Source organism: Carcharhinus amblyrhynchos, chromosome 4 (genome assembly GCF_965287045.1).
Source record: "Carcharhinus amblyrhynchos chromosome 4, sCarAmb.v2.hapA, whole genome shotgun sequence".
NCBI classification, from domain to species: domain Eukaryota; kingdom Metazoa; phylum Chordata; class Chondrichthyes; order Carcharhiniformes; family Carcharhinidae; genus Carcharhinus; species Carcharhinus amblyrhynchos.
Window position 1 is genome coordinate 137,660,795 of NC_137327.1, and position 288,358 is coordinate 137,949,152.

At 42.9% G+C, this 288,358-nt stretch overlaps 2 protein-coding genes across 2 annotated transcripts; one reads left to right on the top strand and one right to left on the bottom strand.

Moving 5' to 3' along the window:
* Positions 1-1,288: 1,288 nt before the first annotated feature.
* Positions 1,289-57,384, top strand: alg13 (ALG13 UDP-N-acetylglucosaminyltransferase subunit). Its single transcript, XM_080188041.1, has 23 exons — positions 1,289-1,429; positions 1,642-1,725; positions 4,091-4,141; positions 7,636-7,682; positions 10,614-10,686; positions 12,179-12,260; positions 16,180-16,339; positions 19,808-19,913; positions 22,545-22,601; positions 24,894-25,002; positions 25,811-25,875; positions 27,209-27,309; positions 30,289-30,416; positions 31,816-32,062; positions 35,811-35,964; positions 37,112-37,232; positions 39,699-39,734; positions 41,572-41,627; positions 47,069-47,146; positions 49,004-49,178; positions 53,000-53,104; positions 53,188-53,228; positions 57,352-57,384. The coding sequence occupies exons 1-23, from the start codon at positions 1,289-1,291 to the stop codon at positions 57,382-57,384; spliced, it is 2,250 nt and encodes a 749-aa protein (XP_080044167.1).
* A 10,569-nt stretch (positions 57,385-67,953) lies between these two features.
* On the bottom strand, positions 67,954-188,555 carry LOC145342720 (short transient receptor potential channel 5-like). The gene is made up of 11 exons (XM_080188280.1): positions 188,384-188,555; positions 163,092-163,491; positions 131,377-131,898; positions 119,133-119,469; positions 116,573-116,712; positions 110,198-110,520; positions 90,986-91,181; positions 82,223-82,426; positions 78,759-78,800; positions 73,154-73,243; positions 67,954-68,750 (listed from the first exon to the last, which is right to left on the bottom strand). The coding sequence occupies exons 2-11, from the start codon at positions 163,467-163,469 to the stop codon at positions 68,004-68,006; spliced, it is 2,979 nt and encodes a 992-aa protein (XP_080044406.1). The 5' UTR covers positions 163,470-163,491; positions 188,384-188,555; the 3' UTR covers positions 67,954-68,003.
* Between the last annotated feature and the right edge of the window lie 99,803 nt (positions 188,556-288,358).

Here is a 288,358-nt window from a genome sequence, read left to right on the forward strand (position 1 = left end):
ATCTGACCATAGATAACATTAGAGTTCAGCCAGGGTCCATAACTAAAACCCATAATATGATCACTTTCCAACAAGAATCAATGAATATCAGGACAGCTGTGTCCAACTGTTTCTACTCAGTGTTTTGGACCAGGGAATTCAACTGTTTCCGGATTCAATTCCTGACTAAACTGGCTAAATTGCCATGGATTAGAATTTAAATTTAAGCTCTTTTATCCAATATGGCAGGTTGCAGCATGAGATATGCTTTCAGGATGGGAAACTTTCACTTTTGATTAGTTTGTGCTGTTCTGCAGTTCCAAATAAACAGATTCATTCTGGTTCCCTAAATATTTATAGTAGATCTGAATAAAAGTGTACTAGACAGGATCAATAGCATTGATTTCCCCCAACCCCACCCAATGTAAGCCCTTTAAAGAAACTTGGTTGGGGACAATTCAACCTTAATTCCAAAATTTGGAAGGGATAGTGCTAGACTTTAAGAAAAAACAGTGTGTTATTTCTCTCTGTTGGAGAGAGCTACATGAGGTGTGACATCACAGACATGTCAAGTGAGGGCATACTTGCTGATGATCACACATTGTTGGCTAAATTTCTTCATAGAATGAATCATAGAATCCCTAATGCAGAAGTAGGCCATTCAGTCTATCAAGCCTGCACCAACCACCATTCCAGCCAGTCCCTATCCCCCCTACCTATTTACTCTGCTAATTCCCCCCCTGATGGTAAGGCAATTTAGCATAGCCAATCCACCTAACCTGCACATCTTTGTCACACAGACACATGCAAATTCCAGAGTTGCCCTGGGCTGGAATTGAACCCAGATTCCTGGCACTGGGAGGCGGCGGTGCTATCCGCTATGCCACCGTTCCTTCTTGTATTGGAATTCAGGTTTTCGGGAAGATGACTTTAAAAATCCTAAACACCGTTTGATTGTGTGCATAATGTTAAACGTGTATATTACATGGCCAGCCCTGACTATAGAAAAGGGCAATGTAAATAACAACTGGTCGAAGTGAGTTTGTTGGAGACAGTATGTCTGTGTGTGTGTGGGGCGGGGGGAGGGGGGGGGTGAGGGTTATTTGTAATCAGTGGGATGTGAGGCACCTGGTCTGCTAGCTGGACCCGGCAGATTAACTCTGCTCACAAAATAGTCCACCACAGCTAGGGAGGGGGAAATCTTTTTTTCCACTCCAGTGTGTGTGTTTTTTTTAAATACACAGCTTATGTTTTTAAACTTTTTTATTACAGAAGAAAAATATACGTTGCCTTATGGCGGGGTGGAGAAATGCAGAAGGGGGTTAGAAAGTATTTCGGCCAGAAGTCTTTGAGTGAGGTGACCATGGATGAGTGTCTGAGCAGCCAGGGACTGTATCGAAAACTCACCGCCAAGGATGGCTCCTGTCTCTTCAGGACTGTCTCTGAGCAGGTAAACCAACATGGACATCATCCCTAAACATACAACCACCGCCCTCCACTCCGCGATGTTTGACCAACTTCCACTTCACATGTTTTATTTACTAAAACTGACGTTCGTAAACGGGTCTTGTTTACAATCGACAGGTTTTTTTTAATTGGAAAGCCTGCTTGGTAATTTTCTGTCTCCTCTCCCCCCCCCCCCCCCCGTTTTTGTTTTGATAGCTCTTCATGACGCAAATGTTTCACTTGGAGATCCGAAAAGCCTGCGTGATTTACATGAGGGCGAACAGAAGCAAATTTGAGGCAGTAAGACTCTTGTTAATTGTTGTTTGGAAAATTGCAGGAGTTAATTTTTGTGAACCGCTCAGAAAATGGTAGTCTTCCAGATGTGTGGCCCGGCTGGGGTGTAAAAACGGGAGGGGAATCTATAGCTATCTACCCAAGTAGATAGGAGGAGTGGTTGGCCTTTTAAAGGACTTTTTCCAATGTGTCTTTCACAATAGGTATTCTTAGCCCATCGTGACTGTGTATGGAATGGGCAATACACCATCAACATCCTGTCTTTCCCCAACAACCCTACCTAACCTATAAATAATGAAAATGTCCTAAAGACATGTTCTTTCTTTCTCAAAATCAGATTCCCTCTTGAATGCTCCATTAAACCAGTATCCAACACCGAGCAATTCCAGAACCGAACCACTGGTGAGAAAGTTCCCCTCAAGTGTCTCCACCGCTACTTTTGCCAAAACATACCCTCTTTTTCCTCAATCCTTCCACCAGTGGGAACCATTTCTTCCAACCTAATCTGTCCAGACTCCTCAGCCTCCATCAAATCTCCCCATGGCTTTTTCCTAAGGAAAATGTAGTCCCAACAGATGCCATCTGACTGAATTTCCTCATCCCTGGAACCTTCTCTCGTGCCATCACAATTCTTTCTAAGGTGTGGTGCGCAGAACTGGACACAATACTCCAGTTGAAGCCACACCAGCATTTTATACAAATTTATTCTCATTCTCTATGTCTCTGTTAATGAAGCCTAGGATATTGTATGCTTTTTTTAAAATCACTCTCCATCTATCCTGCCACCTTCAGTGACTTTATGCATATTTACACCCAGATCCCTTGTATTTTTTTCTGCTGCCTTCTTCCTACCAAAATTAATCCCTTCATGCCTCTCTGCATTGGATTTTGTCTGTCATTTTTCCACACATTCTTCTAACTTGTCTCTGTTCTTTGAGTTTACTTTGTTCCTCTGGTCACAATGCTTCCAAATCTTCTATCATCCACAAATATTGAAATGCTGCCCTATGTATCAAGGTCTAGGTCCTATCAGACAGAACAAGGCCCCTACCACCATCACTGTTTCCACTATTGGGGAAACTCCAATCTGAAAACATCCATTAACCACTACACTATTTTCTACAACCCAGCCAGCTGTGTGTCCATATTGCCATATACCCCTTTTATTCCATAAGCTGTAACCTTGCTCAAAAGTTAGGGCACTATCAAAGTTAGTTGAGTGTGATTGCTCCTAACAAATCGACACTGGCTTTCCTTAATTAACCCACGTTTTCCCAATTGATAATTTTATCCCAAATTATTGCTTCCAGAGGATTCCCCATCACTGAAGTTGAACTGCCCTGTAATGGCTCAGCTCATCTTTGCAAACCTTGCTCAAATAAGGGTCTAATTTCCAGCCCTCGTGGACCTCTTCCGAGCCTGTGGCCAGTGCCTCTGCAATTTCCACTTACCTAAGTATCATTTAGTGCATCTCGTCAACCATCCTTATCAAATCCAATAACTCCTCCTTATCAATTTTAAACCCTTAGTATCTGAATTACTTTTATCTTTCACCATGACCTGGGCAGCAGCATCTTCCTTGGGAAAGATAGATGTAAAGTAATTTTTAATGCTGCCTGCATGTGTAAATCTTCCTTCAGTCTCTAATTGGCCCCACTCCTCTTGCCATGCTGTAATTCAATAGAAGACTTTGGGATTCCCGTTCGTGTTAACTTTCGGTTTCCTTACACCCTCTTAGCTTCTCTAATATGTTTTTGACCTTCCCTAGTGAACCTACTTCTTTTTGCGAAAGGGCAATTTAAATTACAGGATAGAAATAACCAGTTTGCACAACATTTTGGAGGCCCATCACAATATGAATTAAGTTGTGCAGCCGCAAATTTCACCCGCTCTTGATGCGTATGTCTCATGTCTCATTGGGCCGTTGAAGGAGGTCCGTGTAGGGAAGGCAGCATTGAGAGGGCTAGATCTTCCAGGTTGCTGTCTTTGCTTTCTAAAAATTGGAAGGGTAGAGGAATCGGGGCTATAGTTTAGACAGATGACTCTTCCGCTTTCTCCCAATATGTTCATCTGACTGTGGCTCTCCTGCTCTGTGTTGACTTCTAATAAATATGCCTCTGATACGTAGTTAGCCAGAATGTGCAGTTGTTGTCTACCGAGAGAATTAATAAAACATAAGACTAGTAATTTTAAAATCCACAAAAACCCCGCATTCCCTTTCTCTAAAGTTCCTGTTCCTCTTCTCAACAGCAAAGCTGTGACTGCATGCGCGATATCTAAGGAATTGCGCAAAGGAATTTGCTTTGAGCTTTTTATATGTTGACATTAAAAGATAATTTGTGAAATGGACTTTCTAATGTTGTTTTCTCAGTTTATTGATGGTCCTTTTGACAAGCATTTGGAACGTTTGGATGATCCCAAGGTAGGAGTGATTACAGTTGCTATCTTGGTCTTATACTGGCTGATGTTGTTTTGTTATCCAAGTTAGATCACTCACTTCTGGAATTCAAAAGGTTTTCCAAAAGTTTTAGTGTCACAAGTAGGCTTATATTAATATTGCATTGAAGTTTCTGTGAAAATCACTTAGTCATCACACTCTGCCTGTTGGGGTACAGTGATGGAGAATTTAGCATGGCCAATGCATCCAACCAGCACATCTTTTGGACTGCGGGAGGAAACCAGAGTACCCGGAGGAAAGCCACTCAGACAGGAGAATGTGCAGATAGTGACCAAGTCAGGAATCAAACCTGGATCCCAAGCGCTGTGTGGCAGTGTTATCACTTGCCACCATACCCTTGTGTCCATGGTTGGGCTGAGGCTGCAAAGAGCTCTTGGAATCGAGTGGTTTTGATTGGAGGAATCCAAACTAAAGACTCTTTGCTCAGTGATTGGAAATAGGCTAATTGGTCAGGTTGGATTTGTCCAATTTTATTGTGGACAAATCACTTATGAGTAATGTTCACCTTAATTGGGCAGATGCCAATGTCACTCATTTAGAACAAGTTGGCTAAGATTTCAGCTCATTTTGGTATAGAAGTTTCGACATTACAGCTAGGTTATTGTCAGGATCTCTAACCTTATAAAGTGCAGTCAGCCCTTGTTGCCACTCAGTGAGCTTGGTTGGAGACTGGCATCTGTAATGAAGGGAGTATGAAGAAGTTTAGAAGGAACATTTACTTTGTACCTCTGACTGAAGATGATAGCGAGGCCTTGTCTCTTGCACTGCCATGCTGTGTTTTGCTAACACAAGAAGATGGCAATTTTATGACCTCTGCATGTACAGAAGAATTGTTTGGTATTCATAACTTTTGCAAAAATGCTCACTGGCAGCAGCAATGCAAAAGAGCAAAGGCCTGATGAGCTGCGAGAAGCCACGCTTAAGTTGCAACAGTGACTATACTGGATCTCCTAGGAAAAGCAAATGCAAAGTGACTAGCCAAACTGATGACCAAGGTGCGAAGAGCATATCCCTACATATCCTGGGGTGACACTGGCACAGTGACTTGCACTGCTGCCTCACAGTGCTAGGGTTCAATTCCTGGCTTGGGTCACTGTCTGTGTGGAGTTGGCACATTCTCCCTGTGTCTGTGTGGATTTCCTCTGGGTACTCGGGTTTCCTCCCACTCTCCAAAAGACGTGCTGGTTAGGTACATTGGCCATGCTAAATTATTTCCCAATGTACTGGAACAGGTGCAGGAGTGTGGTGACTAGGGGATTTTCACAGTAACTTCATTGATGTAAGCCTACTTATGACAGTAATAAATTTATTAACTTTAAAAACATAACATATATCCACAACATCCAGGTATCAAAAACACCACCAGTGCAAGTATTTGTCACAATTCAGATCACGTGTTCCCCAGATGAAAGTTGGTAAACCTTCATTATTGGTAAAAATTAACATTGGCAAGTGCCAACATACTGCCTCTGAATTCTGCAATCAATGTACCTACAGAAGCGGAAGGCCATGGCAAAACCCATTTTTATGAAGCTTTTAGTGTATAATGGCTCAGTTAAGAGTGTAAATCCATCAGAGTGACATAGGTGTTCGTTGTTGTCGAAAGCTCAGCAATAGCAGGAGCATGGGCATGTAGAGATCTCTTGGTCCTACAAGGTAGAACAGCACCAAAAGATATAGCTGTCAATCACAATGAGGCTAACAGAAGTAAGTCTATTGGTCAGACATGAACAGTGATATTTGAAGTCACCGTTTGAGTCAAATATGGGAAATATCTCTTCAGAACAAGAAACCACATCTACCACACTTGCTACTCAACGGAGCAAGTTGCTTCTTCCACATCACTGCAACGATTTCTTAGTTGGTGCTGATTTATTAAGTATTCCATCATATGTTGATTGTTGATACTATACTGCATATTGTAGCATGGTAAACGCTACTTTCCATTTATTTGTGGCATCTGGGGATGTGATCTTGGATAAGTGATTAGCAGTGCTGCCTCACAGCGTGAGCGATCCAGGTTTGATTCCAGCCTTGGGTTTCCTCTGGGTGCTTAGGCTTCCTCCCACAGTCCAAAGGTGTGTAGGTCAGGTGGTTCTGGTGTAACAGCTGTGGGAGAGCGAGATGAGTACTGCTGTGCATCAGTTATCAGGATGGCTCAGCTTGACCATGGTGCAAGGTGGCACAGGGGCTTGGGTGGGTTTTGCCTGGGTTGGGGGTCACCTGTGTGGAGAGTATTTTCCTTGCCTGGTGAAAGACCCCACCCCATCCCCGAGGGGTTCCGGAGGTTAAGATCAAATCCCACTAACGTTGCACCCTCTATCCTGCCACTTTTAGGCTGGAAAGGCTTAATGATTTTCCATGGACATCCCATCCCAGGCCCCACTAACAGTCACAGGCATCTGGCTGCTGTTGCCTCAATCAAGGAAGCTTTGGTAGGTGTAAATGCAGCTCTGCACAGTGTGAATTCCGTGGTGCTCTCTACAATGGGCACCCGTCGCATGGAATTCAAGAGGGTGCTTCCCATCTGTATGAATTGCATTCCATGTCTGGAAGCCAGGTTATTCCAAACATCCAGGTGGGTACACGAAGGTATATATCACTGAGGACCTGCTCACAACCACCCTGATGGTCTACATGAGCGCTGAACCTCATCTGCCTTCTGCTGCCACCACTTTGGGAGTGGTGCTGCATCATATGTAGGGCAGGTACGGGAAGCCATTGGTGACCATGCAGGAGCGTGGGCAGCGCATGTGGCTGCTGAGACATGAGCCATCGGAGCTGGCAGTGATTGCTGTTGCTGTAGCAATCGACAGATGTTGTCACCCACTGCCTGGCCAGAGGTTGCACTAGGACATTGGGGCCGCTAGTACAGGTCAGGACCTGGCCCCACATCAGCCCAAGGAGGAGATGACTCTGCCATTACACAGTCCATCCTACAATGAGCTGCTGGACACCACGTGCTGCAGAAAGCTCTGTCTGAGCAAGGAGACAGTGCCACGTCTTTGTGAATGTGGCACAATGAGGAGGAGGAACCCTGCTCCTGGTGGCAGTGAAGGTAACTGCATCCCTTTTGTTGTCATCATTGTGTCCCCCGCCGCCCCCAGGAGGCATTCACCTTCCCCTCCGCACCTTTTGTGCACCCTCCTGACATGATGCACACCCACCTGTGATGAGTCTGGGCTGCCTAGGCAGGAGGAGGATAATGACTCACCGTGAGGCAAGCTGTGATGCTACCCTGGTACATAATGTAAATAACTTTTAATTATAGTTTGTATCACTTATATTGTCATGTGTTTTTTTTTTGAAGTTCATTTAGATATAATGAAGCATTTTGATGATGTGCTGAATCTTGAACAAAATACTGCTCGAATCATTATAAGTGGTTACTGCCTGAAATTTTGGGAAACTGACATTTGTAGCTTGTATTAAAACTAGCTGCAATATTTTTGTTGTAGGAATGGGCTGGTGTGTTGGAAATGAATGCTCTATCACTGATGTACAGGTAAGTGCTCAACCCGTTGAATAAAGAGCTGAACATAATGTGTAGCCATTCAATTTGCCAATAAGTCAATATCTATACTATAGAGAATAAATACTTAAATCATGGAATACTGCAGCACATAAGGCAAACATTGAGCTCATCAGAGTTAATCTGGCGCATTCCAACTATGAAATGACACTTGTCCGCATACTCTTAAATGTTGTGAGGTTTTCTGTACCTCCCTTTCATGCAGATGTCTGGGTGAAATGAAACTTCCTCCAGAATTCCTCTAATCCTTCTACTAATTACTTTAAATCTGTGCACCTTAGTTATTGACTGCTCAAAAAGAAATAGGGCTTTCCTGTCCACTTTTTATACCTGTCTCTCTCTCAATTTTATAGGTCTCCAATTAAGTTTTCCCTCTGCCTCCTGTCTTCCCAAAAAAAAACAACTCTAGCCTATTCAATCTTGGCTAATTGCTTACATTCTCTAGGTCTGTCAATACCCTTGTAATAGGTCCAAGATTCAGTTATTGATGAATGCAGTTTGCCATTTGTTTAATACTGGTGGAGTGGATGTTTATTTGAGGCAAGAAACAAACAGCACATTAGCACAGTTCCAACTTGTAAATACACAATAAAAAAAGTAGACTGCATTAGGATACCTTTGAACTTGTATAATGTTTGAAATGGTACTTGAAACTTGCACATCTGATGTGCTAAGTGTAATTTTACAAGATTTAATTTTTTTTAAAAAATCTGGATTTGTTTCTTGGGTGCAAATGAATCAACAGAGTGGCAGTGAAGAGGTGGTGCTGTTATTTCCAACACACTTGCATTGGGGAAAATAGTAAGTGAAAAGGATGTAAGCAACTTAGCAAACCACCTGTTGAGACTTCAGTGAATCTAAAAGTTTGAAAGAACAACTTTTGGGTGCATTGAGGGAGATGGAGAGAGAAGTGTAAGTGAAGTCAGGAATTGTTATCTTCCTTTGTCAGTAATCAAATTCTACGAGTCAAGAATGAGCCTAGGCAGTTGAGTTGCTTCAGCCTTGCCAGATGTTTGTGACTTTTTTTAAGCTTTTCTCCAGTTTGCTATTGGCTAGGTACAACAGTGTTAGACAGGAGCTGGGAAGTAGACTGAGGGCAAATCCATATCTGGCATGTGGGAGTTTTTAGTTTGTTGCCAGTAACTGAGTACAATTTAATCACTTCAGATGTTTTAGCTTTAAAGCCCTTTTTATTGTAGCATTAGGTATGCTAGAGAGGAATATAGCAAACAAATATGATCACTCTGTGAGCATAGAAACAAATCTGCTGACCCAGCTTACGTATGCTGGTTTCTGCTTCAAACAAGCTTCTTATTATCCTCATCGTCTTGCTTTATCAGAAATCCCTTAGATTCTTTCTCTTTCCCATTCTCTAGCTTTCACTTAAATGCTTCGATGTTTGTGTAACTGTGCTTGATGACATTCAACATTCTTACCGCTCAAGGTTTCTCTTCAATTCCCTATTAGATGTAATAGTGAAAATCTTGTATTTAAGGTCCCTAGTTTGGTCTCCCCCACAAAAGGAAAATATTTCTCCATCTGATGTAGTTAAACCCTTTTTGTTAGGTATCAATTCAGCCCTCCAGCCTTTACTTTCCTTTTCTAGAGCAGTGCGTTAGCATGTTCAGTGTGAAGTGGAGGAACTGAGGCTGAGGATGTAGAAATGACAGGGCTATTGTGATGGGTGATTTTTAACTCCCTCAATATAGACTGTCAGGGGCTTGGACAAGACAGAGTTTGTTCAGTATGTGAGAATGCTCCTTGAGTTAATATGTAGATAGTCCCGAGTTGGGCTATTGTAGACCTGGTTCTAAGAAATGAGCCCAGACAGGTGATAGCTCAGTTGGGGGGGGGGGCATTTTGAGAATAGTGATCACAATTCTGTTGGTTTCAAGAAAGCTTGTAGAAAAGGATAGAATTAGTTCGAATGAAAGTACTAAACTGGGGGAAGGCTAGCTACAATATTAGACAAGAGCTAAGGAAGTAGACTGAGGGCAAATCCACATCTGAGATGGTAGTTATTTTTTAAAGTCAGTTGTTAACAATTCAGGAGAAATATGTCCCTGGAAAATGAAGGATAAAGATGGCAAAATTCAGGAACGCTGAAGACAGATGGTGAGCTTAGTGAAAAAGAAGGTGGCATACATAAATTTCAGGAAATTGAAAATAGATAAAGCTCTTGAGGAATGAAAAGATAGCAGGAACGAGCTTAAACAGGGACTTGGGGCAAAAAAGGGCCATGAGGATTAAGGAGAATCCCAAGGCTTCTATGTGTATATAAGAAGGAAGAGGGTAGCTAAGTAAAGGGTAGGTCCACTCGAGAACAGTGAAGAGAATTTGTGTGTGGAGCCAGATGAGGTGTGTGAAGCCCTTTTAACGAGTACTTTGCATCAGTATTCACAAAGGGGAAGGATATGGTGGATGGGGAGTGTAGAAAGGAAGATGTTGACATTTGAGGACACGTTGCGATTAAAAAGGGAGGAGGTATTGGAGTTTTTGAAAAACATTTAAGGTGGGCAAGTCCCCGGGATCTGATAGGATCTATCCCTGAATACCGAGAAAGCAAGGGAAGAAATTGCTGAGGCCTTGACCAAAAGCTTTGTATCCTCTTAGCCACAGGCGAGGTACCAGAGGATTGGACAGTAGCTAACGTTGTTTCTCTGTTTAAGGAGGGTGGAAGAGAAAATCCAGGAAATTACAGGCAGTCAGCCTTACATCAGTGGTGGGGAAATTATTGGAGAAGATTCTTTGGGACTGGATGTATGCCCATCTGGAAGAGAATAGGCTTATTAGTGAATTTGCACTGGATTTCGATAGCAAATTGCTTGATTTCTATCTAATTAGAAAGCAAACTCATGAATTTACAATCATTTATCACTTTCCCTTTTTTCCCCAAATATCAAGTTGTGATTTTCTCATTTACCGGTATCCTGGCAAGCCCCCCATACAAGCTACTAATAATGGATTTGAGAAGAAGGTAAGAAAAATCTTGTACACATCCACATAAAATGTCTGTGTACAGAAACAAATTTCTAAATTAATTACTACAATAACTATTTAGTAATATGAAGCCATGGCCAGAGAGAGATTGATGACATGTCAAACGTGATTTGACACACCATTGAAGTTTGATCCATAGCCTATCAGGACTGTGGATTATGATAGCTAAACAAAATCACATGTAGGCTTCTACCAGGATTGAATTTCTAGGTGCTGTGGTGAAAGAGAGTTGACAGTGGGGACAGGGCTGGGAGTCCCTAGTCAAGAATCTGCACATAGGCCACAGATGTTTGAAGATTGTCAGGCACTTGTGTTGAAACTGAGATGTCTTTGCACCGCAGTATCTGTGATTGAGCAGTCCTCTTCAGGATACCTGGGAGGGGGTTTAAAAAAAATTGCCCTAAAAATAGGCTTTACCACTGTCCCCTACCTGGGGAGACACAGTCTGAGGGACCATCAGCTTCGTGGCCATTTTGCAATTTGGAATGTTGGAGCACTTATAGCGATTGTCCAGAAAGAAGAACTGCACTTGTGTATCACGAGCTATCAAGACTCTGAATTTACATTGCTGCCTTCAGTGAGACAAGCCTTCCTGGGGAGAGGCAGCTAAAGGATTAAGCAGAGGGAGACACCAACTGGAAAAGAGGGCTTGGCCATAATCCTTGTCCATGAAGTTGGTTTTACAATCTGGAATTGGATCTTGGACACACTGCCAGAACTTCCCAATGGTATAAATGATAGGTTTGTGACGTTTTGCCTCCAGCTCGGCTGTCATTAGATATGACACCAATGCCTTGACCCTTGACTCCGATGAAGATGTTAAGGGAAGGTTTTATTCTGACCTTGAGTCCTCACTGCCATCCCAAAGATCATCCTCCTGGGGGAGTTTAATGCTGGGATAGACAATGACTGTGATGTCTGGGGAGGAACCATTGGGAGATATGAAGTGGACGCCCTTGGCCCAAGGAGGGACAAGCAAGGTAAGATGGGGCTGGATACTGCTTAGACCACAGCGCTGTCTTTCCTGTGTTCGCCGCCTTGAATATCACTGCACTTGGAAGTTTTGAGAGGGGACGGTTAGTATTTGTGGGAACAGAGGATATGGGATAGGAATTGTATTTAAAAAAAAAAGCTATTAAAACCTAACTAATGCCTAAAAAGCAGAAAATGCCTCAAATATTCAGCAGGTTAGGCAATATCTGTGGAGTGCTTTGGGTCGATCTTCCTTCATCAGAAAATCCTGATGTTTGGATGAAGGGCCATTAGTGTTTCTATGTTTTGTGATACCTGGCCTGCTGAATATTCCCAGCCTATTCTGTTTTACCTCATTTCCAACACACGTAGTGTTTTGCTTTTGAGTTAACTGATTCTTTCAAACCTGTTAATTGTCTTCACGCTTTTGTCAATTCTCTCTCGTTTAAAATCCAAAGAGAAAGTAAAGAAATTAAATGGTGTTTCTCTCTTTAAAGATTTTACTCTGCTGCTCCAGCAATGGCCATTATGATAGCGTGTTTACAAAACAGTTTCAAGGGCATGCAGCCATTTGTCAAGGTAAGTTTGTCCTTCTGTTAAATTAGAAAACTTACTGTCATTTTGTGTTAACTGCTTTGTCATTAAAACAAATTCATTTGCAAAAACGAATAGATTAATGGCATCACAAGCAAACTGTTTATGGATACTTGCTCACTACTACAAGCATCTTCTATAGTTCTAATAGCAAGATTCTAGAATTAAAAGCAAAATATTGCAGTGGCTGGAGCCTGAAACAAAAACAGAAAATGCTGGAAAATCTCAGTGGGTCTGACAGTATCTGTGGAAAGAGAATAAAGTAAGAAGTCTCTCAACACCAGGTTAAAGTCCAACAAATTTGTTGGACTTCTTACTGTGTTTACCCCAGTCCAACTCCAGTATCTCCATGTCACGTTGGAGAATAGAGCCTGTGTTTCCCGTCAGGGTGTCCTTCCTGACGACCATCCCTGCCCAGTGCTCTTCAGTATCCTGGAATGAGCTCGACCTGCTGTCTCTCAGCCGGGACTTCAAAGCAGCTCAGCTGCCTGAACATGCACACTAACCACTTAAGCTCACTACCTTGGCTGCTGCCTCTGTGTGCGTGGGGCCTACCTGCATGTCCTGCTGGAGGACATCTTCCAGCCTGGCCTCTTCCTCCTGAACTCCGTCACTACCTCCAATAACCTGATAAAAAGGCAACCACCTGGGGGTTAGCCGTCTAACAACCCTGACGATGGGTGTCACCTCAATAAACACAGCCTTTCTGTAGTGATGGTGGTTATCCCTGCATAATTCTATATCATAGTTAATAATCTTTGTATCTTATGGTAGCCAAAGCTGATCTATTCTTGCATTGTGGCCCACAGTGGTTTCTTGAGTTTAAAAAAAAACCTTTTATGTAGTCTCATTATATAATCATGTAAAAGTTAATAACCTTTCTGTAAAGTGCTAACTAAAACCCCAGCCCCTCAATGTGGCTTCACAGTGCTTTGTTAGATCTCTTTATCCTTCATAGGATGTGGGCATCACTGGCAAAACCAGCATTTATTCAGAAGAAGAGCCACATTGGACTCAAAACATTAGTTCTCTTTCTTCACAGCTGTTGCCACGCCTGCTGAGCTTTTCCAGCACTTGCCCCAGACAAGTGGTGGCGAGCCATCCTCCTGACATCTGAGTGTCAGGGTGGATGTCACACTTGTATATTTCTGTAGATGCTACGAGGATTTCATGGGGCCATATTGAACTAAAGGGGCCTGGTTTAAAGGTAGGGGTTTCCTGGTGAAATGTAGGGTTTAGGGGTTTGTCATTAAAGATTGAGAGGCACTGCTTTAGAGCTTCAAGGGCCATTAAAATTATATGTTTAGAAGCATGGTGTGTGCAGGCAGTTCTAAAGCTTGTATTTGTTTAAGCTGGGGAGCTGTGCAGGGTTACTGCTGTTGTTGCAATACCTGTGTTTTTTTTTTAAAAGAGCCCTTGAAGCTCTAAAACAGTGTCAACCTCCCCAAACGCCTGCTGTGTTTGCCTTCCGAACATTAATTCCTTGGCTGTAATAAAAACAGAAAATGCTGGATATGCTCAGCAGGTCTCACAGCGTATTTGGAAAGAAAACAGCTAACATTTCTGATGACCTTTCTACACAACTGAAGGGTAGAAATATACAGAATCAACTAGTTGGAAAGGGTGGAAGAAGTGGGACAGAATAAAAGGCAATGAATAGGTCAGGGCAAAGGAAATATAGACAGATTTTATTGTCTAAAGTTCATAGAATCCCTAACGTGCAAGGAGGCCATTCAATCCCATGAGTCTGTACTGACGACATCCCACCCAAGCCCTATCCTTATAACCCCATATAATCCCCCGACACCAAGGATAATCCCATTCAGACCTGTTCCCCATAATTCCGAGTATTTAGCCCATTAATCCCCCTAACCTATAGATCTTGAGACACTGAGGGACAATTTAGCATGGCCAATCCACCTAACCTGCATATCTTTGGCATGTGGGAGGAAACCAGAGCACCCAGGGGAACCCCATGCAGACACGGAGAGAATGTGCAAACTTCAGTCGCCCAAGGCCGGAATTGAACCTGGGTCCCTGGTGCTGAGGCAGCTGTGCTAACCAGTGTGCCACCATGCCACCCCAACTTGTTGAAGTTAGTGTTCATTCCAGAAGGCTGTAATGAGCCTAATTGGAAGATGAGGTGTTTTTCTTCTAGATTGCATTGGGTATTGTTGGAATGTTGCAGTGGGCTGAGGATGGATGTGGGGACACTGGAGCAAGAAGCGGAATTGAGATAGCAGCAATGGGAAGGCTGGGGTCATGCATGCGGATGGAGTAAAGACATTCTGTAAAGCAATCGCCCAGCCTGTGTTTACTCTCCCCAAGTATAGAGGAGGCTGTGATGGGAGCAGTGAATACAACTTCTCCCATTAATGCACTGTTCATCCAACACACCCCTTTGGCTGGCCAGGACAAATTTGTCAACATCTCCTTTATCCTGATAGTTTTTTCTCCCCCTTTTTGAACTGTATAATTCTGTACATTTCTACCTTGCTTCAGTTTTGTAGAGTGATCATTTGGATCCAGAACCCTCTTTCTCTCCACAGATGCTGCCAGACTTGCTGAATATATCCAGCATTTTGTTATTTCTAACTTCCAGCATCTGCAGTGTTTTGCTTTCAATAAATACTTTGATGTAATAGCCTGAGGATGTGAAACACAATCGTGTTTATGTTCCCTACTGGCAACTTTACGTGGAATTTACAATACAGAGAGGCGTTTTGAGCAACCCCCATCTACATTGGTATTTATGTTCCACACAAGCCTTGTAAAGTCTAAAGGCCACTTGGTTGGAAATAAAAATGGAATGGGAAGGGCTTATTTAAGTTTGTTTTAAGGTCTTGGTATAAATTAGTAGTTGCTTTGATTAACTCTGATAGCTGAGTCTTTTGTTTAGAATGTGAAATCTAATTTTTTTCACTCAATAAAGGAGTTTGAATTTCTTTTAAAGTTGCGAGGTTTCACTGAGATTGTAACAAGGAAATTTTGATAAAGTAATGGTTGCACTTCATGTTTCATTAATGTAATCTGCAATGTAAGTCTTCAATGCATGTGCTATATCGAACCTATTAGCCAACCAAGCTTCAGTCTTTACGAAAAGAGGTGTAATGTGGAAACAGAGAAAGTAAAGTGAACAGAATTTGGAGAGGGAGAGATTTGTAAACTGAGGAGGGGGAAGAAAAGCTAAGGCACGATTAACTCAATTGTTTTATCCTGTCCCTTTTATCTTGGTTTTGGCAAAATTCCACTTGCGTTGTCAAACAGTGACATCTCATTGGCTCAGTGTGAAATATGGCCAAGTTTTGGAAAAATTCCATCTTGGATGGGCAAAGTGGAGAATAGCTCACTGGCACCATCGCCAAGTTTTCCCACCATGTGATGGTGGGGGAGGGGAGAGAGAATGTGATATCACACTGGATGGGTGCCAGCAACCTGGGTTTAGACGGTAGTTGGACCAGAAGGTAGTGCCAGGGTACTTTCAGACATGACTCTCTCCTGCCTGAAGGCTGAACTCACCTTTGCATCTCTGGGTTCTGCTTGCTGATTGCATGTCGTGGAGGACATGAGGGTATACCAATTCTCATTGGTGTTTCCTCCTGGACGACTCAATGCAGGGGAACTGAAGGCCTAATAATCACTTTTGAAGTTGGGATTCCCATTGTCACTGGTGTGGCGGGGGAGGGTGCGTGGATTGGTGATCAATCGTGGAAACCTTGATCGTGTAAAAGCTGTTTTGGGACTTCCACCACCACCACCACCCCCCCCCCCCCCCCCCCCCAAAATCCCAGAAACAGGAAAACCCCCTCCCCCTGTAGAAATCTGTCTGCCATGCAACTGACAATATGTTCCTTTTGCAGGAAATGAACCATAAATATAATACATCTGTACCTTTTTGTTTCAGCGGTTGTGTATGAAATGTTGTACAGAGATGTCTTTGGAGTGGATGAAGAAGAACTTCGGGCAGCAGTGGAATTGTTCCGCAGTCATGGCAAGAAAGCCAGAAGGGGAAGTGTTTCTCAAGGAAATGATGACACTGAATGTCCTGTTGAGAAAGTTGTGCGGTATGTAGGTTTGGCTAGACCATCAATTCTTGGGTGCTGATTGATTTTAAAAATGTTGGTGAACTGATGGTGGGATGAGGGACAATAGTAGTATCCAAATTATCTACTCGTGTCCCTTAAGCAAACTTAAAATGATGACAAATATTTGGTGACCAGAAAATAATCAGATGAGATGCAAAATTGATATCTTGTTGGTTGTCTTTGTTTTACAGCACCACCTAATAATTCGATGAATGGTATTAAACAAGCAAATTATGGATAATTAATGTCCTAAAAATCAGGAATGATGTAAAGACAGCTGCATCATAAGTAACACATTTTTAAAAGCTCTCTGAATTTGATTCTTTCTCATGTAATCCATTGTTACCTGGACATGCAAAATAACAAATCTAATTTTGTTGAAATAGGGTATGGTTTTGGCGGTTAAGCACTATAATTTATAAACTTATTTTTAGAAGTTGAAAGAGCAAATGCTTCAGAAGATATGGAAACCTGCAACACTCCACACTTCTTTCCTTTCCAGGTCATGCAAGGATGAATCTTTAACTTGCTATGGCATACATCTCTTTGACCAGAAACCACTTTTACTCCCACGTTTGTAGATGCATACACTCCTCCCTCTTGACTTAACTAGACTGATTCTTGGGATGGCAGGATTGTCCTATGGGTAGAAATTGGTCAACTAAGGCTTTATTCACTTAAAGTTTAGAGGAGAAGGGATCCTTTTTGGAAACCTATAAAATTCTAGACAGACTGGATGCAGGGATGATGTTTCCTGTGGCTGGGGTTTTTAGGGGTCACAGTCTCAATGGGTAGACCTATTCTAGAGGTGAGGAGAATCTTCTTGCAGTTAGTGAACCTGCACAATTCTCCACCAAATAAGGCTGTGGAGATGAAGTCACTGAATGTAATTGAGAAGGAAATAAATTTCTGGAGTCTTGAGTCTGGTTTTGGGATACAGGATCAGCCATGTTCATGTTGAATAGCAGAGTAGGCTTTGAAGGGCCGAATGTCCTGCTCCTATTTTCGATATTTCTATAATCAACTGCAATCCTTTGTCTCGCTGTGAGAACCCAACCTCTTACTTTTTAATGTCCAAAAACCTGAAATCAGGTTTACCTACAGCTCGGCTTCTTTTTGCCTTTGTTTTCAGGTGTGAACATTTTTGGCTTTGCTGCCTGTGTTGTTTCATCCTGGGCCTGCTTGCCTACCCAAGCCAACTCAGAATTCTTGTCAGCAGAATTTGAAGCAGGTCTCACAACCCTTCTTAAAACACCATTTTACCCACGTACAGCCCCAAAAAAACCTTATGAACTTTGCATTCATAACATCAGTTCCAACAAAAAAAAACTGATGGAATGTTAGCTTTTCATCCAGAGTGTCAGGATGTAAAGGGAGAGAAGTTTTTCTGCAACAATGCAAAGCCGTGGTGAGACCACCTGTAGAGTATGTATGTCATATTTAATGCTAAACCCATAAAAGGATATATTGATCTCGGAAGGAGTGCAGCACATACTGATTAGAATCTTAATTAGGGCTCCAAGGCTTATATTCTAGATGATTATACAATTTTAAATTTGTACTGCAGGTAATTAGAGGGATTAAGGGATGAGTTGATTGAAATTGTCATAACAATGAAAGAAAAACACATTGTACATCTGGAAATATTGAAATTGGATCTGAGCTTTTAAAAAGGGACATACAAGTCAAAGCTGCCTGAGGATGTAAAGTCAATCACTGGTTGAATTGCTGGGAGGGAGGTCGGGGGAGGGGGTGGTGGTGGAAATGTTACTCTGAGGGACAGTGGGACCACCCTGTTTCCAAAGCAGCCAGAAACTAAGCTCCATCTCCAGGGGAGACAGTGAGACATAATGGGAGATGAGAACCATCACTTGAAGACAGAGCTTGTGCAGAATGTCTGGATGGATTTGTGGAAATGCTGTCCCTGGGGTGGGTATGCATGTATGTGTACCACTGCAATAAGCTTTTCCAGGTGTATCTCTCTGATAGCCAAGTCAGCAAAGACCACAGCTGAAATGGAAACCAGGAAGCTTCCGTGCAGAACGCTGGAACCTCCACTAACTATTGGCCTGCTGAAGTCAGCACGACTAGAATCTCTAGTTGCAACGCTCTGTCATCAACTCCTCAATCACAAACTTTGCATTATTGTCCTTGACCTCTGTTCGCACTGTACAGTCTATATAGTTTTTTTATCATTTTCTTGTATTTTGTAATTAATAAATTCAATCTATAACTTGTGAAAGCTTGGTTAAAGTGTCCATTCTAAAACAAAAACTATCGGGACTGGGGAAAGATCTCCATGAAGGAGATGGGTATAAACAAATTCATTCTTCCTCACCCGAGGCATTGAAGAGACAACATTTCGCATATTGTGTGCAGTTTTGGCCTCCTTTATTTGAAGAGGGATGTAAATATATCGGGAAGTGGTTCAGAGGAGCAGTCTGGAGGGACCAGATTTCACATGTTTATATTACAGTTGAACAGTGGGGTGGGGTTAATATCAAACTCAATGAAAACAAATTGAGGGACCTTGCCTGGGTTAACACATTTTGAAATCTCATCTGAGGACTGATCGTGTCAAGACTTTTAGGCTTTTAAAAAGATAGTTACAGGGTGGATAGAGAATTTCTCCGTGGGTGGGCAGATCTACGAGGCCATAATCCAACATGCTGCAATGATAAATGTTGGGCTTTTTAAGAAAATCTGGATGCGAGCTCAACTGATTAAAATCTTGGATCGGTTTTTGCCAGCTAAGAGGCATTGAATGCCCCACTTCCACATTTACTGCAAAGGATCTCAGATGCTAATTTGGCTTGTCTCCATAATGAGTAAGCATTTTTCACTCTGTTGGAAGATTTTTTATCTTTTTTGTTGAATAAAAAGGACAGCTTAATTTGCTGACAGCAGAAGCTGCATCCCAAGTGCTGGTTATAAAGACAGAATCCAGAGGAGTTGGTCTACATCCAGCAAGGTTATCAATTAAATTGGGGTAGTGTAACTGGCAATATATTCATTGTTTATTACAGAATGTTAAGTTACATTGATTGACTTGAGTGAATCTGACTGCTGTTGCTCTGTAAATTATAATTTTCATTAAATGGATTTGCACAAGGTGCTACTCGTCAAACTACGGTCCAAAGATGCACAGGTTTGGTGGATTGGCCATGCTAAATTGTCCCTTACTGTCCCAAGATATGTAGATTGGGGGATTAGTGGGGCAAATACATGGGACTATGGGTAAGGAGCCTGGGTGGGATGATCAGCTGGCAAGTCAGTGCAGACTGAGTGAGCCAATTGGCTTCCTTTTGCAGTGTGCTGATTCTAATGATGCACAGCTGTATTTCCACAAATTTGAGCAAATACTGTAGGTTGTGGGACTCATTCTTAAGCAGTACATCTTTTGGTTGTCATGTTAAATTTTTGAGGCTTTTTTTCTTAAAATTAAAGAAATAGTCTTATTTGCATCTACTTTAGAAAGAACGACACAGAAAACAATGATCAAGAGAGCCCGCTGGAGGAGAAAACAGCAAAACCCGGAGCAGAGGAAACGAAGGTATCAAGTTTCGTAACCTAGCCACAAAAGGAGTTTTGGGAAAGTTGTCAAAAAAACAAATGTTAATTTCAGTATTATATTTTTTCTCAGCAGAGCAATCCACTTCCACTGGCACATGTTTAGCAGGCAATTATAGATTTAAAAAAAAAACATAATGCTTTCACATCAGGATGTAGCAGAGTGCTTCAGTCTGTAAATTTAAAAAAAAAAGTTGTTACTCTGAGCGAGGCCAATGACAACACCAGGTTTAAGTCCAACCGATTTATTTGATAGTAAACTCTCAAGCTTTTGGGGTTTGCCCCTTCGTCAGGTGAATGGAGTGTTCTGGCCTCAGAACTCGCTATCAAATGAATTGGTTGGCCTTTAACTTGGTGGTGTCAGACTTCTTACTGTGTTTACCCCAGTCCAATGCCAGCATCTCCACAATATGAGGCCAATGAAGCAGGTCATGTGCAAGGAATAAGGTTACACAAACAGGTTGGAAAATATCTCTGGTTTTGGTGATGACTGTGGAGGTCAAGATTGGCTTGGAAACCAGGAGAGCTCCCTTGTTCCCCATGGTGTAATGGGATCTCTTGCGCCTAACTAAAGGGCAGAGGATGGATCTGTATAATGGACGCATGAGCAGTGTGGGAGACATCAGCAGAGTGAAATACAGCTTGAAAAGTGGTCTTGCTCTGCTGTAGGAGTAGAAGAATTTTTTTTGGTGAGTGCTTTGCTGCTGAGAGGTAGCAGTGGGGGAATAAAAAGACAATTGAGGTAACAAGAACCTGGCAAGTAAGGGGCAGTGTGTGGAAAAAGGGTAAGTCAGTAAGGTAATATAAGTATTCCAAAATAGAAGGAAGTAAACGGAGTGCACACGAGTATAAACCTTTGCACTGGTTGGTAGTTAATAATTAAATTTACTTATGATGTTTTTTATTTTAAGCCATTATTTAAAACAAATGACAGTACAGGTGTGGGAGCTCCTGAGTAGCCCTGGGCAAATATGTCTGCAGTAGGTGCCTGTGGCCTGAAGAGCTTTGGCTCAGAGTCATTGAGCTGGAGAAGCTGAGCTGCAGACACTGCAACTCATTGGAAGGGGAGTTACTAGGATGCTTTGTACATCCTAGTAGGGAGTCACATCACTTGGAAGAAGGTTTTCTGATTTGGTCAGTGATCAGGGATAGCAGAGAGTGAGTGATTCAGATAAGGGGTCTGAGAGGGCAAGAGTGCAGCACTGTCAGCCTCTGCAATTGTCCAAAAGATTTGAAGTATGAGTGCGGGGCTGCAGGGTGGATGAACAAACTGATCATGGTACAGGAAGCTATTCAAGTGAGGGGACAAAAAGGAATGTGGTGATATTAGAGGGCATTGATGCTGTTCTTGGCAATAAAGAGCCAAGTGGCTGTGTTGCCTGCTTGGTGCCAGAATTTGGACATCTGCTCAAGGCTGGATGGGAACTTGCGGTGGGAGGGGGTGGATTCAGTGGTAATGGTCCATGTAGGAAATGAGAACAAGTGGAACTAGGAGGGCCTTGCATAGAAAGTGAGAACTAGGCACTGTTATGGTTCAGGTGAGAAACTCAAGTGTTATATGAAGTCTGTCTGAATCACAAGTTTTGAATCTGACTAGGATAAGCATGAGATGTTTTACTTCAGGTATGATTCAAGTGACCCATGAGGGAGATTTTAATCAAACAAAATTTATTTACAAATATGGTTAACATGTAAGTAAATTAGTAAGATCTCTTATCAAATTACAAACTATTATATATAAGCCTTAGTGAATATATATATACTATATATATAAGTTGTTCCAAATCAAAACCAAAACCTCCCAGAGATTTAAAACAAAACATTTTTGCAAGTTTAACATAGACTAATGCTTATGTTCACGTGATACTGGGATTCAGGTTGCCAGTTGAGTTTTGCAGTCAAATGCTCTTGACTCAACAGTTTGAAGACAAGACAGCTTCTCAAAGACTCTGCTCCAGCCCCCAACAACAGCAGGTTTTCACCCTTCAGAAAAACAAGTTCTTGTTCTCAGCTAACCAATAGAATTTTCAAAACAGGGAGAGAGGGAAAACACTTCTTTTTAGCTTGCTGGCCCTTCTAAAACTAAAAACTCCAACCTGCAGCTCCAAACTGAAAATGAAATCCCTGTCACCTGAGCTCCTCCCAATAATGACATAACCTAAGGCTGTGAGCATGAATTCTTAAAAACTTTTTAAAGGTATGCTAACATCACAACACTATAAATTTTAAAAAAAAACCTCAGGTTCTAATCTTCATTGCAAAATTAGAGAGGTGAACCTGTTGCAGAAAACAGGAAATTAAGTGTTAGTTAGCTTGATATCTGTCATGATGAATGTGCCAAAATTGAGCATTGAACAGGTTATAGATGGACACACAAACAATCTCGGTAATTGGGAAGAGGCACTGTGGTTTCATGGAAGGAAAATCATGTTTAACCCATTTACCGGAGTTCTTTGAAGGATTAATGTGTGCTATGGATATAGGGGAGCCTGTAGATGTACCATATTAGGGTATCCAGAAAACATTTGATAAGACTGAGCTGTGAGTACTATAACACATCAGGAAGGGAGAGAGTTACCTGAATTTTTGTTTCATACCTGAATTTTTGTTTCAGAATGTGGTCATGCCTCTTAGGACAGGGTTTTTTGATTTGGGAAAATTGTCAGGGATGGTGAGGGTGGACTGCAGCTGAGTGGTAAGGGGACCTATAGGCCTAGAGGAATGTTGGCCTGTAGGATTGTTCAACAGGTTTGAGGCTCTTTCAGCCTGTTTGAATGAGAATAGGGGTTGCTTGGCAGATGAACTGACAGGCCATGGCACAGGAAGCTATTAAAGTGGAGGGAGCACATAGGAAGGTAGTGATAGGGGACAATACAGTGAGGGGGAGTGACTGTGTTCTCCACAGCAAAGAGCCAGAGTCCAAATGGCTGTGTTGTCTGCCCGGTGCCAGGGTTCAGGGCATCTGTTCCAAACTTGCAGTGGGTGGGGGAGAATCCTGCTGTCATGGTCCATGTAGGTACAAATGACAGAACAAGGAAAAAGGTTCTGCACTGAGAGTTTGAAGTACTCACTAAATTAAACAACAGAACTTCCAGGTTTACCTGAGCAGTGTGCAAATTGGCAAAGGGTACTTTAAAATTAGATGAATATGTGGCTCAGTGCCATACATGTGAAGAAGTAATTAAAGTTCATAGAAACAAATAGTGACCACACCACAAAGCACTGTTTCAAAGTTATGTTTTGCTTGAGTGAAGGATTACTTTTTGGGGATTTAAAACTTTATTAAAAGTACCAAGTTGAGGATGAAGTGAAATGTTTTGGCTTGGAATAGACCAAAATTGTATTTTGTTTGGAAAATGTAAAATAGAAACAGTTACATGAATATTTTGGTAACTTTTCTCCTTTGGCTTCAGTCCTATTTTCTAGATTAATTTGCTTTGATAATTCTTCTGATTTCTGTTCCCAATAATCCTGAAGTAATCTTTTTTACAGTTTTTAAAAAAAACTTTCAATCCTTCAATAAACCAGATGAGTTGTGTTATATGGCCATAACTACTGTAGGGGAAATGACCCAATTTCACTTTCAAACTCTGAGTGAGCAGAATTTAAACAAATAATACTAATTCAAAGTGCAGAAGTGTCCAGTAAAATTCTTCTGTGCTGCTTTGGTAGGAATCGCAGTTGTGATTGTGCATTAACTAGATAGAATATAGCACATAGAATGTAAGATCAGAGGGGTAATGCTGGAGCAGTGTAAAATGTGAGTTGGGTCACAACTTGAATCTGCTCGCAGTTCTGGTTACCCCATTTATAAAAAGAATGTAATTGCACTAGAGGAGATGCAGAGGAGACTTATGAGGATGTTGTCAGGACTGGAAGACCACAGCTGTGAGGAAAGATTGAATAAGCTGGGGTTGCTTTCCTTGGACCAGAAGAGGCTGAGCAGAGATTTGATTTGAGGTGCACCAGGTTGCAAGGGGCTTGGATGGAGTGAATGGAAAGATCTAACTTCCTTAGCATAGAGGTCAGTTGCTAGGGGGATGTAGATTTAGTGATTATAGAATCATAGAAAAACTACAGCACAAACTGGCCCTTCGGCCCACAAGTTGCGCCGACCATATTTCTACCTAATAGGATTGAGGGTTATAGGTAAGCCTAGTGAGTCCCATGTACTCATCCAGAAGTCTCTTAAAAGACCCTATCGAATTTGCCTCCACCACCACTGGCAGCCGATTCCACTCGCCCACCACCCTCCTGAGTGAAAAACTTGCCCCTGACATCTCCACTGTATCTACTCCCCAGCACCTTAAACCTGTGTCCTCTCGTTGCAACCATTTCAGCCCTGGGAAATAGCCTCCGAGAATCCACCCTATCTATCCCTCTCAACATTTTATAAATCTCTATCAGGTTGCCTCTCAACCTTCATCTCTCCAGGGCGAAAAGACCGAGCTCCCTCAACCTATCCTCATAATCATTCGTTTTTGACGGATTGAAGGGGAGATGAAGAAAAGTACTTTGACTTAAAGGCAGCACCTGGAAGGATAGTGGACAGAAATCCTCAGCTCATTTAAATGGTGATTGGGGTGTGCACCTGAAGGCTTGTAACCCCCAGGGCTATAGACCAAGTACTGGAAGATGGGCTTAAGCTGGTTGGCTCATTTGTTGTCAGACATGGAAATGATGTGTTCCTCTGTCTGTACTGTAAATCTTTCTACTTTTCTAAATATCTGAAAGGAAGGAATATGCAAGCTTGTGTGGAAAGAGTGGGGTAGTGGCAGTATGCACATTGCTTCTTGGGAGAGCCAGCACAGACGGTGAGCTGAAAGGCCATGTCTTGTGCTGAAACTATTCTGATTTGATTCTCAAGATTTTATGCTGGTATTTTACATTTCACATTTACAATTACATGTTGTCAACTATTGAAAGGTTTGGTTCCAGCATTCAACTGATTTTTATATTTCAGGCTGCTGATGGACCATCAAAGATGCCATTTCCTTTTAAGGTGTTGAAGGCATTGGATTCAGAAATTTACCGCAACGTGGAGTTTGATGTCTGGCTTGATAGCAGGAAAGGTATAAGCCATGTTTCTTGGTTTTTGGGTGGATAGAGGCAACGCAAGTAAATTTAGCCAAAGGACTGAAGGTATTTAACTACTTGAGCACAGCATTGTGGAAAGAGCAATTGTGGCAAGACCCTGAATCACTAACATAATGGTTTTAAAATGCCAATGGGAAGTTACAGTCAACCTCATCTGACTTCCAGTGACCGTACTGGAATCCATAAAACGTGGTGATCTCAGTCAGCATTACTGTGTTTTGTGGATTCCAGCTCCCTGCCGCGCAGTGTGGTCTGTGGTGGAGGTGGCCCACTGTTGGTCAGTGGCAGGATCTTCCTAACCTGCCACAGTCAACAAAGTATCCTATTGTTCACACTCCCTGCCCACTGGGAAATTTGCAGTGGGCATTTGCAATTTTTGGGACCAGGTGTTTTGCCAACGTGAATGGCCAGAAAATCCCACCCTCTGTAATCTGACCAGAAATCCACTGCTGCTAGTTAGCTAACATTTTTTGATATTTGTGGGAGGAAATTATATTGTGGGTTCGATTTTTACCAATTGTTGATATTAGACTCTTCTGCAGCAAGGATGAAGAATTTGGCACCTAGCCAAATCCCCATTCACAGCAATGACCCTGTGTATTATAGTAACTTCTACTTCTCAAATCCTATCTGTGGTTAGAAACTGCACCACCTTTGGTTTTCTTTTGTTAATACATTGAACTCTTTTAAGTATACAACTAGGTTAATTTGTGAACGATTAGGGGAAACCTCTTCTGTTTTGTTACATTTTTACAAAGCATCTGTGTTTTATTTTTATTGCAGAGCAGCAGAAGGTGGACTATATGGTGGTTTCTGGAAGACAATATTGTTTGGGGGACAAATGCCAGGTGAGTTACTGCTTAAGTTTTTAATGTTTTAATTAAATGAAGATGTTAGTTTTAATCAGTAGGACATTGTTAGAAGTTCCAAAGACTTCATTCTTGACTATTAGATTTAAACGGTTGGTGGTTGTGGCTGTCCAGAACTTGCATAGCCCCTGTTTTTTTTCCCTAGCAGGAATCCTGCTGCAGTGAATGGAGGTTTGGTTGGGCACCAAATTCTCTAACCTCGCTGCAGCAGGAGCATGGCATGAATGGCCAGTAAGATCGTGCCCTGGGTATTAGCAGTGACTGTCACAATTATATCTGATGTTGAATGTTACTTTTTTGTAAAAAGAACTTGATCTTATATTGCTCCAGAACTAAGAAATAGAATAGAACTAAGGAAACCAGAACTAGAGGGCACAACCTCAAAATAAGAGGGTGGGTGGGGGAACAGTTTAGAACAGAGTTGAGGAGGAACTACTTCTCTGAGGGTGGTGAATCTCTGGAATTCTCTGCCCGTTGAAGTGGTGAAGACTACCTCGCTGAATATATTCAAGTCACGGGTAGATAGGTTTTTGGTAGGCAAGGGAATTAAGGGTTATGGGGAGCAGGTGGGAAAGTGGAATTGAGCCACTTCAGATTAGCCATGATCTTATTGAATGGCGGGGCAGGCTCGTAGGGCTAGATGGCCTACTCCTGCTCCTATTTCTTATGTTCTTATGTCCTTCATGTTGTTGTGGCATTGTTCATAGCTTTTTTTGACCTGTTTTTCAGACAAAGTATGCAATATGGTCACAAGAACAATTGAGAGTAATGACCAGCTAATCATAGTGAATGGAAGTGACAGGAATAATTTAAGAATAGTAGATGAACCACTAACTAAATGTTGAATTTTTTTTTAGAAATGTGCAAGTTTGAAGCCATTTTATGGCAAATCCACCAGATCCATGCCTGTTATACTACTATATTAGGGTGCACAGTTGTCCCAGTCATTTTTTTCCATAGAGTAATATACGATGCTCTCTGGAACCAAGTACAAACACATGCATTTTATCACCTCCAAAATGTTAAGGATGATTTTAAAATGAGTTTGGGACAATGGAGAGTGAATGCAAGTGGGAATGTCATGTATAATTAGCTTCAAAAGTTAAAGTTTTAAGAACCATTATCATTTCCACGTTCTGCATCATACAGTTCCAGTTCTATATTTAGCAATCTTTGTTTATTCTGCTCTGCATACATGTTAAAAGCTGGTAAAGAAACTGATTAAGCATCATGTAGCAATAGATGTTTCCAAGTATTTTTTACATCTTCTAGTCGCATTTTGTTGCTTAACACATTAAGTATCTCTCTACAGGTGAAACTTGAGCAAGGAGAAAAATACTACAATGCTCATATTCAAGAAGCAGGACAAGATGGCAACTCGGTGACTGTCTTCATTGAAGAACTAGCTGAAAAGTTAGCTTTTATTCACTACAACTGCCACAATGTTTTACTGGTTCAACATCTGCAATTAACAAACATTTTTGTAAAATCACCCGGTTATGTAACTGTGGCGAGAGTAGAAGAAACTGGCCACACCTTGGCATTTTTGTGTTTGCCTCCAAGAGTAGGGGATTCGATTGTTTAAATTCAGCACCATCCTTTCCTTCTGGGGCTGGGAAATATAATTGGAGTTGTACCAAATTGCAAACTTCACTTCGTACAAGTGAAAGTGTTATATCACGGTTGCCAAAGCAACTGAGCCGCAAATCTGCACTATTTATTGGTTATTTTGGAAAATTTACAGTTAACGGGGGTATTAATGTTGGTAAGACAAGGTATGAAATTAAAGGGAAAGATATTGAACCAGGTGCAATTGTTTTAACAAAACTGTCTGCTTAAGGTAAGATTCTGAAGCAGTGGACGGGATTTTCTGCGTAACCTGCCACATGTTTCGCCATGGCAGAGGCTCACTGCCATTGGCCAGTGGTGGGATCTTCCGATCCCTTTGTTATTGTCAGTGGAATTCCTGGTTGACGCACTCCTTGTAGTCGGGGACATGTGGTGGGTGTGAACCATCTGCGGAACTGGAAGATCCCGTTGGCATGAACGGTTGGAAAATTCCAGCCAATATTTTTTTTTCCTCAAACGTTTTATTTTGAACAGCGTCCCGACTTGAAACAGTTTCTAAGCGCTGCGTTCAGTCTTTAACATAAACCTTCAATCTACAGCACTCGACAGATGATTAACATTCTCGATGAGGGGGAGGGTGGGGGGATTTGTTATAATCGGAATAGAAACAAAATGCTGAAATTAGCAGCTCAGGCAGCGTTTGCAGAGAAAGAAATGGTTAATTTTTCAGGATTCATGGTTTTTTTTAACTCTTTCCTTCACCACTGCAGCCAGGACTGCTAGTATTTTCAGCAGCTACTCTTCAAATTTCAGTTTTCCAGCGTTCACAGTAGTTTACTTTTGTATTGGCCACAGTAGAACTAGCTTGTTTACGTTCTTGTGCCCCGTTTAATTTTTTCCGCACCCCACTCTACACAGAGCAAATAAAAACTCTCTTCCTGTTTTAACCATTTTACTAAATGCTTGCCAGTGACTTTCAAACATGTTGCTCACTACTCTTGTGCACCACCTAGTGCAAATCATTGGAATGTTGTCTGCCGTTGCACAACCTTTGTCTTTTCATTGACAGTAGGTTTATTTATTGCCGCAGTTTTTTGACTATCTCTCCACAAGAGGACTAGTTTGGTACTGAAATGTCACAAGATGTGTAATCCTTTGCTTTGGTATAGGGTTCAAGAAGCAATCATTTGCGCTAGGTTATCTATTGCTGTTAACTCGTATTTATGCAGCATTTTGAAGTTTGCCACATCTCAAAGTCAGCAATGTAGAAGAAATTAGAGCAATTTTGTCTAGACAGGGCTGTTAAAATAGAATTTACCAAACCTCAAAGACTGTTAAGATTCGATGTTTGAACCCTTTCAATAAAAGGGAACAAAATTGAATAAACCTCATAGGTCAATCAATATCTCTAAAGAGGAAATATTACCCTTTTGATAAAAATGACGACTGAAAGATAACATGGATTGAAAAGGAGCAAGGCCAAATCTGTTTATCATAGGTTATGATCACTACAGCATTAATAACCCTTCATTTGAAATATTTTAGATTCCCAAAATCAGCCTAGGCTTCTGAACTTTGGGGAGACCAGTAGCAAATCACAGCCGTGACGATGGATTTGGTGCTTTGGGTTGTACTTGATAAATGGAAGACTGGAGCAGAAGATTATTAAAGACACCAGGTTTCAGATGATGGGTTGTGTGGAATAAATGGTAACTCATCCAAATGGCGCAAACTGAAAATGAGAAGCCTCAAAAGTTTTATTGCCCCTGAAGGGTGAGCAAACTGAAACAGGACTCCAAAAAAGATATCGGTTGTAACAATTGATTTTTTGCAGTCCTTCAAGATGAGAGTTTCTGCAAAACTCAAGTGATCACAGCATGAGAATATTTGAGCCGAATGCTTAATGATTTGGATCATGTCTACACAAGAGGTTGGAGAATAATTCTTAACAGTGAGCTGCTCCCAGAACAGTTTTTGGGAGTGTGGTGATTTATTGAATAGAAATACAATTAACTAAAGCATGAAGACAGACTGACCTATTTTTAATCTGGATATATAGACACATAAACCAAAGATTTTGTATGTAACAGATTTACTGAGTAATTTGAGCTTTATTTAATCCATTGATATCTCCTCTGAGTTTTGTCTTTATTTTAATTTCAGTTCTATTTAACAGCATGTTTATCTTTTTAAGTTTATACCCAAATACTGTCTTTGCTGATAAGTGCTGTGGACTTGCTGTGTATGTTCAGTATCATATAAAAATTAAACTTGAGGAATGCCAAGTTTTTTCAGTGAACAATTAAATCACATGGAACAAAAGGATTCCAAGCCTATCTTGGATCTGTATTGAGTTAATTACACACGTCAATGGTATACATGTTCATTTTTATTGGAATGCTATCCTGTTTCTCCTGATGGAAGTGTGTGCATATATTTATTGATGAGAACAGCTCAAACTCATCTGTAATGCCCCGTTGTCAAGACTTATGCATATAGGTACTTGAGCAAGGTAATGGAAATTGTTTGCAGAGATAAAATGAAGATAATGTGCAATTCTAGAGGGGAAAAAAAAACTAGTATTGCATTGTCTCCTCATTCCTTTTCCTTGTACCTCTCAGAAAGATGTCAGGATTGTATCCAGCATCTAAGCTTTTTCCTCGAGGAAAAGATAATTGTATTATCAAGTGAAATAAATGAAGTGTTACAAGGTACATAATTCAAAAATGGCATAGCATGTGGTTCAAATAAGAAGTGTGTTACAGTAATCACATTGAGGTTTATCTTGAAGCTTTTGTGAAGAAGAATTTTAATTACTCCCAGGCACACTGTTCCTTTGTCAAACCTGAAGCCTGTGACTCAAGTAACACCGGTTCCTGCCTGGAATATTGTTTCAAACAGAAAAGGTGGAAGCTACCAGAAGATACCTAGTGGATATGTTTCGGAGTTAGGTTAGTAATGAGGAGAATGCAATCATAATAGATTAAATCTTGAAACTGGACATTACAATTTACTAATTAACTGCAGGAGCTTTCCAGTTTAAATCATACTGAGCACCCAATTGGACGGTTTCCTTGGGCCGTGAACAAATGATCAAATGTAGATGTATTACTACTAAGTTCTTCAGAATTTGAAAATAATGTGATATTTGTGAAAGAGGAAACAGCATTTCTTTCATTACTCTTGTTCTTATTGCAAATCTAGGCCAACTCGCATTAGCCTGCCAAATTTTATTGCTAAATTTACATACCATTCAGAAGTAGGGAAGTATGTGAAGAGGACATGTGGAGGCTACAAAATTACATAGTTTTAAGTGTAGGCAAAGATTTTGCAAATGGCATTTAATGTGAAAATTGTCCATTTTGACAGGAACAATTTTAAAGAAACTTGTCTAAATCATGCAAGACTGCAGAGCCCCAGGATCTGGAGGGATCCAAGTGTCCTGGTGCTAGAATCGCAAAAGGCTAGTTTGCATGTACTGCAAGTAATTAGGAAAGCTGAAAGAATGCTATCATTTACTGAGGGGAATTGATTACAAAAGTAGAGAGGTTATGTTTCAGTTATACAGGGCACTGGATAAAACTGGTGAGACCATGCCTGGAGTACTCTTCAGTGTTAACCTTTTATTTAAGGAAAGATGTAAATGTGTTAGGAGTTCAGAGAAAGTTACTACACTAATACCAGGAATGGGTGGGTTGTCTTGTGAGGGAAGATTGCAGAGGTTATGTTTGTATCCACTAGAGTTTAAAATAATGTGGAGGGGATGTTCCTTTTTGTAGGAGAATCTAGAACTAGGTGTCATGGCTTAAAAATAAGGGGTCACTCGACCAAAATGAGAAGACATTTTTCTGAGGGTCGAGAGAGTCTCTTGAACTTTTTTTTTCCCCCTTGAAAGGCACTGGAAGAGCCTTTGAATATTTTTAAGACAGAACTAGATAGATTCTTGATTTAACAAAATGGTGAAAACTTTAGGGATAAGCACAAATGTGGGCTTGAAACACATTCAGATCAACCATAACCTCACTGAATGGTGGAGCAGGCTTGAAGGGCTGAATGGCCTACTCCTCCTCATTCATATGTTTGTTTGACTGTACTCTCTTATTTAGCTCCCTAGTCATTAGCTTCTTGGCCTGATCGTTGTTTCCATTCCATGATCTAATTAATCTGACGTTGGTTTTCTCGCGTTTGGAACACCGTACTCCTGTTATTGTTCACTGCTGCCCCAGAGTGAAAGCAGCTTATGGTCCAGTATAATAAACTCCCTCAAATTGCTGGCCAACTTTTTAAGGGAATTAATACTAGAAGTGTTTATGTTTAGTCAATCCTGTACTTGACTCGCGAATACCACTTTCATTACAGATCTTGATCCAAAGGCTCGCAGGCGGTTTATGAAGAAGATTCGTGGGAAACAGGTTTTTATGGCATTTGCTTATGGCAGAGGTCAGTCTGTACTTCCTCCACGCTTGCAACATAATCTTCCTGCGGGAAGATCCTCTTCCCTCCCTCCACCTCAAAGCGGCAACTTTGCTCATTACGATCAGTACAGAGTCCCACCACCACCTCAGAGAGCTGGAAGAAACAACTATTCTCCATCCAGGTTTGCAAATAACAAGCAATTAAAATTGCAACATCTGAGATTTAGACCTTGTGCGGTGGGGGGGCTATGTCACTCGAAACGATCAAAAATAAAACTAGCCATGTTGCATGGCATTACGATTTACATATTTGGGAGTTCCTTTTATGATTGCAGGTCTTTGGATATAGTGACCCCCCCCCCCCCCCCCCCCCCCCTTTTCAAATGTGAAGCATTCTTTTAGTTTTAACAAACTCCAGTGAAGCACAATGTGTGGGTAATGGATGCCAGTAGCTCCAGGCCAGTAGGAAAACCTGTTTTCTCACGACACTAAAGAGAACTCCAGTGTGTATCACGAAATCAATACATTTGTGTGCTATCATTTGCCCAGCCATGGGGGAGGGTATTGTAGGGAGACACAATAACGTGTAGGAGGAATGACTAGCTTGTGTTATTTGTCGTAAATCAAGTACTCTTCCAAGTAAATAATCCTATGTCTTGGGAATGATTTAAGAAAACACCGAGGGGGGAAAAAAAACACTTTCTGATCTTTTCTAGGAATCAGGCCACTCGATTTGTGAGTCAACATGGCTTTGTTGATCCTGACTACATCTACAGCTTTTCTGGCTCAGGGAAGAGATGTTATCAACAATATGACAATTTCACCTATCGATCTCGGTAATATGTTTCATGCTTTTATTTCAAAATAACTTGTTAAGATTACATGCCCGTAAAATTGGGATACTAACCAGCGGTGTGTTCTAAAACATTCTGCTATTGGTGAGATGAGTTCTTGAAGCTGATTTCATGACGTTTGAGTCATTTGCAGATAGAGAAATGTAGAGGCAAAAAAGAAAAAAAAAACAATTCTGAGAATGCATGGCATATAGGTCAGTATTCAGCAGAGAAAAGCTGGTTTACGAAGATTGTTTGAAATCTAAAACTGAATTCTTTCAGATACTACCCTGTATGTTGTGTTTCTGCAATTATCTGTTTATACTTGGAAGTATTATAGGCTATCCTTTGACGCATACCATTGTTAGTAAGGAGGACTGATAAGTGCACAGTTCCAAGTGGCCTGGATGAGTGCAGCTCCAGGCCTATGAGCATTCCATCGCACTTCTAATTTGTAGTTTTTTGAGGAGACAGGCGGTGAGATACTTGCTGTATATTCTCAGGTTTCAGTTTTTCTGTAGTTCCGGCATTTATGTGATTGACCAGAACAATATCTGGAACAATGGTAAGCCCCAGGATGATGATGCTGGAATAATTATCAGGGGAGATGATTCTGTCTAATTGGAGATGGTTACCTCTTTGGCATGATGTTACTTGTTCCAGTTGAATGTTGCCCAGGCTTTGTTGCATGTAGGCATGGGCAGCTTCATTATCTGAGAAGTTGAGAATAGCACTGAACAACAGTGACCAACCACAATTCTTTATTTTTGGAGGAGTGTTCATTGAAGCAGCTGAAAATGGTTGGGTCTAGGAATCTGCCCTGAGAAACTCCTGGAGTCCAGACAACTGGTCTTGGACAACAACAATCTTCCTTTGGTGTGAGGCATGAAATGTTGGAGGAGCTTTCCCTGATTCCCATTGATTTAAATTTTGCTGGTGTTCCTTAGTGCCACACACTTGACATCTAGGACAGTTGTTCTCGTTTCACTTCTGGAATTTAGTTCTTTGTCCATGTTTGAACGGAGACTAATGAGGCTTGGAGCAGAATGATCCTGGGAGAACTCAGCCTGAAGATTGATTGAGTTCGTAACATCTGATAGTGCTTTTGATGACACCTTCCATACATTCTCTGATTGAGAGTAGACTGGGCAAAAAGTAGCCAGATCAGATTTGTCTTGTATTTTGTGGGCAGTTGATAACTGGATAATTTCCAAATTCCTGTAGTATAGCTATATTGGAGCAGCTTAGCTAGGGCTGTGGCTGGTTCCTAAACACAAGTTTTTTTTTGCCCTTTAGGAGCTATGTTGTTGGCCACTCATAGGCTTTATATTATTTAGTGTGTAATTTAGAAAAATGGTCTAACGGGCTTCATTGAATCAAAGTTAATATAATGTGTTATTAGAGAAGATTTCAGGAGAAGTTTTTGATTAGGTCTTTGAAGTACTAACCAGTGGAATAGTTTAAGGGGGTGCATTGAAATCCAGATAACCGCTGAGTTGTAAATGATTGGAATTCCCTTCTAGGGGAGAGAGTAACTAATGGGATAACAGATAAAATTGCTCAGATGCTGATGGTATTGATTTTAATTTGATAAGTTTTTATCATTCATTTACAACTTCATATTGTTTGCTCCATTTTTTAAAACAAAAAAGGATATTTTTGTTGAATTTTGATAGCTATTTAAAAATCACCCAAATGGCAATGCTGGATCTTGCTTATACTAATGGGGAAAGGTGGGGAAAGTCTCTTTAGGAGCTAAGGTTGGAAGTAACCTGTCTGGACCATTTAATGTTGCTTCTCGTTAGATAAATTTGGAACAGCTTTAGTAAATGTATAAGACCAGATGACCTGCTAAGCTTCCTTGATGGGAAAGAGTGTATGGTGACTTGAAGAAGGATGACAAAAGAAATCAGTTCAGAGGGAAGGTGAAGAACAGACATGTTGAGAGCTCCTTAATTCCCTCTGCCTACCCCCACCACTGAAGGTGCAGTGAGGTAATATTTTCACTCCTATAAATGTGCAAACTATGTGTCTCAAAAACTAATGGACAAAAATGTATGGGTTAGGTTGATTGGCCATGCTAAATTGCCCCTTAGTATCCTGGAATGCATAGGTTAGAGATGAGCAAGGTAAATATATGGGGTGACGAGAATAGAGCTTGGGTTGTCATTGAAGACTTGGCCTTCTGCACTGTAGGGTTTCTATGACTTGTAATTTCAACAAAACTTTGTACAAAGTCTTCACCCAAGGAATAACTGATCAATTTTTTGATGATGGTGCAGTTCGGAATACTCGAATTTCTAAAGGATCCTCTAGCATTGGGTGAAAGGGAGATTTGACTTGATTTTTTTTAAAATAAAAATGTTTTGATGTTATGGATTGTCTCAGCTGCTGTGCTGGGATTTGTCACAGTTGTCGCACTGTGAGCAGAGTTTTCAGAGCAGTTTGTTGAATGTGAATTGGCTTGGTGCTGCTTCAGTAAGGTGAAGCTCTTAATAAAATTAACTGCAGTTACAGAACATCAGCCAGTCAGGGAAAAGCCTCAGGAAGAGCTGTGTAATTGTAGTCATTTTGAGTTAAGTGTGGCAGGGGTACACACTCCACTGATTGCCCTCTTGTTTTGTATGGTTTTCAAATCATTGCAAATGAGAGTGTCCAAGAACAGAAGTTAATTTGTGTAACTTTCATGATTTTCTTAATATTTATTGACTTTATCTTCAGAATATATTCTTTCCCAGTTCTTTGAGCTGGGTAAAATTTTGCATCTTACCACAGTACAGCATCTTGGCAACTTCAAGAGAAGCAGATGAATTCTCTGGCATTAGGACATGTTGCATTTCTTTTAAAACCAAAAAAAAACCTGATTTTGGAATGCATCTTGTATTTGTTGCAAAATAGGGGCTAAAATAAGCATAAACAAAGGATAATGCATTTTGATTCATTATGGATAAAGTACAAAATGCCATCCTTTCCAATAGATTTCTTTTCAGAGAAAGTTACTTTTACTGGTACGCCTTAAATATTCAAAATTTGTTTGCTATATTTTCACAGCATAGCATTAATTGTGGCTTGTGAATTTTTTCCTGTTTTCCACTAGCTGTTACACCAGAAGTCGCAAACCCATTCAATATGTTAAGGATTGCCAGTTTGGCTATATACCAGAGAATGAGGAGGAACCAAGAACAGCTGAAGAAACTGTAGCTTTCTATGAAATTGAAGAAGGAAATGAGCCAAATTTTCCTGTTGTACATGTGAGTGACAACTGCAGCATAGCTACTTACATTTGACAACAAAAAATGTTAAGAGTTACAAACAAATGCTCAGCACAGCAGGCAGCATCAATCTCTTATTCTCATTTTTGCACAGTTACAACTTGGCCCACTTGCCTCTTGCCATCATTTCTCCATCCATTCCTTCTCTTCCCTCATTAATTAAATCCTCAATTGTATCTTAACATGATTCCCCTCAACCCACTCTTTCCTCCCACCCTGTGTAGCAGTACATTTCTCCTGACCAGCCAGGAATACTTAACGCGGTTGTTGCTAGTCTTGTATCAGTATTGTCCATTGTATCTTGATGCTTTTACATTGCCATGGTTCCTTCTCTGGTAGACATCTACAATCTGTTCTTGCATGTAAGCAGTTTTTCTACAACCTTCAAGACTTTGTCCATTTTTACTGTGAGCAAGCTCTTAATTGCTGGACATAAATTTCCAGAACCCTCTGCCTTGACGAGTTTTTTTTTATATACTGCATCCCTACGTCTAAGCTGTCTTACAATGACAGTAACTATAAAGTCAAATGTTCTTGAACTACAAGATTGATGGTTTCAGAAAATAATTAGCATTTTAACAATTGGTATTATTGTTTGTTAATCTTGTTGAGATGCAGAGATAAGAAATGAGCATAACTGAGTAGCCAAAGTAGGTACAAAATTGATTAGCGGAAAAGCAACTGGACAGAAATGGAACCACTTACCAGATATTTAAGACACAACCCATGCTCGACCATTCTAATGTGGAATATATTTAAAGTGAGCAAAAACCTAGGCTGACTATTTAGTATAGTATTGACAGAGCACGTCATTGTCAAATTCTTCAGACCCGATAGTAAACCCAGGTTCCAATCACTTAGTGTTTCATGTGGATAGCAATGAACACAGTGTTTTAATTTTAATTCATTCAGAGGATGTGTTTAAGTGGAATACCCATGGAAACTTTACATCAGTTACAATAAGATCAAGTTAATTCCCATTGCACTGAAGTTCCATCATAATGCAACTAGAAATTAGCGCTACATATTTTTGTACAGCATTGAACACTGCACAAAGGTCTATGAAAATGATGCATCTAAAACTGAAGATTGCTAAATTAATTGTCCTTATGATTCTCATTTCTAGAACCAGTCTGCTTCCTCTTTACAAGCTCAAGCTGGGTACTGGGTAACCAGAAGAGGAAGCCCAGTCTCTGGGAAGCAGGTGAATTCCTGTCCTGAAGATGCTGATGAACAAAATGATGGTGGTGAGTAGAAATGTATGATGGAGTTTCCATCAATCTAATTGCACCATTTTGTTTGGCAAATTCAACTATAGATTTCTTAAATTTGGTTTCAGTATTGTCAGTTAGTTGGGATAATGGTTACGTATTACCATAATGTAACTGGCAGATGAGGGTTGTTTTTCTTGATTTATTTATCCATTTTAAAATTTGACATGGAGGAATGCCGAGTTTGAAGACAAGTTGATATGAGGGGCAGGATCTTCTAACCATGCTTGTCCCAAGGCCAGAAGATCCCATCTAAAGTCAACAGACCGTTACAAGGTCCATGTCCTGTCCGCTACGATTCCTGTGGCAGGGCAGGGAAAATTCCACCCAAAGATTTCAATTCTGGTCCAACTGCCTGAAAACCTTTGCAGAAACAAATGAGCAAGTGGGTTTAATGGTTTCCATGATTTGGGTTTATCTGATGTACTAATTGGGTGTGTTTGCCAAGTTGTTGACCATGAAGGTTCCTGGTCTCGATGCTTTCAGTAAGTTGGCTACTTCATTAGAAAGCAAAAGCTGAAAAGATTCATATGCAGAAATTCAACAAAGAAACAGACCTGTCAACTGAAATATATGATCTTGATATATCCTCCACATAAGCCAGTGTGCTGATGCTACTCCTAATACCTTTTTTTTTTTTACCTCCCTCTAATTCCATTGCCAATCTAATCTATTAAAAATTTGGGCTTTAGCCATCAGCTCCAAAATGCATTCCATAAGTCCCACAACCAGTGTTTCTGGTGAATGAGTGAGTGAGTGTACCACAAACTGGGTGACACTGCTCAGGCTTCATCTTGTGGGACCATCCACAATTTGAAGGGGCCACACATTGAAATCAGTCAATTTGTGTCTTGTTCCCTTAATCTTCTGTTGTAAAGACAACAGCACCGACTCCATATTTGTATTCCCTCATAATAAGACATACTAGTCAACCTGTACTTGTGTTCCTTGCCTGAACACCCAGCCTGCAGTGTGGAGCTGTTGCTTCAAATGTGGCCGTACTTCAGTTTTATATGGATTCTTCATTATAACTTGAATATCCGTATATTCAGTTGGTCTTTTCTATGGTTGTCTCTACTTCAGGTGTCGCTTTGTCTTGTAACCCAGAATGCAAAACTGATCTGCTTTATCATCCAATCAAAGTCTAACCATTGAGTTATTTTAAACTCAAATATGCCACTGCCTGCTTGCATTGAACTTGTTTTGTTGTCTCTTCCACCACTTGTAACTTTTCCCGCTCTGCAGAATTATTTACTTTATTTCCTAATTTTAGTTTAGTCTGTGAATTTGGATTTCCTCCCACCCCCAGCTATATTACCAAATCACTGATTTACTTAATCTGTAGAAGTAAAAACATAACATAGAAACTTAGAACATTACAGCACAGTACAGGCCCTTTGGCCCTCAATGTTGTGACGAGCCATGTCCAAACCCAAGATCAAGCTATCCCACTCCCTATCACTCTGGAGTGCTCCATGTGCCTATCCAATAACCACTTGAAAGTTTCTAAAGTGTCCAACTCCACTATCACAGCAGGCAGTCCATTCCACACCCCAACCACTCTGAGTGAAGAATCTACCTCGGAGATCCCTCCGACATTTCCCACCATGAACCTTTTATGTCCAGTAGTAACAGCTACTACACGGGTAGGAAAGAGGCTCTCTGGTTTCTACCAATTCTGCCAAGTAGCCACAAACTGAGTTCTAAGAAACATTATTACTCACTTGCAACCACTCGCTAAGAAACTGCCATTACTCCTACTTCTTGTCTTCCTCCTTTCTAATGGATTTGTAACCCTATCGTCTATAAATTCTTTGTATATAAAAAGAAGTGTAAAAGTAAAGACTTGGAGGGAATTCCACAAAAGTAGAACCGAGGTGTCTGAAGGTTTTTCCACCAGTGACATTGAAGTTATTTACTGAACCATCGCTCGTTGGTAGGCTATGCACTTTTTTGCACTAGCCATATGTGGATTTTTGCCATTGATGATTTTGTATCTTACCAATACTGGTAGCTCACCAGTGATTATTTTTTTTCACATATGAGTTCCACCAGTTCAGTACAGGTGTGTTCTATTCACTTGACGGTTTCATCTGTTTTCATGGGTATATGTTGTATAATGAAAGATACATTATGGTTACTAGGGTAAAGTGGTGATAGCTGTCCTTGCAATTTGGTTTCCTGATTTTAGTTTTTGATGTATGGTTTTTTTTTGTTCTAAGATGTGGTTAGCCTTTAATTTTGAAACACTTTGTTATTTTGTTTAAAAGTAGATTGCTCGAAGATTTTAAAGTTCTAGGTAGTTTCACTTGAGGAAAAAGTGCTGCTTTGGTAATGTTGATCCTCATTAACATGGCTTCTTGCTGATGACTGCTTTTTCTTGTCATGAGTTCCACGTAAATTTCCTTCTCCAGAAAATTTGACTGCTGTTTCTATTCTCAGGAGAATATCATGAAGACTTTATTTATGCAGCAACAGGTTAGTATGGTGTACACAGTGCTAGATATTGTAGTGAAGTTACAGCAATTTTAATGAAACTTCAATAAATTGTAATGAAATTTACAAAGTTATACTGAGTTTTAATTTTCCCTGGCCGTGTTGGCCAGGCCATATTTATTGTTCACCCATTATTTATTACTCATATTTATTATTTATTATTCACCCATCATGCCCATAGATTTTGGTAATGGGCATTGTATTATAATATTAAATGAGGAATTCCAGGATATTTACTGGCAACATATGTCCAAGTCAAGATGGTTTCTCACTTTGAGGGACATTGGAAGTGGTGATTTCACTTTTCACTTCGTGTTGATTTTGTATACAAGTCATGTTTATATGTAGATCCTGCATATTGTAATCGCACCAGTTATGTGACCAGGGCACAAATCAAGTGAATGATATGTTGGGCATTTCCAGGTAAATGGTGACTTATGTCATCGCTCCACTTTGAGCCTTTATAGGTGGTGGGAGAGAGAGAGATGATGTGACAGGTCAGGAGATAAATCGTTCATTGCAGAACATCCAGTATTTCTCCTGTTTTTATGGTCACAGTTTTGATGTGACTGGTCCAGTTCATCATTTTGCCCATATATACCCTTCATTTCCCCTCCTGTAGTCCAAATTCAGTTCCAGACTGCTAAATGGACAGCTGTGGGTAGAAAGCTGGCATGAGACTTTTAAAAAATTCCTCCAGAGGACCAGTGGTGTGACTGGCTGAATGCACTCAGGTTTTAAGACGTAAGGAAGCTTGGTGACTTTTTTTTCCTTTATTCCTTACTCCACTTTCTCTCTCAATATGTCTGTAATCCAGACAGTTTACATTTTGTGCGTCTCCAAGCACAGGTAGGAAAGAGGCTCTGGTTTCTACCAATTCACTTGCCCATTCATCAAGAAATGGTCCAGATAGATTTGAAGATTTAAAATACAAATAATTGTTTGAAATCATTTCAGAACTTAAAGTGAATTTAATCTGGGTCCTTTTTAGTGTTCTCTTTTAGTCTGACTTACCAGCATTTATGCATTTCACAAGGCAAATGGGTCCAACATAGACCTGATTTCCTTCAAGAAAGTGTAGGTATACATTTGTGCATTGCCTTTTTTCCAAAAGTGCATTACCATGTTCTTAGTGAAGCTTCCTGTTGAATTCATAGAATGTTGGAACATTGTAATCTGTCAGAAGATATTTAGCCAAGTGCCTGATGGCTTAAGTGAAATCCATTTCTGGAATTCTAAAATAATTTAATGCTGAAAGCTTGTTCTGAATGCAGACTTACTTTGATATTCATCAATAAATACCATGTCAGTTTAAATTAACACCCAGATTGTAGCTGGAATTAATATAATGCATTCATACCAGGATATGACATTTAGGGGGATTCTGAATTCCTGCTATTCATCCACTACAATACAGAAATTTTCATCTTTGATTTTACACCTTAAGAAACTTGTATATTCTCCTTGGTGTTATGATTCCTGGATTTAAAAAAAAAAATTGGTGACAAGTTCCTTTCTCACATCAATTGCACTTTCTAAATTCGAGCAGTTAAAGTCAAGAATGTTGAATAATTTTCAGTTTGTAGCTGCTGTGTACGTATTGAAATAACTTATCCCAAGCCATTCAGGATTTGATCACTGTGTGACCTGAATTTTATTGTACAGGAACTTTAAGATGTATTTTTAGGCCCAGTAATGCAGTTGCAGTTTTAAGTTGACAATGGTTTTGGGATATTCAGCATTTCTTTGATTGTTAAAAGTGTAACCGGTTCTTTGCCTTGCTGGTTTCCAGAAGTGTATAACTTCAATTCTTCCACAGATTCAGCATATTCAGATCCAACAGTGTATAGTACAGCAGAATCTACAGCTAACCTTGTAAGTATGCTTCAATTACCAATTTTCATTTTAAGATATTCTCTGGGGGACAAAAAAGCTTTAGTTTTGAATACAGAGCTAAATTTGAACGTAGATCAACTAACCAACTTGAACATTTTGGTGACAGTGCATCTGAGCATAAAATTCAAAATGTATGAATCTACCAGATAATTCCTATTATAAGTACTTGTTCAAGTATTGATTCTGTGCAGCAAATATATCATTGCATATTAATATCACTATTTCTTTAATATATATTCCCTTTTTAGACGGCCCTAGAAATCTTTACCTTGGATTGTGTCTTGTACCATCAAGAACACTGATCATATACAAGAATTTTCCACCATGTTGAGGCATTAAGTGGCAAATGGCTCCCAAAATGTATAATTGTGAGGTGATGGATTCTGTTGCCATGTACACTGCTTAGATCATCTAAGTAGAGTAGGGCAGCAAAGGGATCTGAGGGTATAGAATATACAAAGTACTAAAAATAGTGATGCTTGTTAACGAGGACTTTTTTAAAGCAAACCAAACAGTCGGATCATCTTCCTTAAATTCCATTTTCTCACCAATTGCTTAAATCCCTTCACTCCCTGGAACAAAAAAGACTGCCTTGTTCTGGCCTTAAATATATCTGGAGCATCCACGTACTCTGTAGGCAAATCCAAAGATCCACAATCCTTTGTGAAAATTTCTCAATTTTCCAAGATCAACTCATCATCCTGAGGATGTGCCATGGCCCATCCCATGTTTTGGATTCTTCAGCCCAAGGAAATCACCTTTGTCTGTCCTGTTGGGCCCCTTCAGACACTCATGTTTCAATGGGATCAAACATCGTTCTCCTGTATTGCAGAGAGTATAGAGACAATTTACTCAACCTTTCATCATATAACACCCCCTTGCCCCAGGAATCAATCTGGTGAACCTCCAATGTAATGTCTCCAATGTAAATATCTTCTTTAATTCTGGTGAGTAAAACTGTGCACAATACTCCAGCTGTGGTCTGTCCAAAGCCCCAAACAATTTCCTCACGCTTGTGGTCTAATCCCCTTAAAATTAAAGGCCAACATGCCTTTTTTCCCTAATTGCACGTTGTATCTCATTAACTTTGTTCTTTGTACAAGTATGTACAAATCTCTCTAAACATCAATGTTTGATTTATTATAGTCACGTGTATTAGTATGCAATGAAAGGTATTGTTTCTTGCACTCCACATACTATTCATAGAGAAGGAACATTTAAAAGTTTTGTCTTTGTTAAACATAATCATCTGCTTTTCTTACTATCGAAGTGAATAACCTCCTAATTTCTTCGTGGTAAAGTTCACCTGCTACTTTTCTGCCAACTCCTTTAATCTGCCTATATCCTTTCAGTCTGTGTCCTCACAGTTTACATTCCCACCGCATTGCTGATCAATCTAATCCATCAATATAGAGATAAATAGCTGAGGTCTCAGCACTGATGCTTGCAATGCTCCAATAGTTTAGCCTATCAACTCAAAAATGGCCCGTTTATCCTTACTCTTTGCTTCCTAGCCACTCATAATATATGCTAATATATTGCCCCTGATGAGCCTTTATTTTGCTGCTTAACTTTTTGCGGAGTGCCTTGTCAAATAACTTCAAGCATACCACGTTACTGATTTGGCTTTATCTACCCTCCTATTTAATTTCTCAATTTTAGTCTGGTGGGCGAGTGACAGCTAGGGGTAGAAATGAAGAGGTGTCAATCTTGGGTGAGGCATCTCTGTCAGAAGCCCTGTCCTGACTGGCAGCACCTTTCCCTTTAAGGTTCAAGTGACTTCTGAATATCTCCCAAGACCCCACTTGGGTTTTCCCTTTGACAGATGACAGTATCTCCTGTGGCCAATGCAGTGTTGCCCTTGGAGAGCTGCTGGCCAATCTTGTTAGAGTACAAAATGGTAGTGGGGCTGTCTGGGTTGGCTAGGATGTCTGATTCTTTGGACATTCTGACCTAATATATTTGTCAAATACTGTTTCCTTTTTCTAAAGCCATGTTGGTTCTTATCTGATTGACTTTAAGCATGTTCTTTAATAATAGACATAGGGAAAATGCTAAAATCGGTCAGGCCAACTAGCCATGTGTCCTCTGATTCTCCCTTATCTTTATTGAATAGAGGTATTAGATCTGTTGCCTGGGACCATTCTAGAGTCTAAGGAATTTTGGAAGTTGTGATCATCTCTGTAGCTCTGTGTTTTAGAACCCTAGAATACTAGGTGTTCGGGCCCTGGGGATTGTTCTGGAAGCCAGCAATGAACAAGCAAAAATTTGATTTTTTTTTTTAAAGAGAATATAGGGTAAACTAGCCAGGAATGTAAAAAGTGAGATTTTAGAAGTACCTGCCCCCGGTATATCAAAAGGAGAGCAATTAAACATTCCCCCTTGGAGATGGAGGCAAGAAAAACTATCATGAAATGAAAGTATAGCAGAGACATTGAACAAATATTTGCATGTCTCTTCATGAGAGAAGATGCAGATTATAAAGCAGAAATACAGGGTAACCAAGGGGCATGATAAGAATGAGAAACTTGAGGTGAATAATATCAGCAGAGATAAAGTTCTGGAGCGATTCAAAGCACTAAAAACTGACCTCACTTCACAGCCTGAAGGAAGCTACGTGTGATTGAAACTTCCACTTTGAGTTTTATTGCGAGTAAAACACTCTTAATCCTCAGGCTTCCTACTATTCTTTGCAACAGTATAGCCTGTTCTTTAAATCTAATACTATCCTTAACTTCCCCAAATAGCCTAAGGATGGTTCTGCCTTGCTGAGGTTTTATTTCAATTGTTGAATATCTTGAATTGTTTCTTCAAATGTGCCCCACTATTTATTTACCACCTTTATCTTTAGTATATTTATCCAGTCAGATTTCCCCTCCAACCTATATAATTGACTGTATAAGATTTTTGCTTGTGAATGAAGTTTGGTGCTCTCAAAGTTGATGTAGAACGCAGTTATATTATCATCCCCCACCCTGGACTTTTTACTGTGGGATTACAAAATAATATTACTTCATTACACAACACTAGATCTAAAAGATTTATACCCAATGTGTTGTTCCAGTAAATTTATTGCAAAAGTATTCTACAAATTTTAGGTTACCTTTTCCCAATTTGATTAGTTTACACGAATACTAAAGTCCCCAGGGTTGTTATGTTGCCTTTTTTTAGTAAACTAATTTTTTACTTGATGCTCTGCTCAACATTATAAGGGGACCTGAAGGCTACTCCAGCTGACACTTATTACAAATTTCCACATGTACTGGCTCTGTACCAAGACCCTTTTGGTGCTATTGTCATCCTTACTAGGGTGCCTAGTCCTCTTGCTTTCTGCTTCTCTGTGTGCTATTTAATTCTACACCCCCAACAATCCCCCTTAGTCACCTTGTAACCATGTCTTTGTAATAGGTTAAAACCATTTCTCACTCTGGCACTAGTTCATCTATTTCATAAATAATTCATGCATTCAGAATGTCCTTTAATTTTATTTGCATATTCTTAGCTCTGACTTCATTTGTGGTGTACAATTGCTGATAAACACACTATTCTTTCCTGATGCACTCTGCCCATGTTTACACAGATTGCTATACTGAACCACCCTATCAGCTATTTTCCATCATCTGCAGTGAATCTTTGTGAGGAATGGATCTAATAACAGCATATGATGCATGCCATGCAGATATGCATTATGTATGGAGAAATACTTAGTTTTTGAGCCTTCTACCAGGGGGTGCAATTTTTCCTTATCTACTGTCTAGATCTTGAATACCTCCATCAAACCATCTCTTCTGCAAGGAAAATAGTCCCAACTTCACCAAACATATAACTGAAGTTCCCCCTTGTTTGCAAGGGGGTAAAATGTTGCCAAATTGCCTATTGTGTACTTTTTACACCTAAAATCCAAACAATAGTTTGCACTTTAAGTTTTATGGAGGAGGGAGAACAAAAACATTTATGCCTTGTGGTTTAATGCCTAAGTAATGTCAAACCTTTCTTCACCCATGTTGTATCATCTCAAAAATGAAAACATTTATTATTTGGAAAAAAAACTCAAGTAACTCAGTCTTGGGAGGAGTTCGCTGCTGGTGATGACTTTGTGGGGGGCGGGTGGTGGTGGAGGAGCCCCTGAGATTTCCATGGTACCTGATCTCGGCTTCACCACTGTGTTTAGGCCCTGTCTCATTGATGGTGTAAAACGCACTCTCCTGGTCTTTAAGTGTCATAAGGTCTGGAGTGAGAACCTCCCTGTTTCTCTGGAAAGACAGTAAAAAGTCTGACAACACCAGGTTTTAGTCCAACCGATTTATTTGATAATACTCACAAGCTTTCGAGGTTTCCCTCTTCATCAGGTGAATGGAGAGTTCTGGCCTCAGACAGAGAATATAAAGCACAGACAGTTTAGAGATTACTGATTAGAATACGAATCCTTACACCTAACCTTCTGTTCAAGACCTGAAGTGGCTGACAATGTGAGTGGAAGGAGCACTGATCACAGGTTACAGAGATGTGTATTGTCTCCAGACAGTACAGTAAGTGAGGTTTTGCAAACCCAGGCAAGTCATGGGGGTTACAGATAGTGCGACATGAACCCAAGATCCCTTGGGTTCATGCTTCGGGACATCCTTTCTTGCAACGTATCAGGTAGATGTCCCGAAGCATGGTACATTGGGGAGACAATGCAGACGCTACGACAACGGATGAATGAACATCGCTCGACAATCACTAGGCAAGACTGTTCCCTTCCTGTTGGCGAACACTTCAGTGGTCACGGGCATTCAGCCTCTGACCTTCGGGTAAGCATTCTCCAAGGCGGCCTTCACGACACACGACAGCGCAGAGTCGCTGAACAGAGACTGATAGCCAAGTTCCGCACACATGAGGACGGTCTCAACAGGGATCTTGGGTTCATGTTGCACTATCTGTAACCCCCGTGACTTGCCTGGGTTTGCAAAACCTCACTACTGTCTGGAGACAATACACATCTCTAACCTGTGATCAGTGCTCCTTCCACTCTCAATGTCAGCCACTTCAGGCCTTGAACAGCAGGTTAGGTGTAAGGATTCGCATTCTAATCAGTAATCTCTAAACTGTCTGTGCTTTATATGCTGTGTCTGAGGCCAGAACTCTCCATTCACCTGACGAAGAGGGAAACCTCGAAAGCTTGTGAGTATTATCAAATAAATAGGTTGGACTAAAACCTGGTGTTGTCAGACTTTTTACTGTGTTTACGCCAGTCCAATGCCGGCATACCCACATCTCTGGAAAGAAACTTGCTAATTTTCAGTCAGACCCTGAGACATTGGGCAGAATCTTCGCGAAAGAAAAAGGCAATGAGTTGTTTTCGTATTGGCCATAGCCAAGGAATGTTAATCCAATGCAAGAGGTAATGGACAAAAATCCAATTATTGTTTGCCTTGTAGTCTATTCAGGAAGCATGTTCTGCTGCAGAGCCATCCCAGGAGTGCCAGGATGACGCACACTACAATTATTCACAGCAGGTACATTTTTTCCCCAGAAGAAAGCAATTGGTTATATTCCTGCCTATAATCTGATGTTGAATATGCAGAAATGTATTGATTTATTTTAACAAAATAACTGAATACAATTCCATTTGCTTTTCATGTTATTAGCAAGTGACTTGGCATGTTTTATCTTTTGGAAATTGTATTACAAAATGCTTGTAAAGTGTTGAAACTTGTAAAGGTCAAATTTAACCACTGATAACATGCAACCTATGTCATTCCTCCTTCTTCAAGACCTGATTGTTTTATACTTAAATGGATTCGTCACTGCTAGTTGTTTAATTTGGAAATTGGAAGAACTGAAATTTATTTCGGAACTACTTAATAGCAGAGCAAATTGGCTTAAGTTTCGACAATATTACACTTGCAGTATGTGAAACCTCCAAATGTAGTGAGACATCTGACGCACTGCACATCCCTTTTTTGGCTGACCATGTGCAGGAGTTGAACATTTATCTTATTCCTAATGTGTATGATTACACTAACTGGATTTCTTGATGGCATAAAGAAGTTGAGCAGGTCAGTTACAGCCCATTGACCCTGACCAATTCTCTTGGGCTGTAATTTAACGAGTTGTTCAAAGACCCTGTGTAGGATGAACAACACTAGACTCTGATCTTGCCTGCATGATCTGTAAAGATAACTTACTGTTTTCTAAATAAAAGTTTTGTGATGAAAATCATCTGTTCCATTGGTGCTAATTGGCTTTTTAAAATTATTTGTTCAATGTGTTTATTGCTGAATTCTAATTGGCCTTGAGAAGGTGATGGTGAGCTGCCACCTTGAAGTGCTATAGCCCATGTAGTGGAGAGACCATCCACAGTGCCCGTAAGCAGGTAGTGTCAGAATTTTGACCCTGTGGCAGTGAAGGGCCACTTACAGCTCTCACTTAGGATGTTGTGTTACTCGAGGAGGAGTGAGGGACTTGTAGGGGATAGTGATCAGAGGATCTTGAGGGGTAGTATCAGCTTTACTTTTTCTATATGGTTGAAGTCATGGATCTGGGAGATTCTGTCAAAGGTGCCTTGGAGAGTTGTCTTATTTACTCAAGGGATGTGTGGTTCACCAACCCTCAACAACCACAACCACCTTCCTTTTGTGCTAGGTATGCCCCCAACCAGTCAAGATTGCATGTACCATGCCCACATCCCCACTGTCCAGCACCATTCCCGTTGACTCTAGTTTGCTAGAACTCCTTAATGGCACACTTAGTTGATGTCAAGGGCAATTAACTCACGTCACCTCTGGAGTTCAGATCGTTTGTCCATGTGTGAGCCAAGATTGTAATGAGGTTAGGAACAGAGCTTCTTGAGCAGGTTATTGCTAAGCAAGCTGCTGCTGTGTTGATGCATGATGATGATGCAGTGGGAAACTGATGGAAGGTGTGAATGTTCTAAAGAGGTTGATCAGGGGTTGCTTTATCCTCGGCAGTGTCAAGCTTTTTGAGCATTTTGAGGCTGCATTCATTCAGGCAAGTAGAGAGCATTCCACCACACTGTGGCTTTTGTTGCTAATGAAAAATATTGGTTAGTCAGTGCACTCACCACAGCATATCCAACCTTTGACCCTAGTTGTTTGACTGGTACAATGACCCATCAAATCATTCTGATGGTAATGTAATTGAATAACTAGTAGTTGATTTTAGACTATTATTGGAAATGCATTGCCAAGTGCTTGTCTGATACACGTGATACTTGGTACAAGTAGATTATTGGCCATGGCATCAGCAATTATTAGAACATTGCAGCTGTAATCTGTGAATTCTGAATTAAGCAGTGCATTTATTTTTAAAGCATATGTATGTTGTGTAAACTTGTTCATTCTTTGTCCTAGATGATGGTAAATTCAGTGGTATCAACATCCAACTGTGGCGGTTCAACCCCTGCTGCAGGCTTTTCCTCGAACTCAGCCACAGAAGCCAGCCAAACTTCAGTCACTTACACAACAGTGCCACAGCAGACGGTTGCATCACCTGTCCTTGTACCTTCTCATCCTGTTGGGAGGCCAGGTATATTATCCAAAGTTAATGCAATCCAAGTAATCTGTGCAAATCACAGCCAGGGATATAAGTGCTTGCGTTTTTTTTCAAAATAATTGATGATCATAAATGCTTGTAACACCATTCAAAGATCCATCAACAGTACAAGTCCATAATATCAAAAATAAATCTTCACTTGGCTGCTGATGTAAACATGGAAACCTTCATACTTGGTATTCCACTGACTACAACAACACAGATCATTTAGTGGAGGAAAATGTACCACCAGCATACTACTTAGTGGTGAGGGGGAAAAGGGGGCTGAGATATTCCTAGCATAAATTCCACCGTTTACACCATTGCTGTTTTATCCTGGATGACCATCTACAACAGGCAAATGGCTCTAACCATTTTTCGTTATCTTTGCATTGAACTAAACCATATCAAGGAGCAATTCAAGTGGTTGTTCACCTTTTTAAATGAAGAGTGATCATCTGTTAGTAAGTCTTAAATGCCTCCACCTGTATGTCAGAGCCCAACCCTGTGTGACCACAAATGTGGAGATGCTGGTGTTGGACTGGGGTAAGCACAGTAAGAAGTCTCAACACCAGGTTAAAGTCCAACAGGTTCATTTGATAGTGAACGCTGTTCCTTCAGGTGAGTGGAGAGTTCTGATCAGATGATCATATGCCCTGTTTTTGCACCGACAACAATCCCACCCCAAGTCCTATCCCCACAATCCCACACATTTACCCCAGTAATCCCTCTAACCTACACATTCTGGGACACTAAGAGGCAATTTAGCATGGCCCATCAACCTAACCTGTACAGTTTTGGGCTGTGGGAGGAAACACATGCAGACACAGAGCATGTGCAAACTCCACACAGACAGTGAATTGAACCCGGGTCCCTGGAGCTGAGGCAACAGTGCTAACCACTGTGCTGTACATCAGTATTGTATTTCGGCTATTTGATCAGAGCTGAAAGGTTACAGAGATCTCATCTGAATGGAAAATGGAAGGTAGCAGGAAGAGGGGTTAATCTAGGTGTAGTTGAATGAATGATGGATGACTCAGTGATTGCAGATGGATTACAGTGGATGTGAGGATGGCATAAAAGTATTGTGTGCAGTTCTGATCGCCACAGTATCAAAAAAAGGACTTGGAAGTTTTGGAGAGCGTGCAAAAAAGGCTTCACCAGAATGTTGCCTGATCTCAAGGGCGTTGGCTATGAGGAGAGGTTGAATAAACTAAGATTGTTTTCACTAGAAAGATGGAGACACCTGACAGAGGTCTACAAAGTTGAGAGGCACAGACTGGGCAAATAATTAGAAGCTTTTTCCCAGGGTGCAAGTGTCAATTACATGAGGGCACAGGTCCTAAGGGAGAGGAGGAAAGTTTAAGGGAGATGTGCAGGGGAAGTTTTTTTTTTGAGTGGTGGGTGCCTGGAATGTTTTGCCAGAAAAAGTGATGGGTACATGAATAAGGAGGGAATAGAGGGATGCAGATCGAGTAAGGGCGGAAGGGTTTTTTGGTTTATTTAGGGCATCGTGATCGGCACGGGCTTAGAGGGCCGAAGAGCCTATTCCTGTGCTGTACTTTGCTTGACAGACAAGCATGACGTACCATGATAACAGCTCCTGGTAGGAGTAGCTTGTGAGCAGCAGCAGTTGTGTCACAGAATTGGCCTGCGGAAGTGCTCAGCAAATGCAGCTTTTTTTTTGAAGTTATAATGAAATGATAAACCAGTTTATAAAAAAGATTTCCTTATACTGACGCACAATGCTTTTTTTTCTCCATGGTTTAAAAACAGATCATTTGGGATGGAACAAGAAATCCAGCCACTTAGTACCTCCTGCACTATTTTAGAATTCCAGTAGATGGTGGTCTTTCATTAATCTTTCAGAAAAATTTATAGCAGCCAAAGCTCCAAACTTTCCTCATCAAACCTAGCATGATAGTTTGTTTATTTATTTATTAGCATCACAAGTAGGCTTACATTAACACTGCAATGAAGCTACTATGCAAATCCCCGAGCATGAGCTCAGGTTTTTTGCATTGGTTTTTTTGCACTGAACTTAGTTGAAAGCAATAAATTGTGAAATATTAGAATTGATTGTGGCAAAAACAGTGCCTGAAATAGTTTTCCCTTGAACCAAAAGCACTGACTTTTTTTCTTGTTTTAAATCCAATTTTGATTAGAAAGGGCTCTCGCTTATTCTTCGCTTCATATGCTGTGCTCTGGCTCCATGACATATTGAAATGTCAGGGGAAGAAAAAGCACCATAATCTCCTGTTCAGTGTCAGTTATGCTTATACCTCTCTCGTGTCCTTGATGGTAGTGAAGGGGAAATTAAATATTGCACTAGGATTATTTGGATCACCCTCCGATATAATTCACACAATGCAGACTCCAATCCAAGAAGATATAAAATTCATCCTGGATTGATGCAGGGATCTTCAGTGCGTCATTGTAATTTCAGTTTGAGTAAATGACCAAAACATGTGTTCAAAGCTATTTCCTTTGGGGCTTGGTGACTTTTTTTTTGCTTGCTCTTCATACTACAGGTGTTAATGCATCAACTTTCCCCTCTAGATATGGAGTACAAACTGGTTGAAAGGAAGACTTAGAACATAGAACAGTACAGCACAGTACAGGCCCTTCGGCCCTCAGTGTTGTGCCGAGCTATGTCTGAACCCAAGATCAAGCTATCCCACTCCCTATAATTCTGGTGTGCTCCATGCGTCTAATCCAATAGCCGCTTGAAAGTTCCTAAAGTGTCCGACTTCACTATCACAGCAGGCAGTGCGTTCCACACCCCAACTGCTTTGAGTAAAGAATCTACCTTGGACGTCCCTCCTATATCTCCCACCATGAACCTTTATAGTTATGCCCCCTAGTAACAGCTACATCCATCCGAGGAAATAGTCTCTGCACGTCCACTCTATATCTATCCTCATCATCTTATAAACCTCTTAAGTCGCCTCTCATCCTCTGCTCTAAAGAGAAAAGCCCCAGCTCCCTCAACCTTTCCTCATAAGACCTACCCTCCAAATCAGGTAGCATCCTGGTAAATCTCTCATTGTAGTACACCAGCCCACTGTTCACCAGCACAAAGTGAAATCTGCTTTTTGTCAATTAGTTACCTTTCCCTTCCCTAGTCAAGGTGAGCACTGGTTTGGGGTGCAGATCCAAAGGCACTGGTAACCCCAGGGTGCCTCACTGGTAACCCCAGGGTGCCTCACTGGTAACCCCAGGGTGCCTCACTGGTAACCCCAGGGTGCCTCACTGGTGACTGCTGTTCACGTTCTAAATTGGTGTAATGAATGTTGCTACCATAGTCAATCATCACAGATCAGCCCAGACCTGTTCCTTGCACAACCTTATGCTCAAATTATGCATGTCCCCAGTGTGATCTGGAACATGTTTTGTGTCCTCTCTCTAAATTTGCAAAATCGTTTCACCCCAGTGCTGCTCAACTGAAAGTTACAAGAATATTCTGATCTCGAAAGCTACATTTTCATCCTTGAATTAGTCTAGAACAATTTATGCCTAACTCCTCCTATAGTTTTGAGTACTGTTACTTCTTATTTTGATACAGGTTGCAGAGTAGTATTTGTTAGAATAGTTCCTGATTCTGTTCCCACTTTTCCATATCCTTTCTGCTTTCAGTGCTTTGTCATGCTAAAACTTCATTTTCTAAACTCTCCCCAGCATAATTGTGAATCTTGCGTTGATACACGTGATCCAACCACCAAGGCTTATGATTTTCAGCTCTGACGCTCATTACCTGGATGAATGATGTTTGCTATGTGCTTCCTAATAGGCATTTTGTTTTCACTTTCACTCAGGTCCTCCCGTTCCTGTCAATGAAATGGGTGAAACCATGAGTTCTCCTGCACCACCAGCACCTCCGCCGTATTCCTGTGATCCCAATGGCAATGATCTTCCTCGAGGTAAGACCCTTTCACTGGAATAGAACCAAAGTTCACAAATGCTCAAGCTTTATAATGAAAGCCTGTTTGATGTCTCTTTTCAGATAGAAAGGTGGTTCAGTATTACTTCAACCTTGGCTTGCAGGTGAGTTTGGTGGGAATTTGGTTCCACGTATCAAACATTCTGCAGTCCTTTCCAACATTCTTGGAAAAACTCTTCAAATGAGTCATCAATTCTGAACTTCAGAACATCTTTTGTGCTTTGTCTTGCTAACATGCATGTGCGTGCTTCTTTCTAAATGATGGCACGTAACTTTTAAACAGGATTTATCATCATGAGGTTCTCCCCAAACTTCTGTGTTGTTAAAGCATTTGACTTAAACTTTAATACTGAGACCACTAGATTAACTTGAGACTTTAGGATTCATTGGCCAACTGTATTACTTAATGGATTTATGGCGTAGGTTGTCTTTTGGGGAGATTGGTAGCAAACACTGAGTTTTATTGTAAATGTGTGGTGGTATTTCTGAAACTATTTTGAGTTTCTGTTGGTGAAGTTTATGTTGCAAATGATCAGCTTTTTTTCTACAAGTAAGTCATTCTGGTCAGTTTTGAGTTATTACTCTCTTTCTTGTTTCTAGTGTTGCCACCAAAACTATTGGCACTCAGTGGTCTATGTGCCGCAACAACCAATGGATATGTACCCTGCATTTCCTGCAGCTTCCCAGTTTATTGACCAGTCAACTGTGCCACAGCTGTATGGTGACAATGGGAGAAATGATGACCACCAAAGTCCACCTGACACTATGTCTAATGGCAAGTTTATTTTATATTTTCAGATTTTCTTTGAAACTTTATTCATAGGTTTCAGATTAATCAGTACTAGGAAGGGAAATTGTCTTACACTCATTTGTACAGAGAATCAAGCATTCTGACTTTACTATATGGAAGGTAAGGTTCATTGTATTCTCTCCCAAGAATGTATCATGACTTTAATCCTGATTTACAGCAGTTTTGCATTTTATCCATTTCCCACCTTAGCCATTCTGAGTATGACCATAGTTCTGAGTTATGAGGTTCTCTACAGGGTACTATCCACATGATATTAAATATTTTTCAATTTCATATAGTAACTTGCAATAACTCTCCCCAGTATGATGTGGAGATGCCAGTGTTGGACAGGAGTGGGCACAGTAAGAAATCTCTCAACACCAGCAGTGGCTCCAAAAGCTCGTGACTCCAAATAAACCTATTGAACTTTAACCTAGTGTTGTGAGATTTCTTACTGTGCCCACCCCAGCATGTCATTCGCACTCTAAAATTACCATTCATAGGAGTTCCCATGTTACTAAAAGAAATAATAAAATTGCTTTTAAAGGGTGTTAAATGTGATCCTTCAAATGCAGTACTTATCAGGCTAAATAATAGATGGGCAGATCCAGATTGACACCACCCAAATTTATTTCATATGGACTCATGCAAAGAGGATTGTGGACATGTGGATTGGCCATGTTAAATTGCTCCTTAATGTCAGGAGGACTAGCTCAGGTAAATGCGTGGGATTGTGATGATAGGACCTGGGTGAGACTGTGGTCAGTGCAGAGTTGATGAGCAGAATGGCTTCCTGCACTGTAGGGATTCTATGAAAGTTGAATTGAACCTTAAGTAGTCACCTAATAAGCTATTGGCTATCTTCAGAAACTTTGCCATCTCCTCAGCCCTCCAATTTAAAAAAAAACATGAACATCAATGTTTTGTGTTGATGTTGATTTTTCAAGGGTATGGAATTGTTCAAGAAGGACCGCTGTACTCCAGACTTCATCACAGCCTTGGTCCAAATAGGTCAAATTCCTGAAGTGAAAGTGCGGCCTCGTAGATCCCTGCTAAAATTAAAGTTGATGGGAAGTGTGGAGAAATCTCCACTGCCTGGAGTTTATTTAACACAAATAGGTGGTTGCTGGCACTTTTGGACAACGATGATCTCAACTCCCAGAGCATTGTTGCAGCAGTTTCTCATAGTAATGTTCTAGGTCCAACCATCTTTAGTTGTTTCATTAATAACTTCACTTCATAAGGTAATTGTTGAGTTCCATTTGGTATTCTCAAATAATGTAGACTGTGCCTTTAAGCAGCAAGAACTGGACAACAGTCAGGCTTGTGTTTCTAAGTGGCAAGTAACATTCATGCCACAGAGTACTAGGCAATGACCATCTCCAAAGAGACCACCTTCATTTCACATTATGCAGGATTACTATCACTGAATGAATCCCAACCATCAATGTAGTGGGTCATCATAAACAATAAACTTAAACTGAAGAAGCCACCTAAATGTTATAGGAGTAAGTAAGAGGCTGAATAATTCTGTGGCAAATAACTTGCCTGACTCTTGAAGCCTTTCTATCATGCAGAATGGCAAAAGTCAGGACTGAATGGAGCCCCTTCCAATTGTCTGGATGAATACATCATCAACCATGCTTAAGCTCAGTGCCATCCAGAAATAAGCACTTGCTAGATTAGCACTACCTCGAGCATTTGTTTCCTCCACCACATGTGCTGTGACTGCAGTGTGTATTATCAACAGGAACTGCAGAAACTCGCCAAAGATTTCTTTGTGACATGTACTACATAGAAGGATAAAGCAATAGGCGCATGGCACTACCTGTAGGTTCCCCTCCAAGTCCCACACTTTGCTGAATTGGAAATGCAGCGTTGTTCCCTTCACTGCTGGGTCAAAATCCTATGACATTCTACCTAACAAGGAAGTGGATGTACCAACATCATGTGGACTCCAGGAATTGAAGAGGACAGCTCACCAGCACATTGAGGGCAATTTGGGAATGGGCAGTAAAAATTAGTCTTGTCAGCATGTCCAATTCCCAAGAGGACACTTAATAAAAGATTGAGTGTAACATATGGTCAAGTAATACTTGGGCAGAAATAGATGTGACAATTACAGAATCGTACTAACTATTTTAAAAGGTAGGTAGTCTTGCATAACTCAGATATAAAATCTAGATGAAAACTAGTAAATGCGTATTGGTCTGAAACTCTGTCTGACCACCATCACTGCTTTCTCCTCACTGACCCCCAAAACCCTTCCAAACATTCTTGCCCCAGATGCTTTGGGGCATAAATTATACGCTTTTCGTAAGTCGATTGACAGTCGCCTTGCGCAGGTTGAAAGACGTTTTAAGTAGCCTGTTGGTCCCTACAAGTTCCTTCCAAATAACTTTTACAGCTTTGGGGAAATCGATTTACTTTTTTGACACTGATGGGCTCCTTTTTTTCCCCTGCAGGTTCTTATCCTACTGTGGAGCCTCAACCAGTCCCCCATTCAACGGTGTATTATCCAGTGCTGACAGACCAGTACATGCCAGCACCTGCTTATGATCCTTGTATCCCTGTAACATCCACTCTTCATTTTGTTGGTCCATGGTACCCAACAACCCAGATGTGTAACAATTCATCAAGGTTGCAGAGTCCAGCGTCTCCAATAAATTATGTTGCACCGGCCAATCAGCCTGTGCATTATGCATCTCATTAGAGCACAAAATATTTGGATTTAACAGACCCAGATTAAGGAGTGGATTGTTAACTTGCTTGCCCCTTGAAACCACTATTTTGTCTATCAAATCCTTCAATTGCCTTGACTCTAAAAGTTTAACTGTGTATTTTGGTAGGCAAGAAATCTTCTATCTTTTTCCTCTGCATTTGCCTGAAATATTTGTATATATTGTCTTTTATGGGAACTGTTTTCATCTCAATCCTGAGATTTTTTTCACTTTCCAGTAAAAATTCCCAATTGTAATTGTGACCAAAAATAAGGTAAATGTTTGTAGTAGGTGGATATGTTTTATGCAAGTTTTCCACACCCCTCAACATCAGTGGCCTATTTTCTCGTATTTCCCCACTGCACAATACCAACAAAGAATTTCACCTTTACCTTGAGTGCATGGCTGTCTTCTGAAATCAGTTGAAGGACTATCCTTTAAAGAAGGAAAACTTATTCCTATTTGATATCGAGTACTGTTTTTCACCTACTTTTCCTGTTTAAGCTTAGCTAATGATTCGAACATACAACCTGTACCGCTTCTACCTCGTGATTAGAAATCTTGAACTTTGTAATGTATTTAGTTTATGAATGCACATGTATGTTTGTAAAGTATCCAGTTCTGCTTCACATGTTGACTTTCACTTATTAGTTTTGTAGGGCCAGAGGAAGAAATGTTTGGCATTGATTTTTTTTTTTTCTTTTTGTTTTGTTTTAGACTGTTGTTGATTGCTGCTCTGTTCTTGAGTAAAGTTCTAAAAGAGATGGGGTGTGTGTGTGTGTGGTTGTGGGCTCACCTTTATTCAAAAATGTTAAGTAATAAAACCTGAGCACTGCAACCTCCTTGTGTCAGTGAGCTTCTTTGCATGTAACCAAGTGACATCCCGTCTGTAAGTGTTGTGATGCAGTGTCTTTCATTGACTCTTCACTCTAAAGAATTTGGCCTTCATAGCGAGGGGATTAGAATATAAAAGTAGGGAGGTCTTGCTGCAACTGTACAGGGTACTGGTGAGGTTGCAGCTGGAGTACTGTGTGCAGTTTTGGTCGCTGCACTTGCACAGGGATATATTGGCCTTGGAGGGAGTGCAGAGGAGGTTCACTAGGCTGATACCGGAGATGAGGGGATTGGACTATGAAGAGAGACTAAATAGACTGGGTCTGTACTCGTTGGAGTTTAGAAGGATGAGGGGGGATCTTATAGAGACGTATAAGATAATGGAGGGGATGGATAGGGTAGAAGTAGAGAGATTCTTCCTACTAGAAAAGATAGCAGGACTAGAGGGCACAGCCTCAAGATGGGGGGGGGGTGCAGTTTAGATCAGAGTTGAGGAACTTCTTTACTCAAAGGGTGGTGAATCTCTGGAATTCTCTGCCCGTTGAAGTGGTGGAGGCTGCCTCGCTAAATATATTTAAGTCACGGGTAGATAGGTTTTTGGTAGGCAAGGGGAATTAAGGGTTATGGGGAGAGAGCGGGAAAGTGGAACTGATCCACTTCAGATCAGCCATGATCTTATTGAATGGCGGGGCAGGCTCGAAGGCCTAGTCCTGCTCCTATTTCCTTATGAATTTACATTTTTGTTCTATGATTAATAAAATGAAACCAGACTGGGAAAGATGAATTTGAGGTCTGTCTCTTGAAGCTGCAGTTATCAAGAGGATAATACAGCAAAGGATGCTAATTGGCTCTTTCAAAAAGAGCAGTCCAGTTCGCCTGCTCCCTGCTCTTCCCCCTTGCACTTTGTTTTCTTTCTCTGAGGGGAGATCGTATAGAAACGTATAAGATTATGAAGGGAATAGATAAGATAGAAGCAGGGAAATTATTCCCATTGGTGGGTGAAACTAGAACTCGGGGGCATAGCCTCAAAATAAGTGGAAACAGATTTAGGACTGAGTTGAGGAGGAACTTCTCCACACAGAGGGTTGTGAATCTGTGGAATTCCTTGCCCAGTGAAGCAGTTGAGGCTCCCTCATTGAATGTTTTTAAGGCAAGGATAGATAAATTTTTGAACAGTAAAGGAATTAAGGGTTATGGTGAGTGGGCGGGTAAGTGGAGCTGAGTCCACAAAGAGATCAGCCATGATCTTGAACGGCAGAGCAGGCTCGAGGGGCCAGATGGCCGACTCCTGATAGTTATGTTCTTACGTTTATCTCATTCCTCTTTGAAAGCTATTACTGTACTCCAGATCCCCATTATTTGTTGAAAAAGCTTTTTCCTATGTCGTCTCTGGTCTTTGCCAATCATCTGTCTGCTGATCCTTCAGTTATTAGAAATAGTAACTCTAAAAGGAGTAGCCCATATTCTCCAAGCCTGTTTGACTGTATAAGGATATCATAACTGGGCCTAAATGACACTTTCTTTCCTGTTATCTTAAATGCCACTTTCCCGTATTGGCTAACCTGAGCAGACAGTGGTTAGCATTGCTGCCTCACAGTGCCAAGGGCCTGGGTTCAGTTCTGGCCTCGGGTGACTGTGGAGTTTGCATGTACTCCCTGTGGCTGTGTGGGTTTCCTCCAGGTGCTTTGGTTTCCTCCCACACTCCAAAGATGGGCAGGTTTGGTTTATTGGCCATACTAAATTGCCCCTTTAGTGTCAGGCAGACTAGCAGGGTGAATGGCCTGGGTGGGATTGTGGTTGTTGCAGACTGGATGGGCTGAATGGCTGCCTTTTGCACTAAGGATTCAATGATAAACACTCAAGGGTTTTTAAATACTTGTCAAATTTCCTTGTAGTCTTTTGAGAACAACGCTGGCTTCTCTATGCCCTTAAGTGACTGAGCATTAGTCATTGCAAGGTTTGGTTTTCTAGCTAACATTTCACAAGGAAGTAATTGTCCTCATAAGGAAGGATGTCAGACAAAATATATCAGGAGATAAGACATGTAAGAAAAGCAATATTACAGTATTGCATAGATCCCTGAAAGTTGGCACCCAGGTTGATGGGGTTGTTAAGGCATACGGTGTGTTAGCTTTTATTTGTAGAGGGATTGAATTTCGGAGCCGTGAGGTCATTTTGCAACTGTACAAAACTCTGGTGTGGCCGCACTTGGAGTATTGCGTACAGTTCTGGTCAGTGCATTATAGGAAAGATGTGGAGGCATTGGAAAGGGCGCAGAGGAGATTTACCAGGATGGTATGGTGGGAAGGTCTTGTGAGGAATGGCTGAGGGACGTGAGGCTGTCTTCATTAGAGAGAAGAAGGTTAAGAGGTGACTTAATAGGCGTACAAGATGATCAGAGGGTTAGATAGGGTGGACAGTGAGAGCCTTTTTCCTCAGATAGAGATGGCAGCACTGATTAGCTGTAAAGACTCACATTCTAATCAGTATTCTGTAAACTGAGTGTGTCTTTACATCCTGTTTGTGATTAGAACTCTACTCACCTGACGAAGGGTCAGAGGCCTGAAAGCTAGTGGGCTTTGCTACCAATTAAACCTGTTGGACTTTAACCTGGTGTTGAGAGACTTCTTACTGTGTTTACCCCAGACCAATACCATCAGGACAAAGGAATGCAGAGGAACTAAATGGGTATTTTGTATCAGTCTTCACAGTGGAAGACACCAATAACATGTCAGAACTTTGAGACTCGGGGGCAGAGGAGATGTAGTGGCCATCACTAAGAAGGAAGTGCTAGGATGCTTTTGGGTGTAGAAAAATCTGGTTAGTTTTACGAGACTGATTGTCTTTCCAGCATTTCACTTCCATTAAAACCTGCATCTGCAGACTCTTTCCTGATTTCCCCATGCCCCTTTCTGCTGTGGTACTGTACTTGCATTTAAATGAGTGATCACCTGCTAAAAGATCTCCACAGATGCTGCCAGACCTGCTGAGTACTCGTGGTATTTTGTGTTTATTCTGGATTTCCAGTATCTGCTGTATTTTAGTTTTGTTTCAGCTGGAAGATATAGTTGACAGTGCCATCAAATGCAATTTGACAGCCACAGACTACTCACTGTTGTTCAGTTTGGGTTCTGCTAGGTTCACTGCTCTGCTCCAGATTTCAGTACAATTTTGGTCCAAAAGAGCAGTATTCCAGAGATAAGATTAATGAGTGCCCTTTTACAGCAGGGCATTATTTAACACAATGTGGCAACAAGGAGCCTTTGCAAAATTGTAGTTAGTGGGAATCCAGGGTAGGAAAAGGCTCCACAGGTTGAAGTCATTCTGAGCACAAAAGTAGATTGTGAATGTTAGAGTTCCCTTATCTCAGGCAGAGAACTTTGTTGCAGGAGTTCCTCAGGGAGTTGTCTTACGTCCAACCAACCACAGTTGCTTCAACAAGGATCTTCCTGCCAATATGAGGTTAAAAGTAAGATGTTATTGATTGAACAGTGTTTAATATCATTTGAGATGAGCAGCATTCAGGCTTGGGCTGGTAAGTGATGAGTAACATTTGTGTCAGACAATGACAGTTTCCAAAAGAGGATTTGACCTCTGACCATTCAATGGCACTGGTATTGCTGACTCTCCAACCATCAACATTCTGGAGATGTGGAGTATGGTTACCATTGATTAGAAAATGAACAAACACCATACCTACAGGAGCAGGTCGGAGCCTGAGAATTCTGGGATAAGTAACTCACCTGGCCCCTCAGTCTGCCCGCCATTTACAAGACTCAAGGCAGAAGCATGATGGAATACTCATGTTGACTGCAGTGCCAACAATACTGTAAAATGCTGTAGAAACTTGACATCGAGAATAAAATAGCCCACTTAATTGGAAACCCAACTACCATCTAAAATGTTCGTTCCCTCTACCACTGTGCAGTGGAACACTGCCTGAAAGGTCTACAAAATTATGACGGGCATAGACAGGGTGAATAGTCAGGCTTTTTCCCAGGGTGGTCGTGTAAATTAGAAGGTGGCACAGGTTCAAGGTGGGGGGGGGGGGGGGGGGGGGGTGGATAATTTAAGGGAGATGTGCAGAGGAAGTTTTTTGTGCAGTGTGTGTTTGGAATGCGCTGCCAGAGGAGGTGATGGAAGCAGGCACATTAGCAACATTTCAGGGGCATCTGGATGGGTACATGATTAGGGAGGGAATAGAGATACAGACTGAGTAAGGGCAGAAAGTTTTTAGTTAAGGCATCATGATCGGCACAGGCTTAAAGGGCCTGTTCCTGTGTTGTACATTCTTCTTTGAATGGAAAATATATAGCACACTTTCCAGATTATAGGTCATTCAAAGCATTGACAGCCTCAGCCATTGGAATTTGTTCTTTGTCCTTTTTTCTGATTTTATTTACACTTTTTAAATTCTGAAGAAGGGTTCTTTCCCTAAATAGTCTGCCTTTGCTTGCTTCCACAGGTGCTGATGTTTAGTGTTCATGATCTAATGTGTAGAAATTTGACCCTCCCTTGTCCCACTGCATGCCTTAAGATATCTCAGTCCTGTGTAATTCCCTGCCTAAACCTTCCCGACCTTCGGGGTCCTTGTGCATGAGTCGCAAAAACCCAGCCTGCAGGTGCAGCAGGTGGTCAGGAAGGCAAATGGGATGCTGGCCTTCATAGCGAGGGGGATTGAATATAAAAGTAGGGAGGTCTTGCTGCAGCTGTATAGGGCATTGGTGAGGCCGCAGCTGGAGTACTGTGTGCAGTTTTGGGCGCCGCACCTGCGCAAAGATATTTTGGCCTTGGAGGGAGTGCAGAGGAGGTTTACTAGGCTGATACCGGAGTTGAGGGGGTTGAGCTATGAGGAGAGGCTGAATAAACTGGGCTTGTACTCGTTAGAGTTTAGAAGAATGAGGGGAGATCTCATTGAGACGTATAAGATGATGAATGGGATGGATAGGATAGAGGTGGAGAGACTCTTCCCGCTCAAAAAAGACAGTAGGACTAGGGGGCACAGCCTCAAGATAAAAGGGGGGCGGTTTAGAACGGAGTTGAGGAGGAACTTCTTCACTCAAAGGGTGGTGAATCTCTGGAATTCTCTGCCCGTTGAAGTGGTGGAGGCTACCTCGCTAAATATTTTTAAGACGCGGGTTGATGGGTTTTTGATAAGAGAGGGGATTAAGGGTTATGGGGAGAAAGCGGGAAAGTGGAACTGAGCAGCGACAGATCAGCCATGATCTTATTGAATGGCGGGGCAGGCTCGAAGGGCTAGATGGCCTACTCCTGCTCCTATTTCTTATGTTCTTATTATGTTGAAACTGTACTTCAAATCAGCTATTTGGACTTTTGGTCACTGTTGTCGTTTTCACCTGGTTTGGCTCAATGTCGGTTATCTTCTGTTGCAGCTGCAGAGAGTGTGGGTGCTTTACTTTGTATTACAGGTGACAGTGCAAGTTTTATTGTTGCTTAAGTAGGAATTACACAAGTGTGTGAAGGTCAATGAAACTAGAGTATTTCCAGCACTTGCTATTTACCAATCATCCTAGGACATTTGCTGGGTATGTGTCTGAATATAGGGGCAAGGTGAAACTGGAGAAAATATTGTCTGTGTCTATTGTGCTATGTAACGAACAGTTTTCTTATTTAAAATTTTTTGGAAGTGATGTAGAAGTCACTGAACAAGCAAGACATTATGGAGAAGAGAGTTTCAAATGTACAACAAAAAATCTCTCAATCAGTAAACACTCTGCTGGATTGGAGGCCAAGATCCAGTTTTAGCCATATATCTTTGACATGTAAATAATGTAACTAAGTTGCTTCTGTTCCTTTTTACTTTTGCCTGTCAATGTTGAGCCCACCTGGTGAAAGCAGACTGTGGTGGTGGATGGCAGGTTTGTGCCTGCTGTTTCTCTGCTTAATATCTAACTCAAATTTTGAGGTATTGCACTACAGACGCTCCCCCCACTGCCCCTCCCCCAGAAACGAGTCATCCCAAGGCTGTCTCTTAATAATGAAAGGTGATGAGTCATCAAGTATCTTGATTTGTGGGTGAATCATGAGGATAAACTTTTTTTAAGATAAAAGTTTGATACCCACAGGCATGTTGTCAAGCTAAATTCTATTGTTCCAAGTAAATAAACTGCCTGAGATCAAGTCAAAAAGGTCATAAGAGCGGAGTTGTTAGTGATGATGTGAATATCTACTAAAGCAGTTTATTTAGAGTCATTGGGGTTTACAGCATGGAAAGAGGCCCTTCGGCCCAACTTGTCTATGCCACCCTTTTTTAACTGATCGATCTAGTGGGTAGATTTCTTGCTACTGTAATCTGTCAAATGTATCAAAAATTCCTAACAAGAAAAGCAACTAGACTTGTAGAAATTAAATCTTGTCGCTGCTAAGCGATCAAATTTGTGAAGGGGCTGTCTCAATCTTCAACATTATCTTAAGTGTGAAGTTCATCAAAACATCAGGACTTCAGGAAAAGTGTTATGATTTATCTCCAAAGCAGTTTTGTTAGTCCCAGCGTGGCCTTCCACAGATTGAAACACTCGGACTGATGCCAGTTGAAATACAGCCTGTTGTTAGAAAGCAATTAATGCGTGCATGCTGATTGCTTGGAAACCGTAAGAGTTTATTTTGGGTGGGAATGTGGAGAGGGAGCTTGTGATTGCTGGTAGAAGCGACGCTGCTGATTCTCAAGTGGTTCAGTGTTAAGGTTACATTCATTGCTGTTATTCACCATCTCGTCCACCAATGCAGTACAGAATAGAAATTTTCTTTGTCATGCTGGATTTAGAATCTTCTGGCTTATCAAGTAATACAAAGGATACTTGCATTGTTACCATTGGTAGTGCAGGCTACAGCAGTTCAAATCTCAAAACAAAGAAGTGCTTTTCTTGCATTCACCAAAGGGCCAGCATTCAGTCCCTACTCGCCCTTGAAAAAATAGCATCAAGCCACCTTCCTGAACCACTGCAGTTTGTGTAGATTATAGATTTTCATGGCAATTTTAGTGAACTGGCGTATCATGTAGGTCAGAGAAAATAAGGATGACGGGTGTTGGAAACAATAGGTTTTGTAAGTTTGTTGTGTTTTGAGACTGTGCTTCAATATAGAGTAAAATGGAGGTCATGCAACCTGTTACGAATTCTGTCACGAACAAACCCACGGGGCTTGATTGTTAAAGATTAAGGGAGGGCCCAGGTTGTCTTACTGAGAAGCAGTTGCAAGCTGGGTGTTCAAACTTGTAAACAATGCATTTATGCTGACAGTGAGTAAACCAAAATCCCAGCAAACCTTTAAAAATGTCTGGTTTTATAAAGTTACATTTTAAACTATTTCATTTCAAGATTGAATAAAGTTGGACTCTAAAGGCTAGCTAATCAGCAATTCCACCTGATTGCAAGACCCATGTGATTCATCATGGAAATAGGCATTACATATGAATTAGGAGCAGTAAACACTCACCCCTCAAGCCTGCTCTTCCATTCAGGACGACCATGGCTAATCTGAATGTAACCTCAACTCCACATTCCTGCCTACCTCCAATAGTCTTTCATCATCTTGCTTATCAAGAATTTATTTATCTCTGCCTTAAAATATTCAAAGACAATCACTTCCTCAAAAGTTGGTAGAAAGGGCTCCAAGGCCTTGCTATCCTCTGAGGGGGAAAAGCTCTCAGCTCCAAATGGGCAAGCCCTTATTTTTAAACAGTGACCCATAGTTCTAGATTCTCCCACAAGAGGAAACATTCTGTCCACATCCACCCTGTCGAGACCCCTCAGGATCTTGTACATTTCAATCAAGTTGCTTATTCCTGTCTAACCTTTCCCTGTAAGACAAGCTGACCATTCAGCCATTCATCTAGTCAACCTTCTCTGAACAATTTCTAATGTATTTATTTACTTCCTTCCTTAAGTATTCAATTCCCCTCTCAATAAATGATAACTCTTAGCTATCCTAACTGCTTTCTATACCTGTATACTTTTTATTTTAAAGTTTATTTATTTATGTCACAAGTTGGCTTACATTAACACTGCAACAAAGTTACTTTGAAAATCCCCTAGTTGCCACTAGGCACCTGTTTGGGTACCCAGAAGGAGAATTTAGCATAGCCAGTGCATCTAACGGACTGTGGAGGGAACCAGAGCACCCGGAGGAAACCCACACAGACATGAGGAAATTGTGCAGATTCCGCAGATAGTGACCAAGCTGGGAATCAAACCCAGGTCCCTGGTGCTGTGAGGCAGCGGTGCTAAACATTGTGCCACCCATTTTTTGTGATTCATGCAGTAGGGCAGCCAAATTCCTTTGTATTGCTAGCATTCTGCAATCACTCACCATTTAGATAGTATACTTTATTATTCATCCAACCAAAATGGACAAATTCATATTTTCCCACACTACATTTACAAGATCTTGCCTATGTACTGAACCTATCCACATTCCTTTGTAGCCTCCTTACTGTCCACTTCAAAACCTACTTTCCTGCCTATCTTTGAATCATCAGCAAATTTACCAATCATACCTTCAGTCTCTTCATCCAAATCATTTATATAAATTATAAAAAGTTGAGATTCCAGCACTGATCCCTGAGACGCACAACTCCTAATATCTTGTCAACCTGAAAAAGACTTATTTGTGCCTATAATTCCTGTCAGCAAATCTGTCTTTGATCAATGCCAGTATGTTGCCCCCTATACCATGAGCTTTTATTTTCTATAATAACTTTTGATATGGCACCTAATATGACTTCTGGAAAACTAAGTGCGCACATTCACCAGTTCCCCTTTATCCGCAACGTGTTACTTTCTGAAAGAACTCCAGTAAGTTGGTGAAACATAATTTCCCTTTCACAAAACCATGTTGATTCTGTCTGATTATTTTGAACTTACCTGCAAAATACCTGTTTGATTCATCTGCCGTCTCCATGTTTTCCATCATCAAATCTCTGAGACTTTTTATCAGATCAATGCTCGCCTTGTGACTTGTTTCTTTTTAAAATATTTATAAAATCTCTTGCTATTTGCTTTTATATTTCTTGCTAACTTTCTCTCATACTCTAATTTTTTAGTCAACCATAGATGTTCCTCGTATTCTGTCCAATCTTCTGCCTTTCCCTTGTCTTTGCACAATTAAATGCTTTTTAAGTTTGATATTATCTTTGACCGTTCTAGTTAAACACCGATGAGGCATTGGACTTTATCTTGTACATTGGAGTGTATTTATTCTGTGTATTCTGAAATATCCCTTTAAATTTTGCCATGCAACCTTAACCTAATTTACTGGAGCTTGAAGTAGCAGTTGCCGACAAAATAAAGTTTGATCAATGTTTCTCTTAGTTTGCTTGTTACAATAATTTGAAACCTTGTCATGCAAATCCTTTTCTTGGTCATGGGGAATTTGCATTTCTTTTTAAGTCACACAGTTAAGTTCCTTTTCCTAAAGGACATGAGAGAAATAGTTGGGTTTTCACAACAATCTGGACATTTTGTTACTGATCTAGTTTTTTAAAAAAATCCAGATTAATTTAATTAAGTGAATTTAAAATATCCAACTGTTACTGTGGGATTTCAATTTGTGTTTCTGAGTAATTAGAGAGGCCTTTAGATGACCACCCCAGTACTCTAACCACAATGCCGAACTAACCTCATTATTTAAAAATTCAGTCCAAGGATGCCTCAGATAAGCCAACATATATTACCCATCCCTAGTTGCCCTGAGAAAGTAGTAATGGACTGTTTTCAAGATCACGACACATCTGAGTGATGGAATTAACCCAATATTTCTGAATGTGAAATTGAGATGTGTTTCTAACCACACCATCACTAAGATTACCTATTTCCACCACATCAGCACCAGACTGTACTCCTGCCCTAGCTCATCTATTCCTGAAAAACTCATTTATGTCTTTCTTACCTCTACACTTGAATATTCCAATGCGCACCTTACTCATTCTACCCTTCATAAACTTGAAGTAACTAAAATAGTGCTACCCATAATATAGTTGAGCTATATTAGTTTGTGGTTAAGCAACTTCTTGATTCTGAAATTCTCATCTATTATAAATGATTCTGTGGCTTTGCCCTCTATTTCTGTGATTAGCTTCAGCCACACAATCCCTGTAAGATATCTGTGTTTCTTCAATTCTAATCTCATGAACAATCCCGATTGTAATTGCTCCACCTTTGGAAGTGTATCTTCACCTGCCAAGGCCTAACTTCATGAATTCCTTTCTTGCCACCTCTCTTCCTTTGTTTCACCTTTAAGGTGCTCCTAAACCTACCTCTTTGACCAATTTGACTTGCTATTGGCGCAGCATCATATTTTGCCTCGCAATGCTCCCGTGAAGCGCCTTGAGACATTTTATTACTTTAATGGTGCTATACAAATACAAGTTGTTGTAATTTACAGAAAGCAGGGTTCCTCTTTAGAAAACACCCTCACAGCCACATATTCTATATATTTAATAGTTTTAAAAATAATTCCTCATGGACATGACCCAAAGCCCCTGTGGTAAAGTAGTATCTAGATATATTATATTGTATTTATAATTGAGTTGTTACATAGTCCTCTTGACGACTGTTCCACCTGGTCATTAGCAAGTCACAGGCTTCCCCCCAGGAGTCATAAACATCACTTGATGAGTCAATGAGTTTGTTATTGGAGGTACTGATATTGGAAGAGCAATTGAAGGAGTCATTATGGTTAGCTGAACAACGGCCATCAATTCTGTTTCTTCTGTTTACCTCATTGAGACCAACAGCATTAAGACTACCCTCACTCTTTGTAATGTTGTTAGGACTGGAAATTTGGGAATACTTGAAGTCCTGCCACATATTGTGTGCTTGAAGTAGTCCATCAGAAATGCTGGACACAGGCTCTGGACTGGGTTCAGAAAGTTGTCCGTTCATCTTGCTAAACAAGAGACCAAGCCTTTTGAACGAATCCTTCTTGGAGTTAGGGTATCTCTGGAATCGATTGCCATTCCTGACTGATGAAGATTGCTTACTCAGCCTATTATTTTTGGATTTCTCTTCATTAAGGTCAATTCCAGAAACTGATTTGATCAGAGCTGAAACACTGAAAGAGTTCATTTTTAACCTCTTTCGGTCATTGTTTTCACCTGCCAAGTTGAATGACACAATCTTTTTCATTTCTTCTGCACTATCTTCCTCCAAGTCTCCGATTTGCATCCCATCGCTGCTGGTAGAATATGTTCTTCGGGATGATTTTCTGTTTCCTAAAAGGTCAAGAACCTCATAGCGAAAACTGGAGATGTCCTGTTTCAGTTCCTGTGAGAATAATGAAACCTGTTACTGTACTTGGCATGGACTGGATAGGTCAAATTCAGATTTAGGTTACCTTGTGATATATCAAAGGATGTTTCTTCCCTCCAAATCTAATCATTTATTTGGTAAATTCCTTGCTCGGTGAGATACCAAGTTACACAAGTCAGAAGGAACCCAGCTATCCCCATTGTGCTGAATGAGGCCTTTTGGCCCATCGAGTCTGTGCTAACTGTCCTAACGAGCACCACCCCTCTGCTCTATCCCCAAAAAGTTAGTTTATTTATTTATCACAATCTGCCTTATATTAACACTGCAGTGAAGTTACTGTGAAAATCCCTGATTCGCTCTGGCGTCTGTTCAGGTACACTGAGGGAGAATTTAGCACAGCCAATGCACCTAGCCAGCACATCTTTCCGACAGTGGGAGGAAACCCATGCAACCACGGGGAGAATGTGCAAACTCTACACAGACAGTGAACCAAGCTGGGAATCGGACCCAGGTCCCTGGCGCTGTGAGACAGCAGTGCTAACCACTGTGCCACTGTACCACCTGCACGTTTACCATGGCCTATCCACCTATTCTACACATCTTTCGACTGTGGGAGGAAACTGAAGCATTCAGAGGAAATCCATGCAAACTCCACACAGCTAGCCACCCAAGGCCGGAACTGAACCTGGGTCCCTAGTACTATGAAGCAGCAGTGCTAACCACTATGTCATCATACAGCCCTGATGTTGGGTTGTAAAGATGTATTCCTTATCAAAATGAAGGTGATACTCAGAAGAGAAGATATTTGTCTTGTATTATTAGGCTTACCATCATAAAAATACAATGGAAACACTTGATGTTGACTGGGTCTAGTTACTAAACTTAATGATGTAAAAGAACTGAATTTACATCCATAATTTAACTCAGAATTTTTCAGTAATTTTGTAATTCAGTTCCTGCTGCTGTTATCAAATCTGCTATCACCTAGTTCCTCACATTTCTATTCAGTGTTTACTTTTAAATGCTAATTCTATTATTCCCCATGACACTTTTACCCAAATCCAGCTCCTAATATGCCTATAAAGAGATTCCTCCCTTTGCAAAACTGCTTCCTATGCGAGAGGAAACATGTTGGATTTCAGTGTACTCTGGGCAAGTCCTCTGCAGAAATCTATGGCCAATTGTGGTGCCCTACTTCTGGCTTTTAACACACTGGAGAGTTAGGAGTTAACATAGAACATAGAACACTACAGCACAAACAGGCCCTTTGGCCCACAAGTTGCACCGATCACATCTATACCTACCAAGCCACAGAACTATCTGTAACTTCCAATGCCATTAGATACCAAAATAATAATAATAATCAAACAAACTGTGTAACTATATCTGGTCATAGAACAAAAGGCCTTTCCAGGGCTAACAGGAGAACAGTGAGGATCTGAGAAGTGCTGATCCTATGAATGAAGGTCCATTAGCTCTATTCCATTCCCGATGTCTGCTTATCATCTATGAGGAATGCCTACGCAAGAAGTTAGGTGATTGGAATAACAACAACCATAAGCGATTACGTTAGTGTTATCTACAAAATTTACCATTGAAGTTGGCAACCGGGATTTATAAGGTTGTTTTTCCAGGATGAGCTGCAGTTGACAATTCCAAAAGCTACCCTTTGTGCTGTATGGTCTGATTACCTACAATGGATTAATAAAGCCTGTTTGGTATACACAAACCGTGTTGTGAATACCTTACTCAAAGCCTGTAAGGAAGAAGGTTGACTCAACACCAACTAGCTAAGCCTATTCTTCAAAACCTGCAATCCTCTGGTCTGTGGGGCTTAATATGAAATTGAATAATGTGTTTAATCACCAGAACATTAAAGGAATCTGTAATTTTCTCCTGGCATTGAAACGGTTCCATCTGAAGGCAATCACAAGATGATTCACAAATTTTACATGGTCCTGGCTGGAAGCACAAAGATATGGTGAGATTGTACCAGGGTCAGATTTCCAACAGCTTAATTTATTACAGCAGCCAGTGATGGTTAATAAAACATTTAAATTTCCAGAAGTCCCAAATGACGCATTTTAAAATCTGTGCATTTGATTGTTTCTGTTCTATTCTCACCCTCCATTCGCTGTTGTGAATTCACCAGGACATTGCATGCGTTTGTGTTTTATTTAGTTTCAAAGATTTAAACTGCTGTAGTTATTTTTGAACATCTTTTATAGATTCATAACATGAGAAATTACAGAAGGGAGCCTATTGTGCCTGTGACAGGTCTTTGAAGGAACTATGGATATAATCCCACTCTGCTCTTCTTTCCCTATCGCTCAGCGTATATTTTGTGTTTTTATGACATTGTAGGAACCTGAGATGAAATGGGAAAATATGCTTGAAATGTATTGCTATGCTGCCTTGTGTAGCAATGGCCCTATAATAAAATGCTGAGGCACTCAGTGTCCTGGAATCTGTCCATTTACATTGTAGACTGACTTCCACGACATAGGTAGCAATATTTCTGCCAGCAGGCTGTTCCTGATAGTTGGAATAACTCCATACAATCCAGCAAGCAGTAAATTGTAAAAGATATCACACCTGCTATTGCTGCCCTTAATTGACAAAACAAGAAAAATACCTCTTGAGTTGGGTCTCTAGCCCTCCAGAGACAGCAGCACCACCACTCCAATATAGTTGAAGCCTTGGCTACATAAGAACTCGGAGCAGGAGTGGGCCATCTGGCCCCTCGAGCCTGCCCCGCCATTCAATAAGATCATAGCTGATCTTCTCGTGGACTCAGCTCCACTCACCCGCCCGCTCACCATAACCTTTAATTCTTTTACTGTTCAAAAATGTATCCATCCTTGCCTTATAAACATTCAATGAGGGAGCCTCAACTGCTTCACCGGTTAGGGAATTCCACAGATTCACAACCCTTTGTGTGAAAAAGTTCCTCCTCAACTCAGTCCTAAACCTGGTCCCCCTTATTTTGAGGCTATGCCCCCTAGTTCTAGTTTCACCCGCCAGTGGAAACATCTTCCCTACTTCTATTTTATCTATTCCCTTTATAATCTATATGTTTCTATAAGATCTCTCCTCACTCTTCTCAATTCCAATGAGTATAGACCCAGTCTACTCAGTCTCTCCTCATAAGCCAACCCTCTCAACTCTGGAATCAACCTAGTGAATCTCCTCTGCACCCCCTCCAGTGCCAGTATATCCTTTCTCAAGTAAGGAGACCAAAACTGTACACAGTAACTCCAGGTGTGGCCTCACCAGCACCTTATACAGCTGCAACATAACCTCACTGTTTTTAAACTCCATCCCTCTAGCAATGAAGGACAAAATTCCATTTGCCTTTTTAGCTAACTGCTACATCTGCAAACCAACTCCTTGAAATTCCTGCACAAGGACACCCAGGTCCCTCTGCACAGCAGCATGCTGCAATTTTTTACCATTTAAATAATAGTCCATTTTGCTGTTATTCCTACCAAAATGACCTCACCTTTACCAACATTGTACTCCATCTGCCAGACCCTCACCCACTCACTTAAATTGTCTATATCCCTTTGCAGACTTTCAGTGTCTTCTGCACGCTTTGCTCTTCCACCCATCTTTGTGTCATCTGTGAATTTTGACACATCACACTTAGTCCCCAACACATCTATGAAAATCGCAAATCATACAGTGCAGAATGGGACAATTCAGCCCATCGCGTCTGCACCGACAACAAACCCACCCAGGCACTATCCCACATACCCACGCTGCTAATCTCCTTGAGACTAAGGAGCAATTGAGTGCAGCCAATCAACCTAACCTGTACATCTTTGGACTGTGGAAGGAAACAGGAGCACCCAGAGGAAACCCATGCAGACACGGGGAGAATGTACAAACTACACACAGACAGTTACCTGAGGCCAGAATTGAACCTGAGTCCACGGCACTGCAAGGCAGCAATGGTAACCACTGTACCACCATGCTGCCCCAGTCATGCAATGTAAGGTGGAAGCAAAGATGCCCATTGACAAGATTTGTCATTGAACTGGGTCTTATTGACCTGGGTGCTAACTAAACAACCTAGGTACTTATAATGGAAAAAAAAGAATGAATTTGTGAATCCAAATTGCTTTGTGGTTGTCTCCAAGAGATTCCCAGTGAAAATTAGTGTACAGGACAAAAAAAAACAAATGTTTAAATATTTGAATAGTAAGTAGTTTCACAACACCATGTTAAAGGCCAATAGATTTATTTGGAATCACGAGTTTTGGAGTGCTGCTCCTTCCTCACCTGTTGTGAGACTTCTTACTGTGCTCACCCCAGTCCAACGCCAGCATCTCCACATCATAAAAATTTGAAGCCTTGAAACCACAATCAAAATAGTACCAGAAGGCAAGATGTATTGAAGCCAGTGTCTTGTTTACCTTGAAATTCTCTTCTGTAAGTCCTTCATCTGTTTTGGCACTTCTGATCATAGCTGCAACATATCTTTTCACTAAATTTTTAATTACTTCCTGCCAATGAAAAGGAACAATTATTTCATTCTACTTGTTACTGTAACCAATTTGAACCATTAGCTGTATTGTTAAAATATTAAACTGATGAACTTGTTGCATTTAAAGGGACATCAATCTGAACCTTCAATCTGAAGGGTTAGATAAACATTTGACTTGATCTTTAATGTACCATTGTCATATGAAAATATCATCACTTGCAAATGTTTCATTTTGATGCAGCAGATTGCGTTGTTCTTTTGACTGATTAATGAACAGTCCCCATTATCGTTTGTCTAAATAAAACCTGAGCCTCAACAGAACATTCAACACCCCCTTCCCTCTAAAATAAACACCTCAATTACAATGTGTTACAATTTTAGATTTTTTGCTTAATCCTACTGAAAATATTTTCGATTATGCTCTCTTATAGTTAGTCAATCAGAGGGAGAAATTAATGCCAGAACAAACAAATTCAGTAAAGAGTTTCAAACTAGCAATATTATGGGCTTATATCAGTTCCATTTAAATAAAAAGTATAGGATTAAACTCCATCAATGATGTTATACAAATACTTAACAACCTTGTCAAATTCTTTAGATTTGATTTATTATTGTCACATGTATTAACATACAGTGAAAAGTATTGTTTTTGCATGCTATGCAGACAAAGCATACTGTACATAGAGAAGGAAAGGAGAAGGTACAGAATGTAGTGTTTTAGTGATAGCTAGGGTTCAGAGAAAAATCAACTTAATATAAGGTAGGTCCATTCAAAAGTCTGATGAAAGCAGAGAAGAAGCTGTTCCTGAGTCAGTTGGTATGCGACCTCAGACCCTTGTATCTTTTTCCCAACAAAAGGAGGTGGAAGAGAGTATGTCTAGGGTGCGTGGGGTCCTTAATTATGCTGGCTCTTTTCTGAGGCAGTGGGAAGTGTAGACAGAGTCAATAGATGGGAGGCTGGTTCCCTTCACTATCATACTAAGTTAACTTATTTGGGAAACTTGTGGAGAGAAATTTGATACAAATATATTAACAATCCATGGCTCATGTTGCCAACAGTCATTTCTACCTTTATATGTTAGATAACATATAAGTTATATGTTAGGACAAGTGACAGAAGTGTGTGTAGGGAACGCTTTGGTTCCAGTGATTATAACACCATTAGTTTCAACTTGATCATGGATAAAGATAGATCTGGTCCTCGGGTTGAGGTTCTAAACTGGAAAAAGGCCAAATCTGAAGAAATGAGAAAGGATCTGAAAAGACTGGGACAGGCTGTTCTCTGGTAAGGATGTGATTGGTAAGTGGGAGGCCTTCAAATTTTGAGAGTGCAGAGTTTGTATGTTCCTGTCTGGATTAAAGGCAAAGTGAATAAGAATAAGGAACCTTGGTTCTCGACAGATATTGGAACTCTGATAAAGAAAAGAGAGATGTATGACATGTATAGGCAACAGGGAGCAAATAAGATGCTTGAGTATAAAAAGTGCAAGAAATTACTTAAGAAAGAAATCACAAGAGCTAAAAGAAGACATGAGGTTGCTTTGGCAGTCAAGGTGAAGGATAAGCCTAAGAGCTTCTACAGATATATTAAGAGCAAAATGACAGTAAGGGATAAAATTGGTCCTCTTGAAGATCAGAATGGTCAGCTATGTATGGAACCAGAAGAAATGAGGGGGATATTAAATGGGCTTTTTGCATCCATATTTACTAAGGAAACTGGCATGGAGTCTATGGAAATAAGGCAAACAAGTAGGGAGGTCATGGAACCTATACAGATTAAAGGGGAGGAGGTGCTTGCTGTCTTGTGGCAAATCAGAGTAGATAAATCCCCAGGATCGGACAGGATATTCCCTCAGACCTTGAAGGAGACGAGTGTTGAAATTGCAGGGGCCCTGGCAGGTATATTTAAAATATCGGTCTCCACGGGTGAGGTGCCGGATGATTGGAGGACAGCTCATGTTGTTCCATTGTTTAAAAAAGGCTCAAAAAGTAATCCAGGAAATTATAGGCCGGTAAGTTTGACGTCAGTAGTAGGTAAATTGGAAGGAATACTAAGAGATAGGATCTACAAATATTTGGATGGACATAAGAACATAAGAAATAGGAGCAGGAGTAGGCCATCTAGCCCCTCGAGCCTGCCCCGCCATTCAATAAGATCATGGCTGATCTGTTGTGGCTCAGTTCCACTTTCCCGCTTTCTCCCCATAACCCTTAATCCCCTTGCCTATCAAAAACATATCCACCCGCGTCTTAAAAATATTGAGCGAGGCAGCCTCCACCACTTCAACGGGCAGAGAATTCCAGAGAAGAAGTTCCTCCTCAACTCCGTTCTAAACCGCCCCCCCCCCCCCTTTATCCTGAGGCTGTGCCCTCTAGTCCTAACACCATTAGTTTCAACTTGATCATGGATAAAGATAGATCTGGTCCTCGGGTTGAGGTTCTAAACAGGGACTTATTAAGGAGAGTCAACATGGCTTTGTGTGTGGTAGGTCATGTTTAACCTCCCTTCTCCTCCCTCCCCCTCACCAGACAACAATCTGGCCTCTTTGCTCTCTCCCCCCTTCCCTGACCAGACAAACATCTGACCCGCCTCCCTCCCTCCCCCCACCATCGATCTGAGTCAGAGAGCCGTTGGAAGCTCCGAATTTACCTCTTCAGAAGCTGGAGCGCCCAAAACAGACCTTTGCCAAGCGCGTCTGTTTTGCGCCAAATCTGGATGGATGAACGTGAAAGTAAAGAGGGAAATGCTGGTAAAGTTGGGCAGGCAGTTCATTAATTCAATTTAAATACATGTAAATGCATTTAAATGGCCGTTGCAAATCTGATTGCGGCCATTTTCAGGCCTTGGTAAAGTAGCGTGTGCACAGGTGCGGGCACGGATCCTGTTAATGGACTTCACCACGTTTTTGTGCCTGAAAACGGGCGCACGCAATGGTAAAATCGGGCCCAGTGGAACAAAAACAGAAGATGCTGGAAAATCTCAGCCGGTCTGAAAGGATCTGTGGAGCGAGAATAGAGCCAGAATGTTTTGACTCAGGATGATCCTTCGTCAGAGCTAGGAGCAGAGAAAAGGGACGACAGTAAAGTGTTGAAGATAAAGCAAAGCCGGAAGGCTGATCTCTTGTGCCAGGGTCTCAAGTCAGAGAAGAACAACTGAAGCCTGAGAAAGAGGCATCGGCAAGGTAATCATACAGATACAATGGGGGAAGATTACTCCAAAATACTACTGTACTTCAAATTAAAATGTGAGAGTAGGGCATTTTAGAACTGTATTAGGAAGTTCTTGATGCAGGGTAACAAGTAATAGAATGGTGGAGATGAGTAGTTTAAAAATAAGAAACAATTTGATACAGCAATGGGATATAGTTGAGTCTCTCTGGATGCACAGTTTGGTTTGACTACACTTGTAGCCCTGTGAACAATTTGGCTTGCTACGTGAATATAGAGGCAGTGAAGATGGTGCAATCATTTGCTATGATGATATCTGAACAGAGAGTTTTAGCCTATTAGGAAATATTCAGTAGTGTGAGAAAAAGCTTAATATTTTTGCAATATCATTATTGCCATTACACTGGAAAACAAGCTTGTGTGTGTGAATATGGGTGTGACTGGTTTAATTAAACTGGAGACAGTTAGACTGCTTTGGTCAAAACATCAATAAAGGAGGTTTGAAGGCAAGTTGTAATAAAAGTAGTAATAAAAAAGTTGTAATAAGAGTAGTAATAAAAAAGGAACTTGGAAAGCTTCTGCACCAGAAATTTACAGTAGGCAGATAGGGGAAGGGATTGTAAAGCTGACTGTTGGAAACATTCAAAGGATGCGATGGAAACAGTCTAGGGAATTGTAAATGTGTGAGGCAAAAAGTAAGTTTACTTTGTAAATATAGCAGCATTAAGGAACAAAAATGATCAATTTTGGCAAGAGGAACTTCTGAAACAATCGAGTGGAAGATCAAAGGGGAAACGCATTTAAAGTGAGACTGAGGTGGGGTTAGCTGTGAGATCCTGAACAAGACTACATTGAAGCCAGACCTGTGAAAACCAGTTTTGCAGCTACCCTCCAGGAGGAGAGTCTTTTTAAGATTTCCCCTAGAGGCAACAAGGCATTGTGTGGTCACACTACAGGAAACTGTTACACATTAGAAAATCTATAAGGACTGTTGCCATCAAAACAGGGATTTAGCTCTGAGTTTATTTAATCCAATACCTTTTAGGAAATGTTTGTAAAGTACTGTTAACTGTATAAAGGTCTTATATATTTAAATGCTTTTTTATTTTTGTTTAATAAATATTTACTATTTAAGATGGGCTGAATAGCCTCCTTCATCTTTTAGTATCTTGTGATCCGTTGATGCTAATGTCAGAGTAGTAGACATTGTCAATACTTGGGCTGTAATGTAGTCTCCTGTTGGCTTATGTTGCTTTAGTTACAGAAAGGTGTTTGAAGAAGGATATTCCTTCACTGAGATGGGTTCTGTACGGTACCTTTAAGATTTTTTGTTAAAATACACATATTCCATGAACTTCATGGAACCTACGTTTTTTTTCAAATTTTCACATTTATATATTTGGAGAACATTTATCATCCTTGATGTCCAGAATCAACATGAAGCATTGTCAGATGCTTTTCCTGACAAAAGCATCCTCTACTGCAATTATGAGACATTTAGACCGCCCCCACTAGCTGACTTTGTGGCTACTCTGAATGAAACTGATAATTTAGTGGCAATTTGTGTTGAATTTTGAGCACAGAACACATGGCCCCTAACCTTTCTAAAGGTTTAGCAGAGCTTCCTTTCTGTTAATCACAAATAACTGAACAATTCAGATACAAAGGACGCATCTTCTTAAGTAACATAAAGCCCATCTACTTTACATCTCTGGTAGTTTATTTACTATCAAATGTGAGTTCACAAGGCCAAATTGTAAACACCAGAAGAAAGAGCACCACGTTAACCTTCCAATGATGAAGTACTGGCTTTGTTCATGTAACATGATATCTGAAGCATGAGCTTCATCCTTTTCAAGAATTTGGTTGAAACAGATAGCTACCATTTTTTATTCAGGTTATTTAGTGAGAATGTGTGGATTTCATCTGCAGTTATAAAGATGACACAGATGTAATGATTTGTAGTTTGGGGATTATTGCTGGGTTCCATGTGACCATAATTTAAAATTTCAGTGTAAAACCTCAGTGTAAATCTGGGACCGTGCTTTTGCAAACTGTTCCTGGTGATGCCATTTTACAGCTCGATTGGTGCACTGAACCTTGATTCCAACACAGTGATGGTAAAGCATGCAGATTGTTTCATTTAACAAACGAGAGGAACAAGGAAAGGAATGTTCAGACAACCATTGACTGGAGTGACAGAGACAGAATAAGGTGAGACTCAATAGAGACCGACAGAGTGAAGGATTAGGGGCAAGAGATTCAAAATGAAGGCTGTGAATAGAATGGTATTGTCGACAAGTTCTGATTCTTGGTGAGGATTTGCATTTATGTGAGTTCTCTGTAATACTGACTGGTCAGCAAACCTGGTAGTGTTGGTTTTGGATCAAGTCATCCGCATGACGTTCCTGAAAGAAGAAAATAATTTTCAGAACTTAATTTAGAGAAAAAAAAACTCAACAATGGGCACTGCGACTGCAGATGCACACGTGTTTCTTTCGTAGCACAGCAAGAGTTCAAAATTAAATAGCTGGAAGTAACCAGGTTAAATATTTTCACCACCATCACAAATATCAATAAAGTTCCCTGCCATCTGAGAAGCACCAGGAGTTTCCCAAATTAGGATGGAAAACTGTTGAGTTTTCTGTGCCTCAATTCTGCAGAGTTTGGGTTATTTTATCTATATTTATTCCTGCTCTTGATTATGGGATTTCCAAACTCAAACAAAGTGAAACCGCAGATTTATGAATATCATTGTCATCACGTCAGCGGCCTTAGGGCATAGGTTTCTTCAGCATTCTGTGTGTATTAAAATACCCCAATTTGTACCATTCAGCATAAACTCCTGCCTAATTCAGTTACTCCTGAATACATAGAATCCCCACAGTGCAGAAGGAGGTCAATAGACCCATCGGGTTTGCACTGACCACAATCTCACCTAGACCCTATTCACATAATCCCTTATATTTACCCTCCTAGTCCCCCTAACACTAGGGTTCATTTATCATGGCCAATCAACCTAATCTTTGGACTGTGGGAGGAAACCGGAGCACCCGGAGGAAACCCATGCAGACACGGAGAGAATGTGCAAACTCCATACAGACAGTGACCCAAGGCCGGAATTGAACCCAGGTCCCTGGCACTGTGAGGCAGCAGTGCCACTGTGCAGCCCTGTGTCCTGCAGAATATGCTGAGACCTTTCGGCAATGTGGAATGGGGTGGTGAGTTAACATCTTAATTTTAACTCTTGTGATTGCCCCAAATCTGCTGAGTGGAGGGGGTTAAAATCTTTTTTATGGGGAAAACTTGGGTTGATCTATCAAAAAAGGAGAACCTTTTGAGGCTTATTTGGTGCTCTCTGTTTCTAAAGCTTGCTTCGGTTCTGATCAGCTGCTATTTCAAATGGCATTATTATTTTGTTTGTGTAGGATCAACGTAACGCACTTCCCTCATATTCACACGAACAATGGGCAAATGAATATCTGGCAGTCGATATATTTTACCAATCATTTATAAACTAATGGTAAAATAGGACAGAATTTCACAGTAACTGGTACTCAGTGCTGCTATAGACTAGAGTATTCAGATCAGGTAGGAGTTGGCAAGAGTGAAGGCCAGATATCTCTCCTCTGTCCTGAAGCCAAGCAGAGGGAAGGAAGATGATATAGTTAGTGGCAGTTTCTCACCGTTGGATGATCTGCGCTGTAATTTCTTAAATATATTTTGAAAGTCATTCTATTTGTTGGGCTCCAACATGGAGAGTTTTCTTAATTAATTTTATGCTGAGCATGGTGCAGTGAACATATCGGACTAACATTGGCTGAAACCTCCCCCCCGTGAGGATTTTGTTGTGTTTTGTTCTTCTCCCCCTCACTTATAACCAGGCTGGGCAGCGGTTCCACATACATTGGCTGCTTTGGTAGCTTACTGACACGGTCATTCTTCACTCGAGAGCTCAGACTATGAGCACTAATGTGTTGGTCAACCATTTGGTGGGGAGACTATCAGATTAAGAGTGAGGCTTGATTTTGTCCTTGCTTAATGGCCACTTATGTGCACTGGCAATTGGTGGATACTTGCTAGCTCGGAACCCTGACACTTTTTTAGTTGTTGCAACAAGCTCAGGGCCAGCGCTCAGTCCCACACTGCTATCCCCAGCTGAGACCAGTTGGCTCAGCAAAGATAGATGTTGAACTTGGAGCCATGTTCTCTGCGTGTTTTGCATCCAAAATGGCAATGCAATTTGTCACTGAGACACCAACTGAGTTGTGGGTTTTTTTCTTTCTAATTTTCTGCCAGATATTTCACAACAGGAGGTAAATTCTCAGCAGGAATAATGGGAAACGCAGGGTTTTCTGCAGTGATCCATCTCAATGGCAATGGACAAGATGTTGTCTAGACATTTCTACATCTTTCACCGTCAGAACAAAGTGCAAAAATACCGAGTTCAGTAAATACAACTATTTTGAGAAATAAAGGGCAAGACTTTGTGTGGAAACATTCACCTTGTCGGTGGTTTTCCCTGAATTAGACAGTCAGTGGCCAGCAGCCTTCCAAATGGGGATGGCAGACTGAGCCAGAGGAGCAATAGGAGACCCTCCAGTAAGGAAGGAGCATCAGGTGAGAGAGAGAGATATGGGGGTGCTTCCATTTTGAGGCAGCTTCTCTGGAACGTATAAAAGTTTTAATGTAAAAGATGGCCTCAGCAAGTTACAATCACAGAATCTCTACAGTGCAGGGAGAGGCCATTTGGCCCATCGTGCCTGCATTGACAACAATCCCACCCAGGCCCTTTCCCCATAACCCTGCTAATCTTCCCCTAAACACAGTAAGAAGTCTGACAACACCAGGTTGTCAGACTTCTTACTGTGTTTACCCCAGTCCAACACGGGCATCTCCACATCAACCTTCCCCTAAACCCATCCACAGAGCAGCCTGTAGCTGCAGATCTGGCCAGACAGACCGGAGCACGAGATCCCCCCCAAATCTGGAGTTTGCTGCTGGGAGGCTGCCTCTGGGCAACTGAACAAGTTCCCGTCGCCTTGGGTGGCTTGCAGTCTGACTGGTAATTTCTAGTCAACCTCTAACAATTGACCTTAATTGTCCAGCCGCTGCTTGCGGGTCTGTAGCTCTTCCAGTGCTGGGTGCGTGATGATGCTGGCAAACCTGGCAGTGCAATGCTAGCCTCGCCCGCCTCTATACTCACCCCATGTGAGGACGAAAGGTTCTGCCCAAAAGCCCTAGGCTAAACCTTGATGAAATATTATGAGCCACACATTCCTGGTTCCCGAGTGGAAACACTCTGCGACAGGAGTGTGCAATCAGGAAACATGCCTTTCTTGCTTTTCTGATTGAACTGTTGATTGTTGGAGATGTTGGTTAATGCATGCTCATCATTGCCAATATTTACTCCTAGGATTACCCTTTAACAGATTAAGATAACTGTACCACAGAAAAGGTGAGATAAGAATGGGCTATTTGGCTAATCAACTCCAATACTTACATAACGCATTTAGTCTACAATATTTGCTCATCATGGATTCTATCCTAATTGTTTAATCTCCTATCACAGTTGACTAATTACAGGTAAATAGAGCCAAGACTGGGTTCATTATTGCACAATACCACAGTGGGAAATTCAGGTCTCTCACTTTTCATTCTCCAACGTCAGGTCCTATATTGACACCAGTAGAGACTCAGCGTATCCTAACAACCCCCCACTGCCTGCATACTGATGTGCCAACTATCTCTGCACAAAGTGCAAGGGAAGGGAGAAGTGAGTTGTTGGTTAACGTGGCAGTTGATAGAATATCGTAAAGTGATTTCATACTGTAAATTCTCTGAGATTCTCGCGCTTTTGCTCATTCTCCGAATCTCTGCTTGGACAGATGTGAGAGTGCAGCCATTTACAGAGGTACCAGATGGACTTTGGGCTGGGGACGATGTTGAAAGGAGGTGGAAGAGTTGCACCTTCATCAAAGTAACTCATCCAAAGCTTTGTTCTGGCAAATTTCCATTCGATGTCAGCATGGTCCTGCAAGTGAACCAAAGGCACAGTTGATAATGAACAAGCCTGGTTAACAATCTCAATTACCATTCTGTTTCTGTTAACCAATGTTACCTAGTGACTGTAGTGTCTTTCCCTGCATTTCCATGGGGACTGTAGTGTGTCTGCTCTCTTGTGATTCCTGGTGACTGTAGTGTCTCAGTCTGTAGTCTGTGAATCCTGATGACTGTTGTGTCTCTGTCTGCTGTCGGTAATTCCTGGTGACTGTAGCATCTCAGCTGACTGTGATTCAGGGGTCTGCAGTGTCTCTGCTGTCTGTGATTCCAGATAACTATAATTTCACTGTCTCTGACTGTGGATTTATTCGAACATAAAATATAGGAGCAGAAATAGTCCATTCAACCCCTGAGCTCGTTCCACCATTCAATAAGATTATGGCTAGTCTGTTTGTGTTCTAAATGCACATTCCCATCCACCCCCAATAACCTTTGATTCACTTGCCTAATAAGAATCTATCTACCTCTGCTTACGAATGTCCAGTGATCCTGCTTCCATCACCTTCTGAGGCAGGGAGTTCCAAAGTTACACAACCATCGAGAGAAAAAAAAAATTCTCCTTCTCTCTGTTCCAGTAAGGAATGCCCCTGATTTTAAAGCAGTGTCCTCTCTGCCTGGACTTACCAACAAGATGAAACATCCTATCAATGTCCACATTGTCAATACTGTCCAGTCATGTACTAAAAGACTTCAGTCAAGTCATTCCTCACTCTTCTAAACTCTTTGGAAACAAGCCCAGCCTTCCTAACCTTTCCTTATAAGACAATCTTTTCATTCTAGCTATAAATCTCATAAATACTCTCTGCCAAACATTACATCCTTAAATAAGAGACCAATACTGCACTTTAAAACGTGGTCTCACCAACTCCCTATATAACTGAAGCATCCTTACTTTTATGTTCGATTCCTCTCATAATAAAGGATAGCATTCCATTAACCTTCTTGATTACTTGTTGCACCGGCTGACTAACTTTTTGTGACTCATGTGCTCATTGTGCATCTCACCATCCTGCACTTGTTCTCTATCTATGCAACATGCTGTCTTTTTATTCTTCCTGCCAAAGTGAACAACTTCACACTTTCCCACATTATGGTCCATCTGCCAGGTTTTTGCCCACTCGCCAAACCTATCCGTATCCATCTCCAAACTCTGTGTGTCTTCTTCACAACATATTCCCTATCATCATGTTGGCTGCAAATTTAGCTAATATGCTTTTGTTCCCTTAATATAAATCATTGGTGTAAATTGTAAAAACATGGGGTCCCTGTAAAGACCCCCGCAGACCCCATTAGTCACATCCTGTCAATCAGACAGACACTTTGATGTATACTCTGTTCACTGCCAGCCAGCCAATCTTCGATCCACGCTAACAAGTTACCCCCTACACCTTGAGATTTTATTTTTTGCAAAAATCTTTTATGTGGCACCTTATCAAATGCCTTCTGGAAATCCAACTATAGTACATCTACAGGCTCCCCTCTATCCACAGCACGTTACTCCTTCAAAGAACTCTAGTAAATTGGTTAAACATGATTTCCCATTCATAAAAACATGCTGCCTCTTACCAATTACCTTGAACTTCTCTAAGTGTCCAGCTACAACTTGTTTAATGCTCAATTCTAACACATTCCCCGAGACAGATGGACACCTGCGTTGTAAGGATTCTATGTTTTCTGCCACATATTTACCTCTTAACGGTATATTTTATATACCGTATAGCAATTTGATAATGGCTCAGCTAATAACCCAGAGATCTTTTGAGGTTCTGCTTTTGAATTCAGTGCCTAGCTCCTCATACCCTCTGTACGGAACATTTTTTCTGGTTCCACCTGTTCTTGTTCCCTACATGGACCATTATCACTGAATCCACCTCCTCACCATTGCAAGTTCCTGTCCAGCTCTGAACAGATGCCTGAACACTGGTACTGAGCAGGCAACACAGCTGTTTGGACTCTGTCTGTTTATTACGGAGAACAGAGTCAATCTCCCCCTCTCTGTACTGTCCCCTTCTACCATTACATTCCTTCATGCTCCACTCACTGTATCAAAGTCAGTTTGCTTATTCACCCTACAATCCCAACTCAGCCAAACAAACTGAGAGAACTTCAAATCTTTTGGACATTTGCAGAGGCTGATAGTACTGCACTCCTACCCCATTGGACTCTTTATTTGCATCGCCCGCTCTCTGCTGTTCCTGACCACTGGCCAGATAGAAGACCCTAGCCCAAGTGGTGTGACTGTCTCTTGGTACAAAGCATCCTGGTAACTCTCTTGCTCGCTGATGTGTTGCGGTGTCTGCAGCTCAGCCTCTCCAGCTCAATGATTCTGAGCGAAAGCTCCTCAAGGCGCAAACACTTATTGCAGAAGTGTTTGTCCAGGAGCTCCCACATGCTGCATCCTTGACACCTGTCCTGCCATCTGCAAAGTGCCTTAAATATATTTCTGTAATTAATTACCTATTTATGGTGCTTTTACATATTTTATTAAACCATTAATTTGTGCCCGGGTGCCTGTAGCATCATTCTCTGCATTCTATGACTCCTGCTGACAGTAATACTCCACTGCCTGTGATTCCTGCTGACAGTAATACTCCACTGCCTGTGATTCCTGCTGACAGTAATACTTCACTGCCTGTGATTCCTGCTGACAGTAATACTCCACTGCCTGTGATTCCTGCTGACTGTAATACTTCACTGCCTGTGATTCCTGCTGACAATAATACTCCACTGCCTGTGATTCCTGCTGACAGTAATACTTCACTGCCTGTGATTCCTGCTGACAGTAATACTCCACTGCCTGTGATTCCTGCTGACAGTAATACTTCACTGCCTGTGATTCCTGCTGACTGTAATACTTCACTGCCTGTGATTCCTGCTGACAGTAATACTCCACTGCCTGTGATTCCTGCTGACTGTAATACTTCACTGCCTGTGATTCCTGCTGACTGTAATACTTCACTGCCTGTGATTCCTGCTGACAATAATACTCCACTGCCTGTGATTCCTGCTGACTGTAATACTCTGCAATTTGTGATTCCTGCTGCCTGTGATTCCTGCTGACAGTAATACTCCACTACCTGTGATTCCTGCTGACAGTAATACTCCACTACCTGTGATTCCTGATAACTATAGAATCTCTGTTTGCTGTCTGTCTTCCTGGAAGATTGTGGTGTTCCTGCTATCGTCAGTTTCTCTGCAAAATGTGTTCTCTGTCAACTGTAGTGCCTCACAATTATACATCATTCTGAAGACATTAAGCTTCACAATCCAAACTGAATCTGTATTTCTAGATCAGATCATCATTCAGATACCAATCCTAATATTTTTGTGGCCCTATTCTGATCACATTTTGTTTTAATGTCATGGAACCCTACAGTAAGGTGCTGGCATCAAGAACCACACTACTGGGGCAGGGAACTGGCAGATACAATCAATCTTCAATGATTCATGTGCAAGATTAAAGTTCTTACCTAAAAGACTAGTTTTTGAATTTTGTTAAAATGTTATTAACCTTCAAAGAGAACGGTGGAAAAGTAGCATGCTATGTGAGATATGATGCAACTCTGGAAGCTCTGAATCCAAGCTGAACCTTGGAAAATAGTGCTGCTTTCCACTTTTTCATTGATTAGCTCAATGTAATCATAAATATAATAAAAGCAAATATGCCATTATTTGTGTGGATGAATCAGACCGAACATCATCGTATATGAGTATTCTTCACATTCCAATCTTTAATGATCTTGCAGTTATATCTTTGCCTATATATACGGTGTTTGTGAACTAACCTCTCCACTCACCTGATGACGAGGCAGTGCTCTGACAGCTTGTGACTCTAAATAAACCTGTTGGGCATTAACCTGGTGTTGTGAGACTTCTTACTGTGCCCACTCCCAGTCCAATGCCGGCATCTCCACATCATCACTGTATGCGATTAACTACAGATGATAAACCTCACTGTGAAGACTGAGTGAACTATGTAATTTATTTTGTGAGAAAGCATGTGCAAATTATGTATTAACTGTGCATAAGATAAGATGATCATTACAAATTAGTGATCATTTGATTCCAAATATCAATGGACCAAATCTTCTAAGGAGTTTGTGCTGTGGTTTTCAATGTTCTATATGTTCTGTGAGTGCCATTCACCATCCACTATCTATTTCTTTACACTAAGATGGAGCTCTGCATTTTTTCAAATTAAATTTTTACAAAATCTTTGAAGTCACAAAGCCAATGTTCAGAGTGGACCGGGCAGACCCCAAATCCATTCCTTGCTTGCTCCAGAAAGCAAAGTCAAATTCCAATTGAATCCAATTCATGATCCCCACAGGAGAGACAAACAAGGTCCAAGCTAATGGATAAGGCGCTGCACCCCCTCTTGGGCTCCATCTGACACTTGATCTTAGCCAAAAGGCTGAGAAGCATTTCTGGGGCTGGATACCCAAACCTGAAATGTTCTTGTTTTGGTCACCCCGCTTGTAGTACAGGTGACTTGAGAGGAAGCTAAACCACCCTTACCCTGCCCGCGCTCCCCCATTCCCCTCCCCACCAAACCACCCCCCCCACCCACCTCTCCCCCCCTCCCCACCTCTCCCCCCCTCCCCACCCCTGCCTTTCGCAGCAATTGCTGTTGTATCTTGGTAAATCTTCATTCGCTAACACACTGAAAAGCTTTGGAATATTTAGGTAGCTTTCCAGTGTCCTAGTGAATGAGTGTGAGTAAGTAAGTAGGCTGGCAGAGTTGTGAATGGGTAAGTGCCAGCTGTGTAGGGTGATAGGGTGCCGGCTGGTTAGGTGGATTGTGAGGTCAGATCTGAGGGGAGGAGGACAGGAGTTGTAGGGTCATGAGGGAATGTGAGGGGTCAGACGGATGTTAGCAGGCCAAAGTGGGAGCCAGAGGAGCAATTTGTCTTGGGGAGGTGGTGGGGGTGGGGAGTCGGAAGGTCAGAGGGGGTTGGAGGGTCAGTGACTGGGCAGTCGGAGGTTTGGGGGTAGTCAGAGGATCGGGTGGAGGGTCAGAAGGGGTCGGAGGTTTGGGGAATTTGGGGTCCCAGGGAGATCAGTGTGAAATTGGGGCAGTCAAGGAAAAGAGACAGAAAGCAAGTGGTAGTCAGAGGGTTGACAGCAGATGCAGGGTCTGGGAATAGAAAGGTAAAGGGGGAATCAGAGAGTTACAGCATCAAGAGAGCTGGTGGGAGGTGGGGGGCGGGGAGTGGGTGGTGGGAGAATGTGCTGGCGGATGGAGGGGAACAGCTGTGGGAAACTGAAACTTCCCGGGCAATTCTCAAGAGGTGCCCGTGTTGGGATTTTTAAAAGGTCCCATAAGCTCATCCTGCAGGGGTATTTCTGCTCTCTGACCATCCAGAGACAGGAAGATCTGGGCCTCTAACATGAGATACCAGCTATGCGTTTCTACTGTAAGGTATGAACTGTGAAACTTCACTGTATCAGCTTCTTTCTGTTTTGTTTGGATTTAGAATTAGAACATTTATGGGGCACAGGAGGAAATTATTTGGTTCAGTTTACCTGTGCCAGCCCCCAAGAGCTTTCCACTTAGCCCTGTTCCTCTGTCCTTTTCTCAGAACATTTTCATTTTTTTTTTCTCATCTCTCATTTCCTCCAGAAAGTGGTGACTGCCGTGGTTAGGGTGTGGTTACAAAGGCACTGTGTATTGTCTGGTGTCATTGTGAATGCAACAGTTTATTTAAAAAAAAATCATTTGGGGGACATGGGGCTTCGCTGATTGGCCAGCATTTATTGCCCATTCAGAGTTACCTTTGGAGGGCAGTTGAAAGTCGATTGCTGTGGGTCTGGAGTCACGTGTAGGCCGGACTAAGTAAAGACAGCAGATTTCCTTCCCTAAAGGACATTAGTGAACCAGACGGATTTTTCTAACAATCAACAATGGTGGTCATCAGTAGATTCTTAATTCCAGGGGCACTGGGACAAGGGTGGCTGGAAAATCCCACCCGAACTCCGTGCATGATCCTTGTCCTGCCTGCCATGATTCCCGTGGCGAGCAGGACAGGAAAATTCGACTGCAGATATTTTTTATTCAATTCAAATTCCACCATCTGCCACGGTGGGATTTGAACCCGAGCCCCCTGAACATTAGCTGTGTCTGGATTGACCTTAATATCTCTAGGCCATCGCTTCCCTGAGTGAACCTGAGCTTGTCTTGACTCCTGTAAATGCAGTCATTGTACAAGTTGCAAATCAGAGTGGAAACTCTGACTAATTTTCCATAGACTGCGAGCTGATGAGATCAGAACTGAATTCTGCTGTGGGTTTTACCTGTCACATATCACAGACACTTAGTTTGAAATTCAGGAACATAATGAGTTCCTGAAGACATTTTGTTTTAGTCCTATAATACACACTAGCATTCCCTAATTTATCTCCTTCAAAATTTTAATTATTTTGGCTGTTCCTTACATATTTGCCTCCTCACATCATCGTTCTCCAATTAAGAGGCAGGTGACAGCTCATTTATTTCAAATGCTTCCAACAAAGCAATTTGTGAGTTTGGCATCGCAACATGTGGCCTGATTTAATTCCCTCTTCACATTTTTACCTCCTCTTGCATTCCAATGTCTGGCCTTCCTCATGCACCATTTCAGCAAGCAGTTTTGCAAATCGGGAAGTCACGACATATAACTAATTAGAGTCATACAATCCCTACAGTGCAGAAAGAGGCCATTTGGCCCATTGTGTCTGCACCAACTACAATCCCACCCAGGCCCTATGGCCAATACCCCACATATATACCCTGCTAATCCCCTGACACTAAGGGTTAATTTAGCATGGCAAATCAATCTAACCTGCACATCTTTGGAGTGTGTGAGGGAACCCATGCAAACACGAGGAGAACGTGCAGACTCCACGCAGTGACCCAAGGCCTGAATTGAACCTGGCTCCCTCGCTCTGTGAGGCAAGCAGTGCTAACCACTGTGTCACCAGCCGCCTCATTGTCAATTGTCTAATTTTCAAAGATTAAGTGGTGTTTTTCAGCTAGGGACAATCTCCTGGACAATATCCATCCTTAAATCAACATCACCAAAACAAATAAAGGAGGGGATTCTCCGGACCTGCTAGCTGTGGGTGGGAACCCGATTAATATTCAAGTTCGCTGGTTTACATATAATTAGTGGGCTTGATGCCTGATTCAATTCCTTCCCAATATTCACCCACCTCCCCAGAGGGATCTGCACCGGGTGGGCTTTGGTCCAGGTCTTCACACGCATGGACTTGGTGTGTTGGACCCCAAGAGTAAAGGAAGCACCCCCAACTCGCTATCAGTGAGAGGCACCCCCCGCCCCACCCATACCACACTGAGATTAGATTGACCTGACCCAAAGTTCCACTCAGACCCCCTTCTGCCTCAGATCTCCCTGCCACCCCACCCTCACTCAGACCATAGGGAGACGGGGGAATCTCTGCTGCAGAATGGAGTGCTGTAATAGCTGCCCAGTGACCAGGGGGCATGGAGATTAAAGTGACCTGGTCGCTTCAGAATTTGCACAGCTGGCAGGCAGGGATGCAGATGTTGATCACAGAGTTGCCTGAAATCACCGTGCCAAGAGTGATCTTCAGGTCTGCCAGGACAAGAAAGGACAGTCCAGCCACGAGATGTAATGATTTGTAATTTGGGGATTATTGCCGGGTTCCACGTGACCGTAATTTAAAATTTCAGTGTAAAACCTCAGTGTAAATCCGGGACTGTGCTTTTGCAAACCGTTCCTGGTGATGCCATTTGACAGCTCGATTGGCACACTGAACCTTGATTCCAACACAGTGATGGTAAAGCATGCAGATTGTTTCATTTAACAAACGAGAGGAACAAGGAAAGGAATGTTCAGACAACCACTGACTGGAGTGACAGAGACAGAATAAGGTGAGACTCAATAGAGACCGACAGAGTGAAGGATTAGGGGCAAGAGATTCAAAATGAAGGCTGTGAATAGAATGGTATTGTCGACAAGTTCTGATTCTCGGTGAGGATTTGCATTTACATGAATTGATTTTATGTGATTTTGCTGTAATACTGACTGGCCAGCGAACCTGGCAGTGTTGGTTTTGGTGTGGGGTGGGGGGTCACCACATTTATTTTAGTGGGGCCTATTTCAGGTTGCGAGTTTCGGGTGTCCTTTAAAATTGGCAGCCTGGTCTCCGAATGGTGAAGCTGATCTGTGGGTTGCTCAGGACGCATAAATTAACATCTTTCTGTTAATGAATTCCACACTCCTGTTTACCCGCTGGCGTGGGCATTTAAGCTGCAATTCTCCCAAACTGAGCCTAAATGCTTGTTCACGTCATTGATGTTTGAGAGAACTTGTGGTCTGCAAATGGGCTGCTTTTTCATTTGTGTTCACATCCAAGATAACAGCGGCCATTCACGAAGATGCGAAAGGTGCTAACTAACTGCAATCTTTCTCTCTAACACTCGTTGGCACAGGACAGCAGTACACTCAATCTCTTTAAACGCATTAGCCAATTATTATGTTGCGAAGATTGATTAGAATAAACTTACTGCAATGAGCTGGTAAGAGTTGTTCATCATGGCAATTAGCATGTTGAGCAAGACGACCAAGGAGATGATATTGTAAGTTCCAAACATGGTGGCTCCGACAAACTCTGTGAACTCATGACGCGCTTTCACGTTAGTGACGTACAAATTCAACAGACCAAAAATCGACCAGAATAGGGATTGTAACGTCTCAAATAATCTGCAATAAAAGACAAATATACGGCAATATAATCACCTCCAATACAGAGAAATGGCAGCATCAGTCGAACCAGGGGCCACATTCCTGGTAAGTGGTCTAACATCTAACAATCAGATTTGGCTTCTAATTTATGACTCACTGCCAATGGATTTTACAAACTCAATGACTCTTCTTGGAAAACTATAAAAAGTCAAGGCACATTGCTTGGTTAGGTAGCTGAAGATTTTACTCTGTGTCTGACTGAGGAATTGTGCCAGATACTGATTCTGAATGCTGAAAAAAAAGGGCAGTAGGCTTACCACTGATACTGGGAAGTCATGTCATTTTAGAATCCCTTTCCAAAACTGTACCATAAAAGCGCAATACAAAAACTAACGCAATGTTTAGCATTGATTTTGTGTTGATCTCATTCGAAACAATTGGGAAATCAGGTGATTCGCAGGAGATACAGCAACTCTCGATGATGGTATCAATTAAGATTGCCGTCACAGTATTTGCAAATAGTTGTTATGAAGCTGCATTCTACATTGCATGATATGTGATGAATTAAACAATTTGGACACCTCCAAAATATACTCATAGAATCATAGAAACTCTACAGTACAGAAAGAGGTCATTTGGCCCATTACGTGTGCACCAACAACAATCCCACCCAGGCCCTATTCCCATAACCCATTTTTTTTTTACCCCGCTAATCCCCATGGCCAGTCCACCTCACCTGCACATCTTTGGACTATGGAAAAAAACCAAAACACCCGAAGGAAACACATGTACACAGATCTTATAAAGACATATAAGATAATGAAGGGGCTAGATAGGATAGAGGTAGGGAGCTTCCTTCCACTTAGGAAGGAAACCAGAACTAGAGGGCACAGCCTCAAAATAAGGGGGGGTTAGTTTAGAACAGAGTTGAGGAGGAACTTCTTTTCTCAGACGGTAGTAAATCTCTGGAATTCTCTGCCCATTGAAGTGGTGGAGGCTACCTCGCTGAATATGTTTAAGTCACGGGTAGATAGATTTCTGATCGATAAGGGAATTAAGGGTTATGGGGAGCAACCGGGTAAATGGAATTGATCCACTTCAGATCAGCCATGATCTTATTGAATGGCGGGGCAGGCTCGAAGGGCTAGATGGCCTACTCCTGCTCCTATTTCTTATGTTCTTATGTTCACACGGGGAGAACGTGCAAACTCCACACAGACAGTAATTCGAGGCTGGAATTTAACCTGGGGCTTTGGTGCTGTGAGGCAGTAGTGCTAACCACTGTGCCACCCCCAGCAATCTGGGCTTCCAGATATGGTAGTTAAGCTCTTTGCCACTAGATTGCAGGTTTGCATCCATAGCAGGATATTTATAAGAGTTCTATTATGGTCTACAATAAGAGAAAAACTTTGCAGAATTGTTACTTGATCAAAGAAACTGTAATAAAGTCATTAACACCTTCAACCTACATCAACTGGTAATTGTTAAAAAAAACTTCCACATCTGGTCATGTTTTGGCAGGGCAGGTGATTGATCACCTGATTACATCTCTTTTTGCGTCCCAAATAGCTTTTCATTGCCCTTGCAAATTCTTTCCCAATGCACCTATTACATTCACTGCAGGAGTAATAATTCTCTTTGGTTCGTCTTTCAGAGTGAAGTGTATGGGGCTCAGTTGTGGACAAAATGTAGAACTAAATCAGAGCTGAAAGCTAGTGCTACCAAACATCAGCAACTTGTCAAAATAGCTGAGACTACCAATAAAAAATATTTAACAGCGTGTCAGAGGCTTAGCTCGCACCATAAGTCCAAATCCAAACCATGATAAAAGTATCCTTCATTCAACTAATCTGGCTAACCTCAACACACTTCACAATGGAGCATCACGCACAACATCAAATCAACTCTAACTGTATTAGTTATCGTTAAACTAATAATCAGATCTGGAAGGACATTTGACCCATTAATCTTAGTCTTTTATCTAACAGAAATATGACGTGAGAAAGAGAAAAATGTCAAACCGTTGAAGTAGGGCTGAGATTGAAAGAGAGGATTATTTTGCATGTAACCACACTCGGCCTGACCTGGAGTGCTCATCACTGATACTGAATTGTGCATAGAGTCATAGAGGCTTACAGCTTGGAAACAGGCCTTCAGCCCAACTTGTGCATGCTGTCCTTTCTTTTTTAAAACCCCTAAGCTAATCCCAATTACCTCATTTGGCTCATATCCCTCTATACCCGTCATTCTCATGTAGCTATCTAAATACATTTTAAAAGACACAATTGTACCAACCTCTACTACTGTCTCTGACAGCTTGTTCCAGACACTCACCACCCTCCGTGTGAAAAAATTGCCCCCTCTGGACACTTTTGTATCTCTCACTTCTCACCTTGAACCTATGCCCTCTAGTTTTAGACTCCTCTACCTTTGGGTGCAGTTCTAATTATCCCTCTTCTTCATAGAAGCAACATTTACAGCAATGTAAAGGGGGCGAAATTCATATTCATCGCACTTCTTGATTGATGGAGAATGCCACACTTCCCAAGGTGGGCAGAAAAACAGAAGTACAGAGTGAGAGATTGGGAAGTGTTTGTGATCAAAGGGACCTGGGTGTCCTTCTTCATAAGCCATTGAAAGATAACATGCAGGGGCAATAAGAAATTAATAAGGCAAATGATATGTTGGCCTTTATGACAAGAGGATTTGAATACAGGAGTAAAGGAATTTTGCTTCATTTGTATGTAGCCTTGGTGAAACCACATCTGGAGTATTGTGTGCAGTTTTGGTCCCTTTACCCAAGCATGGATATGTTTGCCATAGAGGAAGTGCAGTGAAGGTTCACCAGACTGATTCCTGGGATCGTACAATGAGGAAAGATTGAGATGTCTGGGCTTGTGTTCTCTCAAGTTTAGAAGAATGAGATGTGATCTCATTAAGACATACAACGTTCTTACAAAGCTCGACAAGGTAGATGGAGAAAGGATGTGTCCCTGGCTGGGGTCTAGAACCAGACGGCACAGTCTTAGAATAAGAGGTAAGGATTGAGAAAAGGAAGATTTTGCGCACTTGCAGGATGGTGAAACTTTGGATCTTTGTACCCCCAGAAGGCTGTGGAGGCTCCTTCATTGAGTGTGTTCAAGATTGAGATTTCTGTATATTAAATATATCAAAAAATAATGGGGGTAATGCGGGGAGGTGGAATTCCAGGTGGAAGATCAGCAATGAACTACTGGAATGGCTTTGAAGGGGCTTCTATGGTCCTATGTTTATTAGTGTGTATTTGGAAGAGAATTCAACTTAGCTGGGCAAGCCAGGCCTCCCCTATGGATGACTACAGAATCGCCAAGCAGATCTTCTATGGGGTACTATCTCATGGCAAACTAAATCAAGGTGGTCAGTACAAACAAAACAAGACAACACTAAAAAAAAGTTACAAACTTCTGCATCGCAAACCATCTCTCTTGGGGAAAAAAAAACTTGCAACATCCAACATGACTGGGGGCAGGTCATTGGTGGCACAACTGAGGAAGTTCTCAAGCATTAACAATGACAATATGAACTGTCCGTTCTGTGGACCTACACGCCAATCTCACATTGGACTCTTCTGTACAGGAGACAATGAAGTCACTTCCAGTTTCTATGTACTTGAATATGGAGGAGTCTATCATCAGCGGGAAAAGAACACAAAAATAGGAGAGGAAAATCCTGGAGCAAGAATAGGACTGGATGAAAGTTTGCACATCACGCTAATTTCGGGATATTGCATATTGATACTGAGCTTGCTTTTGTCAGGCAATGGTCAATAACATCATTTAACATGGTGTCATAGAACATAGAACATAGAACATAGAACACTACAGCACAAACAGGCCCTTCGGCCCACAAGTTGCGCCGACCACATCACCTACCAACCTACAGACCTATCTATAACCCTCAATCTCATTAAACCCCATATACTCATCCAGAAGTCTTTTAAAAGACCCCAGCGAGTTCGCCTCCACCACCACTGACGGCAGCCGATTCCATTCACTCACCACCCTCTGAGTGAAAAACTTACCCCTAACATCACTTCTGAACCTCCCTCCCCGCACCTTAAATCTGTGTCCTCTTGTAGCGACCATTTCAAACCGGGGAAATAGCCTCTGAGAGTCCACCCTATCTATTCCTCTCAACATTTTGTAAACTTCTATCAGGTCGCCTCTCAACCTTCGTCTCTCCAGGGAAAAGAGTCCCAGCTCCCTCAACCTAACTTCATAAGGCATGCCTCCCAGTCCAGGCAACATCCTTGTAAATCTCCTCTGCACCCTTTCAATAGCTTCTACATCTTTCCTATAGTGAGGCGACCAGAACTGCGCACAATACTCCAAATGAGGCCTGACAAGGGTCTTATAAAGTTCCAGCATTACCTCCCGACTCCTAAACTCAATCCCTCGATTAATGAAGGCCAGTACACCATACGCCTTCTTGACCACCTCCTCCACCTGCGAGGCCGATTTAAGAGACCTGTGGACCCGGACCCCAAGATCCTTCTGCTCCTCAACACTACTCAGACTTCTGCCCTTAATAGTGTACTCGTTCATCCCGTTGGTTCTGCCAAAATGGACGACAACACATTTATCCGCGTTGAAGTCCATCTGCCACTTCTCCGCCCAGTCCTGCATCCTATCTATGTCCTGCTGCAACTTTTGCCATCCTTCCAGATCATCCACAACACCACCGACCTTCGTGTCATCAGCGAACTTACTTACCCATCCCTCCACTTCCTCATCCAGGTCATTTATGAAAATGACAAACAACAAGGGTCCCAGAACAGATCCTTGAGGCACTCCGCTGGTGACTGACCTCCATTCAGAAAAAGCCCCATCCACAACCACTCTCTGCCTTCTGCAGGCAAGCCAGTTCTGGATCCACAAGGCCAAAGGCCCTTGGATCCCATGCCCTCTCACCTTCTCAAGAAGTCTTGCATGGGGGACCTTATCAAACGCCTTGCTGAAGTCCATGTACACTACGTCCACGGCACTTCCTTCGTCAATGTGTTCAGTCACATTATCGAAGAACTCAACTAGGCTTGTAAGGCACGACCTGCCCTTGACAAATCCATGCTGACTATTCCTGATCATGTCAAACCTCTCCAAATGTTCGTAAATCTTGTCCCTCAGAAGCCTCTCCATCAGCTTACCAACCACTGAGGTCAGACTCACCGGTCGGTAATTTCCCGGGCTATCTCTGTTCCCTTTCTTAAAAATAGGAACTACATCCGCAATCCTCCAATCCTCTGGAACCTCTCCCGTCTCCATTGACGACGCAAAGATCATCGCCAGGGGTTCTGCAATCTCTTCCCTCGCCTCCCACAGTATCCTGGGGTACATCCCATCTGGTCCCGGCGACTTATCTACCTTGATAGAATTCAAAAGTTCCAACACATCCTCCTCCTTAATATTCACGTACTCAATCCTTTCCATCTGCTGCAAATCCATAACAAAATCTCCCAGATCGGCTTCCACCGTGAATACTGAGGCGAAGTACTCGTTAAGCACCTCCGCCATTTCTTCTGGTTCCACACAAACCTTTCCCCCCTCACCTTTTATCGGTCCTATCCCTTCTCTTCTTATCCTTTTACCTTTCACATATTTATAGAAGGCCTTGGGATTCTCCTTAATCTTACTCGCCAAGGTCTTCTCATGACCCCTTCTGGCTCTCCTAATTTCCCTTTTAAGTTCCCTCCTACAGTCCTTATACTCCTCAAGATCTTTAACATCTCCTAATTCCCTGAACCTCTTGTACACCTTCCTTTTCTTCCTGACTAGGTTCAACACATCCTTTGTGCACCACGGTTCCCTCGACCCACCAAAACCCCCTCGTCTCATCGGAACAGTTGGAGCAGATACTGAACCGGGTTGACATGTGTTGTTAATTTTGACTTGAGGGTCTTAAGAGTTTCTGACTGGGGCAGGTTGTTATCACGTCTCTGTCTCTTTCAGACTTACTTAAGGCCAAAGCATTCTGAAGCTTGAGCAAAGTGATTACCAAATGGTTGGATGTCATCCAATGTGTGCTGTAGGAGTACAGTCATTGGCAGACAAGAGTAGCTGTTCTGTGATCTTTGTGTCAGGCTAGGCTTTTTCAAAATCAGCATTTGCAGACTCACCCACAGGCTTTGAAGAAAGGGCAACATGATGGCACAGTGGTTTGCATTGCTGCCTCACAGCGCCAAGGCCTCAGGTCACTGTCTGTGTGGAGTCTGCACATTCTCCCTGTGTCTGTGTGCGTTTCCTCTGGGTGCTCCAGTTTTCTCTCGCAATCCAAAGATGTGTGGGTTATGTTAAATTGACCCTGGTGTCAGGGGATTAGCAGGGTTAATATGTGGGGTTACAGGAATAGGGCTAGGGACAGTTTGTGGTCGGTGCAGTCTCAATCGGCCAAATGGCCTCCTTCTGCACTGTAGAGATTCTATGTATTAACAAAGAACAAAGAACAACCCAGCACGGGAAACAGGCCCTTCGGCCCAACGAGCCCGCGCCGCCATTTTAACATAATGAGTGCCCTCCTCTACCCATGACCTTTGTCTACACCTATTGGGGAAGATTGAGGGAAGACTAATTTAGGGACAATTTGTTACACCAATCAGCCTAAGAGCACGTTTTTTGGGATATGAAAGTATGAAGTTTGTCTCAAACCGAAGGTCAAAGCCTAGCCTATAGTGGCTCTCACATCACTGCTCCATGACTGAGGATTGGATAACTTACCCGCAACACATAACGCAAGGAGATGACTTCCACCTTCAATGCTTCCGATCTTTCGCAAACATCATGTAGCAAGACAAGTATCCTTCACACTGAAGTTAATGCAAGGTCTGCATACTGGGTATCAAATGTATGTTCATCAGGGTTCAGTCTTGCTGAGTTGACCATACAGAAGATTTCCCTATACTAAAGGTACACTCAAGCTGAGGATAGAGAACTGCACCACAGGGCATCCCAAACTCAGATACAAAGCCAATTTCAGAGCCCGTGAGTTGGGCCCTACTGAATGGAGAAAAACAACCTTGCTCAGATCCAAACGGACAAGTCTCTGCCACTATTGGAGTGCGTATCTTTTGAGGACAAGTGAGCACGCCGTTTAGCTTGTGTCTTCATCCCACCCCTCCAACAGGCACTGCATCTATAATATTTGCAATCAGATCTACGAATCAAGACGTGATTTAACATCACATAAGAGACACAATCAACCTAGAAGGTGAATGATTTGTCTCCTTACTAACACTCATCTGTCAAACATTGAGGGAATCCACCATCATCTAGATAAGAGTTACAGAAATGTTGGAAAAAAATGCAGGCTATCAGTTAAATTTTAGGTTCGAGATACTCAGGGCCAAGATCCATCTTCCAGTCTGTTTCTTCGTTTTTTTTGTAAATAAAGTTTTATTGTTTTAGGAAATTATTACAATTCATATTCATTCTACCCAGTTATTACGTGCCTCTGAACACATAACGTGACTGGAAAAGACTTTGAGCCTGTATTCCTTAAAATGTGCAATTTAAGGTTTGCTGAGAAATTGGCTATTTTCTGTTTGTTTAATTTTTGCGGGGTGACCATTTAATGGGATCACTCCAATTAGAAGTTATTTTTCATCACATTCTCCCAGCTCCTACAGCAGGAAGAAGCCCATGTGAAGTTTCTAAGCTGTAGATTCAGTGTAACTGTCTATTTCAGCTCCTTAATGCAGCTTTATTTTATATATATTATATACACACACAAAGACTTCACAGGAACAGCATTAGGAACATAGCAAGGAAGATCATTTAACTGATAATTCAATATCAGGGAGCTTGCCAGCTGGCCAATTTATGCAGCATGTAGCTGAAAGAGGTTTCCAATTTAATCCCTCCTCTGTGCTAAATTAGCTGATTACATGTAAAGTGGTAATAGATGCTAATATTGGTATCAATATCTCTGTTTGCACAGGATAAGAACCAGCCAAGTTTCCCACTCCAAATTAACATACAGTGACCCATGTTAAAAAGTATCATACATGTTACATGTTAACACAGAAAGATGCATGACCAATTGGCCCAAAGTGTCCATGTCAGCCTAAAAAGAGGGATCCAGCCTAATCCCACCTTCCAGCTCCGTAGCCTGGTAGGTCACAGCAAGTGCATATGCAAGTAATTTTTTTAAAATGGGGTGAGGCTTGTGCCTGAGGGCTGTGCCCCTCCGCCCTCCCCTCCCCCCCTTCCAGAATCGTACCTTAGCAAGAGTCAGTGTCTCAGGGAAAACGTGAGGAGAAAATAAAACTGGAGGGGAGCATCTGTTTAGTTTCTTTGAAAGAGCTATCCAATTAATCCAATTAGTCCCATTGCTCTGCACATTCCCCAGCAAATACTACCTTTTCAAGTTTTAACCAATTGGCTTCAGTATGCAAGATGCAATTATGCAAATTTAGTTGTCAACAACTGATGAATCACTTGATGTTCTTAACTGGAGAAATGCTTGAGTAAGTGCATCTTTCATGAGGAGAAATGTTACATTTCAGATTTGGAGGCTGTGAAATTTCTCCAGTACACAATTCCAGTGATTGCTTCTGTGCTATTTGATTCCAAGATTCAATATTCCTTTGATTATTTTGTTCATGAGAGGTGAAAGTCACTGGCAAGGCCCAGTATTTGTTGCCCATTCTTTATTGCGCTTGAGAAGTTAGTGGTGAGCCAGATCTTGAACCGCTGCAGTCTATATGGTGCAGATACACCCACAGTGCTGTGAGGGAGGGAGTTCCAGGTTCTTGACCTAGTGACAGTAACAGGACTGCAGTATTGTTCCAAGTTTGGATAGAGAGACATTGTTCCTGCATGTCTGCTGTTGCTATCCACGATGATGGCATTGCTGCTACTGCCTCAGTACTCAATGCTGACAACTGCCAGTTTCCAGATGCAATTTTACAACTCATCCACTTCATCCTAGACCACAATGTCTTTACCTTCAACAACCAGTTCTTCATCCAGACACACAGAACAGCCATGGGAACTAAATTGGTACCTCAATATGCCAACATCTTCATGCACAGGTTCGAACAAGACTTCTTCATCGCACAGGACCTTCAACCGACGCTATACAGTAGATACATCGATGACTTTTTCTTCCTTTGAACTCATGGTGAACAATCACTGAAACAACTCTATGATGACATCAACAAGTTCCATCCCACCATCAGACTCACCATGGACTATTCTCTGGAATCAGCTGCATTCTTGGACACACTCATCTCCATTAAGGATGGTCACCTCAGCACCTCACTGTACCGCAAGCCCACAGACAATCTCACAATGCTCCACTTCTCCAGCTTCCACCCTAAACACATTAAAGCAGCCCTCCGTATACATAGGAACTGCTCAGATGAGGAGGATCACAACAGACACCTCCAGACGCTGAAAGATGCCCTCATAAGAACAGGATATGGCACTCGACTCATCGATCGACAGTTCCAATGCGCCACAGCAAAAACCCGCACCAGCCTCCTCAGAAGACAAACACGGGACATGGTGGACAGAGTACCCTTCATCATCCAGTACTTCCTCAGAGCAGAGAAGCTACGACATCTTCTCCGGAGCCTTCAACATATCATTGATGAAGACAAACATCTCGCTAAGGCCATCCCCACACCCCCACTTCTTACCTTTAAACAACCACACAACCTCAAACAGACCATTATCCACAGCAGACAACCCAACCTTCAGGAGAACAGTGACCACAATACCACACAACCCTGCCACAGCAACCTCTGCAAGGTGTGCCAGATCATTGACACGGATGCCATCATCTCACGTGAGAACACCATCCACCAGGTACACGGTACATACTCTTGCAACTCGGCCAATGTTGTCTACCTGATACATTGCAGGAAAGGATGTTCCGAGGCATGGTACATTGGGGAGACTATGCAGGCGCTACGACAACTGATGAATGATCAGTCACCAGGCATGGGAGTTCTCTTCCTGTTGGGGAACACTTCAGCGGTCACGGGCATTTGGCCTCTGATCTTTGGGTAAATGTTCTCCAAGGCGGCCTTCACGACATATGACAGCGCAGAGTCGCTGAGCAGAGACTGATAGCCAAGTTCCGCACACACGAGGATGGCCTCAACCGGGATCTTGGGTTCATGTCACACTATCTGTAACCTCCATGACTTGCCTGAGCTTGCAAGATCTCACTAACTGTCCAGGCTGGAGACAATACACATCTCTTTAACCTGTGCTTAATGCTCTCTCCACTCAAGTTGTCTGCATCTTTAGGACTTGAATAGCTGTAAAGACTCACATTCTAATCAGTATTCTATAAACTGTGTGTGTGCCTTTGTATGCTCTGTTTGTGATCAGAACTCCCCATTCACCTGACGAAGGGGAAAAGTCTCGAAAGCTAGTGGTGTTTGCCTCCAAATAAACCTGTTGGACTTTAACCTGGTGTTGTGAGACTTCTTACTATCCTCGGACAATCCAATAGTTTCCTTATAAAAGCAAATTACTGTGGATGCTGTAAACGGGGTTGGGGGGCGGGGAGGCGTTATGCTACAACTATACCGGACCTTGGTGAGACCACATTTGGAATATTGTGTTCAGTTCTGGTCACCTCACTATAAGAAGGATGTGGAAGCATTGGCAAGAGTGCAGAGGAGATTTACCAGGATGCTGCCTGGTTTGGAGGGTAGGTCTTATGAGGAAAGGTTGAGGGAGCTGGGGCTTTTCTCTTTAGAACGGAGGAGGATGAGAGGCAACTTAATAGAGGTTTATAAGATGATGAGGGGATAGATAGAGTGGACGTGCAGAGACTATTTCCTAGAGTGGATGTAGCTGTTACTAGGGGGCATAACTATAAGGTTCATGGTGGGAGATAGAGGAGGGATGTCCGAGGTAGGTTCTTTACTCAGAGAGTGGTTGACTGCTGTGATAGTGGAGTCGGACACTTTAGGAACTTTCAAGCGGTTATTGGATAGGCACATGGAGCACACCAGAATGATAGGAAGTGGGATAGCTTGATCTTGGGTTTGAACATAGCTCGGCACAACATTGAGGGTCGAAGGGCTTATACTGTTCTATGTTTCTATGCTGGAATCTGAAACCGAAGGAGAAAATGCTGGAAAATCTCAGCAGGTCTGGCAGCATCTATAAGGAGAGAAAAGAGTTGACATTTCAAGTCCAAATGACCCTTTGTCAAAGCTGACAAAGCATCATCTGGACACTCTATAAGTGACAACAGGTTAAAAGCTACCAAAACAGCAATGAATTCCACTAAAGGAAACAAATACTGCGGTGGATAATATTTCTGGACTAGAGAGCTAAAGGTCTGGAAGAATGGGTTCAAATCCTACCAGTGCAAATAAGTAACAATACAGATCATTTTCAGCAAGTTGAGTAGTCTAGATCAGTAAAAAATATCAGCCTGATTAAAAAAGAACCTCTCTCAGGCAGGTCACCCTCCTGTCATCTTCGCAAAACATCTCAAAAAGGGTGATTTATTCTTTCTCCCATTCTTCAGTTTTGATTCTGCCAGCTTAGAGCTGTAAATTGTAGCTATAATTTGTTGAACACTGTGCAATTATGTAAAGGAACAAAAAAAAATCCAACGTGGCACTAAAATTCTACCAATTGAAGGTTTGTTTAGTGAAGAACCCAGGGCGACTGAATCTGAGCTGCTCTGTCAAAAAACCAAACTCCACTCGCATCATGAATTTCTCCAAATTGCAACCAGATAATTGCCTATGTCTCAAATTTAAATTAACATAAAACAATCCCACTCAATGCAAAACAGAAAACACTGGCCAAAACCTGTTTTACAGTCATTACGTTTCCTGTTAGGCTACAATCGTGCTCTCGGTGAAATGTGACAGTGGGCTGACTGATTATAAATTACATTTCTCACTGCGTTCTGGAAATCCTGACACGACAACTCTGTACATCTGGGTCTGCAACAGCAGAAAACAGAAAGCCTCATCGACCCTTTTGAATACTGTCGTAATACATTTAGTTGTTCAGTCCTGTCACTGCTGTGTTAATTATTCACTCCAACACACTCAGATTGTGATTGTTTCTTTTCACACTCCAGCTGAAGTTGAAACTTTTACCTTAGTGATAAATCGGACTGACAAAAAACCATAACAGCATCTTAGTGGGAGCACCACATCCATGTTCTCCTTAAAATAAATCAAAAAGGAAACGGATTTCAGAGGTCAATATATTCCCAAGCTTTCCTTCATCCTTAAAGACAATCTACAAACTATTGCATAAAGTAAATGTTTCAACAACTGTGTCTGTTTTAAATGATACACTGTCATCCAAATTGTCCACTGGGACCTATTAATGGTCATTGGCAAGGCAGTACATGGTTGCCACCTGCCTAAATACTAATGTACAGAACTCAGCTGATTTTAGACAGTCAGTTTATCTCAATAGGATGTGATTTGAAATGATTTATTACTGTCATATGTATTGGGATACAGTGAAAAGTATTGTTTTTTTGTCCGCTATACAGCGTTATCTGTGTGACACAGTGGTTAGCACTGCTGCCGCACAGCGCCAGGGACCCAGGTTCAATTCCACCCTCGGCTCACTGTCTGAATGGAGTTTGCACATTCTCCCCGTGTGAGTGTGGGTTTCTTCTGGGTGATCTAGTTTCCTCCCACAGTCCAAAGATGTGCAGGTTAGGTTGACTGGCCATGCTGAATTGATCCTAGTGCCAGGGAGATCAGCAGGTAAATGTGTGACGTTATGGGAATAGGCCTGTGTGGGATGTGGTCGGTACAGATTCGATGGGCCAAATGGTCTCCTTCTATACTGTAGGGATTCCATGATAGTATGAAAACATACCATTCATAAAGTACATAGGGGAGAAGGAAAGGAGAGGGTGCAGCATATAGTGTTACAGTTAAAGGTAGGGTGAGGAGAAAGATCAGCTTAATATATGATTGGATCATTCAGAAGTCTGATGACAGCAGGAAGAGGCTGTGCTAGAGTTGGTTGGGGCATGTTTTCAGATTTTTCTACCTTCTCTTCTTTGGAAGAGAGTATGTCCAGGGTTCGTGGCATCCTTGATTATGCTGGCTGCTTTCCTGAGGCAGTGACAAGCGTAGATGGAATCAATGGATGAGAGGCTGGTTTGTGTGATGGATTGAGCTTTATTCACAATGCTTTGTAGTCTGTTGCAGGTCTTGGTCAGAGCAGGAACCATATGTTGGGACTTTGCCAGAGTGGGAAAGTAAATCTAGGAGTAATTTAATGCTCCTACTAACATTTAAAGCTGACCTAAACATTTACTTTTGTCAAATTCTCTCAACCTCAAATTGCAGCATGGAAAATTAATTGTCATTTGTCACTATGAAAATACAATACCCTTCAATGAATCAACTGAGTAATGTAGAACAGGAACGCTCTTTACCAAGTCAATTGACCTCAACCAATCGCTGATAAAAAGCAGTGTAATCAGCTACAGTATTCCGTAGGGATAGGCAGGTAAAGTTGACCAGTGTTCCCACTCCTGACTGCTATCCAGAGAGCCTTGCTAGAATTATACATCTGTCTGAAATTACGTAACTCGCTGTGATGCTGCAGTTAAGAACTGGATCAACATTTGATTCTCCAGACGCAATGACTGAAATGGTTGTTTATGCTAGACAGCAGCTGGCTCTCATCAAACCAACACTCAGAAAGTGATAAAAGTAAATTACTGCAGATGCTGCAATCTGAAATTTGAAGAGGGCACAGAAAAGACTTACCAGGATGTTGCCTGGTACGGAGGGCATTAGCTATGAGGAGGTTAGTTCTCACTAGAACAGTAGAGGTTGAGGGGCGACCTGATAGAAGTCTACAAGATTATGAGAGGCATGGACAGAGTGGATAGTCAGAAGCTTTTTCCCAGGGTGGAAGAGTCAATTACTGGGGGGCACAGGTTTAAGGTGTGAGGGGCAAAGTTTAAAGGAGATGTACGAGGCAAGTTTTTTCAAAAAAAAGACGTGGGTGCCTGAAACTCATTGCTGTGGGAGGTAGTGGAAGCAGATATGATAGTGAGTTTTAAGGGGTGTCTTGACAAATAAATGAATAGGGTGGGAATGGAGGGAGACAGTGGAAGGGTAGGGAATTTTAGTTCAGTCAGGCAGCATGGTCGGTGCAGGCTTGGAGGGCCGAAGGGTCTGTTCCTGTGCTGGAATTTTCTTTGTTCTTGTTCGGAAAAGGCTGGAAAATCTCAGCAGGCCTGACAGCATCTGAATCTGGATGACTTTTCAACAGAAAGTGATGTCAGCTTTAAGAGAGGACAGGGGGATATCAGATGAAAAAAAAAGATCTTCAAGACATCTCTCTGGTGTCATCACCATTTTCTTATTTTAAGATTGAAAGTCTTTTGTCTGATGTCAAATCCTCTCATCTAAAAGTAAGATCTTAGTGAGTGTCACATCTCTAAATGTCAGAATCCATGAATGACACTAACATCTACATGTTTCTGAAATTCATAGAACCAAACGACTAATTGGAAATAGATCAAAAATATCAAAAAGTATTAGTGAGGAATAGGCAACCCTTGAAATTCAGCAAGCTCTTCAATTCGCTCAAAGCAGCAATACATGAAAGTAGCACAAACCAACCAGTCAAATCATCTCCTCACAATCTTTTCAGACACCATTTTCTTCTTCACACATGAGCGTATCAATCACATATAGAATTTGTAACATAAGACACAAAAATATTACAAAACTCTGAAAAGGATTGTGAAACCTGTCCATGAAATTGGTTGTTTAAGTTTAGAAATGCCTGTGCACATTCTCCCCCGTTTATGCCTCCACCAAATGTAAGGCTTGAATTAGATATTGGACCTGACCCTTGTGTGTTGAGGATTCCTGACTGCCGTGGGTAAGTCCTGGGTTGGAGGAGTTTTGGTTTTTGCGATGCTCCTCCAATAATCAGTGCATCACAGCAACTCAGAGCACGTGAGATGTTTGCTGTAGGGTTGGTTTAGCTCAGTTGGCTGGACAGCTGGTTATTGATGCGAAAGCAACACCAACAGCGTGAGTTCAATTCCTGCACCGGCTGAGGTTTTTCACAAAGGCCCCACCTGAGGTGTGGTGATCCTCAGGCTAAATCATCACCAGTCATTACGGTGGCACAGTGGTTAGCACTGTGTCAAATCCTCTAATCACAGTGGTTAGCACTGTGTCAAATCCTCTAATCACAGTGGTTAGCACTGTGCCACAGGCCCGAGCTCAATTCCGGCCTCGGGTCACTGTCTGTGTGGAGTTTGCATATTCTCCCCATGGGTCGGCATGGGTTTCTTCCAGTTTCCTCTATGATCCAAAGGTGTGTGTGTTTGGTGGATTGGTCATGCTAAATTGCCTCTTAGTATCAGGGGGACTAGCCAGGGTAAATGGGGTTTTGGGGATAAGGCCTGGGTGGGATTGGTGCAGACTCGATGGGCCGAATGGCCTCTTTCTGCATTACAGTGATTCAATGATTCTATGCCAAATACACAGGAAAGGAGTGGGAAATTCTAGGCTAATTATACACAAGCGTGTGAGATGCATCTATGGATCTTCCATCAAAGTTAGAAAAGACAAGTGGAGAACCCCCACAGAAATCTACCCTTCAGTGCACAGTGCAAGCAGCATGAACATTTAGAGAAAGAAACCAAAGCGTTAAAAAACAGTAGTATTTCGCACACGTTTAAGTGAAGGTAGACAAGCCCCCAGGACTGGATGGAAAGCATCCCAGGGTTCTGAAAGAACTGGCAGAGGCGATAGTGGATGCCTTAGTAATTATTTATCAAAATTCGCTGGACTCCAGGGAAGTGCCAGGAGATTGGAAAACGGCTAATGTTACGCCGCTGTTTAAAAAAGGGGGCAGACAAAAGGCAGGGAATTATAGGCTGGTTAGTTTAACGTCTGTAGTTGGAAAAATGCTAGAATCCGTCATCAAAGAAGAAATAGCAAGGCACCTAGAAAAGAATGGTTTGATCGAGCAGACACAGCATGGATTTGTTAAGGGGAAGTCGCGTTTGACGAATTTATTGGATGTCTATGAGGATGTGACTAGTGCGGTAGACAGAGGGGAACCAGTGAACGTGGTGTTTTTAGATTTCCAAAAGCCTTTGATAAGGTGCCTCACAAAAGGTTAGGGTGCACAGAGTTGGGGGTAAGGTGCTGGCGTGGATAGAGGATTGGTTGGAAGCAGAGAGTTAGAATCAAATGGGTGCTATTCTGGTTGGCAGTTGGTGATTAGTGGAGTGCCGCAGGGATCGGTGCTGGGACCTCAGCCATTTACCATTTACATAGATGATTTGGAGGAGGGGGCTGAGTGTAGGGTGACAAAATTTGCTGATGACACAAAGATGAGTGGAAAAGCAAATTGTGTGGAGGCGAGGAAAGTCTGCAGAGGGATCTGGATAGGCTGAGCGAGTGGGCGAGGACCTGGCAGATAGAGTATAACATTAGCAAATGTGGTGTTATCCACTTTGGTAGAAATAATAGTAGGAGGGATTATCATTTAAAAGGCGAAAAGCTGCAGCATGCTACGGTGCAGAGGGACCTGGGGGTCCTTGCGCACAAATTGCAAAATCCCAGCCTGCAGGTGCAGCAGGTGATCAAGAAGGCGAATGGGATGCTGGCCTTTATAGCGAGGGGGATAGAATATAAAAGTAGGGAGGTCTTGCTGCAACTGTACAGGGTACTGGTGAGGCCGCAGCTGGAGTACTGTGTGCAGTTTTGGTCGCCGCATTTGCGGAAGGATATATTGGCCTTGGAGGGAGTGCAGAGGAGGTTTACTAGGCTGATACTGGAGATGAGGGGGTTGGACTATGAAGAGAGATTGAATAGACTGGGTCTGTACTCGTTAGAGTTTAGAAGACTGAGGGGGGATCTTATAGAGACGTATAAGATAATGAATGGGATAGATAGGGTAGAGGTAGAGAGATTCTTCCCGCTTAGAAAGGATAGCAGGACTAGAGGGCACAGCCTCAAGATAAGAGGGGGGCAGTTTAGATCAGAGTTGAGGAGGAACTTCTTCACTCAAAGGGTGGTGAATCTCTGGAATTCTCTGCCCGTTGAAGTGGTGGAGGCTGCCTCGCTAAATATATTTAAGACACGGGTAGATAGGTTTTTGGTAGGCAAGGGAATTAAGGGTTATGGGGAGAAAGCGGGAAAGTGGAACTGAGCCACGACAGATCAGCCATGATCTTATTGAATGGCGGGGCAGGCTCGAAGGGCTAGATGGCCTACTCCTGCTCCTATTTCTTATGTTCTTATGTAAGTAAAACTCGTGAGGTACTGATATCATACGAGATGAGTTTTTTTTAGCAGGAGCAAAGGAGACAAATGTTTCTGATGAGGCCACTCTGATAGTGAACCAGGGCATTGTGGCCAGAATGCCACCAATCGTCAAAGACCAGACCATTATGGGTGATCCCATTTTGAGGGCATAAGTCACTGGATGCTCCTCAGTGTCAGAAACCTCCTGGACAGTGCTTCAATTTGAGCTACACACCATCGTGGGGAGGAAAGTAACTTTAATAACAGTATAAATGTCATTGGGGGGTGGGGGGAGGAAAGGTTTGGGGAATATTGTATTTGCTGAGTACAGCAGCACAAACGTTATGTTATTCAGCTAGTAATGCAAAGGCCAACACTATTAATCTGGCCATGGGAATTCAAACCACATCCTGGCAGATTGTAAATTGAATTCAGTTCATTAAATACATCTGTGATAAAAAGCTGGCTACCGCAAAGACTGTAGCAAAAACCCAACTGGCTCATCGATGTTCACGAGGGAAGGAGATTGGCTGTCCTAGCCTGGTGTGGCAAGGCACGAATGCGGCTGACTCTTAAGAACATAGAACAGTCCTTCGGTCCTCAATGTTGTGCTGAGCTATGTCCAAACCCAAGATCAAGCTATCCCACTCCCTATCATTCTGGTGTGCTCCATGTGCCTATCCAATAACCGCTTGAAAGTTCCTAAAGTGTCCGACTCCACTATCACAGCAGGCAGTGTATTCCACACCCCAACCACTCTCTGAGTAAAGAACCTACCTCGGACATCCCTCCTATATCTCCCACCATGAATCTTATAGTTATGCCCCCTTGTAACAGCTACATCCACCCGAGGAAATAGTCTCTGCACGTCTACTCTATCTATCCCCCTCATCATCTTATAAACCTCTATTAAATTGCCTCTCATCCTCCTCCGCTCTAAAGAGAAAAGCCCCAGCTCCCTCAACCTTTCCTCATAAGACCTACCCTCCAAACCAGGCAGCATCCTGGTAAATCTCCTCTGCACTCTCTCCAATGCTTCCACATCCTTCTTATAGTGAGGTGACCAGAACTGCGCACAATATTCCAAATGTGGTCTCACCAAGGTCCAGTATAGTTGCAGCATAACCCCACAGCTCTTAAACTCAAACCCCCTGTTAATAAACGCTAAACTCTTAACTGCCCTATGAAATGGCCTAGGAAGCCACTAACCCAGCTCATCACCAATTCTTAGGGGTAACTAAAGTCTAGACAAGGCATGATTGTTCTGTTAGCAAGGCCCATATCTGGCGAATGAATTAGAAACAAAAGACAACTGAGTTTTGGATGTAGGACATCAAATAAATAATGTAAATAATAGGAAGAGGTTTTATGAAGGAGATATTTTACTGTTGCAAATTGCTAAACAAGCAATGTTACAAATATAAGATTTATAACTTAGTTTTTCCTTGGTTTTGGTTATGTTATATCTTGCTTCAGTTAATTTGCTGGTTTACGATGTAAGGGGAATTGCTATCATACTTTGTTTACAACAGGATCCATGGTAAACGTCAAAAATACATTCAAGTCCCAGGTGGTCTCTGAGCTGTGCTGTGTTATATTTAATAGAATAAAAAATGTTCCAAAAAAGCAAGTCACTTGAATGGACAGAAAAAAATGTATATAAAATAACATTAGACTAACTGTACTTAGAAATGTTTTAAAGGTTATTTGATGATATTCACTTTACCAGTTATAAATCTTTAATAAGTGGACTTACGTTGAGAATGCATTGTTTTGCTTCTCACACCGTATTCCCTTGCAATGATTGGGTTCCTCAGAAGCACTGGTCTCATAGTAAAAGTACAGCTGATTCAGTCCATTTGCAAATGCGAGCAGCACCAGGCAATAAATGAAGAGGAACTTGAGAATGTCAAGGAGCATACGGCCCAGCGAAATCTGTAGTGGTCCCAGGTGAGAGTTCGCAGTGAAAAGCGAGATCAACCGAAGGGAGCTGAAGATATTGGCTATTGCAAACAGGGCTTCTGCAATCAGCGTTGGGTGCCACATTTCCCACTCCTCACGAGGGCGTGAACCATTGTACTTTAAAACAAAGCAACAGGTTAGGGCTGGAAAATCTAATTAACTGTCTAGATGAATTCAGCATTTAACAAGCGATACGCTGCTTCCTAATTCTGAGATTGGAGATCCTGTTAAGTTTTGGAAAGTAAAGTCACTTCACACCTCTCCCCCACCTCACTGGTCTGGAGAGGAAAGTCAGATGTTTCATTCCTTTTGAGTTTATCATCAACTTGTAGCAACATAAATAGCAAACTTGTACATCCCTTATCAGTCAAACTGCCTCATAGCCAATGTGATTGGCCATAAAATGGACTTATCGTAGAATCCCTACAGAGCAGAATGAGGCTATTCGGCCCTTCGAGCCTCCATCGACCACAATCCCTAGCCCTAACCCCCAACCCCAAGTATTTACCCTGCTAATCCCCCTGACACTAAGGGCTAATTTAGTGCGGACAATCCGCCTAACCCACATATCTTTGGAGTGTGGCAGGAAACTGGAGCTCTGGAGGAAACCCACACAGACACAAGGAGAATGTGCAAACTTTGCGCAGACACACACACACACACACACACACACACACAAACAGTCACCCAAGGCTGGAATTGAACCCAGATTCCTAGTGCTGTGAGGCAGCAATGCTAACCACTGTGCTACCATGCCACCCTATGTTAGCCCATCGAATTTCACCCAGGGAATGTGAGCCTTCCTTCTGTGAAACGTAGTTTTGTTTGCTGTGCCCTTTTCACCAGCATTTCCCCATGCTGCCACCCTTGTACTCCAGCCCGAAGGATGGGGCTGTTGGATTCATGCCCGTGTCTAAATCTGCTATCAACGTCAATTTAACAGCAAGAGCTACCACACAGAAACCCTAGCCACGTTAAGTGCACTTACATTCCAAATTCAATTTCATTCCTAGAACCAACTGCCTCATTTAACAGCCCTGAAAAGAAATGATAAAACCTACTGATAGAAGATCAGTAGCAGCTAAAGCTGGAGAAAAAACCATTGAACAGTCCAATGTTCTCCCACTGAAGCTATCAAACTGCTTTAGGAACCAATGTCTATAATACCCAAAGGCTGGAAATCTCTTGCTGTACCACTGACTAACAAAAAAAAACACCAAAATAGGAGAAATCCTATTCATTGTAACAAAAACTCTGAAAAAGGCATGTTTTCTTTTTTGAATGTGAAAACTTATTGATGTGACACTAATGAGGTAAAACAAGCCTGCTCTTGTGTCAGCAGCCAACTGATGATGCAGTACTGGTTCGGGATTCTTGCTGCAAAATTCCGTTTTGTATTATCTGATTGTCGGGTACGCACTTATTTTGCTACCAAAATGCCATCCAACCACACACAAAAACTTCTGGCTGGGATGCCCTGGGTATAATTTTGGTGAGGTTGTTAACATGGAAGTATGTGCCAGAAGGATGCAGAGTCGGCAGGTGGACTGTGGCATCAATCTACAATTTCATTTCAGCTTGTTACTTTCAACCTCAACTCTCCAGCAAACGGCTCTCAACCTTGGAGAGCTGAACATGTATTTAGGAGCCGGTAGGAACTGGATCCCTGCCCCTCCAACTCTGTGCAAAGAGATAGATCATCAACAGCTTTCAGGTTAGTTGCTCACTGATTTCTATCTGGTTCTAATAGAAGTGTTTGGAGGTTGGTATCACTTTTTGAACTTATTAAAGTTAGCAAGAACTGGTGTGAGGTGTGGTGAAGGTATTTGATCTCACTGCACCATTCTGCTCAGCCCACTACTGAGACTCTGATTATGAAGAGCAGATGTTTCTAACCTTGACCCGCAGCAAGATAAGGAGAATGAGCAGAGGCAGCACAGAGAATGACAAGTCGCTCCCAAGAGGGAAGAGGAGGGGAGAAGTATCCTCAGCAGAAGGCATGTTCACCCAGGAACTTCAGTGGGGGGAAGAGTGGGTGTGATGTTTCCATTTTCCGTAGATTTGATCTTGATTGGAATAATCAATATCACATGTATTAACTGACAGTGAAAAGTATTGTTTCTTGCATGCTATACAGACAAAACATATCATTCATAGATAAGGAAAGGAGAGATTGCACAATACAGTCATAGCTAGAGTGCAGAGAAAGATCAACTTAATGCAAGATAAGTCCATTCAAAAGTCTGATGCAGCAGGGAAGAAAATGTTCCTGAGTCAGTTGATATGTGACCACAGACTTTTGTATCTTTTTCCTGAAGGAAGAAGGTGGAAGAGAGAATGTCCGTGGTGCGTGGGGTCCTTAATTATGCTGGCTGCTTTGCCGAGGCAGTGGGAAGTGCGGACAGAATCAATGGATTGGAGGCTGGTTTGATTGATGGATTGGGCGACATTCACAATCTTTTGTAGTTTCTTGCGGTCTTGGGCAGAGGAGGTGCTCATTGAACTCTGCCACCTTCTGCAGCCTGAGTAAAGCCTTGTAGCAGAGCCAGGAGACTGTTGCCCCTAGCTGTGTACTGGCAGTGGCTGTGAAGGTGATCAGATGAAGAATTGTTTCACTCTGTTCTCTTTCCAGACTGCAGGAACAGACAACATATAGAACATCCCCCAGTTCACCATCCATTGTACTGTGACAGAGATCACTGTGAATACATTTCATTCATTCTCATTAGATTGAATCAGGCAATGAGAACATGGTTTTGCTTCTCCACAGTGGAGGGCACCATTGACAGCATAATTGGTGATTTACATGTGTCACATGTATTTTCAGAGATGTATCACCAATTCTACAGGATGGAGCCCCAGCAACCTGGCAGTGTTGGAGGACAGGTTTCTGGGATTCCCTGTAAGCCCCTTTTGTAAACGGGCAATAGTCTGAGCTTGTGTGGCAACAAGCTGCACTTCTATGGCAACAGATTTGGATTTCATGACCTCACTCGAAACTGCCAGTGAATTTACTCAGATGTTATCTGGTTTCCGCAGCGACATCAGCCAACAAACATTGCAGTGTCACTGGGTTCACAATGTTCTTGTGGGATTGGTTGCTAATTCCACACTGGGAAAGATGGAGGAAGTTGCACGCTGTGTGTGAAGGCATGTTCAGGATTGGTGCTGGACTCCACAGTGCTCCTTGGCTACAGGATCTCTGACAAGTCAACTAAAGCACAAAGCATTTCTCTGTACATACCCATCAGGCATTGTCTCTTCACCTCATCAATATCCGCACTTGAGTCCGCTATGGCAGAACCTGTCTTCCAGTGAGCTGGCATCTGTTCTACACTTACCCCCCCAGCCCTGACTGCATGCCTGGTATTTACCCGTGCACAAATACCACCTCTAAGCTACACCGTGAATTGCAGAGTGTCAGTGACTGAGCTGATGGCCGAGAGCACGAGATTGAGTCACAATATTTCTTCATCACCATCACCTCCTTCTTGCTCCTACACCATTGCCTGACCAGGCTGAAGTTCTTTGGTATCCGAAAGAAGAAAGTCAGGAGGCTGGGATTGTACTGATGGCAGTGTGGGAACAAGAGATGTAGCTTGAAAAAGAGAACAAATTGGGCAATGAGGAGGAAGTGCGATTAAGGATGCTTATCGATGAGTATAACATCATTACCCAGCTTTCAACCCACTGCTGCTCTCAGTATTGGCTGCTCCAATGATGGTGAGCATCATTCCCTTCATCAAGGAGAGGGCAGGCAGCGGGTCAGGTCCTGTTACTTACTGCCTGTCATTGTACACCAGCCAGCCCTGCGGGAGGGAGAGAAATGTGGGAGCATACTCCAATATGTTTGAGTAATGTTGGTTGTGGTTAAATAGATGGTAATGTGTGTGTGAGATGTGAAGCTTGCATCAGTGCCAACTGTGCAAGAGTGAGATGATGCCACGAATGTGAGGTATGAGTCATAGTTGATGGAGATTGTTGGTGAGTTCAGGGAGTTTGGTGAGTTTCTGAGCATTGGAAGCTAATGGTTCAGTTGTAAGGATGTGACATTTGGAAATGCATTCACTGACCTTCACCACTGTGTGAGGTTGTTGAACTTTGTGCAGCACTGCGTACAAATCCCTGGGGGCATTGACCATGTCAGAAATCTGCTGTCACTGCCTTCTGATTGGATTGGCAGCTTCTGGGTACAGGACAGGACGGGGGGTGCAATATCCTGAATTGGATGGGGATCCCGGCAGCAGCAGCTTCTAATTTTCATTTGCTGTCATGGGGTCCCACCACTGACCAAAGTGGACTCGATTCTCACTTGCGGCTCTGGCAGTGACACTCCACTCCCTGAACTTCACAATCCAGTTCCATATCTTATTAACTGACCTGAGACTGAAATAAGAACATAAGAACATAAATCTGGCTGACACTGTTCAAATATGGATGCACTTTGCACATGTCCCTGTGTTCTCGGAGGAGAAATGCTTGTGCTCAGCTGGACAATTTGCTGCCTGAATGAATGAGCAGCAACCTTTTGTACAAATTTTCACCTTGCTGTTGCAGTTTGTGTTTCATTTTGCCAATGGCAAAGCCTGCGGGAAGCATGCAGACTTTCCTGTGAAAGCATAGATCCAGCTGGGTGTATCACACCAAAGTACTTTACCACAGAAAGGTAGCAATAGTCTTCCTCCGGCAATTTCCCTTGATCAAAGCTGTTGCCAAATGTAGAGGCACCAAATAGAGAGGAGGCCCTTAGACAATGGGAAGCGGAGGCAGATTCAGGCGGTCCTTGCTGCTGAGGCTAAACAGATTGATTGATGCCTTGCCCATGGTGACTTAGACGAGGGAAAATGAACGTGAAAAGAAAGCAACAACTTGCTGTAAAATCTAAGCGCCTTTGTAAAAGAAAAATGTATTGAAAGTTCATAAACAAAACTAATTATAAGACAGTGTCTTAGTAGCAGCAATTAGAGAGGAATGTCAGCAACTGCAAGTAACAAAAGGTAAAATATGGGAGTAAAAAGACATGGTCCTGGGACTCAGGGATAGCAATAGAGAAATCCTACTCACTCAATCAGGGATTAGTGTAAAATAAAGATAGGTCTTGTAGGTCCTACAAGGATGCATAAATAAAAAAAAACAGGAAAGGCGAAAGAAGAATCTGACCTGGTTTAATCATTGGATACAAGATGGACATCCTCCTTAATCCTATTCCTCACCCCCCACTATGCAATTCCAACCCCCTCCCTGCTTGCTTGTTGGGACATAACTGGCTGTCTGTTAAGTAAGGACATTTTTAACACCAAGTGGTGTGATGACTGTAAAGGAAAATGCTCAGGAACAAATAATAAAGAGAAAGGCCATAAAAACCATTTAGTGCACTGAGGCCGATGACATTGAAACTGCCTGTTTATAGCTGCAGGAACCAAATACAAATTAAAAATTCCCTGGGATTGATCTATTAATGAATCTACAGACTGCTCACCATCCCTCAACACACAATTCCCCTGGGCTAATTAACATAGTGGTATATCGAATTGAATAGTTCTAAGTAACGTCTTTAAATACAGCACTGTGAATGCACCAGTTGCTAACGCTCTGAATTCATCAGTTCCAATTGCTTCCAACACACCCACCACCCGTATCTCATTCTTTCGCATATATCTCAAGATATCTCTCAACATAGTTCACATTTAGCTGGATACCATTTACAGTTGTACTATTGAATTTCTCTTTAAAACAGGAACATAGCACCAAGAAATTTTTTCTTTTTATTATGTACCTTTTGTTACTTTTATTTCCAATCAAAAATCCAATTTGGCCCAAACAAAGTCTCCATATGAGAAACATTACAGATCCAAGCTGACAAGACAGTCCATACTCCTGCCTTGGGTTCAGTCAGAGCAGATCCAAGCTGATAGGATGAGGCATTACACCCTCTCCCAGGCTTGATCTGAGCTTCATCTTAGCCAAAAAGCCGAGATGGCTTTTTTTAAAGAATTGCTTCAAGTGACACCTCAGTGTAATCTCATTGGCTTTGACCAAGTGCCCGACCAGATATACACTTGATCTTAGCCAGAAGGCTGAGAAGCGAACATTGTACCAAGAAATTTCACACAGCTGTCAGTACAGTTTACTTGAAATTCCTGCAACAAGACATTGACTGACTCCTTACCTTCACATATGCAACAATCTTCAGTGTTATCGTGGCTAAATACAAGGAATTCATTGCAAAGTCCATCAGGTTCCACCAGTCATGTACATATTCCGTAAACCCACCATCCCACATTTCTTTGATTTCAGCCCATATAAAACCTGGAAAAAAAGATATCTTGCTGTATCTGTATATCTGACATTTTTCATTCAGATTTGCTTTTCACATGATTTAGCATTATTGTCTCCAGTTTTAATTCCTTCTGCTTTCAGACTGTTCCAGATGTGTTGTTTTTGCAGACTTGTTTTCAGTCTGTTCAGTTTTTGTAAGGCAGTAAGCTAAAAATAGTCAATCACAAACAGATTTTGATCAGGCATTTTAAACGTAGCTGAAATGATAAAGGGATTGGTATTAAGGTCACTACATTGTTTGATATTATTCATGTACTGGACTTGGGTATAAGAAGCAGAAGTGTGCAGAAGACACATGGATTCAAGGTCCAGTAAACAGTGAGAAGGATACTTCAGGGAGGAATAGAGATACTAGTGAAATTGGCAGAAACATGCAGATGTGAATTAATATGTCAAATGATGCATTTTAAAAGGAAGAATGAGGAGAGGGATATAAATTAAATGGTGCAATTTAAAGAGGAAATAGGACCATTCCTGGCAGGGGACAGTCAATGATCAGGCAGTGGACTAGAATAGTCCATTGCACTTGGGCTGTGCTGATGCCTGCGATCATGGTTTGCCTAAGCTAGGATAGAGTAAAGGATCAGGTAGCCATTGAGGTTAAACCAAGGCTTTATCTAATGCAATTTTTCAAAGCTATCTCCGCCCGTTGGTCAAGATGAAGCATTAGATCACGTCTGGGATGAGCTACAATGTCTCATCCTGTCAACTTGGATCTTGTTTGATTGTTGGGATGCAATGTCTTGGCAGCTTGGATCCAATTTGTCCCTGCTGTGGGAACCATAGTTGGACTTTGGCTTTGGACTTGGACTTGGCTTTTTTGATTAGAATTAAAGTACTAGAAGGGTAAAAGGAGGCAGAGAATCCACATACACAATACTTTGAAGGTGACAAGTTGATAATGCTGTTATCAATGCATAGGGAATTCCTGAGCTTAATGAACAGGAACATTCATTACAAAAGCAAGGAATTTGTGCTAAGCCATTGTAAATCACTGATTAGGCTTCAGCCAAAGTGTCCAATTCTGGACACCATGCTTCAGGAAGGCCATTAAAGCCTTGAAGATGGTGCAGAGGAAATTTAGTAGAATGGCATAGGGGTTGAGGGACTTCAGAGACTGAAGTAACTGAGCTTGTTCTCCTGAGAGCAGAGAATATTAAGGAAATATTTAATAGAGATATTAAAATATATGAAGAGCAGATGGGATGAAACTGTCCCAGTATTGGAGAGTCAATAACTAGACAACACTGGGTTACAATAATTGGTAAAAGAATGAGGGGACAGGAGGGAGAATTTTCTTCACATGAGTTGTTGGGCCAGATTTTACTGTTCAGTTGACGGTGAGGCTAAGGGCACATTTCTTTATTTGTAAATAGTACAGGTGAGGAACAGATGCATGTCTCAATGTAAATACCAACTGCAAAATGTGCCACTCCATTATTATGTGAAAAAGCTTTGACATATATTGGATACCAAGCAGATGCTGTATTTGTGCAGCAGATACAAAACTATGAAGCTGTTATTTCAAGAGTAAGTATATCTTTGACTATGTGATAAGTTTTAATTGTTTTTTTTTAGCAGTGAAAATGACCCATTACGTTATGGATTTAGATTTCTGATAGACAGGGGAATTAAGGGTTATGGAGAGAAAGCGGGAAAGTGGAACTGATCCACTTCAGATCAGCCATGATCTTATTGAATGGCGGGGCAGGCTCAAAGGGCTAGATGGCCTACTCCTGCTCCTATTTCTTATGTTCTTATGCCTCTTTCACTCAAGCATTAATTGTTTTTGCAGATCTAAAAAAATCTGAAATTTAGAATCTAAAAAAAAGGCATTTTTGTTTACATTTTCTTTTTGTCTCCCTCTTTTCCTCTCCTCTTCTTCTACCGGATTGTATATTGAATTCACCCCTTCTCTCAACCTTCCTCTGTTCATTTCTCAGTCTAACAATCTGACTGGTTCATGAGATACTGAGTTGATTACCCAGTTATTCAGGTTCGGATGCTGTTGCCTTTACTGCGCCATTAACAGCTTGCACTTTCCGACCTTTGTGGGTGCAGGAATAACCTGACCGATGGCAAATGCTCTACCACATCCCACACCAAGATCTGTGAGGTTATCACCTGGAGTGCATGACCTAAGGGAGAGGTGCAAGTAGACTCAAGTGATGCTGAAAGGTGAATTAGATACACACTCAAGAAGGAAAAGCTTGCTGGGCCATAAGGAACGAGTAGAGGTGTGCAACTAATTGGATGACTCTTTCAAGGAGACAGCATTTGCATGATGGGCTGAATGTTCTTCTGTACTATAATATTCTATTATATGAAACAATGATGTGTGACATCTTCTAAATGAAGAAGTGAGTGGGAAAAAGAGACTTTTTCTTTACCTAAAACCCACGGTAATATCATCCACTCGACAACAGTAGGGGGTGGCCCCTGCATGTGAAGGTCCGTCTTGACAATGTGCTGAGATGCCAACAACAGCAAGAAAAGGAATGTCAGGTAGGAGCCGGTGTGGCAGATGAACTTAATAAAAGGGTTCCGGATGAACAGTCCCAGCCTGCTCTTTGGAGCCACCAGATAAACCACGGAGAGTATTGGAAATAGAAACCCGATGGTAATGCAGGTTAGGAGCTTGACTGCCCAATGTCGCCGACGCCAGCCTGGGAATCCATCGTACCATAACGTGGCCAGTAATTGCTGGCAGTTTGGCTGAGCAACAAACTGTGAAGGAAACACAAATACATAAAATTAATAAATTCCGTACAATATTCTGGGTCTGTACTCGAGGGAGTTTAGAAGGATTTGGGGGGGTGGGTGGGGACGGATCTCATTGAAACTTACAGAATCCTGACAGACCTGGATAGAGTGGACGTAGGGAAGATGTTTCCAATTGTAGGAGAGACCAGGATCCGAGGGCCCAGCCTCAGGGTAAAGGGATGGCCCTTTGGATCAGAGATGAGGAGGAATTTCTTCAGCCAGAGGGTGGTGAATCTATGGAATTCACTACCACAGCAGCCAGATCATTGAGCTTATTTAAGACAGAGATAGATAGGTTCTTGATTGGTAGGGGGAAATCAAAGGTTATGGGAAAAAGGCGGGAGAATGGGGTTGAAAAACAGATCAGCCATGACTGAATGACAGGGCAGACTCAATGGCCCGAATTCTGCTCTGTTACCTTATCATCTTTTTTTTTTCATCTTTCGAGTTTGAAAAGTCCTCAATTCTAGGCATTTTTCTTCCCCTTGCCCCTCACGTCATTTGGACCCAAGAGTTCACTTGGCAGGGAGGGTGAAAAATCATATCCAGTGCCTCTGTCCATGTGGAAAAGCAGCTGGCCTTTCTCACTGCTTTCCTATGCTGCACAGCTGAGACCAGTCATTTGTATTTTAATGGAATCATTGGCACAATACTGGCTTCATCATCCCATGTCATAGCATATTAATCTTCCCAGTTACTGCATTGCCGGGGAGCTGTACCATCACACTACTAAGAGCTGTCTGTTTCTAATTAATCCAGGCAAACTCCACCCTGTTCCAATGACTAGTCCAGAAATAGCGCAGATGGTTTTTGCGATAATAGCTGACCTGTGCCAGGAGAATGAAGAGCTGTGCCCTTCTAGGTATATGATGTGGAGATGCTGGCTTTGGAGTAGGGTAGGCACAATAAGTAGTCTCACAACACCAGGTTAAAGTCCAACAGGTTTGTTTGGTATCACGAGCTTTCAGAGTGCTGCTCCTTCATCAGGTGAGTGGAAAGTTGGATTCACAAACAGGGCAGATATAGACACAAACTCAATTATAAGATAATGGTTGGAATTCAAGTCTTTACAGATGCAGACAATGCCAGTGGAGAGAGGGTTAAGCACAGGTTAAAGAAAAGCACAGGTTAAAGAAAAGCACAGGTTACCTCTGTTTAAACTACTAAAAGGACATTCCACTTATACATGGCAACAAACATGGAATTGCAATCCTTATTGCAAACAGTCTACACCATCTCCCAGCTTCCAAAGGGTTCCAATATCTCAATTTTGTCAATAGTAGCTTTGAGTGACCAGCTCCTGACACTTTCCTCAGTTTTTGGAGAGTTTTGTAAATCCACCATCAGCTGTTACGCTGGTTCTGACTGTTTTGCTTCCTTGTTGCTGTACCAGAGAAAATCACCCAGAATCCTTCGAAGGTTGCAGGATGCATCTCTTCAACGATCTCATTCTCTGATCTGGCTGTGATAGCTTACAATGTCAATCACTTTCTCCTCGTCTGACCCTAATCCTAACTGTTGTCTGTTGTATTCATTAAATTATAGAGAAGCCTGTAACCTGATCACAAATAAAACTTCCTCTAATGTGAAACAATTAACCATGTATGAAGGTAGAAAAGCTAACAACTTACCCTTGATCCCAATTCCCTATCATCTTAAAAGTAAACAAACAATTTATAACACAGCTGTTTACAAGCCAGTGCATATATCTTTTTGGGAGAGTCAGAGTCAACTCAGGGTAAACTCAGAGACTGCTGCTTTTACCTCCACACATAAATATCTTGCACCTTCTTCTCAGGAAGACAATCTAAGCCTTACTTTGATCTCTACCAATCAAACCACCTAAGCTTATGATAAGGCAGGCTTCAGCAATTGTCACATGACCTTCACCACTTACCTTAGATTTAAAATTGGTTTCAAAACACAATAATCCTCCAAACCTCATAATTGTAACACTTTAGTGACCTAAGCAAGGTAGCACAGTGCCACATTAGCCTATGTCCATGCCACACACCTTCCTGCCTTGGAACTGTGTTGCCATTCCTTCATTGTCACTGGGTCAAAATCCAGGAAATCCCTTCTTCACAGCGCTGTGGATGGACCTAGGCCAGGTGGACTACAGCGTTCTAGAAAGCAGCTCACTGCCACTTTCTCCAGGGTAATTAAGGATAGGCAACAAAAACTAGACTTGCCAGCAATGCTCACATTTCATGAAAGGATAAAAAAAATCCTGTGTGCACATCAGTCCGCCTCCTCACTCTGCAATCTCAAGCCTACCGTAGGACATCACTCATCACACCCACTTATCTTGTACACTATCATTCTCTGTCTATATGTTTCTGCACATCCCTATCTATCCATCCACCTCTAACACTTAACATCATCCTTAAGTAGTGCCATACCTTTCCCCAGAGGTGTAATGCCAAATTTTGAAGTGTAGGAGTTTGAAAGAAATGTGTTGGCTATATCATTCTTATGTCTATTGTATACTAATCATTTGTGTCCACAGACGTCAGTAAAACTATGCTCTTTAAGTGAAAAACATTTGACCCACTAGGCATTTATTTCAAACCATATGATATTTTGATTCAGTAGTCTTGAGTATGGCTAGAATTTCATTATGGAACTGTTTAATTATTTAATCCAAACATATTAAAACCATGAATTACAGAAAATGTTACTTACTTTTGACTAGGGGGATGGTATATAGAGGGGAGGCGACTTTGCTTGATTTATATTTATAATCTAGACCTGGGCGTACAGGGCACAATTTCAAAACTTGAAGATAATGCAAAGCTGGTAAACATTGTGAACTGGGAAGAGGATAGTGATAGACTGCAAGAGGACAGGCTGGTGGAAGAGGCAGACATGTATCAGATGAAAAACTTAATGTGGAGAGATGTAAATTGAACATTTTGGTCAGAAGACCAAGAAGAGGGGCATGAAATAAAGGTACAATTCTAAATGAAATGCAGGAACTGAGGGACCTGAGTACGCTTGAGCATAAAACTTTGAAGGTGGTAAGGAAAGTTGAGTAAGTAGTCCCACAGCACCAGGTTAAAGCCCAACTGGTTTATTTGGTATCACGAGTTTTCAGAGTTTTGCTCCTTCATCAGGTGAGTGCAGGATTTGTTTCACAAACAGAGTGTATATTGACACAAACTTAATTACAAGATAATGGTTGGAATGCTAGTCCGAGGTTACCTGTTCAGACTCGCATTCCAACCATTACCTTGTAATTGAGTCTGTGTCTATATATGCCCTGTTTGTGAAACAAATCCTGCATTCAACTGATGAAGGAGCAGCACTCCGAAAGCTTGTGTCACCAAATTGGACTTTAACCTGATGTTGTGGGACTACTTACTGTGCCTACCCCAATCCATCGCCGGCAACTCCCCGTGAAGGGAGGTTGAGAAAGCAATTAATAAATTATACTGAATCTATGGGTGGCACGGTGGCTCACTGCTGCCTCACAGCGCCAGGGACCCAGGTTCGATTCCCAGCTCGGGTCGCTATCTGTGTGGAGTTTGCACCTTCTCCCCGTGTCTGTGTGGATTTCGTCTGGATAGTCCGATTTCCTCCCACGGTCCAAAGATGTGTGGATTGGGTGCATTGGCCATGCTAAATTATCCCTTAGTGCCAGGGAGACTAGCAGGATGAATGTGTGGGGCAATGGGGATAGGGCCTGAGTGGGAACATTGCCGGTGCAGCCTCAATGGGTCCAATGGCCTCCTTCTGCACTGTAGGATTGTATGGATTCTATGAATTTGAGGTTTTAGAAATGGGGCACAGTAAGTTATGAACCCTCATAAAACACTGGTTCAGCCTCAGTGGGAATAATGTGAAGGTTTTAGAAAAAGTGCAGAAAAGATTTAGTAGAATGGCTCTGAGGACGAGGGACTTCAGTGTGTGGATAGTTTGGCAATGTTGGGGCTGTTCTCCTTGAAGAAGAGCTGGTTGAGAGATTTGTTAGCCGTGTTCAAAATCATGAGGGGTTTTGATAGTGTAAATGGGGAGAAACTGTTCCCATTGGCACAAGTTTGCGAACCTGAGGGGGATTAATGAAAGACCCAGAGGCAACATGAGGAAAAACATATTTACGTAACAAGTGGTTTGGAGCTGGGATGCACTGCCTGAGTGGATGAGGAAGACAGATTCAATTGCAGTTTTCAAAATGAAACAACATAAGAACATAAGAAATAGGAGCAGGAGTAGGCCATCTAGCCCTTCGAGCCTGCCCCGCCATTCAATAAGATCATGGCTGATCTGTCGTGGCTCAGTTCCACTTTCCCGCTTTCTCCCCATAATCCTTAATCCCCTCTCCTATCAAAAACCCATCAACCCGCGTCTTAAAAATATTTAGCGAGGCAGCCTCCACCACATCAACGGGCAGAGAATTCCAGAGATTCACCACCCTTTGAGTGAAGAAGTTCCTCCTCAACTCCGTTCTAAACCGCCTCCCCTTTTATCTTGAGGCTGTGCCCCCTAGTCCTACTGTCCTTTTTGAGCAGGAAACAAGATAATTATGTGAAGAGAAAAGATTTCACGGAAAAGGTTGAGGAGCAGGACTGGCTGAATTGCTGTTACAGGGACTGATACAAGGACAGGGTGCTGAATGGCCTCCGTCTGTGCTGCAGTTATTTGATGGGTGGAATTTTACACCCCCCTCACGGTGGGACAGCCCCATAAAATATGACGAGCCATTCAAAATCCCATTGACTTTGGGGGGGGACTGGAAAGTCCCGTCAGCAGGAGAGACTGTAAAACTCAACGGTTTGATTCTAGTATAGATATGTTCAAGGAAGTTGATAAATGAATGAGGGTTACCCTGATAGTGTGATCATAAAAGGTCAGAGCAGGCTTGTGTGGAATGTAAACACCAACATCGAGGGGGTGTGTTGAATGGGCTGTTTCTGTGCTGTAAATTCCATGTAAAAGTGCCAATAAGGATTACAAACACTGGACATGGTCTTACTGGCTGTTCACACCAGGCTCCCAGTGCAGCAAGGTTGGAGAATTTGGTGCCCAGCCAAATCTCCATTCACTGCAGTGGGACATTCCCATCAGTGTGAATGGTGATAACATTCCTGTCACTATAAGGGTGGAATCCTCTGGCCATTTACGCCAGGGGAATTCTTCTGTGTTCCTGCAGGGTGGCACAGGGGTTAGCGCTGCTGCCTCTCAGCACCAGGGACCAGGTTCAATACCCGACTTGGGTCACTGTCTGTGTGGAGTCTGCACATTCTCCCTGTGTCTGCGTGGGCTTCCTCCGGGTGCTCTGGTTTCCTCCCACAGTCCAAAGATGCGCTGGTTAGATTGATTGGCCATGTTAATTTGCCCCTCAGTGTCCCGGGATGTGTAGGTTAGAGAGATTAGCAGGATAAACATGTGGGGTTGGGGGGGGGATAGGGCCTGGGTGGGATTGTTGTTGGTGCAGATTTGATGGGCCAAATGGCCTCCTTCTGCATTGTAGAGTTTCTATGACATTCATCTATGAGAACAATCGGGAGAGAATCAGAGCACAACCCCCCTCAAATATCTCACAGATGGCACGCACAGGAGATGAGAAGCTGGAGTTCAGTTGTATCCTTGGCTGCTTGCCCCAACTAACTGGTGTTGCCATTCAGTAAAGAAATACTCACACATCATGAAACTCAGTCATATTGATGTGATTTCATCAGTCACTGAAATATGATCACGTTTGCTGGAATTAATTCATGGCTTTCATCTTCCACAAGGCCTTCAGCAGCGGTTATTGGAGGTTAATGATGAATATTACTAAGAGGTATGGAGACCTTTGGAGGGTACACAATCAAAGGCTCACACAGACCCTGAACCAGCTCAGATACTCACACTTCGCTGGGAGCGATAAGGCAGATTAGCTGTGTTTTCACCTGGAGGTTCACAATTTACGTGGACAAGAACATGTGGAGACAGAGATAGCAGTGGAAGCAACCACCATCAGAGGGCACAGACCTTTCCAAGTTCTTCTAAGCTGTCACAGATGTTTGGGGGATGTGGATGAAGAGATGAATCATTGAACAGAAGCAGTCAATGTGCAATGCACTGAGGGGCTTTCAAAGTCGGCTTTACACAATGACAGAGGGATTGGAGCCCACCACAAACAGGAGGGGGTAGTGTCACAGGCCACTGAAATGATGTTTTCCTCCAGGGATCAATGCTAAATGAAAATGGTGCATCAATATTGCAAATTACTTTAGGGGTTAGGTCAATAGAAATGCAGTAGCAGACGTTTCAGGGATATTTCAAAATACACAGAATAGGTCTATTCCAATGAGAAAGAACATTTCTAAAGGGAGGACCCACCGTCGATTAAAAAGTTAAAAATAGTATCAGACTTAAAAATAAAGCATACAATTGCACAAAGATGGTCAGAAGATTGTACAGAATATTAAAAACAACAAAGAATGACTAAAGGACTAATAAGGAGCGGAAAAGCTAGAAAATGAGGGAAAGCTAGCTAAAAATATAAGACTGGATGGCAAGAGTTTCTACAACTGTTGAAAGCCGAAGGAGATTGGCCCTTTGGAAGGAATAATGGAAAATAAGGAGATAGAAAATGAATTGAAAAGATATTTTGCATCATTGATCACTATAGAGGAAGCAAGTAATATCCCAGAAAAACTGTAAATCAGGAAATGGAAGAGAGGGGAGAACACAAGAAAATTCCAATCTCCAGGGTACTACCTAGGCAAATTGCTGGAGCTGGGGGCTAACATGTCCCCGGGTCCTAATGGGTTCCATCCTCATTCTAAGTCTTAGAAGAATTGTCTAGTGAGGTAGTCGATGCAATAGTTTTAATTTTCCAAAACTCCCTAGATTCAAAGAAAGTTCCATTAGATTGGAAAGCAGAAAATGTAACTCCTCGTTTGAAAAAGGAGGAGACAAAAAGCAGGAAGCTGCAGCCGAGTGAGCTCAACGTCTGTCAATCAGAGAACATGCTAGAAGCTATTATTAAAGATGCACTTGGAAAAATTCAAGGTAATTAGGTAGAGTCAACATAGCATTGTGAAAGAGAAACCATGTTATTGTAACTCTTTGAAGAAGTAAGATGTGCTGTGGTTAAAGGAGAACCGATGGATGTACTGTCCTTAGATTTCCAGAAAGCATTTGATAAGACGCCACATCAAGGGTTGTTGCAGAAAATAAAATCTCAAGGTTAGGGATGAACATATTGGCATGGATAGACAATTGGATTGCTAACAGGAATCAGAGAGGAGGCCAAATAGGTCATTTTCTGGTTGGCAGGATGTAGCAGGTGATGTGCCATAAGGATCAGTGCTGTGATCTTAACTTTTTATAATTTATATAAATGACTTTGATGAAGGGATTGTAGGTATGGTGGCTAAATTTGCTGATAACCCAAAGGTAGGTCGGGAAGTAAGTTGTGAAGTGGACGTGAGGAGGCTACAAAAGACAATAGATGCGTTGAGAGATGGGCAAAGATTTGGCAACTGGAGAATAATGTTGGAAAATGTGAAATTGTCCAATCTGGCAGAACAAATAAAAAAGCACATAATCGAAATGGTGAGTGATTGCAGAGCTCTGAGAAGCAGATATGTCCTCATGCATGAATCGCAAAAACAGCAAATAATTAGAAAAGCTAGTAGAGTGTTATTGTTTATTGTGAGGAGAATCAAATTAAAAAAGTAGCAAGATTATGCTTCAGTTACATAAGACATTGGCGTGACCACATCTAGAATACTGTGGGCAGTACAGTGGCATAGTGGTTAGCACACTGTTGCCTCACAGCGCCAGGGACCTGGGTTCAATTCCAACCTCGGGTCACTGTCTGTGTAGAATTTGCATGTTCTCCCCAGCCCTGCATAGGTTTCCTCCCACAGTCTAAAGATGTGCACGTTAGGTAGATTGGCCATGCAAAATTGTCTTTTTGTGTCTATATATGTGTATGTTAGGTGGGTTAGCCATGGCAAAAGCGTAGGGTTACGAGGATAGGGATTCTACAGTGTACAGTATTGGCCTCCTTATTTAAAAGATGTAAATGCATTGGAAGCAGTTCAAAGAAGCTTTACTAAACTAATGGGCGGTTGTCTTATGGAGAAAGGCTGGATAGACAAGGCTATATATCTGCTGGAGTTTAGAAGAGTAAGAGGTGACTTGATTGAAAAATTTCAGATCCTGAGGGGACTGGACGGGATATAGAAAGGATTTTCCTCTTGTGGGAGAATAAAGAACAAGGGGTCACTGTTTAAAAATAAGAAGTTCCCCATTTAAGTTAGTATCATTAACACTGCAATGAAGTTATTATGAAAAAGATAGAGATGAGGATAATTTTTTTCTCTCCAGGGCTATGGGTTTTGGAAGTCTCTTCCTCAAAAAGTGGTGTAAGCAGAATCCTTAAATATTTTTAAGGCAGAGCTAGATAGATTCTTGATAATGCAAAGAGATGAAAGGTTATTGGGGAAAGGAGGGAATGTGAATCTTAATGAATGATGGGGCAGGCTCGAGGGGCTGAGTGGCCTACTCCTGCCCCTAATCTGTATGATTATATGAAATTGAATGATTAATGTATGAAAACTGAAAAACCAACCTTTCCCAAAGGGGTTGTACACAGGAAGTCTAACGTGCGAGAGTCAAATGTGCAAGTCCTTGTGTCGCGGTTGGCTTCCCAGCCTACTAGCAATTTTATCCTTTGGTTTAGTTTAAATCACAATGCAATATGAGATATTAATTTTCCTATAGGGCTAGACAAATGCTGTTTCTGCTCTGCTAACAGCAAGTGACTGAATCACAAACAAGTAGCTCCAGGACGATATGCAGCTTGAAGCAGAATCCCTCGTACCTTCTAGAATCAGTAGCTTGGTGAATTAAATGAGGTAGGAAGTCATATTCACTGGCAGGTCAGAGCAAATTCTTTAATGTTGTACAAAAACCAATGCACCATCACCCTCAACTCTCCATTTAATTAACCTCATTCATAAAAAACATCATTACGACATGAAGTCTCAGATCATCATCCAAGCACTAGGTGATCAACCCTCATATCCAGGCTTGTGATGGCTTTTTTTTTTAAAAGGGTGACATTTCATGTGAACAAATGCCTCCAGCCTTTGTTTAGACAATTAGTTTTCTTCTCCTTTGCAGCCATGCTATCTCCAGCTCTACATCATTCTGTCTCATTCTTTCTCTGAAGCTCATCCCTTTGTCTTTTTCTGACTATAATCTAAAAGTGTTGGACACCAAGATTCCATTTTTATTCAGTTTATTTCACTTTCTTCCTACCTTGGTTAATTTTTGATGGTATCCTCTCCTGGCCCTTCTCATAAAATGTCTAAAAACTTATATTCCATGCGCACATCCTGCCACATTATCTTATAATGTTCTGTATTTGCATTGCAAATTGCAAGGTAAATGTGACACACTGTGACCATACTCACTTGCTAATGGAGATATTACAGTGCTACCGCTAGCAGGGATGGTAATTGTCCAAAACTGGCACAAACTCAACCCAAGGCCCTCATCCAGTGCCACTTAAATGCTGGAGTCAAACAGGCTTTCTATTGCCGGGATGGATCAATGGAAAATCAGAGAGCCTGGGGCAATCCCAGGAAAGGGCCTCCCACTACCATGGAAAAGTCCAGGATTTTTGAGGGGGAGAAGCGAATCTGCCTCACAAAACTAAAAATGAGGAACATTTTCTAGGCAGTTTCCTAGCTGGTTTCCACTATCAGTCAACACTTTTATAAATGGACAGAGCATTCAAGAAGGCAAGGATCACTCATTTGAACCTGGAATGGGCAATCATGATCTTAGAATTGGCATCAGATTCAAAATTGTATCCATGTGCAGCTTTATAACAATTTCAGACTGTCCCCTCATTCAACAAATTGCATTTGTTGTTAATGAGGTCTCAAATATGTCCCTCACCCGTCACCACCTTTCACTTACTGTTTTTAGATGCTGACTGCTTGGTTTTCAGATAAGAATCAGGCAACGAAAGATTTCCCCTTTAACTTCTAAATGGGGCCTGAATTATGTCTACTTATAGAACAAGGAAAATTACTGCACAGGAACACGTCCTCCAGCCTTCCAAGCCTGCACCGACTATGCTGTCCACATGAACCAAAACCCCCCACCCTTCAGGACATCATATCTCTCATTTCCCATCCTATTCATGTATTTGTCAAGACACCCCTTAAAAGTCACTGTAGTATTTGTATCTCATGATTTGTATTGTTATACTGATACAATTGTCATACATACTCAAGGCCCACTTCACCTGACATTGACACTTATCTTAACGATGAATAACTTTATTGGTGACCAGTTAATACATATCTTGAATATACAGATATCAAGCTAAGCAGGATACTGAACTCCCTCTAACTATCTGGTATCATCTTAGAGAGTCTGGGCTGGTTTACACTCCGTCAGGTTCGGAATTATCTCCAATGATTAGGTGGTTCTAATGTCATCGACCGGATATATAGAACTCTTTGAAAATAACATTTTGTGCTAATTAAAGAACACTATTCTTTAGCTAGTAGGCTGCATTTATCAAGGCCACAAGCCACTTTTTGGAGACATGGGATGGGATTTTCTGCCCCCACCCTGTGCTCCATTTTGTGGCAGTGAAGGTGGCCCACCATTGGCTGGTGGCAGGATCATCCGGTCTTGCCACTGTCAACAAGTTTTCCTGTTGTTCCCACCCTTCACCCTTAGGGAACTTGGGGCCGGGAGTCATCGTTGGCAGGACCAGAGATCCCACCAATGGGAATGGCTGGAAAATCCCACCCACAGAGTTCTCAGAGACAAAACAGAGAAAGGTCATGTGACCCAGCTCTTGGGTATAAAATGTTACTGGATTTGAACTAACAGACAGAGCTTGCCACAGAGGCACTGGGGACAATGGCCTTACCTGCAATCCCTCTCTCCCTGAACCTTCTCTCAGCAAGGCTAAGCCCTGCCAGTGGTTTGAAAACCCATCAGAAGATCTCATTGCTGCATACTGGGAATTCTTAAATGAAGATTCCAACTCAACAGCACTATCTTCAGAAGAAAGGAGAATCAAGCAGCCATGATCACACAGCAATTGCTTGTGCAGAGCAATAACATCAGCAACTACCTCGAAAAGAGCCTCTGTGGCTGTGAACAAGCCTTTGAATCATCTGTGAATAATTTCTCTGACTTGACCTTTTTCACTTGTCTAAGTTTTAACATCTGATACTCTGTAAAGTTTATTTTGTGCGTGCCTAGTGAGTTGCGTGTATGCATTTGCGTATCTGTGTATGCTTGTGTGTGTGTGTGTGTGTGTGTCTGCGTGTGTGTGTGTGTTTTTGCATTAGTGGGAAGATGGGACATATTTATACATTTTAAGCCCTTTTGTTGATAATTTTTGTATCTTTACCCAAGTGAGTTTTACTAATAAAACAAACTCCTTGCTAGTTAACTCAAGGAACTTGACTGGTTTAATTCTCATGGCCGAGCCATATACAGTTAAGAACATGTTGAATTAGCAATGACACGTTTAAACAAAAAACTTCAAACTTTATTATAACCAACACAGGTGTGGGACAGAGGGAGGAGTCAGCTCAGTTCTCCTAATGTAGTTTTAGCAGTGTTAATGAATAAAAGCTTAAGGAGCCAATTACATGATGACTTAAAATGTTGCTTCTGGTATAGAATTGTAGAATCATAGAATCCCTACAGTGCAGGAGGCCATTCAGCCCTTCAAGCCTGTATCGACAACAATTCCACCCAGGCCCTGTCCCCGTAACCCTACATATTTATCCTGTAACTCCCCCGATACTAAGGGACAATTTATCATAGCCAATGAGTTAGATTACTTAGATTTACATATGAGTAAACATGACAATAACTTAATCTTACCTCTTTCTGATGGTACTTGATGGCTACCTTTAATTTGGCTAGGTCGTGGCATTTTTGGGGATCTAACTCATCACTCTGGTCATCTCTGTGGTTCAGTATGATCTCCAGTTCCCTGGAACTTCGAGCTTGATCCAGCAGGTCTTTGGCAAAGTGCTTGCACTGCTGTGACAGCTCTTCATACTCGGCTTTGAACTCATTCTCCACTTTGCTGAGCTCCTTCAGTTCCCAACCCAGCTGAAAGGCTGTGAGGATCGGGTCTTCACTTGACAAGGCTATTAAGGAGGGGCTGGCGAGAGCCCGGTATATATTCAGCCGTGACCTCGAGTGACGGAGGCTGTCAACCTCTGAGCTGGAAACACACTCCACGCAGTTGCACCTGACTTGGTGAGGGCGAGGGATGGAGACTCCTCTGTGCACCAACAGTTTTATAATTTCATAGTTATTGGTATGTGCAGCAAGCATTATGGGCGTAATATCTGGAGTGAATTCTGAAAACTGGGCATCCATCAGTAAAGGTGGGACCTGCCAGGCAGAAAGACACACATTAATCAATAACTATTTTCTCAGAATATCAAAACAAACCAAAAAGTAGATTACACACATGAAATGTTGTAGTCAGTAGACAGAATTGGATTTTGATGGCCTTTGTGGTTCGAGTGATGGAGTAATCCTTCTGATTTAAAGCGCTGAGGTTCTGGGCTACGGAGACTAAAATTAATCTGATGGATGTCAGGGGAATACCTCTGCTCCTCTGGAGAAAACAAGAAAATAACTGAACACATAAAGAGGGCCTTTTCCCTTTCATTGCCAATCTCCACCTTAAATTACAATTGCGGTTGAGAGGACCTTGATTTCCATATTGAAAGAGGCCTATCACCCGGCATACTTTCCATACCTGCCAGTCAGTCCATTTTAAAATTAAACAGGTCATTGAGGTCACTGACCAGCTTTTGAGGTTGTTACTGACCCTAATAAGATGAAGATTTGAACTGCACAAGTTCGGGGTAAGAGGGGGAAGAAGTTCAGTTCAGATGTGCGGGTAAATTTTGTTTTACACAGAGGATGGAGGGGGGCTGGAATGCACCAAGTGAGGTGGTTGAGGCAGACACGCTAGCCATACTTAAAACTTATCTGGATAGACACACAAACAGACGGGGAATAGAGGGATACAGGCAGTTGTTCCAGATAGGACAGCATGGTCAGCACAGGCTTGATGGGCCGAAGGGCCTGTTCCTGTGATGTTCTTTGCTCTTCAAATGTCCAATTAATTTCCTTTCCTTCCCAATATTTTTCAGTGAAGTATCCAGTCCTTAATAAAGTGGCAGCTTAAATTATTTTATTTTCAACATTTATAATCCAAGGTGATTAATTATTTTCTGTCTGTGAGAAGAATTAACCAAATATTAAACTGATTAAATACACCAAGTCAGGATGGTGAGTATCTTGGAGGAGAGTGTGTAGCTGGTGATGTTCCCAAGTCTCTGCTGCCATTGTCCTTCTAGATGGCGTAGGTTACAGATTTGGAAGGTGATATTGAAGGAGCCTTGGTGAGTTGCTGCAATGCATCTTTTGGGGTCTGGCCACACTGCGTTGGTGATGGTGGGAGTAAATGTTTAAGGTGATGGACGGGGTGCCAATCACTGGACTGCTTTGTCCTGAATGACATCTTCATTGTTACTGGAGCTGCACTCATCCAGGCAAGTTGAGAGTTCTCCATCACACTGTTGCCTTCTAGATGGTGGACAGGCTTTGGGAAGTCAGGAAGTGAGTTACCCCGCCACAGATTCACACCTTCTGTCATGCTTTTGTAGCCACAATAATTATGTGGATAGTCTAGTTCAGTTTTTGATCAATAGTAATCTCTAGGATGTTGATAGTGGGGGGTTCAGCGATGGTAATGCCATTGAATGTCAAAGTGAGATTGTTAGATTTACTCTTGTTTGTGATGGCCATTATCTGGCACTAGCGTGACATGAATGTTTACAATTATGGTATATGTTAATGACATAATTATATCAAATATATTTGTACGCATTTGTGTCTTTTGCCTCGATACGTGGTTACATATGGAGGGGAGGCAATGATGTTGTTGCTGAACTAGTAATCCAGAGCCCTAGAATAATACTCTGAGCAGCTGTGTTTGAACCATGTCACAGCAAATGGTGAAATTTGAATTCAATAAAATATCCGGAACTAAAAGTCTAACAATTATCATCAAATCATTGTAAATTGTCATAAAAACCCATCTGGTTCACTAATGTCCTTTAGGGAAGGAAATCTGCCATCCTTACCTGGTCTGGCCTACATGTGATTCCAGAGCCACAACAATGTGGTTGACTCTTATCTGTCCTCTGTGATAGCCTAGCAGGCCGCTCAGTTTAGGGGTAATTAGGGATGGGCAATATCTCCTAGGCAGCTATGCCCACATCCCACGAATGAACGTTTAAAAATGTGAAACCAGAAAATAGATGATAACTGGTAATATTAATGGCAAATTAGGCGTGAGCTTCAAAATCTAGAAAATGAAAGGATTAATTCTTTCAAAGAGCCAAATTCTATTCCCAGTAATTAGCTGAGTCATTTGTTGGTGGGTCAGTGTCACTGTCTGAATTTTGGTCCTGTAATGTTGAACTGTCAATGCTAAGATTCAATACTATTAAGATACCAGATCAGAAACCCAAGGTATAATACACAGTTAGACTTCCTGACAGTTGGCATTAACAATTGTTAGGAAGTCTAACTGTATAATATACCTTGTCTTGAGATGAGGATTGGATGTTTCACTCCAGGCACGATTCTGTTGACAAACCGGCACGCTTTAACTATAATAATTAGATTACCTGTTAATAATTGAACAATATTTAAACAAGACAAGATACAATTCTTAACTGCTAATCTATCACTATAAGTCCCAGTCAAGCACAATTTCCCTTATAGACTTAAACATCCCTTTACAATTAGTTGGCGAAACACAGGTATAGTTGCTTACGATATAGGTTAGCAAGTTTGGAGTATTCAGAAAGATTTTGGAGAGAGACACTCGTTCTTTTGGCAGCCCAGGCAACAACTGTTTGTATTTTAAAATGAAAATCTTCAAGCTTAGACCCTCCCATTAGTCACATAACTCTAACCCTTTCAATCAACCCAATCAAAACTCACAGGACTCTGCATACCAAATGTAAAATCCCAGGAGAACCTAAATAAACAAAAGGTCCATTAATTCTAAAAAGTAACACATTCGTAGCTAAAATCAGTAAGTAGCCTACATTCTTCGTATCTGCTGCATATTTATCAGCCAAATCAATTCTTATAACAAAACACTGCCTCTTAAAGCAATTCATCTTAAACATAAATATATCCAAAAAGCACAGTATCATCACAGAACTATATCTATTTATTTGTTCTATGCATTCAAGGTGCTATGTCTACATACCACTTCTACTGTATGTTATGTGAACTAGATCTATTTGTTTATAGTCAGTACCATTGCTGTTTCAGCTTTACTTCACTTAATTTTGTCTCTCCATCTTACTGTCTCCCTTTTGTTCTTTCTATTCTTCACTTGATGTCTCTTTTTACCACTTCTCACCTTTCAACAAAATATAGTTCCTGTCTTCAAAAAAAAGACAGATAGTACTATAGACCAGTTCTGAGTCAGTGATGTGAAACATACCAGGGTATTTGCCAGAAGATCAGATAACAAGCTGTCATATAACAATAATAGTCACCATGCTTAATTAACATTATTGAATTATTTGAAGACATAGTAGAAATCACAGAAAAAAACAAAGACAATGGTTGCAGTACACATGGATTTTCAATAAGACTTGCAATATAGATCTGTAAATTACTAAAAGTAACAACACAAGTGGCAGGGCAGCACGGTGGCACAGTGGTTAGCACCACTGCCTCACAGTGCCAGGGACCCAGGTTCGATTCCAGCCTTTGGTAACTATCTGTGTGGAGTTGCACGTTCTCCCTGTGTCAGTGTGGGGTTCCTCCATATACTCCAGTTTCTTTACACAGTCCAAGGTGTGCAGGTTAGGTGGATTGGCCATGTTAAATTGCCCCTCAGTGTCATGGGGACTGGCAGGGTATATATCTGAGGTTAAGGGGTTAGGTTGTTGCAGGCTTGATGGGCTGAATGGAGGGATTCTATGATTCCATTACACTATGAAGCTAATAAGTCAACAAGACTGCAGACCCTGTAATAGGGTTCATTTCGAATAGAATGCAAAAGCAGGGACATCATGTTAAATTTTATAAAATCCTGGTTAGCTCCCAATTGCAGTGCCGTGTGCAGTTCTGATATCGTTGAGTTCTTTGATAATGTGACTGAACACATTGACGAAGGAAGTGCCGTGGACGTGATGTACATGGACTTCAGCAAGGCGTTTGATAAGGTCCCCCATGCAAGACTTCTTGAGAAGGTGAGAGGGCATGGGATCCAAGGGCCTTTGGCCTTGTGGATCCAGAACTGGCTTGCCTGCAGAAGGCAGAGAGTGGTTGTGGATGGGTCTTTTTCTGAATGGAGGTCAGTCACCAGTGGAGTGCCCCAGGGATCTGTTCTAGGACCCTTGCTGTTTGTCATTTTCATAAATGACCTGGATGAGGAAGTGGAGGGATGGGTAAGTAAGTTCGCTGATGACACGAAGGTCGGTGGTGTTGTGGATGGTCTGGAAGGATGTCAAAAGTTGCAGCAGGACATAAATAGGATGCAGGACTGGGCGGAGAAGTGGCAGATGGACTTCAACGCGGATAAATGCGTAGTCGTCCATTTTGGCAGGACCAACGGGATGAACGAGTACACTATCAAGGGCAGGAGTCTTAGTAGTGTTGAAGAGCAGAAGGATCTTGGGGTCCGGGTCCACAGGACTCTTAAGTTGGCCTCACAGGTGGAGGAGGTGGTCAAGAAGGCGTATGATGTACTGGCCTTCATTAATCGAGGGATTGAGTTTAGGAGTCAGGAGGTAATGCTGCAACTTTATAAGACCCTTGTCAGGCCTCATTTGGAGTACTGTGCGCAGTTCTGGTCGCCTCACTATAGGAAAGACGTAGAAACTATTGAAAGGGTACAGAGGAGATTTACAAGGATGTTGCCTGGATTGGGAGGCATGCCTTATGAAGATAGGTTGAGGGAGCTGGGACTCTTTTCCCTGGAGAGACGAAGGTTGAGAGGCGACCTGATAGAAGTTTATAAAATGTTGAGAGGAATAGATAGGGTGGATTCTCAGAGGCTATTTCCCCGGGTTGAAATGGTCGCTACGAGAGGACACAGATTTAAGGTGCGGGGAGGCAAGTACAGAAGTGATGTTAGGGGTAAGTTTTTCACTCAGAGGGTGGTGAGTGAATGGAATCGGCTGCCGTCAGTGGTGGTGGAGGCGAACTCGCTGGGGTCTTTTAAAAGACTTCTGGATGAGTATACGGGATTTAATGGGATTGGGGGTTATAGATAGGTCTATAGATTGGTAGGTGTTGATGTGTTCGGCGCAACTTGTGGGCCGAAGGGCCTGTTTGTGCTGTAGTGTTCTATGTTCTATGTTCTATCCATATTGTAATAAGAATTGTGATATACTGCAGAAAATGAGGGAAAGATTTGTGACTTACTGCAAATAAGAGGATGCAACTATTAGAAAGATTGGAGCAGGCTGGAAGTTTAGTTTTGGACAAGAGAAGATCCAGAGGAGGATTGATGGAATCTCTGAAATCATCCAAAGATGTGCAGGTTCGGTGAATTGGTCATGGCAAGTGTGTGGGGTTACAGGGTAGAGTGGAGGAGAGAACCTGGATAAGACACTCTGTCAGAGAGTCAGTGCAGACTTGATGGGCCAAATGGCCTCCTTCTGCACTGTACGGATTCAATGATTAACAACATAATAATAAAAGAACATAGGAAATAGGAGCAGGAGCCGACCCCATGAGCCTGACCTGCCTTCAATAGGATTTTATCTGACCTTTGCTTCAATTCAACTTCCTGCCATATTCCCTGTGAGTCTGAATATCTGTCCATCGCAGCCAGAAATATATTCAATGACAAAGCATTCACATCCCTCTGGGGTTAAGAAAAATTCTAAAGACTCACAGGCGTCTGAATGAAGAAATTCTTCCTATCTCAGTCCTAAATGATTGGCCCTTTAGCCCAAACTGTGCCCCTAGATTCCCCAGCCAGCAAAAACAGCCTATCAGTATTTACCGTGTTAAGGGATATGTTAGAGTAAACATCTATTTGTCCACAAAAAGGAAACACGGATATAAAACAGTAACTGAGAAGTCATAAAATAACTTTGAAGGAATGACCTCACACAGAAAGTGTCTCCCGTGTGGAATGATTGAAGCAGTTTGCAGTTATGGATTGGGGGGTTTGTGTATAAGATAATTATACTTTGGGATGCTTCTTTAATTCAATGTAAAATGGAGAAATGAAGAGAGTCCATGATCTGCTTCTAAGTTCATGCCCGACAATATGCTAGTGTGGCTTAGTTACCAAGGGGACAGAATAGCCAGGTTGAGACTCTGGGAGAGAGGTGCAAACTGTTCACATCTGATAAAAGGCAAGAGCAACTGGGCTAACTGCAGTGATATTAAATGGAGGTGATGGGCCCTCCGGCAATGATACTCCCACATCACTTCCTTTAGGGAAGGCTCGCTGTACCGAGTGCCACTCAGGCACTTGACTGGTCAGCTGAGGGCCTTTCCAGAATTAAGGACCTTGTGGGTGAAAGTCTTGCTCACTAAGACCCATCAGCCAATCAGTGACCGGCAGCTTTATTGAGCAGCACTATCACTGGGGAAGGTGGTGGCTGCTGTTGGTTCGATATCCATCCAAGGCCTGGTTGTGCTCCCAGCGTGGCGAATACCCTGCAGCATCAATGGTGGCAGGCTTTTAGTGGGCTTTCCCACCACAACTTAATTGGACCGGAAGCAAAACTGGATCCCCACCCACCACACTCCCGTCTGAGTAAATGCCTCTCCACCACCAAAGTCACCATAGGAATGGGTGGCACGGTAGCGCAGTGGTTAGCACTGCTGCTTCACAGCTCCAGAGTCCTGGATTCGATTCCCAGCTCGGGTCACTGTCTGTGTGGAGTTTGCACATTCTCCTTGTGTCTGCGTGGGTTTCCCCCAACTGCTCCGGTTTCCTCCCACAGTCCAAAGATGTGCGGGTTAGGTTGATTGGCCATGGTAAGAAATTGCCCCTTAGTGTCCAGGGATGCGTAGGTTAGAGGGATTAGTGGGTATAATATGTAGCGATATGGGGGTAGGGCCTGGGTGGGATTGTGTTCGGTGCAGACTTGATGGGCCGAAGGGCCTCTTTCTGCACTGTAGGGTTCTATGACGTCTATGATTAGGAAGGGCACTAAATTCTGCCCAAAGTTGAATATCTCCATTTATTACCTAGTAAAGTATTAGCGATGGAGAATTAAGACTGTTTCACCAACAGGCAAGGTTACTTCAATTGGGTAACTGATTCTTTTTTTCTAAATTGCTGTGGGAAAGAAATGGAGAATGGAGCAATTTGATATGAGTATAAGGACAGAGTGGTGCTAAATCTCCCAACATTACACCCAAAGTTGGGAATCAAGTAGATAAGGTTGTTAAGAAGGCATACGGTGTCTTGGCGTTTATTGGTAGGGGGATTGAATTTAGGAGTCGCAGCGTCATGTTGCAACTGTACACAACTCTGGTGCGGCCGCACTTGGAGTATTGTGTGCAGTTTTGGTCCCCACATTACAGGAAGGATGTGGAGGCTTTGGAGAGGGTGCAGAGGAGGTTTACCAGGATGTTGCCTGGTATGGAGGGGAGATCCTATGAGGAGAGGCTGAGGGATTTGGGGTTGTTTTCGCTGGAAAGAAGGCGGCTAAGAGGGGATCTTATTGAAACATATAAGATGATTAGAGGTTTAGACAGGGTGGATAGTGATAGCCTTTTTCCTAGGATGGAGAAAGCTAGCACGAGGGGGCATGGCTTTAAACTAAGGGGGGGTAGTTATAGGACAGATGTCAGGGGTAGGTTCTTTACCCAGAGGGTGGTGAGGGATTGGAATGCCCTGCCTGCTGCAGTTGTAAATGCGCCTAGTTTGGGGGCGTTTAAGAGATCCGTGGATAGGTTTATGGACGAAAAGGGATTGGTTTAGGTTAGTGGGTCATTGTTTTTTAACTGGTTGGCACAACATCGTGGGCCGAAGGGCCTGTTCTGCGCTGTAATGTTCTATGTTCAAACAGAACTGACAACCTGAGTAACATGAACTGTGTGTGACAACCTGAGGATGATAATGAGCTACGGACCACTCCAGAGAGATGCCACATGACGTCACACATGCTAATGATCAGAAAATTGATGTTGAAGAGCAAGTGTCAAATCTGCATCAAAAACAAAAAAATGCTGGAAAATCTCAGCAGGTCTGACAGCATCTGTGGAGAGAGAATAGAGCCAACGTTCCGAGTCTGGATGACCCTTTGTCTGAATCTTGTGAGCTTTTATTTTTCTGCATTAACCTTTAATGAGACACCTTATCAAAAACAATTTAATACCAGCTACATTGTGTGGAACCACTTTTAAGTCTCTGATTTACCCCATGTGGATTCCAGCTCTGACGAACGATCATCTAGACTTGAAACGTTGGCTCTATTCTCTCTCCACAAATGCTGTCAGACCTGCTGAGATTTTCCAGCATTTTTCTGTTTTTGTTTCAGATTCCAGCATCCGCAATATTTTACATTTGTCTGATCTGCACACCCACCACAGATAAATCAACAGGAAAACTGAAGTTCTAGCTATGGCTACCAGTCTGGTATTTCAGAAATATTGCTGGATTTTCATTTTTATTCATAGCTAAAAGATTCTATCGAGCAGGAGACGCACATTCACATCTTCAAAATGCATTTGAATGGCTTTGCTTTTAGCAGCAAGATACAAAGACCATATGGCACGTTCTTAACTAATCCCCTTCCTAGTCAGGCTGAATCATTCATTACATATGCTCAGTGAAGAGGCAACCAAAAATCCACATGCTCACGAAAAATAATTTGTTCTCTATTGCTATCAAAATATTACATTTGGAGGATGGATGGAGATTGAACACTATCATTTGCCTTTGGGGCTTTGGTCTGAAAATCTCGACCATCCTAATGGGATCAATGCCTTCTGTCACCGATGGCCACGATGATGAGCTTGAATCAATCTCATTCCTAGTTAATCTATCACATCGGAACCAAGCATAATTCATCATTGATGGGCATTTAATTGGAATTCCTCTGTGGAAGGACAGCTATCATCTCTTTTACAGGAACCAAAAAAGAAAATGCTGGAAAATCTCAGCAGGTCTGGCAGCATCTGCAAGGAGAGAAAAGAGCTGATGTTTCGAGTCCAGACAATGCTTTGTTAAAGCTTTGACAAAGGGTCATCTAGACTCGAAACTTCAGCTCTTTTCTCTCCTTACAGATGCTGCCAGACCCGCTGAGATTTTCCAGCATTTTCTCTTTTGGTTTCAGATGCCAGCATCCACAGTAATTAGCTGTTATCCGTTTTACAGGTGCATTCCACCTGCGAACGTATGAATTAGGAACAGGAGTAGGCCACTTGGCCCCACGAACCTGCTCCATCATTCAATAATTCATGGCTGATCTGATTACAACCTCAACCCCATATTCCTGCCTACCCCTGATAGCCTTTCATCACCTTGCCAATCTAGAATCTATCTAGCTCTACCTTAAAGACTTCCTTACTCTCTCCCTAATAACATGCAGATGTACCTACACACATGGACAGCAGCTCACCACCACCTTCTCAAGGGCAATTAGATTTGGGCGACAAATGCTGGCCTAGACAGCAAAACCCACATTCTTTGAATGAATAAAAAAACTCCAAAGACTCTGGATGAGATTTTCTCCAATATTGGCAACGTCCAATGTCGGGCAGTTAAAAACAGTGTTGAGGCCCCCAGTGGCAATGGCAGATTTTGACGCCATATAATGCAGCACTTAGGGCAAAAAGACAGTCAGGGGTTCTGCAACATTATCTGGTGGCCAGCTTCTGATTCACCTGCCTTGCCATCAACTCAGTGTTCAATGGTCTGTGAGCCATATTTAAAAACTGCCTCTTTGCACAATGGGCACATCAGCAAACATTCTTCACCCAGGTGAAATCCCCTGTTCCGTGTGGAGTTTGCACATTCTCCTCGTGTCTGCGTGGGTTTCCTCCGGATGCTCCGGTTTCCTCCCACAGTCCAAAGATGTGCGGATTTGGTTGATTGGCTATGCTAAAATTACATAAGAACATAAGAAATAGGAGCAGGAGTAGGCCATCCAGCCCTTCGAGCCTGCCCCGCCATTCAATAAGATCATGGCTGATCTGAAGTAGATCAGTTCCACTTTCCCGCTTTCTCCCCATAACCCTTAATTCCCTTGTCTATCAGAAATTGCCCCTTAGTGTCCTGAGCTGCGTAGGTTAGAGGGATTAGCGGGTAAATGTGTAGGGATATGGGGATAGGGCCTGGGTGGGATTGTGGTCAGTGCAGACTCAATGGGCCAGATGGCCTCCTTCTGCACTGTAGGGTTTCTATGATTTCTATAACTTCTATGACACTCTGGCACCAACCCTGGCATCAAACTGGCATCATCCTGCCACCCGTTGCCACAACCCTCTCCCCTTAAACATCTTTGAGCTCCCCTCGGAATGCTGCTCACTAGGGGCATGCCATACGAGATCAGTCATTCTTCCTGCTGTTCTGATGTCATACAACTATGGATGAATTTTTGATGAGGGGGTATAATTCTCCGTGTATAGGCCCGAAAGTGATATGCTAATATGTGATTCCCAGCGTTGAATGGTGGGAAATGCTGCTTGCCACTGAATGGGGGTTGGGGGGGGTGGTGATGCGGAGGTGTGGGGGGAAGGGGACAATCACTTCCTGCTTCTACGTCAATATGAAACACGACTTTGGCCTTCTCGTTGTATTTTCCACTCTTGCCACCAAACCTGCCCGACAAGAAAGGGAATAGAAAATCCTGGCCTCTGCTTCCAGTTGAGGGATAGTACCACCAAAGACTCATGATTCTCAGAGAAACATTTTTCCCCTATCCCTGTCTTAAACGAACGACCCCTCATTTTGAAACAGTAACCTCTAAATACTACCAGAGGTCCATAAAGTAGAGTCATATCGCACAATAGGCGCTATCAGAATGGCCATGGTTACTTTGGATCCCAAATGAATAACTAATCTGTTGATAAACCCCTTCAAGATTAACTAGGATATGGCAGTTGATAATAGCAACTTAAGGTTATGTAGGAGATGTTGAAACTAGAAATAGGAGTAGGCCATTGGGCCCTTCCAGCCTGCTTCATATACAGATAGACGTCATCAAATGTTGATGGAACGTGATGGTCTTTGCTGAAAATATGGAATTATATGCGCAGGATGATTTTCCCATCCCACTAAAAAATTAACGCAGTGGACTGGGAGAATGAATTGGCCGATTCATGGGATACCCCGCGAGCGTTTGCGCTGCACTTGCATCTCCCAGGCCCCTGAAATTGAATGATATTTACACTGGTGAGGGAGTGTGGGAGATTTTAGTCTGAACTCCCACTGAATAAAACAATGTGAATTTGCAGTTTTCCTGCAAATTCAACACTGAGAAACCTATTTTGGAGAACGGTCCCCATATCTGCAAAACTCAATGTGGGGCCATGTTTGGTAATAGAGTTATGAACACAGAGAGATATATTGGTTTTTTACCCAATGTTTCTTTTCGGATGACATGTGAACGTTGAAGAACTTTTCTGCAGGCGACTTATAAATAAGTTGGAACGCATGAAAGGATGGAATGTACATGGCCTGCGAGCTTGATGATTATCTTTTACCCATTTCGTTCCATCTTTCAGTTTAGTTCTTCCTGAACTCAGTTTGCTTGATGTTATCAAAAGACTTTGAAAAGTGAGATTTTTCCACAGAGACACCCCAAAGCAGAACGTTCACCATCAGGTAAATAACCCTGTTACAGATTTTATTCAATGTCCAACAAGAGCAAAAAGTTCACCAATAGTTTCAATGATCTTTTTTTCTCAGTATGTGAATCACAGGAATACATTTCTGCTTATAAGGAGGAACTGTATTGATTCAGCAGTCAGCAACACCTAACTATAATTCAAATGTCTGTACATTATTTTTACTGTTCATTTACGATGCACCATTTTGTTGGCGTAATGCTGTCACTTCTACAGAATGAACCCTTTTTACTGCATTCCATATTGAAGCAGGTTTATTTAATATTAAGCAATAATGTCGAGAAGATGCAGATCAATGAACAGTGGGGTCTTATGCGGTATTTACTCAAAATACGCAGAAGCCATTTTATCAAGAAATGTTTGAAGTTTTAGGCATCTATTGTAAATGTAGAGAATCAGCTGTGGATAACGAAGGAGGTGAAGGAAAGTGTTAAATTAAAAGCGGATGCGTTTAGAGTAGCTAAGAGTAGTGGGCGAGAAGAGGATTGGGAGAGGTTTAAATGTCAACAAAGATTGACAAAGAAGTTGATAAAGAAGGGTAGGATAAACTATGAAGCTGGGCTAGCGCTTAATATAAAAAAGGATAGCAAGAGTTTTTATAAATACATAAAAAGGAAGAGGCTGGCTCGGGTGAACGTTGGACCCTTAGAGGATGAGAAGGGGGACTTAGTGGTAGGGGATGGGGAAATGGCTGAGGCCCTGAATAACTTTTTTGTTTCGGTCTTCACGGAGGAGGAAGTGAATAATTTGCCAGGTGTTAGCGATGGAAAGGTGGTAGGAGTGGAGGGTCTCAATGACATTACTGTTACTAGAGAGGCGGTGATCGACAGACTGGAGGGACTGATTGTGGACAAGTCCCCAGGACCGGATGGAATGCATCCAAGGGTTCTGAAGGAAATGGCGGAGGAGATAGTGGATGCCTTGGTGATTATTTTCCAAACATCGCTGGATTTCGGGGAATTGCTGGAAGATTGGAAAACGGCTAATATAACGCCGTTGTTTAAGAAGGGTGGCAGGCAAAAGGCGGGGAATTATAGGCCGGTTAGTTTAATGTCTGTTGTAGGAAAAACGTTAGAATCCGTGATCAAGGAGAAAATAGCGAGGCACCTTGAGGAGAATTGTTTGGTAGAGCAGACGCAGCACGGTTTCGTTAAGGGGAAGTCGTGTCTGACGAACTTATTGGAGTTCTATGAGGATGTGTCTAGGGCGGTAGATAGAGGAGAGCCGGTGGATGTGGTCTTTCTTGATTTTCAGAAGGCGTTTGACAAGGTGCCTCACAAGTGGTTATTGCAGAAGGTAAGGGGACATGGAGTTGGGGGTAGGGTGTTAGCGTGGATAGAGGATTGGCTGTCAAATAGGAGGCAGAGAGTGGGGGTCAATGGGTGCTATTCGGATTGGCAGTTGGTGACTAGTGGAGTGCCCCAGGGGTCGGTGCTGGGGCCTCAGCTATTCACCATTTATATAGATGATCTGGAGGAGGGAACCGAGTGTATGGTGTCGAAATTTGCTGATGACACCAAGATTGGTGGAACGGCAAATTGTGCAGAGGGTGTGGAGAGTCTACAGAAGGATCTAGATAGGCTGGGCGAATGGGCCAGGAACTGGCAAATGGAATTTAATGTTGGCAAATGTGAGGTGGTCCACTTTGGTAGGAATAATGGTAGGAAGGATTATTACTTACGTGGAGAAAAACTGCAGCAGGCGACGGTGCAGAGGGACCTCGGAGTCCTTGTGCATGAGTCGCAAAAACCCAGCTTGCAGGTGCAGCAGGTGGTCAGGAAGGCAAATGGGATGCTGGCCTTCATAGCGAGGGGGATTGAATATAAAAGTAGGGAGGTCTTGCTGCAGCTGTACAGGGCACTGGTGAGGCCGCAGCTGGAGTACTGTGTGCAGTTTTGGCTGCCGCACTTACGCAAAGATATTTTGGCCTTGGAGGGAGTGCAGAGGAGGTTTACTAGGCTGATTCCGGAGTTGAGGGGGTTGAGCTATGAGGAGAGGCTGAATAAACTAGGCTTGTACTCGTTAGAGTTTAGAAGAATGAGGGGAGATCTCATTGAGACGTATAAGATGTTGAATGGGATGGATAGGATAGAGGTGGAGAGGCTCTTCCCGCTCCGAAAGGACAGTAGGACTAGAGGGCACAGCCTCAGGATAAAGGGGGGGCAGTTTAGAACGGAGTTGAGGAGGAACTTCTTCACTCAAAGGGTAGTGAATCTCTGGAATTCTCTGCCCGTTGAAGTGGTGGAGGCTGCCTTGCTCAATATTTTTAAGACGCGGGTTGATGGGTTTTTGATAGGCAAGGGGATTAAGGATTATGGGGAGAGGGCGGGAATGTGGAACTGAGCCACAACAAATCAGCCATGATCTTATTGAATGGCGGGGCAGGCTCGAGGGGCTAGACGGCCTACTCCTGCTCCTATTTCTTATGTTCTTATGGTCTTCAATTTAGCAAGTTAAAACTTTAGAGGAAAGACTTTTCTTTATGCATCAAATAGAACAAAATGAACAGTTCATTGTAAAGCACAATTCAGAGTTGCAATTATATTAAATTACATCAGAAAAGTAAGATCAACAACCTCGAAGTCAATCTGAAGTGCCAATTATCTTTCTATAATATATTCATTTTTTGTTGTTGACAGAAGACATCAGAACTCACAACAAAACTGCATCTGTGGATCCGATGCTTGTTCTTATTCACACTAAGCGATTTAAGATCACTACCAAACTGGACATAATAGTCAAGAGAAACTATGGAAAATATTAATGGATTTAAATTGCAAATAAAAAAAATCAAAATTATAAGGGGTAAGAAGCAGCAAGCAGAGACTAATGCACTCTTCAATTTCCTTGCGTTTTCAAAAACTATTCTCAGTCAATAAAACATCCTGTTCAATGTTCTTAGTGAAGTCAATCAGCTGTACAAAATTTTAGTCTTGAAGAGGAATGAATTGGAGCTTTTATTGATTAGGTTTGAACAAAATCGAAATTAAAGCTTTTTTTGTCCATTGCAAGTTTCTGTAACTTGAAGGTGCAAGGGAAAATCATCATGCTGAAAGAGAGGTGAACCTGTTCCCTAACCTACCCATTGGTTGTCCATAGAATCCCTATAGTGCAACTCAATGATTCTACACCGACTCTCCAAAGAGAATCTTATCCAGCTTACTTCCCTGCTCTATCCTTACAATCCTGCACATTTGCCACTGCTAATCCACTCAATCTACACCCTTGGTTACAGAGGTCAGTAATTTACCACCTCGTTTGGGTGAGGCTTGTAAAATGCCACCCATGGCCAATGGAGAATTCCGTTCTGCGAGCCATGCCCGCCTCAATTTCGAGGCAGGCACGGCGGTAAAATTACAGCCAGTGGGTCAATTTAGCCCAGTCAATCCGCCTAACCTGTACATCTTTGGACTGTGGGAGGAAATCAGAGCCCCTAGAGGAAATCCATGTGGACACGGGAAGAACGTGCAAACTCCAAATGGTCACCTAAGGCTGGAATCGAACCCAGGTCCCTGATTCTGTGAGGCAGCAGTGCTAACCACTGTGCTGCCCTAACTCTTGTCAACTGGATCCTTGCAGGGAATCATTACAAAACATTTTATATCTGGCGATGCTGTATGTTCTGCAGCCCACTGTTGTAATTCCAGAGGGAAAATAAGTGGACCCCCCCCCGAAGAGAAATGCATCAAATGGCTGTCTTTGTCTCTTTCCAGGGATTCTACTGATCTCCGGCCAAGGTTATTCTACTGCTGGTGTCTTCAAGCAAGTTCTCCTGGTCTCCTACCATAACTTTGGTCAGAGAACAGGACAACCTGATTGAAGGTGCCAGCAATAGGATACATTCAACCGTGTATTTCCATAAAGAGTAAGAGATTATATCACAGGACAGCAGATGAGTGGTTGGTTGGTGAATAGGTGTTTTTCCTTTTAACGAGGACAGTGCTTCAAACCAGGGCCAGGGAACTGTGAGATAATTACAGCTTAATAAATTTGACTATTTAATAACTGAAAATAATTGTGGAATAAAAAAATTTAAGTAATTAATTAAATAACATAAGGCTTATATAAGATATGGCAGAGCAGGTTGTGTGTCTGGACTGCAGAATGTGGGAGTTTGTTGACAGTGAGATTGTCCTGAGCAAACACGTCAGCTGGAAACATCTGCATCTCAAAACTCTCCGGTTCAGCACGACTGAGTCCGAGTGGGAATTGGAGAGGGAGGAGCGTCTGAACAGTTTCAAGAGTACAGTCACACGCAAAGCACTGCTCCAGGGAAAAGCAGGCAGAGTGGTTGGGAGGGGTGGGTGGGGGAGGGGGGCTAGTCTGGGAAGAGGGTGGTGGTCAGGGGCAGGGGTGGGAGGGGAAACATTTGCAGGGAACCAGATAGTGGGGATTTTGGAGAGTTTGAGAAGGTGATCCCACAGTGTTGTCCTGTCCAATATGTATCATGCATTTTCTAACTGTGAGGACAAGGAGATAGATTATAGGGAGGAAAGCCATAATGGAGCTAAAAAAGGCTGCCCAAACTGGGGAGCAGGTGGCGTAGCGGCAATGTCACTAATTAGCAATCCGGAAGTCTGGGCTATTGCTTGAGGAGTTCAAGTGCCGTTATAGCAGCTGTTGGAATTTAAATTCAAGTAATTAATCTGGAAATAAAAGCTAGTGTTGGTAATGGTGACCATGGAGCTATTATTTTGTTTGTCATAAAGGCCCATTGACCAATATCTTGCAAGGAAGGACATCCACCATCCTTGCCTGCTTCCTTTGGCCTACATGTGAACTCCTGACCTATAGAAACATAGGGCATAATGTTATAGAATTTTCCTCAAAAATACTACAGCCAAAATTCTCCATGTGCACAGAAACAAAACATAATAAAGGATCACTCATGCCAATTGATGTTGTTGACAGACCAGCCAATAGAGGAAGGGAGGTAGAGAAAGAAACATGCAAACAAATTAGGAGAATTGAGTAAAAAACATGGAGTAATCAAGCAGAGTTCTAACTACCCCAGGATTAATTGGACAATACATCCAGGTAAAAGGGGAATGAGGGAATTGATTTTCTTCAATGTGCAGAGGATTGCTTTCTAACTCAATATGTAGAAAGTCCAACAAGGGAAGCTTTGCCATTGGATCCAGTAATGGATCAGATAAATATAAATAGGGAAACATCAAGACAATAGCGTTCATAATATAAATTATTTGAGATGATAACAGAAAAGCTCATACGAAAATCAGGTTAATAGATCGGAGAAAAATGGATTTTGAATCTCAACGCTAGCTGAGTCTAGAATTTGAGAACTAAACGAGTAAAGTAATATTGGCAAACAATAATGTAGAAGAACAAGAGGAAACATTTAAAGCAGTGTTTAATAGAGTGCCAGGAAATATATTCTGCAAAAAAAGGAAAGAAGAAGCTTAGTATTAATGAGAATCCATGAATGAATAAAGACATAAGGGAACAATTGAAGGTTAAAAAAGATGCATACGTTAAGGGCAAGGATAACAGAGGGGTTCCTAATAAAATGAAACTTGAAGAGATTCGAAGAGAAATAAAAAAAGGCAAAAAAACTAGGAAACTAAATTATTGAACATAAAGCAAAATGCTAAAATATTGTACAACACATCAATATAAAAGAAAGGCTGCAATGGGAATAAGGCCTTTAATAAAGGTTAATAAATTGATGATAAAGAGTTGGCAGAAGTATGAAATATTTTGCTTTGGTATTTATCAGGAAGATTTACAGATGGACATGATATTGAACGATGAGGTGAGTAATATAACATTGCCACTTATTTTTTTAAAGACGCATTAAATAAATTAATCAAAGTGAACAAACCCCTGGTTTGGATAGATTGCATTCACACACTTAAGGCCTGGCAGATAGCTAATGTAACTCTTATACTTAAGAATGGGATATATCCTGCGAACTATAAACTTCAGCTTAACATTGGTGTTGGAAAAATAACGGAGTGATAATGGAGAGGGTGCAGAGAAGATTTACCAGGGTTATGTTTGGGTAAACATATCAGGAAAGCATTGATAAGTTGGTTCTCTTCTCTGTTGAAAAAATAAGGTGATGGGTGACCAAATAAAGATCTTTAAAATTATTAAAGGTTTTGATCAAATGGATACAGAGGGAGTGTTTCCATTTGGATAGAAGGGCATACTTAGAGTGTATCAATAAAAGGTAGTCACCAAAAATCCAAGAATTGAGAAGAAACTTCTTTACAAAAAAGAGTGATAAGAATGTGGAACTCGTGACCACTGAGTAGTTGAAATGAATAGTATAGAGGTATTTAAAGGGGGAGGCTAGACAAGCACATGAATTTAGTTATTATTGTCACAAGTAGGTTTATATTAACACTATAATACAGTTACTGTGAAAATCCCTCAGTAGGCACACTCTGGCGCCTGTTCGAGTGCACTGAGGGAAAATTTAGCATGGCAATGTACCTAACCAGCATATCTTTCGGACTGTGGGAGAAAACCGGAGCACCCGGAGGAAACCCATGCAGCCACGGGGAGAATGTGCAGTCTCTGCACGGACAGTGACCCAAGCCAGGAATCGAACCCTGATCCCTGGTACTGGAGGCAGTATTGCTAACAACCGTGCCACTGTTAGAGGGAGAAGGGAATAGGTAGGTTGATCTATTTAAACGATGGAAGGCGGTGTGAAGGTAGTTTCAGCACGGACTACTGTCAGCATAGACGAGGTGAGTTCAATGATCTGTTTCTGTGCCATATGTTTTATGTAATGTTTTATGTAATTCTACGTCAAACTTCCTGCGGAATTTCAGAGCCTTTGGTTTCTTGCAGTTGTGACTCATTATAGGCTTCTAATTTATCGAGCAGAGCAAGGACCTACCTTTTTTTGTTGAGAAAAGTTAAACATCTACTAACGTCATCCCTAAACCCTGAGGAAATTAAAACAAGCTCTGGAAGTATATAATCCAATGTGGACCCAAGTGAGGTCTCAATCTAACGCACTGGTATTTAACAAAACATTTTACTACCTCAGGGTGTAAACTTAAGGTTGAAGGGTTTCCTGCTCTATTAGTGACATTGGTCCAGATGCTAAGAAGCATTGGATTGTTTCGTGGAAGTTTCAGTAAAACTTTACTGGATCTCCTGACAACTCAGTGATTTTTTTTTAGCGAGCAACTGAGTCACACAGAGTAAAGGTTCCCAGAATCAATCTTTGCTTCAGTGCGGTTAGCTGATTTCAACAAGGGGCAGTGGTGGGATAGTTGGGAAGAAGAAAAGGTGTTAAGGTTGGTCTCCGTACCCCCTCCCAAACCCCCTGACCCCCATCACCATCCCCCACCCCACCACCCTGGGATATCGAGGGGGAAACCTGATTACTATTGAATTATTCCCGTTGAGGAAGAACTTGGAGAGCACCTTTCTGTGCATATCCATTAAGGAGTCTGGGTTCCACTGATTCACCCCTCACTTTGAAATAGTATTTAAAAGTTAATTTATGGGATGGGCCAGCATTTGTTGCCCATCCTAATAACCATTTTACTGAGTGGTTTACTAGGTCATTTCAGAGGGCATTTGAGAGTCAATCACATTGCTGTCGGCCTGGTTTCACATGTAGGCCAAAAGAACATAAGAACTACAAGCAGGAGTGGGCCATCTGGCCCCTCGAGCCTGCCCCGCCATTCAATAAGATCATGGCTGATCTTTTTGTGGACTCAGCTCCACTCACCATTACCCTTAACTCCTTTACTGTCCAAAAATTTATCTACCTTTGCCTTAGTCTCATCTGCTTCACTGAGCAGACTATCCCACAGATTCACAAGCCTTTGGAGGAAGAAATTCCTCTTCAGTTCAGTCCTAAATCTGCTTCTCCTTATTTTGTGGCTATGCCCCCTAGTTCTGGTTTCAACTGCCAGTGGAAACAACCTTCCTGCTTCTATCTTATCTATTCCCTTCATAATTTTACATGTTTCCATAAGATACCCCCTTCATTCTTCTAAATTCCAATGAGTACAGCCCCAGTATCTTCTCATCAACCAGCCCTCTCAACTCTGGAATCAACCTAGTGAATCTCCTCAGCACCCCCTCCAGTGCCAGTATATCCTTTCTCAAGTAAGGAGGCCAAAACTGTACACAGTACTCCAGGTGTGGCCTCACCAGCACCTTATACAGCTGCAACATAATCTCGCTGTTTTTAAACTCCATCCCTCTAGCAATGAAGGACAAAATTCCATTTGCCTTCTTAATTACCTGCTGCACCTACAAACCAGCTTTTTGTGATTCATGCACAAGGACACCCAAGTCCCTCTGCACAGCAGCATGCTGCAATTTTTTTTATCATTTAAATAGTAGTCCATTTTGCTGTTATTCCTACCAAAACAGATGATCTCACATTTACCAATATTGTACTCCCTCTGCCAGAACTTCGCCCACTCATAGACTATCAATATCCCTTTCCAAACATTCAATATCCTCTGTACACTTGGTCATACAAAGTAAGGACAGCACATTTCCTTCCTTAAAGGACATTAGTTAACTAGATGGGTTTTTATGACAATGGTTTCATGGTCATCATCAGACTTTTAGTTCTAGGGTTTTATTGAATTCAAATTTCACCATCTGCTGGGGTGAGATTCGAACGTGGGCTCCCTGAGAAACCTTGGGTTTCTGAATTACTAGTCTAGTTTGCCAACACTACACTGTCAAAGTTCACACATGAAAATAACCCCTTAGTGAAGGTGTCAAAGGCCTTCTGGTGCCTTTGGAACCTTATCCCATAATGGAATGAACGCTTCAGGAAAGGGAGAAACAAAAGTTTGAGGAAAGAAAAATCACAGCAGCAGCTCAATGACATTATCTGATCGTTAATGCGAATTGTGTGGCCTGATGTAGTCATTAGTGCTAATTGTTTGTCTTGAGATGTTATACATATTGTCATTAATGTTTGTAACTACAGAAACCAGATGAATGTTGGAAGGTTTAATGGGCTGCATGGTGGCACAGCGGTTAACACTGCTGCCTCACGATGCCAGGAACCCAGATTCAATTCTAGCCATGTGTGACTGTCTGTGTGGAGTTTGCATGTTCTCCCTGTGACTGTGTGTGTTTCCTCCGGGTGTTCCAGTTTCCTCTCGCACTCCAAAGATGAGTAGGTTAGGTTGATTGGCCATGGTAAATTGACTCTTAGTGTCAGGGAGATTAGCGGGGTAAATATATGGGATTACGGGATAGGGTCTGGGTGGGATTGATGTCGGTGCAAGCTCAATGGGCCAAATGGCCTCCTTCTGCATTGTAGGGATTTTATGATTCTCATTTTCTTCTCAGATAATATGTCTTCTCCATTTGCTTCCCATGTTGCATATTAATCCATAATAAAGAGATGTAGCCCACTCCATACCAGGTTTCTGCCAATGTATGTCTGTTACCTGATACAGAAACCTTCAGCTCACTTTCCGTCTTGTTTAGGATTAAGATCAATTTTTGCAGGATGGCGAAACAGGCCATAGTGGATTAGCAGCCAATCTCTCTAAATGGGGTCTGTTGGGTCAATGATTTAATAATGTTCGTGTTTGATACTTAAGGGATGTGTGTTACAGCTACTTAGTGACTCTCCTAAGGTCGCCTCTGAAGGTAGAGACTAAAATGTAAGTAAGACTATTGGAAACACACTGCATTCATATATTCCCTAATTTCCACCTTGAAGGATGACCACAACTCACTCATCGTATTAAATGAGAAAACACGTGGTCCAAGAGGAAATTCAGCTAATAGTAATGACTAGATCACAAGGCCATAAGACATGGATGGATGGATAAGGGTTTTTTTTTTGACATTCTTAATTCATTCATTCAAAATAACATTCGCGATTTCCTATGACACAAAACTCCCCTAACTTGCCCCCACGTCCATTTCAAGTACTGATTACTCCCACAATGAAGAATCTCCTGGTATAATTCTTAGTTTTCTTTTACTAGTTTAAACCGGTTTCCTCTCACTCTGCTCACTCAGGCTAATTGATAGCAGCAGTTCGGATTAATGTTTTCCATACCATTCACTTTATAATGTGGAGATACCGGCATTGGACTGGGGTGGACGCAGTAAGAAGTGTCACAACACCAGGTTAAAGCCCAACAGGTTGATTTGGTATTACGAGCTTTCGGAGTGCTGCATGGCTACTCACCTGATGAAGGAGCAGCGCTCTGAAAGCTTGTGATCCCAAATAAACCCATCGGACTTTAGCCTGGTGTTATGAGATTCATTTTGTATACCCAGGATGAAATTTTATGAAAAAGATTCCTACTGGTGAATGAGTGAGAAAATGGAAGAGTTTCAGACTTGGATTTTTTTTGGGGGCAAGTTTAACAAAATAATCTTATGTTCTCAGCCTAAAAGAAGTGTCAGGTTGTGATTCTTACCAGAAGTGGGGGGGGCTCATGGAGCCTAATGTGGCCGGTGAATCTGGCTACTGAGCTGTTGTGGTGACACTGTACGGGTGTGCTGATGTGCCAGTGTGCTGGGAGAGATCTGTCACCCTCGTCCCCACCCCCCCCACAACATATATCAGGACGTGCTGCCGATTGCACCCCGTGTCAGTCACTTCTCATCCTCGGATATCGCCACCCACCTGCCCAGCCCACCCACTGATGGCTGCCACTGCAGAGATCCCTCCACCCCTCTGATCGCTACCTCAGGCATCGCCCCCCCGCCCCTCCGATCACTATCCCCACAGATCAACCCTCCCCCTGCAGTTTCCCCCTTCCCTAACCCCCACAGATCTCCCCCCAACTCCACCGTCATGGCACCATCTCCTCAGACTGTGCCTCATCAGGCTCCGCCCATCAAGACCCATCCCCTTGGCACTGCCTGAGTGCCTGGTGGGAAGTGCCAGGATGCCAGACTGGCAGTGCTATGCTGGCATTGCCCAAGAGGCATTGCGTAGCTTTGACCCCAACTACCCAGGGGGTTTTCAATGGTCTCCAGTCTCACTGTTGAGGCTATCACGTCTGGTCCTTGTTGGTGGGGACTGTACATAATCCTCGCTGATGAGTAACCTTGGACAGTGAGGGGGTTAGTTTAAGCAAGCCCGAACGATAGCGTCCAGGACCCACTGTCATGAATATTGAAATCGGTTTTGTGCCCTTTCTGAGTGCGTGTCAGATTTCACTGGCAATAGAGTACTGGTCGATTGGTGAAGCGAGTCAAAGATCACAGGCGTTATATTCATTTTATATACCTCTGTAACACCACCTCTCTGAAGCTCCCTTCAAAAATAAAAAAAGGCTGTCTCTCCAGCTTTTGTCACGAATCACTCCTGTGAGATTAGCAATCAGCCTCATTGCTCTTCTGTGCCCTGTTTCCAGAGTTTGAATGCCTCCCACAAGAAAAATTTAACACAATTTAAGGTGTGATCACAGCACTAAACAACGTGATCACCACATCCTCTGATTTGTACTCTACTAACTGTTGATATCTGCTCTGTATTGGTCGGACGTGTTGGGTGGAATCTATTGACTTTGTTTTTAAAGGAAAGATAGAATAATTTCCAGGTCCTGATCTCATTTGTTTTCTAATCTGTCCATCCCTCTTGATCTTCATAGAACCATCGAATCCCTAAAGTGCAGCGGAGGCCACTTGGCTCATCGAGTCCGCACCAATTTACCCAGGCCCTTTCCCCTCTCCTCTCCCCGTAACCCCACACATTAACCATGGATAATCCATCTAACCTACACATCCTGAGACACCAGGGGACAGATTAGCATGGCCAATCCACCTAACTTGCATTTCTTTGGAGTGTGGGAGGAAACTGGAACACCCAGAGAAAACCCATGCAGACACGGAGAGAATGTGCAAATTCCACACACAGTCACCCTTGGCCGGAATTGAGGCCAGATTCTTTTGGCAGAAAGCAGTGAGGGGAACCTGTGGATGTGGTGTATCGGGATTCCCAGAGGCATTTGATAAGGTGCCCCACCAAAGACTGCTACATAAGATAAAAGTGCACGGTGTTATGGGTAATGTATTAGCATGTATAGAGGATTGGTTAACAGAACGAAAAGAGTGGGGGTAAATGGGTATTTTTCTGGTTGGCAATTAGTGACTAGTGGTGTGCCTCAGGGATCAGTGTTGGGATCGCAATTGTTTACGAGTTACATAGATGATTTGGAGTTGGGGACAAAGTGTAGTGTGTCAAAATTTGCAGATGACACTAAGATGGGTGGAAGAGCAAAGTGTGCAGAGGATGCTTAAAGTCTGCAAAGGGATAAAGATAGTCTAAGTGAGAGGGCAATGGTCTGGCAGATGGAGTACAATGTTGGCAAATGTGAGGTCATCCATTTTGGAAGGAATAACAGCAAAATGGACTATTATTTAAATGGTCAAAAATTGCAGCATGCTGCTGTGCAGAGGGACCTGGGTGTCCTTTGCAGGAATCTCAAGGAGTTGGTTTGCAGGTGCAGCAGGTAATTAAGAAGGCAAATGGAATTTTGTCCTTCATTGCTAGAGGGATGGAGTTTAAAAACAGTGAGGTTATATTGCAGCTGTATAAGGTGCTGGTGAGGCCACACCTGGAGTACTGTGTACAGTTTTGGTCTCCTTACTTGAGAAAGGATATAGTGGCACTGGAGGGGGTGCAGAGGAGATTCGCTAGGTTGATTCCAGAGTTGAGAGGGTTGGCTTATGAGGAGAGACTGAGTAGACTGGGACTATACTCATTGGAATTCAGAAGAATGGGGGGAGATCTTATAGAAACATATAAAATTATAAAATATATAAAACATCGACTGGAATATCCCTAGGGTAAGGGGTTTGGATGGGGAGGAGTTTGTTAGGTGTGTTCAGGAAGGTTTCCTGACGCAGTATGTGGATAAGCCTACGAGGGGAGAGGCTGTACTTGACCTGGTGCTGGCGAATGAACCAGGGCAGGTGATGGATCTTTCGGTAGGAGAGCATCTTGGAAATGGTGACCATAATTCTATCTCCTTCACAATTGCATTGGAACGAGATAGGATCAGGCAGGCTAGGAAGGTGTTTGTCTGGAGTAAGGGGAGATACGAAGAAGTCAGGAAGTTACTTGGACAAATAAACTGGAAGGAGGCGTTCTTAAGGAAAAGTACCGAAGGAAGGTGGCGGATATTCAAGGAATGTGTGTCTGGAGCTCTGAATGACAACGTTCCGATGAGACAAGGGGGTTTTGGTAGGTCGCGGGAACCGTGGTGCACGAAGGCTGTGTTGAACCTAGTCAGGAGGAAAAGGAAGGTGTACAAGAGGTTCAGGGAATTAGGAGAGGTTAAAGATCTTGAGGAGTATAAGGACTGTAGGAAGGAACTTAAAAGGGAAATTAGGAGAGCCAGAAGGGGTCATGAGAAGACCTTGGTGGGTAAGATTAAGGAGAATCCCAAGGCATTCTATAAATATGTGAAAGGTAAAAGGATAAGAAGAGAAGGGATAGGACCTATAAAAGGTGAGGGGGGAAAGGTTTGTGTGGAACCAGAAGAAATGGCAGAGGTGCTTAACGAGTACTTCGCCTCAGTATTCACAGTGGAAGCTGATCTGGGAGATTTTGTTATGGATTTGCAGCAGATGGAAAAGATTGAGTACGTGAATATTAAGGAGGAGGATGTGTTGGAACTTTTGAATTCTATCAAGGTAGATAAGTCGCCTGGACCAGATGGGATGTACCCCAGGATACTGTGGGAGGCGAGGGAAGAGATTGCAGAGCCCCTGGCGATGATCTTTGCGTCGTCAATGGAGACGGGAGAGGTTCCGGAGGATTGGAGGGTTGCGGATGTAGTTCCTATTTTCAAGAAAGGGAACAGAGATAGCCCGGGAAATTACTGACCGGTGAGTCTGACCTCAGTAGTTGGTAAGCTGATGGAGAGGCTTCTGAGGGACAAGATTTACGAACATTTGGAGAGGTTTGACATGATCAGGAATAGTCAGCATGGATTTGTCAAGGGCAGGTTGTGCCTTAGAAGCCTAGTTGAGTTCTTCGATAATGTGACTGAACACATTGACGAAGGAAGTGCAGTGGACGTAGTGTACATGGACTTCAGCAAGGCGTTTGATAAGGTCCCCCATGCAAGACTTCTTGATAAGGTGAGAGGGCATGGGATCCAAGGGCCTTTGGCCTTGTGGATTCAGAACTGGCTTGCCTGCAGAAGGCAGAGAGTGGTTGTGGATGGGGCTTTTTCTGAATGGAGGTCAGTCATCAGCGGAGTGCCTCAAGGATCTGTTCTGGGACCCTTGTTGTTTGTCATTTTCATAAATGACCTGGATGAGGAAGTGGAGGGATGGGTAAGTAAGTTCGTTGATGACACTAAGGTCGGTGGTGTTGTGGATGGTCTGGAAGGATGGCAAAAGTTGCAGCAGGACATAAATAGGATGCAGGACTGGGCGGAGAAGTGGCAGATGGACTTCAATGCGGATAAATGTGTAGTCGTCCATTTTGGCAGAACCAACGGGATGAACGAGTACACTATCAAGGGCAGGAGTCTTAGTAGTGTTGAAGAGCAGAAGGATCTTGGGGTCCGGGTCCATAGGACTCTTAAATCGGCCTCGCAGGTGGAGGAGGTGGTCAAGAAGGCGTATGGTGTACTGGCCTTCATTAATCGAGGGATTGAGTTTAGGAGTCGGGAGGTAATGCTGCAACTTTATAAGACCCTTGTCAGGCCTCATTTGGAGTACTGTGCGCAGTTCTGGTCGCCTCACTATAGGAAAGATGTAGAAGCTATTGAAAGGGTACAGAGGAGATTTACAAGGATGTTGCCTGGACTGGGAGGCATGCCTTATGAAGTTAGGTTGAGGGAGCTGGGACTCTTTTCCCTGGAGAGACGAAGGTTGAGAGGCGACCTGATAGAAGTTTATAAAATGTTGAGAGGAATAGATAGGGTGGATTCTCAGAGGCTATTTCCCCGGGTTGAAATGGTCGCTACGAGAGGACACAGATTTAAGGTGCGGGGAGGAAAGTACAGAAGTGATGTTAGGGGTAAGTTTTTCACTCAGAGGGTGGTGAGTGAATGGAATCGGCTGCCGTCAGTGGTGGTGGAGGCGAACTCGCTGGGGTCTTTTAAAAGACTTCTGGATGAGTATATGGGGTTTTATGGGATTGGGGGTTATATATAGGTGTTGATGTGATCGGCGCAACTCGTGGGCCGAAGGGCCTGTTTGTGCTGTAGTGTTCTATGTTCTATTATGAAGGGAATAGATAAGATAGAAGCAGGGAAGTTGTTTCCACTGGTGGGTGAAACTAGAACTAGGGGGCATGGCCTCAAAATAAGGAATGAGCAGATTTAGGACTGAGTTGAGGAGGAACTTCTTCACACAAAGGGTTGTGAATCTGTGGAATTCCCTGCCCAGTTGAGGCTCCCTCATTGAATGTTTTTAAGGCCAAGATAGATAAATTTTTGAACAGTAAAGGAATTAAGGGTTACGGTGAGCAGGCGGGTAAGTGGGGCCGAGTCCACGAAAAGATCAGCCATGATCTTATTGGATGGCGGGGCAGGTTCGAGGGGTCAGATGACCTACTCCTGCTCCTAGATCTTATGTTCAGTGCTAACCACTGTGCCGCACCTGGAGTTTGCCAATTAACTGGATACCTCCCAGAACCCCAACCAAATGAAGACAACAGGCAGGCTGCATAATTGGAAGTGCCATTGGAGGGCCCAGGATTAAGGGATGCCAGTAGCCTCACCGGAAGAGGCAGGTGCTATCACTGTAGGTGGGAGACCACCAGGGCACTGCAAGGTAGAGGTGCCCCCTGAACACTTCTTCATGTTTATAAAATAAAGTTTGGCCACCGCTGTCAAACCAGATTGAAAAGTCTCTCAAACCTGCTGCTGAGAAGCTGCCTGAAGACACTTGTGAGACTTTGTATTGATTGGTCTAGCTGTGCTCAGAAAGATCTTGGCAACGTCACCAATCAAGTCCAAATAGCATCATAATAATTACTAATTAATTATCTACTGACACCAGAAAGGTAGCAGATGCCATCATGACGCTACCTCTGGTAAGGACGTGGGACTATGAGGGTAGGTGACCCTGCTCACACTTTTCTAAACCTCCTAACTCCCACCTTCAAAGTCTCTTCCACGTGGCATTGCAGACGCTGGGTGTTTCATTTTCAGAGACTCTTGGGCTCCTTTCAATTTTATCCTGATCTATTTCAGCTCTGTTCTCAGAATAGGTATGCTGACAATTCCCTCAAATACTTTACACCTGTCTGATATTGTTTGGTCCGCACATATTTTGTTTAAGTCTATCATTTGTGGCCTGTTTCTTTCAATTCCAACCCTGCAGATTTGACCAAATTGCATGAAGTTTGTGAATCTAATGTTCTAAATTAGAAATAGCAATGTCTTAGCACTCAGGCCTGGGCACATTCATTTCACTTTCCTAGATTAGTAATCCTTATCTATAACATATTTTTTGAACCCTTGGGTAACATATTTTCTCTTCATTTACCCTGAATTTCCAAATCTTTGAACGTAACCAAATATTTTTTCATGTATCAAAATCCATTTGCAAGTTAAGGTTGACTATTGTTGATTTGGATCTTCATTTATTGTAGTTCGGGAGAATTCTTCCCTCTTATGTTGAATGTTTGTAGTACAGTATGGATTTGACCAAAATATAATTATTTTGCAGATCTCGCCAGACCATAAAAGCATAACCAGGTACTGCTCTCATCTGTCAAAACTGCTCATTATTCCAAGATTATCCTGGAATACTAAGATCAGTCCTGGCAACTTCTCTCCACCGCAAACTACCTTTTTAAGCCCCTTTCCCTTGTCTCCTCTACCCTTATCATAGAAACATAGAATCCCTGCAGTGCAGAAGTAGGCCATTTGGCCCATCGAGCTTCCACCGACAACATTCCCACCCAGATCCTATCTCCGTAACTCCACAAATTTACTGTACTAATCCTCCGACACTGAAGAGAAATTTAGCACAGCCAATCAACCCAGCTAGACATCTTCTGACTGTAGGTTGAAACTGGAGCACTCGGAGGAAACCCACACACAGGGAGAAAGTGCAAACTCTACACAAGCAGTCATCCAAAACTGGAATCGAACCCAGGTCCCTGATGCCATGAGGCAGCAGTGCTAACCACTGTGCTCCCAATAATAAATCTGAGGAGCTAATGGACCTGTTTGTCAGTAAGATTGAGACCATCTCGTTCACTGCCATTGCTATATCCTTCTCTGGCATTATTCCACCGAGTGAAACAACTTCAAATGTTCCGCCCTGCCCTAATCCTGAACTCAGTCCATTGTTTCGCCCCAATCTCTTTTTCTGCCCTCTTTGAATTCATGAGGTCCATCTTCTGCTCGCTCAACCTCACTGTCTCCCATGTTAGCCATTGTTGTAAATGGTTCTCTGTCTTTAAGAACAAAGAAAATTACAGCACAGAAACAGGCCCTTTTGGCCCTCCAAGCCTACACCGACATGCTGCCCAACTGAACTAAAACCCCTTACCCTTCCGGGGACCATATCCCTCTATTCCCATCCTATTCATGTACTTGTCAAGATGACCCTTAAAATTCACTATCATATCTGCTTCCACTCCCTCCCCCAGCAGCGAGTTCCCGGCACCCACCAACCTGTGTGTGAAAAATGTGCCTCGTACATCTCCTTTAAACCTTGACCCTCGCACCTCAAACCTGTCCCCCTACTCTGGGAAAAAGCTTCTGACTGTCCACCCTGTCCATGCCCCTCATAATCTTGTAGACCTCTATCAGGTCACCCCTCAACCTAGACTAGGGACTGAGATCATTTCAACTGTAACATTAAATTACCTTTACCTGTCTCTAATCTTTGTGAGTGATACATCGACTGCGATCTTACAGAAAAGTCTAAGTGCTGTATGAGTGAGAAAATGGGAGAGAACGTGTTGGTTTTTTTGGTGAGCTGCGTGTTGAATCTCTTGGAGCTCATGAGGGAAGCTTGCTGAGTGCTTGAAGTAACGTAGTGCAGGCACCCCAATCTCCCAGCGTCATCAGGACTCCCCCCATTACTCTGCTGATTGCTCCTTGCATCAATCTTCCACCCCCTCAGCCACACACGGATATCGGGAATGTCCCCCCTGCTTATCACCACCCCTGCAGAGTTCCCTTCCCTCCCGATCATCTCTGTCTGCATCATTGCTCCACCCCATTCAGGCTCTGCCCCCATTCAGGCCCCGCCCCTGGGCACTGCCCCTGCACAGTTACGGTGCTGAATGGACAGTTCCAGGCTGGCACTGCTCCATGGGTACCGCCTGGCCCTGTTCCTGACCACCCGAGGGCTGCTGATGGAGACCAGCTGAGCTTCTTGCCAGTGAGAAGCCCAATCGGCAAGGGGGACTAATGTGAGTGAGTTTGGATGATAGCGTCTGGGACTCAGTAATGGCACGCAAAACCATCTGGGCTTCACGCCCAGAATTCAGCTGGCAAAACAGGGCCAGTATAATCAGGGCATGTTTCTCATTTCTCGCCTCTCGTTTGTAACACTTTGCCTCACTGAATCATGGTTGGGATGAGGTCATAAGATTGTGTTTAATTCAGAGTAAGTGTGTGAGAATAAATAGCTTTTTTATTTTTCAATTCACTAAAGCTTGCTGCTGGAATTAATTAGTTGGGATACACTCATTGAAGTTAAGAAAACACATACCACCTTTCATCATAAACACACTGATCGTGGGGAATAAGAGGAACAGTGGTTAACATTGCTGCCTCACAGCGCCAGCGACCCAGATTCAATTCCCGACTTGGGTCACTGTCTGTACGGAGTCTGCACATTCTCCCCGTGTCTGTATGGGTTTCCTCCCAAAGTGTGAAAGCTGTGCTGGTTAGGCGAATTAGCCACGTTAAATTCTCCCTCAGTGTACCCGAACAGGCACCAGAGTGTGGCGACTGGGGGATTTTCACAGAAACTTCATTGCAATGTTAATGTAGGCCTACTTGTGATGCTAAGAAATAAAATTTAAAATGCTGTCTCTCTTTTAGGATTCCACCTAAATTTGATGGTGTGACGCTTGGTCCCATCAGGCAAATAAGTGAAATTTTTTTAAAAAAAACTTTTGTGGAGCCAGGAACAGAAGAAGTGTCTCACAAATCTCCATGGTTTCCACTGGTCTTGTCCTGAAACCAGCTGGCCTACAAGCAGCCCCCACCCTGTGGTCTCCACACCTCCTCTCGCACACCAGACCTCACCCACCCCCCCAATGACCCTACATTAGGACCACAGTCAATGAAGCGGCTTAAACGTGATCCCCGTGAAATGGTCAGTCTCCTTCAGGGAGTGACTGGCCACTCAGCCCAATTACCAAAAGGAGGCCTAAGGCCTCATTTATGGCAAATCTTGAATCTCCCGCTTCATGCATCTGTTGTGTGCGCACCATTTTATTTTTGTGCTGGCTGTAATAAATTTCTATCCTGCTGTTTTTATTAATGTGAGCAGTTAGAGTTGATTCCCCTTCCGGTCCCTGATTCTAGTGCTGATTATCATGCAGTGCGTTCTGGAGATAGAGTAGGCAAGTACCCAGGTTGCTGTGTATCTGGGAGGTGGTCAGTGATGTATATGGAAAAGTGTGAGGAACATTGGAGAAACACATGATGAGGAAGAATCACACACTTGAACAGGAGTCCCGTCGCTGTAACAGAGGGTTTACCATCCAGTCTCTTACCATAAAATGCCAGGATCACATATTCAAACATGCTGAGAGAATTTGTAATGAGATTGATTACCTGCTTTTCTCCACTTGGCTTTCTATAGTGTAGCAGAAGCTCGACAGCTCCAACAACCTCCTTTCGTATGGCATAGAGCAACGCATCCCCCACGTAGATACTGAAACTGAGGAGCAGCTCCATGATCTCCAGGTTCTCATTTTCAATCGCTATGAGGAGGGCGCTCCGTCCCAGAGGGTCCGTGCAGTTGATATTAATATTGAAGTAGATTTCCGCTTCCTCCAGAGCCTGCTTCACGGTGGCATAGTCTCCTTTTTCCACTGCATTCAGATAAGCTTTCTCCTCCAGCGAGAGCTCATTTTCTGCTCGCACTATCTGCAGTGGAATCCGGTCTATGTATGGAGAATAGTTGACCTTTTTGTAGTACAGCTGGGCCATTGTTCATTGTGCCACATGGACCCTGTTTTAAAATGAGAAAAAGAAAATGCTGGAAGCTTAGCTTAGCTTTCAGAATAGAACTGATACAAAATTGACCCTTTGAGTGCTATGAGGCATTTTGATAAAAAGAGCTGAGTTAGCTGATCTGATTTGGGGTGGTGGGTGGGAGGGAGTTGGTCTTTGTACTCCAAGATTAGGGAGAGAGAATAAAAAGCAGGCAGGATCTCACTCTTTATCAGTACCCAGGAGCTGTCTGCACATGAAGGAGGGCAGGTTACTGGCGATGCCCTTCGCAGTCAAATAGTCCGTCAGCCCCGAGGGCTCATACACAAAGGCTGGTCTTTGGGATAAGGTACCAAAGAATGGTGGTGTCCACGGAACCGCAGTAGGGTCAGCGTGGGGAGGAGAATGGGGGAATAACTGAAAATAAAAGATCACTCGTGGTTCCACCACAAATCAAATCAGAATTTTTCATTGTCTTTGGGGAGATATTTAGAAATGTTTATGACCACGTTTCTGAAACTCCATCCCTAACCCTCCTCATCTTTGGCACTGTTTGCCAATCGCAATATTTTCCCTTTTTACTCTTATGTTTTTTTAAAAATAATTTTTAATGTGATGTGGGCATCACTGACTGACCCAATATTTATTACCCATCCATAACTGCCCTCCTTTTCAGAGGGCATTTGAGAGTCAACCGAATTGCCATGGGTCTGGAGTCACTTGTAGGCCAGACCAGGTGAAGACAACAGATTTCCTTCCCTAAAGGACATTAGTGAACCAGATAGGATTTTCCAACAATTGACAATAGTTTCACCATCACTATTCAAATTTTAATTCCAGATTTTTTTTACTGAATTCAAATTTCACCGTCTGCCATGGTGGGATTTGAACCCAGGTCCCCAGAGCATTACCTGGGTCTCTGGATTGCTAGTCCAGTAATAATACCACAATGTTACTGCCTCCTCTATACCACTGCTGCCCACTTTCCTTTTCTCTGCTCGATAAATTGTGATACTTTTTACATAAGATGCACTATAAGAACAATAGTTGTTGTTGGGGAAAGGTGTGCTTCACTGGAACAGGATATCTGGACTAATTGTTCTTTTTGGGACCCCAGTATTCAAATTGGATGCTGTGCCCCCCTTAATTACAACAGTAGCCACACTTCTAAAGTACCTTATTGACTATCATGTGATTTGGGACATCTTGACATCATTAAATGTATTATATAGACATTTTTTCTTTTTTAGTCATTTTTTTCTGTTCATTTGCAAAGACACTGTGGAAGTCCCTGATCCTCTCGCATAATTTCCTGGGATAGATGGGGGGGGTGGTGATTCACTGATGTAGGATCAGCTATAACACCCAGCTCTACTCTCCAGTCCTTCTCTCCATTACTACTGTGTCCAGTTTTGGATATGTCGCAATTTCCTCTGGTTAAGTATCAAGATGACTACTGTATTTTCTGTATACTGGCCACCTATCCCACCGTGTCAGATGAGGCCCTGCCAGTAACAGCTTAGCCATGAGGTTCTGGGTTCAATCCCCACTCCAAGGCTTCAGCAAACAACTCTCTTGGATGAATTGTTAAACTGCTCAGATGCACGTAAAAGATCACATGACACTATTTCGAAGACAAGAAGGAGGGTTATCTCTTGTGCTCTGGCCAATATTTATCCTTTAATCAACATTACCAAAGTAGATTATCCAGTCATTATGACATTGTTGTTTGTGGGAATTTGCTGTGCGTAAATGCGTTGCTGTTTTCTACATTACAACAATGGCTATCTTTCAAAAAGTGCTTCATTATCTGTAACATGCTGTGAGACAGCCAATGATCGTGAAGAGCGCTATATAAATGCAAATCTTTATTTCTTTTTTCTCCCTCCATGCATCAGATCAGCCCATCTAAATCTCTGTTGCCCATATCTTATCCTGTACCAAGTCCAACTAACCCCATCACCCTGCTCCTTTCTGACCTTTGTTGCTTTGAACTCCCAGTGCCTCTAATTTAAAATCTTCAAACTCTCATTGTTATGTTGCCTCCATCCAAACTCGGTTCCTTTGACTCGGTCCTCTCCATTTGATTCCAAGGTCCCCCATTCTGGATTCCCCGGCTCAAACCTCTCAATAATTACAGGCACCCCTGTAATTAAATCTTTGGTCACTCTTCATAATCCCTCATTCTTTGGCTCACACCGTTTTTTTATACAATTACACCTCTGTGAAATGCCCCAGGGTGTTTTTACTGTGCTTCACATTATTTCATGATGCCCAGAAATACTTGAACCTAAAACTCAAACAGAAGTTGTAGGGGAAGAACAGAAATGAAGTATTCATGAATACATTCCAGATTCCAACTAAGAGATGAGGTCATGGAAATTTATTTCCCCCTCTTTAATTGCCTCATTTTGCTGGAATCGCATTCCAATGGACCTGGCACTTCATCAAAGGTTCTGACTGCCAGTACCCTCCAGTGCTGGGCACTCTTTAGTTGCGGGGTCAGTGGGGAAACACCACCACATCTACATGTGTTATATGGAAGCCATTAAATTTTAGGTATATATACCAGCCCCAAACTACCAGAAACACTGCATCTGCCTATCATCAGGTGAAAAACTCCATCACTTCCCTCTCTTCGGACAAGGGCTGATCAGTTATGTATTTAACTAAGCTCTTACTTTCTTTCCATATATATTGGATATTGGTATCACTGGCTGGACCATCATTTATTGTCCATTGTGAATTGCCATTGAACTGGGTGACTTGCAAGGCTATTTCTGTGGCTCTGTAGTCCAGGCAAAGATGGCAGATTTCTCTCCCTAAAGGATATTAGTGAACCAGATGAGTTGGTAATTAGACTTTTAATTGCAGCGTTTTATTGAATTCCAATTCCACCATCTGCTGTGGGATTTGAACCCAGGTCCCCAGAGCTTCACTCTGGATCACTAGTTCAATGCCAATGTCATCTCATGGTGTCCAAACTGCTTCTCAAACCTGCACCAATCTAATGGAGTCACTTCATTCTATTCTATAGGGAATAATGTCCCCTGTTATTAAGCAGTCCCAGACTTTTCAGGAGATTTTTCATAACTCTACGGAGAAGAATGCACCATCTAAAGTTAAGAAGGAAGCTTTCTGTCCCAGGAATGTAGAAAAGTTCCTGTCTCTCCAGGTGAATAACTCAACCCATTTGAAACCAACTGAGAATTCACTTTTAGAGTTCATAGAATCCCTACAGTGCAGGAGGCCATTTAGCCCATTGAGTCTGCACCGACCACAGTTCCACCCAGGCCCTATTCCCATATTTACCCTAGCAAGTTCCCCGCCCACCAATGAGCAATTTAGCACGGCTAATCAATCAAACCCGCACATCTTTGGAGCGTGGAAGGAATCCGGAGCACCTGGAGAAAACTCACGCAGACACGGGGAGAATGTGCAGACTCTGCACAGACAGTGACCCGAGTCCGGAGGCTGGAATTGAACCCGGGTCCCTGGTGCTGTGAGGCAGCAGTGCTAACCACTGTGCCAACGTGCCGGCCCTGGGGTTGGGCGAATCCCGTAGCCACCTGGAGTGAGTTTAGGTTTCCTTTTCCACTGAAATGTGGAGATGTAGAACAGACTCCAGATAAATGAATTGGTATCATATTAATTAATTCACCTGAAAGATAAAAGTGATCATGGCATGGTGGAATTTTACATTCAGTTTGACAGTGAGAAACCTGGGTCTGAAACTAGCATCTTTAACTTGAATAAAGGCAATTAAAAAGATATTAAGATAGAGCTGGTTACAGTGGACAGTGAATATTGGTTCCATGGTAAGGTGGTGGAGATGCAGTCACAGATATTTCAGGAGATATTTCAAAACTCGCTACCAAGATATATTCCACTGAGAAAGAGAGACACCATAAATAGGCCATACCACCCATAGTTAATGAGGAAAGGTATGGATGGTGTCAAATTAAAAGAACATACAATGCTGTGAAGATTAGAGGTCGGAAAGAAGATGAGCAAAACTTTAGAAACCACAAAAGGATGACTAAAAAAAAAAATTAAACTGAAAATAAACTTGCAATAAATATAAAAATAGACAGTACGAGGATGAAAGTAACTAAAGTAAGCATTGGTCCCTTAGAGGATGAGACTGGGGAATTAATAATGAGAATAAAGGAAATGGCAGAGACTTTGAACAAGTATTTTATGTGTCTTCCTGATAGAAGATACAAAAAGCATCCGAATCATAATAATAGTGGAAAATCAAGGGGAGGGAGGAACTTAAAACAATCACCAGAGAAAAAGTAATGGGCAAACTAATAGGACTAAAGGCTGATAAGTCATTTGGACAGGATGGATATCATTAAAGCAAGTGGCAGAAGAGATAGTGGATGCATTAGTTGTAATCTTTCAAAATTCCCTAGGGTTGTGGAATGGTCCCAGTAGATTGCTAAACTGCAGATGTAACATCCCCTTTCAAGAAAGAGGGAGACAGAAGACAGGAAACTCTCGGCCAGTTAGCCTAACACAATCATTGGGAAAATGCCAAAATCCATTATTAAGGAAGGAGTAGCAGGATATTTAGAAAATGATTATACAAAGGAAATTATGTCTGACAAATTTATTGAGTTCCTTGAAGATGTGACAAGTAGGATGCTTAAAGGGGAATCAGTAGATGTAGAGTTTTTGGATTTTCAAACATCATTCATTAAGGTTCCACATAAAATGTTACTGCACAAGATAAGAGTTCATGCTGTTGGCAGTAATAGTATGAACAGAAGATAAGCTAATTAACACAAACAGAGTTTCGGGATAAATGTATCATTTAAGGCTGGCAAACTGTAATGAGTGGAATGTCACAGAGATCAGTGCTGGGGCCTCAGCTATTTACATTCCAAATTAATGACTTGGATGAGGGGACACAAAAAAAATCCATAAAGGCTGAAAGAAGATATAGATAGGTGATTGAGCAAAAACTTGGCAGAAGGAGTACAAGATGGTAAAGTACGATATTGCCCACCTTAGCAGGAGGATTATCTGAATAGAGAGAGATTGCAGAATGTTGTGAAACACAAGGATTTGGGAGCCCTCATATTTGAAACAAAAAATGTTGGCATAGTTGGAAAGTAAATCAGAAAGGCAAATGCAATGTTAACCTTTATTTCAAGAGGGATTGAGTATCAAATAAATCTTGCTAATTCTACAAAGCATCGATGAGGCCAGACCTAGAATACTACATTCAGTTCGGCTTGCCTTACTTTAGGAAGGATATACTTGAACTGGAGACAATTCGGAAAAGATTCACCAGGCTTATTCCTGAGATGAAGGTGTTGCTTATGAGGAAAGATTGAACACATTAGGTCTACATTCACTGGAGGTTTGGTAGTCTTATTAAAACATATAATAATTTGAAAGGACTTGTCAGGGAAGATGTTTTCTTTGTGCAGGCATTTAAAACGAGAGGCATAGTTTCAAATTAAAAGATCTCCCATTTAATAAAAAGATGAGGGGGGGGTCTCTTTTCTCTCAGAGGTGGGTAATCATTGGATTTCTCTTCTCCACAGGACAGTGGAGGCTGGATCATTGAATATATTCAAGGCAGAATTAGAGAGATTTTTGATGTATAAGGGAATCCAAGGTATGGGGAGAGACAGAAAGTTGGAGTTAAGGCCACAATCAGATCAACCCTGAACTTACTGAATTGTGGAAAAGGCTCATTGTGCCAAACAGTCTATTTCTGTTCCTGTTTCCCGTGTCCTCAGGAAAGAAATGGTTAGATGACTATCTGTTTGGGAACAGGGTTATAGGGTAAGTGCAGGCAAGAAAACAAATGCGGTTGGAACATTACTGGCTAGATTTTGCAGTCAATGGTAATTATGGTATTTGCCATTGAGCTCGAAGACAGTTGCCTACCGAGATCTAGTGGTCTTTGTGGGACGGATTCCACTTTCCTGATGTCAATTTGAATCTGGCACCAAGTCACAGGGATCTCCAGGAGTCCAGCAACAATGACATCACCAAATAGGGTAAGCAGCCAATCACATCAAAGCATTCTCACTGTCAGCAAACAAGCACATTGGATCCTTCCGTTTTTAATTTTTAAATTGTACAGATAGCAAAATAAATAATCAAAACACATATTTAGGAAACTAAAATATCATAAAATAAAACTTTAAAAGAAATATTATTTTAAAAATATGTGGAATGTTTTATCATAATGGAAAATTTTGACATTCAACAAACAGGAAGTTATTCTTTCAGCGTCAGTGAGGAATTTAGCAGTAATTATGGATGTATACAGTTAAAAATCCAATTACACCTCATTCAACAAAGTATAACCTGTTAAAATATTTTTACAGCAAGGCTAAGAGCGTAAGAGTGGTGGTGGAGGCGAACTCGCTGGGGTCTTTTAAAAGACTTCTGGATGAGTATATGGGGTTTAATGGGATTGGGGGTTATAGATAGGTCTATGGATTGGTAGGTGTTGATGTGATCGGCGCAACTCGTGGGCCGAAGGGCCTGTTTGTGCTGTAGTGTTCTATGTTCTATGTAAAACAGGATGAAATATTTTCTCAACTGAATCCAGGGCCACTGAGGATGGGAACACCTCAGATTAGCTGGGGTGGAAAATGAAGTTTGCTTAACACAGTGAGCTAAATATTTTGAGCAGCTTACAGATATACACTGTAAATGCAAAACAGATATGACTATCACTCCTGTGGATGTGACATTACACTGTTTAAGCACATTCGGAAACAAACAAAATAATGCAGTAAAACAACTCAGGAAGGTAAGCTTTTAATGCGCACCATCCCTGCAGCCTGGTGGTTGTTTGCTCAACTATGCAAAAGGAAATCAGTAACAAAACTTATAGCATCAATAGGGTGGGATAATCCAACCACACTCACCCCAAAACCAGAAAATTCCACCCAAGGTCAATGGGCCTTTGCCTGGTCCTGTGGCAAATGGGTGAGAAAATTCCACCTCCCCCCACCCACATAGAAACCATACAGTATAGAAGGAGGCCATTTGGTCCATTGGGTCTACACTGATTCCCCAGCAGAGCATCCTACCCAGACCCACCCCCCGCCCGCCCTATCACTGTAATTCCATGTATTTATCCTGCTAATCCCCCTCACCCTCCACGTCTTGGGACACTTGGGCCAATCCACCTAATCTGCACCTCTTTGGACTGTGGAAGGAAACCAGAGCACTTGGCAGAAACCCATGCAGACATGTAGGATCAGCATGTAAGGTAACAGCAGTTTTACGTGTAGTGGTCTTTTGTTTGTGTTCTTTTATCGATATCCTGTGTCCACTTGAAACAGAACGTACTGATTGGCATGCTGCATGTAATAGAGATGTTTCTTTTCTGGATGGTTGTAAATATGGAAAATCTTTTGGAGCTGGTTGCTAAAGCAGCAATTATGCATTTTTGGCAACACAATTTTCACTTTGCAATGAACCTAGAATCTTGTGTGTTTTCTACGTCATATGCCATTCAGTCAGCGTCGTAGTTATGGCAACTGTACTAGTGCTGTTCCCTTCTATGTAATAGCTATAGCAATAATAACTAAAATAGAAACATCCTGCATATTTCTAACGCATTTATTATTACTATTTAGACATTTAACAGGTAGCCTAAGGCAACATCCCCTACATATTTTGTGCCGTACCTTATTTATGCATTGAATATATTCCAACATGAGAATTTAAATATTAGGGTACTTGGGATGATTTTTGTGAATGAGGGACTCTTCTAAGGATGTTGTTTGCCCAGAAACACTGTGCCTCATCTAAGAACTGTACCTGAAAACGAGGGACATGTGATAACCCTTGTGTGCACGGAAACTCTTGCTGGTTCAATGATTTTGAATTGATTGCAGTCTGAGGGAACTTCAACAACACTCCCTCAAGAGACGTGAAGACATGACAGAAACTTTGGGATTTCTGCAATTAACTGCAGAGACCCGTGAGGTTGCTGTCAGTTTTAGAGGAATATCGATGGCAAACATTGACAGTTCACTGTCACAATTACTGCAAAATTCAAACCAATGACACCTGATCTTTAAGGCTGTAGACATTTCAAGACAGGAAATTGGTCAGAATAAATGCTGTAGGATGCAGACATAGGTCCACATTTCAGCATTTTGTTTAATTCATTCCTGGGGAGAAGAACATAGCAAAAATTTGGAGCAAATTTCCTTTAAAAGGAGGGCATGGATTGAGTACAGGGCAACAGTTTGTGTTGCCCTCGGTCCTTCAAAGGATTCAACTTGCTATTGTTCCATGTTTCAAATTTATCTGACAGCTTTCTGGGTACCACAGTCACTCTGTAACCAGATAAACGAGGGATTGATTTCAGTTGATTCTGAACTTCTATTCTTCAGCTCTTTCTGGATTGAACTTCTTGGTTCCATTTGTTCATTAACCAGATGAATTTAGCTGAGATTTTGAAACAATCAACACAAGAAACTGCTAACAAGAAACTGACTCGTGTTGCAGAAAACCAACGCACCAATTCGTTATCAAAGATAATTTTTTCTGGAGTTAGCACTTATTAAAAACTTCTCACATGGGATGTAGTCGTTGCTGGTTGGGCCAGCATTCATTGCCAATCCCTAATTGTCTCAGTCCTTGGCTTGCTCTGTCCATTTAAGAGTCAACCACATAGTGTGGGTCTGGATTCATATGTAGGGCAAATCAGTAAGGGTGGCAGGTTTCCCTCCCCAAAAGATATTAGTGAACCAGATAGGACTTTACAACAATCAGCAATGGTTTCATAGTTATTGCTAGACTTTTAATTCCAGATTTCTATTGAATTCAAATTTCACCGTCTGGCATGGTGGGAGTTCAACTGGAGGCCCCAGAACATTACTTTGGGTCTTTGGATTACTGGAATAGTGATAATAACACTTTACCAGTGTCTCCTCTGCCACAAGAGGAAATGGACTCTGAGTAAGTCTGGTGTGTTCTCAAATGCACAGATTAGTTATGCTGAGTATTTAAAACTCATTGGACAGACAGACTTGATGGCATTGAAAAGATCACTTTCTAATTGTGCGACCAAGCCATTATCTATAAAATTGCTTTACAGGAAACATACTAATGGAAAACTCAGGGAGAGAAAATGACATAATGGAGGTTGTGACGTTTTGAGGTCCTACTGCACCGATCTGCCTCTCTGACTCGCCAAATTGAAATGGAACTTCCCTTTTCAATTTCAGTTTCCTCTCACATTGTATCTTCTCGAACATAAGCCTCCCTGATGACTACTGTCAGATATGTCTCATTATTCATTCCTATTACATTTGTACTCAAGCAGCCTGCAAACTGGACACCAAATTTTAAATTAAAGGTTAGGATTTGAATGAAGAGAAAATGGAAGGCAAAATTGTCCTTTAATTTCATCTGATACCTGGAAAAAGCTGAAATTCGACTTCACTCAGTCATATACACCAGATGAGTTGTATTGCCATCACTCATTTCTACAAAGAATAAAAAGATAGCTAAGAAAGCATTACAGATTGTATGTATTTTTATTTGTGTTACAAGCCAGTAACATATTAAGGAGATTAGACAGACATCAAAGTGCTTTATCAATGTAATCTAAACTCACTGTAATTGCCATGGATTTACAGGCATTGTTCTTTATTAGATATGTAGATGTACTGACTATTCTTTCAGAAATAATAGTGGAGTTGAAGTGAAAATACCTTGGCTACACTATTACGTGACTCAAAAAATGTAGTGTTACTGTATTATGTGATTCATACTGTAGTGCTTCAATTTGGATGGTTTATAACTTTAGATCAATGCTTTATTTGTCTAACTTTCATGCAATGCACTCTGTGCCACTGGTATCCTTCTATTAGATGAATCACCAGCCTGCTATAAAATTATTGAACAAATTCTCTTTAATATCTGCAACTCACAGAAAAATTGGAATTTCTTGTGCACTTTTAAATTAAAGAGAGAACTCTCTGAAACACATTTTGTGTTCATATTTAAATTTTGCAGAATCCAGGATTATTGTTGAAAGTATTGTGAAGAACTGAGAGAATAAGGAAGGGAATTTTTTTTTAATATAGGGTGTGAGTTTTTCTTCTTGGCTGTTCTGATAACCTTTCGTTTGTGCACGTGAATATTTTTGAAGCTTTGCCTGGGATAAAATCATGTTGTGTTTTTAAAACTGGCCCCCCTTGTGCAGTAGGACAATGACACATTAGGCCCATTATTGCGTCACATTCTTGGATGATGGTAAGATTTTGTACTGGGATGTATACTCACTGAGTAACATATGCTTAGCCCCAGTTAACGTTCCAGAGCCAACCCTAATGATGTGAGTCGCTGGCATATAATTACCTATTGCAGCCAGATCTATAGATTTGGAATGGGATGTTGTAGATTACTGTATCTAGTTAAATTGGCCAGAATTGTCATTTAAAGGGCAAGGCAGTTCTTCAAGCAAATGCTTAGAAGGAATATTCAATTACTGGTTTGTAGTCCATAGACGTATTTATAATCGAGCACCGGCAAGACAGAGCACCCAGATTTCTGGATAGTGCAAGAAAAATGCGTAAGTATTTTTACATCAGCATCAGAAAGGAGGCAAGGAAAAGAGTGCTGAATAACACCTGACCAAATACAAATCAAAAGATCTATGGCATTTGCCTTACACACAGCAGGATTGGACTACATGAGGAAAAGTGCCAAACCTAACTAAATTAGCCAAAGTTAAGCTATCCACTCGGATCTCATACCAAATAGATAGACAAAGTACGTATACTGCAAAGTGTTCCCAAATTTTGACGAAAGTCTCACATAAAGCATTTATATTTCTTTGACTATTTCATCATTAAAGTTTATTTATTAGAGTCACAAGTAAGGCTTACATTCATACTGCAATGAAGTTACTGTGAAAGTCCCCTAGTCGCCACACTCTGGCACCTATTCGGGTACACTGAGGGAGAATTTAACATATCCAATGCACCTAACCAGCATGTCTTTCAGCCTATGGGAGGAAAATAGAGCACCCGGAGGAAACCCAGGCAGAAATGGGGAGAATGTGCAGACTGCATAGACAGTGACCCGAGCCAGGAGTCAAACCTGGGTCGCTGGCACGGTGAGACAGCAGTGCTGATCCTTGTCACCATGCCACCCATCATGCATTCGAAATGGAAGTAGGGCATCAGTTCTGGCTACGACTTATCACTACTATGCTCAACAAATTGACAACTTGAAATCTCAACGAATTCATGCAACAAAGTGGCCCTGGCTAAAGTAGATCATTGGTGGTTATTTTCCAAAATTCTGTGAACCCTGGAATGGTTCTACAGATTGGAGGGTAGTTAATGTAAGCCCGCTATTCAAAAAGGGAGGTAGAGAGAAAACAGGGAACTATAGAGCAGTGAGTCTAACGTTGGTACTGGGGAAGTTGCTCCATTATCAAGGATTTCATAACTCAGCATTTGGAAGGCAGTGGGATAATCAGTCATCTAGGGTTATATTCACTGGAGTTTAGAAAGGTGAGGGGATCTCATAGAAACTTATAAAATTCTGACAGGGTTAGACAGGGTAGATTCAGAAAGAATGTTCCAAATGGCGGGGGAGTCCAGAACTAGGGGCCATAGTTTGGAGATAAGGGTTAAACCTTTTAGAATTGAGGTGAGGAGAAATTTTTTCGCCCGGAGAGTGGTGAATGTGTGGAATTCACTACCACAGAAAATAGTTGAGGCCAAAACGTTGTCTGATTTGAAGAAGAAATTAGATATAGCTCTTGTGGCTAAAGGGATCAAGGGATCTGAGAGGAAGGGGGGAAATCAGGATATTGAATTTGATGATCAGTCATGATAAAGATGAATGGTGGAGTAGACTTGAAGGGCTGAATGGCCTATTCCTGCTTCTAGTTTCTTGGTTTCTGTGTAACAACTTGTTCTGTCTGTGTGACAATTCACGTACTCACATGTAGGGTGGGTTCTGGTATGGATGTCTGAGTGTCGCTTTATATGTTCCCAACGTTCGCAGCTGCTCAAAGCCACTTGCTGACTTGTAGGACAAGGTGGCAATAATGCTAGGGAACAAACCAGAATTACAGGACGTAGAATTATTTCTCCCTGGACACCTTTGAAGCTGCCTCTTTATAAAACCCTGTGATTAAAGAGATAAGTTAGTGATGAATTGTGAAGGGGGAGGATTCCTTTCTCCATTGTGCCAAAATTGCTATTTGGCTCATACTATCTGATCGACACACTCACTCATTGTAAGGTAATAAACATTCGAGTACACCCCCCAAACCATACATTCAATCAATACTGGAAAGGGAAATATGCCCATGTTTCTTCCTTCTATTTTTCCATGGGTAATTAACTGCTATCCATGAAATCAGCACTCTACAGCTCTCTCAATATTATTTGCAAGCACCAGAACTGGATCATACGAAATCAATTAGTGATCTTGAGAAGGTAGTAGTGACTGAGTCATTGTTTACAGTAAGAAGAGCATGTGATGGTGGCAGAGGAGGACTAGTAACCAGCTATCCAGATGGTATTTGCGAAATATGATAATGAAGTGAAATTGTGCCATGCTCCTGTTGTGATTCAATGGAAAAGGACGTGAAAATACTAACTGGACATCTGTTGATATGTACGTAAACAATGCATTGGTCAATATTGCGGATGATCCCTATGGTAACCTGGAAGGAAATGCAGTGATCATCTTGACTGTCACAGGAAGATTCTACTGTAGATTGGTTTTAAATGTCTTTCCAACAGATGCTGCAGAAGGATCTAGATAGGCTGGGCGAATGGGCCAGGAAATGGCAAATGGAATTTAATGTTGGCAAGTGTGAGGTGGTCCACTTTGGTAGGAAGAATGGTAGGAACGACTATTACTTACGTGGCGAAAAACTGCAGCAGGCGACGGTGCAGAGGGACCTCGGGGTCCTTGTGCATGAGTCGCAAAAACCCAGCCTGCAGGTGCAGCAGGTGGTCAGGAAGGCGAATGGGATGCTGGCCTTCATAGCGAGGGGGATTGAATATAAAAGTAGGGAGGTCTTGCTGCAGCTGTATAGGGCATTGGTGAGGCCACAGCTGGAGTACTGTGTGCAGTTTTGGGCGCCACACCTGCGCAAGGATATTTTGGCCTTGGAGGGAGTGCAGAGGAGGTTTACTAGGCTGATACCGGAGTTGAGGGGGTTGAGCTATGAGGAGAGGCTGAATAAACTAGGCTTGTACTCGTTAGAGTTTAGAAGAATGAGGGGAGATCTCATTGAGACGTATAAGATGATGAATGGGATGGATAGGATAGAGGTGGAGAGACTCTTCCCGCTCAAAAAAGACAGTAGGACTAGGGGGCACAGCCTCAAGATAAAGGGGGGGCGGTTTAGAACGGAGTTGAGGAGGAACTTCTTCACTCAAAGGGTGGTGAATCTCTGGAATTCTCTGCCCGTTGAAGTGGTGGAGGCTGCCTCGCTAAATATTTTTAAGAAGCGGGTTGATGGGTTTTTGATAAGAGAGGGGATTAAGGGTTATGGGGAGAGGGCGGGAAAGTGGAACTGAGCCACGACAGATCAGCCATGATCTTATTGAATGGCGGGGCAGGCTCGAAGGGCTAGATGGCCTACTCCTGCTCCTATTTCTTATGTTCTTATGTTACAGTGGTGGAACTGGTGCTATGCTGAACGCTTGTGTTCATCTGTTGTTATTACATAGTCGTTATGAACAGGACTTGCATATACAATTGCTGGTATATTGGTGACTGCCAGTGACTCAAGATGTCCCTGGCACCTTTTTGTATCACCTTTACTATGAAATACAATGATATCGGTATCAATGGCAATTCCTATCATCAATATCATGTTTTTGGACAACTAGCATGGGATTCTGTAGCTTGTCACTGGATGACTTAATACTTCCTGAACTGGGGCGAATGTCTTTACATCCATTCTCCTTCAACCATATTTGCCTGTTTTGCTCAACATTTGTAAAGTGATTTAATTGTAGTTGGCTTCTTAGTGATTCTGCAGCCAATGTTTGACTGTTTCTGATATCACAAATATTCCCATACGATCTGATTCCCAAAAAGGGAAGAAAACAGTCCACAAAAAAAAAGGAAGGAATGCTGAAAAATAACATTGAAAGTATAAAAACAAAGTCAAAGACCACCAGGAAGGAGAAAAGCAAAATATTCATTAAGCAGTTTTGTTCCTTTAAGAATTCTTTTGAAAATGGAACTTCTCTTTATACGCAAGCCAGATGGATATAACACACAGCATGATTCCATCATGAATGACAGGAAATTGCACACACTCTGATTTCCATATATTATCATCTTATTTGAATCATACACAAAAGCACTTGCACAAAATATGCAAGAGCAATTATTTAGATGTTGAGCGCAAATGGAAAATTGCATGTTAGGGTATTCCAGTGGTCCTCACAGGCCCATTTGCACCAGCAAAATGATCCTACCAGATAGAAAATGTCAAATGTTCGAGTTTACAAAACACTGTATTTGCAGAACTGTGCTGGTGCAAAAACATATTAATAAAAGGCCCAAGATTGGAACCCAGAAACACTGAATTTACATTTCACCCTAAAATCAGCATTAAAGAAATGATTTTGGTTTCATTGAAACATCAATGTTTAATTAAAGGGCATTTATAATTTCTGGTTTGTCTATGGCCCTTTGCACTCTACCATTGGAACATGTCCCAATCTTTTTGAATGTCATTTTACCAGCATAAATGTAATGAATTGTCTGATATTCCAGCCCACACTGTCAGAGTTGCTTCAGTTACCAAGGCTCCATAATACATTACCAATATCAATCATGCAGCTGCTTCACGTTCCAGCTGTTTGCAGATGTTTCACTGCAGACTCGGATCCCAGAAATAGTCTGCAACAGCCTTCATTGAATCGTACGATAGGAACGGCGGCTTCAGAAAGTAATCAATGTGTTCAATAGCAGAGAGCTCATGCAAAATTACTTTAGTGGGAGACCTCATGATATATTCCGTCAGTCAATATTTAAAAGAGAAAGAAAACATAATTTGAACTTAAAGAGCATGTTTTGAGACTTCAGCAAATCCCAACACATTGTAAAGTCAATGATTTATTTTAGAAGTGTAGTCACACTTTTATACAAAAATGCCAGACAGTTTGCACTCAGCAAACTTCCACAAATAAAATAAGAAAAATAACCATTTAATCTCTTTTTCTTTATGATGCTGGCTCAGCATCATCTAGACTTGAACCATTGGTTCTATTCCCCCTCCACAGATGCTGTCAGACCTGCTGAGATTTTCCAGCATTTTTCATTTCTTGTTTCAGATTCCAGCATCCACAGCAAACTTGCCTTGCTGCTCTTCAAATTGTGAGGTGGGAATTTTTAACGGAGGCATTTCTCAGGTGAACATTTCATCCAAAACAGCACCATTGACAGTGTGGCACTCTTGCAGTGGAATGTCAGCTGGATAATGGGCTGAAGTGAGGAAGCGCGGTTTGAACTTACAACCATGTGCCTCAGAGGTCATCGTCGTACTGTCCGTTAAATCATGAAAACCTGCATATATAATAAAAGTTGAGTTGCAGTATTTCATGAATAATTTATATATTTTCATGCCCTAGTCACTCCTTTTTTTAAAAAGAGTTTCCCTTGATTCCCAAAGTATGTGATGCACCAAAAGATGCCTGTGGGGTAATCTGCAAAATTAATTAATTTCCAAATTATATCATGGTGCATAACTTCCAATCTCTGGAGGGTTATACCCAGGAGACACCAAAGAAAATGCATTGGGGACACCTCAAAGAACAAAGAACAAAGAAAATTACAGCACAGGGACAGGCCCTTCAGCCCTCCAAGCCTGCACTGACCATGCTGCCCGACTGAATTAAAACCCCCTACCCTTCTGGGCACCGTATCCCTCTATTCCCATCTCATTCATGTACTTGTCAAGACGACCCTAAAAGTCGCTACCGTATCCGCTTCCATGCCCTCCCCCGGCAATGAGTTCCAGGCACCCACCAGTCTCTGTGTAAAAAATCTGCCTCATACATCTCTTTTAAAACTTGCCCCTCACGCCTTAAACCTGTGCCCTCTAGTACTTGACTCTTCCACCCTGGGAAAAAGCTTCTGACTATCCACTGCGTCCATGTCTCTCATAATCTTGTAGACTTCTATCAGGTCTCCCGTCAACCTCCGTTGCTCCAGTGAGAACAAATCAAGTTTTTCCAACCTCTCCTCATAGCTAATGTCCTCCGTGCCGGGCAACCTCCTGGTAAATCTTTTCTGTACCCACTTCAAAGCCTCCACATCCTTCTGGTAGTACGACGACCAGAATTGAACACTATATTCCAAGTGTGGCCTCACTAAAGTTCGATAAGGTGTCAACATGTCAATATGACTTGTCAATTTTTACATTCAATACCCTGGCCGATGAAGGCAAGCATGCCGTATGCCTTCTTGACTACCTTCTCCTCCTGCATTGCCACTTTCAGTGACCTGTTTACCTGTACACCCAGATCCCTCTGCCTATCAATACTCTTAAGGGTGCTGCCATTTACTGTATATTTCCTATCTGTATTTGACCTTCCAAAATGTATTACCTCACATTTGTTCGGATTAAAGTCCATCTGCCATGTCTCCGCCCAAGTCTCCTTGGTTGCCTGGGGACCTCCTTGAAGTCCCCAGACAATGACTACTTAAACTTTTAACGTGCAAGTGCTCTGTACTGGGAACCATCTGATATTCTGATTTAAATTGGAGGCCGGATGGTTCTAACTGTCTTAGAAGTTACTCGGAAAATGTTAAAAGAATTAAAACCATGTTGAATTCCTGGGTAACTATAGCGCTGACCCCCTCAATCCCCTAACTGGACCATCCCCCTCCTCACCCCCACCCACTTGACTATCCTTCCCACCCCCTCAACTAACCCCCAGCCACCTGTCACCCTTGACTAGGCTCCACTCCTCCAGTTACCCTCTATTGCCCGACTACCCACTTCACCCCAGAATTACTTTGCCTTCCTTCAAGCTAATTCCCAACATTCCAATTGCACCCCCAATCCCCCAGATACCCTCCTCACCCCTCATGACTAACTCCCCAAACTCTGACTACCTTCTTGACCACCACCTCACAACCCTGGCTAGCCTCCAGATCCTCCTGACTACACTCTCGACCTCCCCCACACTCCCAAACTTCCCGTACACCTCAGCTAGCCAAGTCAGAAGGTTGGGTGAGGAAGATGTGGCTCCCAACTAATGTAGTAGCAAAAAGGAATGGAGAGTCGGATTGTCACTGCCTGGAAGTTTCTTCCCATCAGATATCTGCATTTAGAAGATAAATACATTACAACTTATGTTGCCTTTGACATGTTACTTGCATCCAAACTTGCAAACACCAATATAAATGGAAAATCAGTGCCATATTTCTGAAAGAAATCCTGGAAAAGTACAGTTCAGGAGGATTGACAAGATCAGGACACCACCTGGGCTGGAGTGAGAGAGAGTGTGATGTATACCAGGGCTGGTGGAAAAGTCATGCTGCACATTGACCTAACTAGGGGATTTTTACAGTAATTTCATTGCACCGTTAATGTAAGCCTACAAGTGACTAATAAATAAACTTTAAAAACTTTATTATTCAGACTAAATGTACAGCAACTTACTTAGACTTAGTTCTTCTGGGCCTAGGTTTAAGTTTAAAGTTTATTTATTAGCATCATAAATAGGCTTACATTGACATTACAGTGAAGTTACTGTGAAAATCCCCTAGTCGTCACACTCCGTCACCTGTTTGGGTACACTGAGGGAGAATTTAACTTGGCCAGTGCACCTAATCAGCGCGTCTGAAATCGGGGATCAGAGGTGAGCTGGCAGGGTAGATACAAAAGTGGCTCGGTCAGAGAAGACAGAGGGTAGCAGTGGAAGGGTGTGTTTCTGAATGGAGGGCTGTGACAAGTGGCATTCCTCAGGGATCAGTGCTGGGACCTTTGCTCTTTGTAATATATATAAACGATTTGGAGGAAAATGTAGCTGGTATGATTAGTAAGTTTGTAGACGACACAAATGTTGGTGGATTTGCAGATAGTGATGAGGACCATCAGAGGATGCAGCAGGATATAGATCAGTTGGAGACTTGGGCGGAGAGATGGCAGATGGAGTTTAATCCAGACAAGTGTGTGGTAATGCATATTGGAAGGTCTATTACAGATAGAAATATACAGTAAATGGCAGAACCCTTAAGAGTATTGATAGGCAAAGGGATCTGGGTGTACAGGTACACAGGTCACTGAAAGTGGCAATGCAGGTGGAGAAGGTAGTCAAGAAGGCATACAGCATGCTTGCCTTCATCAGCCGGGGCACTGAGTTTAAAAATTGGCAAGTCATGTTGCAGCTTTATAGAACCTTAGTGAGGCTACACTTGGAATATAGTGTTCAATTCTGGTCGCCACACTACCAGAAGGATGTGGAGGCTTTGGAGAGGGTACAGAAAAGATTTACCATGATATTACCTGGTATGGAGGGCATTAGGTATGAGGAGAGGTTGGAGAAACTTGGTTTGTTCTCACTGGAGTGATGGAGGTTGAGGGGAGACCTGATAGAAGTCTACAAGATTAAGAGGGTATAAGAACATAAGAACATAAGAAATAAGAGCAGGAGTAGGCCATCTAGCCCTTCGAGCCTGCCCCGCCATTCAACAAGATCATGGCTGATCTGAAGTGGCTCAGTTCCACTTCCCCACTTTCTCCCCATAACCCTTAATTCCCTTGCCTACCAAAAACCCATCAACCCGCGTCTTAAATATATTCAGTGAGGTAGCCTCAACCACTTCAACGGGCAGAGAATTCCAGAGATTCACCACCCTTTGAGTGAAGAAGTTCCTCCTCAACTCTGTTCTAAACTGTCCCCCCCTTATCTTGAGGCTGTGCCCTCTAGTCCTGCTGTCCTTTCTGAGTGGGAAGAACCTCTCCACCTCTACCCTATCCATCCGTTTCATCATCTTGTACATCTCAATGAGATCTCCCCTCATCCTTCTAAACTCTAACGAGTACAAGCCCAGTCTATTCAGCCTCTCCTCATAGCTCTATGGATAGAGTGGATAGTCAGAAGCTTTTTCCCAGAGTGGAAGAGTCAATTACTAGGGGGCACAGGTTTAAAGGAGATGTATGAGGCAGATTTTTTACACAGAGAGTAGTGAGTGCCTGGAACTCGTTGCCAGGAGAGGTACTGGAAGTGGATATGGTAGTGACTTTTAAGGGGCGTCTTGACAAGTACATGAATGAGATGGGAATAGAGGGATATGGTCCCCGGAAGGGTAGAGGGGTTTTAGTTAAGTCAGGCAGCATGGTCGGCGCTGTAATTTTCTTTGTTCTTTGCCTTTCAGACTGTGGGAGGAAACTGGAGCAAATGGAGGAAACCCTCGCAGACACGGGGAGAACTTCCTCACAGACGGTGACCAAAGCTAGGAATTGAACCCATACCCATTGCTGTGAGGCAGCAATGCTAATCACTCTGCCACCATGCATGATAGCATGTTACTTTCTGTCTTTATAGTATAGGATTGCATGGTTGGTAAACCACATGGAACGCTAAAAATTGACTCGTTGATAAAAGAATAATTGTTAGCTCTGCATTCTCTTTCCATTACATGGCATCAAAAAGGTTGTAAATTTCAGTCTTAAGGGATGCTGCCCTATCTATGGAAACCACCTATTACTATGAATGCAAATACAAAGTTTTGGAAGAAAGTCATTTGAGATCTAAAAATAAATACTGCAAACCCTTTGATGGTGTGCATTTCTGATACATCGGCCTAAATTCCTGCAGTGGTTCTTCAATCTGCTGTAGTAATTTCAGTGGAAGATCTGTTTGTCATTTATCTCCAGGGGTTCCACTGAAATTACAGTCCCAGATTGTGAAAAATTCCCATGAAAATATTACCAGATCACAAATGTCCATAGTTTGTCTGTCTATTATTTGAATTCCTCCCACCTAGCTTCTTGCTATATTAGCACAGATGAAGTTTGATTTCTGTTTTTATCTTGATTTTCATTTCTATCTTGTGCTCTGACGAAGGGTTATATTCTTCACTTTTCAGATACAATTATTCTCAATGTTTTTATGATGAGCATATAGTTGACAACACATTTATGAACTAGGGAACTCTCATTCTTTACCTTCTCAATTGTCATTCATTGTATTTTTTTGACCCCCAACTTTCACTCACTTTTCTGCACAGCCTCTCATAAAATCATAAGAAATAGGAATAGGCCATTCAGCCGGTTCTGCCATTCAATGAGATCATGGCTGATCTGATTGCAGCATTAATTCCACTTTTCTGCCTGTCTCCAATAACCCTTCCACTCCCTTGTTGATGAAACATTTGTTTAATTCAATCTTGAATATATTCAATCCTGACCCCTTCTTCTTTTCCTTTCTCCTGGGAAATCTTGGAAATTTCCTAATACTTTGGAAATCGGGCAGGGAGAGAACTCTAATTAAGTTGTGATGTTATTCTTGTTTTTTTCATCTATCTAAATAATGATCATCCAGCAGCATCCCAATCATCAAAAATGCCTAATGAGGAAATCGTATTCAATTCTCAGCAACATTTGTTTAAATAGCCATATCCCTACTTTATAGTGTGGTTTTGCTAATCATATTTTACCTCCCCTTTTCCACCATGATCTTATGCGCCTACTTTATTTGGTAGTTCTACAGGTGAGATATTTTTAATGCTGGCTATTCTTACACTTTTCAACGAGTAATCAATAACTCTGGTAGTCAGTTACTGATTACTTTACTGATCTCAGTCTATGTAAATGAATCCTGAACTTGGCCCTAAATTTACACGCATGGCTTATTCTAAAGCTTCTTTGTTTTGTTAAGTTTATTAAATACTGTAACACCTTCCCAGAGATACCCTTCTCTGAGTTTTTTTTATTCCTTCGTGGGACATGGTTGTCACTGCCTGCCCAGCATTTTTTGCCCATCCCTAATTGCCCTTGCAGGGCAGTTGAGAGTCAGGCACAGGTTGTGGCTCTGGAGTCACATAAAGGCCAGACTAGATAAGGACAGATTTCCCTTCTCTAAATGACATTAGTGAACCAGATGGGCTTTTCCAACAATGGTTTCATGGTCATCAGTAGATTTTTAATTCCAGGTACTTTATATTGAATTCAAATCCCACCATATGCCACAGTGGGATTTGAACCCGGGTCCCTAGAACATTAGCTGAGTTTATGGATTAATGGTCTAACAATAATTCCACTAGGTCATTGCCTCCCACAGGATGATGAGAACTAGCTCATAAAACTGTTCTTTAAAATTCTTCCCTCCAGTAGTATCAGCCTGACTGGCACAGGTAAGCTATCTTATATGTTCCTATGTTAGGGGCAGGTGTCTCCTTACAGTAGTGAGCAGGGCTGTGTGCAGTACACCAAGTATGGTCTAAAATTGTTTCAGCAAAGGCTTCTGACAATGTGAACTGGATTGATATAGCAATGTAAGACAGCAATCATATTTACTGTCAACAATCAACACTTAAACATGGTGAATGAAGAGGCAACACCACTAAATTTCCTTGTTCGAATTGCGTTCCACCTGTAGAGTACACATCTCTTATTTATTACTTCCAATACACAATTTTAATTGTCTGTATTGAATTTCATTTATCATTGATCAATCTCTTTGCACAGTGTGACTTTGCCTCCTTTTTCTCCCAGCTTTATGTTTATTGGTGAATTTAATTCCCTAATGTAACTCTAGGTTAAGGTCTCTGGTGCATACTCATCGTATCCCTGCCTTGCAATCTAGCACTGCTGCTGATTTATACTTCAACCTAGAAACTTCCCATGTCTACCGACTCAGGCAATGTCCTATGTCTGCCTCCGTGTCTCATTTTTTTTCCTTGGAACAGGTCACCAAGCAGGGTTGCTAAGCTTGCAACATTGACCTGGAGTCTCCAGAGATTGAAGACTAACCTCCAGGATACTGCTGTTTGCAACCCTGGAGAAAATCAATGATACATCACATTTTTATTTGTCACTTTCTTTCAAGGTTTCTATTTACCAGATATAAAAGTATGGAAAATGGAGAGGGGGAGGGGGAGGGGAAGGAGGAGAGAGCGGGAGAGATTGGTGGGGGGGGGGGGAGGTCTTCGACTGACAGTCAAGCATCACCCAATAGGATAAAAGAGTAGTTTTGCTTTCCAATTGGCCAGGAAGGTAGTATGAGTCACAAGGATGGATGTGGTGGTCCACTAATGTCTGGATGGTAGGAAAATTATGTGATCAAACCTCCAAGGATATATTGGCAGCATGACGGTTAGCACTGTTGCCTCACAGCACCAGGGACCTAAGTTCAATTCTGGCATTAGGTGACTGTCTGTGTGGAGTTTACACATTCTCACCATTTTGACCTGGGTTTCTTCCAGGAGCTCCAGTTTCCTCCCACAGTCCAAAGATGTGTGGGTTAGGTTGATTGGCTATGCTAATGCTTTGGCAAAAGGTCATTTGGACTCAAGGCATCAACTCTTTTTTTCTCCTTGCAGATGCTGCCAGACCTGCTGAGATTTTCCAGCGTTTTCTCTTTTGATTTGCCATACTAAATTGACCCTAGTGAGAGGGGATTAGTAGGGTAAATATGTGGAATTTCAGGAATAGGGCCTGGGTGGGATTGTGGTCAGTGCAGACTTGATGGGCTGAATGGCCTCCTTCTGTACTGTGGGGGCTCTATGATATTTAATCAGAGTTGGCAACCCTGGTTACCAGCAGTTATGATTTGAGGTGTCACTATACATCAGGGGGGATTCTCACAGCTGCATTACAATCATACAATCCCTGAGGAACAGAAAGAGGCCATTCGGCCCATTGAGTCTGCACCAATCACAATCCCACCAAAGCCCTATCCCCATAACCCCACATATTTACCCTGCGGGTTCCTCCTGACACTATTGGCAATTTAGCATGACCAACCCACCTAACCCGCACATCTCTGGTGCTGCATGAGAAGGTTGTACAAGTTGACTCGCCAGGCCATGGGATAGGTTTGGAGCCTGGGCTGCTGTTACTCCTCACACACGACCAATCCCGCCCCTCCATTACTAAAGTATTTATTTGATTTCCTTTCGCCAATTATGAAGGCCGCTGAACTCAGTTGATAAAGTAGTTTGATATGATCACTTAGTTTTGTGTGCGGTGAATTCTCACACTCGTCTGTTGATATAATCTTGGCCAATACTCCCTGGAAAACATTCATTCCGGGATTTCTAAGGCTGTCCTCACTAAAGTTAAAACCGTTCTTAAAATTCATTCCCATTGCGTTACACCGATTTCTCCCCTTTACCTTGGAGGTTGATCAGAGTAGCTTCTAATATATTCTTTCTGAGGCATTCCCATTGTCTGTTTTGCCAGTGAGAATTGAATTGATGTGGAGATGCCGGCGCTGGACTGGGGTAAACACAGTAAGAAGTCTGACAACACCAGGTTCAAATCTGTTGTTGTCAGACTTCTTACAGAATTTTAACTATTTAACTAGGCTTTTAACTATTTAGCTTTTTAACTATTTAGGTTAACGGGCCTGTAGGTGTACATGCATTCAGTGTGGGAACCACATCTCTCAGAATGAAACCCCACCGACCCCGTGTTCAATTTGACCGAGTTTCACGAATCACCTGCCCAGTGTATCTTGAAGGACAGTTCATCCATTCCTGGGTTAATCACTGGGGGGTTTCAATCTCCATTCGGTCATGTATCCAAACTCTGGCTCCACCTGATATCAAATTCTCAGGATGCACGCTTGTCCACACTGGTTAAATATTCAATGCTCATCACCTAATCAAATAATTCCTAATTAAATCCAGCGCTTTCCCCCAGTGCCAATTATTGCAGCAACAGGGATCACAACATCGGTTCCACACCAGAAGCCACATCCATGGCTGTGTTTACTTGCACAGTCGCTCAGGGTAGATGGAACATTTCAGGAAGGTTGTTGTGTGCTTGGTTAAAGGCTAAGTCAATATTCAGGCTGTTTTTTCTGTACCAGGTTTTAATTATCAGCCCTCATACAATACTTAGCAGTGAGCTAGCTACGCGCTGCACCTTGTAATTAGGAGACAGAAGCATTGCCACAGTCCCAGAAATGGCTTTAGTGAATGTTCAAGGAGGTGGGCGCCTTATCAACCCCATTAAAGTTGATAAATGGCTGGTGTGTCGGGTGCTAACATGATTATGGCAGGCAGCAATATTCTACTTCCCACAGCAGACAGGACAAAACACAAGCCAGACGAACATTCAAAAAAACACTGGACAATTTTACCAGAGTCTAAACTGAGAGGTTTACGTTTCCTTTCTGTGAGGTTATTGGGAAAGTCCCTCCCTCTCAAAACAAAAGAGGCGAGAGAGCAATGGGACATCTTTACACGGCTTGGAACCCATAAATGAATCCGGATTGGCTCTGCCAATCCCGAGATCAGTCCACACAGTCAGCAGGTTTCAGACCGGTTAATGGAGTTGGTGATTTCCCATCTGAATCAGTTTACTTGTGGAATGAGAGAGAACGTGACTGTTGAAGAGTTCTCCGTAATTGGAAATAAAGACTGACTACAGTTTCGCACCCCAGCCTCTGCACACACTGGACCATCTAACCCTTCAATCCAAACCCGCCAGCCACAGGCTGCTGTTGGACTCGTGGGTTCGGATGTCCTACTGGGTCCAGTTTCTTATTTAAAAAATTATATATTTTTTAATCCCATCCAATTGGTTTCAGACGTTGAAAAATAACCTACAGCCTCGCATCGCAATACCATCATAGCAAACCCTAAATATTCTTTTTAAACCCAGAAAAAAAAACATTCGCTTTAAAAAGATAACCAACCGAACACAGTGGAATAGTTTAAGAGACTTATATTTTTACCTGTAGGTTAGGTTCCCCTGTGATCTCTCCTGATACATCGACACTATTGTCTTTTTCATTTAAAACGCAGCGTTTCCACTAATGTTATCATTCTGGGAAGACAATAAACAGGCGATCATCGCTGAAGCCCAAATCGTTTCAATTTCACATCTTCTCAATGACCATTGTGAAAATTAACTTTTCCAGTGTTAACATCCATGCAGCTCTTTTTTTATTAAGAAAAAAAACCTGTCGAAATCCTTTATTATATCCGGATAGGTTCGAGTTCCTTGGAGAAAGTGCAGCCTTGCGGTTCTCACTCCCTCTCTCAGATCCTTCCTTTAGGAACCTGGTCGTGTTGTTCTCCAGCGAAGCCAGGAGCTGGCTTCTCATTCCCCGAAAGCTTCAACAATAAAGCAGCAACACACTGCGCCTCTCTGAAAAAAAACCCGGCAGAAATCTTCAGCTGAGTAGCATTTTCGATAGGTCAGTGGATGGAGGTACAGTTCTGCATTGGCGTGACAGAGCCGTCAGTCAGTCAGATAAGACTAGTCCGCCTGACACATGCAGTGCATGCAACACAAACAGGGGGGCTGTCTGCTTAGCACACTGGGACTGACAGGTAAGTTACCAGGTTCTTCCCTGCAAATTCTCCTTTGCTTTTTTGCTTCCTACTGTCACTTTTATCCAGCCTCTCTCTTCCTCCGATTCTGTCCATCTTGAGCTTTCAAAGATAATTGCACCCAGTGCCTGGGCAATGGGTAGCGAGACTGCAGACTCCAGCGTCCATGTAGTGCTGTGGTACAGCTAGCATTGCAATTTAGGATGATAAGAATCTGTTAGATATTCTCGCCACCAACGCCACCACCCCCCCCCCCCCCCCCCCACTTTGGTTTCACGACTCAGAATAGACAAAATTCAGGACATGTTCTGGTCCAATTCTTAACCAAATTGTTACTGGCCCATTGGCGGAAATTGGGAAGATTTGGAATGAACCTCAAAATCTCCAAAAGGAGAATGGAAGTTGGATTTACACCATATATTTCTCCCACCTTGGCATTCTTCTGAAATCAACTCAATGTTGTACATTAGGAAATCTAACAATTTGTCCTGAAAAATAGCACTGAAATAAATGGCCAGGTCATCTGTTTCTGAGGTGATAGGACTCCTATCCTTTGCCATGGGATACTTTATATCCCTCCGGTCTCCATTTAAATTAGACTTCTAGCAGTCCCTGAATGGCCAGACTGGATTCTATGCTTCAATCTCTTGAATCGAGTTTGAACTCATGACCTTCTGAATCAGAGGCAAGGTTGGCACCGACAAATAACACAGCCTCTTATTTAATAAAACAACTCCTAATCTACCAATTTTTGCATAGTATTATCTCAACATCATTATAAATATCTGGTGGCAAGGAGGGAAAAATAGTGTGAATTGAGGTTAAAATTGGAATTGAAAGAGAATAAATGAGTAATAATATGTAAAGAAATTAGGCATTTGTTACAATTATTTTCAATTTCAGAATGTAGTCGTTTAGCTTCTCTATACAAAAGCTCTAGATTATTCAACCACATAGATGGATGAGTGTGTGTATGTTTTGTTGGGGTGGGGGTGGGTAGGGGTTGGTGGGGAGGGAACTGTAACTCAATCAGGACAGTGGCACAATGGTTAGCACTGCTGTCTCACAGCTCCAAGGACCCAGATTCAGTCCCTGACTTGGGTCACTGTCTGTGGAGTCTGCACATTCCCCCTGTGTCTGCTTGGGTTTCCTTATGCTGCTCTAGTTTCCTCCTGCAGTCCGAAAGATGTGCTGGTTAGGTGCATTGGCCATGCTAAATTCTCCCTCAGTGTAAATGAATAGATGCTGGAGTGTGGCCACTAGGGGATTTTCACAGTAATTTCATTGCAGTGTTAATGTAAGCCTACTTGTGACACTAATAATAGTAGTCAAAATCCTGAATTCCCTCCCTAACAGCACTGTGGGTGAACTACACTTCAAACTACAGACGTTCAAGAAGGCAGCTTGCCACCGTCTTTTGAAGGGCAATTAGGGAAGGGCAATAAATGTTGCCCTAGTCACCAATGCCCATGTCCTGTAAACTGAATTTAAAAAGTAAATTCTAGAGTGATTTTTCATTGGACATCAAGGAACCTTTAAGTAAAAATGATCTTTAGCAAGTTTGGTAAGTTGGAGCGAGTGTACAATAGATGAGCAGATTGGATGCAGGTAAATTGAGAAAGCAGTTGTTTGGTTCACAATTTGAACAAACGCAAAGGTTTCGGTACCAGAAACAGACTCTTCTGCTCATTGCAGAATCAAAATGCAATTTCAATGTTGAATGCTTCAGCTAAGTCAGCAATCCGCGTGCGATGTTAGTGCAAAGCATAATTCATCAGCCCTTGAGTGTAAAATAATTATGTAGTAAAAGCAGATGGCAAAGATTAAGAGGATCATTTTCATTGCAAGCACCCCTCAACCATCAAACAAGACTAATTTCTTTAAAAACAATTCAATGTTCCAGGTTAAGTTTTCTTCCCCAAACCACATCTAGATAAACGTGAGCAGTTTTGTTCTCCTTACTTAAGGAAGGATGGATCTGCCTTAGGCAGGATACGGAAAAGGTTTGGCAGATTGATTCCTGGAATGCCCTTCAATTAGGGATTGAGTAGAATTTGCCTCTATTCTTCGGTGTTTAGAAGAACGAAAGATGATTGTGTAGAAATGTACAAAATTCTTAAAGGACTTGGAGGACAGATGTTCAGAGCTTCCCCTGTCTAAAGAGTTTAGAAGTAGAGGGCAGAGTCTCAAGATAAACTATTGGTCATTTAGGATTGGGATGAAGAGAAATTTCTTCGGTAAGGCAGTTGTGAATCTTTGGAATTCATCACCCCAGAGGGCTATTGTTGTTCTGTCTTTGAGTATATTCAAAGCAGAGATCAATAGATTCTTGGGCACTAGGAGAAACAAGGGATAAGGGGGATCAAGTGGGAAAATGGAGTTGAAATAGACGGTCAGACCCAAGGGATCATTTGATGTACTCCTACTCCTGTTTATTATGTTTTTATGTCTCTGTGGGGGAAAGAGAAAATCAATTTAATACCTTTAATGCCTTTTTGTAATAATTTTACTTTATTAAATGGAAAGTCAAGAACACTTGAGTTCTCTTTTGGGTTTTTACTTGTAATTTATTGTGTTTATAATTATGTTGCCATTTTTATTTCTGACATTCTCACCCGGTACTCGCAGCCTTTTGAATATTTTTTTTGTCAAGTGGAATGTAGGAATTAGGAGAGTCAGCAATTCAGCCCTTCCAGTCCTCTCTGCCATCCTGTATGATCATGGCTGATTTTCATCTCATCCCAACTCCCCTTTCATGCCTTTTCCCCATAACCCTTTAACCTGCTTTTGATCAAACATTTATCCATCATTTTCTTGAATCCATTGATTGATTCTGCATCCACTGCGCACTGGGGCAGTGAGTTCCATAGATTCTGTAAAAAGTAGCTTCTCCTTATCTCTGTCTTGAACATCGCCCCCCACACCCCTCTGTCCCACCCCTTACTCTAACCTATGAGCTCCTGTCTTAGACTGTTCTAGAAGGGGGAACATTTGGTTAACATTTACGTTATCAATCCTGTTGAGTATTTTATATAAATCAGTCAGATTCCCCTTCATTGTTCTGTGCTCCAGCGAGTACAAGCCCAAGCTACTCAACTGTTCCTCACATGACAGCCCAGTCAAACCTGGAATTGATCTAGTGAACCTCTTCTGAACCAGTGGCACAAAATTCTTCAGAGTGGCAGAGGTTTCCTTTGTATATTACTCTGGAGCAAAATTGCACAGGATTGGTTTAAGGTTTCCATTTGTTAGATTTGTAGATTGAAGTCCACTGACCAGTGTAGTGCTGAGACACATGCAATTGGGTGGATCCCAGATTTGAATCCCACTCTGCTCTGCGTTTTCACCAGCATGGCACTTGGTGTGTTACAATTGCCCACACCAATCTGACTAATGAGGGAGGAAATCGATCAAGGGTACCATGCCTGACACTTATTTAGCATTTCCGTCAGGAAAGCATACTTGTACAAATATCAGCGCTCAATTCTCCCCCAACTCTCAGACACCCATTGGAACAGACTATCCAAACTCACTGTCAAGACAAGCACATGAAGACGTGGGGCAAACAGACTCATGAAACTGGATCCCTGGGTGGGATTTTCTGACCACACTCACTCCAAGACTGGAAAATTCTGCCCATTAGTATTTGCATTTTCAGGCGACGCGGAGGACAATTGAGAGAAAACATAGGGAAAAAAATCTGTTAGTCTTAATCCTACTACTACTGATGTGTCAATCATGGTGGAATTCAGTGTGAATTGTAAATCTTAGTAAATCCAACCTTAATGTTACTGAAGGACAGATATGATCATTCAATTTTGATAACTGTTATCAAGTGCCTTTTTAAAACAATCTAAACTTCATTAATAACGTGCTGATGAAAGCTGAAACACATTTTCAAAATTAGAACAGTACTCAGAGAGCGTCTAAGTACCTTGATAGGCGTTCTAAGCCTAGTCACATCTCCTAAATTACATTCTCTCAAATACATCGCATATGTCCTCCAGCGTTGTCTGATTCTAGAGACAATTTCAAGATTAAACGAATCTGAATTAGATGTAAGAAATTATTCCTAATATTAATACATGAACATGCACGGGGAAGAGGCACGATATTTAACAAAGAGTGTGTGACGCCATGTAATCTTCAGCCTCAGAACAGGAAGTTGCACTGTGAAATATCTACTTCTCACATCAGCAAATCCTTATGTGCTTTCTGAAAGGGAATGTCAGTTGATGCTGAGGACTAATGTATGCTCGGAACAAAACTGAGGTTGCCCAACCTGAATCCACTTGGAATATTTTGAGCTGGGGTTGGGGTGTAGGGGATGGGGGGGAGGGGGGTACGGGCAGGAGGGAAAAGGAGAGTGGGAAGGAAAGACTGAAGAGCAGTACGAGGGAGAATGAGACCTCCTTAAAGATTATACATATTGATTTGCAACAACATTCACTTTGAAGCTGTATACATGTGAACTTAGTCTGAATATTTAGTAAATATGGACAAATAGGTATTAGAATGCTTAGCTGCCACAAGATAGGTTGCTGCAAAATGCCACGAGAGAAACGATTTAAATCTTAGAACAATCAATACAGTTTTAAAGCTGAAATCTCTCATCAACTAAGTTAATTATCTCAGCTGTATCATTGTAAGGAAATGCTGATCGGCAGTCAAAGAAAAACAGAAGGAAGATCAAAGGCCACCAGTGCCAGAGGCTGGTCAAGGAAAAGTCTACTGGAGTCTGACAGAGGCTCACACTGACCACTGAGATACTGGCAAATATCTCAATAAAGGCTTTTCATTTGTGTTGCATGAAAATCAAAAGTAATTGCAATGTGGAAACAAGGGATGGCATAGTAGCAGAGTGGTTAGCATTGCTGCCTCACAGCACTAGGGACCTGGCTTTGATTCCAGCCTCGGGTGATTGTCTGTGTGGAGTTTGCACATTTTCCCCGTGCCTGCGTGGGTTTCCCCCTGGGTGTTCCTGTTTCCAGTCTGAACCTGTGCAGGTTAGGTGGATTGGCCATGCTAAATTGCCCCTTAGTGTCCAAAGATATATAGATTAGGGGAATTAGGGGGGTAAACATGTGGGGTTATGGAGTCGGCCAGGGAAAGAGTTGGTGCGGACTCAATAGGCCAAATGGCCTCCCTCTGCATTGTAGGGATTCTATGATTCTTTGGAACAACAAATACGTTTATTTTCTTGAATGAATAAAAATGTTTCAATAATGTTGAACAAAAGAAATTGGTAAACAGTCCTGATTTGTAATTGCAGTGACCTCTGTTTGGCACCACTAAGGTGACTAAGGGTGGTGAATCTCTGGAATTCTCTGCCCGTTGAAGTGGTGGAGGCTGCCTCGCTAAATATATTTAAGACACGGGTAGATAGGTTTCTGATAGACAAGGGGATTAGGGGTTATGGGGAGAAAGCGGGAAAGTGGAACTGATCCACTTCAGATCAGCCATGATCTTATTGAATGGCGGGGCAGGCTCAAAGGGCTGGATGGCCAACTCCTGCTCCTATTTCTTATGTTCTTATGACAGGTTGAGTAAGGCCTGTGAATAGGCCTTACTCAGCAGCAGTATAAACTGCACGACAGAAGTATCTGCTCTTGAGTACGTTGGTAATTTTCTCTTTGAGAGGGTTTCAGGGTTTTTACTTTCTGTATAGTTCTCACACGGAGAAGCTTTGTTTAAAAACATAACCAGGGACAGCTTGATTAAAGTCCATTCAATATGGAGAAATGAAAGATCCAACGTTAACAACTTGTATTTACTTGTAATTTCTTAACCCATTTAACTTTATTTACGAGATACACACACAGCTAATGTATGTGGAAACTATTATCTTTTTTCTTCAAATTCATCTAGAAGAATTATTTTTCTATAATACTCTGAATAAAACAATCACAGTACGGAAACCAGATACCACTGATTAGTGCAAGCTGTCCCTGGCCACCAACAAGGCAGCAGTTTTGGAGTAGGTTGTTCCTATTATTATAAGGATTGTGCTTGGCTGAAAGTTCCTCATTATAATGATGATGCCTCTCTAAGAAAGTTCCCATTGAGATTATTTTCATCAATTGCCCCATGCCTGCGTTTGTATTCTGATGAACAAGATTCCTACAGAATTACCACAGAAGTTAGTTAGAACTCATTGAAAAAGTAGATTGGAATTTCCATAGCTCAAAAAAAAATCTCTTGGTGTCTTCAGCACAGATTTCTAAAATCCAATTAGCAGACTCATTGTTTCAGGTCAACAAAGCAAAATTTGAGTTGATACATTAGCTGATGGTCCACCTTTGGCCCAAGACTTAATACTGCCATCATAAATTTGATGCTAATTGGATGTAGGTCAAGGTAATGGTTACACAGCCTATAGTTTATTTATTTGCTATAAAATCTTTAATTTTTGATTGAATTTCATTAGTTATATTGTGATTCAGGCTATCTATAACAGCTTCTTCCCTGCTGCTGTCAGACTTTTGAATGGACTTACCTTGCATTAAGTTGATCTTTCTCTACACTCTACCTATGACTGTAACACTAATTCTGCACTTTCTGCTTCTCTACGAAGGGTATGTTTTGTCTGTATAGCGTGCAAGAAACAATACTTTTCACTGTATATTAATACACGTGACAATAATGAATCAAATCAAATCAAAATCAAGGAACTACCAAGAACAAAGAACAACCCAGCACGGGAAACAGGCCCTTCGGCCCAACGAGCCTGCGCCGCCACCTTAACAAAGCATTTTCCTACACCTACCTTGTGTGTATGCGAATAGTACCCCTATTGTAACCAGATTCAGGGGAGAATAGTGTAGGGTCAATTTGTTACACCAATCAGCCTAAGAGCACATCTTTGGAGTGTGGGAGGAAACCGGAGCGCCCGGAGGAAACCCACGCAACCACAGGGAGAATGCGCAAACTCCCACAGACACAGGCCCAAATCCATGTATCTGCACAGCTAGCAGTGATAGTCACTGAGCTGTTGTGGTGCCCATCTGCTGGTCCAGGTTTAAGCACACACAACGACACGAAGTACTAGGCCACTCCCAAGAGCAGCCCACGCACGACCCACCGTGTACATGCCCCTCGTTAGACAACAAGGTGGACCGACACACCTGCGGATTAAAAGAGACAAAACATCAACACATGTAGTATTACATTTCCAGTATTGTCCCGAGGCTCTGACCTTTTTAAAACTGTCTCCTATAACCCTCCATCCCTGTTTCACTCATGTGCCTATCTAAGTAAACCTTAAACAAGTCCAGCGTGCCTGCCTCCACCACCTTACTTGGTAGCGCATTCCATACCCCCATGACCCTCTGTGTGAAAAACCTCCCTCTAGTATCCAAATTATACTTCTCCCTCCTCACCCTTAGCCCGTGATCCCTCGTGATATTTGTCTCCAATCTAGGAAAAAGCCTGCCACTGTTGACTCTATCTATACCCTTCCTTATTTTATACACCTTTATCAGATCCCCCTTAATCTCCGTCTTTCTAAGAAGAGCCCCAGTTTACCCAATCTTTCCTCATAACCCAATCCTTCCATACCAGGCAGCATCCTGATAAACCTACTTTGCACTCTCTCCAGGGTCTCCACGTCCTTCTGGTAGTAAGGTGACCAGAACTGGACGCAGTACTCCAAATGCGGTCTAACCAACGTTCTGTACAACTGAAGCATTAGACGGCAGCTCTTATACTCTATACCCCTTCCTATAAAGGCTAGCATTCCATAAGCTTTCTTCGCAACCTTCTCCACCTGGGTTGCCACCTTCAGAGACTTATGCACTTGCACTCCCAGGTCCCTCTGCATTTCTATACTCTTAATTGGTATACCTTTTATCATATAACTCCTCCCTGCATTATTCCGTCCAAAATGCATCACCTCGCATTTGTCAGGATTAAATTCCATCTGCCATCTATCTGCCCAGTATACCAACCTATCTATATCCTGCTGTGTCACCTGACAATCTTCCTCACTATCCGCCAATCTTGGTGTCATCTGCAAACTTGATGATCACACCACGTACGCCCTCTTCCAAGTCGTTTATATATATTACGAAGAGAAGAGGTCCTAGTACTGAGCCCTGCGGCACACCACTGGTGACAGACCTCCAGCTAGAATAGGACCCCTCCACTACTACTCTCTGTCTCCTGTTGCCTAGCCAGTTTTCAATCCATCTAGATATCTGTCCCTGTATCCCATGTGCCTTAACCTTTTCTACTAGCCTACTGTGAGTGACATTCATGATCAGTGAGCGTCCCACAGACTGCAAACCAGCTTAAGAGTGATGGCCATCAAAATAAACCACATTCTAAAATCAAAATTGTTCAACTGTCACCTTCGTGAATGGTACTTGGCAAGTCTTGGTTTGATTGCCACCATGCATGAGTGGCTCTATCATTGTGACTAATTTAGTTTGCATCTAATAGATAATATAAAGAACCATTGATGGACTCTGTTACTGTCACACAGGATGACAAGATGTAAATTGTATTTTGACAGAAACTAAAGTCATTTGTTGAAAACCATCTGAAATTGAATGGCAATGGATCTATTAATAAATAGGTGCTTTTGACTGTGTAGTGTCCAGCTGTATCGTGCCATTGGACATGCATGACTCTATGGTGGAAACTAGTTACAATAGTTCAACTGCAATAGAACTTGCACTTTCCAGACTCCAATTATTTGCTTTCCTAATTATCTGTCAATGTTTTTGTCTAAGACATTGCTTAAATGAAGAGTCACTAATGACAATTTCTCCTTCCTGTCATAACTCAAGCGCATAATCCTGCAAATACTGTGTTGAGTTTATGATTTTTGTGTTTTACTACTCTACTGAAGTCCGTCATGTGAATTACTTCACCCAAGTTTGGGGCCTCTTGTCATCTACCAAATTCTGTTGTTTGCCAAATTCAGTCATCCATTAAAGTGGATAATGGAGCTTCCACAGATCACGCTTAACCTTGTTCATTTTTTTTTCTCTTTCAATTTCCCTTGATTTGTTCCTTTTTGTGAATCAACTTGATTTATTTCATTATTTCTTCCTCCACCTTGTTAAAATTCCCCTGGATCTGATTTTCTCCTCACCGTCCCACCCTAACTCGTTGTCATTTGTCTCTTTTTTGCCGCTGTCTTGGGACTCTGTCTCTTCTTTACCTGGCTTTGTTCTTTCCTGGCTGCCTCCTATCTCTGGCTCTTTCTGCCTTTGAGCTCTATGCCCTCCTCTATCCGTGATTTGCTTGTTCCTCTCTTTCCATCCTTTCCGCCCAACTGTAGCTGTATTGGATAAAATTGGGAATACTCAGAAAGTCAGACAGCATCTGTGAAGAGAGAAACAGAAAGAACAAACCTTAGTTGTTGGTCTTAAGAAAAGTTGGAGATGTAATAGAGTTTAATCAAGTGAAAGGGACAAGAATGTAAAAAGATTGAAAGGGAAGATCTGTGATCTGGTGATGACTGAATGCTATGTTAATGTTATCTCACAGATAGATGGAAAGCAACTGGAGGCAGGAATACATCACAGAACTGTCCTGATGAGGACCCCCTGCCCCCGCTTCTTTCCACTATCCCCACATCCCACATTTCCCAACCTCTGCCACTTCTAACCTCATCTCCTTGGGGTTGGAAAATTAAGCTTTTGGATTGTTACACTTTCCCTCATATGGATTGGAAATCCCTTAGAGCTGGGGGTCTGGACGGGGAGGAATTTGCAAAGTGTGTCCAGGAAGATTCTTTGGAACAATATGTTGATTGTCCAAATACAGAGAGAGCTACACTGGACCTAGTATTGGGGAATGAGCCTGGTCAGGTCATCAAAGTTTCTGTGGGGGAACATGTGGCAAATAGTGACCACAATTCTGTAAACTTTTGGATAGTCATGGAAAAGGATGAGTGTTATCCTATAGGGAAGGCTAACTACAGTCAGATTAGGCAGGAATTGGTGGCTGTTGATTGGGACAGGCTGTTCAAGGATAAATCCACATCTGGCATATGGGAGTCTTTTAAGGAACAGTTGATAGGAATGCAGGACAGGCATGTGCCTGTAAAAAGGAAGGACAGGAAAGGTAAGATTCGAGAGGTGTGGATAAGCAGGGAAATTGAGGGAATGATCAAAAAGAAAAGAGAGACATACGTAAGGTCCAGGCAGCTAAAAACAGATGAAGAAATGGAGGAATACAGAGAAAGTAGAAAAGAACTCAAACAGGGAGTTAGAAGGACAAAAAGGGTCACAAAATGTCCTTGGCAGACAGGATTAAGGAGAATCCCAAGGCATTTTATACACACGTTAGGAACAAGAGGGTTGTTAGAGAAAGAGTCGGACCTCTCAAGAACAAAGGAGGGAATTATGCTTAGAACCCAAGGAAGTAGGTGAGATCCTAAATGAATACTTTGCATCAGTGTGCAGAAAGGAGAGGGACACTTTGATTGGTAGTGTCTCAGAGAGATGTATAGACCCGTTAGAACAAATCACAATTACAAGGGAGGAAGTGTTAGGTGTTTTAGGAAGCATTAAGGAAGACAAATCCCCAGGGCCAGATGGCATCTGTCCTAGATTACTGAGGGAGACAAGAGATGAAATTCCTGGGCCTCTAACAGGAATCTTTGTGTTTTCATTGGACACAGGTGAGGTCCCAGAGGATTGGAGGATAGTAAATATGGTCCCGTTATTTAAGAAGGATAGCAAGGATAACCCGGGTAATTATAGGCCAGTGAACTTGACTCCATGGTAGGGAAATTGTTGGAGAAGATTCTTAGAGATAGGATCTATACACATTTTAGAACAGAATAGTCTCATTAGCGATAGACAACATTGTTTTGTATGAGGGAGATCATGCCTCCCAAATTTGGTTGAATTTTTTGAGGAGGTGACAAGAATGATTGATGAGGGAAGGGCCGTGGATGTCGTCTACATGGATTTAGTAAAGCAGTTACAAGGTCCTTCATGGCAGGCTGGTATAAAAGGTTATATCTCACAGGATTAAATATGAACTAGCTAGATGGGTACAGAACTGGCTTGGCCATAGAAGGCAGAGGGTAACAGTGGAGGGGTCTTTTTCCGGTTGGAGGTCTATGACTAGTGGTGTTCCGCAGGGCTCTGTACTGGGACCTCTGCTGTTTGTGATATATATAAATGATTTGGAAGAAGATGCAGCTGGTCTGATTAGTAAGTTTACAGATGATACAAAGATTACTGGAGTTGTGGATAGCGATGAATATTGTCAGAGGATACAGCAGGATATAGATAGGCTGGAAAATCGGGCAGAGAAATGGCAGATGGAATTTAATCCAGATAAATGTGAAGTGATGCATTTTGGTAGATCTAATGCAGAGGGGAGCTACACAATAAATGGCAGAACTATCGGGAGTATCGACACACAGAGGGACCTGGGTGTGCAAGTCCACAGATGGAAAAGGTGGCAACATAGATGGAAAAGGTGGTGAAGAAGGCATTTGGCATGTTTGTCTTTATTGGATGGGGTATAGAGTATAAAAGTTGGCATATGAAGTTGCAGTTATATAGATTGTTGGTCAGGCCACATTTGGAACACTGCATCCAGTTCTGGTCACCTCACTACCAGAAGGATGTGGAGGCTTTGGAGAGGGTGCAGGAAAGGTTTACCGGAATGTTGCCTGGTATGGAGGATCTTAGCTATGAGGTGAGATTGAGTAAACTAGGGTTGTTCTCTCTGGAAAGATGGAGGTTGAGGGGCGACCTAATAGAAGTTTATAAAATTTTGAAGGGCATAGATAGGGTGAACAGTTGGAAGCTTTTTTCCAGGTTGGAACTGACAAACACAAGGGGTCACAAGTTCAAGATAAGGGGGGACAAGATTCAATACAGAAATGCGGGGGACGTATTTTACACAGAGGGTGGTGGGGGCCTGGAATGCCCTGCCAAGCAAGGTGGTTGAAGCAATCACGCTAGGATCATTTAAGACTTATCTAGATAGTCACATGAACAGACTGCAAATACAGCGAGACAAATGGATGGTCTTGTTAGGAACATATGATTGGTGCAGGCTTGGTGGGCCGAAGGGCCTGTTCCTGTGCTGTACTGCTCGTTGTTCTTTGTTCTTTGTTTTGTTCAAATGTCCCAATTTATTGGTTGATTTCAGCCAGAGCAATATAAAAGTATTGGCCTCAGTGACCATAGAAAGGGACAATCTGTCATGACTCTAGGACCTGTTCACTATTCCTGTTAAGTGGTCCATGAACACTGGGTGATGACAGTCAGCACTGGGCTCAGCAGTGATGTCTTTCGGACAGATTGACTCAGTAACAATTCACTTCCTTCACTTACGCAATGCCTGAAATTGTCCCATCCTCTAAGGGGTGGTATGGTAGCAGAGTGGTTAGCACTGGTGCCACACAGCGCTAGGGACCCAGGTTCGATTCCTGGCTTGGTCACTGTTTGTGCGGAGTCTACACATTCTCTCTGTGTCTGTGTGGATTTCCTCCGGGTGCTCAGGTTTCCTCCCACTGTCTGAAAAAGTGCTGGTATTGGCCCATGCTAAATTCTCCCTCTGTGTACCTCAACAGGTGCTGGAGTGTGGCAACTAGGGAATTTACACAGTAACTTCATTGAGGTGTTAATGTAAGCCTACATGTGACTAATAAATAAACTTTATGCTGTCTTTTGTTTTCAGCAAAGGGGCAAGAAAGGATGTAGGGCTTGTCAGCATTAATCATTTTGAAGCTACAAGCCTGATTCATCCTGTGTTAAATCAAAGTTGGATTCTCAGAAAACACAGACAACTGGTGGCAACGTTATGTTTACTGCTGTGTTCTTCAAATGCACTGGAGGCTTTGTTGGTGATTTACAATTGTGAGGCAAGTCTTTAATGTTACTTTTGCTCTTTGAAGAAGAAAGCTTTGTGGTTTGAAGGACTTGTATCTGTGATTGTAATGCATATAACCTGAACAAAAATCACCAGCCCCTCATGCCTGGCGCAGGCTCAAAGGTTATCCCTTATTTCTAAAACAAAAGTTGATGCAGCCCAGAGTCCAGCAGCCTCGCTAAAGGTTCTTCAACACACTAAAGTCGTGTATCCATGGCGAAGAGATTTAAAAAAAAGAGACAGCTTCAGTATTTTTGTACATGTTGAAAGAGAGACTGAGAACCTGAAATACAAAATCAATATAGAACATTCTGGAAATGTCAATTTTAAGTCAGTCAGCATCTAGTAGAGAAAAGACATCAATTTGACTCTTCAAGCGAACACTGTTTTGACTGACAACAGGCATCTCAAATATACATAGGGTGAGATTCTCTGGCCTCGGAAGGCGGCCTGCCATTTGGTGGTGGTGAGATCCTCTGGATCTCTGTCAGGGGAATTCCCATTGAAGCTACTCCACGCCACCGGGAAGTCCGTGCCAAGGGCTGTGCTGCCGACGAGACCAGAGAATCCTACTAGAGAATTCCAATCATGGGATCTGACACATGCAGACAGAATGGGCCAGATTTTCAAAGACGGGTCAGGAACGTAACATATGGATGACATTGCAGATCCTGGTCCTGCACCCCAACTCTGTTGCTCATGCCACTCTATTTCAAAATGTTAATGCCCTAATTGGCCAAGAGGCAAGCTTGATGCCCAATTAGTGGCATTGTGCATCCCCAAAAGGTGGACATTGCTTGCTGAGGGCCACCAGCAAAAGCAGACGGCAGTCATGATGAGACTTGCTGCTGCCTTGGCGGAGAGAGGAGACAGCGCCTCAGGGGCAGGGGGAGGTCGGGGGGGTGGGAGCAGGCAGGCAGGGGGCGGGGAGAGGTCGGGGGGAGACAGCAAAATGACGTCAAAGGAAGATGGCCATATGGACAAAATGAAGGCAATGAGACTGGCCCAGCACAATCTAGCCAGTGAATGGACAAGTTTCATCTATTCAAACTAAACTGTCAGATCTCCCACACTGAATCTGAGAGCTCTGCAAAAGATTGGCACCAGACTGGGATTGCTGAATTGACAACTGGATACACTGTCAACACCCTCCATGGTCTCTTGTCATCTTCCTGAGGAAGTTTAATGAATCTTTACGAGGAGGCGAGTGGGTATCCCTCATCACAAACCCGTCCCCCCCATTTAAAAATCACGGTCTGTACTATAGGCATTGGGATCCAGAGTTACCCTCTTTGAACAATGAACCTCACCCACCTCACAGCCCAGCTTAACCTTACGGGCAATTGTAAACCAAACCCAATCACCCTCAGAGGCATACAAATAATCAGATACACATAGAGATGCGCTAGATAATTATGCCTATGCTCTCATGCATACACAGACGTGCACACAGACTGGACTGTTTTATTGACCCCTTTAATCAGATTCTGTTTTGATGGTTTAAGTATTCTTTGAGATTACTTTGATGCAGTATCCCTATAAGGAGCTGCCTTTGAATTTATCTCTCAATTTGTTGATTTAGCTTATTTGATTACTCAAAAGAAGCACACAGTCTGGAATTGTTGCCTTTCTTGAAGATCCAAGCAAAGGTTTTTGAGCAAATTTCTTTCAAGTTTATTTGTGGCTTCGACAATTGCCTGAAATCAAAATTTTCAATTTCCAGTTTCTTTTGAAATGTTTATGAAAAATGCAAATTAACGATTAAATCTTTACAAGAGGGGGCCACGGTGTGTTGGCCTTCAGAGCGAGAGGATTTGAGTACAGGGATAAAGATGTTTTACTGAAATTGCACAGGGAATTGGTGAGGCCACACCTGGAGTATTGTGTGTAGTTTTGGTGTCCTTTTCTGTGGAAGGATGTTCTTGCTACAGACTGAGTACAGCAAAGGTTTACTGGGATTCTTGGGTTGATAGATCTGTCCAATAGGGCAGATTAAGTCAGTTAGGATTATATTCATTGGAGTTTAGAAGAGAGAGGGGAATCTCATAGAAACTTACAAAAGTTTAACAGGGTTAGACAGGGTAGATTCAGAAAGAATGTTCCCAGTGGTGGGGGAATCCAGAATGTGGTGCCATAGATAAGGGGGAAACCTTTTGAGATTGATGTGATGAGAAATTCTTTCAGAGTGGTGAATCTGTGGAATTCACTACCACAGAAAGTAGTTGAGGCCAAAACATTGTGTAACTTCAAGAAGAAATTAGTAATAGTGCTTGGTGCTAAAGGGGTCAAGGGATATGGGGGGACGGGGGGATGAATTCAATGATCAGCCATGATCAAAATGAATGATGGATCAGGCTTGAAGAGCAGAATGTCCTATCCCTGCTTCTAGTTTCCATGTTTTATGTTTTAATTCCTGTTGATGAACATAATTACTTTCTGGGAGATTGAACAAACTGCACATTCTCTGTACAGATGTGATTGAACGCTGCCTTTTAACTTGTAACCTTGAAATATCCAGAGATAACCCGAATTTTTGTTAGACATTTCAATTTAAATATTTTAGTTTTGTCTCATTACAGTTGGGGCGGTATCTCAATTACATCTGTAAATTCTTACCTTGCCGAACTGGATCAGTGCATCAAAATGACTCAGATGGAAGAACTATATCGTTCTTCATCCAATGAGTTTATTTGCTTTTTTCAGAAGACTGAAAGAGATTAAATTTTTAAAATTTTATTTCTGATTATTCTGACATTAATTACACAGGTAATGTTGTCTTTGTAAAATAGATGATAGAACATCAGCAACCCATTTTATATCAGTGCTGAGCTTCATTATTACTGAAGTTGATGGTAATAAAGATCTGGCGATATGTCAAATGGGCTGAAAATTCACTAGCATTCATTTTACTCAACCCACAAAATTAAAATTACCGTCATTGTCTTCTGTTTTGACTTTGTCTGTCTTATAGGCTAGGCATGGGGAGAGAAAAGAAGTTCTACTAATAGCTCAGGCAGGTTATTATTGATAGTGACTTTGCAGCAATTGTTCAAAAGAGAGCTGGATAACTCAAGATGGCTTGATCTATAAAGGATAGGTGAGTTGATGGAGCTGGAGGCACCATTCACCATTGTCATTCAGAGCTTGCTTGATCTCCTACAGGAATTCAAAAGGAAATTCCTAGATGCTGCTTTTTTCCCTAAATTGACTTTCCTTTTTTGGTGTTCTGCTTTTCATTAGTTCAGTTGGCTGGATAGCTGGTTAGTGATGCCGACGGCACAGGTTCAGTTCCCTTACTGGCTGCGGTTATTCACGAAGACCCTGCCTTCTCAATCTTGCCCCTCGCTTGGGGTGTGGTGATCCTCAGGTTAAATCACCACAGTCAGCTCTAACCCCTCCAAAAGGCAGATCAACCTCTGGTCAACTGGGACTATGGCAACTTTATCTCATATTGTCAGCATCCTTTTAACTGCTGTTGTTAACAGATGATATTTAGTTTGCCAAAGCATTTCAGATATATAAGCAACTGTCTTTTTTTGTTTACATATTAATCTCCTTGGAATTATAAATTATGAGTGTTTCAGTAAACTATGTTGTGATTTTTATTTGTTTACAACAGGAGTTTGCATTTAGTCAGTGCATTAAACAGAGTAAAATACCCCCAAGGCGCTTAATGAGAACAGATCTGATAGCAAGGCACATGAGGAGATATTATGATAAATAGCCTAAAGCATCTTAAAGGAGAAGAGAAAAAAATTCAGGGAGGAAATTCCAGAGCTTGGAAAATACCTTGTTTTTTGAGGACCATATCTATTGTTAATCATTAAGTGAGCATAGACTCATAGAGCCATAGAGGTTTACAGCATGGAAACAGGCCCTTCGGCCCAACTTGTCCATGCCGCCCTCATTTTTCTTTTAAACCCCTAAGATAATCCCAATTACCCACATTTGGCCCATATCCCTCTATATCCATCGTACCCATGTAACTATCCAAATGCTTCTATTACTACCTCTGGCACCTTGTTCCAGACACTCACCAACCTCTCTGTGAAAAAAATTGACTCTCTGGACACTTTTGTATCTCTCCCCTCTCAACCTACGCCCTCTAGTTTTAGACTTCACTACATTTGGGAAGATATATTGACTATCTATCTTGTCTGTGCCCCTCATTATTTTACAGACCTCTATAAGATCACCCCTCAGCCTCCTACACTCCAGAGAAAGAAATCCCAGTCTATCCAACCTCTCCTTATAACTCAAACCATCAAGTCATGGTAGCATCCTAGTAAATCTTTTCTGCACTCTTTCTAGTTTAATAATATCCTTTCTATAATAGGGTGACCAGAATTGCACACAGTATTTCAAGTGAGGCCTTACCAATATCTTGTACAACTTCAACAAGACGTCCCAACTCCTGTATTCAATGTTCTGACCGATGAAGCCAAGCATGCCAAATGCCTCCTTCTCCGCTCTGTCCACCTGTGACTCCACTTTCAAGGAGCTATGAACCTGTACCCCTAGATCTCTTTGTTCTGTAACTCTCCCCAGTGCCCTACCATTAACTGAGTAAGTCCTGCCCTGGTTCAATCTACCAAAATGCATTACCTCGCATTTGTCTAAATTAAACTCCATCTGCCATTCATCAGCCCACTGGCCCAATTGATCAAGATCCTGCTGCAATTGGAGATAACCTTCCCCACTGTCCACTATGCCACCAATCTTAGTGTCATCTGCAAACTTACTAACCATGCTCTCTATATTCTCATCCAAATCATTAATATAAATGACAAATAACAGTGGCCCAGCACTGATCCCTGAGGCACACCGCTGGTCACAGGCCTCCAGTTTGAAAAACAACTCTCTACAAACCACCGTCTGGATTCTGGCAAAAAGCCAATTTTGTATCTATTGGATACCTCACCCTGGATCCCGTGAGATTTAACTTTATGTAACAACCTACCATGCGGTACCTTGTCAAAGGCCTTGTTAAAGACCATGTAGACAATTTCAACTGCACTGCCCTCATCTACCTTCTTGGTTACCCCTTCAAAAATCTCAATCAATCTTGTGAGACATGATTTTCCACTCACAAAGCCATGCTGACTGTCCATAATTGACCCTTGTATCTCTGAATGCCTGTAGATCCTGTCCCTCAAAATACCTTCCAAAATCTGCTCACCACAGATGTGAGGCTCACTGGTCTGTAGTTCCCAGGCTTTTCCCTGCAGCCCTTTTTAAACAAAGGCACAACATTTTCCCCTCTCCAACCTTCAGCCACCTCACCTGTGACAATCGGTGATTCAAATATCTCAAAATAGGGAACCTGCAATTTCCTCCCTAGCCTCCCACAATGTCCTGAAGTACTTCAGGTCCTGCAGGTTTAGCTATCTTGATGCACTTTAAGACTTCCAGCACCTCCTTCTCTGTAATATGTACACTCCTCAAGATATCACTATTTATTTCCTCAAGTTCCCTAACATCCATGCTTTTCTCAACAGTAAATAATGATGAGAAATATTCATTTAGGATCTCACCCATCTCTTGTGGATCTGCACATAGATGACCTTGTTGATCCTGAAGAGGCTCTACTCTCTCCCTTGTTACTCTTTTGCCCTTTATGTTTTTGTAGAAGCTCTTTGGATTCTCCTTTGCCTTGTTTGCCAAAACAATTTTGTGTCCCCTTTTTGCCCTCCTGATTTCTCTCTTAACTCCTACACCCCCTATACTCTTCAAGAGATTGGCTTGATCCCAGCTGCCAAAGCATATCATGTGCTTCTTTCTTCCTCTTGACCAGGACCTCAATATCCCAAGTCATCCAGGGTTCCCAACTTCTGCCAGCCTTGCACTCTAAGAGGAATATGTTTACCCTGAACCCTGGTTAACACACTTTTGAAAGCATGTCACTTACCAGACATCCCTTTTCCTTTCCACAGACTCCCCCAATTAACTTTTGAAAGTTCCTGCCTGATACCATCAAAATTGGCCTTGCCCCAATTTAGAATACTAATTTTTGGGACAGACATATCATTCTCCATCGCTATCTTAAAACTAATAGAATTTAATAGCATAGGTTTTCCTGCCTTGGGCCACATTAATTTCAAGATGAAAACTTACCCTGAAGTGCGTTGATATAGAAATGTAAAGACGGGAACCGACTGACGGCGAGATGTCAATGTGTGAGTAATGGTAATGGTCTTAAAGGGGTCCCATTTCCCTGACACCCTTCTCCAAGTGTCATTGAAAATTTCATATCATGTCATATCCCAATACCTCTCAATATACTCTAACTCTCCTCTGCAATGCCCCATAACATCCCTCTGGCCCTTGCTAATCCCCAAAAGTCCCATCTTCATCTACCTTCACTCCCAAGTCCCAGAATCATCTCTCAAATGCTCACCAGCCTCTTATTTGTTCCTGTGCTTTGTTTCCACTACCGTCACAATTCTCATAGATTTTGAGACTTTTCTTCATGGAACATATTAATATTTCTAGAACCAGCCCATCAATGTTCTTAGGCAATAAGATTTCCATACGCTGTCAGTCCCTGTTTGTTTCCAGAGCTCCCAGCCTATGCCCAGTATGGATTAATTGGCATAACTGCTTTTAATCAAACTTCTGACTTACAATAAGCAATGGCATAGGCGATCTGACTAATTAATTAATTACCTCCTGTAGTTTGCCTGACAGCAAATTGAAGGTTAGTTCGTTTAAAGCACTAGGGATGTGATCAATGAAGCGTGACAGGACAGGTATCATAGCAAGTGTGACAGAAATATGATTTACTATGTCGGAGATGCAAACACAGTTGGCACCAAGTAATACAAAGTTTTTATGCTGGCCATTCTAAGGGAGTTCAGCTCTGTCTGAGTCTTTTTCATAAGGTTTCCTTTCGCTTATAGGACAACCCAATGAAAGTCTTTTGTGGACATTCTTGATAATATAGTAATGGTAAACTGAATCAAGTGCTGCACACTGCCTGAAAAGTCCCTGCGCAAATGTTCTGTGTGACTTTTACTTATGGAAATTATTGCATTAACCAAGAACATACACAAAATTCTGTTGTGCCGATTGTCTAGGCACTAGGGTGTTGGTTTAGTAGCAAAATGGCGCCTGCACTGCATCCACCCACTCCAGCATGCCACCTGCTGAATGCCACCTTGTTGAGAGGGCATTAAGATGGGTGTTACGTGCTTGTGATCAAATATGCCAATTAGCCAGATTTTAATATCAATCAGCATTTAACACTGATTTGATGCTTGACCAGGTATTTTTGCCCTCATTACTCTGGTTAATGCCCTCTCTTTTAAGCATTGGACTAATGAAGATACATTTCCCTCGTAGGGAAAGGGAGAAGAATCCTACGGGAGTGGGAGGGTTCTCATCGATTTGGAGGCTCCTGTTGCGGTGTATAGTCCCTTGGTCATTGATGGACTCCAGTGGGGATTGGGGTAGTTGCGGGGAGGTCGAGGGAGACCCCTGAGGTTTGGAGTGTGGGGGTGCCTTTGGGATGGGCTGGTGGGAGTCTGCTAGGCGTTTGGGGGTGTCCTGTGGATGGTCGATGTGGGTCTGTGCAATAGTTTGCCGGAAGTTAAAATTTTTTGATGAAGCAACAGAGAAAGTTGATGGAAGGAATGCCATGAACGTTGCCTCTATATATTTTAAGAAAGTGCTTCTTGGCTTTTTGACTAAGATCATGTGTAGTAAGTTAGTAAATTACACAACAGAGGCTGATTAACAAAATTGATGATCATGGAATAGGATGAAAAAATGGCTTAAAGACTAAACAATAAATCCTAGTAAGTAAATGGTTGTTTTTCAGGCCAGAGGATGGTAGGTAGTGATAGTCAGTGCTCAGACCTCTGCCTTTTTGATATATAAATGACTGGGGTATCATCAGAACACAAAGTAAAATTTTAAAAATTGCTAATGGTGTCAAACATGGAGGGGCAAACTGTGATATGATACAAATTAACAGCAAAAGAACAGAGATAAGCTAGTAAAATGGGCAGACAAGTAATAGATGAAAGTTAAATCAGAGAGATGTGATGTGATGCATTTTGGCAGAAGGGATAGGGAGAGACAATTCCGACTTAATGACACAGTTTGAAAGAGGACCCTGCGGGTGAAAATCTATAGATTTTTGAAGATGGCAGGACATGTTGAGAGAATAATTAACAAACGAAGCATTGGCTGCACAAATAGACTAATTATATAAACAAGGAAGCTGTGCTCAACTTTTATAATGTGTAGATGCCGGTGTTGGACAGGTCTTAAAGGACACAGTAAGAAGTCTCACAACACCAGGTTAAAGTCCAACATGTTTATTTGGTACCACTAGCTTTCGGAGCTCTGCTCCTTCATCAGGTGAATGGGAGTTGAGTTCACAAACAGGGCATATAGAGACACAAACTCAATTACAAGATAATGGATGAAATGCGAGTTCTAACAGATAATCAAGTCTTAAAGGTACAGCCAATGCTAGTGGAGAGAGGGTTAAGCACAGGTTAAAGAGATGTGTATTGTCTCCAGCGAGGACAGTTAGTGAGATTTTGCAAGCCCAGGCAAGTCATGGGGGTTACAGATAGTGTGACATGAACCCAAGATCCCAGTGGAGGCCGTCTTCATTTGTGCAGAACTTGGCTATCAGCCTCTGCTCAGCGACTCTGCACTGTTGTATGTATTGAGGGCTGCCTTGGAGAACACTTCCCCGAAGAGCAGAGGCTGAATGCCTGTGGCCACTGAAGTGTTTCCTGACAGGAAGGGAACAGTCTTGCCTGGTGATTGTCGAGTGGTGTCCATTCACCTGTTGTTGTAGCGTCTACATAGTCTCCCCAATGTTCCATGCCTTGGGACATCCTTTCCTGCAGCGTATCAGGTAGACAGCATTGGCCAAAACACAAGAATATGTCCCGTGTACCTGGTGGATGGTGTTCTCACGTGTGATGATGGCATCTGTGTCGATGATCCGGCATGTCTTGCAGTATTGTGTGGTATTGTGGTCACTGTTCTCCTGAAGACTGGGTAGTTTGCTGCGAACAATGGTCTGTTTGAGGTTGTGTGGTTGTTTGAAGGCAAATAGTGGGGGTGTGGGGATGGCCTTGACAAGATGTTTGTCTTTGTTGATGACATGGTGAAGGCTCCGAGGAAGATTTTGTTGTTTCTCCGCTCTGGGGGATTACTGGATGATGGAGGGTACCCTGTCCATTGTGCCCTGTGTTTGTTTATTGAGGAGGTCGGTGCGGTTTTTCGCTGTGGCGCATTGGAACTGTCGATCGATGAGTTGAGTGCCATACCCTGTTCTTATGAGGGCATCTTTCAGCGTCTGGAGGTGTCTGTTGCGATCCTCCTCATCTGAGAAGATCCTGTATATTTGGAGGTCTTGCCCATAGGAGATGGCTTCTTGAACATGGTAAGAAGTCTCACAACACCACGTTAAAGTCCAACGGGTTTATTTGGTAACAAAAGCCATGAGCTTTCGGAGCCCTGGCTGCCCCTTTGGCAGGTGAGTGGGAGTTCCAGAATTTCCTTACAGTATTCCTGCAACTCGAATGGCTTGAGACTGTCACCAACACTCCAATTTGAATCGTGGTGTTGTGAGACTTCTTACTGTGTTTACACAGTAAATGAAATGAAACATCGTGAGGTTATCCATGGGCTTGAGATACAGTGAGGTGCTGAGGTGACCGTCCTTGATGGAGATGCGTGTGTCCAAGAATGCAGCCGGTTCCGGAGAGTAATCCATGGTGAGTTTGATGGTGGGTTGGAACTTGTTGATGTCATCATATTGTTGTTTCAGTGATTGATTGCCATGAGTCCAAAGGAAGATGTACCGAGTGTATACCGTACAGTGTGTATATGTGTACCATGTAAAACACTTTGAACTTGTGGGAACATTGTCACTCAGTGAATGCTGTCAGTTTATCCAGCTGATGTCTTCTTTCTATTCATAAAATATTAAGCTCTTGTTCCTTCAAAATGTATAATGGCTGTCACTCCCTTGCCATATGTGTGCATGACAGGCTACCTGAGAATGCAGATTTCTTTAAATTGATCCAGTAGCATGAAAGGTTAACGCTGTACTAATTTCACTGCCACTGGAATTGCCATCCCAGGTAACAACTTATATTTATATAGCGCCTTTAATGAATCATCCCAAGGTGCTTCAGAGGATCATTATAAAATAAAGTATGACACTAAGACACTGAAGGGGATACTGAATGGAACTTAATGCCCTCCCCCAGGGCAAGTTTTAAGACGAGGGTCAGTTAATTAGCTGGGTCTTTACCACCTTCCCTGTTCTGTCCCGATTAAGACTGGGACGGGGAGGTTTATGGACATCTTTCCAACACCACCAACCCTTAAGTGGACAATTAATGCCCAGGGCTGCTATTCAAACAGTGGAAGGTGAGGTTGTTGCCATAGGGTGAGCCTGCAAAGTAAACCTTGGCCTGTTTGCACATGCAGCCCTTGTTGTCAGGGACTCGGTACCTAATCGAGGGACCAGACATTGGGAAGAGGAGGATCTGCTGCAAACCACCTGCAACCCCCGTCCTGCGCTCACGAACCTGTGGCCTGGGTCCCTCACTGGTGCTGGGACTCTGGTAGATGCACTTCTGGCATTTACCACTGCTCCCCAGGTGGTGCCGACAGCAATGCACAGCTGCTGGCCTTTGTGAGCGGGATTTCTGTCCTTTGGGTCCTTGATCTGAGGGAAGGCCTGAATGGCATTTAATACCAATCGGCCTTTACCAAAGAGCCTTCCGCTGGCCCACAAGGCTGAATTTCCACCTGTTTGGCCAGATGTCCAAAAACCTAGTCAAAGAGGTAGGTTTTATGTCATGTAGAGAGGCAGAGAGGTCATTCCAAAGCTTGGACCTAGACAACTGAAGGCACAGCCACCAGTGATGTAGAAATTATGACCAAGAATGCACAGTTACTTCCGAGGTTTCTGGGATTGGAGGAGATAACATAGGGAAGGGTAAAGTGGAGGGATTTGAAAACAAGGATTAAAATTTTAAAAATCAAGTCATTGTTTGACCATTTTTCATCATAATTATGCAGAGCACTTAGAACCCATAAATGAACACACACCCTTGGTTAGTTGGAAGGTGAGAGTTCAAAGCCAACAGTAAGGCAGAGAAATGAAGAAAAGCATTGGTCAAGGACAAAAAACAAACCTGGAGAAATTAAGGATAACATATAAAAACCAAATAATGATGGAGAAAAATGATGGCTGAGCTAACAACATAATGCAAAAAGCAGCTAATTTAAAAGAAAACAAATCTATCATTTCCCTTTTGGACTTTCTTTAACAGATGAGGTTCTGAGGTGCAGTTTCACAGAGGATTGTGAAATAAAGAAAACTCACCAAAATGTAGTGGGACTGGCATGGATAGTCAAATACATATAGCAGGCCCCTGTATACCGGAGATGAGGGGGTTAGCCTATGAAGAGAGATTGAATAGACTGGTCTGTACTCGTTAGAGTTTAGAAGGCTGAGGGGGGATCTTATCGAGACATACAAGATAATGAAGGGGATGGATAGGATAGAGGTAGAGAGATTCTTCCCGCTCAGAAAGGACAGCAGGACTAGAGGGCACAGCCTCAAGATAAGGGGGGGGGCAGTTTAGAACGGAGTTGAGGAGGAACTTCTTCACTCAAAGGGTGGTGAATCTCTGGAATTCTCTGCCCGTTGAAGTGGTGGAGGCTACCTCACTAAATATATTTAGGCCACGGGTAGATAGGTTTTTCTGATAGACAGGGGAATTAAGGGTTATGGGGAGAGGGCGGGAAAGTGGAACTGATCCACTTCAGATCAGCCATGATCTTATTGAATGGCGGGGCAGGCTCGAAGGGCTGGATGGCCTACTCCTGCTCCTATTTCTTATGTTCTTATGTTCAGTCCTGGACTGTCCTGAGTTGAATCTTGTTGTGGTTGCGTGGCCCCTTCAAAGGAGCATTCCCTGAGGGCCATGTGATCGAGCCAGATCCTATGGGGTGTCAAGGTGGAAAACTGAGCCAATCGCATGCAAGGACAAGTATCCCAGGTCAGGGGGGTTATCCTCAGTTGGAGTATATCGTTGCATAGTTATTCTGTCTGACTCTATTAGTGTAAATACTTATTATTCATTGGCAATAAAACCTTTAGTCACTTAAGCCTCATGGAGTCGTTCTCGATATATGAGACTGGTAAAACCTGCCAGACAATGAATCAGGCATTTAGGGTCCGTATTTGATCATATCACTTTGGCAACTTATAAAGCCATGTATATCAAAGCTCACTTTACCGTTTATTACCTATTCCATTTCACTGGCTGTTCTCTTTGGGAGGAGGAAAGAGGGTGAACCCTAATGTGTAACTTTACAATATTTTAGTTTTGAGCCCAGTACCCAGTTGACTGGACTGCCTGAGCAAAAGCAGGGTAGTGACCGGGATTCTCCGATCTCGCTTGCCTTGCCAATGCTGCCAGTGAGAATAGGGAATTCGGCATTCAGCCGAAACTCGGGTGTTGGGGGACAGGGGGAGGATGCGTAGGGGGGCGGTTAGATTTACTGGCCCCATTCACCACTGGTGGAAATCCCGTTAGCCCACTGAATTGGGCATCAGGGCTACATCAGCATCCCCACCAGGCAGCAAACCTCCAGCCATTCACCTGGCTCTTCCTGTCCTGATCAATTTCCCATCCAGACTTGGCAGGAACCCATTGTTTATGCAGAACTGCCAATCTGCATGCAACTAGTAGGCTTGAAGCCTGATTCAAAGCCCTCCCACCATTCACCCGCCTCCCCAGCAGGACCCCCACCGTGTGGGCTTTGATGTTGGTCATCAGCATCGTGGATCCGGCCCCGTGGCCCCGAGGGGAGTCAGGGAGGTGTGAGCAGTACCCATGTGCCTCTCTGCTGCTGCAAGACTGCAGAGGGAGGATCCCCCAAGGGGTCCTGGAGATTGTGACTTTATTCTCCATGCCTCCTGGATACCTTGCAAATCCAAACAGCACTCCATTCAGTGGAAGGGATTCCTGTTTCTCTCCCTCAGAAGCTTTTCAGCTGCTTTAACTGACAGGAGAAGTCACTTTCACTTGGTGGAGGGGGGACTGGGGGGTGGAGGGGGGACTGGGGGGTGGAGGGGGGACTGGGGGGTTGGGGGGGGAAGAATTACCTTCTCCACAGCTGCTCACTCTGACCCATTTTTTAACACTGCATTTATACCTCATCTCTGAGCCTTTCTAGAAAGGACAAATCCTTGGAAATCCCTTGAAGTTTTTTTATTTTCCTTTGAAAACCTTTCATTCAATTTATGGTTGCCACGAGAGGACAACAGGTTTAAGATGCTGGGGAGTAGGTACAGAGGAGATGTCAGGGGCAAGTTTTTCACTCAGAGGGTGGTGGGTGAGTGGAATCGGCTGCGGGCTGTGGTGGTGGAGGCAAATTCGATAGGGTCTTTTAAGAGACTTCTGGATGAGTACATGGGACTTAATAGGATTGAGGGTTATAGGTAAGCCTAGTAGGTAGGGATATGATCGGCGCAGCTTGTGGGCTGAAGGGCCTGTTTGTGCTGTAGTTTTTCTATGTTCTAATTTCATATTACAGCCTTTCAAGCCTTTGACAGCCTGATAGTTTTTCCACAGCATGCAACCTTTAGCTTTCCCTTCACAATTGAATGCATCTGAATTACTCCCCCTTTGTTCCTAACCACAATGTTTATACAAAGGAAGACCTGGGACCACTTAGCTGATTTGACCTTGCCTAGAGCAGTGAGCCAAGGCAGCTGCAGGCAACCTCAAAGCGGATAAACGCTCTGATCTCACGGCTGCTGCCAACGAGAAGCACTCTGGTTTGATTCACAATGGGTGAGTCATGGCCTTCGTTCATCAAATCCCTACACTGCAGAAGGAGGCCATTAGGTCCATCTACAATCCCACTCAGGCCATATCCCTAGACTGCAGAAGGAGGCCATTAGGCCCACCTACAATCCCACTCAGGCCTTATCCCCGTAACCCCACACATTTACTCCACTAATCCTTCTACGTTATGCATCCTGGGACACCAAGGGGCAATTCAGCATGGACAATGTAACTAACCTGCACATCTTTGGATTGTGAAGAAACCGGAGCACCCAGAGGAAACCCACGCAGGCACGGGGAGAATGTGCAAACTCCACACAGACAGTTATCCAAGCCAAGAATCAAACCCAGGTCCCTGGAGCTGTGATGCTCACCACTGTGCCACGGTGCCACCCCTGCAACAGGACTGGAGAATCCCAACCAGGGGCAAGATCGGAGAATTTGCCCCCTATCTTGAAATGGAGGGCAAATTGTAACAAATCATAGATGGAGAAAAGCTGGACAAAATCGTTAAAATATTCCTGTTACACATTTTAAAGCTCACAAAAGACAACTGTCCAAGTTCAACACCTGTTGTCTTTCTTGGAAGCAGTTCTCAGAGTAGTTTTACTGCCCAATATCTAGTGGCATTAGACCCAGGGACTTGGCAATAAGACTCCTCATTGTACCAACAGATAAAGTGACTTTATCCACACTAGGTGAATTTCCATAGTATTCCAGAAGGTGGAAAATATTTTAAAACATCCGTTCAAGTAAAGGATAAATAAAAGCCAGAGTTCTCTGGTGTTCTTCGCCCACACCGCTGCTACCAGCAAGAACAGGGAATCTGGCGCTCGGGCAAATCTCCATTCACAGCAGTGGCACCGGAGAATCCCAGCCGCAGGCAAGATCGGAGAATCCCGGTCAAAACCTCTAAAAATGATGGTTTCGTATCTGACGCCAATTTCCCCTGGCCCAGCAATTAGTTTGAGTTTGGCATCAATTATCAGGTAAACTCTCTGAGAAATGGACAGACAATGGTAAACCGTGAAGTGGAATTTCTGTTCCTTTTTACAATGTAATTGGATTTATTTATCATGAGGGGGATGTAATGCCAGCTGTAATAAACTTCAAGCAATAGCTTTAAGAGATTTGCACTTTAGGCTAATGGAAAATGAAATTCAAACAAAGCACTTAAACTCTCTTGGGAAGTATATTTTATTTATCGCTGGCGATATCCATTTCCATAAAACTTTCTTTGACTCAAGATGCAAGTGTAATAACTGCATGGTCTTCTGTCCAATTCGCCTGAAAACTGCCAAGTGCAAAAAGGAAGGTGGGGAGGGTAGAGACTTTTCAGTCTCTCACTGGGGTCTCTGCCATGGTAAGGTTGAACCTTCTGTCTATTGAGTGTGGAGAAAATGCAGGCATAATAAAGTGGTGCGGTAGGGAACATTCCCAGTTCTCAAACTTCGTTTTCCCTGAAGTTGTCCAGAAGAATATTGGATCATGTTGGCAGCTGCTCTGTGCTTTGCTTGCCATTTATGAGGGGTCAGAGAGCCAAGGAGCAGTACCACTGGTGCAGGCCGAGGAGATCAGCAGCATTGACTGCATTTCTAACTCTTATTTCTAAGCGCATGACCATAAAGTAGATGTCCATTAGGGACAATGGCATGCAAAACCTCGATGTAGAAATAGAGGGCAGCACGGTGGCACAGTGGTTAGCACTGTTGCCTCACAGTGCCAAGGACCCGGATTCGATTCCTGGCATTGGGTCACTGTCTGTGTGGAGTTTGCACATTCTCCCTGTGTCTGTGTGGGTTTTCTCTGGGTGCTTCAGTTTCCTCCCACAGGCCAAACATGTGCGGGTTAGGTGGTTTGGCCATGCTAAATTACAATGGAATACAATGTTGGCAAGTGTGAGGTTATCCACTTTGGTAGGAATAATATTAGGAAGGACTATTACTTACAGGGCGAAAAGCTGCAGCATGCGACGGTGCAGAGGTCCTTGTGCACGAGTTGCAAAAACCCAGCCTAAAGGTGCAGCAGGTGGTCAGGAAGGCGAATGGGATGCTGGCCTTTATAGCGAGGGGGATTGAATATAAAAGTAGGGAGGTCTTGCTGCAACTGTACAGGGCACTGGTGAGGCCGCAGCTGGAGTACCGTGTGCAGTTTTGGTCGCCGCACTTGCGCAAAGATATTTTGGCCTTGGAGGGAGTGCAGAGGAGGTTCACTAGGCTGATACTGGAGTTGAGGGGGTTCAGCCATGAGGAGAGGCTGAATAGACTGGGCTTGTACTTGTTAGAGTTTAGAAGGATGAGGGGGGATCTTATTGAGACATATAAGATGATGAAAGGGATGGATAGGGTAGAGGTGGAGAGGTCCTTCCCACAGAGAAAGGACAGCAGGATTAGGGGGCACAGCCTCAAGATAAGAGGGGGGCAGTTTAGAATGGAGTTGAGGAAGAACTTCTTCACTCAAAGGGTGGTGAATCTCTGGAATTCTCTGCTCGGTGAAGTGGTAGAGGCTACCTCGCTGAATATATTTAAGTCATGGGTAGATAGATTTCTGACAGACAAGGGAATTAAAGGTTATGGGGAGAAAGCGGGAAAGTGGAACTGATCCACTTCAGATCAGCCATGATCTTATTGAATGGCGGGGCAGGCTTGAGGGGCTAGATGGCCTACTCCTGCTCCTATTTCTTATGTTCTTATGTTCTTAAATTGCCCCTTAGTGTCAGGGAGACTAGTTCGAGTAAATGCCTGGGATTATGGGGGTAGGGCCTGGTTGGGATTGTGGTCAATACAGACTCGATGGGCCAAAGGGCCTTCTTTTGCACTGTAGGATTCTATGAGATGTGGTTAGGCCGATGTTTATTGAACATGCTTCAGATGTGCTCTGCCTGCCTGTCTGTCACAGGCAGCATTGAGTAGGGGGGCACAGAATCATCAGTTCATTATTTTTCTCCATCCCCTGATATCGGTGGGTGAAGAGGTTCAAATCATTGAATGCGGTAGAATCTCTGTGAAGTAAGCACAGGACACTTCCCTGGGAAGCTGCTGTGAAAATGTTTCAGTGCAATTCCAACATTTGCAGATGGGCAGCACAAACAAGCTGACCAAGGGATAAGAGGGTGAGAACTCTGATAGCCACAAGGTGGTAGCCATAATAGCAGTGGTGGATGTTTGGATGGTGTGTAGCCATGTAGGCGTACCTCATCAATAATTAAACAAGCATATAGAGACTGTAACAAATTAATCATATTCACCTGACATAAATGGAGTAATCAGAACTATTAGTTGTAATTGGATAACAATAACTTCAGAGCAAATGTATACTTGTGATTGGTATATATCAATTATTTGTAAGATAAGCAAAAGTATAATTGTGCATGCCATGTATCACTCAGCAACTCTGTACAACACCCTATGGAAGGCAAGCCTCCTTGCTATAGCTTGAACAAAGATCGATTTAAAACTCAGAAAGCTTCGTCAGGTCTCTCGAGGGTATGAAGTGTGAATTTCACTGGATAGTTGCAAAATTCCATAGCAGTGAGTAACTCACTTTATATTCATGATAGCCTGTCACTAATATTGGCAAATTAGGGAAAATCATACCCTTTCATGTCGTAATTGTAAAAGAAAATGAAAAAAAATTACAATAATGCACTGTGTTTTATGTCTCAAAGTAATTTATATTTAAAATTCATATTTACATCCATCTTGTCAAGTTCCTTACTTAAAATTTAAAAAAATTTATTCATGGGACATAAGCCTTGATGGCTGGCCAGTATTGTTTATTGCCCATCTCTAGTTACCCTTGCTCTGGAATCACATGTAGGTCAGACAAGGTAAGGACAGGAGATAACATTCCCTAAAGGACATTAATGAACCAGATGGCATTTTCCCAACAATTGACAATGGTTTTATGGTCATCAGTAGATTCTTAATCACAGGTATTATTTTGTTGAATTCAAATTCCACCATCTGCTGTGGTGGGATTCGAACCCGGATGCCCAGAACATAATGGACAGGAATAATTAATGGTTTTGCAGTTAGGGATCCTCTTGGAAGAAGTGATCACAGTGTGATTGAATTTAAAATACAGATGGAGCGTGAGAAGGTAAAATCCAATATCAGTGTCTTCTGCTTAAATAAAGGAGATTATAAAGGGATGAGGGAGGAGTTGGCTAAGGTAGACTGGGAGGAAAAACTTTACGGTGGGACAATTGAGGAACAGTGGAGGACTTTCAAAGTGATCTTTCACAGTGCTCAGTAAAAGTATATACCAGTAATAAGGAAGGACTGTGGAAAAAGAGATAATCAGCTATGGATATCTAAGGAAATAAAGAAGGGTATCAAATTGAAAGAAAATGCATACAAAGTGGCAAAGATTAGATGGAATCTAGAGGATTGGGAAATCCTTAAAGGTCAGCAGAAAGCCACGAAAAAAGCTATAAAGAAAGGGAAGATGGATTATCAGAGTAAACTAGCTCAAAATATAAAATCTGATAGCAAAAGTTTCTACAAATATATAAAGAGAAAAAAAGTGGCAAAAGTAAACATTGGTCCTTTAGAGGACGAGAAGGGGGATGAAATAACTGGAAATGAGAAAATGGCGGAGGCATTGAGCAGGTATTTTGCGTCAGTCTTCACAGTGGAAGACATAAATAACATGCCAAAAACTGATAACAGGAAGGCTCTGGCAGGTCAGAACCTAGAAACTATCATTATCACGCGAGAGGTAGTGCTGGGCAAGTTAATGGGGCTAAAGGTAGACAAGTCTCCTGGTCCTGATGGAATGCATCCCAGGGTCATAAAAGAGATCGCAGGAGAAATAGCAAATGCATGAGGGTAACTTACTAAAATTCATTGGACTCTGGGGTGGTTCCCACAGCCTGGAAAACAGCAAATGTGATGCCACTGTTTAAAAAAGGAGGTAGACAAAAGGTGGGTAACTATAGGCCGGTTAGCTTAACTTCTGTAGTAGGGAAAATGCTTGAATCTATCATCAAGGAAGAAATAACAAGACATCTGGATAGAAATTGTCCATTGATAAGATGCAGCATGGGTTCATGAAGGGAAGGTCATGTTTGACTAATTTGGTGGAATTCTTTGAGAACATTAAATGTGCAGTAGACAATGGGGAACCTGTGAACATGGTGTATCAAGATTTCCAGAAAGCATTTGACAAGGTACCACACCAAAGACTACTACGTAAGATAAAGGTGCAGTGTTATGGGTAATGTATTAGCATGGATAGAGGATTGGTTAACTAACAGAAAGCAAAGAGTGGAGGTAAATGGGTGTTTTTCTGGTTGGCGATCAGTGACTAGTGGTGTGCCTCAGGGATCAGTGTTGGGATTGCAATTGTTTACAATTTACATAGATGATTTGGCGTTGAGGACCAAGTGTAGTGTCTCAAAATTCACAGATGACAATAAGATGGGTGGAAGAGAAAAGTGTGCAGAAGATGCTTAAAGTCTGCAAAGGGATATAGATAATCTAAGTGAGTGGGTGAGGGTCTGGCAGATGGAGTATAATGTTGGTAAATGTGAGGTCATCCATTTTGGAAGGAATAACAGCAAAATGGACTATTATTTAAATGATAAAAAATTGCAGCATTCTGCTATGCAGAGGTTCCTGGATATCCTTGTGCAGGAATCTCAAGGAGTTGGTTTGCAGGTGCAGCAGGTAATTAAGAAGGCAAATGGAACTTTCTTCATTGCTAGAGGGATGGAGTTTAAAAACAGCGAGATTATGTTGCAGCTGTGTAAGGTGCTGGTGAGGCCACACCTGGAGTACTGTGTACAGTTTTGGTCTCCTTACTTGAGAAAGGATATACTGGCACTGGAGGGGGTGCAGAGGAGATTCACTAGGTTGATTCTGGAGTTGAGAGGGTTGATTGATGAGGAGAGACTGAGTAGACTGGGGATATACTCATTGGAATTCAGAAGAATGAGGGGAGATCTTATAGAAACATATAAAATTATGAAGGGAATGGATAAGATAGAAGCAGGGAAATTGTTTCCACTGGCGGGTGAAACTAGAACTAGGGGGCATGGCCTCAAAATAAGGGAAAGCAGGTTTAGGACTGAGTTGAGGAGGAACTTCTTCACACAAAGAACAAAGAACAAAGTACAAAGAACAATACAGCACAGGAAACAGGCCCCTTGTGAAGGGGTTCCTCAAGAGTTTGGAATCTGTGGATTCCCTGCCCAGTGAAGCAGTTGAGGCTCCCTCATTGAATGTTTTTAAGGCAAGGATAGATACATTTTTGAACAGTAAAGGAATTAAGGGTCATGGTGAGCGGATGGGTAATTGGAGCTGAGTCCACAGAAAGAACAACCATGAACTTATTGAATGGCGCAGTAGGTTCGAGAGGCAAGTTGGCCTACTCCTGCTCCTGGTTTTTATGTTCTTATGAATGTGTAAATAGAATATGTGATGAAGGATGGCTCAGTAGCACAGTGGTTAGCACTGTTGCCTCACATCATGGAGACCTAGGTGGGTTAAATTCTGGCCTCAGGTGACAGTCAGTCACATTCTCCCGTGACTGCGTGGCTTTCCACCAGGAGCTCCAGTTCCCTTCCACAGTCCAAAGATGTGCGGGTGAGGTTTACTGGCCATAATAAATTGCCTCTTACTTTCAGGAGGAGTAGCAGGGTAAATAAGGGGGGTTATGGGGATAGGGCCTGGGTGGGACTATGGTCAGTATGGACTCGATGGGCCAAACTGCCTCCTTCTGCACTGTAGGGATTCTGTGAATAAAGCATATTATCCAATGCTTTTATGAAAGAGCAAAAATTGGAGAATTAAGCCTATGTTAGTGGGCACTCATTTCCTTCAAATGCAGGCTCTCTGCTGGGAGGTCAGGTCTGTTGGGCTGTGAGGCAGCAAGGTTAACCTCTGTGCCACCGTTCTCAGTTTATTTTCTGTAAATATGTGATCCTGATATTTATTTCACATGTTCCATTCATTTTAATATCATCTTGCAAACTAACATTGTGATCACATTCAATGTCGTCAGAATATTCAAGAGGGAACCACTTTTACAGCAAATATTTTTACACGGTGTAGGAAAAATAACTTACTTTCTCAGATAGTGAGGGAAATTAAGTTTTTCCACATCGTAAGGAAAGTGAAGAGCTTTTTGTTAAGGGGATCATTTCCTGTGTGAACTTACAGACAGAAGAAGTGACAGAACACCAAAGGTAAAAGTCAGGATGCGGGACCCAGCATGAGTTCAGCACACACACACAGAGAAGGAACTTGTATGTACTTAGTGCCTTTAAAATCCTCACCGTGTCCCAGATTATTTACAACCAAAGCATTACTTCTGAAGAACATTCACTATGATGTAACATGAAGCATGAATGATACATGAAATTGGGGAACATTTATTAACTGCAACATTTGGAGTATCCAACAGTTATAATTTACGTTGATTGCTGGCTTCTGGACAATTTTTGTTGAACTGTCTCTTGCAGATGATCTTTCTCATCTATTTGATCGTATTCAGACTGTCACAGTGGGCATCAATTTACATTTCTTATCACTAATGATTCCAGATCTATTTCCTCTGTTAAAATAAATTTTAGTAACATATTAGTAGATTATTTATGGTGTCCAGACTCAAGGAAGCCATTATATCATGATGCTTCTGTCTTTTTGTTAAGCTTGGACATTATTCAGTTCTGAATATTTACTCTGCCTTTTCAGAAGAGAATCAAGAACTCGCAGTCAAACGATATCGGGCAGTAGATTCAGCTGATTACCTCATTTCTCACTCACTGGTTTTAAAACTCCTATCATATTTATTTTTTGGTGGCAAACAGGAAGATAAACATTAACAAGCAATGTGGTGTCATGACATCTACATGCAGTGTCAAAGTAATTGCGATTGTTTCCATGGGAACCCGGTGGTACACACAGGCCGCAGATAGCAGCGTGGAGATTCATCACATACTCATCTTAAGAAATTTTGGAGGACTTATAAAATTGTCAGAAAAATGGGATTTACACTCCTGAAATAATGGATCAAAATAAAGCCAAATACAGAGCTGTAGGCCATCCCTGCTTTGTTTCATCCAAAGACAAAGGTACCCTGCTTGGAGTCCATTTTATAATGAAGTTCTCCTTAACACGGTGTTAATCATTCCCAATTGGTTCTGTAGTGAGTAAGAATGGAATTACCACCTCATATTTCAGTATTGGCTTCAAACAGCTCTGCACTTGCAGGTTGGCATGGTGCCCGTCTGCATGTTCTCTCTGTGTCTGCATGGGTTTCCTCCGGCTGCTCCGATGTGTGGGTTAGGTGGATTGGCCATGCTAAATTGCCCCTTAGTGTCCAAAGATCTGCAGGTTAGGTGGATTGGCCTAGGTAAATATGTGGAGTTACAGGGAGAGAGTGGAGGGGGAATGGGCCTGGGTAAGATGCTCTTTTGCAGAGTTGGTGCAGGCTCGATGGGCTGAATGGCCTCTTCCTGCACTGTAGGGATTCTATGGCTTCTATGGAGTTGATCCAAGGAGTGATAACTCACGCCTTAGACTTGAACCTTGAAGTATAAGTCAGCCATTGAAGCTTCAAACAAGTCCTACAAAAACCAGGACAACTTATCTTTTGAGGATAAACATGAACCCTTATAACCTTTATAAGAACCTTTATAAGACCCTTGTCAGGCCTCATTTGGAGTACTGTGCGCAGTTCTGGTTGCCTCACTATAGGAAAGACGTAGAAGCTATTGAAAGGGTACAGAGGAGATTTACAAGGATGTTGCCTGGACTGGGAGGCATGCCTTATGAAGTTAGGTTGAGGGAGCTGGGTCTCTTTTCCCTGGAGAGACGAAGGTTGAGAGGCGACCTGATAGAAGTTTATAAAATGTTGAGAGGAATAGATAGGGTGGATTCTCAGAGGCTATTTCCCCGGGTTGAAATGGTCGCTACGAGAGGACACAGATTTAAGGTGCGGGGAGGAAAGTACAGAAGTGATGTTAGGGGTAAGTTTTTCACTCAGAGGGTGGTGAGTGAATGGAATCGGCTGCCGTCAGTGGTGGTGGAGGCGAACTCGCTGGGGTCTTTTAAAAGACTTCTGGATGAGTATATGGGGTTTAATGGGATTGGGGGTTATAGATAGGTCTATGGATTGGTAGGTGTTGATGTGATCGGCGCAACTCGTGGGCCGAAGGGCCTGTTTGTGCTGTAGTGTTCTATGTTCTATGTTCTAACCACAGACATGGCCGAGGGCAGCTGCCATTTTCAAATGTCATTGGCATTTGATGAAAAGCATGGGCATGTCATAACCTCCGACATTACTCAGTCACTCAGCCATGTCACCTGCTTGATCCCTGTGTTCTGTTTCAAATTACCAATTAGTAAAATAGGCATTTGTGGGTTGAAAAATTGACGCTGACTACTAATACAAGTTTTTAGCAAGTTGTGACTGAAAAAGGGAAGTGGGGGGGTGGCGGTGTGTGGGGGTGGGCAGGGAGGGAGGGATATGAAATTGGGACCAGTTGAAATATGCAGGGGTGTGAGGCACAGAGGCAGTTGCCCATATAAAACAACACCTACTTCCAGTCATGTTTGATTTTCATTAAGAAGTCTGACAACACCAGGTTAAAGTCCAACCAGTTTATTTGATAGTAAACCCACAAGCTTTCGGGGTTTGCCCCTTCATCAGGTGAGTGGAACAGAACTGGAAACATGCTGCATTCTGATTAGACCCAGTAGCAACAAGTTTAAACTTTGCAGATTCCTTTGGTGGATTGAGGTATCCTTTTGGAGAGTAGGGAACTCTTTTGGATATGGTCCCAGGATACCCTGGGGAGACATGGTCTCCTTCAGAAAAGCTAAGGAGCCATTTGGTATTGCCAAAAGTGGACGTTAATGTAAGTCAATAGTGCATAAGCACCCTGGAACTGTCAACAGAGCTGTCAAGAGGAACCATCAACAACAACCTATCAGAAGCATCTAAAGAAGTTGTCAAAATCAATGGTCATAAGCAGCTGTCAAGTAATTTTAAACTCCTGTCTTTTCAATCTTTGGAAAAAAATGGATCGCATGTCAAAAACATCATAGCTTGCTATTTCACTCTGTTGACATAAACCTGAGGATCATCAGAATCACAGGATACTACAGTGCAGAAGAGGGCTTTCAGCCCATTGAGTCTGCAATGAAGGCCCTGACCTGCCCACCTAATCCCAGTTGCCAGCAGTTGGCCCGTTGCCCTGAATGTTGTGATGCGCCAAGTGCTCATCCAGGTACTTTTTAAAGGATGTGAGGCATCCCCACCCCCACCACTCTCCCAGGCAGCACATTCCAGACCATCATCACCTTCTGGTTAAAAAAGCTTTTTCTCAAATCCCCTCAAACCCCCCACCCCCTCACTTTTACCTTGTGTCCCCTTGTTAGTGACCCTTCAACTAAGGGAGCTCCCTATCCACCCTGTCCATGCTCCTCATAATCTTGAACACCTCAATCAGGTCACCCCTCAGTCTTCTCCAGAGAAAACAACCCAAGCCTATCCAGCTTCTCTTTATGACTTAGTTGTTCCATTCCAGGCAGTATCCTGGTTAATCTCCTCTGTATCCCTTCCAGTGCAATCAAATCCTTCCTATAACACGATGACCAGAACTACACACAGTGCTCCAGCCGTGGTCTCACCAAAGATCTATACAACTCCAACTCTCTGTTTTTGTAATCTATCCCCGATTGATAAAGGTAAGTGTACCATATGCCTTTTTCACCATCCGATTAACCTGCTTTTCCACCTTCAGAGATCTATGGATAAACACGCCAAGGTCCCTTTGTTCTTCGGAACTTCCGAGTGACAAACCTTTCACAGTATATTTCCTTGTCAAAATACTCCTTCCAAAGTGTATCACAAAGAACAAAGAAAATTACAGCCCTTTGGCCCTCCAAACGTGCACCAACCATGCTGCCTGACTTAACTAAAACCCCCTACCCTTCCGGGGACCATATCCCTCTATTCCCATCCTATTCATGTACTTGTCAAGATGCCCCTTAAAAGCCATTACCGTATCCGCTTCCACTACCTCCCCCGGCAACGAGTTCCAGGCACTCATCACCCAATGTGTAAAAAAAATCTGCCTCACCTCATACGTTTCAGAGTTAATTCCATCTCCCACTTACGAGCCCACTTGACCATCTCATCTATATCTTCCTATAATCCAAGACACTCAACCTCACTGTTAACTACCTGGCCAATCTGTGTCATTGGTGAATTTACTGATCTTATCCCCCAAAATACCAAATAATATATACCTCCCTGTTGGACGCCACTGCTCACAGGCCTCCAGTCACTAAAACATTATTGGAAAGCGCTGTATAACTGATTTCACGACCTTCCATTATCATGGTGGGGTGCCAGCCATCGCAGTTTGATTGACAGCTAAAAGTGGTGATAGATTTTTTGATGGGAGACTATGAATTCCAGTGTTTATTTCTGTACAGGATTAAGTACTTGAATGAAATGATTGTTTCCATAAGATATTATGTAGTTGAAGGATTGGAAATGTGCTGTTTGGGTTTTATGAATGATGAGTTTTTTTTTAAATAGAGTGTGCAATAAACACCTCACAATATTTTATTTCATCTCAGTGTGTGTCCTCAGATCTGCATATGGTAGACACTGGATGAGTTGGCATGGAGGGTGGAAGGGAAAAGGGTCATGGTTAGGACATGGGTTAGCAGGAGTTGGCACAAAGCTTGTATTGGGGTTATAAAGAGACTTGGAGGTAGGTAGAGGGGCATTGTGGTTCTGAGGGATCATGGAGAATAGCTAGTATCATGGAGGGGCATGGGGAGTGAGGGAGTGTGAGGGCTGAAGGGCTGTTTTATGTTTTACTGTTTTTTAAATACTTCAACACCATGCACTGAGGTAGACCGCCTAAGCAACACCTGGCAACCTCCAGTTTTCATTCGAGGATGGACTGCCACAACTCCCATTTTAGCCACAACCCCACCACCCCAAATCAAAGTTTGACCTTCCAGGGCACTTTCTCCCAGGTTGGGTTTGCAAAGCTGGGTTTTGTTCCCCCATCTGTGGTTCTGACCTGGGAGCAAACATTCGGTCTTCAGCCTCCAGTTGACACCACAATGTGAGGGGAAGCACCCAGATTAAATCCAGCTAATTCACAGAGCAGTTAACTATTGTTGGTAGGCCACTCTTGAGGATCTGCCAACAACTGGATCAGGGCCGTATTGACAGAAACAAAGGGACAATTTTTCTACAATGGCGCACTGGTTAGCACTGGTTAACACTGGTTAGCACTGGTTAACACTGGTTAGCACTGGTTAACACTGCTGCTTCACAGCATCAGGGACCTGGGCTCAATTCCCGGCTTGGGTCACTGTCTGTGTGGAGTTTGCACATTCTTCCCTTTTCCTTGTTAGTTTCCTTCGGATGTTCCGGTTTCTTCCCATAGTCCAAAGATGTTTAGGTTCGGTTGATTGGCCGTGCTAAATTCTCCCTCCCTGTATCCAATCAGGCGCCGGAGTGTGGTGACTAGGGGATTTTCACAGTAACTTCATTGCAGTGTTAATGTAAGCTTACACGTGACACTAATAAATAAACTTTAAACTTAAACTCTTAGCTGGGGAGTTTTAGAGAGACCTAAATAAAGAGAATAAAATAGCTTCAAATAACAGATAAGACAGATAATTGAAAAATTATGACAGAACGTTTAAAACATTCCATTGATCATACTACTGCCAAAGATAGACAGCATCACAATTAAAATCACATTTTCTTAACATTTAAGTGGCACTAACTCATAATGTTCACACGGAGAGCTGGTGCTGACAAGAGGGACTGACTGGCCGCCTTCTTCACTGTAACAATTTTGCCATTCGGTGAAGTGACCTGATAGAATACAGGAACTGAGCTCGCAAGATTTGTGTTGTTCCATTATTTCATCCAGTGTTTTGACAGTCTGAGTCTATGAGCTTTCAGTGTTCTAATACCATTTATTATTATATTGTTTGTGCCGTGACAATCCCCCTAATTTGAGTAAGGATTGGAAACCCACTATGAGGAGTCAGTCAAACTGTTTTTTGTCTAAATATGGGGAGAGAGCTGCCTGGCTGACTGCCCAGAGTTTAATTGCCAGTTTGTCAGCATTTTGTATTTCTGAAGTGTACTGGGAGTGATTGTTTTAATATTTTCCAAAGATTTAAAGCGAAGTGACGATACACAGTTATTAGCATAGTTTGCTTGTTTTACGAGCCTCAGCGACAGTTGAGAATGTACCAGCTATTGGTGCCCAGGATAATTTACTTTCTGAGACTTACATTCTGACAATGATGATTTAGTACACAGCTACAGCGTCAACTTCTTGGAACCTCCATTCAAACCCATAAAAATGGCATGCACTGAGTGGGGCTCTGCAAGAGTCATCGTTTGGGCCACCACTGTTTATAATCGATATAAATCATTCTGATGTGGGAACCAAATGTAACATTTCCATATTTGCTGATTGCACAAACCAAGGTGGAATGTAAATTGCGAGAACGATGTGATAGAGAGATTGCGATGGAGATTCACCAGACGCATCCCTGGTGGGATTGTCTAATGATGAGTAATTTATCAGACTGGGTCTGTATTCTCTAGGGTTTAGAAGAATGAGAGGTGATCTCATTGAAACATGCATCATTTTTACAGGGTGTAAGTATGGATAAGTGTAGATTGGATGTTTCCACCGGCTGGTGAATCTAGAACCACACAATCTCAGAATTCCCTAAAAGTGACGTCACAGGTGGATAGGGTCGTAAAGAGTGTTTTTGGTACATTAGCCTTTATAAATCGAAATATCAAGTATAAAAGTTGGAGTGTAATGGTAAGGTTGTATAAGTGGTTGGTGAGGCTGAATTTAGAGTACTGTGTACAGTTTTAGTCTCCTAGTTACAGGAAGGATGTAAATAAGGTTGAAAGAGTGCAGAGAAGCTTCACAAGGATGTTGCTGGGACTTGAGAAGCTGAGTTACAGAGAGAGAGATTGAATAGATTAGGACTTTATTCCCTGGAGTGTAGAAGAATGAGGGGGGATTTGATAGAGGTGTGTAAGATTTTGATGGGTATAGATAGAGTGAATGCAAGCAGGCTTTTTCCACTGAGACTAGGGGAGAAAAAAAACCAGAGGGCATGGGTTAAGGGTGAAAGGAGAAAAGTTTACAGGGAATATTAGGAGGGGATTCTTCACACAGAGAGTGGTGGGAGTGTGGAATGAGCTGCTGGATAAAGTGATAAATGCGGGGTCACTTTTAACATTTAAGAAAAACTTGGACGGGTTCATGGATGAGAGGGGTGTGGAGGGATATGGTCCAAGTGCAGGTCAGTGGAACTAGGCAAAAAGTGGTTCAGCACAGACAAGAAGGGCCAAAAGGCCTGTTTCTGAGCTGTAATTCTCTATGGTTCTAATAAGGCACAGGCCATTTAGGGCTGAGATGTGGAAGAGTTTCTTCACTCTATGATGCTATCACACCTTTAAGAAAAGTATTTGAAGTATATCCTCTGCAGTTATAAGCAGCTGTGTTTCTCTTTCCTTTTTTGGCACCGAAAAGTCTGTGACGATGTCCTTTAGTGTTACTAAAGTCATATAATGCGCCTTTTATCTCTGGTTAATCTGGGCCCAATGCAATATCCTAGAGTTTTGCAATCCTTTTGAATTGCCTGGTTTGCTTCCGATTGACAGGTCATGGTCAGATGGTTCCTTCACAGGAAAATCCAAGAGTTACTTTTGGTTTGGAGGAAGCCATTTGGACTCCAGACTGTCTCTTGCCCTGGTATTGGAAATTCTGCTGGCTGCTGGTTAGTTAGAAACTGTTAGGACTCCAGACTGCAAGCAGTGTGTTTCTATCTCTCTCCCTGGTATCGGAAATTTAGTTAGTAACTCTCTGCCTCTTGAGCGTGCTGCAAGTTCCAGGGTTGGAAGGTCTCAGTGTTTTCAACTCAACATCCAAAGAAATAATCCACAGCAAGGGTTGGAAAGCTGCAAATCCAGCATCACGTGAGCATACTCTTTTTCTGTGCTAAACCTAAGATGGGATATGTTTGAAAGGGTTTGTTTCGTTGGAACAGTACATTTAGCTGTTAAGGTATATACAATATCACAATTTTTTTCTTGTTTATAATTGATAAAAACCATAGTTAATTGCCTTATTATATGTTAACTATATCCTTAAATAATGATAAAAGCTCCCTAGCGGATCATTTGAATCATACCTGGAGTGAAACAGCTTAAGCTTACCCAATGGGAAAATGGCACAAGATGTTCTAGGTGAACAAAGGGGCATGGTTTCAAAATATTTGGTCTCTCACTTAAGATGGAAATGAGGAAGAATTTCTTCCCTGTCAGTATTGCTATTCTTTGGGATTCTCTTCCACACATAGGAGTGGAGGTTGAGCCATTGAACATACGCAAGGCTGAGTTAGACAGCTTTTTGATATACAAGTCAAGAGTTAGAGGTTGTAGGCAGCAAAATGGAATGAAGGCCATAATCAGACCAATCAGGCTTATTAAATAGCAGGGCAGGTTCAAGGGGTCAAATAGCTCACTCTTGCTCCTATTTCCTGTGATCTTAAAATTGGTGGAATCCTTGCAACTATGTAAGATGTTGGAGATGGAGCACATCAAATCTGTTGGGGATGGGTTAACTTCACGTGGGCTGATTACTGAAGAGAGACAATCCAAGGGAGGCAGGAGCTGCCCCAAAGTGCCCCAGATAAAGTGGTCATCATTGTGAATTGTCTTGTGACTCCTGTTGCCAAGCTGCTGTAGCCACTGTTCATCATGGTGGCATGCCAGCCCACAAGTGAAGTCGCCATTTTCCTCTGTCGTCAGACAATGCCTCTCAGGTATGAGAGTTAATGTTTGGGGAATCCAGGTCACAATTACAAGCATCTTTGAAGCTGAACTTTGAGCTTACACTGATCCTCTGGCTTTGGTTGATTCACCATATATGACGTCAAAGAACAAAGAACAGTACAGCACAGGAACAGGCCGTTTGGCCCCTCCTCCCACCCCCACAAGCCTGCACTGATCATGTTGTCCTATTTAGACTAACCGCGTGTATTCCTCTATACCTCATCTGCTCATGTCTATCCAGATAAGTCTTAAATGTCACTAATTGTCTGCCTCAATCACCTCACTTGGCAGTGCATTCCAGGCCTCCACCACACTCTGTGTAATAAAAACTTGCCCTTCACATCTCTACTGAACCTTGAACCTGTGCCCTTTCTGATTGTTATTTCTGCTCTGGGAAAAAGCTTCCAACTGTTCACCTTATCTATGCCGCTCATAATTTTATAAACTTCCATCAGATTGCCTCTCAGCCACTTCCTTTCCAGAGAGAACAATCCTGGTTTATTCAATCTCTCCTCATAGCTTATACCCTCCAGCATCCTGGTAAACCTTTTCTGTACTCCCTCCAAAGCCACCATGTCCTTCTGGTAGTGTGATGACCAGTATTGGACACAATATTCCAAATGTGGCCTAACCAATTGTTGTACTGGAGAATTTCTTGTTTCCTGTGTTGTGATAACTAAACTTAACAAAATTTGCTTTTCTAAAAATCAACTAGTTTTTGTTATCACAAAACTGCATGCAGTATATGGCTGAATCTTGGACACAGAGAGCAGTCCGCACTAACTGCTGACTCTATCCCAAGACTGCGCCCACTGCAAGGATCAATTCAATAATTATACATTTTCTTATCAGCTTACATGATTTTAGTCATACAAGCAGTGGTACATTGAACGAAACAAATTCTGTGACTCCCTCATCCCCGACTTTGGTTCTGTGACTCCTTTATGCCTTACTTTCTGTAACAAACAAATTCTGTGACTCCCTCCTCCCCGACCTTATCTAATGTATTGTATGTTATCTCACGGTATATGGAGTCAACCTTATCAAAACAGACACAGGCCAAGCATTTGGCCTTCTCTGGTTGTAGTCATTTCTTTGTTCAGAGTCAGTCAGTTTTACAGGGGTCTGGCATTTTGAAATGGCTTGGTCTGCTGTCCTTATTTCATGCTAAATACTTGACCATTTTTCCCATCAGGCCACTGCTTCATTCGTACACTATCACACAATGTTTTATACAACTGTAACATAATTTGCCAACTTTTATTCTCGCTGCCCCGTCCGATGAAGGCAACATACTAAATGCTTTCTTCACCACCTTTTCCACCTGTGCTGCCACTTTTAAGGATCTGTGGACCTGTACTCCCAGATCTCTCTGTGTGTCTATGCTCCTGATGGTTCTGCCATTTAGTTTACAGCTCCCACCTGAATTGGATCTACCAAAACGCATCACCTCGTATTTGTCCGTGTTAAATTCCATCTGCCATTTCTCCGCCCAATTTTCTAGCCTATTTATATCCTACTGTATCCTTGGGTATGTGACCATTTTCCATCCTGTGAATGTGCCCAAGCCAGTAATGTTTGATCAATGCCAGCATACTTGGGAGATTTACCTTTGAGTGGATTTCTGCACCAATGAGATACCTAGAATACTCTTCAAACAGCAAAATTGGAAGTTGTTGAGCATTCTTTCTGGTTAGCTGTAGGTCATCCACGCTTCACAATTTTACAACATTGAAGACAGGGTGGGATAGTCAGAGACTGGGGGGGAGGTGAGTGTTAAGATCAAGGTGGGGGGAGTTTGCAGAATAGGAATTAAAGATTAAAGTCGGAGATCAAAGGGAAGATGGGGCATGGTGAGGGAATCAGAATTAAAGGAGACTTGAAAATGGGGCAGTGTGGGTACGTTGGAGATCAGGGGGTGTTGGAGATGGCGCAGGTGGTTAAATCAGATATTAACCAATACTAGGGACGGGCTCAGAGATCAGGAAGAGTGTGAAGTGGAGTAGGGAGTCAGCGATCAGGGAGAGTTGGTGATGAGGTGAGTGGGGGTCAGAGATCAGCTAGTACTAAGGATGGGATGGATGGGAAAGTTGGAGGTCAGATAGAGTTGAAGAAGGGGAGGGGGGGTAGGGAGTTGGAGATCAGGGAGGTAGGGAATGGGTGACTACCAGACAGAGGAAGAGTAGGAAGGGATCCCCAGTGGTTATCTCACTCCAAAACAGAGACAGCGTTTTGGATACAGTTGGGGGAAATGGCTCAGCAGGGGAAGATGGTCAATGCACTGTGTCTGGCCCTACTACACAAAAGGGCAGGAAAAAGAGAGGCAGAGCTATAGTAATAGGGGATTCGTAAGGGGAAGCAAATGAGACCCCAGGATAGTGTGTTGCCTTCCCGGTACAAGGGTCAAGGATGTCGTGGAGGAGTTGTAGGACATTTTGGAGAGGGAGATGAACAGCCAGCTGTCTTGGTGCGCCTAAACCCGAACAATATAGGTAAAAAAACGGGATGAGTTTCTACAAGCTGAATTTAGGGAGTCAGGAATTAAACTAAAAAGAAGGAAATCAAAGGTATTAATTTCAGGATTACTCCCAGTGCCAAGTTCCAGTCAGAGTAGAAATGTCAGGGTAGCTAAGATGAATATGTGGCTTTAGGGATGGTGCAAGATGGAGGGATTCAAATTCCTGGGACATCGGAACTGGGGGAGGTGGGATCAGTACAAATCGGATGTCTGCACCTGGGCAGGACTGGAACCAATGTCCTAGGGGGAGTGTTTGTTAGTGCTGTTCGGAAGGGTTTACATTAATGTGGCAGGAGAATGGCAATTGATGCAGGAAGTCAGAGGGAAGGAATTACTAGGGGGCATAGGTTTAACATGCGAGGGGCAAGGTTTAAAAGAGATATACTAGGCAGATTTTTTTACACAGAGAGTAGTGGGTACTTGGAACTCGTTGCCGGGGGAGATAGTGGAAGTGGATACAATACTGAGTTTTGAGGGGCACCTTGACAAATACATGAATGAGATGGGAATAGAGGGATATGGTCCCCGGAAGGGTAGGGACTTTTAGTTCAGTGGGGTAGCATGGTCAGTGCAGGCTTGGAGGGCTGAAGGGCCTGTTCCTGTGCTGTAATTTTCTTTTCTTTTCTAAGGTGGGGGCGGAAACAAAAGGCAATGAGGGGAAAAATGGAAGGCAGAGAAACAAAAATCAGAAAGTCAACATTACATCATAATTATAAGAGGGCAATAAATGCCAAAACACAGCCTGAAGGCTCTGTCTCCATACAAGGAGTATTTGTAATAAAGTGGATGAATTAAGTGCGCAGACAGTCATTAACAGATATGATGTAATTGGGATTACGGAGACCTGGCTCCCGGGTGATCAGGGATGGGAACTCAACATCCAGGGGATTCAATATCCGGGAAAATAGAGGGAAAGGAAAGGGGGGCCGGGGCAGTGTTGCTGATTAAAGAGGAGATTAATGCAATAGTGAGGAAAGACATGAGAATAGGCTCGCAGAATACGTAAAAATGGTGCAAAAGCTTCTATAGATATGTGAAGAGAAAGAAGGAAAATGCTGGAGTTGATTATTAAAGATGCAATTACTGAGCATTTGGAAAGCAGTGACAGGATCGGTCCAAGTCAGCACGGATTCACTAAAGGGAAATCATGCTGGACAAATCTTCTGGAATTTTTTTAAGCATGTGACCAGTAGAGTGGATAAGGGTGATCCAGTGGATGTTGTGTATCTGGACGTTCAAAAGACTTTTGACAAGGTCCCACATAAGAGATTAGTGAGCAAAATGAAAGGCCATGGTATTGGGGGTAATGTATCGACTTTGATAGCCTGTCCAGTCCCATCAGGATTGGCAGATAGGAAGCAGAGAGTGGGAATAAACGGGTCCTTTTCAGAGTGGCAGGCAGTAACTAGTGGGGTTCTGAAGGGTTCAGTGTAAGGACTCCAGCTAGTCACAATGTACATTAATGATTTGGAAGAAGGAATTGAATGCAATATCTCCAAATCTGTAGATGACACTAGGCTGGATGGCAGTGTAATCTTAAAGGAGGATGTTAAGAGGCTGCAGAGCGACTTGGACAGGCAGGCTGAGTGGGCAAATACTTGGTAAATGCAGTATAATGTGGATAAATGTGAGGCTATCCACTTTGGTGGCAAAAACAGGAAGGAAGATTATTATCCGAATGGTGGCAGTTTAGGAAAAGGGGGAATGCAATGCGACCTGGGTGTGATGGTGGAACATTCGCTGAAGGTTGGCATGCAGATAAGAACATAAGAACATAAGAACATAAGAAATAGGAGCAGAAGTAGGCCATCTGGCCCTTCGAGCCTGCCCCGCCATTCAATAAGATCATGGCTGATCTGTCGTGGCTCAGTTCCACTTTCCCGCCCTCTCCCCATAACCCTTAATCCCCTCTCTTATCAAAAACCCATCAACCCGCTTCTTAAAAATATTTAGCGAGGCAGCCTCCACCACTTCAACGGGCAGAGAATTCCAGAGATTCACCACCCTTTGAGTGAAGAAGTTCCTCCTCAACTCCGTTCTGAACCGCCCCCCCTTTATCTTGAGGCTGTGCCCCCTAGTCCTACTGTCTTTTTTGAGCGGGAAGAGTCTTTCCACCTCTATCCTATCCATCCCCTTCATCATCTTATACGTCTCAATGAGATCTCCCCTCATTCTCCCCACACTACTCTAGTGCGGCCGCACTTGGAGTACTGTGTGCAGTTCTGGTCCCCGCATTACAAGAAGGATGTGGAGGCGTTGGAGAGGGTGCAGAGGAGGTTTACTAGGATGTTGCCTGGTATGGTGGGGAGGTCCTATGAGGAGAGACTGAGGGATCTAGGGTTGTTTTCGTTGGAAAGAAGGCGGCTAAGAGGGGATCTTATTGAAACATATAAGATGATTAGAGGTTTAGATAGGGTGGATAGTGATAGCCTTTTTCCTCGGATGGAGAAAGCTAGCACGAGGGGGCATGGCTTTAAATTAAGGGGGGGTAGCTACAGGACGGATGTCAGGGGTAGGTTCTTTACCCAGCGGGTGGTGAGGGATTGGAATGCCCTGCCTGCTGTAGTTGTAAATGCGTCTAGTTTGGGGGCGTTTAAGAGATCTCTGGATAGGTTTATGGACGAAAAGGGATTGGTATAGGCTAGTGGGTCATTGTTTTTGTAACTGGTCGGCGCAACATCGTGGGCCGAAGGGCCTGTTCTGCGCTGTAATGTTCTATGTTCTATGTTCTATGTTCTATGTTCTTCTAAACTCTAACGAGTACAAGCCTAGTTTATTCAGCCTCTCCTCATAGCTCAACCCCCTCAACTCCGGTATCAGCCTAGTAAACCTCCTCTGCACTCCCTCCAAGGCCAAAATATCCTTGCGCAGGTGCGGCGCCCAAAACTGCACACAGTACTCCAGCTGCGGCCTCACCAATGCCCTATACAGCTGCAGCAAGACCTCCCTACTTTTATATTCAATCCCCCTCGCTATGAAGGCCAGCATCCCATTCGCCTTCCTGACCACCTGCTGCACCTGCAGGCTGGGTTTTTGCGACTCATGCACAAGGACCCCGAGGTCCCTCTGCACCGTCGCCTGCTGCAGTTTTTCGCCACGTAAGTAATAGTCCTTCCTACCATTCTTCCTACCAAAGTGGACCACCTCACACTTGCCAACATTAAATTCCATTTGCCATTTCCTGGCCCATTCGCCCAGCCTATCTAGATCCTTCTGCAGACTCTCCACACCCTCTGCACAATTTGCCTTTCCCCCAATCTTGGTGTCATCAGCAAATTTCGACACCCTACACTCGGTTCCCTCCTCCAGATCATCTATATAAATGGTAAATAGCTGAGGCCCCAGCACCGACCCCTGGGGCACCCCACTAGTCACCAACCGCCAATCCGAATAGCACCCATTGACCCCCACTCTCTGCCTCCTATTTGACAATCAATCCTCTATCCACGCTAACACCCTACCCCCAACTCCATGTCCTCTGACCTTCTGCAGTAACCTCTTGTGAGGTACCTTATCAAACGCCTTCTGAAAATCCAGAAAGACCACATCCACCGGCTCTCCTCTATCCACCGCCCGAGACACATCCTCATAGAACTCCAGTAAATTTGTCAGACACGACTTCCCTTTAATGAAACCGTGTTGCGTCTGCCCTATCAAGCAATTCCCTTCAAGATGCCTCGCAATTTCCTCCTTAATGACGGATTCTAACATTTTACCTACCACAGACGTTAAACTAACCGGCCTGTAATTCCCCGCCTTTTGCCTGGCACCCTTCTTAAACAACGGCGTAACATTAGCCGTTTTCCAATCCTCCGGCACTTCCCCGGAATCCAGCGACGTCTGGAAAATAACCACCAAGGCATCCACTATCACCTCCGCCATTTCTTTCAGAACCCTCGGATGCATTCCATCCGGTCCTGGGGACTTGTCCACAATCAGCCCCTCCAGTCTGTTGCGCACCACCTCTCTAGTAACAGTAATGTCATTAAGACCCTCCAGTCCTACCACCTTTCCATCGCTAACACCCGGCAAATTATTCACGTCCTCCTCCGTGAAGACAGAAACAAAAAAGTTATTCAAGACCTTAGCCATATCCCCATCCCCTACCACTAGGTCCCCTTTCTCATCCGCTAAGGGACCAACGTTCACCCTAGCCAGCCTCTTCCTTTTTATATATTTATAAAAACTCTTGCTATCCTTTTTTATATTAAGCGCTAGCCCAGCTTCATAGCTTCTTCTACCCTCCTTTATCAACTTTTTTGTCAATCTTTGTTGACATTTAAACCTCTCCCAATCCTCTTCTCGCCCACTGCTCTTAGCTACTCTAAATTCCTCCGCTTTTAATTTAACACTTTCCTTCACCTCCTTCGTTATCCACGGCTTATTACCTCTCTTCCTACTGTCCTTTTTAACCATCGGAATAAATTTCTGCTGAGCACCAAGAAAGATCTCCTTAAAGATCCTCCACTGCTCCTCAGCAGACCTACCTTCCAACGCGCTCCCCCAGTCCACATTCGCCAATTCTTCTCTCATCCTACCATACTCCCCTCTATTCAAACAGAGGACGCGTGTCCGGGAACCCACTTTCTCCTCCTCCATCTGCAACAGAAACTCCACCATACAATGATCACTCTCTCCAAGAGGATCCTTCACCTCAAGGTCCCTAATTCTACCCGCCTCATTACATAGCACCAGATCCAAGATAGCTCGCTCCCTCGTCGGCTCCAACACACACTGTTCCAGGAAACTATCCCGGCAGCATTCCAAGAACTCCTCCTCGAGCCCACCTCGTCCAACATGGGTCGACCAATCAATATGCAGATTGAAATCCCCCATAACTACTGCCGTCCCATTCCTGCACGCCGCACTTATTTGCGCGTTAACAGCCCGCCCCACCTCCAGATCATTATTCGGGGGCCTATAGACGACACCCACCAGCGTCTTCCTCCCTTTGCTGTTCCTAATCTCCACCCACAACGATTCCACTTTCTGCTCTTTGGCTCCGATATCATCCCTTGCTACCACCTTGATGCTGTCCTTAATCAGCAGAGCTACGCCACCCCCTCTTTCCTCCTGCCTATCCTTCCTAAACACTTGATAGCCCTGTACATTCATCTCCCAATCCCTGTCACCTTGCAGCCACGTCTCTGTAATGGCCACCAGATCGTATCCATTTGTGTCGATCTGCGCCACCAGCTCATCCACTTTATTCCGAATGCTTCGTGCATTCAGATAAAGCGCTTTCATCCCAGCCTTCTTCTGGACCCTATTTGCCGTAACGCCACCACTTGGGACATCCTCAGCCTCTTCCCTTACCTGTACCCTATCCTTAACTGTAGACCTCCTAACATCAGCAGGTGTTCAGGAAATCTAATGGCATGCTGGCCTTCATAGCAAGAGGATTGGAGTATAGGAGTAAGTGTGTCTTGCTGCAATTATACAGGACCATGGTGAGGCCACATCTTGGGTACTGTGTGCAATTTTGATCTCCTAATCTGAGGAAGGACATGCTTACTATTGAGGGAGTCCAATGAAGGTTCAGCAGCCTGATTCCTGGAATGGCAGGACTGACATCAGAAGAGAGACTGGATCGATTGGGCTGGTACTCACTGGAATTTAGAAGGGGGTCTCATAGAAGCATATAAAATCCTGATGGGAGTGGACAGGCTAGATGTTGGAAGAATGCCCCCGATAATGGGATAATGGGATAATGGCAGAATTAAGGGTCACAGACTAGGAATAAGGGGTAAGCCATTTAGGACTGAGATGAAGAAGAACTTTTTCTCTCAGAGAGTTGTGAACCTGTGAAATTCTCTCCCACAGAAAGCTGTTGGGACCAGTTCATTAGATATGTTCAAGAGGGAGCTGGACGTGGCCCTTGTGGCTAAAAGGATCAAGAGGTATGGAGAGAAAGTGGGAGTGGGATACCGAAAGTGCATGATCCAACAATGATCATATTGAATGGTGGAGCAGGCTCGAAGGGCCGAACGGCCTTTTCCTATACCTATTTTTGATGTTTCTATGTTTCTATGGGGTGGCTGGGGTTGTCGAAGATCAGGGGAGTTGGTAATGGTGTGTAATGGGGGAGTTGGAAATCGGGGAGTCTTGATGATAGTGTGGCTGGAGAGTTGGTGATCGGAGAGTTGGTGATCGGGGAGTTTTGGTGATGGGGTGATTGGGGAATTAGAGATCATGGAGTCTTGGTGACGGGGTGGGTGGGAGTTGGGGATCAGGGAACCTTGGTAATGGGGTGGGTCAGGAGTTGGTGATTGGGGAGTGTTGGTGATGGCGTGCGTGGGGAGTTGGTGTTCGGGGAGTTTTGGTGATGGGGTGGGTGGGTGTGGAGTTGGTGGTCAGGGAGAACTGGAGATTGGATGGGTGGGGGTGGGGGTGTGGGTGGGGGGTAATTAAAGAGAGTGGGCGAGTGTGCAGTTGGTGGCTGGTAAATGGCCATTTTTTTGTACTTTCTAAGTCATATTTTCCATACTTTCATTCAAGGCATCAGCCTCCAGGATTCAGCTGGACACAGACATATGAACGCAAGGTGATTAGACAACACTTTTTTATTCTGGTTTTAGTGGTGGCTGGAATTCTAAATTCTATATCAGAATACTTAGTGAAGTGCAAAAATCAGGGCTTCCTGCTTCATTTCCCTGGTCCTTGGCACAAAGTGCACTTCTGATGTCCAACTTGCTCTGAATTTACCACACAACTTCCTCAATGTGACTGTACTGCTAAAGATGGCTAATGATTATCGGGGGAGTTACACTTGAATAATAACTTCAATAGCTGCTTTCCTTCATTGAGAACCAATGGAAAGTGTATGTCGGTCCCACTCACTGGAAATACAATTGACAGAGGGAGGAAATCAAATCAGAATAGTTTATGTCAATGCAGTGAGTTATATTCCCACTGCCCATTTGAATGATGACTTTGAGTTTGAAATAAAAAGATAATTCATGCAAGTCAATTATCTCTTTGGTGTTGATGCAGGATCTTTTTTAATTGGAACGATCCAGTAAACTTCACAAAATGATCAGAACTTTATTTTTCTCGTGTATTACCACCACTGGCCATTCTGTGGCCTGAAGCAGTTTTTTAAAAAATTTCCAATTCATTAGGGTGCCACTTGGTATCACTGAATAAATATTAATGTACCTAATTTTAATCTAATTCCAGTGCCAAATGCCCTAATTGTATCGCATTTCCAAAGAGATACTGAACAGAAATCAATGTGAAAATAGGCCTCCCATTTCACAATCTGTTTTTATCATATTTATAAACAATTTCCAAATGTACCATGTATTAAAATCATATTAAAATTAATTCAAAATAACAGAAAACATTTAATTTTACTAACTAATGGAGGGGAGAACATAAGAACATAAGAAATAGGAGCAGGAGTAGGCCATCTAGCCCTTCGAGCCTGCCCCGCCATTCAATAAGATCATGGCTGATCTGTCGCTGCTCAGTTCCACCTTCCCGCCCTCTCCCCATAACCCTTAATCCCCTCTCTTATCAAAAACCCATCAACCTGCGTCTTAAAAATATTTAGCGAGATAGCCTCCACCACTTCAATGGGCAGAGAATTCCAGAGATTCACCACCCTTTGAGTGAAGAAGTTCCTCCTCAACTCCGTTCTAAACTGCCCCCCTTTTATCTTGAGGCTGTGCCCCCTAGTCCTACTGTCTTTTTTGAGCGGGAAGAGTCTCTCCACCTCTATCCTATCCATCCCATTCATCATCTTATAAGTCTCAATGAGATCTCCCCTCATTCTTCTAAACTCTAACGAGTACAAGCCTAGTTTATTCAGCCTCTCCTCATAGCTCAACCCCCTCAACTCCGGAATCAGCCTAGTAAACCTCCTCTGCACTCCCTCCAAGGCCAAAATATCTTTGCGCAGGTGCGGCGCCCAAAACTGCACACAGTACTCCAGCTGCAGCCTCACCAATGCCCTATACAGCTGCAGCAAGACCTCCCTACTTTTATATTCAATCCCCCTCGCTATGAAGGCCAGCATCCCATTCGCCTTCCTGACCACCTGCTGCACCTGCAAGCTGGGTTTTTGCGACTCATGCACAAGGACCCCGAGGTCCCTCTGCACCGTCGCCTGCTGCAGTTTTTCGCCCCGTAAGTAATAGTCCTTCCTACCATTCTTCCTACCAAAGTGGACCACCTCACACTTGCCAACATTAAATTCCATTTGCCATTTCCTGGCCCATTCGCCCAGCCTATCTAGATCCTTCTGCAGACTCTCCACACCCTCCGCACAATTTGCCTTTCCACCAATTTTGGTGTCATCAGCAAATTTCGACACCCTGCACTCGGTTCCCTCCTCCAGATCATCTATATAAATGGTAAAAAGCTGAGGCCCCAGCTTTTTACCGTATAGTGGTGTTGTCTCTGTAATAATGGTCCAGACACCCGAAGTCATACTCTGGGGTCCCCGGTTCGAATCCCACCATGGCAGATGGTGAAATAAAGAAAAGTCTGGAATTAAAAGTTTAATAATGACCATAAAACAATTATCGTAAAAACTCATCTGGTTCACTAATGTCCTTTTAAGGAGGGAAATCTGTTGTCCTAACCTGGTCTGGCCCACATGTGACTCCAGACCCACAGCAATGTGGATGACTCTTAACTGCCCTCAGGGATGGGCAATAAATGCTGGCCCAGCCAGCGATGCCCACACCCCATGAATAAATAAAACAAATTAAAAAATTAATAAAGTAAACAATAAATTCAGTTGTAGATGCGCTTAGTTTGGGGGTGTTTAAGAGATCCATGGATAGGTTTATGGATGGAAAGGGATTGGTTTAGGTTAGAGGGTCATTGCTTTTTAACTGGTCGGCGCAACATCGTGGGCCGAAGGGCCTGTTCTGCGCTGTAATGTTCTATGTTCTATGTTCTATAAATGAATTAATCAATTTGCAATACAGAACTGCAGAGTTTTAATGATGTTTGATTTTCATGTGGGTTATTAAGGATTTCTCAGCATGTTGATGGCACAGTGGTTATCACTGCTGCCTCACAGCACCAGGACTCAGGTTCAATTCTGGCCTTGGGTGACAATCTGTGTGGAGTTTACACATTCTCCTCGTGTCTGTGTGGGTTTCCTCCGGGTGCTTTGGTTTCCTCCCACAATTCAAAAATGTGCAGGTTAGGTGGATTGGCCATGCTAAATTGCCTCTTAGTGTTCCAAGGCGTGTAGGTTAAGGGCGTCAGCAGGGTAAGTGCATGCGTACGTAGCACATGTAAGTGCGGGGTATGGGGATAGAGCAGGTGATGGGACAGACTGGGTCTGTACTCGTTGGAGTTTAGAAGGATGAGGGGGGATCTTATAGAGACGTATAAGATAATGAAGGGGATGGATAGGGTAGAGGTAGAGAGATTCTTCCTGCTTAGAAAGGACAGCAGGACTAGAGGGCACAGCCTCAAGATAAGGGGGAAGAACAGTTTAGAACGGAGTTGAGGAGGAACGTCTTCACTCAAAGGGTGGTGGATCTCTGGAATTCTCTGCCCATTGAAGTGGTGGAGGTTACCTCACTAAATATATTTAAGTCATGGGTAGATAGGTTTCTGATAGACAGGGGAATTAAGGGTTATGGGGAGAAAGCGGGAAAGTGGAACTGAGCCACGACAGATCAGCCATGATCTTATTGAATGGCGGGGCAGGCTTGAGGGGCTAGATGGCCTACTCCTGCTCCTATTTCTTATGTTCTTATGACTGGGTAAGCTGCTCAGTTGGAAAGTCGGTGCAGACTTGGTGGGTTAAAAGACCTCTTTCTGCAGTGTAGGGATTCTATGATTGGTTTAATATTATATATTAAATTTTTCCTGTGAACTCAGATCACTCAATCCTTTTCTACCTATACTTACAATGGCATGGTTGGCCTGAATCTGTGTTAATTGTGGTTCATTCTCATCTCATCTCACTAGGTTGTGAGTTGAAGGTCTGGTCCAGGGACTTGAACACACAAAGCCTGAGCTGACACTCCAATACAGTACAATGGGAGTGCTATATTGTTGGGGAAGTCTTTGTGTCTAATGGGTTTTATCACTTCATTCGCCTTTGATCAATCTGATGTCCAACAGATCTGGACTAGTTTTGCACTTTGGCTTCAAGCATATTTGTAATTTTTATGTAACTGTTAAAGTTAAAAGAATTCCAATTTCTCCTTCTTTGTTTCCATGCCAATTTCTGTCTCATTGTGCTCCTGTGAAGTGCCTTGGGGAACATTTTCCGACACGAGTGGCACTATATAAATGTGAGTTGTTGGTTGCTGATAACCTTTCTGGCAGAGAGACAGTTCCAGCTCGAATCACCTCTATTGTTATTTCAGCTTTATTGCAAATCACTTACCCATTAAACAGCAAAGGGTGGACTTTCTGCTTTGGGGGGTGGGGGCGGCAGTCAGCCATCTGTTCACAAGTATACTGCTTTTTTGAAGTGAAGTTATGGTTCAGGTTTCTGCTTAAATTCAGTTGTCTAATTACAAACATAAATGAACAAGTGCAATCAGGCAGCATAATAGAACACAATAATTTATTTATTTTTCCTTATAATTAAAAAAATTCCTTGTTATATTTAGGAGTGGCAATTTGATGCAGCCTTATTAATACACCTGAAAATAGCTTTATCTAAACAATAAAACATTTTAATATGTATTTAATAAGTGACCAAGCTGGTTTTACATCATTGAAAAATACTGTGAAGCATTATACTAAACTATTTATGAGTTTCATTTCTGTACCACAGTAAGATTCTTCTTACATTTAATATTTAAAAACTTTTCAAATGTGTTGACTGATGCTTTTGTGCCTAAAAATAAACATAATTTTTGAAAGATGACTTCTGTTTTTTATACAATAAAAAAATCCCCAAGAAGACCCCTGCATACATTTGATGCATTTTGAAATGGATATGGCTAATTATTTTGCAGCGGATCTGCTTGGGCAGTAATCGAAGGGTACTTTTTTTTTAATGTGTTCATTTGGAAATATTTTCAAGGGCATCAATCTTATTGAGCCTAAGATTTCACCGCGCCTCTTAGCTGTACTTCAGAAAGTGCATGTTCCCCAGAGAAAGGCTGTTGCCTTCTTACAAACCTTATCAACACATTAGAAAACAGTCATTAACAGACTGTTCGATCATTGCAAGCAGTAATGGCTTACTTATGTTGCGATAATTATATCGCCTGATACAGGTTAAATTATACTGAGTAGAGTGTGATTAAGTATTATTAAAACAAAATAATTTTTACTATACATGAGTCAAACAAAGCAAACACTGAATGCTATCTGTGACAACCACCTATACACCTTCAGACTGCAATGGTTCAAGAAGGCAATTCATCTCCACTTTCCTAAGGGCAATGGGAATGGACAAATGCAATCTTTGGCAGCTATGTCAGCATCCCATGAAAGAATTTTTAAAAATGACCCTGGAGATCAATGTGGGAACTCCTCGCAATGGGACAGCAGGGCAGCCTTTGCTGCCAGGGATGTGCAGGGAGTGGGTGCTCATGGAGTCTGAAGATGCCATGTCCCACTCCCCATCTACCCAGGAAGCCACCAAGAGGCCATATCCACGCAACTGTCCCCACCCTCCCCCCTTTCAGGAAGCCCTCCTGATGCAGCTCCCAGCAATTTATTTCCACCTCCCATCTCCCCAGCTCACCCAGGGGTAGGTAAAGTCTCACCTAAAGTTCCTTATTAAATGAGATGCAAGAAATAATACATTTGAGAAGCTTACCCATTTCTCTGAGCTCTAATTTATAACATTGATCCTGGCGGGTACTCTTGTTTCTCCTTTCTCTGGTCCAGTGAAGGTTACTACCTATATGGGCCTCACATTCTCTATTTGCTTCACAAAACCTTCTGAAGAATTAAGGCTAATAATAAAATAAATGAGAGATTTATGTTCGGCAAGTGGTTTGAAAAATAGAAAGGTACAGGTTTATACATCCTAAAATATTTTACAACCAATAAAATGGTGTTGCAATGTAGACACCGTGTGTAATGTAGATCTACAGAGTGATATCAGAAACACAGCAGCAAAGTTCCATGAACAGCAATGAGGAAATAACCAGATAATGATTAGAATCTTACCACCACGCCCATCTCGGAATCGGAGCGGGAGCCGCTTGCTGAATGGAATTCTCACTTGGTCTCGGGGGGGATTTCACGAGCTTTGCCCAAACAAAGCGGTAAAATACTGGCCAATATGTTTCAGTGACATTAGATACAATTGGTGAAAGTTCAGCAAGCTTTTCCAGTTCTCACACCTGGGCACAGTGAACTGTGGACAATCAGCTAGAGATGCCTAAGTTTCCAGAAAACAACCCAGCTGATATTCCTTCCACATAAATACATGGAGGGAAGACAGGAAATTATTCTTTACAAATGAACATCCGCTACCCAATCCTCCCAGCTAATTTTGTTTTATGTGCACAAGAGCCATCAAGGCTGTTCTCCTAATGTTCAATAATGCCCTTGGCAGTGAGTTGTGATTTTGGATTGTGATCCAAAACACCTAACAATCTTCAATCTGCTACTATACACATTAGTGTTTTGTTTCCAAGCATTTCACTACATCCAATCTTCTTCCACTCTCCCTTTTTCATTCATAAAAATGTCCTAACAATATAACAGAAAAGACAGCAGGAAAGTGATAAGCAAAGTTGCCTGAATGAGTGCAACAACACTGAAGAAACTCGCCACCATCCAGGTCAAAGAAGCCTTCTTGATTGGCACTGATTCACCACCTTCAACATCCATTCCCTCCACCACTGAGGCACAGTGGCAGCAATGTGTACCATCTACAAGATGCGTTCTCACCACTCATTCAGGATCCTTTGACAGCACATTCCAAACACAAGACCTCAACCATCTCAAAGGACAAGGCAGAAGATGCTTAGGAATACCATCAGCTGCAGGTTCCTCGCCAAACCTCATACCATCCTGAATGGTGACTACATCACCATTCACCGTCACCGGATCAAAATCCAGAAACTCCCTCCCGATCAGCACTGTAGATGGACCTACACCATCTCCAAGAAGGTGGCTCACCACCACCTCCTCAAGTTAGAGATGGACAATAAACGCTGGTCCAGCCAGTGCCATTCACATCCAGTGAAAGAATGACAAAAAAATGACTTGAAAAGAATGATAAGGAAAAAAAGAGAAGGAAAAATTAGTACAAATGCAACTGAGTGTAGAAGAAATGGAAGATAGAAAGATGGGAATTTTTGATTTGATTTGATTCACTACTGTCTCATACATTAGAAAACAGTGAAAAGTATTGTTTCTTACATGTTTTATGGACAATGCATACTGTTCATAGAGCACATGGGGAGAAAGAAAGGAGCTGGTGCAGAATGTAGTGTTACAGTCAATGGATGGGAGGTTGGTTTGTGTGATGGATTGGGCAATGGTCACAAACCTTTGTAGTTTCTTGCGGTCTTGGTCAGAGCAGGAGCCAAACCAAGCTGTGATACGCCTGGAAAGAATGCTTTCAATGGTGCATCTGTAAAAGTTGGTGAGAGTTGCAGCAGTCATGCCGAATTTCCTTAACTTCCTCAGAAAGTAACGGCATTAGTGGGTTTTCTTAACTGTAACATCAGCATAAAGTGAGCAGGACAAGTTGTTGGTGACCTGGACACTTAGAAACATAAAGCTCTCGACCGTTTCCACCTCATCAATGTTGATGGAGACACGGGCATGTTGGGAGCCAGTACGCACACCTCCAGGGCTGGAGGCTGAGGTTGGAATCAGGGCTTTGTTTGGAATAGATCTGTATAGTTGTGCTGTTTAACCCTTCATTGTACATAGTTCTTCTCTATTAATAAATCCTTTAGTGGGTTTTTGCCAGATCGAGTTGCCTCAAATTACCACAAGAATCATTCAGAAATCCTAGAAATTTATAGCACGGAAGGAGGCAATTCAGCCCATTGTATACGTGCTGACATCAAGGAACCATCCAGCCTAATCCTGCTTTCTGACTCTTGATCCTTGTAGGTTACAACATTGCAAGTATATATCTGAGTACTTTGTAAATGTTTTGAGGGTTTCAGCTTCTAACTGTCCTTCAGAAAGTACCATAATGCCCATTTCCTCTTGAATCACCTTTAATCCTTGTATCCGCTACGCTAAATCTGTGCTGCCTGGTTTTATATATATATAAAATAGCTGGCGTAACTTTCCGGTCGCACTTGCACCACCCCCCCCCCACCCACCCACCCACCACAATTCCTATGGTGGACAGGATAGGAAAAATCCCCCCAATATGTGTGTAACATAATGTAGTAAAAGTTATAAATGGGGCAAGTTAGTTTCAAGTTTATAGAGTCATGGAATCCTGACAGTGCAAAAGGAGGCTAATTAATTTTAAATAAATCACAGTTCAAACAGTAGCTTCCACATTGAGTCCCCAGAATCCCCCAGCTCCATACCCCACCCCAAAACCAGACTCACCATGGGTGAAGATGCTCCCTGTAACAAGATGATTAAACTATTTGTTCTAATGTGCTGACATTTGGAGCTTGGAGTCGATCTCTCTTTCTCACCCAAATGGATCATTTGACACAAATAGCTGGAACCCTTTTGATTAGCTTATTCGATGTTATAATCCACGTTAATAGGTTGAAGAATGAAATGCATGGAATCTTTGCAAAGTTTTGACTTTTTTTTTACAATGCTCCTGTGAGGCACCTTGCCACATTTTATTCCAGTTAAAGGCAGCCTTGATGACCAGCTCAGGATTCTGTTCAGGACAGTTTCTCAGAACAACATGTTGTGGAACTCAGTAACAGGCTATTTTTGGTTTGTAATGTGTAATGAGGCAGGATGAATTAATGGAACAAAAACAAAAAACACTGACAAAACTCAGCGAGTCAGACAACACTTCTGGAAACAGAGTTAATGGTTCAGGTCAATGACCTTTTATTTTTTTTTAATCAATTTGTGAGACATGGGGGTTGCTGGCTGGCCAACATTTATTTCCATCCCTAGTTACCTGAGGGCAGCTGCAAGTCAACCACATTGCTGTGGGCCTGGAGTCACATGTAGGCCAGACCAGGTCAGGACAACAGATTTCCTTCCCTAAAGGACATTAGTGAACCAGATTGGTTTTTCTGACAATCAACAATGGTTTTATGGTTGTCACAGTTTCTTAATTCCAGATATTTTGTGTGGGCGCTACCTCCCTGTTGTATATTTTATTCCTTATTCTACATTCTCAGCTATTTACAATCAATGTTAATGACTTGAAGGAACAGAATGTTTTGTAACTGGATTTGCTAACAATGCAACAGATAAGCAGGAAAGCAAGTTGAGGGGAGGACAAAACAGTCTGCAAAGGGATAGGTTGAGTGAGTGGGCTGAAGTGATACAGAGGGATTTGGGTGTCCTCATATATGAATAAAAAAATGTTTACTGGCAGGCACAGCAAGTAATTCATAGAATCCCAACACTGCAGAAAGAGGCCATTCAGCCCGTTGAGCCTGCAATAATCACAATAATCACACCCAGGCCCTATCCCCACGTATTTACCCTGCTAATCCCTCCAACACTAAGGGGCAATTTAGCATAACCACTCAGCCGAACTTGCACATCGTTGCAGTGTGGGAAGAAACCGGAGCACCTGGAGGAAACCCAAGCAGACATGGGGGAATGTGCAAACTCCACACAGATAGTGACCTAAGGCAGAAATTGAACCCAAGTCCTTGGCACTGTGAGGCAGCAGTGCTAACCACTGTGCCGCTGGAAGACAAATGGTTTAAGGGAAGACAAATGATTTATTGGCCTATATTGAAAGAGGAATGGAGAACGTAAATGGTGAACACTTGTTACAGTTGTCAGGGTGTTAAAGAGACTACACTGAGGGTACTGCAGAAAATTTTGGTCTCTTTATTTAAAGATGGATTTACTTTCATTGGAGGCAGTTCACAGCAGATCCACTCGGTCAATTCCTGCAGTAAAAAGGTGGTTTAATGAGGAAAGGTTGAGCTGGTTGGGCCTATTTCATTGGAGTTCAGAAGGATGAGACGCTATCTAATTGCAACATACAACTTCTAAAGGGGTTTAACAGGGTAAATGCTGAGAGGATGTTTTCCCTTGTTGGGGAATCTGGAACTAGGATCACAGTTTAAAAAGGTGTCTCCCATTTAAGGTAGAGATGAGGAGGAATTGCTGATCTTTGGAGTTCTCTTCCCCAGGAAGCAGTGAAGGCTGGGTCATTGAATACACTTAAGGCTGAGTTAGGCAGATTTTTGATTGCTAATGGAGTCAAACATGAGGCACAGGCAGGAAAGGTCACAATCAAATCAGTCATGACCTTATCGAATAGCAGAGCAGGTTCAAGGGGTTCAAAGGCCTCAAGTGCCATCGAGCCAATGTTTTGCCTTGTGTTACAGTTACATGAATGTGCAGACAGGGACCTATCCGATAGAAACACAGGAAAGAGGAGCAGGGGTCGGACACTGAGCCCATCAAGCCTGTTCCGCTGTTCAGTGGGATCATGCTGATTCTCCATCTCAATGCCATTTTCCTTCTTTCTCCCTGTAAGTGGAACCCCTAATGCGGTAGTAAGATTTTTAAACTAGTAGGCATTAAGGCACTGACAGAACTAGCAGCATTCAGTTAAATGACTTTTAAAATAAGTCGATGAACTAACAAGGAGCAGCATGTCTGAATCCCCGCACCTCTCAATGAGTGTCTGCCTGGGAACCAGGATGTCAAAGAACCCTACAGTGCAGAACGGGTTCATTCAGCTGATCGAGTCTGCACCGACCACAATCCCACCCAGGCTCTATCCCCATAACCCCATGCATTTACCCTAGCTGGTCCTCTTGACACTAATGGGCAACTTAGCATGGACAAGCCACCTAACCCACACATCTTTGGACAGTGGGAGGAAATTGGAACACCCGGAGGAAACCCACGCAGACATGGGGAGAATGTGCAGCCTCCTTGGAGGCTACCTCGCTAAATATTTTTAAGACGCGGGTTGATGGGTTTTTGATAAGAGAGGGGATTAAGGGTTATGGGGAGAGGGCGGGAATGTGGAACTGAGCCACGACAGATCAGCCATGATCTTATTGAATGGCGGGGCAGGCTCGAAGGGCTAGTTGGCCTACTCCTGCTCCTATTTCTTATGTTTCTTATGTTTCTTATGTGACCCAAGCTGGGAGTCGAACCCGGGTCCCTGGCGCTGTGAGGTAACAGTGCGAATCACTGACCTGCTTATGTCAGATAGCCCCAGAAGCTGCTGCAGCCAGGTCCTCTTGCAATTGTGCTTCTCAAGACCACGGAAACATCTCAACAGCCCTTGACTAAACCACCGAGCTCCGAGCCTGAACTCACTGGGGGAGCATTACTACAGCAGGTAAAAGAGCACTTCAGACAAGCACTAATTAGCATACCTACAAATCTGTAAGTGAAAAAAGATTACAAACCTTTTTGATCTGAGTATCAATGTTGGTCTTTGAGTGCATTTAGTTTATTCAAAGGTGGAGGAACTATTAGAACATAGAACAGTACAGCACAGTACAGGCCCTTCAGCCCTCAATGTTGTGCTGAGTGATTCCAAACCCAAGATCAAGCTATCCCACTCCCTATCATTCTGGTGTGCTCCATGTGCCTATCCAATAACCACTTGAAAGTTCCTAAAGTGTCCGACTCCACTATCACAGCAGGCAGTGCATTCCACACCCCAACCACTCTCTCAGTAAAGAATCTACCTCGGACATCCCTCCAATATCTCCCACCATGAACTTTATGCCCCCTTGTAACAGCTACATCCACCCAAGGAAATAGTCTCTGCACCTCCACTCTATCAATCCCTCTCATCATCTCAAACTTTTGTTAAGTTGCCTCTCATCCTCCTCCGCTCTAAAGAGAAAAGCCCCAGCTCCCTCAACCTTTCCTCATAAGACCTACCCTCCAAACCAGGCAGCATCCTGGTAAATCTCCTCTGCACTCTCTCCAATGCTTCCACATCCTTCTTATAGTGAGGTGACCAGAACTGAACACAATATTCCAAATGTGGTCTCACCAAGGTCCTGTATAGTTGCAGCATAACCCCATGGCTCATAAACTCAAACCCCCTGTTAATAAACGGTAACACACTATAAGCCTTCTTCACGGCTCTATCCACTTGAATGGCAACCTTCAGAGATCTGTGGATATGAATCCCAAGATCCCTCTGCTCCTCCACATTCCTCAGAATCCTGCCGTTGACCCTGTAATCTGCATTCAAGTTTGTCCTACCAAAATGAATCACCTCACACTTATCAGGGTTAAACTCCACCTGCCACTTTTCGGCCCAGCTCTGCATCCTATCAATGTCTCTTTGCAGCCGACAAGAGCCCTCCACCTCATCCACTACTCCACCAATCTTGGTGTCATCAGCAAATTTAGTAACCTACCTTTCAGCCCTCTTTTCCAAGTCATTGATAAAAATCACAAATAGCGGAGGGCCCAGCACTGATCCCTGTGGTACACCGCTGGTAACTGGCCTCCAGTCTGAAAATTTTCCTTCCACCACCACTCTCTGTCTTCGGCCAAATTTCCTTCTATCCCACACCTTATCTTCTTCATGAGCCTACCATGGGGAACCTTATCAAATGCCTTACTAAAATCTATGTATACAACATCAACTGCTCTACCTTCATCTACACACTTAGTTACCTCCTCAAAGGATTCAATCAAATTTGTGAGGCTTGCCTCTCACAAAACTGTGCTGACTATCTCGGATTAAACTACATCTTTCCCAATGGTCATAAATCCTATCTCTCAGGACCCTTTCCATTAACTTACCAACCTCCGAAGTAAGACTAACCGGCCTATAATTACCAGGATCGTTCCTATTTCCTTTCTTAAAGAGGGGAACAACATTCGCCACGCTCGTCCTCTGGCACAATCCCCGTGGACAGTAAGAACTCATAGATCAAAGCGAAAGGCTCCGCAATCTCATCCCTTGCCTCCCAAAGTATCTTAGGATGTATCCCATCTGGCCCAGGGGACTTATCGACCCTCAGGTTTTTCAAAATTGCGAATACATTTCCCCTCAGAACATCTACCTCCTCGATCCTATCAGCCTGTATCACACTCTCATCCTCAAAAACATGGCCCCTCTCCTTAGTGAACACTGAAGAAAAGTATTCACTCAACGCCTCACCTATCTCTTCTGACTCCATGCACAAGTTCGCACTACTATCCTTGACTGGCCCTAACCTCACCCTGGCCATTCTTTTATTTCTCACATAAGAGTAAAAAGTCTTGAGGTTTTCTTTTATCCGACCCGCCAAGGACTTCTCATTCCCTCTCCTAGCTCTCCTAAACCCTTTCTTTAACTCATCCCCAGCTATCTTGTAACCCTCAAGCGACCCAACTGAACCTTGTTTTTTCATCCTTAGATACACTTCCTTTTTCCTCTTAACAAGACATTAGACATAATATTTCGTAGATGGGGTGGGGGTTACTTCACTGGAATTTCTGCAGGCAGCTGTTGGAGTGCTTCACTTTTCTCCCTGACATCATTGTACTGTTTCATCATACTGAAGCCTCACTACAGGAAGGATGTGGAGGCTATTGAGAGGGTGCAGAGGAGATTTACAAGGCTTGGGTGGCATGAGGATAGGTTGAGAGAGCTCGGTCTCTTCTCCCTGGAGAGATGAAGGTTGAGAGGCGACCTGATAGAGGTTTATAAGATGTTGAGAGGAATAGATAGGGTGGATTCTCGGAGGCTATTTCCCAGGGCTGAAATGGTCGCTACGAGAGGACACAGGTTTAAGGTGCTGGGGAGAAAGTACAGAGAAGATGTTAGGGGTAAGTTTTTCACTCAGAGGGTGGTGAGTGAATGGAATCGGCTGCTGTCAGTGGTGGTAGAGGCGAACTCGCTGGGGTCTTTTAAGAGACTTCTGGATGAGTATATGGGGTTTAATGGGATTGAGGGTTATAGATAGGCCTGGTAGGTAGGGATATGATCGGTGCAACCTGTGAGCCGAAGGGCCTGTTTGTGCTGTAGTGTTCTATGTTCAACGAAGGCTCAATGTATTGTCCTCCTTGTGGAATAAAGTAATGCATGCTACTATCTTTTGGAATACTGTGGGCTATGTAGCACAGGAAACTTTCAACTCTGTCCAAGAATTGAACCCATTGCTTATGGACTCCCGTGTTCTGCTCACTGAGATCTCTGGTTAAGTCATGGAACTGATTTTAACACCTTCCCAGGAGTGTGCAGATCCCTGCATGCTGTGCTGCTCCTGATCATATATTAGTTGTATATTAATAGAGTGAAAGCCAGTGTGTTTCAGGAAAGCACTGGGGTTGTCTGAAAGAATCCTCAAGGTGAAAAGAGTACAGCAAATGACATCCTGAACTCTTCTGTAATGTGCAACATTGCTTGTGTCTTTTCACAAGTACATAGGGATTTGTATGTGCTGAAGGATATTACTGAAGCTTGGGGCAGTTGCCACAGAGGCACAATGGGGATAAATCACTGTCAAAGCCTTCTTACAGTAAGAAGTCTCACAACATCAGGTTAAAGTCCAACAGGTTTATCTGGTAGCACAAGCCACTAGCTTTTGGAGCGCTCACTGCTCCTTCATCGGGTGAGTGGGAGTTCTGTTCACAAACAGGGCATATAAAGACACAAACACAATTTACAAAATAATGGTTGGAATGCGAGTCTTTACAGGTACAAACAATGTGAGTGAAGAGAGGGTTGAGCTCAGGTTAAAGAGATGTGTATTGTCTCCAGCCAGAACAGTTAGTGAGATTTTGCAAGCCCAGGCAAGTCACGGGGGTTACAGATAGTGTGACATGAACCCAAGATCCCTGTTGAGACCGTCCTCATGTGTGCGGAACTTGGCTATCAGTCTCTGCTCAGTGACTCTGCGCTGTCGTGTGTCATGAAGGCTGCCTTGGAGAATGCTTACCCGAAGATCAGAGGTCGAATGCCCGTGACCACTGATGTGTTCCCCAACAGGAAGAGAACAGTCTTGCTTGGTGATTGTCGAACAGTGTTCATTCATCCATTGTCGTAGCGTCTGCATGGTCTCCTCAGTGTGACATGCCTCGGGACATCCTTTCTTGCAGCGTATCAGGTAGACAACATTGGCCGAGTTGCCAGGTACCGTGTACCTGGTGAATGGTGTTTTCATGTGAGATGATGGCATCTGTGTCAATCTGACATGTCTTGCAGAGGTTGCTGTGGCAGGGTTGTGTGGTGTCCTGGTCACTGTTCTCCTGAAGACTGGGTAGTTTGCTGCAGACAATGGTCTGTTTGAGGTTATGCGGTTAATGAAGGCAAGAAGTGGGGGTGTGGGGATAGCCCTGGCGAGATGTTTGTCTTCATCAATGACATATTGAAGGTTCTGGAGAAGATGTCGCAGCTTCTCTGCTCTGGGGAAGTAATGGATGGCGAAGGGTACACTGTTCACCGTGTGTTTTCTGAGGAGGTCAGAGCAGTTTTTGGCGGTGGCGCATCAGAACTGTCGATCGATGAGTCGAGTGCCATATCTTGTTCTTATGAGGTCATTTTTCAGCGTCTAGAGGTGTCTGTTGCGATCCTCCTCATCTGAGCAGACCCTGTGTATACGGAGGGCTTGTCCGTAGGGGATGGCTTCTTTAATGTGTTTAGGGTGGAAGCTGGAGAAGTGGAGCATTGTGAGGTTATCCATGGGCTTGCGGTACAGTGAGGTGCTGAGGTGACCATCCTTGATGGAGATGCATGTGTCCAAGGATACAACAGATTCCGGAGAGTAGTCCACGGTGAGTCTGATGGTGGGATGGAACTTGTTGATGTCATCATATAGTTGTTTCAGTGATTGTTCACCATGAGTCCAAAGGAAGAAATCTATGTACAGTGTATAGCAATGGTTGAGGGTCCTGTGCGGTGAAGAGGTCTTGTTTGAACCTTATAAGCCTTTTTAGCCATAGTGCACCAAGAAGACAGAAATTGTATAGAACCCCCTTGAGCTGTATGACTCACATTGAATGCATACGATGAATATTACATGCATCATAATTGTATTGAAGAATCTCAGAGTGCAACTTGCTCTGTGTAGACAACTTAAATATCATTGTACCCTTTGTAATAACCCTTTTGAAATGTCTGTCATTTTTTTGACTGTATTAGAGCACTTTAAGGTGCATCATAATCTGTGGAGAAAGCATGGATATTATTGAGCTTTGTGTCTTGGTCTTTTTGAAATGTTAGTAATGTTCGTTCAGATATTTTATGATCATTGTGTATTTCTGCAAAAAAAAAAGATTTGTACTGAGGCCCCAGTAGTGGAGGTTGGCTACACGCTCTGAGTCCATTTAGCAAGGACAGCTGTTGCCGTGGCAAATCAAAGCCTACCATTTGACAGATGGGGTTTGTCACAAGGAACTTGTTAACGACTTCCCTTGTTTCCTATTTCTTGATCTAAAGGATGCTCACTAGTACATCCTAATCTGGAAGTGTGCTCCATACAAGGTGCTAAGATGAAAGGCTGGCAATAGGTGGGATGAACGCATCATCGTGGAGTGGGTAAGTGTGATATAGGAATGGTTTCAACCAAGTTTTCGACAGTCGATTAGTTAACCTTACTCAGCTGCATTATTAGTATATCCCTCAGTTCCTTCTCTTTCCAGAAAGACATTTTGTTAGCTCATGCACATTTTTACTCTAAGACAAATGCAAACTACTGTCCATACTGGTAATCTGAAACAAAACAATAAGGAAGTGCTGGAAATACTCAGTAAGTTGGGCAGCCCCTGTGAAGAGACAAGCAGAGTTAACGGGGGCGATTCTCCCGCAGATGTTCTGGGGGGGTCCAGTTGGAAGAATCGTGCGTTGGCCATTTCGCGGGATTGCCACAAGCATTCCCAATAAATGCACGACTCCCAGAGCCAGAGAATAGGGAACAGGCACCGTCGGGACCGTGCTGGAAACCGACAGGAAGAGAGGGAAGTCATTCAAATCTTAGTAAAATATGTTTTAAAGCTATTTTGCATGTGATTATCAGGCCTGGTATGGTACTTGCCGAGTCCGATAGCATCTCATTCTCCACCGGGGTACTTCACTCCAGCGGGATTTAGAGTAGCCCCCCACCTTCGGGGAACTAGCGGGAGACCCCGTCAGAGTGAAGGGGGTGCAGTTGGGCAGTAGGGGGATGGTGCCCCTGGGCATGGGCACCCTGGCAGTACCAGTCTGTGCCCCCCGCACTTCCCATCTTGGCACTGCCGACTGGGTATGGGGCATTGTTAAGGGAGGGGCAGGGCCTATTGTGGGTGTGGTCTAGGGGGTGATTGGTAGGGGTAGGGGATTCTGTTGCCCTAGGGACTGGTCTGGGTTGGAGTGAGGCCAGCGATCGGAGCGGCTCGGGGTGGTGGGGGGTGGGGGGTGGGGGGTGGTGGGTGGGGGGGGAGAAATGTCTGCCCCCGGAGGTGGGTCTGACCCTGAGAGGAGGGGGGTGGAGGGTCTGCTGGGGTAAGGGGGGGGGGCAGGATTACCACTTCTGGAAGGGTGGGCTGAACATTGGGGTTGGGGGGTGGGGTCAGGGCTGGCTGCAAATTTTTGTGGAGCCTGCGATTGGACCATGGTGGGGGGTGCTGGAGGGGCAGCACTGGGGGGGGTCCCGCGTTGGCCAGCGATCGAGTTGGCCTGCAAATGGGGAGACTGACATTTCGCCGCCACTGACATTTCGTCGAACTGTCAGACTCCAGAGCGAATAGCCCACCTACCCGGGTTTTTAATGATATTCACAATTGTGACCTCTACATTGCCCAGAGTGCGGAGATTCAGGTCTGAGGCTGTACTGAAGAAACAGACGTAATCTACAGCGGTTATCTCACCAATTCAGCACTTTTGGGAGAATCACCTCAGGTTAGACACTCATGTTTGGCTGAATATCCTTCCTACTCCACAAGTCTGATACTCTTATAATAAAACTTCTGCTGACTTCACTGCTCCCTCCCAGATTTTAATTATTCAATGTATGTCCCCTGGTATTCTGTAGTGGAATTTGCCGAGTCATAGTCTTGTGATGCTTTATCACCAACTTCCTGCGTACGTAGAGAACTGTAACATATGGAAGTGTTTTAGGGAATTTTGGGGCACTGAATCTGCTATTTGCCAAACTCTGTGTACATGTGTGGTTAAAGTATCACAATTCTTTACTCTGCACTTCCTTAAATAAATATGACAGTCTGGGATTTCAGCATTACTGCAAAACGAACACCTTATTCAAAGTGATTTTCTGTTCATTTATAAAGTGTTGGAAATGAGTAACAATATGGTCTTAGAGTCTGCATTATTCAACACGGACAAATTTCAGTTGGTGTTTGATAATTCCATGGTGCTAACACAAGTGTATTAGCAGTAATATTTTATTATTGGAAGGCATAAAGTTTTAACTGATTCAAGTGGCTGCACATTAATAAATCTAGAATTATGAATGGCCGATTGACTAGAATTTACTCTTGTTGTTTGAATGCTATCATCAATTATGGAGTAAAGTTTAAATAATTCATGGATGCCTTTGGAATTCCAAGTTTAATTATGGCTTTGACACTTTCTCTATTTACTATCAACGTTTTTTTTGATTTGTTCATGGGAAGTAGGCACCATTGGCTGGGCCAATATTTATTACCCATCCCTGGGGGCATTTGAGAATCAGCCACATTGCTGTTGATCTGGAGTCACGTGTAGTCAGGCCAGATAAGAACAGATAAGATTTCTTTCCCTAAAAGAACATGAGTGAACCAGATGGGTTCTTAACAACAATTGACAAAAGTTTTGCAGTTATTAGTAGATTGTTTTCAATCCCAGAATTTTATTGGATTCAAATTTCACCATCTGCCATGGTGGGATTTGAACCCAGATCCCCAGGGCATTAACATGGAACTCTGGGTTCATTAGTCCTGTGCCAATGCCATTACACCACTGCCTCCCCCTACAGTGCTGTGGTGCAAAGAAGACCATTGACACAGTGTTGCACAGTAGGTCATTGACTGGAATGGAGTGATTAACATCCCTTGTACAGAGGGTAGCAGTGGAAAGGTGCATTTCTGAATGGAGGGCTGTGATAAGTGACGTTCCTCAGGGATCAGTGCTGGGATCTTTGCTGTTTGTAATATATATGTAAATAATTTGAAGAAAAATGTAACTGGATTGATTAGTAAGTTTGTGGATGACACAAAGGTTGGTGGATTTGTGGATAGTGATGAGGACCATCAGAGGATACAGCAGGATATTGATCAGTTGGAGACTTGGGCAGAGAGATGGCAGACGGAGTTTAATCCGGACAAATGTGAGGTGATGCACTTTGGAAGGTCTAATACAGATAGGAAATATACAGTAAATGGCAGAAACCTTAAGAGTATTGATAGGCAGAGGGATCTGGGCGTACAGGTGCACAGGTCACTGAAAGTGGCAATGCAGGTGGAGAAGGTAGTCAAGAAGGCATACGGCATGCTTGCCTTCATCAGCTGGGGTACTTAGTTTAAAAATTGGCAAATCATGTTGCCGCTTTATAGAACCTTAGTTAGGCCACACTTGGAATATAGTGTTCAATTCTGGTCGCCACACTACCAGAAGGATGTGGAGGCTTTGGAGAGGGTACAGAAAAGATTTACCAGGATGTTGCCTGGTATGGAGGGCATTAGCTACGAGGAGAGATTGGAGAAACTTAGTTTGTTCTCACTGGAGCGACGGAAGTTGAGGGGAGACCTGATAGAAGTCTACAAGATTATGAGGGGCACGGACAGAGTGGATAGTCAGAAGCTTTTTCCCAGGGTGGAAGAGTCAATTACTGGGGGCACAGGTTTAAGGTGCGAGGGGCAAGGTTTAAAGGAGATGTATGAGGCAGATTTTTTTTTACACAGAGAGTAGTGGGTGCCTGGAACTCGTTGCTGGGGAGGTAGTGGAAGCAGATACGGTAGTGACTTTTAAGGGGCATCTTCACAAGTACATGAATAGGATGGAAATAGAGGGATGTGGTCCCCGGAAGGGTAGGGAGTTTTAGTTAAGTTAGGCAGCATGGTTGGTGCAAACTTGGAGGGCCAAAGGGCCTGTTCCTGTGCTGTGATTTTCTTTGTAATGTTTTGAGATTAACCATGGTGAGTTTCAAGAATTAGGTACGTACCCGAATCTTAAACATGATGAGCAGAAAAGTGTGATCATTACAAGCTGGAGGTGAGCTTGGATCATATTGGTATAGACGAAATATTAAGTAATAGGGGCAGGAGCAGGCCAGTCAGCTCTTCAAGCCTACTCCATCATTCAATAAGATCATGGGAGATCTGGTTATTTGATTTGACTTGATTTATTATTGCCACAGTAATAGAGTGCAGTGAAAAGTATTGCTTCTCGTGTGCTATACAGACAAAGCATACTGTTGACAGAGAAGGAATGAAGATGGCACAGAATGTAATGTTACAGTCATAGCTAGTGTGTAGAGAAAAATCAACATAATGCAAGATAGGTCCATTCAAAAGTCTGATGGCAGTGGGGAAGAAATTGTGCTTGTATCAGTAGTCAGTTGATGTCTGATCTAAGACTTTTGTATCTTTTTCCCAACAGAAGGAGGTGGAAGAGAGAATGTCCAGGGTACGTGGAGTCCTTGATTATGCCGGCTGCTTTGCCGAGGCAGTGGGAAGTGTAGACAGTGTCAATGGATGGGAGGCTGGTTTGCGTCTAGGGTCTAGGGCTCCATTCTTGACCCTTTCTCACGGTCTTGGACAGAACAGGAGCCAGACCAAGCTGACATACATCTGGAAAGGATACTTTCTATGGCCTTAGCTCCATTTTCCTCTCACAACCCTTGACTGCCTGTCAATTAAAAATCTGCCTTGAATGACTTCAGCTTGCACTGCTCTCTGGTGAAGAAAATTCCAAAGATTTATGACCCTCGGAGGGAAGAGATTGCTCCTCATTTTTGTCTTAATTTGAAATGGTGCTCCCTGATTTTAGATTCCACAATGAAGGGAAACATTCTCCCCCGTTAATCCCCCTGAAAAAGGGTTTGTGACCAACATCTGAGATGGGTTGGACAATGTTGTGTTGGCTATGTTCAGGGAAACAACGTCCAGATGTGACCCAATCTTAAAGAGGTCACTGCAGGCCATCATTATAAAGGTAAGGTTCTTACTTGAATGCAGAACCTGCAGGGGATGCTCCTCCCGGCTCGAGACAACCTGATAAGCTGTCGCTGACGTTCAGTCACTCCACCATTCACCAGCCCCCCTCCTGGTGACCTTTTAACCCACTCGTCCCTTCCAGACTGAAAGCTGCCTCGTCACCCCATACCGATCGATTTTTACCATTAACAACCAATCAATTTTACCATTAACATTTCGCTGTTATTTATTCACTTCGTCACATTGTTATTGAGTCTGGCATTTAATGCAAAACAGGAGAGTTAGTAGAGAGAAGTTTAGTCCAAAAGTCTCCAGTTCCTATTTTTAGGAGAAGCTGACACAGCTTCAACCTCACTTCATCGATCGTGCTGAGAAAATAACATTAATGCAATGACACTGCACGGAGGAAGAAAATAATATACGCAGTTCGCTTGATAGATCTCCAGATTCAAATTCACATTAATCTATTTGTGTGTGATTGAATTTCCATGGTTATTAAAGGCAGACAGAGGAAAATACCTCTATAATACCAAGTATTAAATCACTACTGGTATGTCCAAAGGCCCAGGATCTGATCTGGTTAGTAATTGGTAATTACAGACAAATGTAAAAGCTAAGTTAATTATGCAGTATTTTAGGGGTTTATCGTATTAGGTTACATGTAGATTTTTAGAGTTCAATAGCACACTGGGTCTCAGTGATGTCGAATTTAGTGAAATGGCTGTCATGGCAGCGCAGCAGGGATCCATTTTGTGCGCGTCCTGTTCCATGTGGGAACACCCAGGATGTGTCCTGGATAAGCATGTATGCAGGAACTGTTGCCAGGGCTGGTTTTGGAGCTTGGGGAGCTGATGAAATTGTTGTAATGCATTGAAGAGACTGATGCTATGAAGCTTTGTTGAGTAGCACAAAGATCTGTGCCAAGTGCATATACATCGAACACCAGGATGTTAATGTGTGCTGGGAGCGTATGCTAAAATTATGCAGAGTAATTTTATTGTGATGTCAGTGAACACATAATGCTGATTTGATGCAAATAATGTCATTTTCAACCTCAACCCTCTAATTAATGCCTGTCTTAAGCCTTGCACAGCTGAACATGTATTCAATGATGGAATGCTCCCCTGCACACACCCAAAATATTTAAAAGGATCATCAACAACTTTGGATTAGATGATGATTACAGGCATCACACCTAAATTTAGGTATCAACCAGGCAGACCTCAGTTCCCCATTTAGAAACAGTCTGACACCTTCCCTTCTCTCTTTTCTAGATCATCATCTGGAACAGTAGCACAGTGGGTTAGCACTGCTTCTTCACAGCTCCAGGGACCTGGGTTCAATTCCCAGCTCAGGTCACTGTCTGCATGGAGTTTGCACATTCTGCTCGTGTCTGCGTGGGTTTCCTCCGGGTGCTCCGGTTTCCTCCCACAGTCCAAAGATGTGCAGGTTAGGTTGATTGGCCGTGCTAAGAAATTGCCCCTTAGTATCCTGAGCTGTGTAGGTTAGCGGGATTAGCAGGTAAACGTGTAGGGATATGGGGATAGGGCCTGGGTGGAATTGTGGTCAGTGCAGACTCGATGGGCTGAAGGGCCTCTTTCTGCACTGGAGGGTTCTATGATTCTATGATCCTCATGCTGTCCCCTTGGACATAATGCAACAAAAACAGCTGCTCAAAAGCAAGCATTCTCACCCTAACCGTCCAATACTGCAGACAAAAATCAACTCATTAACCTAGTGTTTTTTTTAATGCCTTGCCTCTGACCTGTCTTTGTCAGTCCAATGGGATGTGAGGAAAAGCTTTTTTACCCAGAGGGTGGTGATGGTCTGGAATGTGCTGCCTGGGAGGGTGGTGAAGGTGGAATGCCTCACATCCTTTATAAAGCATCTGGTTGGACACTTGGCCCATCACAATGTTCAGGGCCGAATGCTGGCAAATGGGATCAGGTGTTTCTCATATCGGTGCAGATATGACACGCTAAAGGGTCTCTTCTGCATTGTGTGATTCTAGGATTGTACCTACTGCCCTTTGGATGCAAAGAACCCCTCCTCCTTCCTGTTCCTCACTTGCTCCACACGCACTTTTATGATTGTTTTAGAGAATCAGGAGGCTGGGGATACTGCCGTGCTGTCTGCTGTCTCAGCACATCTCTTTCCACTAACTTCTTTCAAAATGTACAACTCTCTTTCAAGTCTGCAGTCAAAGAACAAATAAAAGTACAACATAGGAACAGACCCTTCGGCCCTCCAATCCTGTGCCGATCATTTTGTCCTTAAAAACAAAAAAAAATCTTCTGCCCTTACTGGATCCGTATCCCTCTATTCCCTCCCTACTCACGTACCCATCCTGATACCTTTTAAATGTTGATAATGTGCCTGTTTCCACCGCCTCCTCTAGGCACCCACCACTTTCTGTGTGAGAAACTTCCCCCGCACTTCTCCCTTAAACTTTCTCCCTCTCTCCCTGAACCTGTGCGCCTTTGTAATTGACACTTCCACTCTGGAAAAAAGTCTCTGACTACCCACCATGTCGATGCCTCTCATAATTTTGTAGACCTCTAATCGGGTCTCCCTTCAGTCTCAATCTTGCCATTGAAAACAATCCCAGTTTATTCAAACTCTCCTCATAGCCAACATCCTCGAGACCAGGTAACATCCTGGTGAACCTTCTTTGCACTCTTGCCAAAGCTTCCACGTCATTCTGATAATGTGGTGACCAGAACTGCATGCAATACTCCAAATGAGGCCTAGCTAAGCTTATATACAGTTGCAACATTGTTTCCCAACTCTTGTACTCAATGCCCCGGCTGATGAAGGCCAACATGCCATACGCTTTCTTAATCACCTTGGCCATCTGTGTTGCTGCTTCTGGAACTGTGGACCTGCAAGCCCAGTGCCCCCTGTATGTTAATGTTCCCAAGGATTTCCCATTTACAGTACAATTCACACCTAAATTTGATCCTCCAAAATGCATCATCTCGCATTTGTCCAGATTAAACTCCATCTGCCATTTCTGTGCCTAAGTCTCCAATCTATGTATATCCTGTTGCATCCTCTAACAACCCCCAGCACTATCAGCAACTCCATTCATCTTTGTGTCATCCGCAAACTTAGTAATCAGACCACCCACATTTTCCTCCAGATTATTTATGTATACTGTAAACAACAGAGGTCCCAGTGCTGATCCCTGTGGAACAGCACTAGCTACAGATCTCCATTCGGAAAAACACCCTTCCACTGCTACTCTCTGTTTCTATAACCAAGCCAGTTCTGTATCCATCTAACTAGCACATCCCACACCTTTGATAATTAAGTTTTTAATTCAGTAATTAATGAAGTTACCAGTCTATTTTAAATTTCACCCCCAGCCCCACATCTAAATTTGAGGGATCCCTTTAAGGAGGATGATTAGCACCAGTGTGTCGTTAGCTGTATTTAAAGAGGCAGGACCATGAAAATAATTGGGTGTCCTGCCAAAGTAGTGTTACAGGGGGAGTGAAAACACCACCCACTGCCATTCACGTGCCCTCTACGTGATAGGGTGGCATGGTTCAATTCTGGCCTTGGATCACTGTCTGTGCAAAGTTTGCACAGTTTCACCACGTGGGTGCTCTGATTTTCTCCCACAGTCTAATGATGTGCAGGTTAGGTGGATTGTTCATGCTATAATTGTCCCTTAATGTCCCAAGATGTATAGGTTAGGGGAATTAGCGGGGTAAATATGTGATGTTATGGGAATTGAGTCTGGGTAAGGTGCTCTGTCGGAGGGTCAGTACAGACCTGATGGGCTGAATGTCCCCTGCTGCACTGTAGGGATTCTATGAATAGTATTACATCCACCAGTCACATTTCTCCCCATCACACCCACCATGCTTTTAATGCTGAATTCTGTCCTGGAATGTCCATGGATCAGGTAGAATTATGCGCGCTCCCAATTATATGGGAGAATTCTCCCAATTATATGAGAGAAATATCTCACCAATAACTCCTACTCCTCTGCCCAAAGTCCGAATTACTCAGGAACACATTAACATTTGTAACCTCCTGATGTAGGACTCGCCTATTCCGGAATCTTCTCATACCATTCTGTCATATTATAGTTGACGATTGCCTCAGCTGCCTTTTTTTGGGTGTCACTTCACCACTTTCCTTTATTCTACACTCTTCAATGCTTCAAGAAGAGTGACTAATTCCGTATAAAAAGACCCACTGTCATAATACAAATGCTGATTAAAACATTTTACTTTCGTTCGTGTGCCAAGATACGGTGGTAATTTTCTGACAGAACGAAACAAACATATTTGCTTTGACAAATGTGGCAGATTAAATATTTTGAAAAATCACATCTATTACCACTTTGCAATTAGGTGATATTTGCTGCGTTCATAAGAACATAAGAACATAAGAAATAGGAGCAGGAGTAGGCCATCTAGCCCTTCGAGCCTGCCCCGCCATTCAATAAGATCATGGCTGATCTGTTGTAGCTCAGTTCCACTTTCCCGCCCTCTCCCCATAACCCTTAATCCCCTCTCTTATCAAGAACCCATCAACCCGCTTCTTAAAAATATTTAGCGAGGCAGCCTCCACCACTTCAACGGGCAGAGAATTCCAGAGATTCACCACCCTTTGAGTGAAGAAGTTCCTCCTCAACTCCGTTCTAAACCGCCTCCCCTTTATCTTGAGGCTGTGCCCCCTAGTCCTACTGTCTTTTTTGAGCGGGAAGAGTCTTTCCACCTCTATCCTATCCATCCCATTCATCATCTTATACGTCTCAATGAGATCTCCCCTCATTCTTCTAAACTCTAACGAGTACAAGCCTAGTTTATTCAGCCTCAAACGCAGCTTCAAATGCAATGAGGAAAATGATCATGATTTGGGCTTTGATATTTGAAGGTTTTGTGCAAAGGATATGCTCATTTCATACTGTCCTTTCTCAGGTTGTGTCAATATGGAGTCAAACTGATCTGGCTGAAGAGATTGCAATGGACAACGACCTTGTGTAGGTTAAGATCAAAGGATCAGTGAGAAATGAATGTGGTTGACACTTGCTTATCCTGTGGTTGGTGAACCCTCAGGTTTACAGGCTGTTGGAAGCTATAGACATAGTGAACCTTTTCTTGTTTCATATTTCAAAAATTTAAGTAGGGTCGCGTGCTGAAGGCAAAAGATTTTCAAGAAGTAACCAGGTGCTGATCGGATTGCCTTCGAGGATTCCAGTACACACTTCAGGCAAACGAAGGCAGAACCTTCAACCAATTCATTCTTCTGCAAAGGTTTAGTTATTCTGGAGTTTTTTAAAATCTCGCTGGAATCCTGGAATTGTTCACAGATCTTCAGGTGCCAGACTGCTCTGTCACAATTTATTTACTGAGCTCAATTTATTTACTCAGAAAGGGCAGCAGGACTAGGGGGCACAGCCTCAAGATAAGGGGGGGGCAGTTTAGAACGGAGTTGAGGAGGAACTTCTTCACTCAAAGGGTGGTGAATCTCTGGAATTCTCTGCCCGTTGAAGTGGTGGAGGCTACCTCGCTAAATATATTTAAGTCACGGGTAGATAGGTTTTTGACAGACAGGGAATTAAGGGTTATGGGGAGAAAGCGGGAAAGTGGAACTGATCCACTTCAGATCAGCCATGATCTTATTGAATGGTGGGGCAGGCTCGAAGGGCTAGATGGCCTACTCCTGCTCCTATTTCTTATGTTCTTATGAGCTCATTTGGCTTTTCATGAACCATGCCATACCTGAAATACAATTAACTTTACAGAGGCCAACATAAACATTGAAGATGTCTCATAGAGTAATACGAAGTCAAACCTGTTCTACCTCTCAATTTTTGTTTTGCATTTGAAGAACTCTAAACAATTTTTTTAGCACATTCTAGATGCAAAACTCGATCTGTCCAAGTACCAGACTCGCTGCTCTGTCTCTGACCTGTAGTTATCTTTAACATGAGTGCCTGGATGCCTCATGCATATCAGGGTCCATTCACTTAAATGGGACCCGGAGCAGCCTCATGAATGGAGGTATCACTGTGACCCTTCACTCAGGGGAAGTTGTCAGCTGCCCCAACAGAGACACTAAAGATTAATTATTTTGTGGGATCAGGAAGAGTAAACACATTTTCCTCAATTCCACAGAAATAATTTGGCCAATTGCAACTCAGACCGCTCCCTCTTCACACTCCTGTCTTTCTGGAATCCTCCTACGCCCCCCAACCCTGACACAGGCAGTTTCTGTGGTTGCCCGATACAGGGCCACCAATCCTAGCGAGCTGCTTCTGGACGCCTGTTTGGCGTCTGGACGCTCTCCAGTTCTCTCTGAATGTAGCTTGACTGCTGAAATGGCCTGCCTCCACCCCCACACCGACTCTCCTGTCAGCCTACTGCCCAGAGCACAGCAACCTGAAACAAAACATAAAGATGATGGTGGAATTTGCAGGCAATTGTTGTTGTTTTCTTTGGTTAGAGAGCAAAAGGATCAGAGAATTATCGAACCCCCATAGCACAGATGGAGGCCATTCAAACTATCAAGCCTGCACCATAAGACCATTAAACCATAAGAGATAGGAGCAGAATTAGGCCACTCGGCCCATCGAGTCTGCTCTGCTATTTAATCATGGCTGATATTTTTTTCATCCTCATTCTCCTGCCTTTTCCCCATAACCCCTGACCCCCTTATTAATCAAGAACCTTATTAATCAAGACACAGATTGAAGGTGCGGGGAGGGAAGTTCAGAAGTGATGTTAGGGGTAAGTTTTTCACTCAGAGGGTGGTGAGTGAATGGAATCGGCTGCCATCAGTGGTGGTGGAGGCGAACTCGCTGGGGTCTTTTAAAAGACTTCTGGATGAGTATATGGGGTTTAATGGGATTGGGGGTTATAGATAGGTCTGTAGGTTGGTAGGTGTTGATGTGATCGGCGCAACTCGTGGGCCGAAGGGCCTGTTTGTGCTGTAGTGTTCTATGTTCTATGTTCTATGTTCTATCTACCTCTGTCTTAAAGACACTCAATGACCCGGCCTCCACAGCCTTCTGCAGCAAAGAGTTCCACAGATTCAATAGTCTCAGCTGAAGAAATTCCTCCTCATCTCTGTTTTAAAGGATCATAATGGTCAGAGGGAAAGGGATGTTGGTTGGGAGTGGGAACTTGGATGAGATGGTAGTTGGAAGGTGAGGGGGGGGGGATGCTAGGGGAGTGACACCAAAGAGAAAATACTGGAAAATCTCAGCAGGTCTGGCAGCATCTGTAAGAGCTGACGTTTCGAGTCCAGATGACCATTTGTCAAGGCTAAAAGGCATGAAAAGTGGGAGATATTTATACTGCGGGGGGAGGGAATGAAAGATGAGTCATAGTCACAGAAACCAGGAGAAAGGCTGCTCATGGCAGCCCACAGAGAGAATAGAAGGTGTGAGTGACCCAATGACAGAGAAGCTGAAATTAGAGGGTAAACTGTGACAGATGAAGATGTAAGGGGTGGTGGGTGGTGGTGGGGGGGGGGGGGGGGGGGGGGGTGGGGAGAGGGGTGGGAGTGAGATAAAATTGAAAAAAAAAGGAGAAAAAGGAAGCAAAGGGGGAGAAAAGGTAAGAAAATGAGGGATAAAAATAACAGGAAAAAGGAGGGGAAGGAAAAATAAAGAAAGACAATAAAGAAATGAAAGGTAGAGAATAATTAAAAATAAATAAAATGAAAAAGAAGGGGTCAGGTTTGGGTTGAGCTAATTGGGGGAAGTGAGATCTGGGTTGTGGAGGTGGCGGTGGGTGTTTGTTTGTTTGTCGGATTTAGACGTAACATTCCTGCTCCTGCCGACTCACAAACAGCTGAAAAAGCCGTCCGGCCCTTCCCACTGCCAGTTACATGTCAGAAGCTTCTGGATGCTTGGGAAGCCTGACTAACATCAGTTAAAAAACAAGGCACGTGTTAATTAATTTTTGGGACATGGATATCACTAGAAATATCAACATTTATTTTCCATCAATAACAAAAACAGAAAATGCTGGAAAATCTCAGCAAGTCTGGCAGAATTTTGTGGTGAGAGAGTGGGGACAGCGCTTTGAGTCAGGCATCCAGACTTGGAGAGAAAAAAGCTGACGTTTCGAGTTCAGACCACCCTTTGTCAAAGCTGTCATCTTTTCTCTCCTTGCAGCTGCTGCCAGGCCTGTTGAGATTTTCCAGCATTTTCTCTTTCGATTTCGGATTCCAGCATCCGCAGTAATTTGCTTTTATCCAGACTTGAAACAATGTCTCTATCCTCTCTCCGTAGATGCTGTCAAACCTACTGAGACTTTTGCAGCATTTTCTGTTTTTGTTTCAGATTCCAGCATCTGTGGTATTTTGCTTTTATTTATTCTCCATTCCTGGCTAGCTTTGCAAAGATGGGAATGAACCTTCTTAAGAGTTGTTGCCGAACGGCTCGGCCTTTGAGAGTGCATTAGTTCCCTGTGCGCACTCCCTAATCTGATAAAACTGGAAGTGGGCAGGTTTGAGATGGGTTTGAAGTTTTTACAAATTTAACCTCCCACCTGTTTTGGGTGGGGGGTGCGGTGGGGGTGCGGGTTAAAAGGATTTCCCTTTAGCTTGGTTGAGGTTTAGAGTTCCTATAATTAGTTTAACGTGTCTACACAGCAAAGCAGAGGTGAGCATGCTTCCTGCTCTTGATCACTATTCTTATTTTGTTAGTGTCACAAGTAGGCTTACATTAACACTGCAATGAAGTTGCAGTGAAAATCCCCTAGTCACCACATTCCAGCTCCTGTTCAGGTACACTGAGGGAGAATTTAGCATGGCCAGTGCACCTAACCAGCACATCTTTCAGACCGTGGGACAAAGCCAGAGAATCCGGACGAAACCCATGCAGACACAGGGAGAACATGCAGACTCAGCACAGACATTGACCCAAGCTGGGAATTGAACCCAGGTCCCTGGTGCTGTGAGGCAGCAGTGCTAACCACTGTGCCACCGTGATCACTGCTGGAAAATAAATTTGAAAGAGCGGTGGACAAGAATAGAATTGGCATTAGTTATGAGAATTTATATTATGAGATCAAAGAGATCTAGGGGTACATGTTCATAGCTCATTGAAAGTGGAGTCACAGGTGGACAGGGAGGTGAAGAAGGCATTCGGCATGCTGATTTCATTGGTCAGAACATTGAATACAGGAGTTGGGACATCTTGTTGAAGTTGTACAAGACATTGGTAAGGCCACACTTGGAATACTGTGTGCAGTTCTGGTCACCCTATTATAGAAAGGATATTATTAAACTAGAAAGAGTGCAGCAAAGATTTACTAGGATGCTACCATGACTTGATGGTTTGAGTTATAAGGAGAGGCTGGATAGACTGGGATTTTTTTTCCTCTGGAGTGTAGGAGGCTTAGAGGTGATCTTATAAAATAATGAGGGGCACAGAACAGCTAGATAGTCAATATCTTTTCCCAGAGGCAGGGAAGCCTAAAACTAGAGGGCATAGATTTAAGGTGAGAGGAGAAAGATAGAAAGGAGTCCAGAGGAGCAATATTTTCACACAGAGGGTGGTGAGTGTCTGGAATAAGTTGCCAGAGGTCGTAGTAGAGGTGGGTACAATTTTGTCTTTTACAAAGCATTTTGACAGTTACGTGGGTAAGATAGCTATCAAGGGATATGGGCCAAACATGGGCAATTGGGACTAGCCTAGGTGTTAAAAAAGGGTAGTATGGACAAGTTGGGCCGAAGGACCTGTTGCTATGCTGTAAACTTCTCTGACTCAGTGAGGTGTTGTAAGAAGGTTACTTGACACATGACAACATTTCTATGATGCTGCAATGTAACTGGGAACGAAATGAGATTGCTAAAACTCATTTTCCATCAGATGCCCATGAACAGAAGAGAGTTTCCAACCTTCAGTTTAGACTGTATTTGAACCAAGATCGCAGTCATATCACAGTGATTTATTTTGCAATCTACACTGCCCAATACTCTTCCACTGAAATGAATTTTAAAGTGTGCTGCAAAAAATAACTACAATACTGTTGCAAACCACAAAATTTTACAATAGAAGATTCAAATAAATTTTGATTCAGCACTATTCATTATGCTTCAGATAACAGCACAAGCTGCTTTTAGGGACTTTGTTTAAAAATGCTCAAGTCTAAAGAATTAAGAAAATTGGATAATGAGCCAGCAAGAGTGAAGTAGGGAGGTGTAGTGCCCGGATCCCTGGATCAATAAGTCATTACAGCTGTGGGGCTCCATGTCCTGCCCACTTTGAAAATGGAAAATTAACTTTCAGGTCGTTATCCTGTTGACGATCGGCAGTAAGTAAATTGTAGGTTTGTTTCCTGTGATAACTGGAACATTTGCTAAACCTCCAATGAATAATGGAAGATGCGTTCTTTGCGAGTCTACCCCTTGGCTCTCAGGAAATCAGGCGATGATAAAAGTGGATTCTGAAGAAGGTTAAGCTCTGCCTTCTAAATAAGAAGCAGAGAGTCAGAATGGGAAAATCTTGATAAAAATTCATGAGGCAGAGCGGAGAGTTGGAATTATGCTCCAGGGTGTTTCATTTTATCTGTATCAGCATGGTTACATCAGAATAAATTAGGCTTATATTATCTTTTTAGCATTGATTACGGTTAATTTCTCGTTAATAAACCAAATGTAACATATATTATAATACCTGATTCTCTGTAATAATCTGAAACGATCTTTCCCCTGGTTAACTATTGGCTGTTCTTACAATCAAATGTTGGTTCAAATATTTTCTCTATTATTTTGGCATTTCTTGTTTGACTTGCAATGATGTTATGAACAGACTATTGGATTCCCATGCAGAGAAACCTAAAATTCACTTACAGTGAAGGTCCTTGCATCTCATTTTGCATTTGGTTTTGTTTGTCTCTGAACTTAATCTGTTCTCCATGAGGTGATTTATAACAAGGTACTGCAATTAACAACACCAACCTGCCTTTATATAGTGCCTTTAATATAGTTAGACACCTTGCTTCTTTGGAGCACTATCAAATAAACCCTGATACTGAGCCACAGAAGGAGATATTAGGAGAGATGATGGAGAGCTTGGTCAAAGAGGTAAGTAATAAGGGACATCCAAATGGAGGAGAGAGCAGTAGAGAGTGGAAAGGGTTAGGAAGGGAATGACAGAGTTTAGAGTCTAGGCAGCTGAAAGTACAGCTGTCTATAGTGGGGCGATTGAAATAATGGACGTACAAGATGTCAGAACTGAGAAATGCAGATTCTGGAGCTCTTTGGATACCCAAAGGATATCCTTGAGAGAGGGCAAAGCCATGGAAGGTTTTGGAAACAAGGATGAAAATTTGGAAATCAGGCTAGTGCTGGTCTGGGAGACAATGTAGGTCAGCGGGTGGTGGGGGAATGGGACCCATGGGCAGCAGAATTTTAAATGAGTTCAAATATCTGTAGGGAGAATGGAATGGAATTTCTCCTCACTGTCCTGATGCCTGGGAGAAGAGTAAAGAGGTAAGGTGAAGGATAATTTATTTGCTTCTCACAAATCCAATTTGGATTTATTCTCAAAATCTATTTTTGCGTCCATGGGGCAAATTTTCCCATTCCACCTGCCACAGAAATCGTAGTGGGCAAGGGCGAGACCATGGAAAGGTCTGTTGACCTCAGGTGGGATTTTCCGGTTTCACAGCGAGTGTAGCCAGAAAATCCCGCCCCATGAATTCAAATAAGCAGACAAATTTTGTACAGACAAAAACCTGCATCCTTATTTAGGTCGGGAATTAGCTGGGCTAACAATTAAATATGAATTATAGTTATATGCTTTTTGTACAATAGATAAGATATCCAGTGCATGCTTCTGTCACCTCAGAAAACAGAAAATACCATACTATCCCATTGGTAAGACGCAGCATGGGTTCATGAAGGGAAGGTCATGTTTGATTAATTTTGTGGAATTCTTTGAGGACATTACATGTGCAGTGGACAATGGGGAACCTGTGGATGTGGTGTATCTGGATTTCCAGAAGGCATTTGACAAGGTGCTGCACCAAATTTTGCTACATAAGATAAAGCTGAAAGATGTTCGGTAATGTATGGATAGAGGATTGGTTAACTAACAGAAAGCAAAGAGTAGGAGTAAATGGGTGTTTTTCTGGTTGGCAATCAGTGACTGTGGTGTGCCTCAGGGAGCAGTATTCAGACCGCAATTGTTTATGATTTACATAGATGATTTGGAGTTGGGAGCCAAGTATCGCGTGTCAAAATTCACAGATGGCACTAAGATGAGTTGCAGAGCAAAGTGTGCAGAGGATGCTGGAAGTCTGCAAAGAGATACAGATAGTCTAAGTGAGTGGGTGAGGGTCTGGCAGAGGGAGCACAATGTTGGTAAATTTGAGATCATCCAGTTTGGTAGGAATGACTGTAAAATGGACTATTGTTTAAATGGTAAAAAATTGCAGCACACTGCTGTGCAGAGGGATCTGGGTGTCCTTGTGCAAGAATCTCAAGGACATGATCTGCAAGTGCAGCAGGTAATTAAGAAGGCAAATGGAATTTTGTTCTTCATTGCTAGAGGGATGGAGTTTAAAAACAGTGAGGTTATGTTACAGCTGTATAAGGTGCTGGTGAGGCCACACCTGGAGTACTGTGTACAGTTTTTGTCTCCTTACTTGAGAAAGGATATACTGGCACTGGAGGGGGTGCAGAGGAGATTCACTAGGTTGATTCCAGGGTTGAGAGGTTTGGCTTATGAGGAGCAACTGAGTAGACTGGGGATATACTCATTGGAATTCAGAAGAATGAGGAGAGATATTGTGGAAAATATAAGATTATGAAGGGAATAGATAAGATAGAAGCAGGGAAGTTGTTTTCACTGGTGGGTGAAACTAGAACTGGGGAGCATAGCCTCAAAATAAGGGGAAGCAGATTTAGGACTGAGTTGAGGAGGAACTTCTTCACACAAAGGGTTGTGAATCTGTGGAATTCCCTGCCCAGTCAAGCAGTTGAGGCTACCTCATTGAATGTTTTTAAGGCGAGGATAGATAAATTTTTGTACGGTAAAGGAATTAAGGGTTATGGTGAGCAGACGGGTAAGTTCACAAGCTGAGTCCACAAAAAGATCAGCCATGATCTTATTGAATGGCAGAGCGGGCTCGAGGGGCCAGTTGGCCTACTCCTGTTCCTAGCTCTTATGTTCTTATGTTCTATGAGACCATGGGCAACTGACAAGGACAACTGTTGAACACGTCTAGCAGTACACACCAACATACAAACTGAGACCAGGAGTGGGCCAATCGGTCATTCGAACCTGATCTGACTGTAGCCTACCTCCTTTCAGAATCTTTCACCCTTTTTGACTTTACTTTCCTGGTGGCAACTTTGGGGCTTTTTCCAGGGTTAGATCCAGGTTAACAGCTGCCATCTTTAGAGGGCAACAATGTAAGATAATAGAACATTATAGAATAATACAAAGAAACAGAAACACAAACAAAATACTTTGGATTACCATAGGATTCCTACAGTGCAGAAGGAGGCCATTTGGCTCATCGAGCCTGCACTGACAACAATCTCACTCATGTCCTATCCCTATAACCCCACAAATTTACCCTGTTTAATCTCCTGACACTAAGGGTCAATTTAGCCTGGCAAATCAACCTAACCCACACAGTTTTGGGGGATGGGAAGAAACCAGAGCACCCGGAGGAAATCCATGCAGACACGAGGAGAAAGTGCAAACTCCACTCAGACAATGACCCAAGGCTGGAATTGAACCTGGGTCCCTGGTGCTGTGAGGCAGCAGTGCTAACTACTGTGCCACCATGCCTCCTCATTATGACAGGGTGAAAACTGTCCAGTTTTGTTCTACCAGATTGTATGATTCTGTTCTTTTTTGTTTTCTTCTCTATTATACACAGGAAGGACTGAATGATTGTTTTTGAACTGAAAGCTGTCTTTCCTCTCAAAGCTGCTAGCTAAGGTCAGAATCATGCTGTTAGTGAGATGTCAGCCAGATGGTTTGATGTGGAGAGTAATCGGATAAGAAGAGACTGCGTATGGATAAAGGGTCAGGTGCACACAGCGTTAGCACCACCAATTCCCGGGTATTGCAAGCGATTGTTCATTAACATGGAATGTGAACGCTTCTTAGAATTAAAGGGCAAATAGTGTGAGGCTCTCTGCCTGGCACAAAGCCTTGCACAGATTGGAGAGTCAGGTGGAGAGATCTGTGAGTTAGATTTGTGATACCTCTGAGTCTGCCCTATATATTTAATCAGCTCCAAACTAGTGCTGAAACCAGCTCGCTCCATCCATAGAGGAGACATGATGAACAGAACAGGAGGGCAACATGGCTTGACATCCAAATTTCTGATCCTTTAATACAGTTAGAAACACTCTTTCTGAAGACTGTCTTCAACAGGATCTGTGAACTGACTGATATCTCAATCAGAATGAGTTAATTGCCAAGGGAACAGACCTTTCTTCAGTGAGCCTTGACTTAAGATAGGATGCGACACTAAATAAAATGTTTCAAAGGATTTCACCAAGGAACACTGATATGAAGAGAGCATGAAGGAAACCTTGAACCGGGATTTTGGCCACACAGAGGGGGTTAACAGTGGGTGGGAGAAGAAAATAACATGGGAATGAGAAAGTTAGTTCCCCGTCATGCAAAGACAGGCTGTGATTGTCCATCTTACCCTCGATGGTGGCTCGCTTTCCCAGCATGCCATGCTGGGAATGCCATTTGAAAACTGTAAAATATCATCGCTGTTTATTATCGTGGTAACTCGCTGGAATCAGGCCACACAAAAGATCAAAAGTCATGCTGGCATCCCATTCATAGCCGCTTATGAGCAGTGAATACAACCTACATTTCGCTTATGATTTTGATGTTTATTCGCCTATCTTGCATCGTGCAGTGATCACAGCACCTTAAACCCCACATTGATTCACAGGCAGCACCACTTTGTTTTTAAGGTGGGGCTACAGTGGGAAGGCTCTACACATCTGTAATGACTTCAATCAGGCCATTGAGCTTGGCCTATTGGAATATGAACTCCTGATTAAGAATCCAATTGATGGTCCAATCAGGGAGTCTTTGCCTTGTATTTAACCGGGAATGTCAGTTCCTATGACACCTCTTTGGAGGTAGACTGCTGGCTGTGTATAAGCTGTTAGAGCTGGTAAATGAAGGGGATTTTGGTGCAGGAACTTTTGCATCCAGTGATTTATCACAATACCAGACCAGCAATAAGGCAGGGATGGGTTGTAATGTGCAGCAGGGCAAGTGCTTGACTGAGGGAAAGGGAAGGCTGCACTCAGACACATGACTGGCTGTTAGTCTGGGGAAGACTGCACTCAGACAAATGTGGGGAGGGGTTGGGGTTGGGAATTTTTGGGCTGGAATTAGAATCATAGAATCCCTACATTACAGAAGGAGGCCATTTGGCCCTTTGAGCCTGCCCTGACAACAATCCCATCTAGGCCCTATCTCCAAAATCCCCTATATTTACCCTGATAGTCTCACCTCTCTCCTGCCCTGCTGTTCCCCACCCCCCTGAATTTGCACTTTCTCCTCATGTCTGCATCCCCCAAAACTGTGTGGGTTAGGTTGATTTGTCATGCTAAATTGATCCTTGTTGTCAGGAGATTAAACAGGGTAAATTTGTGGGGTTATAGGGATAGGACATGAGTGAGATTGTTGTTAGTGCAGGCTCGATGGGCTGAATGGCCTCCTGCACTGTAGGATTCCTATGATAATCCATAATATCTTGTTTGTGTTTTTGCTTCTTTATTATTGTATAATCTATTATTTTACATTGTTGCCCCCTAAAGATGGCAGCTGTTAAGCCTTCCCCTGAGACTAAAGGGCAATTTAGCTTGGCCAATCCACCCAACCTGCACCTCTTTTGACAATTAGGGTGTCTTACAGAAGAACAAAAGCAAATCATAGTCAGAGTGGGACGATTACATTGTGAGACGATGCTTCAGCTTACATTGCTGTACTTTTAAAGACATTCCTTGTTCTGGTCCAGGGAGGAGCAGGGGGACATGTCAGTGCACTATCAGTGGGTCCTAGCAGAGTGTGTTTAGGGTGTGGATAACGCCTCACGCACACTGTCCTAAGGGTTCAGGCATAGTATTTGGCTGCAGTCCCTACACGCTAGACGGGCCAAGGCAGGTGAGAATGTTCAACATTTGCCCGATAGACATGAAAAAGCCTCCTTTTCAGTACTATCAGCTTCCCATAATGGTCAGCACTGGTCCTCAAAACCCCAAAAATGCAGACATTATGGGCCCCTCAATGTTCTGTTTTGTTGATCATTCCTGCTCTGATTTCTACCCTGAACGTTGTCATCCCATCAGGCTAATGTGAGCATCGAGACCGTGCTCTACGTTTCAGCTGACCACAACACAGCTCCTTCTGGATGGAACATTGCAGAGCTTGCTGAGTGTTTAGGGGGGGTTAAACGGAATGAATCAGCCAGCGTTGTACCCTTCGTTTTTGACAATTTTATGGGTGCAACACAGACAATTCCAAGATGCAAAATGTAAAGCTCTGGCTTTGAGCACCAGGGCATAATTCATAGAATCCTGATAGAAGGAGGCCATTTAGCCCATCGAACCTACACTGACTGCAATCCCATCCAGGTCTATCCCCATAACCCCACGCATTTAACCTGCTAATCCCTCTGACATTAAGGGGCAAATTGTGCCCCTAAGGGTCAGAGTATCAGCACATTGAGGTGGGTGCATGTGCACGTTTACTAGTCAGCTTAGCAGGTGTACACTCATAAAGTCAGCAATGTACTAGGCTGACAGGAGTACACAGAACCTCGGAGTGTGAGCTTAGGGATTTCAAACCCTCATGGGTGGCACAGTGGCACTGTGGTTTGCACTGCTGCCCCACAGCACCAGGGACCTGGGTTCAAATCCCAGCTTGAGCCACTGTCTGTGTGGGGTTTGCACATTCTCCCTGTGTCTGTGTGGGTTTCCTCTGGGTGCTCCAGTTTCCTCCCACAGTCCATAGATCTGTGGGTTAGGTGGATTGGCCATGGTAAATCACCTCTTAGTGTCAGGACATTAGCAGCATAAGTATAGGGATAGGTCCTGGGTGGGATGGTTTCTGGTGCAGGCTCAATGGTCTGGAAGGCCTCCTCTGCACTGTAGAGATTCTATGCTTCTATATTTGTGTTATCTCTAATGTTAGACACTTTGACCAGTTTATGCTAAAACATGTTTACCCAGGTTTTCTTACTCTTGAGATGAAGAAAGGACAAGGTTCAATTTGCAGTTTAACCCATTTTATTAACAAACTTTTATCATCCAAACTCAACACAAAAACAGCTTTCAATTCTCACAATAACTTAACATTTATGCTATCTGTCTGAGATTTCCAATTCTGTACACGTTGATGAACTTGACCGAGCTGCAGGGTTTAGTTTGCTGCCATCTCTCACCTTTGAACTCAGGGTCTCATTCGCAAAGGTTGGTCTCACACAATCTCTTCCATCATCACTGGCTCTCGTATAGTCTTCACTGTAGGTTGAGGCTTCACTGGGGTCGATCTCCAGGTGTCTCTTCTTAACCCCCTCTTTGAAAGCCAGGGAACCTTCCCAATGAGGTTACCAGAAGGGGGAGGGGTGGTCACAGCACCCAATAGGGTTACTGATTCCATATATGGAGAATGCCAGGGCCCCCTAGGTGGCCATCCTCAGGTCATGAGGTGCATATAGTATCTTTCTGTATAGGATAAAGGCAGGAATCCGATGTGACAGAGACTCTGGCTGGAACTGAGGAAAACACAAATACTGTCCTTATTTGGTCAGGACTGAGTAACCAGCTCCAGCCTCCAATGTGAGGCCTTATTCGCCTCTGACCTGTGCCTCTATTTTAAACTTGGCCTATCCGAATTCCCATCCAGCCTACCTGCGGATGCTGTTGATTATTGTTTAGATTGTCCAATTCTGCATCAGGTCTAGTTGCTCAGGCCGTTGGCCATTTAGCCACAGATGTTAGAGAGCAAGGAGTTCATGGGAAGATTATCCTTCTCCACGCATATCTACATCTCTCCTTCTACAACTTCACCTTTTCACAGCAGGAGAGTCTGGGATAACACAAACCTCCACCTTACACTGTCAGGAATGAATATTACTTGAATCTGGATGTTGATGCGATGCCTTGTACAAGTATACTTTACACTGAGGGTGAGGCATCATTGATGTCAGTAATGAACTAAGGGACATCCCCTGTGATGAGATGTCCCCACGCAGCATTGACCAGAGTCAGATGATGTGAAATCTATCATAACTGACCAGGGGTGGGGGACATGCTGTGACACCTAATCGAGCACAGCTCAGCAACAGGGGAGACATACACAAGAAGAGATGTAGAATAGGAGCAAATTTATTTATATTAGTGGAAAGTATTTACATGTGGTGAGCACCGGTGCCACCATTGTGCTCCTAATATATCTTGACCTTCCAACCCTGCTGTGTCTTGGTGCATCACTAAAATCCTCAGCCAAGTTAGATCCAGCTGCTGACTGCTGAGCCCCACTGCCTGTGGTGATGTTGTGGAGATGCCGGCGTTGGACTGAGGTAAGAACAGTAAGAGGTTTGACAACACCAGGTTAAAGTCCAACAGGTTTATTTGATAGCACAAGCCACTCACCCGATGAAGGGGCAGCGCTCCGAAAGCTTGGGGCTTGTGCTACCAAATGAACCTGTTAGACCTTAACCTGGTGTTGTGAGGCTTCTTACTGTGGTAATGTTGGCAGGCATGCCCTGGAGAGCTGAGATTTGGAACTGAGACCTGGCGTGTTTTGGGTTTCTTTTTGTGGAGCTGGAGGTAAGGGGGTCACAGGGAAGGGGCACTGGGATCAGCTGGACACTTGCAGAGTCACCTGGCTGAATGGCCCAGCTGCTGTTCCTCGTCCCTAGGGGTGGTTGAAGGCCTCGGGCTGGTGCCTTGAGGAGAAGGGGCATCTGGAATGAGATAGACACAGACATAGTGCAGGAGGCCATTTGGCCCATTGAGTCTGCACTGACAACAATCCTACCCAGACCCTATCCCCATAATCCCACATATTTCTCCCTTTAACTTACACATCCCAGGACACCAAGGGGTAATTTAGCACGGCCAATGCACCTAACCCGCACTTCTTTGGAGGAATCCGGAGCACCCAGAGGAAACCCATACAGTCACGGGGAGAACGTGCAAACTCCACACAGACAGGGATCCAAGCCGGGAATTGAACCCGGGCCCATGGCGCTGTGAAGCAGCTGTGCTAACCACTGTGCCACCATGCCGTCCTCCTCGGTGCCCTGGTCCCTTCTCACATAGCCATTAGTGGATGCCACCAGTGCTTACAGCAATGGAGTTTAACTCCTGTGACAGATGATGTATCCTGGACCAAGGTCTCCATGGCAACTGCCATCCTAGCAGTGTTAACCTTGGGGACAGCCATGCCAGCGCTATTACCTCAGGCTGAATGTAGACAGAGTCCTCCTTTCTATGTTGCAATCTGTGGAATGCAGCTGACAACCCTGTCTGATATTCCTGTGTCTGTCTCTGCTGCTCCGACATCTGTGTTAAAACTGAGTCCATGAGCTGATCACCTGACAGGGACTCAGTAAAGTCCGGGCCTCCAGCAGTTCTCCGAGTGTCGGTGACCTTAGATGTCACTGTCTCCAGATGCTGTGTTGTGTTCACCAGACTGTGCTACATCTAGTTCCATCTGTGCTGATGGAGGGGGTGTGGGAGGGAGGGGGTGGGCGTGGGGGGAATGGGAATGGGAGTGGGAGGGAAGTAAGCACTGGGACATGTTTTCCACAAATGGGTTTTCAAACTTCTCCTCTGAAGTGTCTTCATGGCTGGATATCCAGGGCAGGCTCCCAGATTCCCTGGCATGCTTGGCTTTGTTACCTATGAAAGAGAGCAGGGGTAATGAGCTCATGGCAACAGATTTCAAGACACAACGTTGCTCTCACAGTCCTGCTGTCTGAAGGGTCAGCTCATCCAGAGTCATCCCTTGGGTGTGTGTTGTCAACCTCATGTCACTGCAGGTTAGGTCTTAGTCCTCTCAGGCCAGCTGCTCATACTGGGTGAGGGCCCCAACCTCACATTGGTCGTAGAGTCACAGAGCCATAGAGGTTTACAGCATGGAAACAGGCCCTTCGGCCCAATTTGTCCATGTCACCCTTTTTGTTTTCAAAACCCCTAAGCTAATCCCAATTGCCCACATTTGGCCCATATCCCTCTATACCCATTGTACCCATGTAACTATCTAAATGCTTTTTAAAAGACAAAATTGTACCCACCTCTACTACTACCTCTGGCAGCTCGTTGCAGACACTCACCACCCTCTGTGTGAAAAAATTGCCCCTCTGGACACTGATGTATCTCTCCCCTCTGGTCTGGGATTTCTCCCTCTCGTGGCTGAGCTTGGCTTGCATGAAGACAGATGGAGAGAGTGTGAGCCGGAAGCATGCCCAGGCAGATGGCGAAGATGCACGCTTTCTGTTGGTGCTATGTGGAGTCGTGTATGGGATGAGAACGTGAACTACACAGGTTGCAAGCCCAGATGGAGTGTCGGGGTGTATGTGTGGGAGAATGAGTGGTGATGTCCTTTGTGCTGATAGTGTGTGAAATCGCTATGAATTTCTCATCCTGTGAATGTGTGAGGAGCTTGTGAGAGTGTACGTGGGGAGGGATGAGGTGGTTGATTTACTCTGGCTGTGCGGATGGGACAGTAAGAAGTCTCACAACACCAGGTTAAAGTCCAACAGGTTTATTTGGCAGTAAACGCCACTAGCTTTCGGAGCTAGTCGGAGCGTTGGATTTTAACCCGGTGTTTGTGAGACTTCTTACTGAGCAGATGAGAGCTTTCATCTGTTAAGTGCAGTGTATTGCTGTTATCCTGCAGGCTGAGGTGCCACTCACTGCCTCAGACACCCCCTCCTGAGCTGGGTTGGTGGCCTTGTTGAACCTCGGCTGGACACCCTAAAGGCAGGAAAGGTTACGGCAGCCTCGATGGTGTCCAGAATGTGACCCAGCGGGGCGTTAGGGGACTTCACGTTTCCTGGTTTGGCGGGGAGGGCGGTGGAGGGTTTGGGGGACTCCCTCCTGGAGCAGCCCTGTTTGTGTGGTTAAACCTGGCGCCCGTAGCGATGATCTGCTGAGATCACAGTGGGGTGGGGGAATCACGAGGTGGGCGAGCGGGCACAATCACACACCATTGTGGCTGGTGGGGGCAAAGCCATTGTTTTTTCCCACTCGCCATCACATTTAGTCCACGGAAGGGCAAATCCTGCCCTTGGAAAGTGACAGCTGTTTGGATTTTGGCCAGCCTGAAGCAACAATAGCTCATTAAAAATAAGCATTTTGATTGAGTTGACAAAGGCTAATTACAATCTGCCATTCGTTCACCCTCCGTAGGTTAATTTAGCCACTGAACAAAGGCACATAGTCATCCCAAAAACCGCAGATGGTAATTGTTTTTCGTGTGTATTTATTCTATTTAAAATCATTTGAAACTTAAGATGAAAGGGGGGAAACATTAGATAAGACTCGAAACTGGCACAGGTCTCATGACGTGCGATGGACCCATGTTTAATTCTTCCAATGCAGGGGGACACAAACTGTGTACTGCCATTCACTGTATTGATTACAGCTTCCAGCCAGGGCTAAGCACACTGCTGAGTGACTGGACATCTGAGCAGAGGAGGATACAGAACCCTGAGAGACTAGCATGGAATTGTAGCTCTTGAAGTGAGGTCTTTTGGAACTGGTGAACAGGTCAATGTGATCTGTAAAAGACATAGGAATATAGCAACATAGAATCATAGAATCCTACTGTACAGAAGGAGGCCATTCAGCCCATCGAGTCTGCACTGACCACAATCCCACTCAGACCCTATTCCCACAACCCCATGCATTTACCCTAGCTAGTCCTCCTGACACTAAGGGGCAATTTAGCATGTCCAATCTACCTAACCTGCACATCTTTGGACTGTGGGAGGAAACCAGAGCACCTGGAGGAAACCCGCACAGACGTGGGGAAAGTATGCAAACTCCACACAGACAGTGACCCAAGCTGAGAATCAGACCCATTCGTGAATCGTTCAACAGAGCAGAGAATGAGCTCCTCAGTTCTCCAACGCTGCGTTAAAGGTCTCGGTGCCGGAGGCAGACAGGTGAAAAGAAAACCTCTAACCGCAGGAAACCAGGAAGATCTACAGATGAACTCTGAAACGGCAATGGGAGCAGATAGTCATGGCAGTCAATGCCAGCAATGTGACTCCAGGAATCTGGGTGCTGTGTTGTAAGAGTTTAATGAGCTTACATGAGTGGTCAAGACCAGTTAAATGCATCTTCAAATATCACAGCCTTTCACTGCATCCCTACTCTCAGTGGATCCTCACCCTGCTCTGAGGTCAGCCTGCAAAAGTTGTCAGATTTCAGTAACTTTTTCATACTGTTCCTCACTGAGCTTCAGGTAAGAGAATTGCTCCACGAAGACACTGCATTGATGTGCCCTCCAGCTGAGACCCTTCTTCCCCTCTCCTCTCCCTCTTCAAAGTGTTTGTCCTCCTGCTGTATTACCAGTGCTCAATCATAGAATCCCTAAAGTGCAGAAGGAGGCCATTTGACCCATCGAGCCTTCACTGACAACAATCCCACCCTATCCCCATAACGCCACATATTTATCTTGCTAATCCCTCCAAAACTAGGATCAATTTAGCATGGCCAATCAACCTAACCTGCATATCTTTGGACTGTGGGAGGAAACCAGAGTATCTAGAGGAAACCCATGCAGACACAGGGAGAATGTGCAGACTCCACACAGACAGTCACGCATACTGGGAATTGAATCCAGGTCCCTAGTGCTATGAGGCAGCAGTGCTAACCATTGTGCTACCGTGCCACCACAATCTACACCGATTGTAGAGAATCATAATATCTACGCTGGTCTAGAGAATAGGCCCAAGAATTATCAACAACATTCATTACTGGAGCAAAATGTCTCAAAAACACAATTAGAATCAAGATCTACACCAAGTGCACCATTCCGTTCCGATGTCACAACTTTAAATAGTACAAACCACCAAGCGTTACTGCTAAATCAGCAACGAACCTGAAAGTAGTTAATGATCTCTCTATAATGAGCAGTGGGAGTTCCTTCCTGTTGGCAGAGTGAGCTGTGTGTGGTTAAGGGAGAGTATGAGCTGGACTGTTGATGATGAAACTGGCACCACCAGACTCAAGTCAGGGATACACACTAACTGATAGCATAATCTGCCAACTTTAGACATCACTAGCACACGCTCCTCATGGCAATAAAAACACCTTCACCAAAACAACACCCAACAGTCAAAGGACGTGGGCGCCATGGAATGAATCTTTACACCCTGAAAATTTATTATTCCCAACAGCAAATTCTCCCATCAAAAATTAGACAGAATTACCTATTAAGTGGTTGTCCACTCTTAACAGACCCTGGCATACTTAACCCAAGGACTATAAGAACATAAGAACACAAGAAATAGGAGCAGGAGTAGGCCATCTAGCCCCTCGAGCCTGCCCCGCCATTCAATAAGATCATGGCTGATCTGAAGTGGATCAGTTCCACTTTGCCGCTTTTTCCCCATAACCCTTAATTCCCTTGCCTACCAAAAACCTATCTACCCATGTCTTAAATATACTTAGCGAGGTAGCCTCCACCACTTCAACGGGCAGAGAATTCCAGAGATTCACCACCCTTTGAGTGAAGAAGTTCCTCCTCAACTCCGTTCTAAACTGCCCCCCCCCTCCCTTATCTTGAGGCTGTGCCCTCTAGTCCTGCTGTCCTTTCTAAGCGGGAAGAATCTCTCTACCTCTACCCTATCCGTCCCTTTCATTATCTTATACATCTCTATAAGATCCCCCCTCATCCTTCTAAACTCCAACGAGTACAGACCCAGTTTATTTAGTCTCTCTTCATAGTCCAACCCCCTCATCTCCGTTGCCATTGAGGGACATTTAGATGTAATAATGTATTTCCAAGCTGCAGGCATAAGGCTGGATTTTCAGCTCAGGATCAGGAAGCTAACATCCAGATCACTTCCAGGTTCCAAACCCCTGTCACGACAATTTCAGTGATGCAACATGGCATGATTTTCAGATGCAAAGGGCCTAGTTGACTCAGGGGTGAGTCAGTATTCAAACACTGGCTCGGCAGGAAGAACCCAATAACCAATGACTGAAAAAAATGAGCAGCAGCCAACATTCGCTGAGGAGGGTTGGTAAAGGACTAGTATTGGCATGACCAAACATCCAGCAACACACTATGATTTTAAGATCCCTCTTAAGGCCTTAAACAAAGCAATTACTGAGAGGAATGAGATCTGTTCTGGATGAAGGTGAGGATGGAGGTCAGCTTTTGAGGATGACCAGAAAGACATGCATGCAGTGTTGGAAAAGATTCAATGACCTGATAAGATCTGGAGGGATAAGTTCTGCCGAACATTGTCAGAGTGAATGTCTGTTCCATTACTAAGAGGTCAGCTACCCTCACATCTGGGGTGCCATTGAGAAGGGGACATCACTGAGGAGCTTATATGAATATCACGTTGGGATAGGAAAAGGATGAGAACAATCTACTCATAGACCATTCTCTTCTCAACCTGTAACTAAATGGAGCATACAACAGTCAGGAGATGTGTTGGATGGGAATTGGTGTGGTGAACTTATACAATCTGACCCTGATGGAAGAGGTAGATTGTGAGGGTGTTATCACTGCAGACTGTGGGCCATGGTGAAATGAGGAGGCTGTGAAGAGCAGGATCATTTGATGGCTCAATCTTCAGATGAAGGACATGGAGGCCACTGCTGTCCAATCCACACTGAGTTATTTTTAACCAGCTCCACCTGTTGGGATGGTTGTTCTGAGGCAATGGCTCAGCTCTCCAAGTTCTCATTTTCACCTTCTTGTGTTTTCCACAGATCCATTCGTGGAAGAGGGCGACAGCGCAATCTTTAACAGCCTCCTCGGCAGGGGGAGACTTCACAGTGCCTGTACTATCATCTTATTCCTCTGCACTTTCCACCAGTGCAGGCACACTCACCACAGTTGGGCCACGTTCAAGTTTATTGCGGGCGATATTGGGTGAGCAACACATCACAAGTGAGCAGGAGGAGGAGGGTGAGGCAGGGTCAACTGTGAGCAGTCCCCCTCTGAGGCCCATAGACAGACACAGACATGGTCTGCTGAGCAAAGATGCTGGGCCTTGGAAGTCTCACACACATGGAGGATCTTTCTGTATTATCAGAGACAGATGAGTTCCCAAATGTCAAAGACCCTTGAGACATTGTGGAGTCAATATCACCTAATGGAGGAGTCAATGCAGCACACGCACTCTGTAATGATTCACAGACTTGAGTCCATGAACACTTTCATTGAGAGAGTGGCCCCATGCAACAGAACTGAATGAATGCAATGTAACGTTACATAGAGAATAAGGCTCTTTATAGCATTACCACTCAAATGTCGCTGACACTGCTGTCAGATTCCTATTTATTGACTATAGCTCAGCCTTCAACACTATTATTCCCATGAAACTCATCTCCAAACTCTGTGACCTGGGCCTCGGTACCTCCCTCTGCAACTGGATCCTGAACTTCCTAATTCACAGACCACAATCAGTAAGGATGGGCAACAACGCCTCCTCCACGATCATCCTCAACACAGGTACCCCACAAGGTTGTGTTCTCAGCCCCCTACTATACTCCTTATACACCTATGACTGTGTGGCCAAATCCCCCTCCAATTTGATTTTCACATTTGCTGCCGATACTACCCAAGTGGAGTGGCTCTCAAACAATGATGAGACAGAGTATAGGAATGAGATCGAGAATCTGGTGAACTGGTGTGGCAACAATAATCTCTTCCTCAATGTCAACAAAACAAAGGAGATTGTCATCGACTTCAGAAAGCATAAAGGAGATCGTGCCCCTATATCAACAGGAAGGAAGTTGAAAAGGTTGAGTTCAAGTTTTTCAGTGTCCAAATCACCAACAACCTGTCCTGGTCTCCACCTCCTTCCCCCCCCCCACCCCCCCCCCGCATGCCGACACTATAGTTAAGAAAGCTCACCAATACTTTTTCAGAAGTCTAAGGAAATTTGGCTTGTCAATTATGACTTTCACCAACTTTTACAGATGTACTATAGAAAGCATTCTTTCTGGTTGTATCACAGCTTGGTATGGCTCCTGCTCTGTCCAAGACCACAAGAAACTACAAAAGGCTGTGAATGTAGCCCAATCCATCAATGAAACAAACCTCCCATCCATTGACTCTGTCTACACTTCCCGCTGCCTCAGCAAAGCAGCCAGCATAATTAAGGACCCCATGCACCCTGGACATTCTCTCTTCCACCTTCTTCCATCGGGAAAAAGATACAGAAGTCTGAGGTCACGAACAAATTGACTCAAGAACAGTTTCTTCCCTGCTGCTATCAGAATTTTGAATGGACTTACCTTGCATTAAATTGATCTTTCTCCACACCATAGCTATGACTATAACACTACGTTCTGCGCTCTCTCCTTTCCTTCTCTATGAACTTTGTCTGTATAGCACGCAAGAATATTAAGTATCTTAATACATGTGACAATAATAAATCAAATCAAAAATCAAATTATGTGTCCCATCCCTATTGAGGAGAGTTATGAAAATGTTTTGGAGCTCAGCCAAACATTCATAACAAGGCCATTTGTTCAAATGTTTTTTGTTGATAGTTATCATTGTGAATGCTTGGCTGAGCTCCAAAAATTGTAATACACCTACCTCAGCTAGCAGGGGAGTGCCAACGTGTATGATTGACATGTTTATTGATCTGTAATCATCTAAATCTTCATTCAAGTGTTTTTTTTAATCAATGTCTGCCTATTTGTTTAATCAAGATTAGAACTGTAAAGTGGATTCAAGTGTTCCTCAGTAAGATTTGTACAGTTTGTGTTTTATGAGGAGGTAAAAGAAGTTACACATCTCAAAAGAAATGTTGAATGTCTTTTTTAAATTCCTGACCGGAAGGAATAATTTGACAAGAAAATTTTCAATGAATGGTAGGAAACTGGGAAGTTCTGTGGAGCAAAGGGACCTTAGCGTGTTTATCCACAGATCCTGGAAAGTGGAAGGGTATATTAGTAAGGTGGTGAAAAAGACATAGGGG

What these genes read in the sequence shown, in the direction of transcription:
- LOC145342720 (XM_080188280.1), bottom strand. Translation starts at nt 163,469, where the DNA reads ATGGCCCAGCTGTACTACAAAAAGGTCAACTATTCTCCATACATAGAC. An exon ending in GATATTACCGTGGGTTTTAG is followed by an intron (nt 116,713 to 119,132) that starts GTAAAGAAAAAG and finishes CTTTTTTTCCAG; the next exon opens with GTTTTATATGGGCTGAAATC. An exon ending in AGATTGTTGCATATGTGAAG is followed by an intron (nt 110,521 to 116,572) that starts GTAAGGAGTCAG and finishes TTTGTTTTAAAG; the next exon opens with TACAATGGTTCACGCCCTCG.
- alg13 (XM_080188041.1), top strand. Translation starts at nt 1,289, where the DNA reads ATGCAGAAGGGGGTTAGAAAGTATTTCGGCCAGAAGTCTTTGAGTGAG. An exon ending in CTGGCTTGATAGCAGGAAAG is followed by an intron (nt 25,003 to 25,810) that starts GTATAAGCCATG and finishes TTTTTATTGCAG; the next exon opens with AGCAGCAGAAGGTGGACTAT. An exon ending in ACTTCAACCTTGGCTTGCAG is followed by an intron (nt 53,229 to 57,351) that starts GTGAGTTTGGTG and finishes GTTTTGTTTTAG; the next exon opens with ACTGTTGTTGATTGCTGCTC.